This window comes from Rhipicephalus microplus, chromosome 6, assembly GCF_043290135.1.
Source record: "Rhipicephalus microplus isolate Deutch F79 chromosome 6, USDA_Rmic, whole genome shotgun sequence".
NCBI lineage: Eukaryota > Metazoa > Arthropoda > Arachnida > Ixodida > Ixodidae > Rhipicephalus > Rhipicephalus microplus.
In genome coordinates, this window is record NC_134705.1 from 159,500,696 (window position 1) to 159,786,937 (window position 286,242).

Here is a 286,242-nt window from a genome sequence, read left to right on the forward strand (position 1 = left end):
GTCAATTTTTCTGGTTCGATTCCTCCATTTTGTATCGACATTCTTCATGTACAGGTAGCTGAATACCTTCTTAGCTTAACGCTCCTCCCTCATTTCTCTAAATCGCTTTTCAAATTTTATCTTGCTGCTAGCTTCCCTGCCCTCGAATGATGTTCATCCCATATCACCTTGTACTCCAGGATTTGGTGTATTCCCGTGAGCTCCTAAGGCAAGCCTACCTATTCCACGTTGCTTAATTTTTAATCTTGCTTGAACTTCTGATCTCATGCACAAGACTGCATCGCCGAACGTCAGTCCAGGAACCATGACCCCTTTCCATAATCCTCTCACAACATCATACCTATTGTAATTCCACAGTGCCCTGTTTTTCATTACCGCTGCATACCTGTTACCTTTAGTCGTCACGCATGTTTCGTGTTCCCGTAGGTACTCGGCCCCATTTCTTATCCCTACGCCCAAATATTTTTATTTATCTGTTATCTCTAGCGTGACCTCCAGTATTCTAAGCTCACTACCTTCATTGTCCTTAAAAATAATGACTGCTGATTTTTCCTTACTGAATCTGAAATCTAACCTATCTCCCTCTTTATCGCAGATATCCACCAAGCTCTGCAAATCTTCCTTGTTGTCGGCCATTAACACTATATCATCTGCGTACATCAATTCTGATAGTGCCTGTTCACTGAGTTTTCCTTGTTTGACGAAATAGAGGTTGAAGCCCAGTCCACTTCCCTCTAATTTGGCCTCTAATCCTTGTAGGTACTTGATGAATAATAAGGGTGACAGGTGACACCCCTGCCTAAGCCCCCGTTTTACCTCTGCAGGCTTGGATACCTGTTTTTCCCACTTTAAAACTACCTTGTTACCTTTATAGATATCTTTTAAAATATTAGTGACTCCATCTTCCACACCTAGTGTGTCCAGTATTCCCCACAAGTCCTTTTAAACCACTCTATCGTACGCTCCCTTGGTAGCCGAAAATGCTAGTCACAGGGGCCTGGGTTTCTTCTCTGCTATTTTGATGCACTGTGTCAGTGAGAACAGATTGTCTTCCAACCTCCTGTGTTTCCGAAACCCATTCTGCAGGACCCCTAGCACCCCTTATCCTCTCTCCATGCCTGCAGTCTTTCCTTTATAGTTTGCATCGCCAGCCTGTAGACCACTGATGTCACTGTTATAGGACGGTAGTTGTTTATGTCAGCTTTGTCCCCATTTCCTTTATAGATCATGCTCATCCTGCTTAGTTTCCATCCATCCGGAACTTCACCATCGATTATTATTTTGCTCACTGCCTCTCTCAAAGCCTCCTTAGACTTCGGACTTAATGTCTTTATCAGCATAATTGGAATGCCATCTGGGCCTGTTGATGTACTACTAAGAACCCTTTTCTCAGCCCTTTCCTACTCTCGTTGTGAAAATGGAGCCATTGCGCCACTTGATTCATCCTTGTCTATTGTGGTGCATAAAGCACTTTGTTGAAATCTTTCTGTCACCCTTGTTCTTATATATTCAATAGCTTCGTCCCCTTCTAGCCTAGCACCTTGACCTGTAGTTATAAACCTCTGCTCTAGGCTCGTCTCATTTCTTAGGGAGTTTAGATGGTTCCAAAATTTCGCAGCTGCCTTTCTATCTTCTTTATGTGTTTCTGCCAGCCAATGAGCTTCCTTTCTTCTAATCGTTTCATTGATCAGAAGGGATGCATCCCTTTTACAGCTTAGAAAGATTTTCCATTTTCTTTCAACATCATCTGTCGATTCGCCCCACTGCTTATCATATCTGTGTTCCCTAGAGGCTTCCTGACATTTTGCTATGGCTCTCTTAACTGCCTCATCCCACCAACTTTTGGGTTTGTGTCTTCCGGGGTGACTTGTCACGTGCCTTAGCAAGCTCTATCTCAAAAAGTCTAATTAGATTCGTGTATGTCCACACTGTTCTATTGTCCTCAGTGATTACTTTCTTAATTTTTTTGGTAGCTATTTCAATTTGCCTTTCTATGAATAAAAATTTTCCTGTAGTTGCTCATCTTGTCACCTTCCCACTTTCACTGCCCTTGCAAAACTTAGCTTGATACGTTTGTGATCACTACACAGACCTCTAGAGCCGCCTACATCTATGTGCATTCCCCTGAACTTATCATACATCCTATGTGACATCAGTGCGTAAGCTATCGTCGACTGCAGCCTTCCTACCTCCCATGTTATTTGCCCTTCATACTTCTCGGTACTGTTGCAAATGATCAAATCAAGCCTTTCACACATATCCATAATCATTTTGCCTGTCGGGTCGGTATACCCGCCTATATATTTTCTATGTACGCATTTATATCTCCCAGTATAATTATCTCGCACTCTACTCCTAACTCCTGAATGTCATTTGATATACGCTCTACCATTGCCTTGTTTTCCTCTCTGGCCTTTGCTCCCGTCCACAACTCCACAATACCAAGGAGTGTCATTTGCTCTGCCACTATCCCTTTTAACCATAAATGTTCCTTGCACTCCTGCTTGACCTTTGCCAGTCTGTACTTTTATGAATGAATGCCCCAATACCACCCCCCCCTTTCTGCTGCCTTCTGTTCTATTACAATATTCCCACGCGTACTCCGGATTGTTAGGAGGTTGTTCAATGTCCCTGAGATGTGTTTCTACAAAACCGCATACCAGCGGCCTCTCCTCCCTTAGCTGTTCTTCTATCTTTTCCCACTTTAGCCCGTTTTTACCACCCTGCAAGTTAATATACCGTATGCCGGAATTGGCTCGGCGCTCGTGGCTACGTCTATTACTGCCACGGACTCTACCTATCTACTCTACTGGTGCCACTTTGGTATCGTATCTGTCCATACCACCTGTCAAAGAGTCTCCATGGTTGTTTTCCTCGTTACTAGCTATCCTGCACCCCGAAGGGCCCGCTTACCCCCCAAAAAAGCTACCGCGCGTCCTGCAAATCGCCAACCCACCTCATGACCTAGCCGCCCATCGATGTGAATTCTGTCTCGTTGAAAACCACCCCACCTATGCACCTCTCTGTTTATTTCCACCACCCCAAAGCCTTTCTCTGGACTCATCCGCCATATCTCTTGGTTTGAGTTGACAATCGCTCTTTGCAAGTTGCTATCACGCACCGGTACCTCCGGTATCGTGCATAGCACTACCTGTACCTGAGGAGAAGTGGTGCACATGTCATCGACGCCTTTCGCCAGTGTGGTTGCTAGTCCTGCTGTATCTTCATTTAAGACATCGTTTAAACCACGTGAAATTAGCACGAGGATTCGTCTAACAGCTGTAGTTTTGAGTTTTGCGCTCGCTTGCCTCACGACTGCTTCCAGCTTGCGTCCTGGGAACGCTCCTACTGCAACCCTCTTGTCACCTCTTACCCTCCCTTTGATGGCTTCTGTGCATCGATTTAAAATCGAGTCCCCGGTGATTATCACATGCTGTGACTTTTCAGCTGGAGCGTCCTGCACCTGTTGGTTACTTGCACCTGTGACGCCAGCTGCTTTGTCACATCCCAGCCCCACTGCTACTTCGCTGAAACTGGGCCTTGCGACAATTGAACCGGCTGAATCTGTTTTTTCCAAACTTGCTTGCTCTTTCTTCTCCGCCGTTCTGGTTGCCTGTTCCCTACTGTTCTCTTCGTAGGCCGCTTCTCTGTTCACCTTGGTTAGTGCTTCCTCGGTGGACCTAAGCCTTTCTCACATTGCCCTCGTTTTCTCTTGCTCTGTCTCCAACGCAGTCTCGAGCTCGGTGATTCTCATCAGCAGGTCACTCTGGGCAACCATCATTTTCTCCATTTTTTTTCTCGACCTCACATTGCCTACACTTCGCGTCAGCCTCTTCTCCATCCGCTTCTACACTTGGGTCCACTTTCAAACCACCCCACATCCTGAACACTTTACAGTCTTTTTAATAATGTCTCTCTTACACCAATTGTCCCTATGGCTTGTCTCACTCAATAATTACAAAACTCCAGCCCTGCCCTATGAAAAAGAGAAAGTCTAGGCTCTACTACAAAAGTTTGCGTGTTCAATGTACGTGCACCTTCCCCACAGGGTGGCAGAAGAAAAAACAAACACAAAAACAAACACACACACGCACAAACTATTGAATACCTGGTGACAGACACCCGAAAAAACCGTACGATAAAGTATGTGCTACAGGGATTTTAACTGCTGCCTTATAATTTTAAGGAGAAGCTCAAAACATGCAAAACCACTTATCTGCGCAGTCGATCGGGAGCGCTCAAAAGCACGTCCATCCACCGTGACAGTCCGAACCAAAGCTAAACAACGAGCGCGCCCCCTCGTGGTGGTGCACAGAAGGGTGACACCTGCGGCGGCGCAGTTTGCAAACTGAAAGAAGAATCTAGTAACGTTGCTTGCACTCACGTCAGCATGTAAAAACAAAGTGTTTGAAACAACTTTCCTTGTAGGTAGTTGTGGCAAAAGCACCTGGTAATCCATAGAATCCTTGACAGTTGCCCTGATACCACGGCCCGGTTGGGCAGCTGAACCCCCCCCCCCCCCGGTCGATAAATGAGCACACGTCACACAAATGAGCACACGTTTGCTCGCTTTGGAGGCCGGAAGTCGTTGAGGCTCTTATCACCTCTTATCAGGGGTGATAAGAGCCTCAACTTTTTTCGCTGGTTTTGGTCATGCATTGCGTGGAAGCCAACTTCTCAAGGTGCTTTTTAGCTCGGTACAAACGTACAGTACGCCACGTGACGTCAGACAAAAGATGGCCCTTATCAGGGGTGATAAAGACCAACTTTTTTCGCTGGTTTTCACCATGCATTGCGGAAAAGCCAACTTCTTAGGGGAAGATTTAGCTCGAAACAAACATACAGTATGTGGCAAGGCGTAACGTCAGACAAAAGTGGAGCCCTATCGGGGGTGATAAGAGCCTCGCCCTCTTTCGCTGGTTTTGACTATGCATTGCGGGGAAACCAACTTCGCAGGGGACGCTTTAGCTCTGTATAAACGCACAGTACGCCCACGTGGCAAGGTGTGATGTCAGAGAAAGTTGAACCTTATCAGGGGTGATAAGGCCTCAACTTTTTTCGCTGGTTTTGACCATGCATTACCCAAAGGCTCCTTCTCAAGAGAACCTTTAGCTCGAAACAAACGCACAGTACGCCCACTTGACTAGGCTTGACGTCAGACAATTAAAATTTGAGCCTTACCAGGGGTGAGAAGGGCCTCAAAACTTTTCGCTGGTTTCCACCATGCATTGCGGGGAAGTCAACTTCTCAGGGAATCATTAATTTAGCTCCAAACAAATGTACAGTACGCCCACGTGACAAGGCGTGACGTCAGACAAAAGTGGAGCCTTATGAAGGGTGACAAGGGCTTTAAACGTTTTCGCTGGTTTTGACCACGCATTGTGGGGAAGCCAACTTCTCATGGGACCCTTTAGCTCGGTACAAACGCACAGTACGCTTTGAATCTACCAGCGGAATGAAGCTTCTCGACCATGGAGCAAGAAAACTTAATTGCTCCCGTTTGACGAGTGGAATTCGCCGATAGCTGGTTGATTCAAATTCACTGATAGCTTCAAAGCAAGTTCACGTGCTCAACTGGTAGATTAGGAGCAACCCACTCCGTGACTGAGCGTTCCGCGTGCTCCGTCTAGCAGAGACGGATTTCGCCGGAACTACGAGAATGCGTTGCCGTCATTTCCGGCACAGTCGGGCAGCGCTGTTGCCTGCAGCTGTCTTGAGCGTTTGTTTTTTTTTTTTCGTTTTTTTTTCTTTGTCGAGGCGGTGTCTTGTGCTCGTGTTTACATTTCTAAACGGCATTGTTCGATGCTGCTGAACGTGCTGCTGCTCTTTTGCTTGTCGCTTTGAGCGACAGCGAGAGCACTAGTTCTGCTAGCAGTAGCAGCAGCGAGGACAACGAGCTGTACTTGCTTTCCCACCGTGCGCACGACCGAAGTCGCCGAAGATAATCGGCTATGTCGAAGAAGTTTCCGACATTGGTTTAGTGACGTATGTGCAAACAAATTCCGGCACGACCTGAGGCGGGGCATCCACGTGTTCCACTCACAGATCTGGCTTGGCGCAATCCCAGTGCTCGCTCCAGGAGTTCGGCGGCCGCTCCGGATCTACCAGTGGAACTCACCATTAGCTGGGACGCTGGGGCCCAATCGCACCGAAAGAGCGTGTTTACAGAGGTGGGCGTGGCCCGCTCTTTTCTCCGCACCGCGGCGCTCCTTCGTATGGTCGAAAAGACTGTCACACTGTTGGCGAAGCTTGCATGTGGCGAGAAACAAAAAACAATTTTGCGCTTTTATTATCTTCGCGTTCATTTGGGAATGTCAGGCCAAGATGTACGTGAGGCAAAGTCGATGCTTGCAAGCATCGACTTTGCCGATTCCCTACCGGGCTGCAGAAATTAGGCGCCTTCTTTCTCTTCTAACCACTACCACCACCACCGAATGGGAGGGTCGGAGAAAAACACGCCGTGCGCTTGTCACCTCATAGGACTAGGCGCTGCGCCATGCTCCCAACTTGGCTGCAGAAATTAGGCACATTCTTATTCTTCTAACCACCACCACCATCTCGAAAGCCATGTTTCATCACACTAACCATTTCACTACACTAGTCAAGCTCGAGCGTGTTAACCACATGTGGCGCTGCATAATATCAACAGTAATTGCACTACATGCATTGCACAAGAAAAATTATGTTTTTATTTTGACCTTGCTGAAGGCTACGATGCATTAAATACAATCAAGGTGACCTACGAGCACAAATAATCATTAAAGCATGAGCCAAATGGAAGGGAAACTCACTTCTCGCGAGTTAGCAGCTGATCGTTCACGGTCACTGTCATTTTCGGTGCGTTCACAGCCTTTCTATATCCAGCGAAAAATCCTCGTAGTCAAGATGGTTTCTTTCAACATCACTGCTGAAAGCAATCTGAGGGATTCCCTTCGCCGAACAACTTGACAACACTAACAACAGCGCATCACCACGTTCATCCGGGTGGGGAGAACATTTCGCCATCCTGCCAACAAGAACGATTACATTCTCTGCGCGAGTAGATCGGTGAGTGGAACCCCAATTCCAGGATCCCATTGATGCGTGCTGCTAGCCTCGCATATTTCACGAGGGCCTCTTGGCTCTTCTGATCTGAGCCGGACAGAGCTGCCTCCCACCCTTCCATGTTGTGTTGTGCCTGGGGCTGCAAAGGAGGATTGTGTGGACATTCCAATAAAGTGTGGTACAGGGTGGCTGTTTTATTGGTACAGAACCTGCACTGTGGTGTGTGTGTGTCAGGATCTATCTTTGACAATATGTAGGAATTGGGGTAGGACAAGGTCTGTAGGCGATGCCACGCCACCTGCGGTTCCTTAATGAGGTTTGGCCCTGGGAGTGGAACTTTCTGTCTTTCGAGTCTTTGGCGTCGCAGAACTTCCGTATACATGTGAAGCGGGTCAATATGGAGAGCCGAGAGTGGATGCGATATGCCATGTCAGAGGTCCGGAAGATGTAATTGTCGGGCCAAAAGAAGGGCGAGCTGAATTCTCTTTAACTCCACAGTGGCCGAGTATCCATGCAAATCACTTGCAGTGTGCTGCCATCTATCAACAAACATATAAAAACAAGCGGCGCAGCGCTGACCAATTTGAGCGAATCGCGTGCTGACACGACCTTCCACATACAATGTTTTGGTGTTCATGCATTAGGGAAAGCACTGACAAATGCAATGTACATGTAAAAGAAGGTGAATTTCGAATAAATATAGGTCAGACGATCACCTGCTTGACTAGAGAAAACCTCGCGAAGCTGCATAATATGTGTATCCCAAGGGCTATCATCGAAAGTGCGAGCTGCCATGTATTTTCACGAAAACTTTGTGCATCACGAGAACGAATCTGATTTATTGCGTCACGAAGGCTCCGGTTTCTTCACTGATGCAGCAAGCATGCAAAGTGGTAGTGTTCATTTCTTGCTAAGGCGTTGACACTGAGACTAGCACAGCTGAGCAAGGGAGCGTCTGCCTACTGACCATCGTTGAGAGGATGCTCTCGAATACTGCTTGGCGGCGCGACAGCCTATGGGTGATGCGAATGCTATGCTCTACCTTGTCCTCCTACCCCTTTCTCTTCTCCTTGTCCTTCCTCACCTTCACTTCTGTTTTCCACCACATTGATACGCTGTACTATACTATACACAACCATACTATACTCTAGCCCGCCTTTTTTATTTTTCCTTCGTACCTGCCCTTTGCAATATTGTGCTACACACTACTATGCTACAATCATCCCTCACTCTCCTTCTTTCCCTCCTCCACCTCTTTCTCACCCTCAGTCCCCTTTTCCTCTTCTTACTATGCTGTACGTATTTACAATGACTATGGTATGCTTTACACTACCACCTCCTCAACCTCACATCACTCTTCCTCACTCTAACTTGCCTTTCCCGCCCCTAGACATACTACTCTACGCTATGTGTCGTTTTGTCAGCGTGCTGCCAAGCGACAACATAATATGCCATCATATGACAGCCCGAGCCCCTCAAGGGATCCGCACTAAAAAAGGGCGTTTTTTTGTCCCATAATTGTGATCTAAATTACTCGCATTTTCATTCTTCAAATGCAAGTTTCTATTTTTGAAACACCCCATTCCTATCAAGAACGCTATGTCACAACGATGACGTGCATGCTGTTCATAACCTGGTTGTGTCGGGCATGCTGTGTAATGCGAGAAAAGGCAAGCAAGATGGATGACGATTATCGTTTCTGGACAAAAGGCAGCCTTTTTACTCATTCTTTTTTTTTAAGTGCAGAAATTTCGACGGGACAAAAGAAAATGGGTAAAAACAACACTTCAACAACATATAATCTGTAAACATTGACTAGTATTGGCGGTGTTGCATAATACTGTTGCCAGGCTCAAGGGTCAACGTTGCCACATGCCGCCATATTTTGTGGCTAAGCTTGCCCAAGCAATTCCAGGGTTACCGTAATGTTGCTGTGTTATCTGCACGTCACAACTGTCTGTAATGTCTATTGGCATCGGACGTTTCTATCACTGGCCTCCATGCGTGTTGCAGGAGCCGGAGCTTTTTTTTTTACTGTATGTACGGGCAATCACTGGACGACGTCAGTAATTATGAAGAAGCAATTAGGTAATGGGTATGTACACAGTAATGTACACAGAAATAGTTAAAAAACTGTACTGGACAGCTTCCACACAAAGAACACAACAAACCAGAATACACTGCCAATTAATTTTATATGTACAAGATGAGACAATTACACACACATGCAAAAGCATTTGTTTCATTAAAAATTCTGTAAAAAAGGCATTTGTGCACAAATGCCCAAGTACATTTAAATATGTTTCACGAAAACAAAACTGTCACATCAATGCAGGACATACAAAGAAGCAAGGTGCGCTGGTGCAGCCTGTTTGGTCAGAACATTGTAGAGGAAAATAATACTGTACAGCAAAGTAAAACAAACAAAAACGAACAATACTGTGCTTTTAGGTATGGCCTGTGGCAAGCTCCGTACCAGCAACGAAATGGCACATGACCTCATTTAAAATCACACAGGTCTTACAATACACATCTCCTTCGACATTGCACTAAATCAATGCATTGTAATGCTAGTGCGTGCGCATAATGTGTACAATGAAATTTGCCCACATTCGGCTTCTTTGCGGCGTGCAACAAGCTGAGCACAAAAGCAAAGTTTGGATGACCGATTTCACTACTATAACTAGAAATACTACAAGTAGACTGTTCTTTGAGAGAGGATAAGTTTGGCAACCAGAAATCACTGATTAGTACAGCTTTCACATACCCTCCAAATTAAGCCTTTTTTTGGTGGAAGTTATTAAGTGGCCAGCGCTCGACAATGCAAAAACATAATAGCATATTTGAAGACACTTGAATGGAAAAAAAATTTAATGGATAACCTTGGTACTTCTGGGACATAACCTAAAACAATAGTGGGAGAGACAAATACGTGAAGTATTGTGCAGCATGTGAAATCTGAGCATTGTCACTCGCACCATCATTTGGGGGCAGTATCTAAGTGCAGAAATACTGGCTTTTATTCTTTACTTTTAACTTCACTTTTTAAAATTTAACTTCACCTTTTAAAAATTGCTTTTTAATGTAGACAAATTAGCTGTTAATCTATCTCTTTCATCTATGCTCAAGGCAATCGAATCAAACTATACTATATTAAATGCTAAAATATAAAAATACTACATTAAATGCTAAAATATAAAAAAACACAGCTAAATGTTGAAAAATGTGTATTTTATATGTCGAGATACAATGATTGTATTGCAATAATGAATGCTCCCTTTGATTTCCTTTGCCAAAAGACTTCTGCAAAATCTGAGGAGATTTTTCGGTCTAGTGGTACATTAAAGGCACTTTTGTGGAACAGAGTCCAGGTTTGCAGATTTCCATGACAGAATAAAAGTAAATTCACAAACTTAGAGGAAATCTTCGACACTACATAGTTTACAATATGGTGACTGACTGAAAACAGTGCAACTTCAATTAACTCCTCATTCTTGGAAAAGATTTATGCGAATATTGCTTCATATCAGAAATCTCACAATCTACACTGTTAAAATTTTAATGATTGCATTTCAGTTTGCGAGCACAGGCACAAATTCACCAGTTACATGCAAGACTCAATGTCAAAGGTTTTCACCTACGAAGTACCTACAGTTACCACAAATGATAAAAAGTAGAATTCCCGAACAGCAAAGTTTCCACACTCTGGACTTCTGAGCCCACTACTGGGAAGGAAAGCTTTAAGTGGCTAGATATCGCATCTACGCTTGAATTAAAAAGCCATTACATCAAGCAAATGGCAGAGTAAAGCACCTAAAAATAAAGTACTAAAAACATAGCAAACCATACAAAAAGCAGAAAAAGGCCGTTGTACGACAGGCGAATGAAAAATTGCTCCCACAAAATTAACAAAATGGAAAACAAACTTGGGGGACACTACTGAAAGGACAACACAAACATGTATAAAAAAAATAATAAACGTAAATGCTGTTCCATGCTCATCTCTCGTGGAATGCATTGGAGAGGTGGTGGTTACAGACTAGAGCATCTTGTTAATACGACGCGCTGGCAGTGTCGAGTACGATATTGCAAAACTGAAGGCGAATTTCACGGGTTGATCCGAAGATGGTTGCTTCATGGCATCTGACAGCACAAGATCTGTTTCTGCTTCGTTCACTGGTTTACTTAGAACATGCTAAACCACTGTTCGTTTAGGATTACATTCTCATTCTGCAGTGAATTGCAACTAATTTTCCTGATGACTGACTGGGAAGCACACACAGAGCTTAGACCTCGAATGAATTCGACAGTTTCCACCAGCTCAAATGCCGAGTTTGCGTTAATTTCAGCTCTTATGAGCATATTAACAAGCTCGCAAGAATTTCCGCACTTGCTGCATTTCAAGCTCCACTCTTCTTTCGACAATGTGTGCATGAACCCTGAGCAAAATGAGGGAAGTAATTAAATTTTACACAGTACAATCCATCACTTCAACTGTAAAAATTTGTCAGCACAAGCTTCGGTCTGGAAGAAAGCCCTCTGTTCGTGTCTGGTGCATTGAAATTTTCGAGAATGTTCACTAGCTACAAAATTCACGCATCTTCTTTGAATCAACCAGCGAAACTCGCCACCAGGAAACGTTTTTCGCAGGTAAGAAAAGAGACGCATTCAATGCATGGCAGTATGCGTGTTACCTGCGGCCACTATGGCTAAATAAAAAGGCTGTTTCTTTTTTTTTTTCAACAAGCACAGCACACGGAACACACTATGTGGGGAGCGCAACTTGTAGGAATAATACTGAAATGACAAGAAACAAAACGGTGATCAACAGCCCTTACAAAAGTTCGCGCTGTGCGAGTTGGAAAATGATCACCGAGCACAAAACACAAGCTTCTTCACCAAAGTTTTGGGAAAACTCCTTGTGAAGTTCCCCTGATGCATAAAGCATGAATATTTTGTGGTGACATCAAAGTGTAGCCCTTAGAGTAGGAACTCTGTCACAAATTAAAAAAAAAAGGAAACCCTTTAAAACTGGCACAAGCTCTATAGACACATTTAAAGGCACAACGTCGGGACAGAAACTCGGCTTAAGTAACGGCTCTTGCACAAAAACAATTTCACGTATGTATGAGAAGAAAATACGAAGGAAAACAAACAGATCAGTCATTTTTTGTTGGCCTAAGGTTCTTCGCTGGTGCCTTAACTACTATACATGGTAGCTTGAAAGTTCGCACACTGCAGGTAATGGCATGCTACTCTTTGATTTAAATATAACACTGCCATGCAAAATCTTGTGTTCCTTTCTGGTGCTTGACATATTGCACACAAAGCCACGTGGCTTCCACAAGGTACAGCAGCGTTAAAGGAATACACGTAAAGAAAAAAAGACAAGGTGGCAGGCCTTGTAGTAATTAAGTAGACACATGCAGCATGTAAAAGGCAACTTACCACTGAGAGTCTGAGCATGCTTCTAGGTTTAAAAGTAATGCAAATAAACACCATACAGCCTATAAGATATAGCTAATTGCATGAGACAATGCAATGAATGCTTGAGACAGCAGTGCGAAAGAAAATTGAAAGTAATTTTTCAAATCAGATCTGATCAGATGAAGCTGATGTCAATGCTTAGGCAAACAATGTTGCCTTTCCAGCACTCACTATCGCTCATGTCAACCTGATATGCTGTTCTCAACATCGGCAATTTTGCATTTCTTTCAGGTCAGAGTTTCACATGTTTTATCAGGCTTTTCAAATGAACTCCTCGCTAATGTATTGGTATTAGACTATGGGTACATAAGGCAGGAATGCACCTAGCAAGATCGTACGATGACACAAACTGACAAACTACCCCTGTAGTGAGTGCCATGATACCTAGAACATGTGACGAAAAAATATGCCATTGCAAGCTTTGAAGAGGTTTCACACAATGACCAATGAAAATCAAATATAAGGAGACCCGGACAAGAAAACCCTGAGTTGCAGATTTGGCAAGATTCGCTTAGGCGAGTTCGTTGGTTTTGTTGCCGCTCCCGTTTCCAGTGGAATTTCCGTATGCATTGCCATGACCATTTCCCTTACTGTACCCATTGACGTAGCCGTTGCCAAAGCTATTGCCACTGTTGAAGCCGCCTCCATAGCGGTTTCCGTGTCCATTACCATAGCCGTTCCCATTGCTGTAGCCGTTTCCATTGCCATAGCCATTTCCGTTGCCGTAACCATTTCCGTTGCCGTAACCATTTCCGTTGCTGTATCCATTTCCATTGTCATAGCCGTTTCCATTGCCATTGGTGTACCCATTGGCATCAGCATGAATTTGGCCGGCAAGCATGCAAGAACGGCAACAGAACCTCGAGTAGTGCTTGTTTGTGCAGTAACGAGCACGTACTATGAGGTTGCAGTTCGCAAAGCGGGGGCTGTCAGTGCACGACTCCGGAACATGGATGTCTGCAAGAGAGTCGGCATTTGTTAAAGCCACTGAGAACTTGGCTTATAGTACTGGCATTTTTACCTCAAAAGCATCTGCTGAAATGTGCCCCCACAACAAGTTTGCCAGCACAATGATTAACTGTGCTTGCAACCTTTTTTTTAAAGCTCACCTGGGGTACTCTCGTATGCAAATTTCCATTTTCATGTAAATAAATTTGTACTAGAAATGCATTAAACTTAAATAAACAGCTTTAAGAAATGCTGCCTTAATTTTTTGTAACTACACTGCTGGCAGTTTGTAAACAATAGATGAGAATCCTCTAGTTTTTAACCACCTAGCTATCTAAGTTCAACAGTGTCGTTGTTAATGACTGAAAGAAATGACACAACGTATGGTCAAATCAAGCGATGTTGTATCCTTTGATTAGATGACTTGATAATCTTTTGTGATTATAGTCAAAGAAAAGCACCAGGAACACTCGTAAGAATGTCCTGTCTGAGACCTGCATCTTTTAAACTGCCAAATAATTGCGCACAAACATTAATTACCCAAGTTTTTTTTTTTTTTCATTGTAACTGCGCTATAACTACAGACAAGTTTTACGGAGACAAGGCGGAACATTTTCAACTAAAGGAAGAGAGTTAGTATCCATCTGATACAGCGCAGATACCATCATCGTCGTCAGCCTGACTATGCACATGGTAAGGCAAAGGCCTCTCCTATGTTTTTCTCCAATTACTCCGGTCGTGTGCTTGATGCAGACAAGTTATCCCCACAAACTTCTTAGTCTCGCCTGCCAACCCAACTCTCTGCCCTCTCCTTCCTTTCTCTTAAAATACAGTCAGTCAATCCTAACGAGACCAATCAGACTTCATGCTATATGTTTTGCTCATGCCTGAAGCAAGGCATTGGGATACCTAAACAAAAGCCTCCTTCACCCTTCCTCCCCTGAAATGTCAGTAAAATTCACTCACCATCCATGACGATATGAACCGAGACAGATTGATTGCTGTGGCCATTGTCTGCCTGACAGGAGTATTCGCCCCCGTCCGACATCGCTGCCGACGGAATGTACAGGGTGTGGTTCTCCATGAGAACGCGATGACCGTCCGTTTCGACCTGCTTGCCCTCGTGCAGCCAAGAGACGCGTGGTTCGGGGGCACCCGTCACATAGCAATCCAGCTGCAGTGGCGCCCCCACGCGGTTCTCGCCCGTTGCAATCACCACGTCGACTGTCACCACCTCTGCGAGGAGACGCCATGAGCTTGGTGAGCACCCACACTCACGCAACGTCATTCTACGCTCGAAAGGGCCACCCAATTGCTCACACGCTCACTTGTCACTTCGCTCAGTAACTTCAGTCACTTCCCTACCTCAACTCTCACATTCACTCAACTCGCTTTACTTACTCGCTCGCAATATAGTCACTACTCACAGTACTCACTGTACCTTTCAAACTAAATGCGACTTGTAAAATATAAGAAAATGGTTTCCCTCTACATACATGCTTGCATGCTAGAATCAGCATGCATGTACCCAGTGTTAGCCATTTTGAAAGTCTGATAACTTATATAAATCTCGCAGTGAAACCTGCTTGAAACTAATATTGATGTTTATTGCAGTCATAACTCAACTCTCATCTTAGATCAAGAAATCTCATTCCTCAATTTACAGACTGGACAATGGGCTGGCAATATGACATAAAAAATGCACTCAATGTTGGTCATACAGTAGGAAGTTCTGGTGAGGAATCAATATATGATGAAATGTATCTAGCCTATTTTTTCTTTTTATTTATACCCTTACTTTATGATCTTTTGAGAGGCAAATCGAGTTTAGCATCTATACCGCGCTTCCAAACGTTTTTTGCTGTCTGGTTAACGATTTTTTCAGAAATTTTATTTTACAGGTGAGCTTCTCCACCAGAACAAAGGAGAGCTCAGTTATCAAGAAATGTGGAATATGTGAAATTAAAATACAGTCATTTTAAAGAAAAAGATGTGCCAAAGGCAGAAAAGTTAAAAGGGACCGCTTTCCTCTAATTACAATTAAAGAAAGCATTCCTTGCAAGCACTTCATTAACATAATGAAACCAACCTTCATTATTTCAATGCATGTTAATCCGGTGAATGTCCTGGTACGTCGGTTTGACACATTCGAGAAGGGCATGCAAAGAACAACGTGCTAAGGACATGCGTTATGTTCTTGTGTTCATCGTCTTTGCAACTTGTACACTTTCGTGCATGCTGTGAACATTTATGGGTGTCGTGAATGTTGTGTCATTTCTACATATTTGTATAGTCAAGCATACGACAATGCATATACAGTTAAACCCCTTTATATAAGATACGTGCACCAGAGAGAAATTTTTGTTGTTTATATGAGGTGTTTTGTAAGCGGAGCACCGCGTTTGCATTGTCTTGTCAACTCCTATTTCTATGTAGGTTCAGTGCTGTTCTTTATAAACATTTCTCTCTTACACCAGTGTCTATCATAAAGGGGTTTTTCAGCAACAAGTTAGGACAAATTAAATAAATTAACATCAATGTGAAATGTTTCTCATGAACACGAACATTTATGGAGCACTTGCGTGCACATTACCTAATGTTGCAAACATACTTTAGCTTCATGAGACTTTGTTGCAATAATGTTAGATTGTGCAATGCATGGCAATGACGCTAACCAGCTTGGCATTCCGAACCTTACTTTCTTTGGGTCACCATTGTTAGTTGATATGGGTTCTTTAAAAGAACACTAGCAGTTGGGATAGGCTAACTTTTATGCTCTGGTTTTTTATAAACAAAATTTGGTCTATGCTGACGGTGAATCTTACACACATTAAACAGTTTAATCCAGCCTGCATTTCATTTGGCCACACCTAGTACATCCAAAAGCAGCTATACCTTTCAAGATTTTAGTACAAACTTCCTTTTATTTTGAACTTTAGAGTGATTCAAACCAGTTCTTACTACATCAAGATTACCCGAGGTTCACTTTATGTAAAAATCACTTGAGACTGAACACCTAAGTTTAGTTTTCTTAATCTAAGTTACCCAAACCAAGAAGATTTTAAACCTCATTGATGCAAAAAGAACAAGCCATCAAATGAAAAAAATTTACTTGGGCAGAAAGGTCACACAAAATTGCAGGACACTTTGTAGATACCAAAGTGCTTTCAGCGAAAGTTCATGCACATTGAGATGGCATGTATTAAAATAAAATGCACTGCACACGTTTCCCTTCTTGCAGAAGGACGGGTGCGCATTAGGGCCATCTAATTCAACTGCTGCAACAAGGCATCTCACGAAGGAGCATAGCGGCGCGCATCGCTGTGCCATCATGTTATTGCTAAAAGATGCAAGAGGGAGAGAGCCTCAATAACCTCACTCCTCAAGTTTTTTATACAAATGACGAACCAGCAAAGCTGGAACATGTGGCCCCATTGTATAACATGAGCTGTGATCTATCGAAGTGCCTTCTTTCGTAGCTTTTGATTTTTCTATCACTATCGTTAAAAAATGAGCACTTGATACTTTGCGTTTGGTGACGTTAGCTTAAAGGATATCAAGCACACCTGAAGGCTTTTTAGGAGTGGCACTTTAAGCAGACGTCAGTATTATCCCGAGCTATATGTGTTGACAAAACCTAAGAAGAAGCTAGTGCGAGTGCGGAGACGCTTCGAGGTAGCGTATGCAAGCATTCAGGGTATGGGCGGACACAGCCTGCCAACATGAGTATGAGACACTAAAGGCTTTTGCTTTAATACTGCCACTGGGGTACCGTTCCGAATTCAGATTACTCGGAGCCATTCTGGTGATTGATTGATTGATTGATTGATTGATTGATTGATTGATTGATATGTGGGGCTTTACGTCCCAAAGCCACCATATGATTATGAGAGACGCCACAGTGGAGGGCTCCAGAAATTTCGACCACCTGGGGTTCTTTAACGTGCACCCAAATCTGAGCACACTGGCCTACAACATTTTCGCCTCCATCGGAAATGCAGCCGCCACAGCCGGGATACGACCCCGCGACCTGAGAGTCAGCAGCTGAGTACCTTAGCCACTAGACCACCGCGGCGGGGCTCTGGTGTTTGAAATAAACGTGCTAGCTTCTGTAGGAGTGAAGTGTTTCGTACTTCAAACATAACGTGCTAGTGAAGAAGCCCTAACGTCTTTGCACTTCTACAACCCACCCTTGACTTGTATGGGGTTACATTGCAGATCAAGCAGCTTTTATAACTTGAGAAAATGGCACAGATCTTTATAAAGCACCCACCTTTCACTAAGTGCAAGCATATACTATCAGTTACATATGAAAAGTGTGATGCTACCCTCGTTTACAAGCATATAACATGCCTTGGAAGCATGCTCAAGCGACATTACAGCAGAGTTATAGTAATTGCAAGTGTTATTATTTGTTTATTTTTATTAAGCCAAGTTAAGCCAAGCACGTACCTTCTTAGATGTACGAGCATCAAGTGACAAATAGCACTTGACACGTACAACAATCGATTACTGGAAGTGAAATCTGTACACTTGGCTTTCAAAAATATTTTATTCTGGTCTGTACGTTGCAGTTCTGCTGGGAAGGTGGACTGCGATGAGCCGCAGTCAAGGCACATCGAGCGACAAGCTAAAACCTAGGCAGCTTTTATTAATGATTCGTGCTCTGCCTACGTCTCGACAATCTTTGTATGTGTGAATTCAATTCTGGAAAGGCCTCAATGGCATGGCACACCTTGTTGAAACTGTTTCAACACCAATCCTCATGCCTTTCGAAATTGTTCTGCTTTTAGAAGCCTTTTAGATGCCATACAAAAGATGTGACATTGCCATACTGCTGCATTGTCTCCGACATGACCAACATTAAATTACTTGAGGCGGCTCTTTATTGTGAATATGGCAGTATGTCGCTTGTAAGGCTCTACAGGCCACGACTGCACCAGAGCCTTGGCTATCTACAAACAGTGGTGAAAAACAGTGAAAAAGAAAAACAAATTTTGTATGGCTATGTTTTTATGATGTGAAAACTGCATGCATTAATATGTACAGACATCATGACAAAAAAAATAAAGGCAAACTTCAGGCCAACTAAAATTTTTCTGCACAGTATTGCTGGGGTATGGAGCTCACATAAATTTTCCCCTGCCTAACAAATTACTTCCAATATCGTACCACTTATGACGGAAACCGTAACATTCTTGTAAGTTAAAAATGTTTGTAATGATACTTTTTAAAGAGGTCATTAAGTAAGAACCTAACATTCTGCCTACATTTAATGCAGAGTCAAAGTTGTAATGCCTCTAATTTACAGCCTGTACCTGTAGTTACACATCGATAACTCTGTAAAGGTGAACTACACTACACTAGCAAAAGGATAAAATGCACTTAATTTTAGCTCCTAAGTCATAGCACCAACGACCAATATACAGGTTAAAAAAAAAGATCTGAAGCAAGGCGCTACAGTTTGTATACAGTTCCCTGAAGTTCATGAATGGCTGAAAGGCGTGACCGACATAATCTGTTGGGTCACACTCGTAATAGAAAGAAAACGCTCCCGACACCTCTCCGGCCACCTATGAGTGGCTACGCACCGTTGCCAGTCAGATATGTTTTTCGGCCCGTGCGGCGGTGCGAAAAACCTGGAGAGCCGTGGCCGCGACGCCGGCGCCGTCCCGGCACCGCCGCGTTTCGGCCAAGCGGCAGCACCGAGAGAGACACCTTCCAGACGGCCGGCTGGCCGTGGTAGTTGTAGGCGCGGCACATGTAAATGCCCTCGTCTTCTTGGGTGACGTTTCGGACGGCGAGCGTGAAGTCATCGAGTTGGGCGTAGCGCGAGCTCCGTTGTGGCAGCTGCTTCGAGTTGCGGTACCACTGTACGACGGGCCTCGGGTAGCCCACGGCTAAGCAGGCCATCCGGGCCGTTTCCGACACGGTCACAGTCACTGTTGCGCTCGAAGGTCTGATCGTGGCCGGTACTGGTGGTGAGGGTTATTGAGACAGTGAGTTTGCAGAGACGGGAACCATGCGTCAAGGAGAGATGGGGGAATGGGTTGCACGGGGGGGGGGGGGGGAAGAGAAAGAAGAAGGGGCATGCAAGGTTAGTGTACCATTTGTAATGGCGTTTTGGAGCATTAGTGGTAACAGAGCTCCCTCGGGCAATGCATTCAAGACACTTCACTGCATTCCAACATGCTTGAGACAGTGAGTACATAGAGAATAGTCATGCACTACAGTAACAAACCTCATACTGACAAATTCATATTCATATCGCATGCAAATTCATATCGCATGCTAAAATAAAATGTCTTTGTCATACATACGTACCAAATATTCGTTATAAGCATCATAGTAATATTCAATCCATGTGCATACTACTACTAACATATTTGTATAAGCGTATAAGCATAAGTTTGTTACAAGCTGATATTGAATGAAAACATTTCAATATTGCTGTGTTTTTGCAAGATTGTTACCTATATCTGATATTCTGTTGCAGCTGCTGGCCTACGATTGAAATGCTACTCCAAGACTAAACAAAAGCAACACTAGACAGCTGTCATGAAAGACATTATTTTGTGGAAAAATAATGTGAAAGAAATGTAATGTTAAATAATGTTGGTTCAAGGTCATTAAATATAATTAAAAGTAACACTCTTGTACCTGCCACTAAAATGTGACTAAATTTTTGCAGCGAATATTAGATAGGTTTATTGACAGTACCAATAATCAAATATAATTACTTTACACAAAAGCAGCTAGTTGCTGTTGCAGTGAACGTTAGACAACAGTGCTGGTGTTGTGCAAGCAGATGTGGTAGGCTTCTTAAAAAAATATTGGCAAGTTTGATTTAGCTTCACTTCATTACAGTGACGTGTTGTGGTGAAGTGTAACTAAAATAGGAATAAATGGTTTGAGAAATGTATTACATGGGTCCTGTATCTCTTCCACATATCAAATTGTGAATAATACATATATAGCCTTTTTTTATTGTTATGATATTTATGATATTGTTATGATATTGTTATGATAGCTTGTCAGCCTTTAGATACTGTATGTCACTGTTTTTTAATAAACTTTCAGTAGTACATGCTTGTCCACGTCTCTGCTTCTAGTCCCGCGCTTGTATTTCGAGTATGTCGAACCATTTTATTTTCTTAAGCTGTGATGTGCTCAAGTATCGACCGACTGCGTATAGTAAAGTTCACACCTACATATTTACAACGTCAAGTTTCAATAGGCTTGAATTCTACTTGAATGCTAAAACTATAGAAAAGAACTTTGCAGTAAAAAAGAAGCCAAAGAAGGTAACCCTACCATGCACATAAAAGAATTGTACACAACCAACAGATTGACATGCAATCTTTGTCAGCATCTGGCCATGCAGTCAGCTGGATGTTCGACAAGTGGACAGTGGTTCAAAGCACATTAAAGTACTCCTGCGTATTACCTCCCTTTGGCGCAATAACGCACTATTTCACTTATAAGACGTTTTTAGCAGCACCTTAAAAACTCACACACAAATACATACCAGACAAGCAACTGATTCGTAAGGCAAGTTTTACCGACAAAAACCATAAAAAATTAAGAGATGCTTCAGTGCAAAGCTCCAGGTGAATTGGTTATATTTTCACATGCAACAAAGCCTCGATGCACAAGTATCTTTGCTTCTCTATTCAAAAGAAATACGACACGCTGCCAATCGGAATCAAGCCCGCAACCTTGCTCTCAGTGACAGTCCACTATAGTCACCACTAAGGCACGGTGGTAAGCAAATTAAGCAAGTGCTCAAGTAAAGCTGCCTTTGCTTATCAGCTTTTTTTTTTTTCGTTTTTCTTTTTGCAACCTTTTTTCACCATAGTAAAGCCCACCTTCAAGGCATATTAAGAGACTGTGACTCTTCCTCCAATAGTATGAAACAACTTTGCCTAGCTAGTAAACAACTTTGCGCAATAGTCTCCAAAGAATCGTGCTGTAGCATAAAAGGATATACAGTATCGTACATGAAGACGCAACGCTGAGCACAAACTATAACTAATGCTCAAACAGTTATTTTGTGCTCTGAGTAGATGCGTGTTCTAGAATAGTCTGTCTTTCTATGTTACAGTGTGATCATTTAGAGACAACGAATGACCAGTTTGCCCCTATCACAGCTCTCTTCACACTATATACACCTTGTATGACCATGCAAAGCACTAGCTGGCCATACACTTTTCAGAGGAGATCCTGTTGCATTACCAGAACTTCAGACTATGTAGATGCTAACAGTATTTACCCTCTGAAGTTGCTAAGTGCAATTAGCCATGTGGGTCCCACTATCATGAAGTAACAGAACAGAAAGGGTTTTGAGGACAAAATTAATCATAAATTAATAACAAGTGAGAAAATAAACTATGCCCTGCCCAATGCCCCAAAGTATTGCAGGCTACCAAATCAAATAAACAAAAATGAATAGGACAACTGTCAAATGAAAATTTTGAAAACTATGGAGTAACAATCAGACTAGCTGTCAGCTGTTTCTAAGCGTGAAATATTTGCCCTTTAATGTTGCAAAATGTGGTTAGTGTCAGGTGACCTGCACAACATGGACTGAGAATCACCCTTGCAGTGAGCTGTTTACTGCATACTGATGGCCAACAGGGCACAGCTTTGTAACGCAGGCATAGAGTTAGCCCCAAATTAAAAGCAAAACTGTGTGTGCTGGTCATCCACAGTACAGCCTCCTCTGACATAATGCTTATGGTGCTTTTGGAAATTTCTCAAACTGCAAAAGCAACGTGACATCTCACACATTCTTTCTTATTCACTTTTTTTTAAGCACTGGTAACTTAACTGGCATGCCATCCCGTCGCATTCGAATGACTGAAATCTGTGTGCTCAGGTGGTTAAAGTTTCATTTGTTAGTGACTACGGGTGGTCTGTGAAGACACACAACCCATGAGCATACAAAGAATATTGCAAGTGTAACATCAAAACCTTGGCGTCAGACCCATTTGCCATGCCAGTACTTTGTTGACGACGCCTGCTGACTAGCAGCCTCTCAGCTCGGTAGCTTGATAAAATGTGTTCAAAATGAAAAGAAAAGCAAACAAACTGCGAACATATCTTCTTCTAAACTCACCATAAACAACGAGGTTAGTGACGTGCGACACCTTCTGGTGCCCGTCGTCTGCGGTGCACCGATAGGGCCCAGCATCGTCGCCCGTCAGCTGGGAGATGTGCAGCGAGCCGTCGACCAAGATCTTGAAGCGCCCCTCGTTGCTCTCAACCAGCTCATCACGGAAGGTCCACTCGACAGACACGATCAGGAACGGCCGTTCGAGGCACGACAGCGTAACATCAGAGCCCGCGTTGGCCGTCACCTCTGGCTTGGCAGGTGCGGCCAGTTCTGATGGCCGGTGCACAGGTGGAGATAGGGCTGCAGGAAACCCGAGGTCGATTATTTTCAACGAGACTGAACAACAGTTAACCGTTGCGGAGTCCCAAACCACGAAAAATGCGACAGTTGTCTGAATAACAGTGGCATGAAGATGCCATAAAGTTGTTTCCCTCAAGTGTCAAATGATTACTCAAAATCTGAACTTGACACTGCTTAAATGAGCCCCCACACAACTAGCCTTGTCGCTTATCAAGTGATTATGCCATACACCACTTACATTTAAAAAACTTTGTTTTACAAAAACATGAGAAATGCTACATGCAGCATATCTTGACTACATACAATATGCATTTTTTTTAATCCCAAAGGCCAGCAACTTTTCGAGGCTTTTGAGTAGCATGATGAAGTCCACATAGCAAGTGTCACGCACCAAATCGGGAAGGGGAGAGGGGGAAACCTTAGTTCAGTTTTTTTTTTTTACTTGTGCAATGAAAGTGAGGGCTTTATTCGGTTAAGTGTGAACATGAGGGGGGCATTGCCAACTGGAAGCAATCATTATATTTTCTTGTCTAAACCCATTCGAGGTCAAAACTGCCTTGAAAGTGACAAATGGCAGGGGTGGCATAATACTGACGATTATATACTATGGCGTTTATGGCGCAAGTGCCATTCATTGGCGAATAAGCGCCAGGACGTGATGAAGCTACATAGTACAGGCACGCAGGATAGAGTCTACCCACCCCCGATTTATTCTATACTCGAAAAGTGTTTCTGGCAGTGCTAACTTTTTTTAGTCTTCTGCAGCGTACTACAATGTTATGTGCGAGAGTACCACCTGTTTGGCAATTGACAGCACTGATTATGAGTGGTAATCTGTTGCTATGAAAGTGAGAAATAAGACCAACAATGTTGTCAAGCCATGCAGTAAGAGTAATTCTCCTTAAACCCGCTTCACAATAGGCAACTGTAATTGCTGTGAAGAAAAAATTAAACGAACTATCAAGTCATAGCAAAATGGGCTCCATTGTTAAATTGGAAGAATGAATGAATGAATGAACAAACGATCAAATGAACGAATGGACTAATAAATAAAACTTTAAGTCATACAGCAATAAACCCCATAACTAAAAGGTTACTCCCACTAAACCATAGGTTCAGTTTTGTACAATTGCCACATAGAGAGGCAAAGCTGCTTTGTTGCACAAATAGGCAGGTGAGTTGGAAAACGGCAAGTGTTTTACCTTCAGTTGTTGGCTCAACAGTCAGAATTGGGGCTTGCGTTGTCGTGGATGTCTGAACAGTGGTAACCTCTGTAATGAAAAACATTCCTTTTTATTTGTATGCATACATTATCTCAAAGCACACACATTAACGTCTGTGACAGCAGAAATTCTGGTGCTCAAAATTATCAGTTTGGCTCATTTCACTTTATTTGCATCAAGACAACCTCGAACGAGAGGAATTGAAGATGCAGACGCCAGCTAGCACTGTTCATATTAAGGAAGCAAACCGTGTTTGCAAGCTGCTTGCACACACATTAATAACATGAATCTTAATTAAGTTACAATGAAAAGCATGAATGACCGAACCAAGTCTAAAACGCACAACCTTGCGCAAGGTAACGAAAGCGGTTTCGTCTGTCTTGAACAGCAATAAAGAAAACGGGAGGCTGTATTCTGAGACGATCACTTCATGCTTTGCATTACATAGGATTCCACGCATCCAATGATTGAAGCAACAACTTGTCCTTCTTTCCTCAACCAGCGAATCAGCTAGTTGCGAAGGCAACATCTTGAAAAGTAATTGTGTCAAAATATGGTCCATGCAGCCTCGAAAAAGGGCACTACCGAGGTAAACTAATACACTCATTACAATGAAGTTGCACCTAATTCGAAGATAACTTATGCTCGTTATGTACACATTATATTTCAGAAGATTAGTCTTATCTTCTCATTCAGTTTAGTCAGTATTGGTAGAGCATCAATTGTCGGGCATGTGTAAAATGTTCACAAAAGCGTGCATCCTGAAGTTGAGACAGCTCTGTTCCTGCATCTGTATATATCCCCCACTCTGTTCTTTAGCAATCCGCTGTATGCTAGCTCTTCGTTCATTAAATTATTTCGTATTGATTTCATAATTTAATACTCATACTTTGTTTATGGAATTATTAGTGCTGTTTTCTTCCCGGCTGCGCCAAGATTTCCCACTTATCTTTTTATCGCACCTTCTACTTGCCTTCGGCTATAGGTTCTACGAGTCCTTGTTATCTCTGTATACAATATCACATAAACATTTGCTTTGATATGTACATATGTTATACAGAGATGTTTATTACTAACATATATTCACGCATGCCATTAGTGAGAAGGCTACTATTAGTTTACTTTGTTATAACAGATAACCCAAATCTCCTTTTTGATTATGCTGGCGCTCAAGTGTAAGGAAAAAAAAAAAGCACGAGAACTTGACATGAAACATACGTTCACTCACACAAAAAAATGCACGCACATACACAAGCACATACTGCCCATACACGCATTCCATTACCCTTAAATTCCAAGCAACCTCCCCCTATGGACAAATAATCTGCCAAGCTTCAGAGGGAGGCCTTGGCTCAGTCATGAATTGAAATTTGAGATGGCGAGAAAAGAGCCATTAAACGTAAGGAATGCACAACCGTGCTTTTAGTGCAATGCTTTACTTGATGCATTCACTGTTTTCATTCACTCTCGTCATGCAAATGAGAACAATGAATGAAACAGTAAAAATGGTGGGAGGTAGAAGGAGGAACACATACAAACTCTTCTGAAGAAGGAAAGGGTACGCTCGCTTGGCTTTGTAAAAGGCCCTGCAACACTTTGTCAAGTAAACACAGGAGGGATTCACTAAAGGATTACCTCACGAATTCACTGTCACAAAAATTTTCAGAATCCGTCCAGTACGAGCAAAGTTACAAAGATTTGTCACACCCTGCAATTGCATTCTCTCTTTTCTCGTCCCGTCTAAAGTGCTGGAATCTAAGCAGGGAGGGATGGCACAGGGAAAGGAAATACCTCACATGTGCCTTGTGACCTTGAGCACTTTTACTTTCTTCTTTTTTCTTCAGATGTGCGGCTTTTCAGTGTGATCGCATGCACACAAGTGGGCACGTCACAACCTCCTGCGGCGGCCCAAGTAATTACCGAGCGTGCCATGCCCGAACCGGTTAATGGCTGATTCGTACAATGACTGTGATGAGTGATTTTTGAGCTTGTAGCGCCATTTGTCGAAACAAGAGAAAGCAATTTTTAACTGACTTTGAAAATTCATTGCGAATTCCAGTTCGCACGCTACACTGCAATAGTGTTTGGTTTGAATGTTTTCGGTAGCCTCGACTACCGATCGGCAGCATTTTCTGACCAGGCTAAGTTAGGTTGCAGGGCCTTTTTATTGTAAGTAAATAAATGTCCCACCAGTGACAACAGCCTGCACGCAGACGTGTGCACAGCCATTGTAGCAGCACTTGCGGATGTCTGGACAGTCGGCATCCACGCGGCAGACATCTCGGCAGTCAGCTCGAACCACGGCTGCGGGCTGTGCCTCGACTTCGGCTACGGGGCAGTGGCCAGCCTTGTTCACTGGTAAACAGTCAGAACTTGTGTTACAGTAGGATTCCACACCCAAAAAATACAGCAGCATTGAGCTAAAAAAGATGCAAGTAATCAAAATTGACACAAAAACTTGAGGTTAGCACTCTTATCCAAAACAAGAAATTATTCATTGCTATCAATTGGGCGAGTTAACATTCTTTGGTGCACATATGCAGCGGAATAATTTATTTCACAGTAATTTCTACCTAGTCGTTCATCCCTGGCTCTTCACACCTATGCCTGTATGCGATGAAGTAATTTTCTATCAATTTTATTAATCTGCAGAACTATTTATAAACAAGAGGCCAAAATTCTCACGAGTGAATGTATAATATACCTTTGTACTACACATTTTTACAGTATGTCCACAGCTTTGGTATTATCAATATTTGCTATAAAATATTTTTGTTTGACACAGTTCTCGCCATCCAACTTTATTTCTTGTGATACTTGAACTGTCCGGAACCTTTGAACAATTTTGTTGGTTCCTGAAAAGCATTGGCATAGGCAAGAAAAGATGGTAGTGGTTACCCCCCCCCCCTCCCCCCGCTTTGAAAATTTTAAATTTTGCATGTAGTGTACACACACACATTGAAGGGATACCAAACGAACATTGAGAGGACATTATGGAAGAATTTGGAATTGGAAGAATTTCACGTAATTTTTAACAGCTGGCTGTATTTACGCGCAACGGCTACACGCGAGTGTAAACCCCGACGTCACACTCACCGAGGTGCATGCAAGGTGCACGTGTTCCTGTCCTCTTTCTTTTCTGTGCCTCTCCTTTATGTCTAAATCTCCCACTTCGACAAAAGCATGGATGCTTTACCCCTGCCGGGAGCATTGTTTGCTTGTGGTTCTGTTTGTAGTGTTTTTGGGAATCATAGTGGGAGTTGAGCGGGCCAAGAGATGATTGCGATGGCTGGCATTGTTGGCACGCTTGTTTCCGACATGTGAAACGTTGCACAACATCAGCTCCTCTATTTTGCAGCGTGGCCACTAGCAACAGCAGTTTGCGAACAATGCATTAAAATTTCATTATTTTCTTCTAGTTTCTGCCTAAAATCAAGGCTGTGTCGATCAATTTCAGCACCTAACCTTTCAGTCTGGCTGAAAATATCAGCGGCAAAAACTTTGTCCGGTATGTCTTTGAATATGGCCAGACAAGCCCTATATACCCCCCTTCCCCCCCCCCCCCCCTGAAAAACACTTTTCCGCTGAAAAGTGAACTAGAGGCATCGCATTGTTCAAAACTTGATAAGCCATAATGAGCAACAAAAAAAAAATCTCACCCAGGCGGCACACCGGTCGGTAGTTGGGCCTGCCGTCAGGACTTCGGTACGCCTCGATCCTACAAAGCTCTGCTTCGTGGCACGAAAAGGTCTGAAGAGAGACAAAATGCACGTGAACTGTACTGGTCATTCTTGGCTTATCCACAGTACTCCCCGATCTTCCTGAACTGCTGCATGCTGCTTCAACGTAGGGTAGCCAACCTTCTCATGGTTGCAAGAAGAGGTATGGCAACATAACTCACAATAACAAGAGAACCGAAACCAATACCGAAATGTCTTGTTGTCTTTATTTTTATGTTCATGGTCAGAATTTCTTTTACTTTTGATCTTTATTGATTGTAAGACCAATCTTTCAGATCTGCGTTTCATTAACCCAGCTAAGCTGATTCCTCTTTAGTGGATCCCCAAGGACTGCTACCCAGGCATAGTCAGGGGGGTTAGGGGGTACAACGACCCTCTTTACCTTTCTATGTGTACGTGTGTATGTAAACAAGCAAAATTAAAAATTTGGGGAAAGCGGGTGATTTGAACCTCCTATCTCCACTGCACCAAAGTTTTACACTTTAATAATATTTCCAAATCAGTCCACAATAAAAAAAAGCTGTTCCAATTTTCCAATTTTCTAGTGTCTACCTAGAACACCGAACCAGCCCGGCTTTTGTTTTTGTTCGATCACTTTCCGTTTCCCACTATGACTTTTTTCTATGCATATCACCAAAGAAACTGCTGTAAACAATGACAACAACACGGCGCTGCAGCTGCTACATTCAAAATCCTTAGATTTTGTGCTGTTTGTTAAGTAGGAGCAACGGGTGAAGCGCCACAGAAAAATCTAACTGGGTAACACCCGTTTCTAGTAGGCATGTACTTTCCAACGCTTTTCCAGTGCCTAGTGAAGAGCGGGCGACGTATCACCCACTCACCACTGACAGGGGATCAGCAGAAGGAAGAAACAGATATCGTGTTCGTGTATCCCTGTCGCTGAATAGCATGTCGCTGAATGGTGCACAGGTAGTGTATTTAAACATAAGTGGCTTTGTAAATCTTCTAAGTTGAAAAAAACATGGTGGCAGACAGCAGCTTTGCATGAGAGAGGGTCGGGAAAGGAAACTGTAGTTGCTATTTAGGTGAAAGTTAGAAAAGTATAGAGTTTGGCTGCACCCACTGTATCAGCAGTGCCAATGATGATAATGACACCAACAGCCGACCACACTCACCTCGCAAGGGTTGCTGCAGCGACACTGGACGCAACCACGATGGTCCACGGTCTGGTTCTTCCCAAGGGGACACTGCAGCTCTTCGCAGTTGGACGGGAGGCACTCCGGTGCCGGCGTCTGTGGTGGAGCAGCCGGTGTCAGTGGGAACGGTTCTGGGAACGGTGTGACGGGCATTGGTGGCTTTGCACGTGGTTCCAACTCTTGGTCTGGTCTCGTGTGCCCTCGAGAAGGTGGTGGCGGCATCCGCTTCTCGTTTGTGCCCGGTTCGTCCACTTCATAATCAGGGGTGTCCACTGTGAGTGTGTCAAGATATGAGCAATGCCCTAAAGGAACCCTGACACCAATTTTCGAAAGTGCATTTACTGCGCCATATAAATGTATTTTATACAGAGACGTCTCTAACCAGGCAGGAAGTACTTATAAGACATTATACTTTCACATTAGAGTCAATTTGTGAGGGATGCACCTACTGGCGTAGACAACATTGCAACATCAGGTCATAGTATCAATTCTGGTGATGGCAGGCACCAGTATAGCTACTTGTAATGACGTCAGGTGCCAAAACATACAAAATGGCCACTTGTGCATCACCAATGAAGCCATAATGATTAGAGGCAATACACACATCACAATATCTTGGCCGAGCATGTGACAAGAAGCTCATACAGTGTTGTGATGTTCGAGTGCGGGAGAAACTAAAGCTAACTTTTAAAATATATTGTATTTAGGCCTGTGCAAATAGTGAACTTTAGGTTCAAAGCGAATTTCAAGTGAATAGTCATTTTGGTTGAATAATTTCGAATCGAATTCAAATGGTATGTATGACATATAAAAAAATGGGAATATTTACCATGACCTAACTAACCTGAGCAGAATTTTTTAAAATTGAAATACGAGCTCTATGCAAATGCCTTTTTTCATTCAAAAAAAGGCAAAACAACTCTGTGTAGTAGCGGGATTTCAGTTTCGGTTGAAATTTTTTTCGGTTGGAATTTTTGGAGTGAGAGCGGAGTTTCAAACTTTTGCCGCAAGCTGCAATTGCATTCTCTCTTCTCGTCCCGACGAAAGAGGTGGAAGCTTAAGCAGGAAGGCATGGCACGGGGAAAGAAAATACACCACGCATGTTTCGTGACCTCGAGCACCTTTTCTTTCTTTCTTTTTTTTTTTTTTCGAATACGCGGCCTTTCAGTGCCACCTTGCATATGTGCATGGACAAGTGGCGGCCTCCAGTGGTAGCTACAGTAACGACCGAGTGCGCCATGCTCAAATGCGCGAATGACTGTGAGAAGTGATTTTACAGCGAAAGCTGTCATGAGATCACAACTCGGATCAGGGGCAGTTGTCCGCCGCCGCCGCCGGTGTCCGTAACCACATCGCGCGAAATTAGAAAAAAAACCTAGACCCAAAGAGACAGTGGGGCTCGTACCCAGGTCTGCTGGGTGCCAGCCTAGTAATCTACCACTGAGCTACACTGGTGCTTGCGACTTGTTGTCAAACTTGCCTTAGGCAGGCTTGATGTCGGGAAAGCAGTCGCGTTAATACGACTTATGAAGCGTTTTGAAACAGCGAAGAAACAACCAGTTGTCGCACAATGCAATTACCATAGCGAGTGGGCCATCCAATGCTCCAACGCTCCAACGGGGAAACATTGCGGCAAAGCGAATTTTTCCTGGACAGGTTTTTCCACTCATTAACACAACTACAGTGCAGTGAAACTGCCTTTACAAGCCGTTACATGCGGATCAATATACACCTACATGTTCACTGCGAATACTTCGAAATTTTCAACAACTTAAGCTCGAATCGAAGTGAATTCAAATAGTATACTATTTATTGAAATATTCAAAGCATTCAAATATTTGCACAAGCCTAACTATAAATATTTCTGAGGGTGCACTCGGGCTTGCCAGTATTTCTTCTAGGATCTTGATGACTTGGTGTTTCATGTGACACAATGAAATGACAATTGAAAATTGCAGTGTCAGTACTTAAAGAACAAGACGATCGTACCTACGTCAGCAACAACATGCTAAACAACTCGCACTATAAAGCCGAGGGGCCTATGACAGATGCAGAAGATGTGAACGTTTATTGCTGGCATTGATCTCGGAGTGAGGCGGACAGCTTCGTGAACGCGTTGAATACTGAGAGCAGCATCTTCATAATGCTTCTAAACGTTGCACGCCTCTTCACAAAGCCTGAAAAGGCCTGCTAAACTCAAGCACACCTGTTCATTTACTACCGATCGGAAACTACAAAACGGGCAACACACATAGCCCAGTTCATCACAGCTCATGCAAAAGAAACCACCTTGCATTAGCACGTGCGCAAGTGCACGGGATCTATAAGAAGGTGTACCATCCATTTCTGCGTGCAAGAGAATATTCGAGAGCCACCTCCACCTACTTGTGACCCCAGAGCAGACTTTCATGCAGATTTCGTGCGACTTGAACCGGTTCCTATTGCCTCCGCAGCCAGTGTACACGAACGGGAGGCAGTTGCCGGTCTTTACATCGTAGAACCATCGAGCATGCACCTCACTGCAGTCGCCCTTGTCGGCCATTCTCTTGCATGCACCTGCGCAGTTCAGTCGTGACTTCTGCAGCTTTCAAAGCTGCCACATTTAACACTGTCCGTACCGCACCATACGCCATCCGCCATTGTTCTTGTGCTCTGAAAACATTATTGTTGTAACTTATAACTAGTCCTTCTAGTTAAAGTACATAGCGTGCTTCAGGTAGCACTTCGGTGTTTTGAGACACGAGGTTTTTGAGGAAAAAAATAATTTTCTCTCAGTAACCCCAACGAACATTCGCGAGTGGTCTCCACTAAGTGGGGATACTCAAACTGAGCTATTATTACGAGCATAAGTTACTAGGGAAAAATACTGTATTCTTTAATTTATGTCACCTCTGCATTTAACCTGCATCTCACACACCCTACAATTTGTGGTAAAATAAAAACTAAAGAAAAAAAAAAGATTCCTACAAATAGATGTGAAAATGTATTACTTGCACTACCCCAAAGCTGCGCCATGAAGCCCACTTACGCACCGAACTTCAAATAAAACATGCACCCCGACTGTTGCTCTAACGTTTCTCTATATCATGTGGGTTCTATGCGATAAAATATGGTAGTAAGTAATGCTAATTATTGAAGAAATAAAAGTGACTCTGTGCTTCAAGTTGTCAGCCAATTTGCCTTCATGATGCGATTTAATAGCTCTCTCATGAGCTCACATTGCAGCTGCCCCAAAAAAAACACTGGTCCTGGGTTAGAATCGCACAGGGGATAAACTTGAAACTAGTCACAGTGCGTTACCCTTGAAAAATCTTTACGAATATTACAGCTTGACACTACAAATATGTCGATGACAACCCTTTTTTTTTTCGCGATTGTTTCCTGTAGTCTTACGAGCTTTAACAGAACCAATTCACCAACGCTAAAAATTACTGATACAGTAAGTACTGTATCGGTATTCAATGACTTTATTAGGCTTAGCAGTTTTGTTGCTACAAGAACAGAGAGCAGGCAGGATAATGGAGAGAGCATGCAAGTATGTGTTAGTACATGAAGATGTTACCTTTGACGCTAGGCCAGGGTTTAGTGGGGCGCCGTGCAGGTGTATCTACGACTACAACGAGCAAGACAATCATAAGCAACGAGTTTGAAACTGTTCAGCAAAGTCATGCGCACAAAAACATCAATGAATGCCGAGCACCAACTCCACCTCAGTACAATTTCACCACTGTAGGGTTTCACTGTTTTTAATGACTGCCATTAAGACAATTGCTCAATTAATGTCAACAAGTGTGCCGAGACCATCAAATACACTCAAACGTTACCATAACAAAGTTGAATCTTACACAAAAATAAATTCGTTATATCCGAAATTTCATTATAAAGATTTATTGTAAACACTATATCTCTTGATAGACTATTTTTCATATACTTCGTTATAACCGATATTTCATTATATCTGGTTTCATTACATCAAGGTTTGAGTGTATGTAGACAATGACCGATGTTATGCCAGTAATTAAAAAGAAGGTTATGCTTATCGCCACATCCATCCAGATGGTTATGATCAGTTGCAGTTACAGCAATAAGTGTAGGTGCCAAGTAACCACACAAACACTGTTATGAGTGCTTACACACCAGGCGTTATACAGTGAAACACGTAGCTAACAAGCTTGCCAGTAATTTGTCCCATAATTCGGTAACACTGTAAAACTGATCAAAATTTACAGCAAGTGAGTATGTGCAGCCTGAAAACTGGTAGGGAACTGAAATAGTAAGATATATTATAAAGTAAGTTCACAAGTTCAACAAAAAAAAAATGGTAACAATAGCAATTTTTTGTGCGAATAGTGTCAGCCTTTTAGGGCCATTCAGCTTAACATGTTGAATCATATTGCACACCACGAACAACATTTCTGAAATAAATTAATGCTTTATCAGAGCCCTGGAAATCTTCAATGACTTATCAAACAGATCCTTGAATTCCTGTTTTTTTTGTGTTTTTTTTTTACAAATTATGAGAGGAATGACGCAAGAGTGCTTTATTTCTTCCTAGTCCCTTCTCTACCATAGACACTAACAAGGTAAGAAAATAGTCAGTGCACTTCATTCACCAGTAAAATAAAATTTGTAAACTAAGGTTCGATTGCAACCCCTACAAGGCTCCCAGAGCTTTCTTTTGTTTTTTTCCAAGTAATGTATTTAGTCAGGTTACAGCTGCACTTAATTATTTGCACTGCACTTCAAGTGAAGCTTGAGTCAAGGAAAGCAAAGGTGATTAACAGTTCCTCTCCTCCAAAGTCGTGCTTTTCCTCTGCAAGTTCTTTATCCTGTGCAAGTTCTTCACCGAGAAGCCAGGCACTAAGCTTCGTCTTCCGCAAGACACTATCTGTGCGCCATAGATTGTAGAAAGCAAGCATCCCGTTTGTTTCACTGAGCTCTGCACAACCAAGCGCCAAAACAAATCTGTATGTTCGGATTTTAAGAGCCAGTACAAACGTCATGAAAATCGATTCGGTCACTAGAATGAAGTCGTAGAGCGATGCTAGATCACCATTGCCGCCGCGGCTGAAAACTCAGTCTGGCAGTGCACCGCGGTCTTGAACAACGTGCATATTGAAAGCCTCGTAATAAATTACACACTTTAACCACAGCAATCAAATCGGTCTATCAATTAAACAACCAATGCATTGCACTTGCATTGCAACCGATGTGTATAAAAATCAGCAGAGGCGTTTCTGGGTCCATATAAACGCCATATTACACTGATTCAGCAAGGTGTCGCTGCAGGTTTAGAGGACCTCCCACTGTTGGAAAAATGTCTCCTATTGTTGACATAAAGTAGGCAAGGATCTGCCTTATTTTTTCCAGCTCTACTTTTCAATAAAGCATAAACAAACAAATCAGCAACTGCTGGTCATGATACTCTCATTGCAGTCACTACACTACTGTCACATGAGTGTTTTTGACACTTCAGCGCTCATGACACTCGAGTGCTTGTGATGCCTGAGCATTTGTGACATTTGTGAACATATCATGCTATAGTACTTTTGACCCTTGACTACTTGTGACACTATTGCTCTTGTGGCACTTGAGTGTTCCTGATGCTTGACCGCTAATGACATTCGTGTGCACTTCACACTATAGTGCTCTTCACACTCGAGTGCTTACGACACAATAGTGCTCGTAGCTCTCCTATTCCAAAAAAAGTCTGAGACAAGGCAATAAAAATGTCTCACCTGCTGGCGCTACTATGTGGGCACAGCGTTGTTTACAAAGCTCTAGGGATTCAAACCGATTGTCGTTGCCCTCACAGCCTCCATAGGTAAAGTTGCGGCACTCGCGAGTTGCAGTGTCGAAGTACCACATCATCAGTAAGCCATAGCATGGCCCAGGCTGTTTGGGAAGGGTGCACACATCTACAAAACAAAAAAATTGATTGATTGATTGATCGATCGATTGATTCATGTCAAAGCACTTGCTAAGAGGCTTATTAGCAAAAGACTCAGGTAAACAGGCAGCAATCAAAAGCACTTGGCCACGCACAACAACTACAAGCCCACGCCAGTAGCGATGATGTTGAGGCACAGGTCGCTCTTCCCTACAGATTGGTTGACTGATTGATCAATTGATCGGCACAGTGCAGGTCTAACTCGGCTGTGCTGTGCCCATAACCATCTAGAGGCCGATTTGAATGCTTGATTCTCAAAGAGCCAAGATCATCATCGCTTACACTGAGCCATGACATCAAGCACAGTTTAATTTGCATGGGAATGAGTTCTTAGTCTCTAATCTTTATAATAAGCTGGCTGTGAAACCAAGAAGAGGCTTCTAAGAAACACAACAGATGCAGTAATGAATAACTTCACCCAAATACTTTTAAGTTTATGAAGTACACATCGTGCACGTTTTTTTGTTGCAAAAGAAAGGTACTACGGAAAAGTATTTTCATGCAGCAAAGAACAGCTCATCACAGATTATCTTTTGTAATCAAGCTGTGTTTTTTAATGAAAATTTGAGACATGCCTTTACTTTACAAACTCATGTTTCATTTGAATGAATGCAAAAATATTGCGCTCTTTGCAGCTTTCAATCTGTTCTTTAAGGTGTCACGAGATCTTGTCCTTTTCATCTTTATTTTGCATCATTTGATTGTCATCATCGAAATGGATGGTCTCTTCAGATTTTCCACAGCTATATACCATACCACAGAGAGCAGAAAGAACCAAAAAGAGCAGAGAAGTAACCCAGATACATGTCAAGTTTGTTACACTGCACATCGTACAGGAAAAGTGACACGTAAGGAAAGACTGATAGGAAGAGAGAGAGCACATAGAGCCTGCGCTTTGTCACAAAGACACGTCAATTCGAGGTAGGGTAGCAAAGCCTTCATTTCCTTCTGCGCCATCGACGTGCACGGCCCCGGTCCAACAATCTTAAACACTCACCAGGCGGCGTGGGGCGCTCAACGGGCAGCGGCGCCCCCTTGCGGCATTTCTTCTCGCATGCCTCACGGTCGTTAAAGCGGTTGGCATTGCCCTGGCAACCTCCATACGTAAACTCGTGGCACCGGTCTGTCTCGGTGTCGTAGAACCACTGGATGAACGTGCCACTGCACGGTCCTTGCACTTTCGGCAGCGTGCACACATCTGCATGCGTTCAAACAACAAAAGCGGTTGAGAAAAACTACTGGAAGCAAGCACAGCGGAACAGTGAAGCGCAATCGCTCGAAAGTGCTCTGCAACAAAGGCGAGTAATGTTTATTATGTACAGTCTGAACGAGTTGAAATATGACAAACTAGGGCAAAAGTAGTGCCAGCCAAGTTGGGCCCACTACGAGTTTCAACGTGTCACTCGCGTGGTCGAAGCAGTGCCAACGCTGCACAGTGGCGCTGAAATGGAGAACAATGAGCGACGTAAGAACTGTTTCGACTACCGGTGTCACGAATATCAATTTCACATTTGCTGGTGTAACAGTGTAACGCCAGCCAATGGGAATCCAAATCAAAGTGCTTATCCTTTGTACTTCATTCGTCTCACGCGTATTTTGCACTTACAGAAGTTATGTTACACTCCTTTGCAGCTCCTATAACCATGGCGACCCTATTACAATTCATACTGAGTTCCAGCGTGTTTTCATTTCGGCTATCTTCAGATCGTGTCGTACTGCTCTGTAATTTTGGTACGAACCCTTACATGAAAGTAAGGTACATATATGCTCTCATATACAGTCGAATCTCATTAATTCAAACACTCTTAATTCGAACTTCCGGTTAATTCAAACTTACGATGAGGTCCCATCAAAGCTATGTGTATTCAAATGCACAAGCACTTGCAACGGTTAATTGGAACATACCGCCCTCCAAAAATGCTCTTAGCACCTTGCCCAAACCTGCGGCGGCACTTACAACACCTCAACGCTGCACGTGAAGGAAATGAAAAGGAAAGAAAAGGCTGCGGTTATGGTGACTAGCCACCATACTGTGGTGGAGTGTTTGCTCTATTCCAAATGCTGGTCTGCGACACACCCGTGTCACGCTTCTCCTTTTTTCGTCCCTGCCACGTAAAGACTTTTCTCCTTCCAACACCGCACGTGAACAGAGAGAGGAAAAAAAAGAAAGCTGTTGCTGCGTTAAATGAATGTGAGGTTGAAGGAAAGGGAAAAGGCACTATCTGCTGCAGCCCTTGCCCCTTGCGGGAGCACGGCTCTGTGCCTAGAGGGGGGGGGTCTCACGCGCCTGTGCCATGCTTCCCCCTTTCCCATCCCTGCCACGTAACCCTTCTCCTCACAACCACCCGTGCGAAGAGAGCAAAAAAAAAAGGTTGCCGTGGAGAGTTGGTTTTCTCTCAATTGCCGATCTGCTTCTCTCCATGTGGAGACGCTCCTCCTTTCTCCGCACGTGCTGGCCACGCTGCGGCTGCGCAGCAGAAAAGCTTAGCTGCGCAGTCGTTGTTGTCGTCTTTACAAAGTGTCGGCGCTGGACATTTCCGCGCGCAACTTCTCTTGCCAGGAGAATGCTGAAGCCGAAGTAGAAATGCTTTGCAAGCTGCGTGCGAAATTGATTGACTCACTGCAAGGCAAACGTGTGCAGATGCGCATCACAGATGTCCTGTGATTTGTGAATAAATGTAAGTCTTCTGAAACTTCCCCCTCGTGTATTAGCTCAACGCACATGCGCCACTGCATGGAGAGCCCTCCGTTCATTTAGCTTTCATTAAATCACACTTCTTTTAATTCGAACAAATTTTCGGGCCCCTGCGAGTTCGAATTATTGAGATTCGACTGTACAAGGACAGATATAGTGAATTTCAGTAGCTGCCTTCCAGTTATTAGAGTCAGAGATGGCAGTGATAGAGGCACAGATGTGGTTAGAGTTTTAATGGTTCTAGGAATGGATTAGCCACAGTGAATTCTAAATTGCAATAAGGTACACCAACCATCAATGCAAGACAATATGCATGAGACGGCTATGGATCAACTGTTTCTCAGCTAGGTGATCGAAGTAATGTACTACTGGTTTGTGGAATAACTACAGTTCACGACATTTTCATAGCCAAGTGAGGTCTTCTCATCTCGGTTTCACTGCAGTGAAGAATGATCCTAGCAGCGAGAAAACTTGAAAATGAACAAAAACGGTCAATGCAGCAATAGAAAAGAAAGAGAGGCACTGCTTTTGATTCTCTGGCCATTTTCATTCAAGTTTTTGCACAAACACCAACTTGCCTAAAGAGTTATTCTGAATTCCATTGCAGAGAGTCTTAACAGCAACCAAAACTATAGAAGGGCCTCTCGATGTCACGTACCTTGAGAACTGAAGCACCGTTCCTCGCAGTCTCGGCGGGATCGGAAGCGGTTTCGGTTTCCAAGGCAGCCGCCGTAGTAGAACTCTCGGCACACGCCATCTTGCTTGTCGTAGAACCAGCGCACCTCCATGTTGGTGCAGGGTCCCGCTTCGTGAGGCATGAAGCAGAACTCTGCACGGGTTTCAGGATAGGCCTCGTTAGAGACCTTTAGCGTGTTACGAGAATACGGTACGCAAATACGCTACCGCTCCCACTTTCCCAGTGAGGGACCTTTTGGTGGCGAAGGCAACACAACAGCACAAAAGCTTTTTAAAAAATTACTGTGGGGTTGTCATGCCACGTTGTTGCCTGTCAGTCTATGCATTGTTAATGAGACATCTGTCGGGTGACAGGCAGTCACTGAAATCGGGAGGAGCAAAAGTACAAAGAGCGGTGGAAAAGGAACATTGACGTACTGTCTTACCTTACCGTATTTCTGTACTGTACTTCTGTAACATACCAAAACTCTTTATCACAAAGATATGTAAGTAATAATAAATTTCAGGCTTGAAGCAAATGGAAATTTGGTTGAATAAATTGAACTCAGATAGCTCGAACAGTGTATATCAGATGTTACAGCTTGACCCACATATGACAAATTATTAACACAATAGCGTTAAAGAGCTCGTGTTGGAGAAATGCTGCTGTCAGCATTGGCGTTCTTGGTGGTGAACTAAAAATGAGTGACTAAAAAAAGTGACTAAAAAAAGTGCTGTTAGTGAGAAAAAACTTTGAGATAGACACAAATAATGAAATACTAATAAAAAAATTTCGGTCCAAGTGAGAATTGGACCCAGGCCTGAGTGGCAAGCTGGTGTTTTACCTTTGAGCCATGACACTGCTTGAAGCTGCTTCGTAAAAAACCCTATAAGTATGTCATGCAGTGGGTGGAGTCTCTTTCACACATGTAATATCTCATGGAGGAATCTTCAAATCAAACCCGGCATCAGAATAAGGTAATTGCGAAAGCTGCCCATCCATTACAAAGTGTGCCGTTTGACAAGTGCACATGGCGTCTTACTGGCGCATAGTGGGTGCTTCACAAGCTTGCTAAAGGAAAAATTATTTATGACATAATAGGCTCTTAGCAACTATATTCAGCTGATCAGCGATGTCAGAATCTCTAACAAAATTTACCAGGACATTCAAGTTCCTCACCTTAAACCAGAACACAAACGTGTGTCTGCATGGTCTGAAACATTCAAAAACGAAAATGTGCAAATGCTATTGAATAGAAAATTTATACAAATTCTCTGCGGGAATGACAGCAGTGGCAATGGGTAGAGATGATATTCTTTTTTTTCCTATGTTATAAACGACCATAACACTTCTATTTTACAACATGTTTTGTTTTTTTAGAGCAAAAAGGCTTCATCGCAGTTCTCTCACCCTGCCTGAACTCTTCCTCAGGCTCGTCTGTTGGGGCAGGTTGTCTGCACATCTGTTGGCACTCCAGGTGCGAGGCAAAGTTATTCTCGTTTCCATCACAGCCCCCGTAATAAAAACGGTGACAGCGACCTTCCTCAGCATTGTAGTACCATCGCTCGCGGAACTCCACGCAGTTTCCGGCCTCTTGCGGCAGCAGGCAGATGTTTCGACCTGCAGTTCGACACTGTTCATGAACCCACAGAAAACTCTGTCATGAAGTTTTGTGAAAGCGCATAGCAATAAAAAAGTGGCAACCTACTGCAGTGGTGCTGCACATCGTGACCTGCCCTTATTTCTGCCAAACAAGGGATGCAAAATATCACTACGTCATGACATCATTATGACATCACAGATAATGAGAAGTTGTGGCTTCATTATGACGTCACATAATGTGGCATTGCATGATGACATCGTCAAATGACATCAACGCTTGGTCAAAGGTGTGCTGATCAGGGAGGCCATGCAAAACCAGATAGAGTGCAAAAAGCGTTCAGTGTCTCCAATCTTAGAGGCAATGGAAAACCACCTTAGGTGCAGAAACATCTTCGAAAAGGGAGAACCAATACAGTAACAGAGAAGAAAGAGAAGATGGCTGTTGTCTTCAAGTCGTTCTAGCCATAGAGTTTCCTTCATATACACTAGAGGGAGCTCTGGCGCCAGTGTCTATGGAAGCTGCAACACACAGCACTTCAGCGAGCATGAGAATGATGGGTAAAAGATATATAGCATGTCTAATCTTCGTACTTCTGGCCTGCTTTTGGCTCCGTGTGTGTTCGTGTGGCTTGGGGCTGTTTTCTCACGAAATAAAAATCAGCAAATGTTCAGCGATTGCACTTCACCACCTTATTCTTCTAGGCTTACCATTTAGAATCGGGTCACGAAGTTCAAAAGCGTTTGTCCTTTCCATCAAAATGAAATTGAAACCTGCAACAATCGAAGCCGCAAGTACGATTCCCCACATGCAAGTACGAAGACTAGGCAAATCCTTGTACTACCCATCATTCCCATGGTCGCTGAACGATTGCAGCGCCAGAGTCTCCTCTAGTTAATTTTAGGAAACTCTATGGTTTTAACTACTAAATGCATTAGGAACTCAGCGAGTTTTTTTTTATGTGATTCGGTTTCACTCACAAAACCCGTTGAACAGCTCATAATAGGCCATGCAGTGATGTTTGGGAGGCTTCCACGACTGTTTCAGATTGTTCTGCTGTGATTACGAGCAGGACGCGCAAGTTTATTTGCGATCTTACGCAAGCATGAGCGAAAATTCCGGAAAGTTTGATCCCCTACATGTAAAAAATGACACAATCCACCAACCATAGAGTATACTGACGGCCAACACCTGCGAATACCACTGTCAGTGTTAAAGCGTCTACTGCTTGCACTTTGGCTCTTCATTTCTTGGGCACGAGTTTGCACAATAAAGCATTTCGCCTTTAACAGCCCAACTGTTGCCTTCTTCACCGTCATGACTATGAGACAGCACAGTAGCAGTGCTAAAATCACTGTTGAACACACAACAGTATGCAGCACTTTCACACTTATACTCGCCTGAAATATATACAGCAAATTCGGAGCTAAAATCAAAGTGCAAATCACCCGTTATTTCCGGCATGCAAGTTGCTTTCATGGCACGGCTTAATTGTAATGCAAAAAAGGCAGCTTCACGTCAGTGCGTGGGAGCTTTTGTTGTATGAAATATTACTTTGCCCTTGTTTGTGGCCTGAAGAGTGTGTTATAATTAGCGATAAGTCATGTGTGAGAAAATACAGTAATCATTCATGCCATGCACTTGAACATGAAATAGGTACGGTGGAGCTTCATTATCTTAATTGCACAGGAACCAGAAATTTTTCTTTATCAAACGCAGCAAGAGGTAAGGATTCCTGGGCCAATAGTGCCTAAGCCGTTTTCAAGAGAGGGAGGTAAACAATTAAGAATACACTGCTCAGATGCATAAATGTAAGTATACATGCATCTGTGCATGCAGTATGTTGCCAAGGCTAGGCATAGAATGTGCATGACATGCTCAACATCCTTATGAACATCGTCAGAGTGCTTTTTACCGGTAGCGAGGCAGGCACGCTCGCAGTCAAGCCTCGACTCGAACCGGTTGGCGTTGCCCTGACAGCCGCCATAGTAGAACTGCTCGCACCGTCCGGCCGCCATGTTGTAGTGCCAGTGCAAGATGGCCGCCCGACACGGACCCTCTTCCTTCGGCAGGGCACAGATTTCGCGTGACACTGCAGGAAAGACCAAAAAACAATGGATAACTTGATTCTTCATTATCTTCTGCATGCACAATTTATTTTGCTTTACAATTACTTTTTATTCCCAAGGCCTTATGGCATCAGAGAAGCAGGCAGGTGAGTTTCACAATGCAACATACAAACTTGATCAACAAAGGTTTACCAAAAGTGACCAAAGAGGAAATTATGAAAACCACAAAATACTGGCAATACAGTGGCCACTCTAGACTAAAAGTTTTTATTCTGTAGTTTTCAAACCTAGTATATTTTGCGACGCTTACGAATCTGCAATGCTTATGAAGAGGGTTGGAGCGATCATTTCATTTGTGGCAAGCCCTTAGTAAAAATAAATTCAGGTGTTTCACATCTCGACACATCCCCACATATCCCTCAATATTTAAAAAAAATAGCAAAAAATGTCATTTGAACTATATGTAACCTCTGCAATGGATTTAAAGGAGCAACATATCTTTAGATATATGATAAACAGATACTATAAATACCGTATTTACTCGATTCTACCGCGCCCTCGATTGTAACGCGCACCCGATTTCCACCGCGAAAAAAAAAAAAAAGTAAGACATCGATTGCAACACGCACCCATTTTTCTCGCTGGCCCGCACGATCACACCACTCGAAAAAACGAGTCCTTTCGGGAGCGTCTTCCATTTAAATATGAAGTACGGGCGAAGCTTGTGCCCATCTGACGTGTAACAGAGCATTGCCGTCACTGTAGTTTTACCGTGGACCGATGTCAGCACGCAAACTTGCTTCGCCCCCTTCTTCTTGACGGTTGTGGTGCCAGGCATGTCGAAGTAAAGAGGCGTCTGATCGGCATTCCCGATTAGCCCAAGCAGGTAGCCGTTGTTGCGCCGCAAGTTTAGGACGAACCTCTGAAAACTGTGAAGCTTTTCATCGTACTCCACCGCGAAACTTTTCGCATAGGCATGTTCCCCTTCGGAGGGAAAAGCCTTTCCTCTTCATAAAGTTAGTTAGCCTGCACCTGCTGGTTTTAAACTGGCTCCACATTAGACCTTTTTCTAAGACTAATTGCATAGCCCGCACTTGGAGCAGTTCTATCGTCACGGGCCGCTGTGCCGCTCGCTGCTCAAGCACATACTCGCCGAGCAGCTCTTTAATTTGCGGAAACCGACCCTGCTGTGGTCCACTGAAGCCTTTGCGTGAAGCTTTGCTGTCGACAATCTTCTGCTTTTGTTTCCGCCGATCCCGCACGCACGTTTCGGGAACTCCGAACGACCGCGATGCGGCCCGATTTCCGTCCGTTTCTGCACACGCGATGACTTTTGTTTTAAAAGCGGCATCGTGGTGCGCTCGAGTTTTTGGAGTCGGCCCTTCCACGCCGTCGATGCTAATGCGCTACTAGATGATGAACTCCTCAGCACACGTACGAAGTGCCGCACATGGGAAACACATAGGCAGAAATGGCCGACGCGCCATGCCGACGCACGTAGGGGGCGGCCATTTTGGATTTGCCGATGGCAATAGATTGGCCGTAATTTTTTTGTTCGTACTCGATTCTAACGCGCATGCGATTTATGAACTGGCTTAACTGGAAAAAAGGTGCGCGTTAGATTCGAGTAATTACGGTATACTAGAAGAAACGTACAGTAGATTCACAGCCACCATAGGAATATTTGAAGAAAGTGACAGAACATCAATAAAGGAGTGTGTGAGGCTAGAGGCACAATCTTCTCAATGGTATTCACTGCGTGCTTACAAGAGGTTTTCAGGGCCCTGGATGGAGAAGAGCCGGAAATAAGAGTTAATGGAGAGTACCTTAATAAGGTGTGATTCCCTGATGACATTGCATCAATAAGTAATTCAGGGCATGAATTACTACTCATGATTACTGAATTGGAAAGGAAAGCAGCTGAGTAGGTCCGAAAATTAATGTGCATAAAATTAAGGTAATGTGCAACAGTCTCAGAACAGAACAGCACTGGGATAGGCAGCGAGACACTACATGTTCTAAAAGAATGCGTCGACATAGGAGAGGTGGTAACCGTGGATCTGAACCCTGAAAATGAAATAACTAGAACAATAGAGATGGAGTGGATCACATTTGGCAAGCATTCTTAAATCATGAATAGTAATTTAGCTTACCCCTATTCCTCAAGAGAAAGATATATAACAGCTGTATATTACCTGTACAAAGCAGAAACCTCGAGTTATACAAAGAAGGTTTAACTTACTAAATTGAGAACGACACAGTGAGAGATGAAAAGGAAAATGATCAGTGTAACCTCAAGGGACAGGAAGAGTGCAGAGGGGGTCAGGGAACAAACCGGGGTCAAGGCTATCATAGTTGCAATCAAGAAGAAAAGGACATGGACCGGGCACAAAGGCAGGGCAACTGCTGGTCATTAAGGGTAATTGACTGGATTCCCAGAGAAGGCAAGCATGCAAGGAAGAAAAACAGAAAGTCAGCAGGACTTATGAGATTAAGAAGTCTTCGGATGTACAACGAGGCAGTAGCAAGCACAGGACCAGATTGATTGGCAGATCATGGGAGTGGCTTATACCCAGCAGTGGGTGTAGTCATGCCAACAACAATATCTTAAAACGCTTCTCACTGAGATCGTCATGCAACAAATCATGCTTACTGAACATAATGAAGGTACTTTTGTGTCAGCTCACCTAGATGACAGTGAGGAACATTTTAATTTTTATATAAATCATCATAATTACCCTTACTGCACCCACTGCAGGGAAAATGTCTCTTCCTAGTTTTGTCAACCAACCCAGTCCTGTCCTTACAGCGACCATGAAATCCCCAGACTCTTCAATTACATACACCGACCTAAATTATTGCTTCCCTCTTGGTGTACATGATTTCTCTTGAAATTTCCCTCGGAAAGAGTGAAGCCCCGTACATAACTCACCGGCGACTCTGGTAGAGTTGCACATGCGCTCACACTGGTCAAGCGTGTTGAAGCGGTTGCGGTTGCCCTGGCAACCCGTGTAGACAAACTCCTTGCAGCGCCCTTCTACGTAGTCGTAGTACCACTTGCGGTCTGCCGACAGGCACTGGCCTTCCTCCTTGGCCAAGATGCATATCTCTGCGCAAATCAAACAGAGGAGTCTGGAGCTGATCCCCACACCTTGACAGAGGTGTCTGTACAGCATTCACATGTCAACGTTTGTGCATCATTCTATACTCAAACCTTGATATAACGAATCTAGATATAACAAAATATCGGTCATACCGAAGTTAATGAAGAATAACCTTGCAATACTCTCAAACCTCAATATAACAAACATGGATATAACGAAATATTAGTTATAATGAAGTGAATGAAAAGTATTCTTTGGATAGATACAGTGTTAGAAATAACCTCTATAATGAACTTTTTAGATATAACAAACTTATTTTTGTGTAAAATGCAACTCTGTTATAATGAGGGCTGAGTGCACTCCTTGGGTTACCTTAGTATTTCATCACGTTGCTGGAGCAAATCACAGAGGCCACACAAAAGGAAGCGCATGGTTGAGATCTGCTCCTCCAGGTGGTGCTACGATCCCAGCTGCTCACAAGAATACCATGTGCTCTTTCAGTAAACTAATCCAGTTAATTTTCACTGTTTTTCCTGGAAGTCAATTGGCCCTTATCTTACACAAGCCTATGCTTTGATATGATAGGTATCTAACATAATTTTTAACTTGAATCACAGCCATCGATTTCGTATCAGTTTTCTATTTTTGAAAACCTTTTGGAATACTCGGAAAACTGGAAGCTCTCTACCAGACGTGCTTGAAAAAGAAAAACAGAGTGTTACTGGGTGCTCGTGCCAGTGAAGAGAAAAGATGGACAACCAAGCTATTCTATTGGGAATGAATGAAGACAATAGCACCTTTGTAGCAGTGGAGAGCCAACAGTTTTCATGGTTAGCTGACACCAAGCATGTCTTAGCCGACATTATGCAGTGCTTGTATTAAGCAAATAAGTACAGTAAACTTCACACAAACTATACACATTTTGTCAAACATACACACACGTAATGCTAAAGAGAAGGCTGATTTAGTGGCAAAATGTATTTTTGTTACCTTTAATTATCACTGATTACCTTAACAGCCAAGACAAGTCAACGTTGTGATCAGTGCTTGTCATATGTGAATAAATACAGCAAAGGAATCCAGTCACAAAATTATCGTTGGCATCATTAGGATCATCGCATACAACATACTCTGTTGCATATAGTAGTTGGAAGAAGCTATAGAGCACACTTTCTTGGAAAAAAAAAAGAGCTGCAATGTGACATTGGTCTGACCAAGTCAAGTCTACTAGAACTACGAGTCCAAGCACCTGTTCAATAAACTAGTAGCTGCCATTCCACGAGTGTGACCCTTAGCGTCATACTTCAGCCAACTTTGTCACATTAACAGAAAATTTTCTGAACTGTCATTTGTGACGAAAAACCATTGAAGGGGGAATGCGTCTGAGTGAAATTTTCAACCATAAGTGAATGTACAAAAGGAAGACAGAGCAAATGTTCACAGCTTTGTACAAGACAAAGGATGCAGTAGTAGGGTTGAGTTCATGGGCATGCAGAAGGGGGAGGGTAGGCAATGATTGATTTGTGGGGTTTAGCGTCCCAAAACCACCATATGATTATGAGAGACGCCGTAGTGGAGGGTTCCGGAAATTTCGACCACCTGGGGTTCTCTAACGTGCACCCAAATCTGAGCACACGGGCCTACAACATTTCCGCCTCCATCGGAAATGCAGCCGCCGCAGCCGGGAATCGAACCCGCGACCTGCGGGTCAGCAGCCGAGTACCTTAGCCACTAGACAACCGCGGCGGGGCGAAGGGTAGGCAAGGGAGAGCTGCTCTCCTCCCCACAAAATTTCCAAATATTTGTTTGTCTACTAGCATTAAGCTACACAGGTAAATTAGCAGCACTCAAGTGACACGTGCTTGTATGAAACAACCCTCAGAACTGCGAAAGTCAGCTTTTCACGATAAACATACAACTAATCTTTCCCATCATTTACTGGCAGTGAAAGGGCCGCTGCGTGTGCTGGATACCCTTGCAAATGCCTCTCTTCCCCCTTCTTGCAAAGTGTTCTAACAAAGGCCTTTTGTAAGTTTAATGATAACTTAAAAAAATTAACCACCTCCCACTAAAGGAAGCTTTGTGTAGATGCGAAGTAGCGGGCGCTAATGCTTACACTGGTGGTAACGTTAACACTGGCGTTCATGGCGGGGTTGCGCAGGAGAGAAACCTGGAGAGGCGCAAAGCACGCAGTGATAAACTGGTATTTCCTACAGGAAGATGCCACTCACTGCTAATGGGCAATGGGAGACAGAAGATTCCGACTGAATACAGAGACCCGCAGTCCGCTTTTAGTTAACACTAATATTGCGAACATATATTGTTCAACAATGCACATTAGAAATCTCCCACCGACACCTTCGAGGTCAAGACTCAGTGCCTATATATACGAAGTGGCCAGTGAACGGTTGTGCAGCGCAAGCAGTTGGTTTTTGCAAATCAAGAAGTTCGCTAGGAGTTGCTGCCTGCGTCGGCGTTGCAAGGCAAGAGAGAGGGGAGCGCAGGAGAGGAGATAGAGGGGGAGGTGCGCTGTCGTGATGTAAACATTGGGGGGGGGATGCTTAGAGGAGAAAGAGCGAAGAGCAACCACAGATTAGCCGACACTCCCTGTGTCGGCTAGCGAGGCGAGAGACGGGGGAGCGAAGGAGAGGACGCGCATGCATAGTAAAGGTGCTCACGCAGCACATGGGATGGAGCTCGACCCTAAGCTGCTTCGCATCTAAAAACTTCTTGCTGGGTTAGTTAGTGTATACTTAGTAACATTTCCATTTTATCTTTACAAGGACAGACATATGAGAGCCAGAAGGACAAGCACTTATCCGGTTGTCTCTCATGTGTTTGTTGATTTACTGCTAAAACGAAGGTGTCATCAGGCATGCCCTTGATTACATTGAAAAACCAACTAAACAAAAAAAAACTTATGTATACTCCAAATGGCTTCTTTATGGAGCGATGTGTAGATATTCACCACAACAATTAGGAATATGTATTTTCATGTTTGTCCTAAGTTGTTCACAATGAATCCTCGCCGCATGCAGACTCACCCTGTGCACTAAGCCTGACACATCTTTCCGAGCACTCGTCCTCCGTGGCGAAGTTGTTTGCGTTGCCCTGGCAACCACCATACGTGAACTGCTTGCACCGGTTCTCTTGCCGGTCATAGTAGAAACGTGGGTAGTTACCCCTGCACGGTCCTGGTGCTGCGGACTGTTCGCATGGGTCTGAAGAGAAGACAAGAACGATGGACAAGCTTAAAAGATTAGAAACTTTTCACAAAAAACTAACAATTTGAGTTTGTCAATTTTCTTACGAAATATCTATGAGCAAAACACATTTCCTGACCACTTTATCAATCGCCGAATTACCTCAGCATTTCCCTGGGCACTTACACCTAAGCCATGACTACAGTAGAAACTAGTTGATATGTTTTTGGGAACAAAAAACTCAGGAAGAAACGCAAAAATCAGAAAAAACACACCAATCAAATTCACTAAAACATCACACAGTTTCACTTGATAACAATATAGCAAATTTTGGTACTGAGAAATTGGATCAAGTGGGAATGTACACAGGTGAGATTATATACTGTACTTTGTTATGCTTTTATGCATCGCAACATTATGATAGATAGAAGAAAAGCAAGCTGAAGTTACAAATAGTAAAGCTGCTTATCTGCATTGAAAAACACTTGCCAAGCGTTTCTTGGTGCAGGCACGTCTGCTCGCACAGGTGTTGGCTGGTGAAACGGTTGTTGTTTCCGTGGCACCCGCCGTACATGAACGACTCGCAGGTGCGAGTGGCCGAGTTAAAATACCAGTGCTCGTACTGGCCGTCACACGGACCAACCACCTTGGGCAGCAGGCAGGCATCTGAGAGGCACGCAAATAAATGAATTATCATTGTGACTAAAAATATGGAAGTTCATTTGCGCACGCTTGATTGCAGAAAGATGCCACTTATTCAATCTTTGAATGAAACACTGGTTGTTGGAGCTTCCAAAGGTGTGGAGACCATGGGAAGGATGAGAAAAACACTGCTGTACCCACGTAATAATACCTTCGTCTCCTTTATATATCAATAAACAGGATGGCGTATATGCATTGCAAGTATGTGCAATATTTCCCAGCCAATAAACACTGATAGCTTAATGGGTCACATCTGATGCAGAAGTCACTGCTGTGAGGTGCTGTCATCAGTGTGTGCACCGATTTTAGGAGCAAATCAGAATGTCAAATGCGTTTATTTTGTGGCTTTAAACACCACCAAGTCCCGTAGTAAGAAAATGTACAGAAAAAGCATGCATTATCTGGCGAGCAGAAGCAGAACCCTTTCGATCAATAGCTATACAGACCACAAAAAGTATGAGAGTCAAAAGGTCAAAACATTTAAGCAGGAGTTATGATCACAAGCTAGGTTAGAAGTCCGCCTTTTCACAAATGTCATGTCACATACTTTTGTCGTCAAGTGTGCAGTGCTCATGTGATAAACGCGACATCAAAAACATAGGTGTAACATTGGGCATGTTCAGAATCTCGAGATTACCATGTCTTGTCAATACGTGTCTAGCAGTTAAGGTTGGCGTTAACTCTAATCTCACTAAGAGTGACTATAATACTGATACAACACAAGCCGATGATAGTGGAAGTGAACATATACGCATTACGCAGCCCTAAGTTTACGCGTTTCATTTTGCGAACACTTTACGTACAGTAACTGTACTTGAGTTCACCTCAACTCAATTCACTCACCAGGTCCTTCGGGTTTGACGCAGATTGCCTCGCACTCTTCCTCCGAGTTGAACCGGTTTTCATTGCCCTCGCATCCGCCGTACCAGAAACGGCTGCAGCGGCCGTCAGCAACGTTGAAGACCCACTTGACCGTGTAATTGCGGCAGGGGCCAAGCTCTTCAGGTAGACCACACACGCCTGAAAAATTTTGACATTTTGTAGGTACCCAAATTGACTGAAAAATGGCACTGTTGATCATTACTGTTGATGTGCACATTTTAATCGGCCATGATGGATGTCACACTTTGCGAGCAAAAATATTATAAAGCGAAAAAAAAAAAACATGTATGAAGCGTGAATACCCCCATGCAGGATGTGCTGGAACCAGCGAGCCACATAAATGGAACCAGGTCGCTTCGATAAGCGGGAGTGCCATCAATCCATTTGGGAGGTCGTGTTAGAACCAGAATCAGCTGCTGGAAGCAGCGTCCTGGTACGAAACAGAGCGCGTACAACTCAAAGGCAACCGCTGCATGCATGTAGCTTCGTCACTTTTTCTTGTCCAGTTGGTGGAGGACACCGACTCCATGCCTCTGGTGGCTCTCCTGGCTCTGGTGACCTCAATAAAATCCCTCAAAGGTGATCAGATGGACGTGTTGCCTCCACATCTCACCCTTATCTCCAACGTTATCTTATTTAACACAGTGCATGAATGTTCAATGCAAACATGCAACACTGTGCACTATGCATTCAACAGTGCTCAACTTCCTTGCTTAAGAATCACATGGCAGCCTACAATGGCAGACTGAGATGTGAGGCTGTGAAAAGGAATCTAAAGAATATCAGCTGTAGCAACAGTAAGAGAGGTAGTAGAGGCGATTGTTGTAGTACATAGTAGCCTTAAAGGAAACAAAGAAGGAACAATAGTTGGCAGGCATCATCATAAGAGTACAGTCGAATTTAGACACATTGAACATGAAGGGGATCACAAAAAAAGTTCACGTATATGTTCGTAATTAGATCTATGAAATTTTTCATATAATGACAATACTTGAAGCAGATTTTACAACCATTTGACATACGCAATAATTCATTATATGCAGGTTTGAATGCGTGACTTTTTAGTGGACACAAACAAAAACAGGAAGCAGTAGTACCGTAATTACTCGAATCTAATGCGCACCTTTTTTCCGGTTAAGCGAGTTCATAAATCGCATGCGCGTTAGAATCGAGCACGAACAAAAAAATTATGGCTAATCTATTGCCATCGGCAAATCTAAAATGGCCGCCCCCTACGTGCGTCGGCATGGCGCGTCGTCCATTTCTGCCTATGTGTTTCTCATGTGCGGCACTTCGTATGTGTGCTGAGGAGTTCGTCATCTAGTAGTGCATTAGCATCGACGGCGTGGAATGGCCGACTCCAAAAACTCGAGTGCACCACGATGCCGCTTTTAAAAGAAAAGTCATCGCATGTGCAGAAACGAACGGAAATCAGGCCGCATCGCGGTCGTTCGGAGTTCCCGAAACGTGCGTGCGGGACCGGCGTAAACAAAAGCAGAAGATTTTCGACAACAAAGCTTTACGCAAAGGCTTCAGTGGACCACAGCAGGGTCGGTTTCCGCAAATTAAAGAGCTGCTCGGCGAGTATGTGCTTTAGCAGCGAGCAGCACAGCGGCCCGTGACGGCAGAACTGCTCCAAGTGCGGGCTATGCAATTAGTCTTAGAAAAAGGTCTAATGCGGAGCCAGTTTAAAGCGAGCAAGTGCTGCCCCGCCGTGGTGGTCTAGTGGCTAAGGTACTCGGCTGCTGACCCGCAGGGCGCGGGTTCGAATCCCGGCTGCGGCGGCTGCATTTCCGATGGAGGCGGAAATGTTGTAGGCCCGTGCGCTCAGATTTGGGTGCACGTTAAAGAACCCCAGGTGGTCAAAATTTCCGGAGCCCTCCACTACGGCGTCTCTCATAATCATATCGTGGTTTTGGGACGTTAAACCCCACAAATCAATCAATCAGCGAGCAGGTGCTGGCTAACTAACTTTATGAAAAGGAAAGGCTTTTCCCTCCGAAGGGGAACATGCATATGCGAAAATTTTTGCGGAGGAGTACGATGAAAAGCTTCACTGTTTTCAGAGGTTCGTCCTAAACTTGCGGCGCAACAACGACTACCTGCTTGGGCAAATCGGGAATGCCGATCAGACGCCTCTTTACTTCGACATGCCTGGCACCACAACCGTCGAGAAGAAGGGGCGAAGCAAGTTCGCGTGCTGACATCGGTCCACGGTAAAATACAGTGACGGCAATGCTCTGTTACACGTCAGATGGGCACAAGCTTCGCCCGTACCTCATATTTAAATGGAAGACGCTCTCGAAAGGAGTCGTTTTTTCGAGTGGTGTGATCATGCGGGCCAGCGAGAAAAAATGGGTGCGCGTTGCAATCGATGTCTTACGTTTTTTTTTTTTTTTTCGCGGTGGAAACTGGGTGCGCGTTACAATCGAGGGCGCGGTAGAATCGAGTAAATATGGTACAGTATTCTGGTTTTACCTAGGCACCATCACAGGGCTATTATTGCATGTTGAAAAACATAAGCATGTATGTACACATATACTCACATTGCTTGTCCTTCCCAAAGAAGCAATGAAAAAAAAACCACCACTAATTATTATGTAATGCCTTCACTTGCTTAAAAATAAATGCTTGCATAAAACATTATTGGCAAGTAAATCCTTTGGTATTCTGAATGTTTTTATTAGAGACATGAAAAGTTTTAAAATGCACGAAGAAGTTCAGACACTACCTATTTGAATGATAATTTGGGGTTGAACCCTCGACATTCGAACTGCGATTACATGAACAGCCTGCAATTTCCCCCAATAACTTAATAAACAGGTCTGCAATTAATCACAGAGCTCCTGTGTCATATATGGCCTCATTATAACGAGAAATCACCAATATACCCATGCACTGTAACGAGGACACTTTATAGAATAAACCATAGGCGTGCACACGGTTACATATTAGGAAGCGTGAGGTGGCAAAGTATCATCACAGTGCTCTCTCCCCCCATCGTTAGTCAGCTCCAAAGGACACCTCGCTTCACAATAAATGAAAAAAATTTAAATGAAGCAATGACGTTCTTCTCATAATGGTTTGCCTTGGGTCCCTGACTTTCATGTAGAAAAGACAGGAAGGAAGCAAACAGTTTTTGGAATTCAACATCGGTGGCGTTGGGCTGCAATTACTATCCTCAAACTTCAATATAACGAAGTTGCATCTTACAAAAAAATAGGTTTGTTATATCCAAAAATTAATTATAAAGGTTACTCCTAACAGTGTATCTATTGCAAGACCATTTTTCATTTACTTTGTCATAACCGATATTTCATTATATCCATGTTCGTTGTATTGAGGTTTTAGTGTATCTTCAAAAACATGTGAGGAAAAAAATTGAGCAAATGTATGGGGCGGAACTTGCACAACCCCTCCCCTGCACCTTTAATGCACGCCTATAGAATGGATGTTTAACCAGGGGAGTTCAACCGCTTTGTCAGGGGATAGTTTGTCAAGGCACCAAAGCACTTAACAGACATACTGGAAGGCCTTCAGAACTACTATGAAGGCAGTAAAGACATGCATTTGTTTTATTTTTGTCTTTTAGAGTTACATGACTTTTAGGACTACTTCACGCTTTTTGGAGACAGTGAAAAATCGTGCAATGGCTAAGTGCGTACTGTTTTTGTGCATACTTATCAGCATCACCGCATGTGCACACACCACATCTGAGCAGCATCACAAACGCGATCAAAGTGGAGCTTACTGGCGCTGACATTCCTGGCGGGAACGACCATCGTTGTATCGGGGCAACCCTCGAACTTGCGACCTCTGGCAGCAGTGACCCCATCGGGGCAGCAGCCGTATGCAGTCATGGCGCACGTGCAGCCGTCGTACTCGGGTCCTCGAGCCGGAGTTCGCCCATCGGGGCAACAGCCGTGCGGATAGTGGTGGCACGTGCAGCCCGTCAGACTGGGGCCCGTAGCTGCCGTACGGCCATCAGGACAACAGCTGGACGAATGCACACATCACCTGATTAGCTCGTTAATTTGTCCACATACATCTTTAAGCATCCCAGTGTAGCCCACTATCGAGAATGGGTGTGTTAAAATCAGAATCGATTATGACATTGTTAAAAGAACGAGTTGGTATACTTGAAGGCAGCTATGATGTAAACTAAGTGACTAATTAGTTAGCTCATTACTTTGCTCATTCACACCTGAAAAGATCTCATTGTAGCACACTATGAAAAGTGGTTGTTAATACCAAATTCAATTGCACCCAGACCTCAATACAACAAACACGGATATAAGGAAATGTAGGTTATAACAAAGTAAATGAAGAATGATCTTGAAATGAATAGTGTTAGAAATAAAATTAATACTGAACTTTCGATTGTAACAAACTTATTTTCTTGCAAGATGCAGCTTTGTTCTGTGGAGGCTTGAGTGTATGACATTGTTGCAAGAATGCGTCAGCATACCTAATGGCAGGTATGATGAAAACCAGATCCTCAACACTGATAATGTACTATATTAGTGATATTAATACCACAGTGCCCACATTTTATCATAAGAACACACTCAAGGCAAGCATGCAAAGCCATACAGAGCTTTGACGGGCCACCTAAATAACCATACCGCATAATGCAGCAAGCATAATGACTTCAAAATCTTATCTTAAATCTCTTTCATTCCTCTTTCTAAACTTTTTCTTATCTTTTTTTTTTGTTGCCAACAAGTGCATTTAGCAGAGCGATGAAATCAGGGCAGTTAGTGACGGTTTATGGTTTCTTGTTTCACTGCGAATGCTGAGACTACAGGACAGGTGGTGTGCACCTGTCCTGCAGTCCCTGTATCGTCCTCGTCTCATCATTTGCAGCAGAAGAAACCATAAACTTATAAGTAAACCTTATATTAAACTAAATCACATTACCATTAGTATCTAAATGTTTCATGCCTTCTTTGTTCACCAAGAAATTTTTTTACTGACCTGCTATACACTTATGTACACCCACGAGTTAAAGTATACAGACCCATGGAGTAGGTGCCGAAACTGCCATCTATTGGCGAGTTGCCTGCTGTTGGGAGTACCGTTCAGGCTGAATTCGCCAGAACAATGCCCTCGACAGACCATGCCACTTCAAGCTGATTTATTGCCATTTTATTAATTTAATTTTTCACATACACTCAAACCTCATTATAGTAGACTCTCAGTAAACGGAAATCTGTTGAAGAGAAGTACTGCTTAAACGGAACTATTGCACCTGCAATGCTTTGTTTCGCGCTTGTATCTTGCACCCATGCTTACCTTTTAGTAAACGGAACTCCTATTAAATGGAACATATTTCCCCGGTCCCTTCAGGTTCTGTTTACTGAGAGTCTACTGAATAACGAAGTTGCACATTGCACGAAAACAACTCTGTTACATACTAAAATTTGTTATAAAGGTATATTCCCAACACTGTATCTACTGAAAGAGTATTCTTTATTTACTTCATTATAACTGGTATTTTGTTGTATCTGGGTTTGCTATACCGAGATTTGAGTGTACTAAAATTCTGAAAAATGTTTGAATATTTGCGCACATCTAATTGTTCCTCTAAATCTTCAGTCAGCATCATGGTGTGTGGCTTACATTTGTACCTCCTCTGCTTAAGCAACCAAGCGAGTCACGTTTTTTCGCCTAGACAAGACGCACCCATAGACCAGATTCTGGCACTCGCAGCCGCGGCCGTCCGGTCCTTGAGCAGCAGTGATTTGGTCGGGGCAGCAGCCGTACGGCATCGCCGTGCACGGACAACCACCGAAGGCAGGCCCACGAGCCGGCGTTTGCTAGGGTCAAAGGAGAAGACCATTAACGTACTGAGAATTCTTTTGCGAGAGACAGTGAAACTGCAAGTTACTATGGCAAAGGGCATGACAGCAGCTTAAATGTTTGCTCAGTAACACGAGAAACCACAGAGCGTACACGCATGATCATCCACACACAAGAGACTGCACACAAGGGAGTGCGATGGCAGTTCTGATAGCGTGTAGATCGCTTGCGACATACAAGTACTAGACACATGATATTAATGCAAGGATAGGCATGAAGTATAGATGACAATTATTACTGAGCCAGAGCAGCAAACGAAATGCACCCCTTCTTTGTGGCGTGAAAAGAGCACTCAAAAGGCACCTTCTCGCCCTGTCTCTGCACGGGTGAAGCACGAAAGCTGCGTCTGCCTGATGTTATCACTCTGAGTTGGCGCCATTACTCTTAAACCGAAAGCCAATAATAAGTATTTTGTCTAAAACGAAATGAAAAATAATGTTTCGATCGCTCTTTTGTTTCGGTTACAAATATCCTTTCTTTTATTTTTCGGTTTCCGCTCCATTCCACATGACGAGAAGCCTGTCGTTCACTCACTCGGTCTGGGCAGCAGCCATAGGGCATAGTCTCGCAACCGCAACCGGCAAGGTTAGGTCCACGAGCCGGAGTACGCCTGTCCAGGCAGCACCCAAACTCCATGATCTGGCACGGACAGCCTTGCAGGTTGGGGCCCTCAGCAGGAGTGACGTCGTCGGGACAGCAACCGTAAAGCAGGCGCGAACAGATGCATCCTTCAAAGTTTGGACCACCGGCCGGCGTGTGCTTGTCTTGGCAGCAGCCGTACGGATAGTTGTGGCAGGTGCAGCCGTAGTACCTGGCAGTAGGAGTGGCAGGAGAAGAACGTCAGGCTTCAGAGGCTCCAGTCTTGAAAACTGAATGACTGCTAGAGGCAGCTGTAAGTGTGGGTGTTCATTACGGTGAGAGACTACAGTCAGTCAGTTTTATTTTTCCGATGCAAGAATTTTACATTGATTGCTTCCACATCACCATCATGATGTAGTTATTTCAGAGTCACTAACTTCTTTTTTTTTTTTCATTGTCTTCTATGTCTCGAACCTCAAGCTAAAGTTTGGAAAACAAAAAAAAAAAAGAGCAATCAAGATCAGGCAAATTACTTTGTGTGTCACAAGTAAATGAAAACAAGGGTCAACAAAAGCAGAAAGAAAATGTATTGTCCATAACGTCATGCAAATGTAGAAACCACAAAATGGTGAATTAATGTGTATAAGACACTGGATATCCGCTCTAAATTGCTTTGAACGTCCTCTGCGAACATATGATGTCTGCCTGGGGTGCTAGTTAAATTTATTTACTGTAACAGGAACTTCCCTAAGGCACATTGCTTTGTGTACCATTTACGATCACTGCTTTTTGTTTTTATACAAACCAAAACAAGCTAGGACTTTCTTAAAAGAACCCCGTCACCAAAACTGAAACATGGACATGTTTTTGTTCTTTCATTTCTCTGTGTATGTTGGCACTTCTGATCAATAATTATTTGTGAACATTGCCTTTAAGAAACTTTAAATTGGTTTTAAAGTAAGTGTGAGAGCCTGTCTAAGTTGGCAGCACCTCGGGGCTTCGCCACTGGTATGACGCAGGTCAAGACCTTGTGAAATGTTCGAGTAAAGCGAGTACTGACGTACCCCAAATAGCACCAGACAAGGACTACTGTTCGTCACCCCTCGCGCTCTGTTGTCAGGCTACTCTAAATGTGGTTTTGGCTGTTAACACCACAAATGCTTTTCCTCTTTCTGATGAGACACGCTCTTAGCAGTCTAGTGAATGCTTAACAAGCTTAACTCGTACAAAAGCACACAAATTGTTCCATTCTTTACCGTAAGGGGGGGCCCTGATTTGAAAACTGCACTTTCTACGTCACCAAAGCACACGAGAACTTGGGTGCTCCCCCTACTGCGGTAAATCAGTGGTTTCCTATGAGTTTAGGCGAGCATTTCTCAGTGACGTTAAAATTGGTCGAAATTATTTATGTTAGCATAAATCATATGATACATCAGTACATTTATGGCAAAAATTTTGGTATTATCAGACATAAAGCAACAAATTGCAGTAAAAAAATTGCAGACAACAATTTCGCTCTAGAGCCTGGGACTCTGATTTCAATGATACCTCGGCCCACTAGCAGTGGCAATCCCATCGGGGCAACAGCCGTGTGGTGTCGTGTGGCAGCTGCAACCAGCCCGATCAGGTCCCTGCGCCTCCGTTTTGTTGTCAGAACAGCAGCCAAATTCGGTGTGGAAGCAACAGCCCTCGCCATCGGGGCCGAGGACAAAGGAAGTGTTGTCTGCGCAGCAGCCATACAACGATTCACTGCAGTTGTCGCAACCCTCGAAGCCGATGCCTGATGCCGGAACCTGTCCGTCGGGACAGCAGCCGAACTGGGTCTTTTCGCAGCCCACAGCGCAGCCAGCAAAGTGTTCGCCTTCCGCAGCTTGTATTCCGTCGGGGCAGCAGCCAAAGGTGGTGTTTGTGCAGTTGGTCTCGTAGCTACATGTGAAAAAAAGAGCGGTCAAGGTTTTCTGCTACTATTTGCGCAGAAGGCTGCTCAATATGTCATACTAAATTTCCTCGTTACAACACATTCCACACAACAAGAGCGACACATGAACACATACAGAGGTAATGCAGTCTGCAAGTTTAATGTTTATGCTGCGTCAGGTACACTAACTCAATGGCATTTCATGAGAAGTTTTGCGACTTTCTTGTGCCTTTAAGGTGATCCCTGCCACCTGCAGATAAGCTTTTGTAACTGTGTCAACTGGCCCGTAAAACAAGTTCAGCTTGAGATCTGGCTTAACTTCCTCAATGCCACGAACTTAAAACTTTCTGATGATGCTGTTTGCACGTCTCACAGTTGATCATTATACGCATTTTTGTCAGTGACAACACCTAACCTTTTTTTTTCTTACTGCGAAAGCTGTTATTATATCACAACAGGAATCACGTGCGGTGCCATAGTTTTCCGCCGCCGGTGTTCGTAACCAATATCACACGAAATAAGAAAAAATAAACTCAAATTAAAAACATCAAGAACATGTAGTGACATAGTGGGATTCAAACTCGGATCCACTGCGTGCAAGCCCAGTATTCTACCGCTGAGCCACGCCGGTGCTTGGGGCTCAATTGCAAACCTGCCTAAGGCAGGCTTGATGTCGGAAAAGGAATTGCGTTAATTTGAGTAATAAAGCATTTTAGAACAGCAAAATAACAACCAGGCATCACACAACGCGAATCGCATAACTAGTAGGACGTCCAATGCTTCAACACATTGGAACAGCTTGTTCTTCATCACCTATTAACTGTGGCACATACCCACTTTAGGTGTTATTCTTCATCGTGGTCAGCCACTGAATGCAACACAAAATTCATTACAAGTGTTTAGCAGATACTACGCTTCACCAAAGAATGACGAAGGATAGCATAGTGAATCCTGGCCTACTACACAAAAATTATGATTATATATGGCATAGTGGGTACCCCACAAGTGTGCTTCTAGCATTTAGCCAGAGTGTTCAGAAAAGACACTGAAAGGCTGCTTTTTATGCTATTACTGCGACTGTGCTGCATGTTCTGCGCACGCCTGGCGATTTTTTTCTGCGTGCTTCTATGAGAACATGTGTGACATCTGTTTTTACACATTTGTTTTAAGATCCAACCCTACTGGAATGAATGTGGCATAGCCAGTGACTGAACCCTCGACCTTGCAATCTCAGTAACAATCTATCATACATGTGGTGAGTTTACTCAGAGGCAGTGTTTAGATGCTTTGCGCCACACAAAGAGCTGCACTGCAAAGTGCAAGAACAAACAGGCGTAATCTCAGCCATCTGGGTTAATTTATGTTACTATACTGCCACATAAATTCACTTACATGCATAGAAAGGTTGGCTTTCTGGTTCTCTCCCGTGTCTACACAGGTACTGTTCCGGTATTTGATCCATCAAAGACGTTTCAAGGTTTCATAATCTGCCCAATTATGCACTCACTTCAGGTTTATTTTACCACTGCTGATGCAACATTTTATTGCTTTATTTCAATAAGCCCTACCTCTGGTGCTACTCGTGCATAGTAGTACTAGAGGTGTTTTCTCAAAACTGCGTCATTGAGCAACCCATCTGAGCATGTATTAAAACTCTAGGCATTGATGGCCTTCCCAGACATTCATTGTGCAACAAAAAAGTCATCGTAACTCCTTCACAATATGTGCGAGCAACAATAGTGTGATCGCTGCTTCTTTTCCAATTCGCGGACATCTATCATGCTTGCCAGTGTCACTGAGTCGACTGCCGTCTTTGTAGCCACACGTTCAACAAACAAAGCGTTGAACCTCGTCGTCACTGGATTTCCACAATGCATGACAGTGAGACAACTGCACCTTAGGCATATGTGGAGTGAAATGGACTTGCGCACCCTTCACAGCCTTCAAAGTTGGGTCCCACTGCTGCGGTGACATCATCAGGGCAGCATCCAAAGGTTGTGTTGGCACATATCACACAGCCCTCGAAGTCAGGGCCCGCGGCCGGCGATTTCTTGTCAGGACAGCAACCGAAAGCATAGTGCTCACAGGTGCATCCTTCGAAGCTGGGTCAAGCACGCAACAACACTTTATGTTAGCATTCTGCTATCACCTTCTAGTTCATCAGAAAATGCTATGAGATACAAAAGATTTCAACTAATTCAATATTTTCTACGCTCATTCTTATGACGTTGTGCACATAGCTGCAGTCATTCCAACATATTTCTTCATATATTTCATGGTAGTGGCACACTTGCGAGTAAAAAAGGCTAATGGCTCAACTTATTATGTCTTAATAACGAACAGTTAGACTGAGAGATCAATGTAAGCTATACATAACAGTAACACGCCATTTGTGGGGATGACTGTGCAGCTAAGTTGGGCTAGTAGCCACTGCAAGCACACCAAACAATCGAATGACTTAGCCACATCTCTATCAGTAACAGGCTCTGATTTCAATGTTCCTAACAGAAACCTGTATCATAGATGTACACAGGCAGACAGGAAAACAAACAATTCAATATACGTAAAATTAAATGACTGCCAGTGCATCTCACTACCAACTGAATGATGCTGATTGAAGCAACAAGATAGAGAATTTCAGATCACAAAAGAGAAATCATCAAGGCCAACACCAGTATCATACATACTCGGGACCAAGTGCGACAGTGACGTTGTCAGGACAACACCCATGCACTGTCTCGTTGCAGATGCAGCCGTCGGCCGTTGCCGCCGTGACATTGTCGCGGCAGCAGCCAAACTCTGTAACCACACAGCAACCCTCGCCGTTGGGTCCTAGGGCAAAGGTCACATTGTCGTCGCAGCACCCATGCATCGACTCTGAGCAATTCCCGCAGCCCTCGAAGTCGGGTCCCTTGGCTGGCGTGACCTTGTCATGACAGCAGCCATACTTGGTGCCCTCGCAGCCCTCCGCACAACCTTCGAACGCCTCTCCCTTCGCGGCACTGACGCCGTCAGGACAGCAACCAAACGTGGTGTTCCTACAGTCGTCACACCCTTCGAGACCCACACCGCTCGCTGGCGTTTTGCCATCCGGACAGCAGCCGTACAGCGTATTCTCACAGTCCGTCGGTTCGGTCCCACTTCCTTCGATCTCATCTTCACAGCCGAGCCCGTCTGTACCCAGGGCGGCAGTAATTCCGTCTGCGCAGCAACCGTACGTTGACAGAGAGCAGTTGGCGATTGGCGTGACCTGGAAGAAGGGTGGACAGCCTTCGTTGTTTGGTCCCTGGGCCATTGAAAAGCCATCTGGACAGCAGCCATGCATTGAGCCCTGGCAGGGTTCTTCCGTGCCCGACCCCTCGATGCAGTTTAGCCCACCGGGACCGTCTGCTGCCGTCATATTGTCGGGACAGCAGCCGAACTGGGAGTCGGCACAGGGTACAAACGCAGGCGTCGTGGTTTCGACACAGTTGGTTTTGTTCACGTCTTCGGCCGCAGTGATGCCATCTGGACAGCAGCCCCATTCAGCAGCTGCGCAATTGGAAACGGGGGTCACGTTGGTCGTGGCCAAGAGACAACCCTCATTGTCGGGGCCCTCAGCCGGTGTCTCGCCGTCAGGACAGCAGCCGAACTGCGTGCCATTGCAGAGCGACAGCTGCTGACAACCCTTCCTGGAAGTGGAGGTGTGCACAAAATAGGTTTATAAGGGTGCACCGCACCGTTTCATTGGAAGAGTCATCGAGATGAATTGAGACAAACAAACAAATGAACTATAGCTTTATCTTTGCATTTGTGCAGTGTATATGCAAATGAAAGTTTAGGTTGACTTTTTTTTCATATCGTGGCACATTTGTTGTAACTCCTGTACTAATGCTTCATTATTTATAGATGTTATACCATATGTGTTTGTTAAATAATTGATTGGATACACAGCTTACTTTTAGTTATTTTAAAGTCTTAGTTACAACACTTGAAACCAATTTATACTAGTGTATGAATTTATTATGTGCATGCTTCCTTCTAAAATACCCATAGAAATTGGCATTTATGTCTGAAATGAAACAAATAAATATGTGGGACCCCCTGCCTTATTATAGCAACTCTTCACTGATTGTGTTTGGTATGCCTACTGTATTCTTTATTTCTCAATTAGCACCTCAGTTTAAGCATGACATTTTATTGACCTTTATTTTAAATAAAGCTTTTGTCCAAGATCATGTGTATCCTATACAACTCTTAAATTGAACGAATCCTTCCCCTTTATATGTATAGGCTTTGACTTTTTTATAGGCGTTTCATAGCATTCGAGCCAAAGCTCAACTTCTGATTGGCTGTGAGTGAATTCGGGCATACTTTTTTTGAAAAAAACATGTCACTACATGCAAGTGCCAGACAGAGAGAGAGAGATGGCAGAGAAGCCACAAAGACAAGTCCGCTCACCTGAATGGCCCAAAGGCCGGGGTCACACCATCCAAGCAGCAACCAAACTCGGTCGCCTTGCAGCCACCTTCGACGACGGCGGCCTTGGGGCACCCAGCATAGTTTGGACCAGCGGGTGTCATGCCGTCAGGACAGCAGCCGTGCTTAGATTCCTTGCAGCCTCCCAGAGGAATAATTTCATCTAGGAAAAGGTATGTCTTGCATTAGCATTGATACAAGTCTGGTGAAAGGATGTTACTACGCTGGTGCAGGACTGTGAATGTGCAATGTCTGTTTCAGAGAGCTCCAACACGCTTTCACCAACAGCATCTTACATATGACTTATGGTCAGTGCATGTGCATTTCTTCTAAACAGAAGGAGAACGGTTGAAGAGATCACTTTCTTGGTTAGACACAACTAAATAAAACCAACAAAAAATAAAGCCAAAAAAGGAATAGAGGACATTGCTTGCAGTCTTTCTTTAACTGTAGAAGCAGTTATGATGTGGATCACCTGAGCACCCTATCCACTACACCACGACAGAACATGATGTGAATGTAAAAGAAAAATTAGAAGTAGCGAAAAAGAAAACTTGTTGCTAGAATGAGCTAGACCTAGAACCTTCAAATAATGCATCCGATGCTCTACCAATTAAGCTGTGACAGCTTGTCATCCTACTGTCCAATTAACTTGGTATATCTATGCATTTAAACTTGAGACTCTTTAGTCAGTGCTGCTCGCAGCCATCACAGCAGGGTACGAAACACTCATTAGTTGAGAAGTGGCATCAAGTAGCACATGACATTTTTACAAAGGCATCAAGCCTACCAGACTGACGCCTTCAGATCAAGTCTGCCGGAACAATACCTTCTAGGAATGAACAAAAAAAGAGTTTGTTTTCTTCGATAGACACAATCTATTAAAACAAACAGACAATAAAGTCAAGGCAGGTGCACACAAACAACATTGCTTGCAATTTCTTCACTAACTACAGTGTAGCAATTATTACATAAGTCATTTTCAAGCCAGAAAACACCCTGTGAATTTGTATTAGTCCATGAGGAGGCAGAAGTCCCAGTGAACCTTGAATCGTACCTTCATCACAAGCATCCATGTTGCACGACTCGGTGTCGAACGGCTTCTTGCCGAAGTCACAGTTCTTCGGCGCAGCTGGTTTCCCGTCCACATGGCAGATGACGGTTCTTTTGCGCTGGCCGCCTCCACAGGGCGTCGAGCACTGCGAAGGGTGCCCGTTGCTTGCCATGAGTCAGACTTTCCTCAGACGTCACAATCAGCACAAATATACATTGTTTCGTGGTCTTTCAGAATCACTCATGGCTACCCTGTATGCCAGTGCACTTGTACACGATGTGCCATTCAGCTATGTTGTATGGAAAGGCATTGGCAAAGGACATAGCCAAATGCACTTGCATACGAAATAGCCATAGCCTACAGCTGTCATATTCAAGTGCAGTTGCATACGACGTAGCCATATACACTTGCATTCAGTGTATGCCAGTGCATCATTTAAACAGGGATGTGCCCCTTGCCCTTTTATATCACTGCTCAAGAATCAAGTCTGAAAGAACACTCGTCTCAACAACTGCAACGTCTATTCTATGCTATATAAATATGATTATGTTGAAAACGCACTTTAACAGCCCAAACATTCATTTCGTGAGAGAGCAGAATGAAACAGAAGCTGAAGGTCACGCAAGAAACTTTGGATTAAATGAAGCCATCTTCCATCTATCTTGCCACCAAGCACTATCATCTCGGCTGTTGAAAGCGGAGAGTTCCAACTTTTCATTTCGATTCTTTTCTCTTACAATGGCTGCACAGAAAAACCACAAACGAGAAATCTGGGGCGGTCTGGTGACTTTTACAATCCACACGACACTGCTATTGGTTTACAAGGATGTTTACAGGTGCCTTTCTATTGGCTGTCGCTCTGACAACTGCTTACATCTCTACAAACGAAGCGCCTCTCTGCTGGGTTTTTCTATCATGACTTTGCCTATCACTGCCTTTGTGAGGGAGATAAACTAAGCGTGGCAAGGAATAAACTAAAAAATTGTCACTCACTAAAAAAGAGAGAAAGAAAGAAAAAAGAAAGAAAGAAAAGAAAAGTGTTTCCAAGAAGCCATGGAAAGCAAAGTACAAGTCTTTTCAGCTTCTTACAGAAGAAAAGAGAGGATGATTATTATTGTAACGATTCAACAATTAAACGATTCAATGATCACACCAAATCAAACGGGTCCTCATTGTGTAGTTCATTCCTCACCATGCAGCAAGACTTTTGCACCCAACTAAATCAACATATCCTTTTTTTTTTTTCAATAGAGTTCCTCCTACAAAACAACAGAAAAGCCTCCATTCAACAAAAAAAAAAAAAAAAATTTGCTTGGCACAACACACCAGTGACATCATGAGCAACCTAATGAGAACTTAAGCTGAAAGCAGTAAAACATCCGTGTCTGTTCATCTTTCTGCACCTACACAGCCAAAGCTGCATATGACAAAACCACATATTATGGAAGTATTATGTATATAAAAAAGTTATTAAATTCTCTTGAATATATTTTTCATATATGAAAATTTTTCTTTATATCACTTTTTTTCACTTTATTTCTCTTTTTATCACTGATATCACTGTCCTTACCCTCTTGAGATTGGATATCTCTGGACTTGACTGATTTACTGTGATTCCATTATCACTAAAGGCACTTTCGCTGTGTGTTCTGGTATTGCATAGTGTACGCAACAGACAAAGGGGCTAGTAAAATAGCCAACTAGCAAGGCAAACTGGTAATGCATGTTTAGAGGAACATGAACAGTGTGAAAGGGACTTTGAAATGGTTTCGACCATTTCGTACAAACACATTGGGCCGCAGAAAAAGTCCTAAGGGTACAGACCGATTCGAGCTATGCATAAACTGAGTAGTAATTTATTACAATGCTTTAAATCTGCGCATCGCTGCAGGTTACTACGGCTTTGCCAGACCAATTTTCAACCACTCATTCACAGACCGACATGCTCTGGTAATTTGACAACACCCAGGCTTTCCATCCAATTGGCTGTAGAATGCGCGAAAGGAAGATCGACTGATAGGAAGGCAGCACCTGTCAGAGAAGATATCGACCACTCCGCAATCTTTGCCTCTGTTGCCAGATGGTGCGCGTGCCGTCGGTCACACTGGGTGATTGCCTCCGAGATTGCGCACAATCAGTCGGTGTGCGATCTCGGGGCTCTAGTAGACTGGCTAAAGTTCAAATCGTCGAATGCGCTCATGAGAGCCCTGCGATCACCAGCAGTGCGAGCGTGTCTTTCGAGCTGAGAAGGCAGGGGTGAGAAGTTCGGTATGGTATAATGTACCGTAGTGGCGTTGGTACACGACGTGTATTTAAACTTGTGGTGCAAATGGTTTGATAAGGCTCTAGCCTAAATGCTGAAGAAACTTTAAAAAACTGTTTCGGGGTCCCTTGAACAATGACCACAAACGACCATAGACAAAAATGTCAACCTTACACTACATTTCTTGTCTTGCCTTTGTCGTACAATGGCCTTCGTTGATCATGCTATTCACTTTCTAAGACCACGTAGGAGGCTCTGACGGTACACATACCCGGTTCCAGGGAGCAGCGACCCAAGTGCCGTTGCAGACAGCATCAACGATGCACTCCTTGGTTGACTCAAGTAGATCCTCCTGGTTGCAGTGGTCATCTGTCACGTTAACGATGCTCCCGTCGATAGCGGTGCCGCAAAACACCTTGCGGGTCTGCATGCCCTTCCCACACTCAGTGGAACACTGCGAAGGATGTCGAATGTTCCAAACTGATTCAACTCGAATAAAGTTACAGAACAGTAGCAATGAGAGTGGCACGAGGCCAGTTATGCAGAAAGCCAGGAATTTATAGAAGTTAAATCATTAAAGGCCATAAGGCTAGTTAAAAAATCTGCGTAGAATGCACGCACATTTGGTAGTGTTCCAGAGAGACGCGTGATAAAATAAATCAGGGTGCAGCTACATTTCTCGTTATGTCATCAAAGATCAGATCTTCCATCTATTTAGGTTCAGCGGCGCGAAAGTCAAGAAATGATCCCCAACTCTCGGTCTGCCTATGAATAAGGAAGCAGGTGTTCTCGTGAAACAAAATAAAGCACTTTTCAGGTTTTCAGAGAAGTCAACCAAGCAGTCCAACAAAATTAAAGTAGGATGTGTCGGTACAGATACACGCTTTCAAGAAACAAAACAATATAAAAAAATGTGGGGACATAGTAAGTATAAACAAGGCTATCGCCAACATTATAATCTGCAAAGATGAATTTTCTCGTGTTGCATACTTGCACCGAAAGTAAGCAGACAACCCCACAGATAGAACAGGTGCCGAGTTGTTAGCTTTTGCTGTCAGGTTTCCTATTGTCAGCTTGGTTTTTCATGTAACCATGTTTCTCCCACTGTCTCGGCTCAGTGTATACATTCAGACTTTCATGTAAAAATATTAACATAAATATACTTCGCATACAATGAAGTTGACAATAACTGTTCTTCATCAATATCAGCAAGTACAAATTATATTGTTACATTGAAGAGGTGTGCCCAGAGCGTCCACCAAAATGTTGTCGGTGTGCAAGTACCGAAAGAACATATTTATAAGAGATTGAGAAAGATACAAAAGACTGTGGGAAAAGTTGCTGCTGTTTCGCCTTTGACATCATCGATGTTCTCTCGTTTCCTTCATTGTAACATTGTGCTTATAACAAACCTCTAGTATAACAAATGCGGTTTTGCCTCAAGTGCAATTTCATCATGCTAACCTTCGACTGCAGCTATTTTAACTCTTCTGGTAGGCACTGCCATGTCCTACGTCTTACAATTAAATAGCTCCTAGTGAGACCTGGCCATTTTAAACTGAGAAGTGCCCTGTTTACATTGTAAGCATATGATCGTGTCTGCCAAGAGTTGAATTGCTATTCGCCGCAGAAAAAGCTCGAGTTTCAAACTAAACGTGGCCTGCTGTTGTCCTCGTGAAGAGCATGCTCCAAGATGGGATGATGACGTGCATAGGCAAGCGGGATGCAGTTATAAGTGCTGCGCTGTGTACCAAAACGAGCCTCGATCTTCTTCTAGCCACCACAGGCGGTGAGCAAGAAGGACATCAGGGCACTCTGGTGCAGCATAATATGTCAAGAAAACAAAAAGGTGCATCTGGTACGTGCATTGTGACGTGTGTGCGACGTGGCAATGAGTGTGCGTCATGTACGAGAGAATGCAGGAAAGGAGTTTGCTTTTGCAAACCCTAGACAGGACGAATGGCAAGAGTGCAAAGCTCACTTCCTCACACCACGATTGCGCACCGCTTCAATTTTTTTTTTTTTTTTGACCTCCGCTTGTTGTGAACCACTTAGAAAATTTTTTGCAGTCGAATTCCATCTATTGGACACCTAACAGCTTCCTGTGCATATTAAAATTTGCTATGAACATGTTAAAAACATGCTACTTTCTAAGAAATACACACAGTATTTCCAAAGCGTCAAAAGTTTAGCGTGTAGCAATTACTCACGGGACTCCACTGGGAGTAGTACCACATGTACTGGCAAAGGTCGTCCAGGGAGCCGCCCTCCTCGTCGCACGACCTGGTCGTGTTGGGACGCTTCTCATCGTCGCAGTATTCATCGGGGAACAACATTCCTTCTTCGTTGGTGCAGAGCACTTGACGGGTCTCGATGCGCGATGAGCACGGGGCCTCGCACTGCGGTCGGAAAACATAGAGGCATGATCAGTACATCAAATGTATCTGAGCTGCGAGCTTGTTGGCACCAGCTGTGATTAAGGGAAGTGGCGTAAAACACAAGTGAACGTGAAAATGAAGAGAGCACAAACATATGTTTATTTAAAAATAATTCAGGACCCCTCGCCCTGTCAAGAAAATGGGGCAAGCGAAGCTTCGTCTCTGAGTGTGTGGTGTACATACTACTTTTCTTGCTTTCTTTCTTATTACAGTTGAACCCCTTTATAAGAGTTATGCTACGGACAGCAATTCTCATCTTTCATATGAGATGTCTCTTATAAGCAGGGTGCCTCGTATGCATTTTCTTATCAATCCATATTTTACTTAAGCATATTGATGTCTTTTATGCCCATTTGTCTCTTATATCAGTGTCTTTTATAGAGGGGTTCAAGTATACGCAATGCCACCTTCTAATTATAATTTAATAATTATCGGGGTTTGACGTCTCATGAGCAGGATATGATTATGAGACGTCGTAAAAAAGAAGTTTAGAAATTTCGACCATGAGGTGTTATTTAACGTGCGCTTCAGCCTGGGCACATGGGCCTAAGGCATTTTTGCCCAGATCAGTAATGCGGCCGCCATGGCCCAGATTCGACCCAGTGACCTTCGGGTCAGCAGCCAAGCACCATAACAACTACAACACCATGATGGGTGCCCCCCTCCGAACCCTTTCCTTCCTCCACGTCGGGAACGAGACTTTTCTCTCGGCGCTTAGCAGTGCAACACTTCAGCTGCTATGGACATCAACGATTGCCGTGTGGACATATTGTCACACGTTGCCAAAAACAGCAGTTGGCTTGTCCAGGATCAAACACTTTATTTGGCTGAACTTGTAGCCGGCAAACAAAAAGTCAAACTACAGCGAGCAGTGTACTCTGCGCTCTGATATCGGGGAACACAGCCTCGGCCGTATTTCGTACGTGTGCTATCGAAGATACTAACGTTACTGCTGGTGGCCACGTAATACCTCAAAGAAGCTATACTATTCATGTCCTGCGTGCAATCTCAACGAAATGGTCTAAAACAATCACGAAGCTTTTGAAACATCTCCTCACGACTTGCACGGAGCGTTACAAACAATCTTTGCGAGTGAAGACCGAATCTATTAAAATATGGCACACATGGCTATACCCAAGCAACGATGAAATGTGGCAACGTGACAAGTGATCTCGATAACGAATCACATTGCCTTATTAAAAGCGGGTGATAGCCAATAAGCTCCCGTTCGAGAGAGCACCAATCACAGTAGAACACCAAATACAACTAGCACAATAAGTCTGATTGTCTAATCACATTATATCAAACCAGCTTTAATTAACCCCTCTGACAAATACCGATTATCATGATGAGTTAATGCCAAAGCAATGGCGGAGGAAATGCCCATCTTGAAAGCCTAACTTTCATGGACAAATTGTATTATTACAATTTGTCCATTGTCATTTACAATACGTGCGCCAAGGCTATGCTTTTGTTTGAAACAACCCTAAGTCCTGTCACTTGCACCTCTCAAGTGGCTAATTTTACAGTCAAACTAGGCCAAGCTGCACGAAGCCAACATGGCCACTAGGTGGCTCAGTGTGCATTGGCAGCCTATCATATGAGAACGGTCTCACAGTTACGATGTTACTGTGGTGCTCCCGATACATTTGGTCTGATGATAGCTATGCCGGGACCGGCGGAAAATGCATCAGAGAGAAACGTAACAGTGGAGTTCCACTATTGATAAACGGCGTGTACAAGTACGCATGTGGCCGTGCACACTCGAGGGTCGCATTCCTTAGCACTCGTGGGCGCCTTTTTTTTTTTCATACAATGCTGAAATGTAAGAGTCATAACAAGCTTTGTTTGCAAAATTTAAACAGTACTCACGCCTGACCACGGTGAAGTGACCCATTCTGTGCCATCGCAGGTACGGATTTCGCAGGATTGGTTGGTCGGTGGTTTCAACGACTCGTCACAACCGGCGTCATCCAGAACTTCAACCTTGTCGCCTTCGAGTGGGTTGATGCACACGACTTCTCGAACCTGGGTGCCTTGCCCGCACAACCGGTCGCACTGTAGGGAATCGCAGCTCAGTGTCAAGAAGATGCGAAAAAGGACGAACATTACTGGCGATAAGGAGAAATGTGAGCAAATTGGATGGGGACTTCTCTAGTGGGCTCGACTAGTACCAGTAACTCATTGCACTCGAATGAGCACAGCTTCCCAACTCTTTCGATATTCACTTTCAAGCTGTACCACATTCACCATCACCACAATCAGCCTGACCCCAACCATTTTGCTAAATGAGTACCGAGAGCTTCACGATATCTCTACAAGTAACAAAAAGTCAGTAACTGGCTAGCAACTGAAACCTTGATGTAACAAACCCGGATACACTCAAATATCTGTTATAGTGAAAAAAAGAAGGAGAGTTTTGTAACAGATAGTGTTAGGAATATACCTTTAAAACTATTTTCGATTATAATGAGCTTATTTTCTTGTTTATAACAAATTTTTGGTTATAATAAACTTATTTTCTTGTAAGAGGCAACTTCGTTCTAATGAAGTTGGAACGTAATAATGTCGCCAGGGAGCACGATTGCAGTATAATTAACACTAATACCGGCTTACATCACCACTTATTGCCAGTTCTGGCATATAGTAATTACAACTGTGCTCACCTGTCAGCATTTACCAGTCTGTTTTCGGCTAACAGCATCATCGCCACGCAGATAGAAAAATTCTCATAACAAATTATTCACGTGTTTTCCGCTCGTGCACAATACGATCGAACACTTTGACCTATTGCACTAAGAAAAAAAAGTAGTAAGGTGAAAAAACTGGTTGTCGGTTCGCCCAGCATAAAAAGTTATCATCACTTCAACTGTGGCTTTCTATGTTAGCCGCACTTTCGTAATCGTTATTGAAAAGTCTAATCTTTGCAGTTTTCACATTACACTCAAACCTCGATATAGCAAACCCTGATATAGCGAAATATATGTAACAAAGTAAATAAAAAATAATCTTGCAATAGATATAGTGCTAAGAATAAACCTTTATCACAAATTTTTGGATATAACGAGCATACTTTCGTGTAATATGCAACTTTGTTATATTGAGGTTTTAGTTTATTCATTAATCCACAGCCTCGCACTTGTTTGAACGTTTAGTGACATGAGTAAACTGGTTCCGATTCTGATTCTGAGTCAAAGCCAAAATGTCTCATCAGCATTTCCACACATTGTAAGTTTGCTATGTGGTCGACGATGGTTGAAAAGAACAAGTTGCACTCGAACTTCCCCATTACAAATGCAGATATAACAAATTGTCACTCACAACAAAGTATATGCAGCATAGTCCAGTCATAGATGCAGTGACAAAGTTTAAACAAACTTGTGGATACGTATAACAAATGAGAACGACGCAGCGAGCAATGGAAAGAAAAATAGTAGGTGTAACCTTAAAAGACAAGAAGTGAGCAGAGTGGATTAGGGAACAAACCGGGGTTAAGGATATCATAGCTGAAATAAAGAAGAGGAAATGGACATGGGCCGGGCATGTAGCACGTAGACAGAATAACCGCTGGTCATTAAGGGTAACTGACTGGATTCTAAGAAAAGGCAAACGGGTTAGAGGGAGACAGAAGGTTAGGTGGGCAGATGAGATTAAGAAGTTTGCGGGTATAAATTGGCAGCAACAAGCACGGGACCGGGTTAACTGGCGGAACATGAGAGAGGCCTTTGTCCTATGAAATAGGACAAAGGCCTCTCTCATGGATAGGACACTATGAAATAGAGCACGAAAAGGAACAAACAAGATAAGCTTACACATGAACAAAAAATAGAATGCAGAAACACACTATGACATCGCAATCATAGTGAATGGCAGTGCATACTGCACCAAAATAATCGACTGATACCCTTTCAAATAGAGGTGCAAACAAGAATGATACATGGAGAGGCATAAAAAAGCAAATTTATCGAGTTACAAAAAAAAAACATCAGTGCATAGTAACAAGGCAAAAAAACAAACAAAATGTCAAGATAAAGACCTGTCCAGAAATAGGCGGTAAAGAGACAATAAATTGTCATTGTAGTATGTTGTTAATGCAGTTGTGAGCGTGATGCAGCTTTATAGTGTGTTTGTTAATGCTTTCCGGAAACGGTCTGTATCTCTGATAGCGACTAGTGACATTATTCTTGTACCGAATGCAGTTTTGTTATTATGAAGTTTTAAAGTAGTCAGTAGCGATCAGTGGTAGCTGCCAGTCAAACAACTTGCCTCTGTCCAGTTGCCCACTTCCCAGGAGGCACACTCAGCGTCCGAGCTGCAGTCCCGCAGGCGCTCCGGTTTTGGTCCGGCAGACTCGCAGTCCGCGTCTTCGGCCAACACGCTGCCTGCCTCGGTGCGCCGCTGGCAGAACACCAACCGCAGCTGGGTGCCATTGCCGCACGTCTTGGAGCACTTTTCCCACTCACCGACATACCAACTGCATCGTTGAGGAACAACACATGAAAAGATGTGAAAAAATGAAGCAATAGAAGAAGACATGAAACAGCTTCTTCTAGATTGTGAAAATCATGCTGTGGCCCGTAAAAAATTTTTAGAAAAACTAAATCATTAGAACAGAGAGCCACTATTACTAACGAAAATTGTGGGCCCCTAGTCTACAGAAACTTTTCGAAACATTGCTGGGCAAGCACTAGTACAGTATTTTAGAAGAATCAGAAGTATCAGAAAGGCACTAATTCTAAAACAATTCGTTTGCATTGTTATTTCTTTTCAGACACCTCAGGCGAAGCTCTTTGTGTGTTTTCGTGTGTTTCTCGTATTTCATGACAGCTGTCTTCATAGTATGCGTGATCACCTTCTGCAAAGAACTGCAAAATGAAGTATTCAGTAAAGCGCAAACATTTCTTGTCATCTAATACTTCCTTGCGAATGAAAACTTTCGTGTGCGAATTTAGCATCACTTTACTGTTATGATAACCTAACAATGGAAATTATGGGAGAGGACAGGAGTAACCAGAGCCATACCTATGCTCCAACATCTCCTTAAATGCACTCAATTTAAAAATCGAGTCTAAGTGAAATAAATCCAGAATTTTTTTAAAGGAGCTCCAAACTGCTTTACTAATTATAACCATCGACTGACTTGAGTATTGAACTCAATCATTTCACGAATCAGTTGCCGGATAAAATTTTCAAAGCAGTTGAGAACGAGCGGAGTTTTAGGGGATTCGCTGCACACTCTAAGCACCTGCTCTCTTCTTTTGTCCTAACCAGTGTGCAGAAAGCTACACAGGGAGGGATGGCAAAGGGAAAGAAAGAAGGTATGTCAGAACACATCATTACTTAATGGACGCGTCATGAAACTGAACTGCTCTCTCCCTGTGTGATTCAGGCGCGTAATATTGTTGCTATAGTGCACATTCAGCACGCTGTAGAATGCGGCATTGGTACGGGGCATCACCATATGGAAAGAAGCACACCTAATCCACACGCCACTGCTTGTTTATGTCAGCTATCGGCTAATACCAGCTATCTGCTGTATGATGTCACACAGCATCCGCCAGCACCTTCAAAGAGAGTGAGGGCTGGCCTCTGTATAAAGAAAGGGCTTTCGATAAGCAGTAACTTCATTGAGAGACAGAAGTTCAGGAGAAGATGGCGTTTGAAGAGATCAGTATTCTTGAACATGGGGTATTGTAATGAGGACATCTGCAGCGTCTGCTATGGCATGGCTGCCATATTTCCAGGCTCATCACATTGTCACACCACCCTCCAAGAATGCAGCTAAGACACGTGGGACACTGGCAAGAAAATCACAGCACGGTGGACCCACTCGCTTCAAACAGTAGCAACACCTTCAAGTGGTGAGAATCGAGGTGTCCTAATATTATTCATTCTGCATCGTCCCCCAAGTCCACATACAGTCAAACGGAAAGCCGAACATTAAAGCCCATTGCACAACACAAACAACCCGTAGAACCTTCATCTGCTCTGTAACTCACGATGCCGGGCATGGCTCCGGGTTGCAGACCCTCACTGCTTGGGGCTTGACGGTCGGGTTGCAGAGGTCGTCAGACACCTTTTCAAATGTGGTTGCACTCGTGCAGTAGACGAGCCGGGTCTGAGCACCTAAAGGAGTACAGTTAAACCTGGATATAATGAAACTGATGAAGTCTCGGAAAAATTCGATATAAAGAGGATTTCATTATATGCAGGTTCGACACAAAAATTCGGAAAATAAACGAGCAAATTAAACAAGAGGGGTACTGAAGGAGAACTAACCCAAAACATTTATCTTACAGTAAAAAAACTGCCTTATTATTACGGTGTTGCGATAGCAATAATAACATAACAATAATAACATGGATACACTCGGCGGGTTTTTTCCGTCGCCGCCACGTTTCGTAACAAGTTCAAATTAATAAAATGCCCCAGCGCATCGTAACTTTCACCAGCGAGTAAAAGCACGCGAGCCTATTCCTCTCACCTGAAAGTGCATAAAAGAACATTTCCCCTGGCACACTTGCTATCTCAGCGAGCACCAGTGCAGTTTCAATGGGAAGTGACTACGTGAAAAGAGCACTTCCCCCTGGAAAGGCCGCATTTGCTCACACCAGCTTTTTGTAGGAGTTCCACGATATCCGATCCAAAAGAGTTGGCGGCAGCCTTACTTCGTATACCTTTACAACTTTTTGCTATCGCGTTCATTGCATTGCATTCAACGCACCGTCGCATTGTTAGAACTAATCAGCTAATCGCAAAAGCTACCAGCCTGCGAACTCGCGGCACAAGACGGAAGCGCGTGACGAGTCGACCTATGACGAGCCGTCGTCACCGTGGTCTTGGAGAGTTTCCATCAACGCCTCTTCTGACATTCCCTCGGTGACGACAACACGGTTGTCCGAAATTAAAAAAAAGTCACAGTTTCGTTGCAAGGGCAAAGCAATTAATGACTGCAATAGCAACAACTTTGAATGTAACGCTAAGAACGGCAAGCAGATCAAAAGGTGCGATGCGCTACTCACGCACAAATGAAGCACAAAAACAATTCACAGGACGAGAGCAAACTAACAATGTTTACGACTTGACACTTAACATGCTGTTTAAATAAAAACAAGACACGAAACGTAATCACAGGAACCGATATGAGAGCGAAATGAAGCACTTGTTAGTTCGCAGTTTTTGAAAAGCGCACTCTTTTCGCAAATGGCGCCTGTCCAGCAAGCGAAGTAATCATTGTGCACCCGGCAACTAAAGTCAATTGTTCCAGTCAAAGTCGAAGGCGTTATTTTCCCCACCGAAGGAAAAGCGCACACTGGCATCTAACATCCCCCCTCTATTCGTGAGGCAAAGTACGTGTGGGAGATAAGCGCGTCCACACATTGTGACGAGCTGCGTGCGGAATGCGGGTGGCTTTTCTTTTTTTTTTTTTGAGTTTTCATATTGCATATGTACATATACAGTGAATGACGGCGGCGACGACAATAAACCAGTCAGGACTCTCCGCATAAATGCTATGGTAATAAAAAAAAAAGCAAAGCTGAACGTTGTCAGGGGCCACACGATGCTCGCGCGCACGACGTTGAAAATGGAGAGCGAACGACATGGACACTGACACGGATACCGCGGAATACTATTCGGTAAAGCACCTTCCATATGCAGCACGGCCCCATATATGTGATGCTAACGAAAACGTGGCACTGCCAATGCGCAAAAGTAGTTTTCTTTCTTTCTTTTTTTTTTTTTATTTTGGTTTGGAGTGGGAGAGGGGGGCAACACTCACGCATGCGTCTCCGGTGGCGAGTACAGCAGCAACGCCAGCTCGTGGGATGCAGGCCGGCCCACCCACCTCGCGCGCAATAACGAGCACTTGCTCTCGCCTGGTGCGCCGTGCGCGCTGCGCCGCTTTGCGCTGCGCCGCTTCACGCTTTGTGGGCGACAGGGCAGCCGCGGAAGATGCATGCTCGTAACAAAATGCAGAGCGAAATTTATAGATTGTCCATGGAAAAAATTCGTTATATCAAGGTTGTCTCCCACTGTTACTACATTACATAGAGGTCGCAAATACATGTGCTTCCATGAAACAAGGGTGGGGAATAGAAAAACTTCGTTATATCGAGGAATTCGTCATAAGGAGGTTCATTAGAAGCAGGTTTAACTGTAATTGCAAAGGACAGTTAAAGGCTGCAAAGTGGTAATGAGTTGACCCTTATTTCCTTACTCAGCTTCATAGTTCAAGAGCAGAGGAGAAGATTGGGAGACTGACGGACAACAAGCTAAGCAGAAGAGAATGTGAAGAAGTCACACGCATTGACGGAGCAAACAGACCGCCAGACTTGTAAAGTGCTCACAAAGTTCAGTAGATTCCACACAGAATGAGAAAGAGTGCTATGCGAAGCAGTCAGCAAGGAGCTGTGTCACATTGTTTGGCCCTGTCTGTTTCATCGAGGAGAGGAGCGACAGTAGCATGCTAGTGTGCATATCAAGTAAAGCGTTTGTTGGCGCATTTCGACACATTCGGGCAACATATGAGTATTACGTATGTACTACTATGACTGTCACTATAATGACAGTTAGAGTGGTACATACATAATGTTTATTCAGTGTAGGTTTTACATAAGCAAAACTATATACAGTAGAAGTTCATTAATTCAGATTTCATGAGACTGGAAAAAATATCCGAATTGATCGAATTTCAAATTAACGAAAGTACCAAGAATGCAATGAAAAAAAATGCCCATTATGTCAATAGTCCTTTCCTTTTTTAATAAATACACAAATCCTGTACTTAGCAAGCATAAGAGCAGTTTAAAAGGCACGATTTTCGCCACAGACAACTTTGTTCAGAATGTGATAACGGCTGAAGACCTTCTTGTCTTAACCACCTCGAAACATGCGAAGCCTAAATTAAGCAAAAATGCTGTACCATCTTACAATGCGGTTCGCACCAAGAGCAATGGCAATGCAGACTGTGATGTCCGTGAATGCCATTTTCAATTCTTTGTATCGCACATTTGAGGTATTTGAGACTTGACGTGCTCCGAGAATTATCTGAATCAACTGGATAATGGCCAAATATGACAAAATTGTTCAGAGTTTGATGCCATTAAACTATGTGAATGCTGTCTGGGACCAGAAAACATGTCCAAATATTCATTTTCTTCAATTAACAGCAGTCAAATTAACGAGCTTTCAATGTAGTGCTATAAACAAGAAAACAACTATCTTTTCAGCAACATCATGATTCATCACAACTTGCTCTTGCCTAGTTTTTCAACAAATTATGGTCAATGCTCTTTGCCTTTTTTTTTTTTTCTAATATTATTTTGAGATGTTCAAAACATGCATATCAAATCTATAATTTCCTATAAAACATTCAAGTACAAAGGCACGAAAGAGCTTTCACTGAAGAAACTGTAACCTACCTCCGCCGCAAGTCTGCGAACACTCCCCGAAGTCACCCGAGTTCCAGTTGTATGTGTCCGGTTGCGGCCGGCTCACACCAGCAGGCACCGAGTACTCGTACGTGATACCAAGGTTTTTCTCCTGGTACAGAAGCTGCGCGAAAAAGCCGTTTCTCACCAACCATCGTCAAGAAAAATGGCGAATGAGTTAACCAAGCAACAGTGGCATCTTTGGCATTCGAGAATCTCGTTCTAGCTAACTTGATGCCTTCAGGTAATAAATGAGGGGTTACTGGTCAGCTGCCAGCCCGTAGAATAATCACGCACTACACGACACCAGCTGCCAGAAAAAAGTTCTCCACCCTCACTGTCATAACTAACACTCCCAGAATTACATGTTAACATAACTAACACTCCCGTTGTTAAGGCAGCCAGGAAAATGACCACCAACGTAGCTCAGCTGGTAGAGCATCGGACAGATTATCTGAAGTTTGTACAGTAAAAGCTCATTCCGATTTCAATTATTCAGAAAAACTGTCCAAATCAACCGAATGCCGAATTATCAATCATATCAAAACCACAAATTAATGTCTGTTACATAAATGCACTTTCAGTTTCTTGAGGGATACACAAATCTAGTAAGTGTTTTGCGTAAGAGAAGTGCAAAAGCCCCAATTTTTGTCATTTGCGAATTTGTTCGCAATGTGAACGCAGGCCTTGAACCCCACGTCATAATCCGAAATGTACTCTGAAACCCATACCTTATCATGTACCAACAGCACTATTTTGTACGGAGACCATGCCTGTCTGAAAACCCCCAGTCATTTTGGCTGCCCATGAACGCCATTTTCGTTCATTTCCGTCACACACTAGCGGCACTTAGCGCTCAACGCACTCTGAGCGTCGTCCGAATTAACCAGGTTGAGGCCAAATATGATGAAATTAATGAGTGTTTGATGCCATTAAACAATGCATATGCTTGTCAGGCCTGAAAACATGGCATGAATTATCCGGTTTTCTGAATTAATGAAGGTCAAGTTAGCGAGCTTTATTGTAGACTTGTTTCCTGCTGATAGTATGTTGTCTTTTAGGGGTGAAGCTCCTTAAGGCGTGGGTCTGTCCATCCTCCTTTGTTGTGGTACGTAGCCACTGGGATGCGAGATGGGAGATGGCGGTACACGAGTGTTCACTAGATGAATGCACTGACGGACCTATGGACGGACGGACAGATGGACGGACGCTCGGAGCGGGTATGTGCCGCAGGGGATACGGGATGCGAGATGGTGGTACTTAGAGTGTTCACTACATGGACACACAGACGAACGGACAGACTAGAAGACGGACGGACAGATGGACGGATGCACGGACGTATAGATGCACAAACAGAGGAACGAACGCATAGATGGCCGCACGGATGGTCGTGAGGACGGACGGAAGCAAGAACGAACGGACGAACGAAAGCACAGACGGGCTGACGAACGCTTCGCCCACTCATCATCATTCACTCTGTGAATATGCTGTAACTCTTTCGTCCAATTTATTTTCTTCAAATTTATATTATAATTACTGCTCTACAGTTAAAGAGGTCCCAAATAATGTCCTCTATAGATAACTTGCAACTATGTCGCGCCGCAGAGCTCTGGGTTACGATATCGGCATGCACCGAGCACATAGTAGCAGACGACATAAGGTTGCATAATAACCTGTACTATTCTCCATTATTTATAACTCATAGACACGTGAACAGTACACATGCTGTCCGGTAAGCGCTGCTACACTAATTTAACAATCTGCTTGTTGCCATGACCTGAAAAATTGCACAGCTTTCAGTGCAATACGAAAACACCAATGCTCACACTATAGTATTGCCGCATGCAATAACACCACAATATATATGCACATTTTTCAGAAATATTTTGAAAAACTAAGAAAAAATTATGTTCTCAATTGTTACATTTCACTCGTTTTCCTAGAAAACAATCTAAAAATTTTACTATTAATAACCAGAACCACTTGCAAATGTGGGATTTGGCTTCGTAGATTTGGCTACTGTGACACAGATAGTCATTGCGAGGTGTGATTAGCAAATCGTAGTATTGACACATGAATCGTGGCAGAATCATACTTCGTCACAAGCTAGGTTGAGAAAGAGCATAATGAATTGAATTGTACAGGAGTGCACACCAAAAGAAAAAAGGAGCACATACAGAAAGCAACGTTGATGTGTGCTCTTCGTGTGTCATCCGATGCGTACTCTTCGTGTGTCTGCGCTATACAATTCAATATGAATCAAGAACAACTAGCCCGCCTGTCCGTGTTGGGAAAAATAAACGAAAAGAAAATGACAGAGGACGAAAAAAGGAGACCAGAACAAGGGAACAAAAGAACAAATACAACAAGGCAAGCACCAAAATGAGAAAAGAATACGCACCACAATGAGGATGGTCTCGATGGTAGGCCCAAGGGCGACCAAGCTTTCGGGAGCGTTGGCCCCATGGTTGCGCCGCTCGTAGTGAAACACTGTGCCAGCAAACCGGATGCTTCGAGGAAACTCGATGCGCCAGTTGCCATTGAGGTAGTAGTAGCCAGTCTGGTTGCGAACGGCTGCAGTGACACGAAAGAGGTCGACATAGCACCATTCCTCAGAATGAAACAGAACAGCAAGCTGGTTCAGTTGGTAGGCTGGCATCTTTGAAATTACAGCGCAAGGCGCACGATGGACAGGCATTCACGGAGCACGAACTCTGACTCACAACTAGAGTGCTCAGTCACGCAAATATGAATTTCTACAAAAGCACGGAGCTCATGAGAAAAGCAAGGTGTACTAAAACAATGGCCCAGTAATGAATTCCATTTCTCGCTGATGAAAAGTAAACCACGGCCGCTGGATCAAAGCACACAGGGTGCGGCCTGCTGCGTGCGCCCGAAAGAGCGGGAGAGGCCGAGTTCATTCGCCTGCCGCCGCGGCGCCACCGGTCAAGGACAACGAAAAGCGGCGGAGTAGCGGTGCGCGCGCAAATTCCCGGGATGTTTTAACTCGCGACTCTTCGTGCTGCAAGCGGACACTTTGAATTTGATATCCTCTCAGTGCTTTGTTCCACCCTACTACGGGACCCATTCCCTTGTGACAAATGGTTTATCGCTACTAAGGGAGACGGAGTGGCCTCGACTAAGCCATCCCGCCCCTGCAACAGTCAGCTTTAAATTCATGCTTATGACAAGTTTGCCCCGTCCTCAGGCCACAGGATTAATACACGTATTTTATATTATTTTACAAAAGGTCTTGAAAGCACTTTCAGACCCCTTTTACGGCATTTAACTATAGCACAACGTTTTAGCTTCTCGTTAAAACCACTTTTGAATAAAGGCCATGATTTTATGTTTGCCTTTGTACGTTGGCGCGACGGTGGATTACATAACCTTCAATTCATTCCAGAGTATTTCAGGAGCTATAATAACTCTAAATTAGCATCCGTCTGCATATTTCCCGTACGAAGACTGTTGAATGTGAAATTGTCTTCTTTGCTGTGCATGTGGAAATAATGAAAATGCCGGGTATTGTGCTTACAATGAAACGTGCGTTTATTAACTGGAGCTCTACAATCTCTAAAAGATCAGTATATTTTCTAATACAGCAGAACAATTTTGCCTGCATTACAAGGTAAAAAAATGGAGGTGCCATGGTCCTCAAAGGCGCAGAACTTTTCTGGGGAGGGGCTTGTGTGCCAGCCTTACAAGACGTTGCACAGTGGCACTCACATTCCCTGCCCAGTTAGCTAAGAGTGGTCGAAGCAACTTTTTTAAAAAAAAACATCACAGATCTGGTTCATGTGCTGAAGGCTGCCCGAACCACACCGAAGTGCAGGGCAAGTAACCAAATGTGGAAGGAGGGCTGAGTGAAGAAGTTTACACAGATTTCCACTTCTTCGAACTTCAGTGTCTTTCATCACTTCACTGACAAAGTCACATGCGAGTTTGCAAATTTTCACGATCTCCATGTTGGGATACCGAAGTTCTCCGTTATCGATTTTCTTCACTAAATCGTAGATGCTGCCACACGGTTTCGTCTCTTGCAGGAGAACCTTGCATGATTCACAGGGCAACTGCAAGTAATAAAATCAAGCCAAGTAAAATTTTCATCAAAAGTACATGCAACAAGTATGTAGGCTCCTTTTCTTACTTCGCTTAGCTAAAGAAAAATATTATCTAAATTTCGTAAGAGTGGGAATGAAACAACCTGCGGCAAAAAGAGTGGCATACACGCACATCTGGTGTCGATCCTTACAGTGGTGGCACACCGGCGGGGCGGGACCCGCATCCTGATTCGGGCCGGAACCCTGGCTCCGGACTGACCTGAGTTTTTCTTCACTCGAGGTCAGCCTGGAACCCTGCCCTTGGTTTTTAGTGGCGAAAGGGAGGACAAAAGGAGAAAAATATGAGAAAGAGGGAGAACTGCTGGTTCGCATATTATAGTTGACATTCGAAGAAGGCGAAAGTGAAGTGAACATTGTTTAAGACTGGCTGGCGCGCTAGCGACGCGTTCGAAAGAATGCAGCAAATAATGCAAAGCTTAAAAATAACCGTCCTTACCTTCTCCTCACATGCACGCGCGATGTATCCGGCCAGGTATACTAGGGGTGCTAGTTCGAGGTCATCCGGCACAGCAAGCCAAACATTTAATACTTCTAGCTCATAGGAAAGCCGCTTAGCACCGAGGACGACTGCAAGTGGCACGGCAGCGGTGTTGCCTTCTCGGGCTTTGAGTTTTAGAGGTGCATTTGTTTCGGAGCTATGGGGAGCGTTTCCACTCTTAGCAGTTTGGAGGATTCCAACCTGGGGAAAAAAGTGCGTAGGTTACATGGGTGTGCTCTCCAACGGGCACCAAATATACCTTTAACAGCTTTTCGGCTGTGAAGACCGCGGTTCTTGCATCAACTCTATCGTTGCCTCCGTTAAACTGTCGAAAGCAACTGAAGAGGGACTCCACGGGGTCGCTGTTCAAGGCACGGGTCGAGACTTAGCGAAAGCTGGAAAAAAGTTTGTTTGATACCTAAGTCAATACACATATACGTAACTGCGATAAAAAATATGAAGTTGAAAAAAGAAAAACCTACTTGTTGTCTAATAGATGTTGAATCAATGCCACAGTTGACCTCGTCGTCATTATCGTTGCCTCGCATGTTTCTTTCGTCATTTTCTTTTTGTTTTGCCACCAGAAAGCTGAATCTCCTCGATGTACGTGATGAAGTCTACTTCAAGCCACGAAAGACGGTCGTCGTCGATCAAGTAGAATGGTTCTTCCCTTTGACCGCGCGGCTTCACAGCGCCAATATTGTGAAGGTCATACCACTTCGACACCATTTTCATGAAGGTGATGGTGGGCAAACAGTCCTGAAATTCCGTCGCATCAGGGTGGCATTGCGGGTTTTCTTGTAGGAACTCAAGCGTTGCTATTACAACTGGGGAGAAAACTTGCGTAGCCCTTGACACTTTCATCTTTTCTAAGTTGTTCGGCTCAACGTGTGACTGTGTTAGGAACCTCACTGGCTTTACGAGTAGCTGTGACTTAATGCTGAGTAGCTTCTTCAAGTACAGTCCACCTTGAATTAAATTATCTCCGTCCATCATCTCTCTTTCCACAAGATTATTTCTGAGGTTCTTGATGAGGTGATTCGGAAGACAAAAAAAGAGGATCACCTTGTCGCAATGGATGTGGCACTACATGCGCAAGCATTCCGTCCTCGGAAAGGCTCTTGAAGAGCGCAACATTTGACTGGTGATTGTCGGTAACAATCCTCGTTACACGGAAACCCACATCTCCGACTGCTTTCATGACATTCATTGTCATAGAACGAAGTTGCTCACTCCTGAGGCACCGGGTAAAGAAGTACCCAACTGTTATTACATAGGCAGTTGATAGCCCTCACAGGACGAAGCACAACAGCCTGTTCGCCACTTCAGGCGTTGCACATGATTGCTGCTCAGGACCCATGTCAACGAGACCGAAAACCTTATCAAGTTGGCGATCGTACATAACTTTCTGCTGTATCGCCATTTCATCGATGATTAGGGAGCAGAAGATTTCTTGTTCGACTTGTAGCGCTTGAAACTCTGCGCGGAGGCGTTCTGTTATGAGTGATGTGACGCCTATTTCGCCTGTTGAGTGCCCGATGTACTTCTGTAGTGTGGCACGACAAGGCAACTTGAACAGGCCTCTTGTTCTCACATACTCGTAACCTTTGTTGGAGCACGCTTTCCAGAGGACGCACTCCCTCAGAATTGATTCAGTGTACGCTGGCTTTTTGGAAGCGAAATTCGACACTTGATTTTTGATAAATTCGGCGGTTTTATGGCCTTCGTCTGCGGCTCTTAGTACACTCACAAAACAGGCGATTTCTTTGTTGCTTTCGAAAGCTTGAAGCCGTTCACGAACCGTATCGTGCTGGCTTTGGAGCGTCTGCAGTGACTTATTGAGGCAGGAAATTTTCCGCTGCAGGCGGTTCGTCGTTTTCTTCGCATCCTCTATCATCCGCTTAAGGTCAAGGTCTGTTTGAGACATTTTATCTGTACATGAACTGGTTTGGCACATACTATCAGCAGGCAATGAACAGTCCCACGTTCCGTTCGAAGACCCGCTTGGTGCAACATGTTCTTGATCTCCGAAGAGATCAGGCTCGACATCTTCATGCCTGCTTTCATCTGGGCCATTTCGTGCACTCTTTTTCGCGCGAGCTGATGAACCACCATCTGGTACTTCTCTTCGAGGCCACTTTCTTATCTTTAGAGCCCTTGGCTTTTGCATATAGGACGGGTAATTGGGGAACACCGTCGGGATAGCAGTTGGCAGTAGCATTCGCAGTTTGGTGCCTTTCTTATAGTCATTTTCGGTGACGTGAAGGGAACAAACCGAAGAGCGGTCACTGGGTACCCACCTCGTTTCTTTTCCGCCATATCCCTGCCGGGAGATGTTCGTGAGCCATGCTTGTCGTCGTTCAGCGCTCGATGGAAATTCATGGTAGCTCAAACCGGGATTTTTCTTTGCGTTCGACATGCACAGTGGAACACAGCAGTTTTTCGCACACTAACTGGCCACTCTAACTACCTAGCTGGACTGTGAGGCAGATCGCATCAAGCTGAACACGACTATATTTGTTTGGAGCATGTAACCTCATTCCGCGGCGAGAAATTGGCGCGAAAATGCCGCGTTCACCCTAGCGCGCCCGCGCGTCTCTTCGGCGTGTCCCCTACTACTAGCGCCCCCCGCGAAACTTGCGGCCGCAACTGTCAACAACGCTCGTCCTCCCTCGCCAATGCGCGGCGGCTCCACGCAGCAGGCCGCACCCTGTGCGCTTTGATCCAGCGGCCGTGAGTAAACAAAGTGAGACTAACATACGAGACAGAAGCTTTGTGCATACAATCGTTTGCTTGTCAGTCATCCATCTACCGCCGTTCAGAGGAGAGGACATGCATTCATGAAATAGGGCATTGTCCTAATGCTCCTTGCATACCGCGCATGCACTAAAAGTCCTTGCTTTCGAATACAATACTCTCCATAAACGGGAATCTCTGAAGCGGAATTCCTGCAACCAATGTGATTGGTTTTTGACTTGAATAGTGCACCAGTGTTCATCTTTAAGCAAGTAGGACTTCTATCAGGAACATGTTTTCCTGGTCTCTTCAAGTTTAATATATTGAGAGTCTCCCATAAGTTCCTGTTAGTGTGAAGAAGTGTTTAATTGTGAGTCAGCACTGAAGCTGAATGAACCTACACCCATTGTCTGCCTCGCACCGTGGTTTCAGAGGTGTGCTGTGGATTCAGTTTGGCAGCATCGATAGCACGACTCTACCTAGCAATCGGTTGTTAGAAGAAAAAACAAGGAAGCATATATCACCGCATGTACACGCATGCTCATTCATTATGTCGATCATGCCACAGATTGTTAATTGACGGGAACGACAGACTCACCGAGGTAGTTGTTTGTCGGAAATTTCTCTTCAATTCTGATGTTTGTGGCTCCCGATGGGATCAGCAGGATGTCGTTGTAGCCTGGGGAAGTGAAGGAACGTGCACAAAATCATCAGTTTCAATCAATCATTACCTTTTTGAGTATTATGTGTCGAAATCATAACATGACTATGAGGCACGCAGTAGTGCAGGACTGTTAATTTTTGACCAACTTGGTGTTTCTCCTTGTGCACCTAGGCGAAACCATGCAAACATTTTTCGCATTATGCCTGCCATCAAAGTGCGGCTCCCTTCACAGGGTATCGAACTCAGGACATCGAGCTCAATTGCGCAACGCCACAGCCATCAAGCAGCCGCTGTGAATGGAATGACCAGTTTCATAAGGAAGAGACTAGAATTGCTGTCAAGCTGTTCATCAATGAACTCGCTGCTTGTTTGCCATTTTCGAGATACGCTGACGAGCAAATTCAACAACGCAGTTTAAACGTCTGCAGTACTATATTTTTTCCCTCCATCTCTCCATTCTTATCCGAAACTGAATGACTCAAAGCTCAAGTAAAAGAGGCTTACGAGCTCTTCATGAATAAGGCATAATTTGCTGACGATACGGGTACATGAATCAGCCGCAACAGAACTTGTCCAGCAGTGCCCGATCACGAGCCGCTGCGACTGTGTTGCGTTGACGAGCAGTGCAACGGACTGCAAAGGGTCAATAAACTTGACTGCCTGGCTATTGCTGTATAAAGATGATGATTGCATAACCTGGGTAAATGGTCAGTGACAACAGTGATAGCTTGTCATTTCTTTCAGAAAAAGAATAGTTGCAAAAGCATATACATGAATCTCCCAAAAAATGTTATGTGATTCCACATCAAACAAGGCTGCATAGCTTTACTAGTTTTGTTTCTAGATACAGAGACTACATGGGCATGAAAATAATATGGCATAATATGTAGTGCCACGCGAGTGGTGGCAAGCAGACTAGAGTAAGAGACAAGTGTTGGTCACTTGCGGCATAAGACAGTCAGAACACTGGCACTTCAACTGCCTGGACGTTGTGGTCAAGGGTTCTTTTCGACCACAATCACACCTTTTTCCTCCACCTACCACCTTCATGTACTCAATAAAATAGCGACGACCGCAAGTCCAGGAGTCATGTCATCACATTAGTCAAATTACAAATCAATTAGAACAGAAATTAATGCGTAATGACCTGCTGAGCTATACATACCCAAAACTTATCTCCAGAACATCAACATCGCCATGAGGTGTTTGCATCAAATGCTTCATTTCCCATGCCAAAATATGTACTCCGAGGTCGCGAACTCGGCATATTCAAAACGTTATTCCATGGGTGAGGCAGGCGATGTGAAGCAGCACAACATTTTTCATGAGAAGTGCCTCATTTGAGAAAACCACGAGCGACTCACCGACTTCGAGGTTGTCCAAGTCGAAAACGCCCTCTATGGTGCTGCAACTTGTACCGTCCCCCCGACATACGCGGCACTTGTCCTCCACAGCATCTGAACCCAGCATCTTGTCACACCCAACAGGCTGGAGCAAAAGAGGACAGATAAATGAGTTGCATAACACGGTACTGCTTCACTGAAATTCGGTACAAAAATTAAGAAACCTTCACACTAACGATGTCTATAATGAGGGAAGTGCCTTCTTTGTTTTTCCTTATTTTTCCCTTTCTTTCTTCATCCTCTTTCTGCTTTTTGCCTCTTTTTACTTCTATTTCTCTCTCACTTTCTATCTTTCTTTTCCTAACGAACTAAAAAATATCGCAATATGTAGTAATGGGGTCCTAAACCTAATCTTGATATACTAAAAAGTGTACCAGTTCCGATGATATTTTGAATTCTTTCCACGCATGGAACTGTTCGAGGACAGCAGCATAACTGAGCTTAATTTTCCAGAAGCAGTTAAGACTCTGGTTTAGTACCATTTTCATGAAAATCAGCCAAAGTACCCACCTTGCATACATCAGGCGATAAACAACGTCTCTGTAATTATATACCAATGCCTTTTACACCTCATTCTTGAAGCATGTTGGAACACGTCATTCATAAACATGTCATCGAACTTCCTTGACTCCAATAATACACTATCATCAGCCCAGCTTGGTCTCCGTTGAGGTTAGATGTTGTACTGAAACGTAATCAGTTGATTTCATGCGTGGTATTGCTTATAATTTAGATGAAAGTAATCAAATAGATGTCATTTTTATTGATTCTCCGAAGCTTTTGATTTCGTAATTTATTCTAAGCTGCTGTTAAAACTCAATGTCATTCTGAATAACCCTCGTATCGTTTCTTGGATAGCCAGTTTTTCTCAGACGCACTCACAGTTTGCTTCTTTCAGCTCGACAGTTTCATTTCCCATTGTCACCTCTGATGTTCCACAGAAATCCGTACTAGGCACTTTATTATTTTTACTATGCATTAACAATTTACTTCATGGCATCTCCTCTAAAATAAAATTCAATGCAGATTATTGCACTCTCTATGAAACCATCAACTCTATTGACGATCAGTACCATCTTGTGCAATCACTCATGCCTTTTTATTAAGAGTGTAACGTGGCTAATGAACATTAACTGTACGAAAAAAGTTACGTCTTCTGCTAATTGGTGTAACCACTTCTCTTTTGATTGTTTTCAAGATGGTACCCCAACCTGACAAAGTTTCGCAGTATAAATGTTGAGGAGTAATTCTAACTGAACACCTTTTGTGAACTAGCCACATTGATAACAAAATGCGGTAATGCTCTATAAAAATTAGGTTATTCAAGCTGCAGCAAGCTTAAAGCCCCTTGTGGCACTAAACTGCATTTATATAAATCACTCATTCCCCCTGTTCTCGAATAAGCATTCGCGGCCTGGTTCACTTACAAACACTGTGAAATAGGCTTGCTATTGTGAATGGGAATGCACCGAAAAAAACACAAACAATAAAAAAGAGAGCACGAACAGGTACAGACTAACAGTTGTAAGCTTGCTATAGAACCCCCAATTCAGCGAAAATTTCAGTTTCATTTTTCATAACTACAGCCAAATTACTAAAATGTAGCTTTAAAATTTTTACGTGAAATCATGAACTAGTCCTCCTACCTTTTGTACGTTAACCTCATCACATTTACTGATGATAGTTGTGCCCGTAGTTCTCACATTAAACATGTAACAGCTTTCTTTGCTCATACCAATACTTTTAAATAGCTTTTTTCCATGCACAATAGAACTTTGGAACTCCCTGCCTGGTAAAATTCATTCCTTGTCACTAAAAGACTTAATAGTTGCAATCGGTGAACATATTACTGACATGTAATCAGCTTCATTTACTATTCGGATTTGTCATGAGAGTACTAGATTTACATGTTCTTGCATTTTATTGTTTTTTTATTGCCTAGTATTATGTAAATTCCCATTCCTGCTATTGCCCTGAATAGGGCTGCAGTGTGTACTATAAGCAAATAAAAAGAAATTTCACTTGTTTCCTCTTCATTTTTTTCCCTCCTTAATTGCCCAAATCGTCACAATGTTGCAAGTCTTGCACTCTATTTCTTGGTCGACCTCATCAGTAACTGCATCGCTAGTGAAGCTGGCATGACATGGTGAATTTGTGAGCAGCACAAATTTGTGGGAACATGCAAGTCATGATAAAAGTCGTCAGTAATCATTACACCCACAGATTTATCCGTGCACATCGATCATGCCTTGCTCATTACCATGCAAGCTCCATTGACACAAACATCAAGGCTGCCGTCATCGTGACACCGCGTGCCGTCGATGGTCTTCGCTGAATGTCGGTAGTAGAACCGCTCTCCTCTCGGCTTGCAGTTCAGCTCACACGGATTGGCGGCTAAAAGCGAGAAACCATGGGTCAATGACAATTCAAAGGACACTCACAGGCAACACGTCGGGGAGTTTGTCAAGTACATATCAGTTCAGTGGTGGCTGCATCGATATACACTTGACAGACTTTCTGAAAAGACACTTTCTTTAGAAAAGTGATACACTGCTGCTTTGAGGTAGTAAGTTCCATGGACCAATTATGCAACAATAATGAAATCTCTCCTAGAGACAACAAATGCATAATTTAGAGGGAATGATCTAAAACTTGAAGTGTTTTACCGACTTCGGAGATTGAGTTATGGCGGCGTAATGTTTGCTCCTTCACTTGTAGTTTACCACTCTATGGTGACACCAATGCACGAGACATGGTAACAAAGTGTGTTGCTTCCAGCCACCAGGAGTGCTGTACCTCCTGAAATACTCCTGAGGGACAACGAGGGAAAAATAGACTTTAAGCAGGTAGAATTAACTAGAAGGAGGTTATCTGATTGGTGGCTAAAGTCAAGGCACGAGTGAAAATTAAACCCTTCACTGCAAAGTACAAATCCTCAACCTCACTATTTAAAGGAAAAAAAAATAAATCTAGTTTTTGGTTTATTAAGTATTACGGCTTGGTGGAGCTAGCCACCACCCGATCTAAAGGGTACAGCCATATCCATCCATCCATCCACTAACACATAAGCCAGTTTGTTTTTACAACAAAAAGGATAGGTCATTTTGCATAATTTCCTCTGAAGCAATCGTTAATAAGGTGAACTAGATGCAAAAAATCAATCAAGAAAGTATAGATACCATCGCAATTTAAAGTGGCCTCCATTCTATCTTCCCAATTACTTAAACTGCAGCACTGACCTGCTGACAGCCACAGATAAAGAGTGTGTAACACACATTGCATCAGAAATCTTATGAAAAACCATCCATCGGTGTTCCTAGGCAGCCGACCATGGAGATACATTTGCTTCGGCTATAAACTACGTAGACAGACAGTTCTGTGCATTGTTGTATTCCATCTAAACACAACACTGCAGTCTATGTTTATGAGAATAAATGATACTCGAAGAATAAGGATGGATTAAGGGGCCTATTGGTTTAAAACCTGACGTTTGCCCTTGTGAGAACCAATCAGTAACCTGCAAGAGAAGCAAGTTTGCTCTCCAAAAGACAGAGCGACACGAGAAAAGGAGCCAAAGACATGTGCTGCCTTACGTAATTGAAAACAAAGTAGCCCAACAATGAATTTTAGAGTCTGTACACGAACTTCTGAAATCCAGGAGTTCCACCAGAGCACTATTGCACGACGTTACAGATGTTAAATGTTGCTTGTTTCTAACGTTATCGAATGTGTTAGTGTGGGCATACATGAAGGGGTATTGCTTCACTTACAATAGTGAACACAGGGTGAAAGAGCATTGGACAAAGACTGAGAAGAAGCGAGACACACACGAGCACTGATCTATCTGATCTTTGCCTTTGTCTTATGCACTGTTACCTAGTGTTGCAGCATCTATGCAAACGTATACGGAAGCAAAGTGTGGATACGCGCTAGTTGGTATTTCGTTTCACAGACTGAGCGCAAGGGAAGACACTACAACGAGACGAACGAAGATGAGCGCCGACATCCAACTGAACTCTATTCTGAACAACAAGCATTTTACGAAAACCACAGCGTGCGAAAAAAATCGCAGCATGTGATAAACGCCCCCTTCCAAAACACGAAGCTAACATGAGCAAGCACTCTGTCACATGCTGTCGTTTTCACAAGTTGCTTGTTCTTCACAATACAGTTCTGTAGGAACTCGGCGCTCGTCTCGTCCGGCCTCTTCCCTTGCGCTGTAATCACTCTATGAAACCCAGAGAGCTACCTCAGTGAACTAGATTGACCAAGAATGACTGCAGGTAACATTCCGAACGTATATGAGCTGTGACCTCAAGCACGTCCATAGTGTTGTCCCACTCACCTTTGTAGTAAGGCACCCAGCTGTAGTAGCGTCCTTCGAAGGCTATGCTGTTGAACCGAGCACATTGTTCTTCCCTGAAGTCTTTTGTGTGGTCTGGGCATTCCTAAATAAGAATGAAGCAAATAAGAATGGAGCAATAACGTGGCATTTTCAATACACAGTAATACGGAGAATGTGTTCGCTTGCACAGAAAGGGGTAGAGGTTAGGGAGGATTGTGTTAAGTGCACCAACTCGTTTGTCTTCATTAATGAAAAAAACACACGAAAGACATACATACACCAAGGGTCAAATGTTCACAAAGCACAGCTTCTGCAAGTGAGTTGAGCTTACTATCAGTTGGTGTACACAGTAAGAAGGCTAGGTTGCCCCCTTTCGTTAGTATATGCTAGAAGTTTGAATCCCAAACTGTGGATGCGTACTAGAGGCTTTTTTCAGGAACGCCAGTCTCTTCACTTTTGATAATAGATTGTGGGGTGTCACTATTGATGTTAACTTTCAACAGGCATGCTGAGGGAAAAACACTGATGAACCCTGACTGACAGACTTCAGTGCATATTAATCACAATCCCAACTGCACAGCACACTTTTTTGAAGAACAATACTGGTTATCTATCTTGACACTTATCTGAAGCACCATGACTAATGATTGGTACTGCAAAAGTATGCTGTTGCAACCAAGTCCTGACAGCAACACTACGCCTGGTACAAGTAAATAAGCCAAAAAGCTTGAGAGTTTAGCGATACCTCGGCAATTTCGCTCAGTCACAGCATCAAAGTGGGCAAGGCCATCTTTTTAAGCAGGACTTCATAAGAAATCCAGCATTGCAGTGCTTGTTGTGGTTATTGAAACACACGCATAGACATGCACTAGTACAATTCACGAGAGATGCGAAACCTTTTGCCAGATGCAATAACCATCACGCCAGCAACCTAATGATGATGGCCATTAGTGTAATGGGATAAATTGATAGGCATGGAGAGCTTGGTCTTGAGCTTTCGACGGTGCAGCAAAAAAAAATTTGCAATCCTCAAGCAGAAGCATCCACTGTGAAACAAGTCTGCTTGTTGTAGTACAAGCTTCCAGCTTTTCCAGTACATAGCCATATTTTAAAAGAACCTAGGTACAAGACAAGCACACACGCCTACATCACTTTTCAACCGATTTACAGTTTGCACATAAAACGTATTTTTTTTCTATGTAGGGACAGTACCAAATCCTGCATTGTCTCGTTCAATTGAGCATGATATGTGGGGTTTAACGTCCCAAAACCACTATATGATTATGAGAGACGCCGTAGTGGAGGGCTCCGGAAATTTAGACCACCTGGGGTTCTTTAACGTGCACCCAAATCTGAGCCTACAACATTTCCGCCTCCATCGGAAATGCAGCCGCCGCAGCCGGGATTTGAACCCGCGCTCTGCGGGTCAGCAGCCGAGTACCTTAGCCTCTAGACCACCGCGGCGGGGCTCGTCAATTGAGCAGTATTTAGTCATGGACAAATGCTATTAGCTCCCAAATATGCACAAACTCTCTTATCGATAGTCGCACTATTGCAGTGTCAATACAAAAAGCGCGACATATTAACAGGCATTGAAGAGGTACTGCTACACTATACACTACCAAAAAATCTGCTTTCGGTATTTCTCAAATCTGCATTAGAGGCTTCTTAAAACTCAGCAGGCACACTACAAATTGTGTGAAAAATATTACCCTGTAACAAAATGTGAATTTTGGGTGTAATAAAAACTAAACAAAATATGGTACCATGGAAATAAAAGCTCAGCCTTAGTGCTTTCGGCGTGAAAAGTGCTAAACTGAAGCAAGCATTCTCATCCTCCATTTAAAGGTGGTGTAAACAAACGTTCAGAAGCCGGGTTAGTTAGCTAAGAGCCAGTTTCTAACGTGTTAAGTATACGAAACCTAGTCTCTCCGAACTGAGAAAGAACAAGATAAGCTAAGGTAAACTTGTGGATGGTCCAGCAAAGTACCAGAGAACATATAAAACAGCATCTGCGTTATACTTCAGCCTGATGACGTGATGAATCGCCTGATGTTCGCTTACAAGTCCATGCTCTACAAGTTACTGTGACACTTCAATACTTGCCACTTTCCGGACTGTTTACTTGACCTAATAATTGATGTTTGCTACAGGACATACTCTGTGGCAAGTTAATATAAGCACAAAAGAAAGGCACTTAAAAGGGGTGCCTTCCTTTCAACCTGGCGTGAAATGTGTTGTCACTAAACAGGTTAAAAACTGTTCATTCTAAACCTTTCTTTCTTTATGTTAGAGGTGCTGCATAAGAATTGCCACTTTCCACTACTGTAACACAGCAGACAAAAAGACAGAAACAATCGAGTGAAATGGTATGTCTTTAATGTTTGTTTTATGACTTAAAATCTGCCACTGTACACTCACAGTACAACAGTCGACAGTTCGTCACAGTACTAACCTTACTGTGCAAATATTGTATCAGTGTGATTAACGTATAAAAGCACAAAACCTAGAAATGTTATGCACATATTATGATCCCCGTATTGCTGTTCACGGCTGCAGAATATGCTATTGTGACAGGACATTTACAACCACAACCCACTAATTGACAATTTGGCAATCATGACAAAGTTTAGTTTCTAAGTTGCAAAGCTGTTGCCTTTGCACTGCACAAAGATTCGGCGATACACAGGTATAGCGCTTTACAAATGCACAAAAAAAAGATCCAGACATATATCGAAATGTCTACATCACCAAAACTTCTGCATACAGTTTAAGTTTCGTTAATTTACGAGTAACATTATGTTTACACTGTCAAGTGTTTGCACTGCACCACCATGCGCACTTGCACCAAACATCAATGCTCTCGAACATATGCTTAATCGCTCTGAACATGTTTCTTTCTCTTCTTCTTCGATGACACAAGACCACTGTCATACTCTGAAATCTTCACCCTCTTGACAGGTGGCCTCAGCTGTTTCACACGCCTGTCAGACGGTCTGAAACGAGTGCTGCCGCGTCCAAAGCGATGCCCCGGAGTGTCCTGTGCTGGATGTGCTGCCCATTGCGCACCGAGAGCGCTGGGAGTCTCCCTCAGACAATACGCCTTGGCGAGGTGACCCAGATGCAAGGCCTTGAACGACACCACATGCCTCATGGCGCGTGGGTAAGATGCGTACGAACGGATGTGACTCAAAAAGCCCTTCTTCGCCATTTCCTGCAGAGCCGTCTCCTTGTACACCTCGCTTTCGAAGATGAGCTGAAGTGCAGTCACAAAGTCCTCCATCGTCTTCAGCTTTTGTCCCGGATCAGTCCTGGCCTCGAGAATGTGCGACTTGATAGTGAACACCTTAGACAGGATGTCTTTGAGATCCATCTGGTCCAGCTGAATGTTGCGCTGTGCAAGGACATCTAGGAAGCCGACCTCTGAGGGAAATAGCAGGAGAACGACTTTTCCTTTGGCTCCAATGCGAGCAGTCCTTCCGGCACGGTGGACGTACTCTTCGGGACGCAGGGGCACACAACACTGGACAATAAGGTCCACCTGAGGAACGTCTATGCCCCTCGATGCCACGTCGGTTGTGAAGAGAACACCAGACGTTGCCTCCCGGAACCGGTTGAACACTTCGGCACGGTCGTGCTGCGTCATTTCGCCATGTAGCCGGACAAAGTCAATCCGCTTGTCCGTGTCTTCAAGCATTACGCCCAGGACCGAGGAGAAGAGAGCGTGCTCGAAGTCAACAGAGTCCTGAGTGGCCAGGAACACGATGACCTTGCCCCGTTCGGCTGCTACGCAGGCTTCAAGAAGAAGGCAGCATAGAGCCATCTGGGAGAGCTTGACAGGGACCTGGAGGTAGTACTGGCTCAGGCCTGGTGGCAGGACAAATTCTTCGAGTTCATTGGCGCCCGACTCAACGGCTACGTCAACGGTCATTGGATCTTCGAGCGTCAGGCCAGCCAGCTTCTCCACACCTTTTGTCAGTGTCGCCGACAGGAGTACACTGGTCCCTTCGACTCGTATTTGCTCCTTCCAGAGTGTGACTATCTTTGAGATCGACTCTTCGAAGCCGAGTTCGAGCATTCTGTCGGCCTCGTCTATGACTAGCCACGAGGCGTTGGCGAGTGAGAACGACTCAGTGTGTTCCAAGTGGTCCATGAGCCTGCCTGGAGTGCCTATTACAATGGATAGCCCCTTGCGGAGTCGCGCCTTCTCGGACTTCTTCTTCTCCCCACCCATCAGAACACCCGGAACAACCCAGGTGCAAGCCTTGCTAAGCTTCTCGAACCACTCGTACGTCTGCAGCGCCAGCTCCCGGGTAGGCACGATAACCACGGCTCTGACACCATCGGCGCGCGTCAACTTGGGTCGTATGTCCTGTAGACAGTGGAGAATAGGCAGCGCGTACGCCAGCGTCTTACCGGAGCCCGTGTGCGACTTGATCAGGGTGTCGCGGCGGCCGAGGAGCGCCGGAATGGCTAGCTTCTGCACTTCGGTGGCGGTTGTGATCTGGAATCGATCGCGGAGGCAAGCGACGAGGTGCGGGTGAACGCCGAACTCCGAGAACTGCGACGACGAGAAGACAGGCTCCTTTTTGGCTTCGACGGCGGTTGGCGTCGTCTGCTGTTGCTCTTCGAGCGAGCCCTGCACGCCGAACAACGAATGAGTGAAGTTCTTTCTCTGTTTCTGCGGCAAAGGAGGCCGCTCGCCTTTGGCCCTCTTCGCGTCACCGCCGAAGTTGCGTTCCGAGTCGTCATCACGACTTCGCCCAACGGCGAATCGCTCACCACCGAACTTGAACGTGACTTTTTCCGGTTTCGCTGACGACCCCTGGGTTGGTGCCTGCTTTCTTTTAACAGCTCCAGGCGTCGGTGTAGCTTTTCTGGCGTCGCCTCCACGAAATGTTGCCGCGTTGTTAGAAGCAGCTGGCAAACGTTTCTTCCGAGGCTGGAACTCGGTGTTGAGGTTGAGAACGAGATCACCGCTGCCTTCCATGGTCAGCCACGTGAGCTTGCGTGCGAATGCTTGAACGGCTTCTTCGCGGTTTACCACGCGACCTGAAAGCAAGTGCAACGCTCTCCAAGCTTCATGTTGGTTCGCAAAGGTTGCTAACACTTCTAAGCGTATTGCATGGTGAACACATGACGCGAAAAACGTTCCGCGTTACGAACACGCTTTCGCCAGAAAAAACGGTGCCGCCGCAAAAGCACGCTGCGAGCGAAAGCACCGGTAGAGAAAGCAAGGCTTAACACAAGCTCGCTTAATAAGTGTTGCTTCACTGCTTTACAGAGGGCGCAAGCAACGCACTCACAACGTTTTTGTAATCATTTTTACTCGCTAAGAGATGGCGCTACCAAACTAATACTCAGGTTTGTTTGAGAAGTTTTACTCGCTTCATTCCTCCAGTTACCTAGTAATAAGCGCGTTATACAAAATTTATTGGCAGTGATGTGTTGTTCACGTCACTGCTTTAGAACGCAATCACGACTGTCGTATTCTACTCTTCTGCTTCATTCGGCACCTGGAAATTTAATACGCTAGCTTCATGCCACCCTACGTGGGCAAGTAATAGTGAAGTCAGCGATTTTGCCTTCGAAGAGAATTACTCTGTGAACGTTGATACACTTCGAAGGCACATTCGATTATTTCATTGTTACAGTACTTGTCAAAAGCAAATATGATTCACTTCAACAATTGCCGAACCCATTCGAGCGAAAACCGTTGCGTTTGAGATATATGAGCGAATTGTGGTAACTGATCGAAATGGTAGTCGTAACTTTCATTAGATAGATAGATAGATAGATAGATAGATAGATAGATAGATAGATAGATAGATAGATAGATAGATAGATAGATAGATAGATAGATAGATAGATAGATAGATAGATAGATAGATAGATAGATAGATAGATAGATAGATAGATAGATAGATAGATAGATAGATAGATAGATAGATAGATAGATAGATAGATAGATAGATAGATAGATAGATAGATAGATAGATAGATAGATAGATAGATAGATAGATAGATAGATAGATAGATAGATAGATAGATAGATAGATAGATAGATAGATAGATAGATAGATAGATAGATAGATAGATAGATAGATAGATAGATTAAAATGACGCCACATAAGAAATGACATCCCAACAAGAGTGGATAATCCTGACCGTATTCAACTAGTCAAGAAAACACGTAGCAATTTTTATGCTTACTTATCCTGTGGCTAAATTCACTCAAGGCTGAATACTGACAAAAGGAAAAAAAATAGCGAAAGGGGAAGTTGACTAACTTTCACAAGCTATTGTTGCACTCCCAGCAAACTTCACGAGCGTCAGCCATTCCCCACAACATTCCTGCCCAAGATGGCAACGAACTCTAGGAGAGAAATATAACCCTAGCAGACGACGCCCAACGGCGTGAGTAGCCACACTTCTGCGGCTTGTACCGCGGGAGCGGTCGTCTGCCAATCATGGCTTCAAGACATACTCCTTTTCACGCACACGCATCTGCTTTGCATTGCAGAAGAGCAACTCCATAACTCGTTCTTTCGTTTATTTATTCTTTTCGCACTTATATCTGCAACTGAACACCCCACACGCGCGAGGCAAGGCGATAACACGCGGTCACACCCTCGTGTTATACATATTTGATAACACATGTGTACGCTCTTCATTCTGCCTCCTTTCGCTTACGCTCACTTGTTTTGCATCAAGTTGAATCGACGAGGCTGCTGCAGTCCGGAAGTCGCAGATCAAGCCAACACGTTGTATACGTAAGCAGACCCTGCAGCGTTCTTTTGTAGTTCATCAAGTCGAGTCAACAACACGCGTGGCGCTGTATTTATGAGGGCGCCTTTACTATGCGGACAACACGGCGTCGCGGAAGTTAGGGAAGCTTCAACGGTGTTTTTTGTATAAGTTAAAATAGGGCCAAGTCGTACTCGCAAACTGTTGCAGGTCGACAACCACGTGGCAGTTTCCTTGGACAATTAGTGCCGAAGTTTCGGGCCATGTTTACGAATTCACCATTTGTCAGCTACGATTGGTCCGTGGGGCTTCTACAGCCTCTCCCATTGGTTCAGACTGCCGTCATTGTAGAATTTGACAATATGCCGAAAAATCGGCAACGTCTGCGGAATAGGTCGTCATGATGTGGTCAGCTGTACCACGGGGGGGAAGGGGGGTCCTGCGGCTTTTACCTACTCCCCTTCAACAAAATTTTCGCGTGTCCCCCTCTGCCCCCCCCCCACCACAGCAAACATAGTCACAACAGAATGCATGGGATACCCGTCTTTCTGCCCCCTTGGATGAACTCACTCATTGTGGGTGCCCCACCAAAGATATATCTGCATGTTACACTGCAAATGTCGTTGAAAGACGATAGTCTTGCGTCTGGAGAGAATGAACAAAACGTTTATTTGATGTTCTGCGCAAGAAAATTGGTGAATGGCGTTATGAAGGCGCTGCGTCAGAGTGCCTCGAGTGTGCAGCGGAAGCGAACGAGCGCATCGAGTTACGTCACACGTGAGACATGAGCGCTATCTGGCAGTTATTTTAGAAAACGAATCGCGCGGCGGGCGCGCCCGTCTTGTAGGCGAGAAGGTGTAGAACGCAAGGCGACGGGTAAGTGCCGCCACCGTGTCGTCTTAGCAAAGCGTTGGAAACGCTTGCCTTTTCGTGCAAGCGTTGCATTATCAGCGCAGCGTGATGAACGCTACGGTTCTTACAATTACTTGTGTATGCCTTTTCTAGTATAAAGGCACACATACAGAATATTGACGTGTTGTTATGGTGCCTCAGATATGCACAATGATCGCTTTTTAATTGGAAATCACACAAACACGAACGCAAATTCTTTAGCAATACTGGTGGGCGTTGCGGATGGAATCCGCCATTAGGGGTATCATTTGGTGTCGTTTGGGGCACCGTTAAAAGCGTATAAACAGACAACTGTACAGACAGGCAGACCAAAATCTTTGCGTCGAAGGTCCCCAAGAAAGACTATCGTCTTTAAAAATCGCGGCACTGCCCCTGCTGTACATCAGAAACAAGTACTGCCAGATGAGCCGGGTCTAAGTTTTCGACAGCGAGCTCTGTCATGGCTTATCCCACAAAGTGTTTAATGAGTCTATATATCTATATTAACTTTTTACCCCTCAGTATGTTCTTAGTAAAGATGCGACTCAGTGCCATATGTATTATTTCTTGTGACAAACTGCCGCGAAATATTACTGCGGCTAGCACTGTCAACAATTAACTGACTGATGTCAGCCTTCTGTTCATCGGTAAAGAAGATACTTATTGACACAAAGGATTATTCGACCTCGAGAACTCTCGTTGGGTAAAAATGGTGGCTTTATGGGCACCGTGTTTTTTTTTAATTTCTTTAAGCTATACAGGAGCCAAGCACAATGCATTTACGTAGTGAAATAGTTATATCAAATTTGTGAAAGGGTAAACAAATCACAGGAGACATTGTTACGCGAAAATTGTACAAACTGTGTAGGTAATCTTTGCACTTCACAAAAAGGTGATTAGATTTCTTGTGAAGGTGGTTCGCAATATGTATCTATAGGAAGCACTCGTGCATGGAAAGTAAACCTTCATGCATTTTACACGTCGCAGTTTCAATTAACTTGTTTGTTTCCCTCCGTATTTTAGCCGCGTTTTAAAAAACTTTTAATGGTGAACACTAGCCCGTGTTCATCGATCTTGTTGTAACATAACGAAGACGATATGTTGTAATCGGAATAACTTACCTCGACGTTGCAGGAGAAGTACCTCTTAGATGGACCGACGCAGCCGTGGGATCCGTCAGCTCTGAAATATGAGATAAAAGGGAGATGGCACGGTCGACATTTAGTCTACACGCCGGAAGGTCGGGCGAAATCTCGAACTGTACTTTTCGTACGGACAGCGTCTCAGGATGAGTAATATTTTTTTTCTTCTTCCCGCTTAAAGTTATCTTCTTGGATGCGTGATTTACAACAGAGCTTGGTTATCCATGATCGAGATTCGCCGTGTGTCGTAGACAGGAATTGATCCTCATCATTAACCAGCGCGAACTCAGTTACAGCGCAGTAGAATATAAGCTCAATCACCACCCAAGCACACTGTACAGATCGTTAAGCATGCACTTCATGCGAACTTTCTAAATACGTCAGCATAGTCATTTAATACTATTATTATTATTATTATTATTAGTAGTAGTAGTAGTAGTATTCTAGTGCTATTATTATTCTGTGCTATAAGTAGCTATGTTCTGCGCTATGTTTCTTTGTATAGTTCAATCATGTGTTTTTTGCTTTTTTTCTATTTTAAACATTGTATCCAGTTTGATGTCCTTTGTCGCTGTGTTACCGCTTGCGCAAGTATGTAGGTATGTCACACAATTGGTCCCTCTACTAGCCAGTTAGGCTATGGGACCAAACAAGTGTTTGCGAAGTTTTTTGTTACATGGATGTGAAAGTTACAATAAAAAAAACGAAGAAATTAAACGAGCGGCCCCTCGTGGGTGTTTGCCGCCCGCGTGTTCATGTTGCATCACGCACATGCTCTTGACTAAATACTCTGTCCTAAGCTTAGAGGTGGTGTTATAGCCACCACATTTTATAACTTCAAAGTATCGCCTGGCAGTGCTGCGATTACTGTAACGCGCACATCATTTCTCGGGCTAATCGTTGCCGTCTTCTTTTTTCTTTTTTTCAGCGGAAGTTGCATGGAGTGGCGTTTGTCTAGTTTACGCGGCACACACGCGTTGTTTATGTTGATGGTAGTGTTTTGATAGACCACGCAGATTTCGGTGACACGTACTCCTTTGTTGGGCTAACTATTGCCTTAATTTATAAAGGACAAGTGCAGAGCATGGGGAATTCACCAATTGTCTGTGGCGCGCGAGGCCGTTTGGGATGCCCACGATTCTTGGCCAATCCCCCACAGTGGGTATGCGCCACTAACAATAAGAGAACAACAACAACAACAACAACGACAACAAGCGTACAACCACGAATTTCGGACATGAAAGGCACGACCAACGACAGATCCGCTCTTGAAAGAAAGGTACAGTACCTATGCGGTTCTGATGATGACAAAACAGAAGAGAAAGAAAGAAAGAAACAAAGAAAGAAAGAAACAAAGAAAGAAAGAAAGAAAGAAAGAAAGAAAGAAAGAAAGAAAGAGAGAAAGAAAGAAAGAAAGAAAGAGTGAAAGAAAGAAAGAAAGAAAGAAAGAAAGAAAGAAAGAAAGAAAGAAAGAAAGAAAGAAAGAAAGAAAGAAAGAAAGAAAGAAAGAAAGAAAGAAAGAATAAAAGAAACTGGTTTTACAGAGCTTAAAAGCAGCGCACATCTACTCCCTTGCAAGTTTGCTTTATTTCTCTTCTGGCGTTAGCGGTGAGCCGCCAAGAGTGATGCGGTTGCCGGTGGCGCCTCGTCACGGCGGGGGCACGAAATGCGCGGCTAGCATGCGCAACAACAAAAGCGCACGCTGTGAGGGAAAGTCCGTGAAAGTGAGATAACAGATAGCTCGAGCTCTTTTTTTTTTTTCCATACCCTCCCTCACTGGCCTGTCTTCTTACATGCGTATTTATATGCGCAAACACACGCGGAAATAAAAAAAAAACCTAAAGTCCTGTGGAGGCCGAATACGGGCGTCCCAGCAGAGGAGCGTCCTCTTCCTTCGTTGAGTTGGCTGCCGAAAAAGTGTGGCAGATCGGTCACGATTTCTGTTCCTAGGAGCGGACCACGTTTGGTTCAAAGCGATATGTGAAGCATCAGATTTCTCCTTGCCAATAAGCGTAACCGGATGGGAGCTTCCCCATATCTTTACACTTTGCATGTGTGTTAACGCGCATACATACAAACACAAGCGCAAACCTATACTTGGGGAAGGAGCAGGGTCAGACCCGCCGACCCAGAAAATTTTCTCGCTCCGCCGCAGGTTATTACTAGTCAATAGTGTAGTGATTTTTTGCTGTATTGCTTCACCGTAGCGTCATAGACAAACATTAATAACAAAGCCAACGTTACTAACGCCACAAACAGATGGTACAATACGCAGTACTCCATGATGATGTTGATGATGGTAATCATCATCAATATCATTTAATGGTGCCATAGAATGGTACGGTCTCGAATTTGCCTAGATTTGAAGAAGGAACGACAGAAACTGATACGCAAGAAGCCAATCAATGAACTAGCACTGAGAGGGAAAGTACAGGAATTCAGAGTCTCGTTTCAGAACAGGTACTCTGCTCTCATCGAGGAAACCAGCCTTAGAGTCGACGCAATAAATGATGGTAAACTACCCCATATTGACTCATGTGACGAAAATCACCTCGAACCAGTCTCTGTAACTGAAGCAGGCGTACTCAATCTCTTGCTAAGTCTTGACATAAAGAAAAGCCCTGGCCCTGACAAGATTCCAAACCAATTCCTAAGAAGGTATGCCGAATGGATAGCAAAGTATTTATATGTCATCTTCAACAAATCCCTCCTGACAGGTACTGTCCCAAAAGAATAGAAGAAGGCAAAAATAATCCCGATACCTAAATGCGATAACACAAATGATGAATCAAACTACAGACCAATATCTTTAACATGCACAGTATGCAAAATTTTGGAACACATAATTCTTAAACATTTGACCACTTACCTCGAGCAAAAACGCTGTTTGTCACCTTCCACACATGGGTTTCGTGGAGGGCTATCGACAGTAACTCAGCTAGCTGAACTGATACACGACTTGTCTTCGAGCATTGATAACCAAAAACAAGTAGACCTCATCCTACTAGACTTTTCAAAAGCTTTCGATCGTGTCTCACACAAAAAATTAATTAATAAACTTCAGTCAGCTATAGGAAATTGCTCGATTGTTCGCTGGATTAAAAATTGCCTATCTGATAGAACACAGTACGTCGAGATAAATAATGAAACTTCCTCTATAGCAGCAGTAACTTCCGGAGTACCTCAAGGCAGCGTCCTAGCACCTTTGCTGTTTCTTATATTTATTTATGACTTACCGCTGAATATTCCTGTTACCGTAAAGCTTTTCGCCGACGATTGCATACTGTACAATGAAATTAACTCCCACGAAGATCATATAGCGCTAAACAATGCCCTAGAAACCGTGTCAAAATGGTGCGATGATTGGCAAATGACAATTAACGCCAAAAAATCCGCTCTTCTGACAATAACTAGAAAAAAAACAGGTCTACTTTCCCCTACATCATTAATAACATTCCCCTGCTACGAGTTTACGAACATAAATACCTCGGCCTAACAATAACCCAGGATCTCAGGTGGGACTCCCACATATCCATAGTAACCTCAGCTGCGTTACGGCGCTTGATGTTCCTTAGACGACGCCTTCGACTAGCTCCTGCAGAAACAAAACTAATTGCGTACGAAACGTTCGTCAGACCTGTGTTAGAATACGCCAATATTGTCTGGTTCCCATTTTCTGTCACCAAAATTAACAAGTTAGAAGGAATTCAGAGGAAAGCAATTAGGTTTATATACAATAAGTATCAATTTTCTGACTCACCCACTGAACTTATTAAAAAAGCTGGAATCCTAACTCTTCAAAACCCAGCCAAATTAGCACGACTACGGTTCATGTACCAACTGATACACGGAGAGATAAAGATTAATACATCCAAATACATTTCTATTGCACAAACAAGACTGACACGTCACACACATTCTGAAATGCTTGACGAGTGCTCATTTCACACAGATTCATTTAAATATTCATTCTTCCCATTGGCAATAAGGGAATGGAACCGGCTGAGACCTTCTATACTTCACTGTACTTCACTGGATAATTTTACCGCGGCAGTAAAAGAGCATTTACAAGGCGACAACGAATAACCCGTCTACATTGCAGACTCTCTGAATTACTCGTGTTCTGTACGAATTTTGTGTTTTTGTTAAATCAATAAAGAAGGTAGTTGTTGTCAGGTTGTCATAGGTACGAGTATGAACATTGATTGTTGTTTTATTCTATATACTGCGGGACTTGTTTGTCATGCTCGTCACACTAGGTACGATGCAAATTATGTTACGCCTTTACTGTTCATTCCTTTTTCAAACAATTACCCTGTGCTAAAAAGTGCCTAGCCTTCAACATGTATTCCCCTCGTGTATGTATGTGTTATAACTTGAAAGCCCAAATGATTCGTTTTTTTTCTTTCTTTCTTTTTATTGTTCACATTCTATGAAACGCCCTTCCTGCTAAAATCCCAAATGGGATTAGCAGTATCTGTAAATAAATAAATAAATAAATAATCTGACGAGGATCATTACGGAGTGTGCAGTGGAAGTTGGATGTGCGGTACTTAGACGGCACAGGTAAGCTGCTCCAGGATACGAAGAACCTCATTAAGAAGCGTCATAACATGAAAGTCTCAAATACAACAGACAAAATAGAATTGGCAGAGCTGACGCAATTGATTAATAATTGTAAAGTATTCGATGTAAGAAAGTATAACATGGAGAAAATTGAACACGCTCTGAAGAACGGAGGAAGTGTCAAAGCAGTGAAGAGGAAACTTGGGATAGGCAAAAATCAGATGTATGCACTAAGGGACAACGAAAGCAAAATAACTACCAATATGGATAGGATAGTTAAAATAGCGGAGGAGTTTTACAGAGATCTGTACAGTAGCCGAGAGAACCACGACCTTAATACTATAAGAACTAGCAGTAACCCAGATGACACCCCACCAGTAATGATAGAAGAAGTCAGAAAAGCTTTGGAGAGCATGCAAAGAGGCAAAGCTGCTGGTGAGGATCAAGTAACATCAGATCTGCTGAAAGATGTAGGACAGATTGTGTTGGAAAAACTAGTCACCCTGTTTACGAGGTGTCTCCTGACGGGAAGAGTGCCAGAATCTTGGTAAAATGCTGACATCATCTTAATACATAAAGAAGGAGATGACAAGGACTTGAAGAATTACAGGCCGATCAGCTTGCTCTCCTTCGTATACAAGCTATTTACAAAGGTAATTGCTAACAGAATGAGAACAACGTTGGAATTCAATCAACCAAAGGAGCATGGAGGATTTCGAACAGGCTACTCAACAATAGACTGCATTTATGCTATCAATCGGGTAATGGGGAAATGTTCAGAATACAGCCAACCACTATACATAGCCTTCATAGATTACGAGAAGGCGTTTGATTCAGTAGAGATATCTGCAGTCATGCAGACACTGCAGAATCAGGGTGTCGACGAAGCATATATAAACAACCTGGAAGAAATCTACAGGGGATTAACTGCTACCATAGTACTTCACAAAGAAAGCAACATAATGTCAATAAAGAAGGGTGTAAGGCAGGGGGATACAATCTCCCCAATGCTATAACACCGCGTGCTTACAGGAGGTTTTCAAGGGCCTTGAATGGGAAGAGAGAGGGATGAGAGTTAATGGAGAGTACCTTAGTAACCTGCGGTTTGCCGATGACATTGCACTGCTGAGTAACTCCGGGGATGAATTGCAACTTATGATTATGGTGTTAGACAAGGAGAGCGGAAAGGTAGATCTTAAAATTATTCTGCAGAAAACTAAAGAATGTACAACAACCTCCGAAGAGAACAGCGCTTCGAGGTAGGTAATAGTGCACTTGAAGTTGTAAAAGGCTATGTATACTTAAGACAGGTATTAACCGCGGAGCCAAACCACGAGATTGAAGTAACTAGAAGAATAAGAATGGGGTGGAACACATTCGGCAAGCACTCCCTAATCATGACAAGTATATTGCCACTGTCCCTCAAGAGGAAGATATATAACAGCTGCATTTTGCCGGTACTTAGCTTCGGGGCAGAAACCTGGAGACTTACAAAGAGGGTTCAACTTAAATTGAGGACAACACAGAGAGCAATGGAAAGGAAAATGGTAGGTGTAACCCGAAGAGACAAAAAGAGAGCAGAGTGAATCAGGGAACAAACCGGGGTTAAATATATCAAAGTTGAAAGCAAGAAGAGGAAATGGACATCGGCTGGGCATGTAGTGCATAGACAGGATAACTGCTGGTCATTAAGGGTAACTAACTGGATTCACAAAGAAGGCAAGCGGGTTGGGGGGGGGGGGGGTACAGAAAGTTATCTGGGCAGATGAGATCATAAAGTTTGCGGGCATAAAATGGCAGCAGCAAGAACAGGACCGAGTTGACTGGCGGAACATGGGAGAGGCCTTTGTTCTTCAGTGGACGTAGTCAGGCAGATGATGATGATGATGACATGCTTTAGCCTGCACTGTCGACAGTCGCACATCGTTCTTGCCGGCTTCGACAAATGTGTGTGCAGTGCATAAAGGGTGCCCCAGCTATCCTTAGCGGTTAAAAATCTATCGACGCACTCTAAAACAACGCGATCAAATGCATGATACCCACTATTTCAAAGCGTAAGTCACATTTCATTTCTTGGTTTCTGTTTAATTGACTAAATAGGCATGTTTAACTATATTTTGGAGCAACGAAGCCATAGCTAAAAATGCTATGGAGAAAAATTGCAGATAGGTTTGAAATATACCCGATTAAACAGCTTCTAACTATATATCTGTTAATCATTGCTATTTTTCTGTTTTCCAGATATGCCCACTAAATACTAAAATACCACGTTATCTCACTCACTGCTAATAGGCAATGGGAGACAGAAGACTGCGATTGGACACAGAGACTCGTAGTCCGCTTTTAGTTAACACACACGCTGCGAATTTTTATTGTTCATTGTTAACAACTCACAGGAAAAATTTCTGATCGGCACTACTTTGGAGGTCAAGATCCACTGCCTATGTACGGGTGGCAGGTGAACGGTTGTGCAGCGCGAGCAGTCGTTTTCTTTCCTTTTTTTTCAATCAAGAAACTCGCTAGCAGACGCTGCCTGCGTCGGCATTGCGAGGTGAGAGAGGGGAGCGTAAAAGAGAGTAGAGGGGGGAGAGGACGCGCATGCGAAGTAGCGGCGTAAACGCCCCTGAGAGGGATGCCTAAAAGAGAGCGAGAGAGGGGGAGCGAGCAGACTCTGCCTGCGTCGGCGTTCCGAGGTGAGAGAGGGCGACGGGCGCACATGCACTGTAAGGGTGGTCACGCCGCACACAAGATTGAGCTCTACCATAAGATGCTTCGCGTCTAAAAGACTGATACTACAACAAATATAAAGTTGAAAACAACCCAATCAGACGTTTCGCAAGCTTATCTACAACTTTATCGTTGAAAATCACCCCCCAGCTTCATTCCTTCAGAATTTAGCGAATTAAATGTGCGTAAAAGACAATTAGAAAGAATCTTTATCACGTAAAATACGAAGTCTTGCGTATGCGGTCTGTGCAGTGACATGTACCTGAAGTCCTCGCAGACTCTAGTCTGGAAGGCGACTCCTCCTCCGCAGGTCCTCGAGCAGGAACTGCTGGCGGTCCAGGGACCCCAGGGACCAGACTCCTGGTATGAGCCCGGGTTCAGGCCCAGTGTCACGTTTTGCTGAAAGTGGTGCAGGTGCTGGTGTTGCCGCCTCTGACGACCATGGCGAATGAGCTACGTATACGAAAGAAGAAGAAAGGACGCAGTTATCGTAATATTTCTCGAATGCCATAGGCCATAATACAAACGAGACAGTAGTTCCGGTAAAGGTGGATGATTGAAGAGATTGAAATATCCTTGAACAGAAAATGTTATTACAGTCAGCATTTCTACAAGGGGACTTTTCTTTATCGAGTTGCTGCTCTGATGAAGACAAGTCAAGAAACGGCGCGAACCGTACAGGACAACAGGGCAGAAGGACCAAGCGTTGATAGGCCTATGACCGAAGAACCCGGCATATTCTATCTGCGTATCCTTTCAGCGGTGTTGTTGAATTGTACGATGCGAACACATTCGGACATCTTAAGCGCAACGCAGTGAAAAGAAGCTTTTTACAAATAATGGGGGAGAGAAAGAGAAGTACGGTAGATCAGTGCCCAATGCACTGGAAATGAACGGCACAAGAGTGCTTATTTGAGCCAGTTAGGAACAAATGGGACAGAGACGGACTGCGTTTAATGCGTCCCCGTCTTGTCCTACGGTTCAGGCTGTCTCTCGTTTACTACAGACTTGTAAAAACTGGCCCCAGTAAGCAATCTAGTGATGACAGATCCACTTGTAAAAATCTTAGCTACAGCGACGTATCCTGTTCAGGAAATCTTTCATCTGAGACGGTGTAACCTGCATATGTGGCCTTACGTGTGTGGCCACAGCAATCTACCACACAGCCACGCCAATGTCTCCGCACGTCAATCGTCACAATAAACTACAGGTTTTCCCGCTCACTTTAATGCAAGTGCCAGCTTAAATAATCTGCACGCAATTGGAATAATAGTCCATGTGCTAAACATTCAATCCAAGCGCCAACATATTTAACCCAAGCGCCAACTCAATGAGGCCGTGTGACAGTGAGTTTAATCCAAGTGCCACCGTGTTTAATCCAATTGCCAATGACTTTAATTCAGATGCCAGTCAGTTTATTCATGCACCAAAAACACATAGTTGGCAACATTATATAGTATAAATGTCAGAATAATGTAAATGTGAAGTCACATGAAGGGCTTTTCTCTTGCCTATCCCTGCTAGCGCTTATGAAATGAAGTGCGAAGTGCTATTACCCACTAACATTTTGGTGTCATAGGTTCAAAAAGAAACAGTGTGTATTAATTGCATTTACGGGTACTAAATGTATTTGCTCATAGAGTTCATGTTAGTCTATGCTTTATCGCTACTGCATTATTCCGGCTAATCATGTACACCATCGCATATGCATAGATTCGTGTCGTCTGTTCAGCAGACGGCATTTGGCTACTCATTCGCTGAGGCATTCGCAGTCGTCTGCCCGGCCCGGTGAGAAAAACGGTGACCGACAGATGATACTCATTCGTTCTTGAAATTAGAAATAACCATTTAAAAATTAACTTGCATTTATTTGGGTTCATGAAGAATTAAGTGTTTTATAAAATAATCAACAGAGATACTCCTATTTACACGTAAAAGACGACGCTAGTGTTGCTCAAGCGTGTTTGCTTGAAACCCGCGTTGATCGAATACACATGACTTTGTTGTTGTTGTTGTTGTTGTTCTTCTTCTTCTTCTTCTTCTTGATGATGATGATAATGATGATGGTAGTGATGATGATGATGATGATGATGATGATGAAATAAACATGTTCCGAAACAGTGTTCCCGAGCTTGAATGAAAAGATAACAGCTAATATGAATGAAACATATGACTTCGGTTTTATTCATCAGGATCATGAGTTAACGTCTTATGTGCACTGCAGGACGAAAACCTCTTCTAATTACCTCTAATTCGTTCTGCCGTGTGAGGGCCCCCTATTTTATTGAGGACGCACCTGCGTTTGACTCATCACTGCCCACAGTCAAGTTTTCTATATATTGGCACGCATTCCGGCACAACAATAACCATATTATGTATTTTGTATCACATGACCTGGCCCGGTCATGTACTGCTATACGAATTCAATTATGAACTTTGTTGACGAACACAAAATATTCGTTAACATTCTTTTGTTGCCATTAAAATGACTCAACCCGGGCCAAGCACTCATCTACAAACTTGTACAAAGCAAAATATAAGCGCTCCTAGTGCGGCTTAAGCAAACCGTGGTGGCAATTTTTTTTTCACGAATACTTGCAGCGAATACCAATAACAATGACTTATTCTACCTTCCAACTATTGTCTTTTATATTATAGGAACGCATTTCAATCAAACTGTCATTTTTACGTCTCGTATTCTGCTTTTCATGCATGAATTAAACTGACTGGCACCTGAATTAACGTCGTTGTCAATTGAAATAATTGTGGTGGCACTTGGATTAAATTCACTGGCACGTGGCCTCATTGAGGTAGCACTAGTGTTAAACATGTTGGCGCTTCGATTAAATATTTGGCACATAGATTAAATAGCTCGGCACTCAGATTACTTCAATGGCGTGCAGATTATTTAGGCGGGCACTAGGATTTAAGTCAGCGGGAAAACCTGTAGTCGATAGATACCCATGTCTTGCCTAGATGTTTGTGAGACGTGCTCCTTCTGCTATGCAAATAGAAAGTGGTTGGTGTAACATCAAGTGGCATGAAGGCAGAAAAGTAAATCAACGAAGAAACAAGTGCAGCCGGTGTTCATAGTTGACAGAGAGCGAAAAAATGTAGTTGAATAAGCCACAAAATGAGTAGAACAGATTTGCGCTGGTAAGTTAGAGCGATGAAATGGCTTCCATAATAACCGTTTCCCAGATATCGGTTCGAGATCATTTAGTCCTGCATCAAACAACCAGCTATAGCTAGGCTTTCAACACAGACAGACAGACAGACAGACAGACAGACAGACAGACAGACAGACAGACAGACAGACAGACAGACAGACAGACAGACAGACAGACAGACAGACAGACAGACAGACAGACAGACAGACAGACAGACAGACAGACAGACAGACAGACAGACAGACAGACAGACAGACAGACAGACAGACAGATAGATAGATAGATAGATAGATAGATAGATAGATAGATAGATAGATAGATAGATAGATAGATAGATAGATAGATAGATAGATAGATAGATAGATAGATAGATAGATAGATAGATAGATAGATAGATAGATAGATAGATAGATAGATAGATAGATAGATAGATAGATAGATAGATAGATAGATAGATAGATAGATAGATAGATAGATAGATAGATAGATAGATAGATAGATAGATAGATAGATAGATAGATAGATAGATAGATAGATAGATAGATAGATAGATAGATAGATAGATAGATAGATAGATAGATAGATAGATAGATAGATAGATAGATAGATAGATAGATAGATAGATAGATAGATAGATAGATAGATAGATAGATAGATAGATAGATAGACTTACGTGTCTCCTGCCATCTGCCGGAGAGTCTAGCAGCAAGAGGAAGGCCGCTAGGAGCACAGCTCCCCTACTCCTGCGTATAAGAAGAAAATAAAAAGAGATTTGTGAGTATAACCAAATGTCTTGGAAAGTGCTGTAAATAAACAATAAAACAGATTGTAACCAACCAAAGAGAATAGCTCAAGTGAACAAGAACATAAATTTCCCTACCACAGAAGCTGTTTAAAACAGCTTGATGAAATGCTTTATTGGACGCGTTGGTTCATTCTGGAATAGATTTTAGCGCTAACGGACATTATACTTGTGTGTTCTTGTGTGTTGTACGTTTGCGTTCAAATTAATTCCATCCAGAATAAACCTAACAGAGACAATTTATAGGCTGTACTGCTTAAGCGCGAGTGAAAACAGAAATAAACATGTTTAAATGAACAATAAAACAAAACTTAACGTTGGAAAAGCTACACATATATAGAATGAACAAAACTAAGCACACATACACGGATACGGAAAAGAAAGAGCATTTGTAAGGAATGCACGTCGCGAACGCACATTTACGTTGCACATCAAGAAGCAACAACGTGAAAGGAACGACTGAATAAACACAGACGAGAGATAATCCCCACAATCACGGCACTTTCTTTAAGGTTGAGCAGACACGAAAAACGAGTCGAGGAGGGTCGCATAGGGGTTCAAGAAGGCGATTAACGTTGTGAGAGCAAGCATGCATATAAGTGGCTGCAAGCAGCAACAGGCCTAATCCTCGCGGCTTGAATTCCGCGCTGCCTGGGCCGTGACGAATGTCCTCATTCTGTCAGTTGCTCTGTTCGACACCGCTTCGGAAGAGGCGCTGCCGTACTGCTGGACGCGCGTGCGCGTCCTTGAACTTCGATGGCTGAAGTTTCACGGCGCTTGAGAGTCAAACAGAAGACAGAAAAAGTACCCCGTGGCGTTTGTAGAGAGATTAATAACGACACAGATTAATGCTGTCAGACAGAAGTGCAGTCTCGCTTTCGAGAAGATTTTGCTTTCGGCGCGACCGCAGTTCACCGCTGAGGCAAGAGGATATGGTCAAGCAGACGTTTACTTGTTTATTTTGTCGTGTTTGTGGCTGTTGGGCCACATAGACCTTCCCGAAGAGAGATACGAGGGCGTGAAGTATGCGTGACCACCCAAAACGTGCTTCTAAAAGAATCGGCGCCCGCCATTGCCCTCCTGTGCAGCAGTCCAGAAAGGAGATGCTGTTTCTCTCTCTGCCCCTCTCTGTCTGATCGAAAGGTTTGTATAAACATGTTGGGAAGAATAAACAAACAGGAAAACACTATTTGTCTATACTAGAGCCCTATGAATAAGTGAACCTAACGAATAATTATCGTATTGCGGTTAGTTCCAGTCCGTTCTGCTATTGCAGGCCACGCTGAGGGCACGTCCTTCCCGAAAAAGTGCGAGAGTGACAGACAAACGTTCATCTATACCGATGGTTCATATGTGTACTAACAAAGACGTTATTTGTTACGTACGTGCTGCCGAAACCTTCTCCCCACTATGGAAGAGAAGGTGTCTGTACAGGACAGTTGACAGAGCACAGTCCAAACGACGGAGTCAATTAATACCTGTAGAGAACCAATTACAATCGGCTACATCGTAGATCTGTTACAGTGGACTATAGAATCATCATCACCATCATCATCATCATCATGTGCCTGACTACGTTCAGTGCAGGACAAAGGCTTCTCCCATGTTCCGCCAGTTAACCAGGTCTATAAAATAATTATGCCGAATGTGCCGAAGGCACCACGCGGTCAAGTGTAATGTCGAGATTCTAGAGGACACAATAAAGGCAATGTTGTGTAAGGTTGTTGGTTCGCGCAGGTCAACTGCGGGACGTGGCGCCTACATCCTACCGTTCAATTATTTCTATCCGGCCATCCAGACCACAGCCCGGAATATAAAGCAGGAAAATAAGCAATCACGCACATAGCGAAAAGCACAAAGCACGCATTGCATGCAACACAGCCAGGTCTTAACGATGATCCTGGTCAGCACCTCCTCTATCTAGAGGAACCGTTGCCCCGCTGCGGTGTTTTAGTGGCTAAGGTGCTCGGCTACTGACCCGCAGGTCGCGGGATCAAACCCTGGCTGCGGCGGCTGCATTTCCGATGGAGGCGGAAATGTTGTAGGCCCATGTGTTCAGATTTAGGTGCACGTTTAAAGAACCCCAGGTGGTTGAAATGGGCGAAGCCCTCCACTACAGCGTCTCTCATAATCATATGGTGGTTTTGAAACGCTAGACCCCACATATCAATTAGAGGAACCGTTGCCCTCCGCTAGCTTGGGCCCACCGAGCCGAAGGATCTGTTGTAGGGGCCTGCTATTCCTCAGTTGTAGTGTGGACACTGATCCTTCTTCTATCCTTCTCTATATGTCTTCAAACATTTTCGTCCACCATTCTCTTTGCCACCGAAGAAGACGCTTTCCCTTAAAAGGTTGCCGAAATAGCACCATTTCTTCACTTCATTCGCAACGTCCTCCTCAGCCCATATGACTAAAGCCTCAAGGCATCACTACTATAAATAACATTAACCAGTGGCTCACTGACTTCGAATCGTAAAAAATGTGTAGAGTCGAGGCCAGTTAAGAAAATTCAAATGGGACAACGCAGCTCCTGGACATACACTGTACTGCACGAGTATGCATCTGTTAACGCCCTGAACAATGAATATAACCGCGTCAACCTTTCTCAGTACCTCTGTGTCAAAAGCACCACGGCACCTGCTTGTATACGTATACACGGCTGAACGACTAATGCATTGTATCGCGAAGGCACGTAGGATATATCCTTATACTATTTTGGCAAAGGGACATAAATGGCACATGAAGGGCGAATTTCTCCTTACACTCGTGACCATGAGGCCGCATTTTTTTTACGTAACGTACGTTGGCTCCATCGGACAACAATTACTTTAAGAAAATACAAAAGGGATAATAACACAAAATCAATGGCAACGTCCATGTTCACAAAACAAACTAAACAAGGTGTTGGAAACATATTCCAAAGCTGCGACGCCGAGAAAAGCAGTCTTTCGCCTGCTCCATCGGACATAACAAGTAACGGCTTACTGATTGTTGATTTTTTTTTCACTTCTCCCGGCTAGCTCATTCGTATAGTGCCACTAAAGAAGATGTATCTGGTTCGACTCCCTAAATAGGTTTGGGCAGAAATCACGTGTGCGGTACGCATGCACGAACGTTCGTCTGTCCAGAATTCTGCATGCGTCACGCAAATTCTGCTAAGCTGTAAATAATTCCTCCTCTCACTATGGCCTACCCACTGAATCGTCTTCCAGAGCAAGTGCGATTATTTGTGACGGTAATTGTAAATAACTTAATTAAAACAACACCTACTTGGCTAGAAGTTTCGCGAGCAGTCAGATAAGTATAGTTCAAGTCACACTCCAAACTCTTGGCTCAAAACACAACTGAAGTGAGCCTGTCAATCAAATTATAAAACAGTAAATATAGTAGGTTAAATGATAACACAGAGAGATTTTGCAAAGCACAATATATTTTTCTACCGCTCTAGTCATGTACAAACACTGGGTTGTTTTACAACGTGACAACGCATGTCAACCTTCTGGGATATATTGCAGATCTTTAGATTTGCCATTTTAATGCGGAGGAATGGAAAACTGAGCGTACGCTAAGCGCACTGATTGCGGAACGTCAGAACGCAAGCAAGTTTTGGAACGCTAAGCTGGTTAGCGCCTCTTCCGATACGGGGTTAATTCTAAGACCTCTCATTTGTTGATACATCAACTGTCCTAATCACTTCCTCCGACAGTAGCCTATGATTCTGTCCACGTGGACGACGAAAGTGTCTCTCGGTGGTCTCAAACTTACGCTGTCCGGCGCGAGCTATTCCATCTTATCCTTTCCGAACTCTTCATTCTATCACTCCACCAAAATCACTGCTGCTTTCGGCATAGCGTCTCCCATCCCTTGGAGTCAATTAAGTTGCCATAAATGAGCACAGGTTAATCCGTTCAACACATTGCATGGGCGGTGCAGGTCAACTCTTTTTTGTTTTCTTAATGTCGACTAGAATATTGACCGGGTAAGTTTGTTACGCAGTCCACTTCTATGACTTCCTAACTTTCTCACTCAGGTTTTCACTTTGCGCATTTCTATATTTTCGTTTTACGCCTGAAATCTTTCCGCTACATCGCAATCTGCGTTATCCGTAACATCTCGAGTTTCCTTGTTGTCCTCCAATTTCCGCACCACACGTGACTACTGTGGATTCTGAATAAAAGCCGAGCTCAAGAAAAAAAAAGAAGTAAAGAAAGAAACAAGAACTTCCACATACTTCCATTGCAGTTACACGTTATAGGGCACAACATGTCGTCAAATTTTTTGCGCACCTCTGTGAAGGATATAGTGTTTTTTTTAGAACTCGCGTACTTGCTCTACTAGAGGCATAAGAGTGCGTTTAGATCAATCGAGGGCAATGGCGGGAAATACAGTCGTGTCCGCCCCGGTGGTACAGTCTATATAGTCACCATGCTCGGCTGCTGGCCCGAAATTCTCGGGTTCAAACCCTGTCGTGGCGGTCGCGTCTCGATGGAGGCGAAATTTCAGCGGACTGTATAATGTGCAAAGTCAGTGCCCGTTAAAGAACAGCAGATGGTTGAAATTTCTGGAGCCCCCTACTACGGCGACATTCTCGTCATTGGTTTTAGCGCGTAAAACCTCGAACTTGTGGCTATTGTTAAAACACAATATCGGCGATAGCTCGATAGCGAATTTGTACGAGAGTCCATACGACGCGGCCTTTCGAGAGTTTAGCACTCAATAAGCACAAATATCTTACTGAACAAGAGTTATGCACACCCAATTCTCACAAGGAAAACGCTACTCACGAATGTGCCTTGTAAGCTGCCATGCACTGCTTTGGTGCCTTGCGGTGAAGACGACCGCGTGATGCAAGTCCAACCAGCGGTTTGTCTCGGTCAAAGAGCGAAAAACACAATAAAACTGCGTCGACGTGTCCGTGAAATTCAGGTCCGGAGAAGACTAGACGTAGGCGCTAAAACACGGGTCATAGCCGCTTGCCCAGAAAGGACGAGGAAAAAAAATCTAATAAATACGATAGATGTGGTAAAGAGGATGGGATATATGATACAGCATAAAGAACGACGGATGAAGAACTTGTCGCGACTGCTGTCTCGCGCGTCGCCGTCCGAATCGCACCGAAATCGTCGACAAAAAGATCGCCTTTCAAAGGAATCGAAGGAACCCCCATCTACTCTTGCCTTCTCTACCACATCTCTTCTCCTCCTCCCCCCACTGTCGTAAGAAAAGCTGGTCGTTCGTGAAACAATGTTTCAATCTACAACATCCTGTCCCGCGTGACCTCGTGACGTCACCCGCAGAGTCCCATTCTTTCCTTCTCGGTATAGTACGGTGCCCTCAGTCTCCAGTCAACCGCCATCCGCTTTTCAAAGTTGCCTTCTTTTTTACTTTCTTTTTTATCACTTCATTTTTACACACACACGCAGCTCCATTTTTTTCGTTCATCCGTACAGGCATTAAAAGCTAGGCTAGTTGGTGACAACACTTGAACAATTTTTGAAACAGTGCAACGACCACGCCGACGAAGAGGAAAGATTGATTGATTGACATGTGGGGTTTAACGTCCCAAAACCACCATATGGTTATGAGAGACGCCGTAGTGGAGGGCTCCGGAAATTTCGACCACCTGGGGTTCTTTAACGTGCACCCAAGTCTGAGCACACGGGCCTACAACATTTCCGCCTCCATCGGAAAGGCAGCCGGGAATCGAACCCGCGACCTGCGAGTCAGCAGCCGAGTACCTTAGCCACTAGACCACCGCGGCGGGGCGACGAAGAGAAAAGAAGGACTCATTAAAGCGCTAGATTGAAATGAATGTTATACGGATGAATGTTGCACACCAATGTTTCAAAAACATTAATCTATAGTTGCAGCGCGGTAGACACTGTTGCCACGGCACGTATGATGCGAGAAGGCTTGGAAACGTCGCAGCGCGTCTTTTCATGCCTCACTGCCTTGTCGATGACACCTCATAAAAAGAAGCGTCTAGCGGGACTCCTTTCGAGGCGTCAGTCCTTTGCATGCTAAGTAAAGAAAAAAAGAGTACATCGACTCTTTTTTTTTTCTTGCGAGTTCTGGCTTGCCACCTATATGACTCCATTGGAAGAGACTCGTGAACAATCTTTGGATGATCCCATACTGAGTATACTCTCGGTGGAGAGTCGTCAGGCTCAAAAAAGAGTTAACTAGGCTCATTAAGGATGTTCGTAGGTCAGGTACCAGGAAAATCAATCGAGAGAAAGGCAAGGAGGATAAAGGCATCCCTAAAAAGTCCATCCATCCATCCATCCTTCCGTCCTTCCGTCCATCCATCCATCCATCCATCCATCCATCCATTCATCCATCCATCCATCCATCCATCCATCCATCCATCCGTCTGTCCGTCCGTGCGTCCGTCTGCCTGCCTGTCTGCCTGCCTGCCTGCCTGCCTGCCTGTCTGTCTGTCTGTCTGTCTGTCTGTCTGTCTGTCTGTCTGTCTGTCTGTCTGTCTGTCTGTCTGTCTGTCTGTCTGTCTGTCTGTCTGTCCGTCTGTCTGTCTGTCCGTCACACTAGCTCCACCTGCTGAGTCATCCATAAACTAGGCGGTCATGAACCGGTCACAGTAGAAGGACAGACCCATGGCTTTAGGAGCATCACACCGGAAATTTCGAAGGGTGTCAGAACCACCTCAACTACCCTCTAGTTATGGCCCTATATACATCATTAGAATGATTGTTCACATTTGTCGCATAGAAGCCTTGATGTACCAGTGGCGTAGCCAATGGATGGCACATCGGGCCCTCCACCCTTCCCGAAAAAAAATTCTGACTATGCCCCTGTGATGTACTGTGGGCACCTGTATACATGTGTGTGTGTGTGTGTGTGTGTGTGTGTGTGTGTGTGTGTGTGTGTGTGTGTGTGTGTGTGTGTGTGTGTGTGTGTGTGTGTGTGTGTGTGTGTGTGTGTGTGTGTGTGTGTGTGTGTGTGTGTGTGCGCGCACTTTCATTTATGTTTTTTACGCCTGTGTGTATACACTGTCATCTAAAATTTCTGTGTGGTGTGTATTTGTCGGATAATCACACGAAGTGGCAATCCCGCATGGTTTCGGTTTATGTTTCAGCTTGTAATTGTAACAAAACTACTTGCTTGACAGTTACTACCAGCAGTTACTAATAGGAAGTGAATGTTGCGACAAGCGCTTACTACTTCAAGGTTAGTACATGCTAAATACTTCTTCTTTAAGAGCGTAAAGTTTGTTGGAAGCTGTTAGACATATTGACCTCGGGTCACTTCTAAAATATATAGACTCGATTTTCCAGACCATTCCTGATGTGACAGACTGTCGCCATTTCCGGTGGGACTGCAAGGAAACGACCTAATTCTGCTCAAGATTGTACGAATCTGTCGCGTTTATGTATTTTTTTTTCAGAAGAAAATGAACGCAATGTTGACCACTGTTGTTATCAGTGTGATTATCGTTCGCAGGCAGCCCCCAAAACCACCGCTGAATCAATGACACAACGGCGGTGATGTAACATTGAAACGAAACCCCCCCCCCCCCTTTTTTTTTCTTTTAAAATGAGTCATGTTAGTGCGGGACGTTTCATCAGCCGGATCACCCCTCAGCCGTAATTCACGAAAGACTCGTGAGACATGCACAGTTCGGTGCATCGGACAGTTCAATAAACTCTCGCGTGCTCTGGGATTCAGCGGAAGCGCGCGCCCTCGTCATTTCCGTTCGCGTAAGTCTGACCAAATCGTGAAATGGCGTTATTAGCGGAGGTTGCTCCAAGACTATGAACTCCATCCACAGCCTTCACCGTCTTACTCGCAGACCGTGTAGATGTTCCATCCAATCGCATTTGGTCATTTTTGTGACGTGAAAGGCTTTGTGTATTGCGGGTAACTGGTGCTGTTATGCAGACACATGTTTATTGCGCTGACTTTCTGCTTAAAATCTTCAACTTCCTGATAAATTTCATCGAAAATTGCGATATCACTGCTCGGGGAAGTGCGATATTTTGAACACAAACGAGGAATTTCTAGCTACAAATATGCGCAGTCTACATTTGCAGCGAAAAAGTGCTTACGGTTAAAACGAAAACCACTTAGCACGACGTTTTTGTCAGATTAATGACAGGAACACTGCAGTTATGTTGGGCAGGGCTTAAATTTATTCTTCGGTTGTCAGCATCTATAGCGGTGAAATCATTCTCTAAGCGTAGCATGTTCGCGGAGGTTGGTGTTCAGACTGGCGGTTATGTTCTGCGTACGACGGAACAACGAAAACATCGTTGTTTCGATTGATTGATTGATTGATTGATTGATTGATTGATTGATTGATTGATTGATTGATTGATTGATTGATTGATTGATTGATTGATATGTGTGGTTTAACGTCCCGAAACCACCATATGATTATGAGAGGCGCCGTAGTGGAGGGCTCCGGAAATTTTGACCATTTGGGGTTCTTTAACGTACGCCCAAATCTGAGCACACGGGCCTACAGAAATCGTTGTTTCGTTACCGCCCGATACTGGGCAACTCTTACTCGATTCCAGGCGCATTATAACGCCGTCATGGAGTCACAACGAACTAGGTGTACATGTTATTGTATACAATGTTTTGGCAAGGGGGTCAGCTTTAGTCAGATTGGTTAACGTTGACGCACACCTACCGAAATATTGATGCAGTTTAATGAATATGACTTAGGATCAAGCGAATCGACGATAACTGTCGCGGGAGAAGATACAACTCAAAAGGTGCATGGTGGTTACAGTTGCCAGAAGTGACAACCTCTCTCGTGGTGATGACTGCTTATATCGAAATAACTCTGCTTTCAGAGGCCTTGCATACACCGAAATGTGTCAGTTGCTGGTTTTGTCAGAAGTACAAGCAAAAGAATGTAGGTAAACAATTTTAAGTACAACGAATACTTCCCCTGGTGAAACAGAGGTTCAGGCTCAAGGAGAAGATAGTAGCTTCAAGTGGTCAGAAACCATCCGAATAAGGAGTTTGGCCAGAGCTAACGTTTCTACGTAGGGACTGTCGCTTTCGTCAAAGCAGCAGTGTTTCCGCCCTCACAAAGACGTGTCCTCTCGTCCCAACAGACTTCATAGCGACTCCCCCCCCCCCCCCCCCCCTTTAAACCGCTTTGAATACTTTCGCATTTAGATCGGGTTAAGAGAGTGGATAACAGAAGCACCGGCCTTTTGTTGCCTCTAACACTGTTTTACCACAATTTGCCCTTAACAGGAGGTCCCGATGCAGTCTTTGACATTGGGGCCTCCTTTTGGGCCTCCTAAACACATGTAACATTCTTACATTCGTATCAATAAAAATTCAATAAAAATTTCGCTTGTACGTTGTTAGTGACACGAGCCACGCCGAGTGATGCTCTTTCTCTTTTAAACACTTCCTGTCAGCACGAACTACCAGCTTCCCGAATATATATAAAGTGTCTTCTAAACATGAACATCACTGACTCAAGATCTCAGGAGTTATATTGGATGCATATGATATTGCAGCATATCTTAACTGAGGATAGAGGCAAATTAACTATCAGTATAATTAAAGAACATTGAATGAATGACTTCATTGGAATACATTGGGACATTGCGGCACCTGGCGGAGCAGATCTGCACTACGCTCTTCGTTCTACGTGGCCTCCGTGATTTTAATCGGGAGCGCAAAAAAAACGCAATCTTGACCCAAGGGATACGCAAGGGCACAAGGACACTAACGTTAGAGCGCCACAAAGGGAAGATCAGGGCCACCTCCAGAATTTTTTGAAAGACGTCGCCGTAACAACTAGCACAAGCCCATGAACTTTAATGCCGTGAAGACAAAATATGCGGTGCTAAGTGTACTATGACTAAGAGCGCACATAGCTGTGCGCAAAAGGAGAGGGGCAGAAGGACGGTCACCCACATTATTCACCTAAGAAGAGGGGGTGGAGGCGAAGTCTGCCCCATACACTGACCTCACAGGGAGGGGGGCCACTACGATAAACCTTCGCCCCCCTTCCTGCCCTGAAGATGAACCCGGCGCTCACTCATGCCAGCATCCACGGACGCATAGTCTTAGACCTCGTCTACTTAGCACCGCACCTCTTGTCTTCAAGCGATGAACCAACTAGCTCAGAAACAGGCGTCCAATTTAGTGCGGTCTTTGTGAACACATTGTCACGAAGGCAATGTCTCGCGGAAAGCTTTTTGTTTTTCAGCTACAGCTGGAGTTCGTTCTTTGCCAGACGCTCTTGTTAGGTGCTCTATTTAACGACTTGTCTCGAGGAGGGCGCCTCGACGAGAGTCTGAACAGAAGAAGCTGAATCCGGTTGGTCACTGTGCGCTTCGCGCCAAACCATGCACCGCTCCGTGCTCCCGACCAGGCTGCAGAAATTTGGTGCCTTTCTTCTTTTTTAACCACTACCACCACCACCCCGAACGAGCGCGCCACCGCTTGCCTCCTCCGAGGCAATCGGGGGCCGACATTTGAGCACTTGTGTGCGCGTCAAGGTCGTTTTAGAGAATGTGCCCATTTCAAAAAACTGCTACAGTTTTGTTGCGAGGCAGGCTTCCCGCGACCATAAAAACTCGTGTTGACATTGCTTATCCTCGGCTTGCCTGATTGGTCCGCGCAGCCGTGGAGCCTGAAAAACCCTATTTAAGCAGCGACTCGGGCCCTTGGAGTGAACGGACCTGGGGTCAACAGCGCAACTCACCATCGGAGACCACTTATGCAAGCCGAGGGGTGTGCCATCATTTTCAATGTTTTGTATTTGTGACTTAGTGCATTGTGTAAATTTAAGTTGTGTCAAATAAATGAACCCCCAATGAGTGCTCCCCGAAATCATCATGTCGACTTGTCATCGCTTGCCTGTGCGGAATCGCTCCCACGCTTCTTCACCTCGACGGTCTTCAGATGTGTCTAGCTTAAACAACCCCGAAGTTTCGCTACAATATGCTGAAGTAGCATGCGTCGAATAAGTATAGGTGAAAGTTTAAAGGACTAGAAGGTAGTTTTTTCTTAATATGGGAATAAACTGACGTTCGTTAAGGACACCCTAATCGAAGAACTGGGCATGGCCACGGCACGTGACAAGAAGGCGAGACAACCGCTGGTCACCAAGAGTAACAGACTGGAATTCCAAGGGAAGGCAAGCATGGCAGGAGGAGACCGTAAGTTAGGTGCACAGATGAAATTAAGAAGTCCGTAGGGATTATCGGGCTGCAGCAAACAGGTGCCTATGACAACAGCAGGGAGCGGTCCGCTCGCAGTTATGATAGATTTTCATATATATTTTGCTATGTGCTGTGAAATAATATGCGTTTCCGTAATGATGGTTCTTTTTCTTACGTTTTCCTAATGCAGCTATCTGTCTAATATGATCTTGTTCCACATCTGTATAGCCCACCAAGGGCCGACAGTATCAATCAATTAGCAAAGATCAATAATGTTGATTGGCGGAACTAAGTCACTGTCCTGATGTCACTGTCCTCTCTAACAGTGACATCAGGTGTGCCCCAGGGAAGTGTGCTGGGGCCCCTGCTTTTTTTGTTGTATGTTAATGATTTAGTGTCTGTGGTTGGCGATACTGTGAATATTGGAATGTTCGCGGATGATATCATGATTTATACTGAAGTGCAGTCTGCTTCTGATCAACATCGGCTAGATAAGGCTTTATGTGACATATCATCTTGGTGCGACAAATGGGGCATGAAAATTAGCACTACAAAAACAGTTCTTTTACGTATAACCAGGAAACGAAACCCCATAACTTTCCGGTACAAAATTAAAAACACCTTAATCGAGGAGGTTAGTAAGTTTAAATACCTAGGTATCGTATTGAACTCCAGATTAGATTGGAACGACCACATTCAGCAGGTAACTTCTTCAGCGCTAAAAAAACTTGGTCTTTTACGGCATAAACTTCGAGGTACACCTAGTAACGTTAAGCTTTTAGCGTATAATTCCATAATTAGGCCTAAACTGGAGTATGCAGCGGTTGTTTGGGACCCGTACACAAACAAAAACATTAACGAATTGGAGAAGGTTCAGAGGAGGGCTGTCCGTTTTATTTATAATAAATATAAAAGAAGTGATTCTCCGTCAGGTATCATGACACTCAATAAAATCCAACCACTACACATTAGACGCCAAATGGCCCGCTTAGCTTTTATGGAATCCCTAATTAAGTGTAAGACTGGATTATCACCCACTCCATTCATTAGTCCGTCCACCACGAGGAAAACACGACACACACATAGCCACAGTTTATCCCCATTCTTTGCCCGAACAAATACCTTTAAGTTTTCATATTTTCCACGCACGGTAGATGACTGGAATAAATTGCCAGAAAGAATTTTTAGTGGAAATTTTATGACAGCCCTACACGATCATTTTAGAAACTTTTAATTACTGACGATCGGGTTTTTAGCAATGTTACTTGAAGTTGTGCGTGATTTTCTAGTTTTATTTGGATTGGAAACCCTGCTATGTTTGTGCGAAAAGTCGGTTTCACCGTGGCTTGTTTATTTTGTAGTTCTAAGTGAATTCTGCGTTTTGTTGCTTCATTGTTTTTTTTTTTTTTGCATTGCATTGTATGTGCATGAACATTCTTTTTTTCTGCCCGTCCTGCTTGGACCATTAAATTGGTCTGCAGTATTGTATAAATAAAAAAAAAAGAGAAATCCTTTACCCTACAGCAACCGTAGTCAACCCGATGGTGGCGGCCATCATCATCATCATTATTATTATTATCCCACTGACTTATATATATTATATATATGGATGGTCAGGAAGGCAACACGTTCGGTTCACTACCCTGCACTGGGGGAAAGGATAAATGGGGGTAGAGATAGAAGAAGAGAGGGCAGAAAGAAACATAGCACCACGAGCCCACATGGGTCAGCACGTGTAGTCTATAGGCAGGGTGTGCGCGTAAACGTGCCACCGCGCACGTCGTCGACCGTGGGCTCCTTGGTCGGAGGTTCGCGTGCGCGCAACCGATTTACCGCCAACATGCGGCCAGCGCGCGGCGGATGTGTCGCCCCTTATCGAAGTGGGTCGTTCGTGGGGCGGCCATAGAGGTCTACAGTTGCAGAAGGCCGCTAATTGGACTGCTGCAATCCGGCGATACAAGGCGTGGGCCGAGGATACCGCTATCACCCGTTTCTCCTACTATGCCGGCTGCTGCTGCTCTTTGACTCGAAGCGCAGGCTGCTCGCCCGAGAGACGGAAGTGTCGAAGGCTGCCAGAATCAACCCCCCGCCCTTTTGGTTCTTTTGTCTTCCTTTCATTTCTCTGTATAGGCTTGTGACTCAAAAGTCTCGACGGTGTGTATTGCACCACTGCATACGATACGTATACGCGTGCCCCTTTTTGCCTGGTCGTAGTACATACACTTGTGGTCGACCAGTGTCAGACAGCAACGCGTGGGTCGCCGCACTGTACGAGAGATTATACTTGCGACACTGCACCCGTGCTGTGGTGACCCCAGGCACGAGTCAACAGCCGTGGTGGCTTAACGGATACGATGTAGCGTTGCTCAGCAAGAGAACGGGGTTTCTGTCGCCGCGTTGACGTGTCGGGGGCGATATGCGAGAACACCCGTCTCCCGCTTCAACATATACGCTCCCTATCAGCCTTTTTCACTCAAGGCTCGCTGGGCGCCACCCCAGTCCTCTCTGGGCTGTTGTTAGTGCACGTGATACCCCCCAAAAAATGCTTACCTATGAAGCAGCGCACGACGACAAGCACAAAAGGAACGATAGGGAAACCACGCTGCTTCCTTTTTGTGCATGCCGTCATGCGCTGCTCCATATGTAATCGTGAACTATCACCGAATCGCCCAACTTTCGACATTACCAGAAAATGCACTGCCGAGGCTACGACGTCGGTTTTTGTACTCTCGTGCAACAGCCCAGAAAGCAGGAAATCCTCCTCAAAAAGGTCCATAGGCATCATCATTGGTCCACTGTGGGCACTAGCGTAGCCAAAAAGTGCCACACCAAGCTCGTGCCCCCCCCCCCCTCCCAAATTCTGCCAACGCCCCTGCCTCTGGACTCTGGTATGAATGAGCGTGACCCCCACCCGTGACTGCTTCGGCAGTGCACTGCCGAAGCAGTCACGTCACTGAGCACCAGCGTTTGTTTTCAGTGATGAAACTGGCCACACTGCAAGATTCACAACGACGGCAGACAAGAACTCCATGGCCCCAACGCAAGCTCTTCGTACAACCGCACCTCACAGTCCAAAAGGGAGGTGCTCCCTTCTCTCCGCTGAAAAGTCCTTAGGTTTACATGCAGCTAACGTACCCCGTAGGGTCAGAATTTTTCCCGAGTTCCCCACTATACAAAGTGTCTCGTCGTCATCAGCTAATCACCGCAATTTTCCTTTTTTAAAATGAGCGTGTCGCTTTCATCGCTAGTAATGTTGATGGCGAACCACTCACTGTCGCCGGGTGCCGCCCATGCATTGAAACAGAAACGACAAGAGTTTCGCCGTTTTGGGGCACTACATATTGCAGTCATCGTCGAATTCCGCGATTTTATGATATTGTGTTATGGCGGCATTTTGCGCAGCCTATCAGAGGCTCTGTATAGCAGATGCTCGAACCAATCAGAGATGACAGACGGGATACTTGGAGTACAGAGGTGACGGTCACTGCAATTGTGCCGAAGCATGTCGCTATAGCTTTATGTGTGCTGGCGCTTTGAGGACAAAATAACCTGAAATGATTTCCTCTTAGTAACATAAACAAATCTTGAAGGCCAGATGAAACTTATAATGATCGTCATTGAGCGACGATATGACACTAGATGAATTGCGATACTCTTTAGCTCGTTGAAAAACAATGCTTCTAGACAAAACAACACCATTAACTTTCAGGAAACAACGTTGCGCTAGTATGCGTATGACATTTGAATCACAAATTTTTCATTTCTTTTTATTTATTTATTTATTTATTTATTTATTTATTTATTTATTTATTTACAGAATACTGCAGGCTCTCTTCAGAGCCCATGCAGGAGTGGAAAAAAAAAAAAGAAAAAAATCACAAGCAATCAGCAGTCAAGGCACACAAAATTAATAAATGTACGCATGACAATTAATATTCAACAGCAATTTTCACCACATAAATTAGTAACAATTCGTGACCAAATTAAGTAAATTTACACAAAACTATACACACCAATACATATTCGCAATAACATATGGCGCAGCGATAGGAGCATTTTGGGGCTTAACGTTATGAAGTGATAAAATCAAAGTGTTCAATGTTCTGTAACGACTCAAACGGCAGGGCGTTCCAGTCTACAATGGTCCTGGGAAAAAAAGAGAACTTAAATGTATTGGTACGTGTCTGGAATGGTGTTATTGACGCAGCATGGCGATTTCTAGTTTCTCGTGACGTCAGTGGTTGTATAAACGTAGAGGCATCTAGTGCGAAATGTTTGTGTTTTAACTGAGAAGAAATTTTAATCTCAGAATTTTGCGACGAAGTTGAAGTTCTTGTATATTATTTTCTTTCATGATAGCTGTAGGGGAGTCTGTCATGCGGTACTTAGAAAATATAAACCTGATGCATTTACGTTGAATCATTTCTATGGCATGGATGTTTTTCCTAGTGTATGGGTCCCAAATGACGCACGCATACTCGAGAGAAGGTCTAATGATGGTATTATAGGCTAACAGCTTCACTGATGACGGGGCAAAACGAAGTTTGTACTTGAGAAAGCATAGCTTACGGAAGGCGGATGCGCAAATGTTCGATACATGCATATTCCAACTTAGATTTTTGGTTATCGTTACGCCAAGGTACTTATACACACTGACCTCCCTGAGTACGTGAGTTTGTAGCGCATATGGAAAAGAAAAGAAGTTTTTCTTTCTAGTGATGTTCATGTACACTGTTTTGTCTGAGTTTAGCTTCATATCCCATTGCTTACACCACTGGTAAACGTTATCAAGGCAGGTATTTAAAAGCTGTTGATCATTCATGGTAACAATTTCCTTGTACAGCACGCAATCATCGGCAAATAGCCTTATTCCGACATATTCAGGGACAACTTCAACAATATCATTTATATAGATTAAAAAAAGTAGGGGCCCTAAAACACTTCCCTGAGGAACTCCTGATGTAACCTGAAGTTTAGATGAGCAGTGACCATTTATATCAACAAATTGTGTTCGATTTGACAAGTACGCGGATACCCAATTTACAATAAACTCTGGAAGGCCAATATTTTTAAGTTTGAAAATCAATTTATTGTGGGGAACTAGATCAAAAGCCTTCCTAAAGTCTAAGAAAATAACATCAATTTGCCCGGATTTATCAAGAATAGATGCGAAAGTATGTATGACTGTGACCAGTTGAGTAACAGTGGACAAACCTTTTCTGAACCCATGTTGAAATGGGGTTAAAATATTGTTCTCATTAAGAAAATTAGTGATGTAGTTAGCTATGACGTGCTCGAGAAGCTTACAACAAGAACAGGTAATAGATATAGGGCGATAATTTGTAATCAATAATTTATCTCCTGATTTGAGTATTGGTACAATTCGCGCTATTTTCCAATCTATCGGAACAGAAGAAGAAGACAGGGAGGCGCGGAAAATGATCACAAGGAATTTAGCAACCATCTCAGCGTATCGACGCAGAAATGCGTTGTGAATGTTATCGGGACCAGGCGAAGCTTTAGTCTTTAAATTCAGAAGCATAGATACAACTCCAGATAAGGACACGATGTCTGCGTCGAGATAAGGAGAGGTAGCAGAAGCCCGTGCGCTGTCGCAATCTTTTTGGAAAACGCTTTGAAAGTACTCATTGAAATGTGTCGCTATGCTTGTTTCATCTACAACGATTGTATCATTGTGAATTATTTGAAGAGTACCTTCTTTCTTGCGAGATAATTGCGACCAGAATTTATCAGGAGCCGTCCGTATGAAGTCTGGAAGAGTGTGTTGAAAATAAAATTGCTTAGCACATCGGATAGACTGGTTTAAAAGTGTCTGGTTTGTGTGAATAGTTGTCTGAGATGCGCGGTGACGTCGTAATCGTTTTAGTTTCCTTTTTTGATGCAAGATGTCACGGGTGATCCACGGATTTTTTTTCGCGATCCTTTTCATTTTATTTGGCACAAAATGATCTATGCAGTATAGACATAACCTTTTAAATGTCTCCCATAGCTCAGAAACATCAGACCCACCAAAATTGCTCAAGTTTATGTCAAGAAAGTCTAAGACGCTTTCATCCGCTGCATGAAGGTAATCTTTGACTGCGACAGTTTTAGAAGGAGCACTTTTCTTTGTCAAGAAGTGGCATACGCACTTCACCATATAGTGGTCTGAAAGACCAGGTTCAATTGTCACAGAAAAGTCGGTCATGCATCGGCTCAAAAAAACAAGATCTAATATAGAAGAGGAACTACCCTGAACACGAGTAGGTTGTCTAACCACCTGTTCCAAATTACAGCACATCAATAAGTCCAGTACACTGTGAACATGAGCACTGGGTTCATTAGAAGCAAACGGGTTCTCCCAATTTACACCAGGAAGGTTGAAGTCACCAGCAATAATTATTTTTTGTTGTCTAAAACCCAAGACGTGATCACATAAATCCTGCAAAAACTCCGGTGGAGCATCGGGACGGCGATAAATGGCTACTAGTACTAAGGAAAAGCCCCAGCATGACAATTTCAAGGTAATAGTTTCATGGTTATTGATTTGTTTTGAAAGTGCTGCTGAAATGTTTTGTTTAATCAGGACAGCAACGCCACCTCCTTTTGAACTTCTATCTCGACGAAATACTTGGTACGAAGGCGGAAATATACTGTTGTCGTGAACTTCACTTCGGAGCCAAGTTTCAGTGATCACAACAACATGAGGGCTGTATCCCAAGATCAAAGCTTCAAGAATATCACTTTTGTTCACAATGCTACGCGCATTGATATTTAAGAGGCGCAGTTCCTCAAGGCGAGAAGGTATCTGTCAATCCCTGGAGGAAACTTTTCGCCGAGTAACCAGTTCAACCCTCGAATGTGTGACATCATCCCATACGTAAAGTTCGTTATCTATTCGCAGTTTATCATGCAGAAGAATCACTTTCTTGCCCTGTTTTTTTTCCTCTTTTGCACTTTGCCATAAAAGCTTGCGTTTCCTTAGAGTATCCACCGAATAGTCATTCTGAATGTAAATTTTTGTTCCCTTTAACTTTCGTGCATTTTTAAGAACATCCTGCTTTTCGTTATAATTTTGAAAGGATACAATTACTGGCCTCATTTTACCCGGCTTTCCAATGCGGTGGATTCTTACAACAGAGCTGCAACTTACGTTTAGCTTGTCCCAAAAAAGGTTTTCAATCACCTCAGCGCGAAGAGTTGTCTCAGTTTCAGTGCTGCCCTCCTGAATGCCAAACAAAACCAGGTTTGAACGCCTGCTCCTATCATCAATGTCAGCTACTTTCGCTTGTAGCGATTTGACCGCCTGTTCTAGGCCGTCTATTCGATCGATATGCATTCCAAATTCGAGAAAACGCTTGTTAAGGTCTGAAATCATTTTTTCCATGTTGGACTGCTGATCCCTCAAAGTAGCCATCTCTGTGACCAACTTATTTTGGCCTTCCAGCAGTTTAGTCAATAAGGCTTCAGTGCTCGGCCCAGGGTTCAACTCAACATCCCCACATAACAAAAGTTTGCATGCACAAAAAACATTGCATAAAATTTCAAGACACTGGCGTGGGCATGGCAGGACCAGGAGGCCACGATAGTCACTTTTGATAGAGCTATAATAAACACTAACCTGCATAACGCAGAGGAACGGCCTATTAGGCAGCATGGCGAGGCCTGGTCCGCCACACCCACTGAAGTTGAAGCGATGCGGCATGGCTCTTATAAAGGCGTCTGAAGGAGTCACGTGGTATGGCGGGTTGATAACGTGAGGCCAGAAGCACTGACGATGCGGTGCAGAGCGTAATGTAGGATCCGCGCGTGCATCGAATTGAGTCCCGTCCGGCTGAATCCCGACCGACTGAAGAGCGGCCAACTGCGCCAGTAGAACTGTTGGATCCGCGCGTGCATCAAATTGAGTCCCGTCCGGCTGAATCCCGACCGACTGAAGAGCGGCCAATTGCGCCAGCAGGACCTGCATAACGCAGAGGAACGGCCTATTAGGCAGCATGGCGAGGCCTGGTCCGCCACACCCACTGAAGTTGAAGCGATGCGGCATGGCTCTTATAAAGGCGTCTGAAGGAGTCACGTGGTATGGCGGGTTGATAACGTGAGGCCAGAAGCACTGACGATGCGGTGCAGAGCGTAATGTAGGATCCGCGCGTGCATCGAATTGAGTCCCGTCCGGCTGAATCCCGACCGACTGAAGAGCGGCCAACTGCGCCAGTAGAACTGTTGGATCCGCGCGTGCATCAAATTGAGTCCCGTCCGGCTGAATCCCGACCGACTGAAGAGCGGCCAATTGCGCCAGCAGGACCTGCATAACGCAGAGGAACGGCCTATTAGGCAGCATGGCGAGGCCTGGTCCGCCACACCCACTGAAGTTGAAGCGATGCGGCATGGCTCTTATAAAGGCGTCTGAAGGAGTCACGTGGTATGGCGGGTTGATAACGTGAGGCCAGAAGCACTGACGATGCGGTGCAGAGCGTAATGTAGGATCCGCGCGTGCATCGAATTGAGTCCCGTCCGGCTGAATCCCGACCGACTGAAGAGCGGCCAACTGCGCCAGTAGAACTGTTGGATCCGCGCGTGCATCAAATTGAGTCCCGTCCGGCTGAATCCCGACCGACTGAAGAGCGGCCAATTGCGCCAGCAGGACCTGCATAACGCAGAGGAACGGCCTATTAGGCAGCATGGCGAGGCCTGGTCCGCCACACCCACTGAAGTTGAAGCGATGCGGCATGGCTCTTATAAAGGCGTCTGAAGGAGTCACGTGGTATGGCGGGTTGATAACGTGAGGCCAGAAGCACTGACGATGCGGTGCAGAGCGTAATGTAGGATCCGCGCGTGCATCGAATTGAGTCCCGTCCGGCTGAATCCCGACCGACTGAAGAGCGGCCAGTGAAATGTTTGCCTTTAAGCTCTACGCCGAAGCCCCTTTAAGAGCAAACTTGCGCCCGCAGTTTCTGCAGCCCTCGCTAGAACCTACAAATTCTATGAATTATCCCTAGAGTGTCCTTGGATTATTTAAATTAGTTTAGGTGAAAAATGAATATTGGGGAAAACACATATAGGGTTTGCTCGCGAGGTAAGGCTAAAGTACACAAACATTCTTGCTAGGCCTTACATCACTGGAGCAGCAGAGATAGTGGATCTGACGATTACAAATAAATACAACATAACCGATCAACAATAAGATAATCGCTAATGCAGTAAGAACAAAGTCACACTCAATGTTTATCCTTCTAAGCACAGAACATTTAGTGGCTTGCCTAAACTTGAAAGTATACATTCAAAATCTCCTGTGTGAAAAGTGGCCCAAGCTCAACATCAAGAAAGTACGCAACTATTTCTTCATTAGGACCGTCCTGCATGCAGCGCCAGCAACGCATTTGCGCTAGCTTCGAGATGACTATCGCCGTTAAGGCGATTGGTCCTACTCTCTGGAATAATCCGCCCGACAAACCACCTGGAGGGCGTGGTAACATGCCACAATCAGCTGTCTATACCCTGCATGGATGGTCTAAAAGCAGCCATAATAAGGCCACGATCAGACCATAATGAAAGCCGCAGTATTCGGAGGCGGAACTGGTGCGTGCAGTTCGGTATGCATGCATAGATAGATATATACAGAGGAGCGATAACCACTGGTTCAGAGCTTTCGCCGTCGTCTGTGTCGGCTGCTGTACACGCGAAGAAGCTGGGTATTTGGGGATTCCCCATCTTAGGCTTGCTGGACTCTAAGAGAAGTCAATGGCCCTGTGGAAATGTGGTTCCGAGGCGACCAGGTCGTGCCCGTCTAAACCCACCTCACTCAGCCACCCCTCTTTCCCCTTTTGTTTTGTCTTTGTAGTTTAGTCCTCTAGAATTTTCGAAGAAGGCAGTCACCGATTGCAACGCTACCAAAGAGAAAGTCAGTGAACAGTGATTTTTCACGTCAATGATGATAAAGATGCTCCTGGGATGACATTGACAAAGAGTCGGGCGGATACTAATAGATGTTACAGGAGGGATCACAATGAAGAGTTCATCATAATGAACCCCAATTTTAGCTGAGACCACATTGGGTAACTTCCCAATGACCGAAAAACATTTTACCAGGGTGAAACGGCGTTAGCGAATGATGCAAAGAATAAATCCAGTTCAAATACGCATGAATTTCTCTACAGCTCTGTACATGTTCCTCTCCGAGTGTCGCAAACGAAAACTGCCCCTGCTTTTTGTTTTCTTCCCCGTCTGTGCTCGCGCTCTTGCAAAATAGATAAAGCCTTGAACACCTTCCGTCGCCGAAAAGACACTCGGCTAGAGTATTCCATGCAAAGGCTCAATGGCATAGACGCGTCGTTTCTCTACCTCAACAGAGCCGCTCATTATAGCTTAATTGACTCAGAAGGCCCTGGTGTTCCGATTCCGTGCCTGGCGTCGCTCCATGATTCGTTCTGTAGAGTACAAAGCTGTCGTGGCACTTTGCTTTCCTAATTTTTATATGTCCAGTCTTACGTCCCGAAATCACGATATGATTATGACAGACGTTGTAGCGAGGGGGGAGGGGGGGCTTCATGTCGCCGCCATCGAAATGCGACCAATGCGGCTGCAATCGAGTCCCCGGCCTTTGGGTCCGTAGCCAAGCACCATATAGCCACTGATCCACCAAGGCGGACCGTTTTGTTTTACAAAACGAGCACCATGTAGTTCGCCCTCTCTAAGGTCGATTAAGTTTTCAGATTTAAACATCCACATAGTGTACAGAACGAAGGCTCAAAAGATACTCCTTTTTCATTCAGGAAGGGGGTGGCAAAGGTGTTCATTGCAACCCTTTTTAACTAAAAGAAGATGGTGCAGACTTGGCGCGCCCTCCTTTTAGGTGACTAGAAAGGGCAGAAGAAGGTTTCTTTAAAGAAAAACATTTCTTACAGTGCCCCTGAAGTGCGATTTAAAAGTTTAATACAACTATCACTTTAACAATCGATTGATAAATTGATATGTGAGGTTTAACGTATTGATATGTGAGGTTTAACGTAGAGAAATATCGCTTGGCGTATATTTCTCTGCAACTATGTCGTGGGATTGCCAAGTGAATCACTTAGTAAATTATCTTGAGCAATAGGTACTATGCGTCGCCATTGTAACTATCTTCCTACATCCATTAATATGATGTTATATAATTCAATGTTTCTTTCCCTAGTTCAATACGGAATTCTAGTCTGGGGGACCACTTCAGCTGAAAACTTTCACAAGCTGGTGGTATTACAAAAAAGAGCAATACGCCTTGTCTGCAGGGTGCCATATCTTTGGCATACTGCTGCTTTGTTTACAAAGCTTAGAACAATAAGAATTGAATATTTGTACACATATAGGCTATGTCGCATGTATAGAATGAAAAAAATTAAGAATGATAACGCTTTAACAAAATTGGCATCCTTACAGCAACATAATTCGTTTTATAAGTTTCGTCATTCCGAGCCTTGGATTGTTAACAAAAACAGAACTACATACGGTGACCAAATGCTACAATCCTGTTTACCTACTGTGCTAAATCAACTACACAAAGTACTTAGCCTACACGAGTACCTTAGCCACTATAGACCACTGCGGTGGGGCTCACTTTAACGATCATACCTACTCAAATCACCAGGCAATTAAATGGACCTCATGACCTATAAATAAACTACCTGTGCTAAAAACAGGCTATCCTAGACTTCATTCGCGACGTTTCTATTAAAGTGTTTGCCAGTTCACTTCAAATTTAAGTGAATATGCCCCATACATTGACCTAATATGGAGGGGGGCATTGCGATAAACCTTCGTCCCCCCCCCCCCGCCCCGCAAAGGTACATTTGCGAAAGTACATTTCATTGTGGCACATTCCTTTCAACCAAGTGTGAATCACGAGTTGTTTCTTTTCAATGAGCACTCAACCGAAAACACGTGATTTTTGTGCAACAGGCAGCAGCGTTCATTTTAACGCACTTTGGTTCCGGATTTGAAAGCGAAGAAAACACTGGCGAAATATTCATGGCATATTTCGTTTGGGAAATCATTACGATAACTTCCTTCCAATCCTCGTTAGCTTGCTGACAACCATTGGCCCTCGACGCACGTGCCTACATTTCTGAACTTTCGATTTCGATACGCTCAGATAGGTCCTTCTTTCAAAGCAGTGCAACAGTTTGTGAAAGCGTTCGTCGAGGCAATTTCCTTCCAGTCCTGGGTGGTGCCACACGTGCTTATTCAAAAATGGCAGTAAGATAAACTTAAAGGAAATTAGGTAACGCGTTGTTAACATATAGTTATGTATTTCAAACACAGCATGCTTTTCTTTCTAGGGCAGAAAGGATGGAACTTGGTATATCAGGGCTCCACCTAAACTCCGGCTACGCCACGAATGTCCAATGGTTCCTCCTTACTCCGCTTCTCAAGTGACGCCCAGACTAAAGCTCGTGTCACGTGGCTCATCTACATATTTTCGGTTTCAAATATTGTGCGCACTTCCGCATTTCGACAGGAAGGCACCATTAGTGAAATAAAATGGAATTGCCTCAATTTCCTTTCTCGTTTCTTCAAAAGGCAACGAAGGAAATAATTGTGTGTGTCAACACAGCTCATGGTTTGTATTCCACCAAAAAGTTCCTTCTTCGAGAAGGCCACTCCTTGCGAAGAGCAAGTTCTAACGCGATAAAGCGATCTAATTAGTAGAAGATTACTTTTGAACGACGAGCCACCACGAAAGAGAGATTTCGAGGTTTTATTGTGTTTGTGCAGCCATAACGTACTCGCTGTTGATTGTGCATGCCTTAGTTTGTTCCAGTGAGCAAAGGTTAACACCAAGGAACCTTCGCAGCCAAAGAATAAATAAAGGAAGTTGCTTGTTGGTCAAGTTGGCTCATGATTACACACGAAAAAAGTCACTAAAGCGTCGAAGTAGGAAAGAAAATGTGAGATGCAGAAGTCGAGAGAGTAGACAGTGGCCATTTCTGCATCACCATCTCTACTGCGCCGCTCAGCTTGTCCAATATCGACGTTTTAATGGTTTTCATCGAATGCATCAAAAAATAAATCTTCAGTAAAATAGCGCAAATTCGAAAAACAAGGACCAACACTGGCACGCAGAACACAGGCGCTGACAGAGGATTGCGAAGGCTGCTCCATAGAGAAGGGGGGGGGGGGGGGGAAGTTTGAAGTTTGAAGTTTGAAGTTTATTATTATTAACAGACTGGCGATACATAAAATGAAGAAGACGTTTTACAGACTAGGGTCCCATAGTCCGAAGACTGTAGGGGGACCCACGATGAAGAAAGCATGTAAACAAGTGCAAGGGCAAATGGCAAGACAATGTAATATTAACAAAACAATGCTATAAAGCAACTATAGAAAAATAACGAAGCGATAAAACATAGTAATAATCACAACTTCAACAAATACAATCGCTAAGTCAAAATGCAAAAAGGACAACATAGAATAATTTATAGTGATAGAAGATATAATTTCAAAGTTTTTTTGAATGTATACAAGTTGGATAGAGACTTTATATTTGGTGGAATAGAGTTCCATAATGAAATAGCTGTGAATGACAAAGACTTTATGCCGTAATTAGTGCAAACTCGGGGTAGTAATAAATTTCGCTCCAATGCGAAGCGAGTGCGGTTAGTGTTTATCAATAAGTCACAGTTGATGAGGTCAAAGGGTAGCCGAAGAGAAGTCTCATCGAAACGCCTCCTCCCCTTCTGGTCGGTAGGGTCCCAAAGGCAAGAATCTTCGCAATGGAACTAAAATCAATATGACGCGATCACATACTTCTTGCAATGACCTGCCTTTTGGTACCCTATGCACTTACCCGGGCAACAATTATAGGCGGGTCATTACCGGTACCAGAGGCTGTCCCCGGGTAAATCTGACAACTAAGCACTTCTTCAAATGCAATATCAGGGGCGCTCTGTCACCAGCCGTTACCATCAAAAGCCTTTCTGGAGTGACGAAAAAGTTACTGCGCAAAGTTGAAGGGCAGACTTGGCGCCCCTCATGAAGGCGAGAGAGTTCATTACGATGTTTGTAAATAATGGTAATGAGATGGTGGACGTGATGCCCATTGAAGAAAATGATTTTGGAGCTGGTTGAATACAACTATGAAGTGTCGATTATTGGCATCGGCTTAGCATGATCAGAAATATGGTTTTTCGCAAAATTTGTGACTTTATATGAGTCTACTCGCCTCTCCTTTCCTTCTGGTTTATTTCCAAGGAGGGTGTGGGGCAATCAATTGTCTTCCCCCAGCCCACCCACGCTGACACCACTGAATGAATGGATGGACGAATGGAGCCTTTCCTTTTAATGTGGACGATGTCTAGCTCCATCATAATTTTTATTCTGTTTGAATCATCATTACCAACATATTCACGAGCCGGACTACGCCCAGTGCAGGGCAAAAGCCCCTCCAATGTCTCAAAGACGAAAAGGATCCAACCACTCCAGCCCTTCTTTGTATAGTGCCAATCAAACCAGTCCTGTCCTCCATGCTGCCACATTGCACCCGCAAACTTCTTAATCTGATCCATCACGCGATTGTTTTCTCCTGGAATCCAGTAGATTAGGATTAATGACCAACGGTTTTCTCGCCTACGCCCTACATGTCCCGCTAATGGCCATTTCTTTTTTATTTCAACTGAGGTGTCCTTAACATTCGTTTGTTCCTATACTTATTCTGCTCTCTCCTTGTTTCGAGCAGGCACAAGACGCGTATAAGCACGCACCTTTATAGGTCTGTCGTACGCGCTGATCAACTGTAATTTCAGGATCGTCACGCTCATTCGCCTTCCGCGCACATTTCCGTAGCCTGTTGCTGTATACTCTCCTGTCTTGAACATCCTCAACTGTCCTCCCACGATGATGGATGGTAGCGCAGACAACGAACACGGACAAGAGAAGGCACATAGACACAACACAGCGCTAACTTTCAACAACAGTTTATTACACGCAGATCTCCGTGGTGTATGCGATCCACCACGCCAACGTCGCACGTGCGTAGCTCTAAAAACCATCAAATATATCCAACGCGCGTGTTCCAATACTTTACAATTTTATATTTTCCAATCTTTTTCTACTTTTTCTTTCTTCCTTTTATCCCATGTTACCACAAACCCTATCGCGAATACATGTAATCAAGTTCCTTATCTGTCAACACCACTGATGGGCTGCTCACACACGTGTCACCTAGCTCTGCAATTCTGCCGGCCTCCAATACCAACCGCGTCATCTCGTGCCTACTTCTATTGATTATAACCGTTTCCTTGAATTTCGGTGTGCAATTACATCTCTGGCAATGAAGGGAAAGAAAACCATCAGGAACAACACTATTTACTTTGTTATTGTGCTCGCGCAAGCGATCGTTTATGCATCTACTGGTCTGACCGATATAACACTTTCCACAAGTAAGTGGAATGAGGTAGACAACACACATGATGCACTCCACAAATAGGTTTCTATGTTTCTTTTGGCATACATTTGATTTTCCCTTGTCTGGTCTTGTGCTTCTGCAAAGACTCACCAACTTATTGGGTGCCGAGAAAACTACGTTAGTGCCACATTTTTCCGCAATCTTTTTTATCCTGTGAGAAACCTTATGCATGTATGGAATTACGGCAAAACTTTCCTTTCTTGAGCTCACCCTATCCATCCCTTCACATCTTTTCTCCAGCACTTTTCTGTGCAATCCTTCAGCAACGGACACGACGAGGCTCTTGGGGTACCCGGCATTGCTTAGCCTCGAGACCTGTTGTCTGAAGCTTTCATTCATGAGGCACCGGCAGGACTTCTTTAGTGCCTCACTCAAGCACATCTTCGCAATGCCTCGTTTTACCAGTTTAGTATGCGCTGAGTGAAACTGTAGTAAAGGCTTACTTGCTCTGGGCTCGTAACACCAGCATGTCTTTTCATCTGAGAATTGAAAGTTAATGTCAAGAAATCTGAGCCTTCCGTCACATGGCATTTCAAAAGTCACTTCAAGTGGGTTAAGCCCCTCACGAAAAACGCTACACACGCTACTACATTGAGTAGCAAAATCTGCAGTTCTGTCATTGATAAACACTTGTCTGCGCTACCATCCATCATCATGCAACCATACCAACAAGCCCAAATCGCCACCCTCATTGACTTCATTTCTCGTTCAACGGGCTCTTTCGTTCATGTACTGCGAGATCCTTCGGGTGTTGTAGCCCTCATCGTCAACGCCGTGTGCAAGGCAAGAACGCTCAGCTTTTCCATAAGGAACAAGATTCTACCAGAGGATGTTCGAGCGCTCTTCGGAGGGTGTACCCCTTCAGATGGGCACAGAACGAGGATCATGAAAATTCAGCGCTCAGAATGGCTTCGACAGGTACGCCTTTTCAGAGCCTACCTATGGGCGCAGATGCATCGAACTTACGAGTCATATGCAGCGGAGATTCACTTTCGAAAGCATCTACGTCTGGCAGACCAAATGATAGAATTCCACTGGAAGCTTCAATTACGACTGTTACGTGATTTGGTGGACAAAGTGCGCGTGAGTGCAACCTCCAACGTTCATGTGGCAGAAGGCATCTGCTTACCGGACTTTGTACTAGAAGTATTGGGACTTGGGCCAAAGTTTGCCGTGCAACCTCAAAAGAACAAGCCGGAACTCGTATCAATTGTACGTCAAGTGTCGAAGCGGGTTCCCGAGGATCAAGCCACCAGGATCATCAACGAAGGTGTGGACGCTTTAAAATTGTGTAGGCCTCCATGCCGCAGTTTGCCTCTCAAACGCGTGGAAACTTACTTGACACAGCATGCTCTGAGTGTACTTCCAGTCGATAAAGAAGGAGGGTTTGCGGTTTTCTCGCATGATGAATTTAAAGAAAAGGCTAAAAGTGCTATTACGGCAGTGTTCAGCGAAAAGAAAAGTATTTCGATTGAAAAAGTGAGGGGAAAAGCAATAGAACTTTGTAAGAGGATGAATCTAGAAGGTGTGCTTAGCGGTATCAGAAAAAGTAAAAATGACAGTCTGGATGTGTTCTTTAGTGCTAAAACGCATAAGGAAGGAGTACCGTTCAGAGTGATAGTGTCGGAGAAGGACACGTGGCAAAAAGCTGTAGCTGTGTATCTGCAAAGAACATTAAACTTGCTTGACATAAATGACCCCTTCCTGACAAAAAATTCGGAACAGGTGATAAGTTTCGTCAGGGAACGAAAAAACATAGGGTTAAAAGCGTTTTCGGCTGACATAAAAGATCTGTACTATTCTCTGCCACAATCAGCAGTATTAACAAGTGTTGGCGAATGCATCGATGAGTACGGTGCCGTTAGATTTAGCTCACAAGCAGGTACGTCCGTCGACAATTTCTTAGAATTACTTAGGTTTTACTTGTCGTCAACGTTTATTGAAAACAATGGTACCCTGTATCTGCAAAAACAAGGAGTATGCATTGGCTCGTGCTTAGCACCAGTTTTAAGTAATTTGTTTTTGGCTGAAATGGACAGGAGGCTATCAGGACGCCTAAATGAATACAATGTTGTGCACGTATTTAGGTACGTCGATGACTTTTTAGTGTTTATCAATGACAGAACTGCAGATTTTGCTACTCAATGTAGTAGCGTGTGTAGCGTTTTTCGTGAGGGGCTTAACCCACTTGAAGTGACTTTTGAAATGCCATGTGACGGAAGGCTCAGATTTCTTGACATTAACTTTCAATTCTCAGATGAAAAGACATGCTGGTGTTACGAGCCCAGAGCAAGTAAGCCTTTACTACAGTTTCACTCAGCGCATACTAAACTGGTAAAACGAGGCATTGCGAAGATGTGCTTGAGTGAGGCACTAAAGAAGTCCTGCCGGTGCCTCATGAATGAAAGCTTCAGACAACAGGTCTCGAGGCTAAGCAATGCCGGGTACCCCAAGAGCCTCGTCGTGTCCGTTGCTGAAGGATTGCACAGAAAAGTGCTGGAGAAAAGATGTGAAGGGATGGATAGGGTGAGCTCAAGAAAGGAAAGTTTTGCCGTAATTCCATACATGCATAAGGTTTCTCACAGGATAAAAAAGATTGCGGAAAAATGTGGCACTAACGTAGTTTTCTCGGCACCCAATAAGTTGGTGAGTCTTTGCAGAAGCACAAGACCAGACAAGGGAAAATCAAATGTATGCCAAAAGAAACATAGAAACCTATTTGTGGAGTGCATCATGTGTGTTGTCTACCTCATTCCACTTACTTGTGGAAAGTGTTATATCGGTCAGACCAGTAGATGCATAAACGATCGCTTGCGCGAGCACAATAACAAAGTAAATAGTGTTGTTCCTGATGGTTTTCTTTCCCTTCATTGCCAGAGATGTAATTGCACACCGAAATTCAAGGAAACGGTTATAATCAATAGAAGTAGGCACGAGATGACGCGGTTGGTATTGGAGGCCGGCAGAATTGCAGAGCTAGGTGACACGTGTGTGAGCAGCCCATCAGTGGTGTTGACAGATAAGGAACTTGATTACATGTATTCGCGATAGGGTTTGTGGTAACATGGGATAAAAGGAAGAAAGAAAAAGTAGAAAAAGATTGGAAAATATAAAATTGTAAAGTATTGGAACACGCGCGTTGGTTATATTTGATGGTTTTTAGAGCTACGCACGTGCGACGTTGGCGTGGTGGATCGCATACACCACGGAGATCTGCGTGTAATAAACTGTTGTTGAAAGTTAGCGCTGTGTTGTGTCTATGTGCCTTCTCTTGTCCGTGTTCGTTGTCTGCGCTACCATCCATCATCATGCAACCATACCAACAAGCCCAAATCGCCACCCTCATTGTCCTCCCACATTTTCCCACTGTTTTCTTACTAGTACAAAACTTTGCAAAACACAATTAGCGCCAGTGCTGATTCAGTGTGCAAATATTTTTCTAGTGTCTTTGTCTTCTATCCTGACTAACTTTGCACAGGTCGAACTAATTTACCCAAAATAAAAGCCTACTGAACCGAATTTCTTACTAGTGTTAACCGTACAGTCATTATGTTCCCCCGAACTGTCCTTGAAACGCAGTGCTTCTGGCAGACTTCAGGCATTCTCGAGTCACTGCTCGTGTACACTGTCATTCCTCTACCATATGCTGAATGATTTCTGCCCTTTTCCCACGCGAAAAGCGCGAACCACAGCACAGTCACGCCCTCTGTCGACTTTCTCAGAAACTTCGTCGAGTAAAAGACCTCGTCAGTTGTCCGCTTGCAGACATCTTGTTCAGCCTATTCGAATCCGGGTGCACGCACACTCATAGCTGCGTAGAAAGGGAAACAAGAAGGATCTCTGCTGCCGGCAGCGGAGGCGTGTGTAGTATCGCGTCCTCAAAGGCCCAGCGTACACCGATGGCAATTAGGCGCTTCCTGTCGGTGGGTGGAAGCGGCGTTTCTTCGCAAGCCGCCAGAGAGTCTTTCCGCAACGCTATACCGCGCGTATTCCGCAAATGTGACCCGCGGCACGGGGCGTCCCGGAACCGGCATCGCCTTCACGGAAACGAACAAAAAAAGAAAGAAACCACCGCGAGCACAAGACCTGGAGTACGAGTCTTGAATCTCTCGGTTTTTGGTGGCAATTTTCTCGTTGCTCTCATGCCCACGCATTCCGCAAAAGAGTATACGAACATTTCTCACTCAAATTGTGGGCCGTCCACGCAGGAAACGAAGCCTACAGTGCGCTTCACTAAATCACGTGACTTCAAGGATATCATTTCCAAAGAGACGCAAGGGTGTATTCTGGAATTAGGCTTAGTGTTCAGTGGAACTTCACGCTTATATCTATTGCTTACATTTCTCTTATGGTGGCATCGTATGGTTACAGACTAACCATTCGGCTTAATAAACAGACCATTCATTCATTCCTTCATTCCTTCATTCATTCATTAATTAATTAATTAATTCATTTATTTATTCATTCATTCATGCACTTAATCTTACGTTCGACGTGCCTCGCTTCTGTCAGTGATGTCAAAATAGTACACTTTTTTTTTCTTTTTTACAGCATGCTTCTTCGAATCTTGCTTTGCCGACGAAATGTCTCTTTATCAAAGCCTGCCACCAAAGTAGTTAAACTTTATACTAACATCATGTAGACGCACTGAAGCTAATACTTCAAAACCATCAATTGTGCTTATCTGTGTGGTGCGCACCATGCGTATGTCTGCAGCCCTCTGGTGAAGTTGTGTTCGGCAAACTATTATCATTTACAAAACAATTACGGACAATTAAGACATTCTCATCACGACGTTGATTGCCTTTTTTTCTTTTAATGATCAAGTAGCGCAGCGCACAAGATGTAAATTTATCGCGATGTTCAATGTTAAGCTTTGAGACAAGTGTCTAAAAGATTCTGCCGTAATCACCCGCAAAGCAATAAAAACGCGTATCTATATAACAAATACGCGCTACAGAAACAACACAACAACAGGCGAAATCCAGCCATTGTTAGAGCCTATTGGTGCTTACGGTAAAAATTAACCTGATGTTTGCCTATCGAAAGAATGCATTCGTGACCTACGACGCACGATGGCTGTCTCATTGCCCTAATTATGAAAATATGCACGAAAAGTTATTGAAGCGCGCAAGAAAACCAGCGTACATGCAGATAAGATATGACCACCAAAAATAATCTGCTTGCATTCAGCTAACAAAATGAAAGATTTCCTGGGATACTGCGCACCTATTCACACTACCTTTTTTTATTTTATTCTTTTATATTCTATTCTTTTTTTCTTCATTATTTTTACTTTTTCTGAATAGGAATGTTGGAAATGCTGAAACAACAATTTTTTTTCTGTTTCTAGCTGTTCAAAACGGTCACAGATAGTTGTACAAAAACTACAAATTTTATTTTAATTGTACATAACGTAATCGTTGTTGAAACGATTTCGCAATGACTATTCCAAACTATCGACAAGTGGGCACTCACTTCAAGGTATCAGAAACAGTACTACGCCACCACATGTCACGCTTCATGTGCTTATGCGAAAACTTCGCGATATGAAATTTTGAGAAAGAGGTACTGAGAAACAAGCTCTGCACTGGAAAGCACAAGCTTTTGACTGCAAGCAAGGGCAAGGATTGTAGGGTTGACATTCAGAGCTTCTCTTTAGGGTAACTGATTCTTTAATTAATTTCTTTTAAAACCATCACGGTTTTCTGCACGCTGAAGAGACGCGCAACATATCCCCAAAGTCTGCCGCGCCCACTTCTGGACCACTTCGATAGTGTTAACGATCAGAACACGGTTATGTCACCCCATAGCGCCAGCACGCCGTAACGCTCCATTTCAACTAATAATTAACCTCCCTCGGTTGCATAGCTGTTTCGTCTTCGTCTTCATGTTCTTCTTCGTCGTCTTCTTCTTCTTCTTGCCAATTCCAAAACAACCACAGATCTTACACTCAAAAGCCCAGAGGTGCCATTTTTCACGCGTTAATGCAATAACCACGGAAACCGCCTGAAAGGAGCCGCTCGGGCAGAAACAAGATGGCTTGCGCCAGGTGTTTGATGAGGAAAACGAGTTTTCGTCTCGCTTCTTGCTTTTCGTTATCTCAAGCAAACACTTGGGGTGAGTGTGAAAGAATGACGAGCGAAAAACAAACAAACAAACAATGAAAAGCGGAATCACTAATCCAGATAGTTTCCGTTTCGAGCCAAGGCAATCCTCGTAACTCTCTTCCGAACCGGAACCAGACGATTGAACGACGGGACAAAACAAACAGCAGACGACACCCCGCGAGCAGACGATATTTTCAACTGCAATTTAGAAACTATGGCGAGATGCATAGCGAAGCTTAGAAATATAAAAAGGCAAGCGGTACGGGCTCCGTAAAAAACGGGCGGCTCGTGAAATGGGGATTCCCTTTGTGAAGGCGCCGAAATGGGCTGCCGCGCCACTTACGCAAAGAATGAGCGAAAAGAAAGAGAAAAGTGAGCTAGAAAGAAGCCGGTTGTCTGGTGAAGAGCAGCGCGGTAGCAGACGACGCTGTGCAGACGAACAGCAGACGACAGGCAGCCCGATGATGGCGATGGAAATACGGCTCCTCACCGCACGAACGCGCCTTTCCAGTCCCCGCGCAGGGCTCTGTTGATTGACCTTGTGCGCGTTAAGTTGTTTATGTTTACTGTTTATTTCAAGAGGGCGCTTTTTCGAAACACGCCACCACCTTTTTAAGAGTCGCTGATTCGCCCCTTGTGGAGTAAAAAGTAGATTTAGTGGGTCTCCATTATATTCGAATGAGACCGTGTGCGGTGTTGAAGAGAAGAAAGGCGCCAAAACCGGTGTAAATGTCACCGTTCGTTGAGTACTCGTAATTTATTGTTTTCTCGACGTAAGAAAGACAAAATTGAACTATTTACTGCATCGTTAACCACACTGCTCCGGGGACTAAATGGGACTAGTAGCTACATCTAAGGTGCTGAAATTTATCGCCACAGATTCGCTGCACACAAAAGGAAAAAAAATGACGGTAGTAGCTAGACGACACTTCCGAAGATAGCCTATTCACTTGCTCACAAGCGATGGTTTCTTTTCTTTTTCTTCGTTAGTGGCTAGCTAAACTCCTGACCACCATATTTTCAACATTAATTAACAGAAGACATGAGGCGATCAGCTTTAGCCGGCCCCCTGTCTCATGTATAGGAAAATGTTTCAGTTGTCTCAAACACAATAACAGGGGTCTCAAAGACGCAGCCTGTGGTCCTTTCGCTAGCGGCCCGTCCTTACATGACTGAATTCACCACAATTTTTAAAAAAATCTTAATTATTATGACCATGCATGGTCGTCAGCAGGGGGTGCAAAAGAGTCACTTGCCTTCTTCAAGCCTGTGGTCTTTTCGCTAGTGGCCCTGTCCTCACATGACTGAATTCACCACAATTTTTTTTAAAATCTTAATTAGTATGACCATGCATGGTCGTCGGCAGGGGGTGCAAAACAGTCACTTGCCTTCTTCAAGCCACACTAGTCCTTCCCCCCTCCCAAGCTTCACCAGCAATCTTCCTCATCCCCCTCCCTTCCCCGAGCCAAGATACTGCACAGGTTGGCACCCCCTCCCGCTCAAGACAAAATTCTAACGACGCCCATGAGCTATTACCATGAGCTGTACAGACGTGCAGACAACTTGACGCCAGCGGGGAATGAACCCGTAAAGTTTAGAGCCAAATAATGCAGATTCGGCCCCCTTTAATTTCTTCGCAATAATATAATAATTAAACAACGCAGTTGGAAGACCAAAGATAACACCCCTTCACCTACCAGGCTTCATAGTTTTCATTAAGGCTACATAAATGTATTCCGGAGTTCCCGTTGGTTTCCTTCCCCGTCGAGAACAAAACAAAACAGAAAAGCATGTAGACAAGGTAGATTTGGTCATTCATTTTACTACCAACGTCTTGTTTCTGCACACAGTGACCCCCACCTGGCGAAGGTTGACATGGTTTGTACAATACCACAAAGCGAACTAACACGGATAAAGGAGAACAAACTCGATTGAGTGCAACACATTGACAGTTAACACGACGTTTCACTTCGTTTACGAAGAGCGCAACTGTGCACTGTGCCCCCTCCCCCACCCCTCCACCCTTTCTCCTGAACACACAGACAAGTTCGTGCAACCGACGGAGCAAAGAATGCGGTTGGCACCGCCCGGGCCGCGCTCAAAGTTATGGTTGACATAAATAATCATCTTTCTCGGGAGGGGGTGGCGGTTGTGTAAACCGAAAGCCGGATTAACGCAAAGACAAATATCGAAGCCAGCGCGTATGTCGGCTGTACCTTTGTAAGTAAAGGAATGCGCGTTCGTAGCAGACGACACACAACCATAAAACGGCAGCAGACGAGAAAGAATTCGGCCCAACTTAGCGCGGAAGGTCCGGTCTACATACGTAAAACCGCGGAGGAAGGGAAAGTACTGTAGGATAGAGCGTAGCCGCCACGCGATTGAAGCCGAAAAAGTAAGAACTCAAGGCCACTCACAAAGTGTGCGTGCGGTGCAGGGAAAGCTACGGCAGCGCCACCGAACAAACATTCCCAGTCAATTCGCTTTCTGTTGCAGGTTATGCGGTTGGTCGATACTGAAAGAGAAACAAAGTGAGGCACGTTGCAGTAAAGGGGCTTCGCGGATAGCTTCGGCTTGGCTTAGCTGGCTGAAGCGTGACGTAACACTCTCTATCTACTAGTTTGCTTCTTTCACCCACATATATGTCTATGTAAATGAAAGCAGTAGCCCCATTGAAAAGACTGAGAAGAAAGGAAGCTAGGTATAAGAAGAATGGGCGAGTAGACTTTGTTGCGTATGTTCATACTTGGTATTTGGTATAGCGCGCGAGCAGTGTAGCTGGAGTTTTTGCAGAATACGTTACTCGCACTAGCAGCCGCCGCCGTCGGCGGCACGTGGATTCCTCGCGATAGTAGCCGCATTCTCCGCAAGGGGACGTTGCCTGCCGACCTTAACACCCGGCTGGTCCACTTGTTTCCCGGAAGACGGCTGGCCGCTTTGGGAGGAGCGAAACGCGCGCTGGCGTGGGGGGTGGGGGGAATAAAAAAAAGTGATCGTGGAAAGCCGGAATAAAGAGAAGAAAAGACAATGCAAACAAAGTGAGCAGGGCGCCCTCGGGAGGTATTTGTGGCTGTTTCGGCTCCTTCTCGATGGTGGTGGCATGCCTTATGAGGCGCGAGAGCGGAGCTGTTTCCCTCCTGATTTCTTTCTTCTGTGCAGCGCTTTTCTTCGTGTGTGTTCTAGATTTCTTTATTGCTTGGTCGCCCAAGTCTCGTTTCGTCATTCTTGAACGATATGTAATGACAACGTGGTAGCCTATAGATGGAAAAAAAAAAGTCGGGATAAGTTGAACGAGTAGGGAAAATACATCAAACAGGCTGGTTGACATATCGATAGAAGGATCAATCTTTGTAATACACGTCCTGCTATCGAAACGTCAGCCAGTCCGAGCGACTTTCTCTTGCTCGTTCAACCCGTCGACATATGTACTCTAACAGGTTGAAACAAGTCATAATTTCTTATTTTAGTATAACGACTGCTAGAACAAGTGCTGAGATAAATGCAATGTTACTAAAGGTAATGTTGGCTCTTATGTGTGTGTTCGCATCAAGTTTACGCCAGTATGACACGATCTGAGGATTCTGTAAACAAGAGTAAGTGGACTGACCAGTCCTCAAACATCGCATTTCAATATGTGGACGCCCTACATGCTAATGCAGGTGATTATCCAATTCGTTATGCGTTATCACACGCCAACTCCACTATACTGACACGTTCAGCCCGTTTTGAAGGCAGAGAAGCGCGAGCTGGGCAGGTCACGTGTTACGAATAAATAGAATGTAACCTGTCGTCAAACAAGACTAACAGAACAGGCGCCATAAGAAGGTAAACGTAGTCAAAGACAGTGAAAGCTTCGATAAGGTATGATATATGATCGACAAATATGCACGCACACTCAACAGAACATAGCCTCACACGTGATCGGTGCGGACCACTCTAAGAGGACTTCACCCGGCACTATACGTAAGCTGCGCTGATGTAAACGGTAATTAATCACGATGACAAGTTGACAACAATGGTGATCACGTGCTTTACAAGCGCTTATGCTTCGGAGATTCTCGCTGGTGGATTGCACCGAGTTTTGAAGTCGAGAATTGGCTAAACATATTTCTCTATACGAAATAGTGACACACAACATATCCTTCGCCATGGGCGAGCACGAAAGGTCCGGGGGGGGGGGGGGGAGGCCCAAAGTCAGCCCCATAGGTTGAGATAAGGGAAGGCGCTCAGACGAACCTTCCCCCACGTGCTCCCTAAAAGGGAACACTGCCAACGCCTATGTCCGTTACAGCACCATATGTACAACGATCACGGGTATACCGGCGCGTGAGGAGTTCGAAGTTCTCGCGAGAATGGCTTGTATCGGTCTGTTGCCTGCAGACCACTCTAAGGTAAGATGGTTTATCCGTGGTGCAGTTAAGCTTGAATTTCGTATTTGTTTGCAGTTACGGCTATTTCTTTTTATTATTTCTATAATCTGCTCTTAGGCGCAACCTACGATGTGACCGCGAGACGCATCTTGTGGTCTTGGCCAGGTCTGTATTTAAGCCGTCTTCGTGACCCAACCTGAGTCATTTGATCTACGAATCGTATTACCATCGTTCAATGCTAAGCTTTGTGCATGAATCAAATTTGTTCATGTTGGCGATGCTCTTGTTGACTCATCTATCAATGATTGAGTAAATATTTTTTCTCCACTTGTTCCTCCATTTTGAACGCGGGTTGGTAACGTGCACTCGAGAAGATTATAAGGTCCAGTGATCGAAACTATCACTCCATGCAGGTTGCAACGGAGACGTGCCAAGCATCATCTTGAATGAAGTGGAGGGTTGGTGTGATGGAAGCCCGTCTAGCCCAGATGGAGCATAATAAAAGACGTGGTTCGGAAACAAATCAAGCTGATTTCAAATTACAAGAAACATATTTTCACGAATATATGTTTTCTTTATTTGAAATCATCTTGGTCATTTTCCGAATCACGTCTTTGTCTGGACCAGACGGGCTCGAAATAACACGCGCGGCAATATTAATGTTTCGAACTACTGTTACAGTATTAGAAGTGCAAACGATTACGCAGTATTAAGAATGCGAACACGGTCCCGTAAGAAAACGTCGGTATACAGCATTTCAAAATCATTATGATCGGCGGCTGGATCACCTCTTCTCTTATATTACACAAAAGTCATCCCCGATACATTTGTAATCTCTCAATAGTCTCGTTGTTACAATCATAACATTCATTCGTAGAGGCTAACCATGTGCGAACGTATGAAGTATCATCCACCCCCACTTGAACACAAATATCTCACAACGATCCAGCGGATCGTGTTACATTTCACATTTAGAGCACCAACAGGACAAAAATATAGAGAAAGGGCTATGAAAGAGATCAAGCATGAATACTCTCGAACAAACTCCAAATACCATCGGCGTGTGTGGGATTGGCCTTCAGGTGGAGGGGGGGGGGGGAGCAGACTTTGAGCCTTCCCTACCTGACCAGGAGGGCATATCCCCCCTCCCCTCGTGTGCAAACCTATGCTTTTAACCTCGTGCCCTAGCTCTTTCTACGCGCCAACAATGCATAAACAATATATATATATATATATATATATATATATATATATATATATATATATATATATAATAAAGAAAACGATTGGTGCCGACAATGTCGCTCACTAAACTACAATCGCGAATTCAATACGGGGTCCGTCACCGCCCCTTCGTGTTTCGAGATAAAAGGATCGTCCACGGCGCACCGCGGCCCTGAACGAGAGCACAAAAGCAAACCTGTATACGTGCTGCAACTAGCGACCCCCTGAAACCCCGCTGGCCCACCACCGACCGAACCGCCTCGCTTCAGGTATCCACTCCACGAGCATTTTGTCCACGAATGCCTCCTTCTGATGGGCTCGCCGAGAGAAAGCGTCGTAAATTAACGCACGTGGCCCACTTGCCCGCCGCCGGCGTATCTTCGTACGGACGCACACCAGTAATGCAGAAAGGTACCGCTAGGGGCGCTGGCACGCCTACCAAAGAATAAGAAGCCAAAAGGGGAAGGATCGGATAGATTTACGGTGTCAAATCATGACGTAATCGAAAACGAAAGCAGTCATAGGCCTTGTTCGTTGCTCGTGTCTTCTCCCTTCCTTTTCTCTCTGTCTCTCTCCCATTAACCTCAGTTGCTTGTTGCATCTTTCCCATTCGTGCGCGTGCGTGGGAGTTGCGAGGCTCGGATGACGTAACGGCACGTATAGATATAATGTATATACTTCCACCTGTACGCTAGGTCTCCATTAAGGCCGCGCCCCGTCACTGAATATCCGGGACGAGCCTTCTGTGTACGGTATGCACCGCAGACAAAGGAGGGCCGTTTTCTTCGCAGCTGTCCTCGCCCTCTCGAGTGGTAAGCACCGCTTTTTCTTTGAAGAACTGCGAGATGCCGCTCCTCATGTAGCTCTCCGCTTAGATTTACGCGATATCTAATGGCACCGACCACGGCTATCGGTTGCATGTGGCGTGAAATCGAACGTGGAATTCTATGAGGCGGGCCCGTTGAATTCTGGGTATTCCCCGCTGAGTGAACGTTGCGCCATATAGACCACCGAGGAAGCCACTGGAAATCTCTGAGGCTAGTGGCTTGTTCGAAGGTGGTTAAAACGAGCATTGAATTGGATCAGCCGGAACAATCGACGATCAAGACTGTAGAGACGAGATGCCTTCGAATAAGTGGAGTTTTTGTAATAAAAAAACAAGAAGGGGGGGGGGGGAGAAGATTTGGGAATCACAGAAACAAAGCGAAATATAAATACATTACGTTGCCATCATCGCAAGAACGGTGTCAGTTGCAAGTGTTGTCGCTAGGGCTGAAAAGAATGACCGAGCTCCTTTTTTCTTTTTTCGAGTATTCAGAATTTTGCACGCTGCCGAATTCGGCCACGTCGAATTATGATTTGAGCGCGTTCATTGAACCACGGGAATTCACAAGTTGCAAGAAGGGCTACGAAACAAAGATGGCGGCGACGCCACCAACAGACGACGAGCACTGCAGCAAACAGCAGGCAACGCCAGAAGTCGCGACACGCGAAGACAGCCATAGGCCTTGACACCGTAACACTTTACCCCTTCGCCTCGTGGGACGCGGCCAATGCGCGCACTCGTCACTGAGAGCCACAGGGCAAAAAGAAGAAAAATCTCGCATCTCCACTTTACTTACTGTCAATCACGGGGAATTAGGCACGCGACGAGACCTTGCGCCAAATCGGAACAACTAACCGTCGGTCGTTTTGTAAGGAAAAAATATATATTGCGAGCTGCGCGCATAGAGAGTGATATTTTGAGGAAGCGTCAGACGCCATTCAAAGCGGACGGACATTCACCGCTTGGTGCAGACGACAACATTTAAGAGACGACGCTGGCGTGTCGTCTGCATGTGGCCCGCTTTTACGTAGCTCCGTCTGCTGGGGAACGAAGCCTCAACCCTTTGCCTTCTGTCGCCACGCAATGGGCTGATGCAATGCGATGTAACAGGAAGAGTACACGGTACACGGGGAGGAATTCTTCGCGTATGCACAAATGCCGACTGTTTAGCTGCATTGCATTAGTCCAGATAGTCTGAAACTCGTCTCAGCTAGCGGGCCACATTCACGAAATTTAGTCAAGCAAGGGCCGGGTCAGTGAAAGTTGCCGCTGGGGCTTTGTGTTAGGCGACGATGTGTCCCCTAACGCTGTCATTTGAAAGAACGTATCTCTGATTTCTCATGCATGGGTCATTTCCGAAGAGTAATTGGTGTCAAAACTCGATGAACATGTTGGTACCGTTCTCCCAGATGACTCATCTGGATGTCGTTTCTGAAATATAGAACTATTTTTCCACAGTTATGCATGCCCACATGATTATACCACAAGGTGCTTCACAAAAATAAGATGCGTTAGCTAACGGATTCTCAAACTGGTTTCCGCGGAACGGTTAACGGACGTCTTAGAGTTTCGCGAGCGATTAGAGAAACTGCAAAGCGCTCCCGTTTTAGCAAATAATTCATTTATTTAGACAAGCTAACTTAAAGAAGCATGTATGGTCGGCGACCGCTTTATGCCACTTGCTGAGCTGCCTCAGGGGAAACCGAAACTATAGTGTATTATAGGGAGGTATATAAATGAGTGGCGATGACCTTCAACATTAAAGAAAAAAGAACGAACCAACGCGGGCTGCGTTAAGTATACTGTGGTTGCGCACTTCGAAAAACGCTACCACGTACACTCCAACACCCCTCCGCTCATCCCACCCTGCGTTTGACAATCTTCATGCTCAAGAAAAAGTTAGGGGTTATGCGGCACTCCTGAAAAGCCGTTGGGTGCCCCGAGGCCACAACTTTTGAAAACCCTTGCTTCAGATCATTCCCGTATCTACGTAGCTCAACTGAACGAAGCGTTATGCATTGGAATAAGCAAGCGAATCGCAGTACCATGAAGCAATTTCAGAAACATGTTATTTCTTGTCAAGCCGCTAGCCGCATGCGGCCCACGTGCTTGAGACACCTACAACGGTCGGTTTATAGACAGCTAAGTAGATTACTAAATGAACAGCGGTGATATCAAGCCTCGATGGAGATGCTATTTTGAAGCCAACTTAAGGAGAGTTTCCTAGAGGCAGCTTAGCAGTTCAAGAGCGATGGCTGCACACTCAGCTGTACCAATCCAGGAGACAGCAAGTTATGCCAGCGCCAGGTACCATTTTGGAAAGTAATCAATTCGTTTAGACCCTACAATAGTTACCTTGTGCGACAGGTATTCGTCCTGACATTCATAAAATCACATAGTTTATCAATGGGCAAATATGAACAGCTGCTATCGCTACAACAACAAGAACTACTACTACTACTACTAGTACTACTACTACTACTACTACTACTACCACTACTACTATTACTAATGCTACTACTACAGCAGCAGCAGCAGCAGCAGCAGTATTTGCAATATACAAAAATAAATCTCGCACATACGCATCATTCTGAAAGTGAATGCGGTCGCTGCAACAGATATGTCGTAATATGCAGATATATATGCACCCATGTGTACACACACACACACACACACACACACACACACACACGCGCGCGCACGCACGCACGCACACCTAGGCACGCGCAAGCACGTACGTGTATAATTGTACCACATATACGAATACGGAGAGATGCAGACAAACGCACGCACTTGCATAAATCTAAGTCAGAGCGGAAGCCGCTGCAGTCCCGGCGGGGACGGAAAGGGTAGCTTGAGTTGTGTGCTTCACGCTCCTTAGTGGAGGGATCATGGCACGCACTGTTTTGACCTTGCGATGCCGACCGCGTGACCAGAGCGCCAGTATGAGGGCATTTAGAGAGAAACTCGAGAAGCAGAGCCCCTTTTCCCTCCTTCCTCTCGAATCCAACCTCGCCCCCTCCCCCCTTCCTCACCTTCTTCGCTCCCGTCGGAATCTCGTCGGATGCCGACATCCGTCGACGCAGCCAAAGAAGCGGGTAAGCTAGGAAAGAGGGGAAAGAAAGAAATACAACAGCGCTGAAAGAAAAGGCCGCATATAAGCGGCTCCAGGGCAGTCGTTCTTCCCCGGCGGTCACGGTACGGCACATGGCCGCCATACGGCTTGCGCCCAAGTTCAGGGTCATATGTACGCATGGCTGGTCGGCTGACGTATCGTGCGACCCCTTTCGCCGCACACCGTCAGTCGACACCGACTAGAGAGAAATGATGCACGGGAAGAAGGAGCCGTCAAAGAAGCGTCCTTTTTCGTTTTCACCGATGTTTCGAAGAGCGCTTCGTTACGCCTGCCTCGTTGGTCAGCTCTTCTTTACATTTCCTCTTCCTAGTGTTATTTTTGTTTTGCTTAAGTATACATCTATCTCTCGTCAAGAAGAAGAAAAGACATGTCTTGTGAGCAGTGCATCTTTAATGCTCTGTGATCGCAGTAAATACAATACACACCGTTGTCTTCCGTGTTGGAGGAACAGGAAACAGTCTGCAGCAAATAATTGTCTCCTCTACTATACCGTGCCTTCAGAAGCCGCTAAATGCAAGCTTTCATTCCGTCCGCACTGCAGCACAGGCTACAGTGTGGTCCTCGCATGACTGGCATGCGTGATGCACATAGAAAAGACCTACAAAAATGCGCTTGTTACGTCATATCTCCATATCTATATACGTGTACGTATTGTCCCGCGATTGCAATGGCGAAGAAAACAAAACGTAGCTGGAAAGATGAAAAGCTTTGTTGGGCGCGCTTGCGCCCAGTGGTAGAAGCAACACTCAGAAAGCATTTATTATGTATACATTTATTTGATTTGCACACACGGATATACAAGGACACATAGGAAAGATGGAGAGAGCAAGCTGGCAACTACCACCTGGAGGGGCACAACGCTTGCTCACTCTTTCGGGAGGAGGGAAGAAACAGAGGAAAAGAAAATAGGTGGGGGAAAGAGGAAATAACAGATGGAAGTAAAGAGAAAATGACGAAGTCTTAGACAAGTGTAAGTAAGTAAAAACGGACGGCCAGGTCCGTTTGGGCCATAAAAGTAAAGAGAGCTCGATGGGGCTGGTCGCGTCGGCAAGCACATCTTGGAAAGAGGTAATGGTCCAGGATCGCGCACTTGAGCAGCGAAAACGACAATCATGCACAGTCGTCGGCCGTCAGTTATCGAATCGTCGGCAGAACGCATTGTACATTATACATCAATGGTATAACTTTGGATGGCTACTGGGTACCGCTGCTGCAGGCGTAAGCTCATGCATACACATGACTGATCGCGTCCTTGACGGATATTGATTGATTGATTGATTGATTGATTGATTGATTGATTGATTGATTGATTGATTGATTGATTGATTGATTGATTGATTGATTGATATGTGGGGCTTGACGTCCGAAAACCACCATATATTAACAGGACAGTCTGGGAGGATCGCGAAGTATCCCAAACGTTGCCAAGCGACACGTGGTAACATATTTTGTGGGTGAAATCCAATCACATGAAAATATAGAAAAAAGGACTCGAGGAATTATTAAAAAATGCCACCTCCAGTCATGTGGCCTACTTGTGGGATTAACGAATTAAGAATTCTATTCTGAGAAGGTTCATTCCGAAGTTGCTTATTAATTTTTTTGGGGGAGGAGGGGGAGTGGGGGTGTACGGGTGCCTGTCTGTGAAAGGAGAAGGAGTACGTTGTTATGGATGGATACGAAACATTATTGTACGTCCTGAGCTGCATGACTCAACGGACAGCGGGATGGAATGATTTCTTTTTGATGGAGAGGGGTGTTTTTTTTTGTTCTTGTTGTTGTTGTTTGGGTGGGTTTTGTGGGGTGTCGCGTTTGTCTTGCGGGACCGACGATATAAGGCTGCAAAGAGTGGAGGTCCGAGGACTAAATTTTTGCTAACTATATGGCGGTATCTAAACTGGAGGCACCCTCCTGGTGAAAACTTTCGCATAGTATATTTTTTATGGCGAGCATTTGGCTTTACAAGTCTCTCCAATGTAGAGATAATTGTAGTAATTCTTAGGGTTTAACGTCCCGAAATCCCGGTGTGGTTATGAGGGACAGCGTAGCGGAGGGCTCAGAAAATCTTTACCCGTATCACACGGGCCTGAAGCACTTTCGCCTCTATCAAAAATGCGGCCGCCCCAGAGGGATTCGATCCAGCCATGGTGCACCTCCTGGTCATTCAAATTGGAGCTTAGGCCAAACTTGACCTACAACATTTCATATCCTTCCATGGTATGCAAGTGCATAGCCTTGTGACTGATGATGTTGTGGAACGCATATCCAGAGATGACCGACACTTGGTCATGGTAAAGGCCGAGAATAAATCCACAAATCATAGCAATTTTGCCTTCTTAGGAAAGCGCATTTATACTCAACATCTCGGGCATTCGGATATCTTCGTTTTAGAGGAAGAAGACGTTTAAGGAGTAGAAGGAGGAGAGGTCGGCCTGGAAAGCGGGTTTCTAGCCAGCTAATTCAAATTGGCTCAAGTAATAGGAGTTAGGCCACTGCAGGATGCTTGCGGTGATATACATCTTTTTTTAAAGTCCGTAATTTTCTCATGTTTCCCTCAGCCAGCTCTATCATCGAATAGTATTTTTTTGTTTTTTTTCTAATTCTGCATGATAGATACAGACTTATTCTTGAAACAATTAAAATGGCTCCACTAATAGGAGTTAGGCCAGTGCACGATGCTTTCGGTGATTACGTCATTTTCATAGTCCGTAGTTTTCGCACGTTTCCACCAAAAGCTAGACAGGTTGTCAAGGCTGCGCCTCCCTACTCTCATAACATAATCACGTATACGTAATGAAGCCCTCGATGTACAGGGTACTTTGTTGCAGAGACGTTTGCAGTCGGGGCGTTCGGCTTCGTAACGAGTCCTAACTCAGCAGTGGGCGGTCGAACAGAGTCCCGCCCCACCGGAGACCTCTGCCGTCCCATTACACCATCGACACGCACGACGCCTACATTGCCGCGCTCACGATCAACCTTATCCCGGTTCAACTTTAAGGCCATGAACAAGCGACGGAGCATTGATCGAGTACTGCCTCTGGAACCGATCATCGAGGCCTATATAGCTTGCATGAAGCCGAAACCGAAGAACAACACTTCGGTCCCTGACTACAAATAAAAGAAAAGAAATAACGCCGTAATGCCTCTTACAGACGGGGAGAGAAGGTCTCAGTCGTGTTCACGACGTATCGGACGGGTATGCGTTGGCAGCGCCTTCCGGCGGCCGATCGTTCTTCTTCTGCGGCGTCGTCGAACTACGTAATTGTAGGGCTGCGTGCCGCCGCTGAGCCTAAGTAAAGGGAGACAACGGTGGGACGGACGAAGAAACACGCCGTCCGGCGCGGGTTTACGCGTGTATAGCGCGCCACACGGCACCCAAGATCGTTTCCAGGGTCCCTGAAGTGGCGGGTTTTGACGCTAGCCAGGGGATTCCTCGGGCCATCGTCTGCTTCTTTAACTTCATCACTTTTCGTCTGTTTCTTTTGATTTTTTTGTTTCCTCTGGTCTGTTGCTTTCGCTGTCCTCGGCCTATTCGAACTGCTTTTCTGCACCTTCAATTTTCATATGTATCTTGTCAGTTTTCATTCAGCGCACTGCCCTGCGATAGCTTCCGTTGTCGTCAGCTCCTCCGGTCTGCTACTTTGTATCTTCACCACTTCTCGCCACGCCGCGGTGGCCTAGTGGCTGAGGTACTCGGCTGCTCAACCGCAGGTCGTGGGATCGAATGCCGGCTGCGGCGGCTGCATTTCCGATGGAGAGCGGAAATGTTGTAGGCCCGCGTGCTCAGATTTGGGTGCACGTTGACGAGTTCCAGGTGGTCGAAATTTCCGGAGCCCTCCACCACGGCGTCTCTCATAATTATATGGTGGTTTTGGGACACTAGACCTCACATATCAATCACCACTTCTAGTCTGTGCTTTTTTTAGTTTTTTTTTATTCTGCAGTTTTACTTCAGCTTCTTCCCTAGTAGCTACTCCTTCCGGCTGCCTTTTTTGTGTCATTGCTTTTCTTCTGTTCTTGTTTAATTCATGTTTATTATTGGTATGCTGCATTGCGTCAGCTTCTTCTTTGTCGACAGCTTCTTCCATCTGCTTCGTCACGTCTGCGGTTTTCGTTTTCGTGTTTGCACCTTTGATTGATATGTTCATTTGAATTTTGTTCCCGTGTCTTTCTCCGCTGTTCCATCTACTTTATAGTTATTTCTCTCCGGCTTTTTTACAATGTTTTTTTTTCGTCTGCTGCTGCGTGTATGCTTTTTCTTTCCTTCTTTTCGTCTGCTTTTCATCAACGTTTTTTTTTTTTTTTTGCAAACATATATCTCAATCGCATATCTTCTGATCTAAGCTATCAGCGCCTTTTCTCTTTTCCTCAGGGTACTTCAGCAGGAGATTTCTTACCTTTCACCTTTGCACTACTGCGATAGACGTTTCGGTTTTCGGCAGGACCAATCAAAGCACCCGGCGACTCGGGAATTATGACGAAGCACTCGTGCCACCGTCCAAAGGCTGCATGCTAAGCCAACCAACGAAATACACGCGATAGCTACGAAGGTGTAGTTACGTATGTATTTTTTGTATTACCTTGCTATTGACTGCACAGGTGGGAGCTGTAGGTTCGGTGAGTGGTGCAGAGATTGAGATCATCTACAAGAGAACTCATGGGAAAAATATGCGCCGGCCAACGGAGAGAGGGTGGCTATTTTGGCGTCACATCAAAGATGACCGGTGAAAGTGCCGACGCTGCATATAAATGACGATGCCATCGTTTAGTGCTGTAGCCGAAACATGCAATAAGAGCAGTGAGAAGTGCGTCAATGCTTCGTTCTGCGCCGCAGTATTTTTGAATACGGTTGTTTGAGCATACGTACAGCCACGTACGCCTACCGGATATATCATAATCATCGACAATTTACATTTCTTTCTTTCAGTCTTTTCTTCTTCCTTTCTTTTCTTCTTTCTCTCTTTTCTTCTTTCTTTCTTTTCTTCTTGCTTTCTTTAACAGGACTTCGCAATACTCCCTCTTCACCGTTTTTTAAAGCGAATGCATTTCTTAGTCGGGCTACGTTAGGCAGCCGTCGGGATCCATCCACCACCCTCTCCCATAGCAACAGCTGCAGACGCGAGTGCTTATCCTCGCCCCTAGCAACCGCATAGGGGCGAGGATAAGTGCGTACGTCCGCAGCTGTTGCTATAGGAGAGGGTGGTGAACGGATCCCGACGGACGCCTGACATAGCCCGACTAAGAAATGCATTCCATGTTGAGCGAGAGAGTGTAAGAGTGGGAAGTTGCAGTGCTTCGCCACTCCTTCTCTCGCTGTTAACTCTCTCACATCCCTGCGCCAAACTTTCCCGTCCACTCGCGCCTCACTCTCAACCGTTCGGTGGCTGGGCGCCTCTCAAGAACATCCCGAAATGTGTGCTCGAGACGCCGCTGCGAAACGCCAACGCCGAGAACGCTGTTTGTTTTGTTCACTTCAAAGTACTTTTTGGCCGTGCACGCTGCCTACTAGAGCTGGATACGCACACAGCGTTTCTCACGACAGAAAAACGCCACGTGCGGCAAACGGCGCTATGAGCTGCACGGTGTAAAAACACAAAACATTATTTTTTAACGCTTGCGTCTCACGTGCGAAGCACCGTTATGAACGCTACGCAATGCACTCACATTTCTTCACGATTCCCTTCGGGGAGGTGGGGGCATTTTCAAATGCAAATGCATTTGTTAGTCGCGCTATGTCAGGCGTCCATAGGGATCCGTCAATCACCCTCTGCCATAGCAACGGCTAGGGGTGGGCACGCTCCTATACACCGGAGCCGACGCCTCCTAAAAAAAATTATGCCTGGAACGTGAGCCACGAACGCGCTACCCAACCTTCTGATTTTACCCTCCTCCTTCGGTACGAAGGTGAGCGTCTCTGACGGCCACCCCCTGCGAACACAGCAATGCTCTCACAGTTGCCTCCAAGCTGCCGTCATGTCACGTGACAGAACGGTACGGTAATATCACGTGACTGAGTGGTACGGAGGCGAGCGGTCCCACGCGGCGGCCGGTCACAACACAAGGCAGGAGGCATGGCCTCCAAGATTGCGTGCTGGCAAGGGGCTCTCAATTGCATAGAGAGCGACGTTCCAGGCGTAGTTTTTCTAGGAGGCGTTTCTGGAGCCCCCACTTCCTTGACTTAAACATGACTTGCCACCGCCTCAATTCAGTGCGTTTGAAACGTCGTTGTAGCGTTTGTGTAGCGTTGTATTGATAAAACGCTGACATTATGGCCGTAAGGTACAATGACAGGTGCAGTTCTTCAGCGCTCCTTCTTTTGCCATCCACTCTCTCTCCTCCCTGCGACCCATTATGATTGATTGATTGATATGTGGGGTTTAACGTCCCAAAACCACCATATGATTATGAGAGACGCCGTAGTGGAGGGCTCCGGAAATTTCGACCACCTGGGGTTCTTTAACGTGCACCCAAATCTGAGCACACGGGCCTACAACATTTCCGCCTCCATCGGAAATGTAGCCGCGCAGCCGGGTTACGAACCCGCGACCTGCGGGTCAGCAGCCGAGTACCTTAGCCACTAGACCACCGCGGCGGGGCTCCCTGCGACCCACTCTCCAGTCCGATGGAGTGACGCGCGCACCTCACTCTCGACTGTTCGCTGGCTAGGCGCTTCTCAAGGCGATGGCAAAAGTCGGTGAAAGCGAACGTCTGCCGGAAACGGTACCCTCTCCCGGCGCAAGAAATGCCTTCGCATTTTCTCACGTTTCATTCGGGGAGAGAGAGAGAGGGAGAGAGAAACTTTCATTTTGAAGCTCAAGTCCGGGTCTAAACTCTGGGGTGAGGCTTTACAGAGAATTGTCCACGAGGAGGTTTTCCCCCCAGAATCACGACCCAGGCCTCCTATGTAAGTAGTGCTGTCATACATTGGAGGATGCGGAGTGGCCGACGAACTCTGCGCCGGAGCACTCCACTCTGGTGGAGGGCTACTGACGGGAATCTACCAGTGGAACACACGAACTCCCTCTGGAGCAAATAACAGGGTAATGGAACACGCGTCTTTTTTCTTGCTTGGGTGGGCATGCTGCGCACAGCGACGCACGTCAGCAAGACCTGAACTCCGACGCGAGGCGCCACCGATGCGAGCGGCGTCCGTTGGCGCACCCAAAGTTGGCACCGTTTCAAGTCACGGGGAGCTTGCGACTTCCGGTCGAATCCGCGATTTTCGCGGAGTACAAAAAGTTGCTCCGTGAAGGGAATTTCGCGACGGAGCTGTCCCAGCTCTGCCGATGGAACATTTAGGGAGCACTCTCAATCTGCCAATGGAACAGGCCTGCTCCTCATGGAGCAGAAAAAAAGTATTACCGGAAGTGCTCCAAATATGCCCATATGTTAGAGCGGGAGGTGGGGGCATCTTTTTTTTTTCTTCCATGGCGGGAGTCAGACCTTCATCTACATTAGTGCCAGCGCAACACTCAGTTGCTACAGATAACAACGATGGTCACGCATTCACATTCTGTCAACGATAAAATGCGGCAAAGTGCAACGACGAACAAAAAACCTTCATAAAAGGTCGGACTCGCTCGCTGAATTCCGTGCTGACCGGTTGTGCCCTCGCGATCTCCGACGAAAGCGCAGCTCTAACCGACTGGGGTGGTCCTACGCCACCTCCTGCTGCCGGTCCTCTACGACGACGACAGTGCAGCTCTGGCTGACTGGATTAGCCGTACGCCATCTCCTGTCGCCGATTTTCCCTCCACCTCACAAAAATCTAACCTGGCCCCAAGCACTTACATTAAGGCTTTTGCAAACGCGGATGTACCCTACTTTGAAAATGTTACACATCATGTATCCTGACCTATACCCAAGTAATCTTTGTCCACATTGTGGGGAAATAGCTTCATTAGAACACATGCTCTGGCAGTGCACCAAATTCGCTCATTTATCGCACATCACCTCTGCCAGATGGGAGGCGGCAATCCGCAGCTCGTCCTTGGCAGATCAGCTCTGGGCTGTCCACCAAGCCCGCGAGGCGGCTGAGGAGCTTGGCATCTCAGTCCCCACGTGGGAGCTGCCCGCAACACAGTGATCTGTGTTTTGGAGGACCAAATAAAAGTTTATCCAATCCAATCACAATGTACACTTCTGATTCTAACAAAAACATTGATTGGTTGATTGATTCATTGATTGATTGATTGATTGATTGAATCTCCTGTCGCCGACAAGAGCTCTCGCCAGTGGTGCCCCATCCTCAGACTCCTGTGACCGTGTTTTATCTTTGCTATCTCTCTTCTGTCGTCACTCGCTGTCCCTGCGCATTTCTCTCTATATCTATACTTTTACTCCTATTATTTTGATCCCTTCTTACCCTCATCCCTTGTGAGTTACTGTTGAGGTGTCACACCAGATGCAGACAGTTACGGGCTCAATTTTCTCATCTTTTCCCATTTATACCCACAATCTTCATAAAAGGTTCGATTGTCTCATCAGAAACCTCTGATCTTCGACAAGCCCACAATTAGGCAAGCATCATTTATTGGAAAACGGTGCATACAAGTAGCAGTGCGACCGGCGCTTCATTGAGGGCCACATTTCTTGCCGGGTTTTTGCATCGCCACTGCCACGCCACCACTATTATTTCATTGGGCGGTGTAGAGCGACCGTTTTCAGCTCTTTCATAGTAGAGTGTAAAGTACTCTAAATTGTTAACCACTTTTATTCTAAATGACACAGTCACATTAGTGATATTTGTGCCAACCGGGCCTCATCAAAAGCGAGGCCCACGTAACGGCTCCCACCGACATGAGTAAACAAATAGATTTTAAAAGTCTAACTGAGAATGAGTGCCGGAAATGCCGGGCGAAAAGACGTTGCGCTCAGGCTTACAAACACGTCCATCCCCTCCGAAGTCCGTGATTAAAACTGGCTTAGGGAATGGGAGGTTTTACCAACGGCCGACCGCCTTGCGGCGCGGGGCGTGGCGCCCTCCGCCAAATGACCGCAATGCGGCCGCGTCGAAACGCTGAACCATGTCTTTCATGAATGTATAGTAGCACGCACCTTTTGGCGCATGGTTACCAGTACGTTCCAAATAAGTATGCAGTGAAAGCCTCGCCACAGGGATAACATTGTCGAACTCTTAATAGCTATCGGAGCCTTCCTCTTGTGGAAGCGGAGGGGACTGGCTCACCTGAGGGGACGCGCCCAGAGAGCCATGTTTCCTCTGCTACATCGGTTAATAAACGTAATGCTTATGCACCTCAATGAAGAACTAGTTATGCTGGGAAAGGAGGCTTTCCTCCGACGCTGGTCTGCGCGATTCATTATTGTAAAAAACAACAGAGTGGTCATGCATTTCCTCTTCTACTGAGGAGGTGGCTAGAGCTTGATTGATTTGATTTGTGGGGTTTAACGTCCGAAAACCACGCTATGATTATGAGAGACGCCGTAGTGGAGGGCTCCGGAAATTTGGACCACCTGGGGATCTTTAACGTGCACCCCAATCTGAGCACACGGGCCTACAACATTTCCGCCTCCATCGGAAATGCAGCCGCCGCAGCCGGGATTCGATCCCGTGACCTGCGGGTCAGCAGCCGAGTACCTTAGCCACTAGACCACCGCGGCGGGGCGTGACTAGAGCTTGTACCACTGTGAAATTACACTGTGAATTCTCCTTTTCTTAATTAGAAACATGTCTTGTTTGTGAAATATTCTCCTTGAGCACGAGAGCAAACTGTCCTCACAGGTGGATGCAAAAACATCACCTTACACTGAGAATGAACCCCTTGTTTGTGCATATAGGCTTATGTTTATATAAGTTTATACATCTCGATGTTCATGAATCTCCTGTCCTTGTTGTACAATTTTTGCACTGTACATCACTGCGTGCGCAAATAAGTTCTTTTCGCTGTATATAACAGCTTGCACTGTACATACGCATGATCATCATTGCCTGTCTTTCTGTGTGCACATAAGCTATGTAAGATATATCTCTGAAAATAAAATTCTCCTAAACCCGTGTGAAGCCCATGGGACTGCGTTGTGCTCTCCCATAGTAGAGTACCAAGTACTCTAAATCCTTCTCATCAGTTAATGACCTACTGTGATATTGCCGCCAGCACGTAGTGGGTTGACAGCAAGAGCGGCTCAAAATCTAGAGGAAGAAAAAGAAGATCGCGTTCTTCTTTGCTCGAGAGCCAGCCACGACTGGCGCATCGTCCTAGTGCTAGCTACCTGGTGGTTTAATAAATCCCCCAGTACTTGTGACTCATCGTGACAACTGGTGGAAGTGCTGGGTAGTCTCACGGATGCTGCAGACCCCCCCAGGAAGCCGCGATACGAGTCCAGTGCCAGTCAATACTCCCGTGCATCGGACCAGCCGCCGAATCAGGGGATTGCCTCCGGAAGCCGACGATACTGCTCCCACCACGTCGACAAACATGACCAGCGCTTCGGTGCAAACCTCGGCGACCGGCACGGGAAGCACGACGTCGAACCGCTACACGTTGGAAAGCCCACGCGCACCGGCGACGTTCCATGGCTCGGAGCACGAAGACGTTGAGGACTGGTTGGCGGATTTCGAGCGCGTAGCCGCCTTGAATCAGTGGGACGACGCGGCGAAACTGGGTCGTGTCTACTTCTATCTCGAAGACGGGGCACGTACGTGGTATCAAAACCGAGAGGAACAGCTGACGACGTGGCCCGAATACTCTCGTAGACTTCTGCAGACGTATGCCAGTGCTGATCGCCAAGAACGAGCTGAACGAGCTATTCTGGCCCGCGTCCAGCTGCCAAACGAAACTGTGACCACGTTCGTCGAAGACATGACGCGCCTCTTCCGACGGGCCGATTCAAGAATGACGGAGGACAAGAAGTTGCGTCACTTGATGCGCGGTGTCAAGGACCAGCTTTTTGCCGGCCTCGTGCGCAGCCCTCCGAAGACGGTCGCGGAGTTCTTGTCCGAGGCCGTGACAATGGAAAAAATGCTGCAGCAGCGATCCAACCAATACAACAGGCAAGTCAATGGCATGTCTACTGCCGACATTTTCACCGCCACTAGAACCAACAACGACTATCTACGTGAACTCATCCGTGGTATAATACGTGAAGAGTTACAAAAGGCTGGTGTAACACCTCATCCTACAGTAAACTCTATTACAACTGTGATCAAGGATGAGCTGCACCAGGCTCTCCGGGACACCTTGCCTCATGATACAGCTGTGCAAGCTCCTGCTGAATACCGCCGTGAGACAACCTACGCAGAAGCTTTGAAACGCCCTGCTGCATCGCCGCCATTATTCGTCCATCCTGTTCCTGCTGTTTCACTACAGTCAGCGCAGCACATGCCATACTACGAAGGCACGTACACGCCACCACCGTTGGCCTTTGTCCCTGGTGCTTCTGTCGCCCATCGTTCAGTGCAACCAATTCAGTACATCGACGATCGGCGCACGTCTCCTCGAAAGTCTGATGTTTGGCGCACACCTGATCGCCGGCCTCTGTGCTTTCACTGTGGAGAAGCTGATCACTTGTACCGCCAGTGCCCATATCGCCGTCTTGGGCTTCGTGGCTTCTCTGCGTACTCACCGCCACCCCGTTACGGCCAGAGACCACGCGACATCGAAAACTACCTCTCCCAGCAGCATGCACCACCATCTGCCGGGCGCCAGTCGCGCTCGCCATCACCGAGGCGATTTTCATCAACGCCCCAGCGGTATTCTACCACACGGTCTCCCAGCCCCCGTCGGGAAAACTAGACCAAGCGACCTCTGGGGGCGGGGTCGCTGAACGTCGAAGCGCTGAAGACCTCCCATTGACGCAGAACTGTACAGAAACCGGTCCGACATCACATACTGCTGCAAAGGATGGCCGACTTTCATTGGACATAGCAGTGACAATTGATGGTTGTGCAGTTAATGCCTTAGTGGACACCGGCGCAGACTATTCCATACTGAGCGGGAAACTGACAACGCAGCTGAAGAAAGTCATCACGCCGTGGCATAACTCGCAGATTCGGACAGCTGGTGGCCACGTCGTTACCCCACTGGGTGCCTGCACAACTAGAGTACAGATTCAAGGGTACACATTCGTAGCAAGCTGCCTTGTTCTACGCGAATGTTCCCGTGACGTCATTCTGGGAATTGACTTTCTACAAGAAAATGGAGCTATCATTGATCTGAAAGAGCGCCGCGTCACGTTTTCAGCCCAGCGAGCAATCAACGTGCAAGATGGTGGAAGGCGTGTCGACGTACTCCGTATTTCTGAACAGAGTGTGACGCTTCCTCCACGAACAAGTGTTCTAGTCGACGTAACATGCTGTGGTTTGGGCGATGGCGATGTGGTGGCTGAGACAAATTTAGAACACCTCCTGCAGCAAGGCATTTGTGTAGCTAGAAGTGTAATACACCTTCGTGATGGTCGATCTGAATTGCTCGTAACCAACTTTAGCAACGAGCATCGACATCTTTTCCGTGGCACTTCGATAGCGTTTGCCCACGAAGTAGCAAACGTCACCAACTGTTTCACGTCCGAAATAGTGGATACCGCCGACACGTCAATGAGTAATATTGACATCAATCCTGATCTGCCCACCGTTAACCAGACTGCACTACGAGCGCTTTTGTTCGAGTTCAGGTCTTGCTTCGCAACTTGCTCAAAGATCCGCCAGACGTCCATCACTCAACACAGGATCATCACGTACGAAGACGCACGTCCGATACACCAGAACCCCTACCGCGTGTCGGCCAAAGAACGTGAAGCAATACGTACGCAAGTCACCGAGATGCTTGACGATGGCGTTATTGAACCATCGAACAGCCCGTGGTCATCTCCAGTCGTACTTGTCAAAAAGAAGGACGGGTCGCTACGCTTCTGCGTCGACTACCGGAAGCTTAACAACGTGACGAAAAAGGATGTGTATCCGCTGCCACGTATCGACGATTCGCTGGATAGACTTCGTCGTGCCCATTATTTCACTTCTCTCGATCTCAAAAGCGGATATTGGCAAATCGAAGTAGATCAGCGAGACCGTGAGAAAACAGCCTTTGTGACTCCAGACGGCCTATACCAATTTCGAGTGCTCCCTTTTGGCTTGTGTTCAGCACCGGCAACTTTCCAGCGAATGATGGACACTGTCCTCACAGGGCTCAAGTGGCAGACTTGTCTTGTCTACCTTGATGATGTGGTGGTCTTCTCTACCACGTTTGAGCAGCACCTTCACCGCCTGCGCAGCGTGCTGGAGGCTATCCGATCGGCGGACCTCACACTAAAGCCACAGAAGTGCCACTTCGGCTATAAAGAACTAAAATTTCTTGGACATGTAGTTAGCGCCGAAGGAATCCGTCCCGATCCGGACAAGCTTGCCGCTGTTGCCGAATTACCAACTCCTGTCGATAAGAAAGCCGTCCGGCGCTTCCTTGGTTTGTGCGCCTACTATCGCCGATTCATTCATGGCTTTTCACAGATAGCAGAACCTCTGACTCGTCTCACAAGGGACGACACGCCGTTTGTCTGGGAAAACGAGCAACAAGCAGCTTTTGATGAGCTGCGACAGCGCATGCAATCAGCGCCCGTTCTCGCTCATTTCGACGATGATGCTGACACGGAGGTCCATACTGACGCTAGTAACATTGGGCTCGGTGCAGTGCTCGTTCAGCGTCAAGAGGACATCGAAAGAGTGATAGCCTACGCCAGCCGCTCTCTATCCCGTGCCGAGGCGAATTATTCCACTACGGAGAAAGAGTGCCTCGCAGTCGTGTGGGCAATCACCAAGTTCCGCCCGTACCTTTATGGTCGTCCCTTCAAGATAGTGACGGACCATCACGCGCTCTGTTGGTTGGCAAGCCTGCGTGACCCTTCAGGTCGGCTAGCACGGTGGAGTCTGCGGCTGCAGGAATTTGATGTCACCATCGTCCATAAGTCCGGCCGTAAGCATGAGGACGCTGACACACTGTCACGCGCACCCCTTCATGTCGTCAGTCAGGAAGCAGAGGAAGACGAAGGCTTTCTGGGCGCTGTTAGTACATCAGACTTGAGCAAACGACAGCGAGATGATGCAGAGATTCGTCCAATCATTGATCATTTAGAGGGCCAGGGCGCAATTATACCACGTCATTTATCCCGCTCGTTGACGTCGTTCTGCCTACGAGACGGTGTGCTGTACAAGAGGAACGCTCGTTCGAACAATCGTGCTTACCTCCTGGTGGTTCCTCGAGACATGCGAGACGACGTCCTCTTCGCTTGCCATGACGAACCCACATCCGGTCATCTGGGCTACTCAAGGACACTTGCCAGAGTGAGCGAGAGGTACTATTGGCCAGGACTTTCAGCAAGCGTAAAGAAGTACGTAAAGAGCTGTCGGGAATGTCAGCGCCGAAAGCAACCATCTGTTAAGCCAGCTGGTTTGCTTCAGCCCATTGAAGCACCCTGCACGCCATTCGACCAAGTCGGCATGGACATTCTCGGGCCATTTCCTATGTCTGCGGACAGCAACAAATGGGTGATCGTCGCGACCGACTATTTGACACGCTACGCTGAAACCCAGGCGAACCCACGAGCCACGGCTTCTGAGGTAGCACAATTTTTCATGCGCCACATCGTGTTACGACACGGTGCTCCTTCCAGTGTAATAACGGACAGAGGGACGGCATTCACGGCGCAGCTTACGGACGAAGTTTTCAAACTAAGCAACACCAGACACCGAAGGACAACTGCGTACCACCCGCAAACCAACGGACTTACTGAACGACTGAATAAGACCCTCGCAGACATGATCTCAATGTACATCGACGTACAGCACAAAACATGGGACCGGATCTTGCCTTACGTGACCTTCGCGTATAATACCGCCGTGCAAGAGACCACGCGATTCACGCCATTTCGGCTTCTCTACGGCCGCGAAGTGCAGACCATGCTAGATTCAATGCTACCGTGTCAGGACGAAAACGAGTTGGCAACAGACGCCGAAGAATTCGCAGAGCGTGCCGAGGAAGCCCGGCAGCTCGCGCGACTGCACATCGGCCAGCAACAGCAGGCAGACGCACGACGCTATAATACCCGCCACAGAGAAGTGTTTTACAGCCCCGGAGATCAAGTTTGGGTGTGGACGCCCGTCCGCCGCCGTGGCCTTAGTGAAAAGTTGCTGAGCCGGTACTTTGGCCCATATAAAGTGTTACGCCGCGTCAGTGACGTGAACTACGAAGTGGTTCCGGACTCAACACCCCATGCACGGATCAGGACACGGCTGAGGCCGGACGTCGTTCATGTGTTGCGCATGAAGCCATTTATTGCGCGTTGTTCGTAACTTTTCCTTTACCGTACAGCGTTCTTTGTGTTTTTTGTTCATTTTGTGAACTTACTTTCTCGTTCATTGACGTTTCCTATGTTGACACGCTCTTTAATTTTTACTTTCACTTCATCCGAATTTCCATTTTTTTTTCACGTGCCTATGTAGTAGCATCGTGGTGCTGCTATGTACTTTCCTTTCCTCTTTTTGGTACTTGTTTTTTTCTTTTCGGAAGGGGGGATAATGCCGCCAGCACGTAGTGGGTTGACAGCAAGAGCGGCTCAAAATCTAGAGGAAGAAAAAGAAGATCGCGTTCTTCTTTGCTCGAGAGCCAGCCACGACTGGCGCATCGTCCTAGTGCTAGCTACCTGGTGGTTTAATAAATCCCCCAGTACTTGTGACTCATCGTGACAATATAGTTCAGTAGAAGAAATAAGTGTTTGTCGTTCACGTGCGTATGCTGGGCAGACACAAAATATGTGCTCAAGTGTTTCTGGCACATCACAGTGTTGGGCCCTTGGCCAGACACCAACAGTGCAACTGCGGTCACAAGAGCAGTTATTACCTTTTTAGAAACAACTGGACTAAGTGCGCGGCTATAAAATATATCTCAGCTAGAAAGAACACCACATACTCACCTTTCTATCTCACCATCGTCATCCATTAATCTTTCTTCTCCCTTTTCCCTTCCCCCAGTGTAGAGTAGCAGGCTAGAACAAGCTATTGCTCAGGCCGACCTCTCTGCCTTTCTGTAATTAAACTTACCCCCTCCTCCTCCTCCTCCTCCTCCTCTAAATCGTTGACCACTTTTTCTAAACTAACACCCCAACGTAATCAAGGCCTCATGAAATGTGAGCCCCAAGGGACGGCTTTTTACTCTCCCATAATAGAGTACCAAGTGCTCTAAATTGTTAAATACTCTTTCTGAACACCCCAGCTGGGACGGCTTTCTTCCGTCCCAAAGTAAAGTACGGTACAAAGTACTCGTTAAACACTTTTAAATGCGAATGCATTTCTTAGTCGAGCTATGTCATGCATCCGGCTGTGTCCGCGCGCCGGCAGGTGTTATCTCTCTGCTCTCACTCTCTCTCTCATAGCAACAGCTAGCTGCGGGGCGCGCGCCTGTCCTTGCCCCTAGCAACCGGAGCATGTGCTGCGATTGAGTGCAGGAGACGGTAGGTGCAGCATAGAGTAACATAGTTACTAGGTACTATGTTACTCTATGGGTTCAGTACTTCGCTGCTTTTTCTCTCGCCTTTCTCTCTCTCTCTTCCCTGCGCTCTACTTTCCCGTCCGCTCGCGCCTCACCTTCGACCGTTCGCTGGCTGGGCGCCTCCCTAGGACACGGAAATGTGTGCTCGAGACGCCGCTGTGAAACGCCAACGCCGAGGCGAGAACGCTGTTTGCTTTAAATGCGAAACATTTCTTAGCGAACTTCGGCGACGTAGAGCGTATCTATCTATCTATCTATCTATCTATCTATCTATCTATCTATCTATCTATCTATCTATCTATCTATCTATCTATCCACCTACGACTTTTAGCTCTCCTGGCCGTTTCGACAATGGTATCGATACAAAACTTGGTATGACATAACATGACTGTATGAAGAACATATTTGACTAGTCATAAGATGAAACTCGTGACGTGTATGTCATGAATATCATGATTTACCTTTCGTGGTCCTGCAGCTCTTGCGATGGTTTCATTCACATGGTATCTTGCAAAACTGGTATGGTATGGCATGATTGCATGGCGAACACAAACGATAGACGCAAACATGAAAATCATGATATGCATGTCATGTAACAACATGACTACATGCCACGCTCATGATGCACTCGCGGCCGTTTCGCTATAGATTCACATGTACCAAACTCGGTATCACGTGACGCGAACGGACGACATAGGTAAATGACACATACAAACATCATAATCACGACGTGCATGTCATGAAACAACATGACTACATGACACACTCATCATGTGCTCGCGGCCGTTTCGCTAGCGTCACATATATCAAATTTGGTATTACAGTACGTGAATTGATGATGAAGGTATGGGACTGGTGCAAACATGATAATTATTAGATGCATGTCATGTAACAACATGACTACATGTCACGCTCATAATGCGCTGGTGGCCATTTCGTTAGCTTCACTTTTACCAAATTTGGTATTACGGAACGTGAATGGATGACGAAGGTATGATACTGGTGCAAACGTGATCAACACGAGATGCGTGTCATGTAACAACATGACTACATGCTACGCTCATGATGCGCTCGAGGCCGTTCCGCTAGCTTCCCATATGCAAAATTAGGTATTACGTGGTGTCAATGGATTACGAAGGTATGTGACTGGTGCAAACACAATAATCATTAGATGCGTGTCATGTAAAACATGACGCGGTGCGCGTGCTCGCCGGCGTTCATTTCGTCGCGTCACGCCGTCGTTGCTACGCCAGTCGCCGGTCCTGCCACATGCTCACAGGCACGCGCTGCGCTGCGTGGCGTTGACGCATGCGCATTTCTGCGCATCCGGCATCCATACGTCACGAGAAGAAGGAGACGCAGAGTTGTCTAGGTAACGCATCGGCACGAAATGCAGCATGTCGCATTTCGCGCTGGTTGCCATGGGGCCGCGCCGACGGACGCTGGTCGCGCCGGTCGCGACTGGCGTCAGACTATAAAGTGCTCGCGTTTTGCTAACGTAGCGTCACTGTGCCCAGCGTACGCGCACGTCAACGCTACATGGAGTTTTATTCTTTTAGCGGGACGGCTCAGTGCTCTCCCATAGTAGAATACCTGGTACTCTAAATCGTTACCCACTTTTTCTAACCCCCCCCCCCCCCATTGGAGTATAGTGGGCCCTTCATGATGCGCTCGCGGCCGTTTCGCTAGCTTCACATATACTAAATGTGGTGTAATGTGGCGTCAATGGATGGCGAAGTATATGACTAATGCAAACATGATGATGCTGACAGACGTGACATGTGAGAACATGACAACATACCACGCTCATAGCGTGCTCGCGGGCGTTTCGATAGCTCCACATACACTAAATTTGGTATCACGTGACGTGAATAGATTACAAAGGTAAACGACACATCCAAACGTGATAATCATGACACGGAAGTCATGCACGGCATCATTTATTTCCACCTCGTAACGTGGTGCTGATTTTAAAGTGACATATCAATCTTCCTCATTCGTGCTTCGCACATCACCCATTCCAACTGTACGTGGGATCTGCCAACGCCTCCTAAAAAAATTATGCCCAGAACGTGAGCCACGAACGCGCTGCCCTACCCTCTGATTTTACCCTCCTCCTTCGGTACGAAGGCGAGCGTCTCCAACGGCCGCTCTCTGCGAACACAGCATTGCTCTCACAGTTGCCTCCGAGCAACCGTGATGTCACGTGACAAAACTGTACGATTATGTCACGTGACTGAGCGGTACGGAGGCAAGCGGTCTCACGCGGCGCCCGGTCGCAACACAAGGCAGGAGGCATGGCCTCCGAGATTAGGAGCTGGCAAGAGGCTCCCGATTGAAAAGACAGCGGCGTTCTAGGCACAGTTTTTCTAGGAGGCGTTGGATCTGCCAATTTTTGTTCACTTCATTGTACTTTTAATCGTGCATAGAACTGGAGCACGACCTCCTCTCGTGAGCTCAAGGCGCACACCGCGTTTCTCGCGACAGAAAAACGCCGAGTGCGGTGAACAGTGCTATTGGCTGCACGGTGCACGTGTAAGAGAAAAAAAGAAAACATCATTGTTTTAACGCTGAGTTTTCACGTGTGAAACGCCGTTATGGACGCTACGCAATGCATTTGCATTTCCTCATGATTCCGATCGGGGAGGTGAGGGCATTTAAAAAAAACAATGTTCACTAGAAATTATTGGTCTGCAATATAAAGACCAACTTTTTAGATGCATGTGAGCGTTATCAAGCAAATCATATTTCTTTGTTAACTTTCCATATATACCAATTTCCGATTAAAAGTATGCCATGCGCGAGTCCATCTGGTTCAACTTCCGGTGATTAAAAAATTTCCCTTTTTTTTCAGGCACATATAGAGAGCTTTGGCCTGTGCAATGAATCGAAACGAATGAGATCTGATTATTAGTAAAAACATGGTAAATAAATAACCAAAAAGCCATGAAATAACACTAGGGGCATTTTCACATAACAGGCAGCCATATGAAATCTTGCAGCACGATTGTGCTCTTTGAGATTCTTCGCACGCCCAATATTCGTCCGGTGGCACTGAGTTGGTCGCTCGTGCGGCGTACGACAGCTGCATTATTAAGCAGGCTTTGCCTTCCCTTCGGTGTCGATACGCTGCTGGTTACTGGCCCTGCACTTCCTGTGGCGCCAACACCTTTTCACAGGAAGGAAAACAACACCGCCATGATGGGCTGTGCGCGGGAGTACAAAGGCTAAGGGCGCAGCGTTGCCAGTGCATTTTCGAGGGGACGCGCCAATTTGCACAGCCCAAGGAGGGCTATGGCGGCGCCCAGGGAGGCATTCATGAAAAGGTGAATACAAGGAGAGGAATCCCCCGCGGCGACTCTCACATATTAATCTTTAGGCACTCACCTTCAGTATCTAGTGCCTAACGTACATCTTAACAGGGGCCTACAATCGGTAACGCTTCCTTCGTTTTATGCGACAGCTGTCACATTTTTTTCGCCATATCCAATCAACCTGCCCTGGGGTAAATGTGTTTGACAATCCCATCATTGACATAACAGCCGCTTTGTTGTTCACGTTAGTTCAACCGGCCAGCCACACCCGCTCTATTCGTGTATCTTGGAGAGCGCTTACTGCACCATTTCTGCCTGGTCACCTCCGGGAATACGTGTCGCGGCTGGGGTGGGGCGTTCTTCCTACCCTTGACCGCCTCAAAAGGTGGAGAATGGTCCAATCAGCAGCGTGCCCGTACTGCTCCCTACGGGAAACAAATCGGCAAGTTTTGAGGCAATGCGTCGTTGCTCGCGTTTTTTTTTTGAAGGGCCGTGCATGCTGGATTTCGTGGCCTCGGGGTAAATCGCTTTTTCTGGGCGTTGTTCTAAAGGCCACTTCACCTGCCTTCTCATTGTTGCTGGTGCTTACTGTCTTTGGTGCAATCGCAGCGAGGTGGTTGCAGAAGGCTGTCACCGTCACACACTCTTTTCAATTTTAAGGCGACTGCACACAGAGCTGCTCTCTGTACTGTCGGAGGAATTGTTCTTTCTCGGTGAGGATGAATTCCATCGTCACTGGTCCTGCCTCTTTGTGTTCGTCTGTGAGAGACACGTCAAACTTGTCTTTCGGCCTGCATGCCTGGTTTTGGTAGGCTGACGTTTGTCTAGTACCAGCAGGAATGCCATGTAAATACGTACCACGTATACGTTTTATTGTGTGCTTACCATGATATGTAGATAGGAACATCTTTTTGTGACAAATTTTGGTGTCTCTGTACATGTTTTGTTTCGCCACGACGTTCTGATAGAATGGAATTCATGTTCCCTGTCTGTGAGAGTAAGTTTCTCTAAGTACAGCAAATGGTGAGCCACCTACGGCAGATGTGTCTCTTCCCTTGGCCGAAATAAAGCGGCGCCGCGTTGCTGCAGTGGATACAACCATACGCGTCGCCTTCACCTTAAGGTCCCTAGATGGAAACTTGTTTCATCTAGGGACCTTACTTCACCCAATGTTGACGCGCACCCTACCGGGCGTGCTCACAGACCGAACTGTGAGCGCTAGCTGCCAAATAAATGGGACTTTAATATCCTGATAACACAGGCGGCTTAAACCACGGCTAACATGAGCGTGTTAACGTGTAACAGCGGTTGTCTTTTGTTACGCAGTAATGCGCGGAACCACGATTTTGCGGGTAACCGCGTTCGTGGAAACCGAGCTTGGCAGCCTGGGTTTGGCGGTTAACCGAGGAAAAGACAGGGTTTCATGATTGATGGGCTCGCCGCCTTAACCGAGAGCGCTTTTGCACTGTGTAACGTTGGCAAACTATGGCTATAGCGCTAACCGCGGTTCAACGCGGTTAACCACGGTTGTTCGTATACGCTCAGTTGACTCACCGGTGTAACAAGGGCATAGCACATCTACTGTGCGTCTGCCCGTCGTTCGTGTCCCAAAGGAAGACGCTGGTTTCGACGTTGGCCGGCATCGCTGTGAAAACTGTAGTGAAACTATTTGATCATTCCAGCGACGCAGGCGGCGCCATGTAGCCGTGCTTCGAAGCTGTCACACGGCGGTAAACTGCGGCGCAGTTTTGCCTCTCAGTAGTCATGAACCAATGAACGCGTACACGCTCGTGACATCACCGTCTCGTCCGCCATTTCGACCTACCGCTGCGCCACCTATAGTTGCTGGAATGCTCGAATAACCTATTGTCCGCTATGCATACGACGAGACGGCATCCATTGCCGCTACGAGAACATTTGAAGCTTTTCTCGAGGGTACTGGACTGTATATTATACTTTTAAAAGACCACCGTGTTACGTGGTTACTGTACATAAAAATCAGCTCCACCTGTCCGCGTCGATATCTCAATCACCCTTTTACCTATTCCCATAGGCAGAGTAGCAGGCTATAGAGCGCACAAGCTCAGGCTGACCTCTCTGCCTCCTCATAAATTGCCTCTCTCTCTCACTTGCCTTCCTCCACGAGTTGCTGGCGGTGTTTCCACGCAAAAATATATGGGCCAGCTCGGAGGGCGTGACTCGTGGAGCGCCGCCGCGCCTACATCGTCTCCCCCGGGCCGAGGCGTCGTCTTCGTTACAAGAGCGCGATGCTGTCACGGTTGTTGTTACACATACCTCGCTCTGCACACACCGCTGTTCTGGCGCTCCTTCTTCTCACCTGACCTTGAACCCAAGAGATACGCGTTGATATACGCGCAAGGTGTCGCGAGACGGAACACTCTCTCTTTAGCGTATACGTACGCGCATACGTTCCGCCCACGTAAACCTACGCGGTGGTGACGTGTTGACATACAGTGTCTCAATGTGCACCTGACATTTGAAGCAGGCACGTGTGACATAAGAGACGCACGTGTCGTAACACGTTGTTGTTGGTGGCGATGTTGCTCGAAAGAAGGGAATACCCTCCCACAGCTGGTTTTGCTGTTGTGCTAGTTGATGATCATCATAATCGGTTTCGTCCTAAGGACTCCAGTTGGGCATTACATACGGGGAGGGGGGAGAAAACAAACGGTAAACCATATTACTAGACAGAAAAAAAACACACACAAGAAAACACAGTAGAACAAATATTCAAAAATACTAGAGTACGAAATGCAGCTTTAAAAGTCGAGTGTTAATGTGCTTTAAAGTGTAAATGATCTGTTAGTAGTTGTTTGAATAGACATGGGTCACGCTCTGAGATAATGGCTTCCGGTAAGTTAATTTTTCCATTCCTCGATGACGACAGCGAGCAAGGTAGAAAAGTTGTAAGTACTAGAAGTTGTTGTTGTAGTCGCAGTGGTTGCTGTTGTCATAGGTCGACGAACTGACTCGCGAGACGACACACTCAAACTGAAATCGGTCCGCGAGTCTGAGTCTGGGTGAGTTTGAATGAGTAATAATGTGGTGAGTCCGAGCCCGAGTCAGTCCAAAAGAGGGAAAGCCATTTATGCAGGTTTGATTGATTCATTAATTGATTGGTTGGTTGGTTGATTGATTGATTGATTGATTGATTGATTGATTGATTGATTGATTGATTGATTGATTGATACCATATGATTATGAGAGACGCCATAGTGGAGGGCTCCGGAAGTTTCCACCACCTGGGGTTCTTTAACGTGCACCCAAATGCAGGTTTGAGTCCGAGCGAGTGCGGCTGAGGAAAATATATCCTTTACGGGCATCAACTTCGCAGGTGCGTCGCGCACCGCGTGCTTCTTCAAAGGACTTGAGACGCCACGCGCACAATTTCACACGCTTCCCTAGTGAACAAAGAGATCTATTGGGCGGCACATTGTTGCTGCGAATTCCTGCAGACACCACCATGTCGGACGATCATTCGACGTGCAACGCTCCGAGAGTTATTATTGTTCTTTGCTCGAAACGGATGCGACAGAAGAACAACCTGGGTATACATCTCAAGCCAAATTTAAATCATTTGATGGGAAAATTGAGCACGACTGATACCAGAATAATCAGTTGCTTAATTACTCGCTGAATTATTATTTCTTTACCCAAACTTGCCCAAAACGATGTATTGACCCGAGTTCTTTTTTGGATGTAACACTGAGTACCTTGAAATTATTCTGATAGAATATGACGCATTTTCAGACGCTCCTTCGCCCCGGAAGAGTATATTGTTATTGGTTCAATCCGAGTGAACCGCCGACGCGCAAATGTTTCGTGCGTAAGTCTGAGTGAGTTCCACCTTTTACTGCCACCCAATCTACTCACCCATCACCAACTCTATGAGCTTTATATCAGGTTACATATGTGGGAGTCTATTCCCCCATATCTCAACGCACTAGGGTTCATGGGCCACCTAAATATCTATCGATCATAGGCGTGAGTTGAAGTAGTGAAAGAGGGGTGTCATGACACTCCCCCCCCCTCCCGCTTCTATTGCTTCTTTCTTTCTTTCTTTCTTTCTCTTTCTTTATCTTTCTCTCTATTTCTTGCCACGCCGCGTTCGTCTAGTGGCTAAGGTACTCGGCTGCTGACTCGCAGGTCGCGGGTTCAATTCCCGGCTGCGGCGGCTTCATTTCCGATGGAGGCGGAAATGTTGTAGGCCCGTGTGCTCAGATTTGGGTGCGCGTTAAAGAACCCCAGGTAATCGAAATTTCCGCAGCCCTTCACTATGGCGTCTCTGATAATGATATGGTGGTTTTGGAACGTTAAACCCCACATACAAATCAATCAATCTCTATTTCTTGTATGTCTTTTTGTGTCTGTTTCTTTCTATAAATTTACATTTATTTCTGTCTGGCTCTTCCTATCTATCTATCTATCTATCTATCTATCTATCTATCTAATTTTTGTTTCTTGCTCTCCGTTTTTCTATTCCGTTCACATGTCTTTCTCTCTCTCTCGTTTGTATATATATATATATATATATATATATATATGTGTGTGTGTGTGTGTGTGTGTGTGTGTATGTGTGTGTGTGTGGTTGTGTGTGTGTGTGCCTTTCTTTGCACGTTTTGATTCCTGATTTCCTATTTTCTCTGTCTATCCTACTATCACTTTCCACCTCCTCTCTTTATTTCACTCTATTTTCTATCCCTGTCTTTCCCACATTATTTTTCGCTTGACACTTGCACCTCCTGTAGAAGGTACAAAAGCTTGCCCAATTCCTGCGGCCGATATTCACTTGAGAAGTTTCCTGTCGACACCGCACGAAATTCCAACGCACTACAACAGGCTCGCTGCTCAAAGACGGCAATGTACTACATAGTATACATTCTCCCCGCTTCCGTTCGGATGCAAGTACGTATAAGACAACTTGGCCGCCCGCTGCGTATACCAAAGCCACAAAGTTCCCAAGCACCTCACGCACTGTGCTTCGAACTAGACACATGTCAACTTGAAAAGGCTTCTTATACAAGCCGCTCGGGGCAGTAACAACATCACACGTGCGTACAAAAAAAAATAATCCAAGATTATCACAAAGAAAGATGCAACGGGAAAGAAAATTACTTTAACCACAACAATAACAGACAAGCAATTTCGTAGCCGGCCGTCTGTCTACCATACAGACAAGGGCGTCTGCACACACTGACAGCAAAAAAAAAAAAAGAAAACACTCACGTAATAACCAACTTTGTTCGTTTGCTCTTTTTTATCAGAGATGGCGTGTTCAATCTAAATTTGGGCATATATTAGGGAAGCTATCGGCACGGTCTCACAAAGCCGCGAGTCCACTGCACCCGTCAAGGACGTCGTGCCGGTGAGAAGAAGGGCTCTGCCCTTGTATAGCCGACAGTCCGTGGACTCCGTAATATGCTCCCCCTCCTCCCCCCCCCCTTGAACCCCCTCCAAAATGAAGTCGAATCGGCCTTCCAAAGCACCAACCCCCCTCACTCATGCGGTAACACCCGAGCTACCCGCCCCTGAAGATAACAGCGTTAAAGAAACAAGGCAATCAACCCTTTTTCCGTCAGGCGTCGGGGAAAGCCGCCTCGTCGGTCGGGGATCAGAGCAGCCGTCTCGTGCCACTCTTCCTTTGACGTCCAGACGAAGCTCTGACGTCACAAATACGGGCAGCAGCCAGGAAGGGGAAGGTGCGTCTAGCATGCAATGTAGCTTTAATACAACGTATGTACAGTGTTTAGCGGCCAGGGTGTGGCGTGGCTGGGCGGCTCGGTGTAAAGGGTTTCTTGACCCCATTCAAAAAAAGAGAGAGGGAGAGAGAGAGACGTGCTAAAATGGCGCATGAAAATGCCTCGTCACGGCGAGCAGATCTGGTAAGTAAAAAGGGAGTGTTACGTCGACAGTACTCGTTGTGTGCGGTGGTTAAGAGTGAGGGTGAGGGAAAAGGGTGAGACTTCCGTCTGGTCACTCACATCACCTGTCACCCCACACCACGGAAATAAGCGCCACGAAAGAGAAAAGTTAACAACAGCGTGGAGAATCTCGGCAATGTAGATTAACCGAGTTGCGGCGAGATGACGGACCTTCAGACGGGTCTACGAGACGAATTCTACGCGTGACCCCGTACGAACCCTGCTGACAGGGCGGCGTACTTTTAAAGTGACGACGACGGCTGAGGGTGCGTCGGGGTGAGCAGCGTTGAAGACACAGTGCGGTGATGAAAGGATTCATGTCGGAATAAGGAACGTCCATCGAATTTGACGTACTGATGCCCGCAAAACCCGCAATTTTAAACACGGCCAAGGTAAATGTAATGCAGTGTTCCTGGAGTGATCGAGAGGCATTCGGGCTTGCCGAAGTTTGGTGTAGCATGACGGGGCGTCTCACTGTCTTCTAGACGGCGAGTGTCACCAACCCAGCAATTGATTGATTGATTGATTGATTGATTGATTGATTGATTGATTGATTGATTGATTGATTGATTGATATGTGGGGTTTAACGTCCCAAAACCACCATATATATGATTATGAGAGACGCCGCAGTGGAGGGCTCCGGAAATTTCGACCACCTGGGGTTCTTCAACGTGCACCCAAATCTGAGCACACGGGCCTACATCATTTCCGCTTCCATCGGAAATGCAGCCGCCGCAGCCGGGATTTCAACCTGCGACCTGCGGGTCAGCAGCCGAGTACCTTAGCCACTAGACCACCACGGCAGGGCACCAACCCACCCAGGTGGTCTAGTTGTCAAGGTGCTCGACTGTTCACCCGAAGGTCGCAGGGTCAAATCCCGGACGTATTTTCGGTGGAGGCGAAAATACTTGAGGCCCGTGTGCTTAGACATTTAGGTCCACGCTGAAGAACCTAAGGTGGTCGAAATTCCCGGAGCCTTCCACTTACGGCATACCTCATATAGGTATCGTGGTTTTGCCGCGTCAAAAGCCAACAATGGAAAATTTGCGACAACTCAATTACATACAATACAAAAAAAATAGATAACGTGTGTAGTTCGGCAATCTTCTTCCATGCCAGCTGCAATGTTCACTCTCTTCTTTTATGGTTGTCTCGCACGATCTCGCGCGCGTGAGCGCTTGCGGGAGTCGCGAAATAGGCGTAATCAGTTCAGAGCCCTCGCCACCCTCACACACATTCTCTCTCTCAAGGACACACGTAATCTGGACCAATCTTACTGGATTTGTTATTCTAGTAAGGTCGATGCGGACGTCGTATTTTCTTTCATGACGTTGCTGCGTAAAGAGAAGGCAGAATTGTAAATGTGTTTGTTTGGAGCCAGCCGTTCCAACCTTTGTGCTCGGTCAATGCCAACAAAAAAGCACGAGGGTAGGAACGGTTAGGAGAGATCGAAGTATAACATTGCGCAACACGATTGAAAAAAAAAAACCAAAGTGAGAGAGAGTATTACTAGCGAGCGTGCAAGCGAAGGCAAACCTACCGAATGCCGAGACAGCCGAAGAAATATTCTCGGCCAATGCACCCTCTCTCAGAGGTCACGTGGTGAGCGTATACGCTCCGAGCTATCAAAAGATCAAAGCGAGGACGAAAAAAAAATGGCATCACGAGAGCTCGCGCTTGCCGATGCTTCAGTGTCATGACGTAACTACCATCTTTCTATCGCGGTTTATTTCCTCCGAGTCACAACCTCTGGCTAGGTCAGGTCAGCCGACGCCCTCACTCCCGCACGAGGGTGCCACGTCTTATATCGAAGCGCGGTCACGTGGTACGCACGACGATACGCTAATCGGTTGCCTAAACCGAACGGGTCTCGCTCGTCTGAACAGTTTCCTTTCGAAGAAAACAGAAATCGTCAGCAAAATACCCGGAATCGAATAACTGCCCGTCGCTCGTATAGTCTGCTTGAGAGATGCTTATCTCGGATGGAAGCAGACGACGGAAGTGGGTGGTGAATTAACAAACAGCAAAAACATGGAAGCCACATTTTTATTTTTATTTTGTATTTTGCCTTTTTTCCTTCTGGCTTCTCGTTAGGCGAAAACTAAACGTATCTGGAATACTCATGAAGGACCACTTTTAGTTAGAACTCCACAGTCTTACGACTGTCCTAACGACAGTCGTTATTACATGTTATATACTGTCGCAACTAAATCATACTTTTGGGACACGAAACAGTGGGAAATATTCCAGACTAATTGCTAGCCCTTAATGTTCTTTAACGTGCCTTAAAATGTATATAAACGGGTGGCTGTAGTGCTGGCTCTGTTAGACCGCAACTCGTTTCACTCTTCAGTGCAACGAACTTACTCAGCCGGTGCTTCGTAGCAGGCTTTGTCAAAATGAGTGACTGACAACTGCAGTCGAAAAGCAACCACGGCATTGGCGAGGATGTGACAAATATTGAACACAGTGGTTCTACAATAAATATTCATCAAGGAGCCAAAGCTCTGTTTAGGGTCAAATGAAATTTCAACGTGAGCAGCACATTTGCATTCGCTAAAGGCGCCGGCACACCAAAGGCAAACTTCTGCGCAAGCCTTTTGTGCCGCCAACAAAGCCGCACGACAGTCGGTGCCAGCAAACGTACACATATCCGAGCCACTGCCCTCCCCGAAACGTAGGGACATACCGTATGCCATGCATTCCAACAAATGCCCGCTATGCAGAGCACACCCCACACTTTACCACGTGACATGGCCCTGCCAACACACACGGGTAGTGTCAAGAAACTGTAGACCAACACCGGAGCAGTGGGAGGCTGCACTGTCGTGCTCTAAGCCTGAAGAACAGCTCAAGCTGGTCGACAGAGCTTGCAAGATGGCAAAGGCCACATTTTGCGCACATTTTGCAAAGGCCACATTTTGCAAAGGCCGCTGAGGGCTCCACCTTCAACGGAAAAAGATATTAGTATTAAAGTTTTGCATTCATTCATTCCTTCATTCCAACGATTCCGCATGTGTCCGTGCAGTTCACACGACAACGCATCTCTATTTATGTTGGTTCGTGTGCTTATGAGTGTGCATATACATTACGCATACGAAAAGTTCGGGGCTGGGTGGTTGAACCCTTCAGACCACCCCCTGGCCCTGTCACTTCCCCTCTTCCTTTGACTCAATCCGAAAGAGACGTTTCATTTCCGGCAAGGAACCAATCCCACAGTGCCGCACTAAGACAATGATGAACGATGGAGTTCGAAACTATACAAATAAAGAAGCAACGAGCGAAAGGAAAAGGGGAGTATATATTGCGTAACACTGACAGGGTGCCATCGTGGCGATGCATACCGTACTTTTTGGACTTAAGTCCGCTGGTGATATAAAAGTAGAAATACTGTCTTCCGTGCGTGCGGATTTGGCGTTATTTTATCTTAATGGTTTATTTCTGAAGCATGCTTGCAGAAAACGTGTTCGAACTGTTGCCAATAATTGTTTTTTTTCTGCGAAATAAGACAGTCCTTTCGCACCACAGCAGTGATCCCCGAAGAAAGTGATTTTTATGTATACGAAGAATAATTATTAAGCAATTCCTAATAAAAGCCCATGGCTTTCCCTGGTTATCAATGGCATAAGATCAAGTTCGCAAAAATTATTAACAATCACAGTAACATATTTAGCGCGTCAATTGTGCATTCCTTCGCGCGTGCAAACTATACAAACAAGGTGCGGACTGCAAACTGGAAAATACGGCGCACGTGCACCGAGAAGTGAACCTATTGTTTCGTTGATCTTGTTTTTGGCAGGAGGCAACAAGCGACGTTATGGATGGATTCATTGTGGGGCGGCGCGTCACGCGTCGATCGCGACCCGCCGCGCGATGTGTGTGGTAGGCAGCGCCGCCCTGGTGGGCAACAAACCAACTTCGGGCGACTGCGCAGTACCACGGCGCTCTCTCTCTCTCTCTCTCTCTCTCTCTCTCTCTCTCTCTCGGTTTCTCGATCCCATCAACTCTTGTAGCATTGGTAAGCCCGACCTGCTCTAAAGACTCGTACGATGAGTTGCGAAACAACTTGGGATTGAGCGATTGCGTGTGCTGCGTGCGATGGTTTTCGTGGGTGCATGAACTCCATGGACGCGAAGCGCGTGTTTGTATTTAGTGGTCAAGCTTGAATACAGGAACATCCGGTGATTTCAGGTTAAGTGCGTTGGAGTATAATTGTGGCGCAAGATTCATTGACGACCGTTGACATAAAAATAAAAAGAGACTGCTATACATCTCAGCCCACTTTTTGCAAGCATACAAGAACACAGACAGATGAAACACAGGCCTTACAGTACACATGCAGCATATAAACGCATGCACGCGGAGAAGCATGCCTTATGGCAAGTGTTAAGAAACATGCACACAACCGCTGATATGTGGTCCCATTTATTCTTCGTTAGTTGCGTATCAGGGCATATATAGCGATTTATTTGGAAGGGGGGGGGGATGCAACACCCTTCTATATACGTTTCTGTTGGCTTTTATGTGCGTGCATATACACAAAATATACACAGCAGTCGATGTGAAGTTTTCAGGGGTAATTGCTGAACTCCGCTACCCCACTCCCCCATGGATCCACCAATGTCTCTTCAGGAGGTTGTGTACCGATTTTATGATTCCTGCATAGCAATGAAACTACAAGGGATCCAACACACTATTATGTTTTCACAGCTAAACATGCAAGTAATAATAATAATAATAATAATAATAATAATAATTTCTGCAGTTCAACGTCCCAGAACAACCGTATGATTGTGAGAGACGCCGTACTGATGGGGCTCCGAGAATTTTTACCACCAGGGGTTCTTTACCGTGCACTTAAATCAGAGCTCACGGACCTCAAACGTCTTCGCCTCCGTCAAAAACGCAGTCTACGCGGTCGAAATCTGATTCCGCGGTCTTCGGGTTAGCAGTCGAGTGCCATAAGCGCTAGGCCACCGTGGCGGGGACGTATACAAAGAACGCAAAAGTATGCAAGTGTGGAATAAAGCTCAAGACCCTCAGCTAAACAGCCATTATTACCGTACTTAATGAATGTTTGAAGCTGCAAATACAGGCTCTACGCAGCTGCCGTGACCTCACCAACGATACGTAGCGTTACACAGCGTATAGTCTTGTCAAGCGACGCTTCTGCGTGATATACGAAGGCTCGACAGTGCACCGCACAGCGAGCATAAGAAGGCCGAGACTGCAGCAAAGTTCATTCTTCAACGCTGGTACGCCGCCGCTTCCATGGACTCGCCTTCTACGCAGGTGTTCTCATTAGTTTATTTTAAGGGCAAAGCTATAGGTTGCGGGTCGTTCCCACTCGTTACCTCCTGTGTAGTAGTAGTAGTAGTAGTAGTAGTAGTAGTAGTAGTAGTAGTAGTAGTAGTAGTAGTAGTATAGTAGTAGTAGTAGTAGTAGTAGTAGTAGTAGTAGTAGTAGTAGTAGTAGTAGTAGTAGTAGTAGTAGTAGTAAGTAGCCACCTCTAGTTTATGAATTGCTCAACAGATGGCACTGTGTGTATATGTACTTGCAAATATTATCACTATAGATGGCGTTAGTGGTTTTGGTATAGTTGATAGAGAGACATACGGACGAACGCACAGATGGACTGCCGGGCGCTTCGCCCCACTCATCGTCATTCGCTACGTGGATATGCTGTGAATTCTTTTTCGTTCCAATTGCTCAGTGCATCTCTGATGCAATGCTTATAATCTCAATGAACCGCAAGATCATTATCTACAGGATGTTTCAGTTTAAGTGGGCCACGTGTTCTTTTTATCTATTCGCACACTTGAAAGAAAACTATGGAAAAAAAATAAGCAGGACAGCAGGGCATCCGACGTTTCTGTACGAGCGGTACAGCTTTTTGTTTAACTGACTATTTTTTTCTTACAGTTGCTACACTGAAAGTTAATGAAATAGCCTTCGTTAATTAGCCAGCTTGATGTACTGGTAGTTACGAACAGATTAAACATTCCAACGGTTCATTAGGAGCGCGTTGTCTTGGTCAGGCTAGCTGCTCTTCAATAGTTGAAAGCGAAGCACTCGAATTCGTTGGACACTTTTTTCGGAACACACAGCACGTGTTACAACTTTTGTTTTGAAAAGTTTTTGCCTGAGTTACTAATGGAAAGATAATTAAAAAGTTTTGGTAATTACACAGCCCGGCGATTCAGAAAAATATCCCTGCACGTAGCATACGACTCAGTACGTTAATGGGTCAGTTCGACTCTGGTAGCGCATACGTTTCGTTTGTTTGTTTGTTTGTTTGTTTTAGTACTAGGCACAATTTAGATGAAACAATCTGCATAGGAAATCAGTGGATTGAGCAGGTTGGGCAATAGTTACGCAACGTCCCTAAACTGCATTATAGGTTCAGTAAAATGAAGTCGACTCAATTAAGCAAGAGTACGCGACGTTGATCAAATGCTGGCCTGGCGAGAAACAAATTTGTTTTTGTTTTGTTTTTTCATACACACTCACAGCGTAATTACAAACAGAACAAGAAACCAAACACGAAAATAGATTTAGTTAGATAACTAAGCCTCGTCACTGCATGTTACCACCGCGGTAGTGTAGTGGTTAAGCTCGTCGGCTACTGACACGGATGTAGCGGGTTGGATCCGTGAAGTGGCGGTCGGTTTTCGATGGAGATGGCATGCTAGCGGTCCGTGTATACTGTGGGCGGTCAGCGCACGTCAAAGAGTGGATATTTCCGGAACCCTTCACCATACGGTGTGCCTCACAAACGTGTCGTGCTTTCGGGACGTTAAAGCCCACAAATTATTATTATTGCACCAAAATTACACGCACGTCAAGAAAACAACAAACAAGGACATGGTTTAGTGCTATCACTTCGCCTCGTCATTATGGCGAAGGCGGGTTACGCCTGCTTTCTGTTTTGCATACTCATTTTCACCCCTCTCTTTCCTCGCGGTGTTACTATATACTCACGCATTCCCTATCTTCATGGACAATATACAAATGCAAAAGGATAGACGGTAATAGAATTATGACGTGATAACTTCACTTCTGCGATGCCTCGCGTATAGGAAAACAAGCGGGAATGGCTTGTTCGTGCAACTGTTAACCCCCCCCCCCCCCCAATACACACACACAAATTTTCTTTACATATAATACCGGTTTCTACCCATTCCATCTTACTCATTTTCCTCTTCTTCGTCTTTTACGTCACGCGTTCGAACGAGTTAGGTTAAGATGCGTTTCGATTCGCACGCCGTGCACGCATAATTGGTCGCCCATCTCGATCGGCATGCGCATCTCTCAGATAACCACGGATTTCCGGTTTGTGGATGGCCGGCGTACCCACGGCTGTGCGTACACCTAGTATAAAGGCGACTGCGCTATTATTGTATAGGTATGTAAAGATCGAAAAAAAAAGAGTTATTCAAAGAATGTTCTCTTTCTTTCTATATTTTGTTGGAAGATTCGCCGCTGAATTACGATTTGTCAAATAAGTTTTGTTCATGAACTAACGCTGACGTAAAAACAGACACAAAAGACAAGACCAGACGAGGAACGGTACAGCTCAGGCTAGACCAGACTAGACTAGAACCAGGCTAGACCAGATCATGCCATATGTATGACATACTATACTATATACTTTAGCATATTATACAGATAGATAGATAGATAGATAGATAGATAGATAGATAGATAGATAGATAGATAGATAGATAGATAGATAGATAGATAGATAGATAGATAGATAGATAGATAGATAGATAGATAGATAGATAGATAGATAGATAGATAGATAGATAGATAGATAGATAGATAGATAGATAGATAGATAGATAGATAGATAGATAGATAGATAGATAGATAGATAGATAGATAGATAGATAGATAGATAGATAGATAGATAGATAGATAGATAGATAGATAGATAGATAGATAGATAGATAGATAGATAGATAGATAGATAGATAGATAGATAGATAGATAGATAGATAGATAGATAGATAGATAGATAGATAGATAGATAGATAGATAGATAGATAGATAGATAGATAGATAGATAGATAGATAGATAGATAGATAGATAGATAGATAGATAGATAGATAGATAGATTAAGATGAGAGAAACGGATGAATAACAAGAAATCAAGCCCGTGTAGCAAGGAAAGATTACGATTTGTCGCACCGCGGTCACCAATAAATCTGACCTGTCTAAGTTTGGACAACCACAAATGTATGTATAGCACCGCGAATTTCGGATAGAGAGAGGTCGTCGACCGAAAAGAACTGAAGCCCAAGCTGCTTGAGGTCGTGTTCAGAGCTGGGGCTAAAAGGGGAAAACGAAAGCGCGCGCTAAGCTGGCGAGGAAGCAGCGAGAAGGACAAGCAAGACGACGAAGAAGTGGAAGAGCTTGCAAGAGTGAAAAGAAAGAAAGATGAAGATAAAGACGAGCGGGGGCATTGACGATGATGCTGGAGGCAAAAGGAGAGACTGGAGAGGATATGGGAGAGAGCAGCCGCAAGGTGCGCGTTGTCTTTTGCCCACGGGCTTCATATGCGGCCCGCTGGCCCGTTGCGACAAACGCATTCGGCACGCCGCTGCCGCTTCAAAGAGGAGGAGATATCCCGGACAAGAATTAAGGGAGAATCATGGGGAGGGGTGCGCATCAGCATGGTTATAAGCGGCAAGTGTGCGGTTGTTTGCCTCAACCAGGATCCAAAGCCATCTGAGATAGTCTGACCCGATCTCTATTCGAGTGTCTGGGTCTGGGAGCTTTTTATTATATTGTTTGAGCGTGTCGGAATTAGTTTCACCAAAGCAACTGGCTATGCAGACAAAGGGAAGCTTATATAGTTACAGTAGCCACTTTTTAGGTGCACAAAATCTGATGAACAAATGTTCTTTAAAACAAAAAGCAACTATTCCGTTTGTCTGTTTCACTTTTTTGGATAAGAATAGCCGATGTCATAGCTGAACTTACACACCGTTTCGCTGGATGGCTTTTTGTACAGAAATCCAGAAAGGTCTTGCGGAGGTTCAACTACAATTCAGAGAACATAGTTCCAAGGTATACCTTGACAATTATTGAATAAATTATTACGAATGCCACGCCATCTGTCCTGAAAGTTATTCACTATTCAAACCGACGATGAACGATGGTCGCTAGACATAACAAAAAAGTAAAAAGACAATAAAGAAATAGAAGAAAAAACAAGAAAAATTTAGTGCTCAAATCACACCTATCTCTCCCTTGCACTCATTTGCACTGAATCCCTACAACTTGTGGCCTGTCCGAACAGCATTAATTTACCAGCTGTGCAGCAAGTTCTAACAGTGGTTATTCAGTATACGTTTTGCTTGCTTTCGCATTTTTTTCACGTTGTTGTACCATACGTTGCACATTGGTTACCGTGAAAGATACCGCCAGGTGTCTCTTGGGGGCGCTCATGAACAACCGAGAACTTAACGAAAGGTGGCCCAGACTGAAAGATCGGCCCCGACTCACGATGCCACCCTCCAGGAACGAGACCGTCCTCGCATCACCGAATTTGCCCCCCTCGCGCGTCTACTACCTCGTGGGCGAAGCAAGGGCGACAAGATCGCCCCTGCCTGCGTCTCAGAATAGAAGGGCACACACGAATTCCCTGCAAGTGTGCTGTCGTGCACTTTACCATATATGTCTCTTACCCTCTGTCTCACTCTCTTTCTGCGCACACGCTCAGTCAGTGCGCTCCTGCCAAGATGAACATGCACGGCAGGATAGACACCCTGTTTATATGGGATTTTATTTTTACACCCACGACAGGCTGTTTGCGCTGCTCGTTCTCGAGTTCGAGAGCTTCAGCTCGAGAGGACGTGTCTTCGAACACACAAGCACTCTCTGCGCGCACGTGAATGCATGTGTGCATACAAGTATGCGGAAACCTGCCCGTATGTTAGTATGTGTCCGCTCGTTTGTGAGGTGTGTGTGTGTGTGTGTGTGTGTGTGTGTGTGTGTGTGTGTGTGTGTGTGTGTGTGTGTGTGTGTGTGTGTGTGTGTGTGTGTTTTTTCAGAAAAATGCGTGGCACCATGCCCTGCCCTGTAAGTGTGAGCCAATTGAAGTGCATGACTGTGACGTTTAGCCAAGAACAAAGAACGAAAAATCTTCGAGCAAACAATAACGGCACGGATGCCTGAATACAGCAAGTGTCACATGAACTCGTTCCTTTTGTCGGCTGCCTTAATCGGTTACAATCTAACAAACAAAAAATGTATGCTCCACACGCTCCACCCCAGAACTGATGTCCGGCTGTCCTTCACCCGTGACTGACAGTCGTGCTATAGTAGGTTTTCGCTCAAATCATACGTACCTTTTCTCGGCTAATCACAGTACAACGCGTACTGAGCGTTAAATGTTCGTGGTTGCTCCCGAAAACGTCACATTTAGACGAGCGACAATGTCAAAGTTTCTGAAAAAATTTACCAGGACGTTCGGAGTCTTCTCTTATACCTAAAGTCAACAAAACTAACATTGTTCTCTCACCCATTCCGCGTGGCAAAGTCAACGATATAGAATATTCGAGAAGTGTTTGACGTCTCGAAAATGAGTAAGGGTTACTCGCCGCCGTCATCGTCGTCATCCTGACTGACTCCACTGCAGGGCAAACGCCTCTGCCCTGTTCTGTGGCTTCCGTCGATCAACACCATCCTTCACAGCTTGCTGCTGCACATTACACCGGTAAATCTTTCAATCTCGTCTGCTCACCTAACTTTGGGCTCCCCCTCGCGCCTTGTCTTGGACTCCATTATATTGCGCTTAATGAGCAGCGGTTATCTCCCATGCGAGCTGCATGCCTGCACATGACAATTTCTTCTTATTGATTTCGGCTAAGATGTTCTTAACACCCGTTTGTTCCCTCCCCCATTCTGTTCTCTTCTTGTCCCCTAAGCGCACACCTATGATTTTCCTTTCCATTGCTCGCTGTGCCGTTCTCAATTTATGCTGAACCCTCTTTCTATAAGCCTCCTGGTTTCTGCTGCTTACTACTACTACTACAACTGCACCTTCCACGGTTGTCTAGTGGCTAAGGCACTCGGCTGCTGACCCGCAGGTCGCGAGATCGAACCCCGCGGCCACGGCGGCAGCATTCTCGGTGGAGGCGAAAATGCATGAGGCCCGCGTGCCAAGATTTAGGTGTGCACGTTCAAACACCCCAGGTTGTCAAAATTTCCGGAGTCCTCCACTACGGCGCCTCTCATAATCACATTCTTGCTTTGGGACTTTAAATGCCAACACTTATTATTATTACAACTACTACAACGACGACGTAGCGTAGACTTAGATAACTTCACTCTAGCAAAACAGCTGACAATTTTCGCGTTAGTTCTCCTTTAAGCCAAACCACTCGGCCTAGCGCGATCAACAAGGAAACCGGAAGTATACGGTACGCACTTGCGTTGGAAGCGCAAACGCGCGTAGAACTGGGCCAAACCCTGAAGGACGCTCGCAAACCATCGACGTATGGTGCATGCCTCTTCTGGAGTACAGTACCGACGTTTGTGTTCTCGGCTCCCTTACCCGTTTGTTTACCCAAGCCTCGCAGAAGGTGCGAGAGAGAGAAGGAAGATTAGAAAATAACTGGTAACCTCTTTCGGTTTGAGAGCGCTCGAAAGCAAACACACGGGGCAAACTCACACGCTCCATTGAACTGCACGCACCCTCAGTCAACCACCGGAGAGGGCCAGCTGGCATTGAGCGGCGAGAAATTCGTTTGTTGGCCTTCTTTTTTTTTTTTTTTGTCGGGAAAGTTCAACCGCGAAACGAGGAACGTAAGGCGCGCAGCGTAACCTAACGGGCCGAACACCGTGCTCACCGAAGCTGTATTTGCATTGCCTAAATATAGGTTGTATCCCCTCATCGCCTACACTGTTTGCTTTGTTTTTCACTATTTCACTCTCTGTGTATTGCCGATGCTGTGGTGCTTGCTAAGCCTAACAGACAGTTCAACAAAACAGAAATATTGCGTTTAGGAAGCTTAGGCTACCTAAAATAGTCAGCAAGCTCCGAAAAAGAAAACCAGAAATACCCCCCCCCCCCCCCCCCAAGCAGTTGGATATGATAACACACTAATCTCTGAGCAACAATGTTTCTTCTTGCCGCAAAATGCGGAGTAACACTCTTGTAACGATCCCGCGGTCCGCGATTGGTCAAGCATGCAATTGATTGATTAATGGGGATTAACGTCCCAAAACCACGATATGATTATGAGACACCGCAGTGAAGGGCTCCAGAAGTTTCGACCACCTGGGGTTCTTTAACGTGACCCAAATCTGAGCACACGGGCCTGCAACATTTCCGCCACCATCGGAAATGCATTCGCCGTAGCCAGAATTTGATCCTGCGGGTCAGCAGCCGAGTACCTTAGCCAGTAGGCCAACGCGGCGGGGCTCGTCAAGCGGGCCAATGCAGCACCATCGTACGCCCTGCAGATAATCGTGGCGCGCTGTCCAGGACCCGTAACGCCTGCAGAGACGTACGTAGCCAAGGCCTTATTTCGTGGTGTAGGGGAAGAAGTTCCCACTTCCGGTTTCTCTATTCGCTTACGCTTCCACTTCGCTTCAGTCATGGAAAAAACAAAACTCCCGTGTTCCGTCATGCATGTGCCACCACTCGTAGTACCAGTAATAATAATGCCCGGGATAATAATAATAACCATTATTATTATTATTATTATTATTATTATTATTATTATTATTATTATTATTATTATTACTATTGTTACTATTACTATTATTATTATTACTATTGTTACTATTACTATTATTATTATTATTATTATTATTATATTATTATTATTATTATTATTATTATTATTATTATTATTATTATTATTATTATTATTATTATTATTATTATTATTATTATTATAGTGGTGGCAAGTGCGCGCAGGTATAGTGTGTGCAGTGTCTCATTGTGCTACATCACAATCAGCACTCGTCATGCCCTCCTTTTTCTCTTTCTTTCCCCTTTTCCTCCGTGAAAAGTAACAGGCTAGAAACCCCCTTTCCAGGCCGACCTCTCCTGCTTTTTCTCATTAAACATCTTCTTCCCTCCAGAAGCTTCGCTTAAAAACGTAGGCCACCGCAGCATATGTGTCTGAAGAAACGTACCGCGAATAACGGAGGACGACCACAGACGATTGCAATGCTCGTTTTTTTTTTTTTCCTCTTGTCTTATCTGAGTACATCTCCTCTTGAACAAGGCGCCTCGCATAGCGCGATCTTTTTCAAGCTGCGACACCACTGTTGCTTGCGACATTTTTTTTTTTTTCCCTCCAATTCTGGAAGTTTACCGTATAGATATGGTCCTGGATGAGGATGTTAGCTATCGTATACGACGTACACTGGACACTAGAATGGAGCTACACGAGTGACCGTAAGGGACGGGATATAGCATTATCTCCCACTCCATTCATGACTAACGGCGTCTTTCGTACGCAACAAGTTATAGAGGTGAAATGCAGGAAACTGTAAGGCGGAGGTGTCAGATTTTAGATGGCAGTTCTGAGAAAACTATGTCAATACAGTGAGCGTCGCCCCCCCCCCCCCCCCCAAAAAAAAAGATATCTGATCGGACTTGTCGCGCTGCAAGACACACGCAAGCAGTCCCGCAAACTGTTTATTATGCGGGCTTAGAGTTGCATCGTGTTTTTTAGTGAATCCATCAGGAGAGATAAACTCAGTTCGTGAGCCGAACAACTTCCTCTATCATCTGTAAAGGCCTGAAAAAAAGAATATAAAAGAATACAAGTGCTCGGTGCATGACAGCGCGTAATATATTTCGCCATCATAAGATTTAAAAACAGCGTAGTGGAGCACATTTGGGAAAAATGAAGACGTGAATGCGGAGGCCATGAAAACCGATGTGAATGAATAGAAAAAGAATCGTTTTTTTGCCTTTGTCAGCGTACGAAGATACTTTTTTTAATATCTGCTAAAGCTACCGCTACACTATCTTGCGTCCGGCTAACGCTCTTGGCGTACCGTCGAGTTTTATTTAAGTTTGTTTTTCCGGTCACTAAAGAATGACCTACTTCAAGCCTCGCGATTTTAAAAAATGTTGAAAAAAAGAAGGAATAACGGAAAGACGGCGTAGATGGCGGTAAAAAGAAAGAAAGAAAGAAAGAAAGAAAGAAAGAAAGAAAGGAAGAAAGAAAGAAAGAAAGAAAGAAAGAAAGAAAGAAAGAAAGAAAGAAAGAAAGAAAGAAAGAAAGAAAGAAAGAAAGAAAGAAAGAAAGAAAGAAAGAAAGCCAGCTGAGTTGCGCCTACATGTGTGTTTATAATTACATGGATCGATTATTGCATTGTCTGCGAAACTATCGTCTGCAAACTTCTGAGATACGTTCTGTTTATTGAAAACGAAACTTGCCTGCTACGCCCCCTCCTGGTGGCTAAATGCAAAGTCGACAAGAAACACTTATACGAGCAGACGACGTACTCCGGCTCCAGGCAATCCTTGAATTGGGAGACGATATAGGCTCCAACCAAAAGTTTTTTAAGAGACCCGACGTTTCGGCCCCTACTTGGTTCCTTCTTCAGGGGTGTTTGCGTAAGTGAGCCGAACTGGGGGAGAAGGTTGTTACTCGAGTCGTGGCACATTCAGGGAACAGCCCACAACATCAACCGCTCTCTCGGAACCCTTCCACCAGTGTCCAAACACAGACTGCGCTCCACGGCAAAACGAGAGAGAGAGAGAGAGGGGGGGGGGTCATTAGCCACTCCTCGAGTGCTTTGAATACGCTGCTGCTACGTAGCCTACGCAGTCACCCCTGAAGAAGGAACCAAGTCGGTTCCGAAACATCGGGTCTCTTAAAAACTTTTGGTTGGAGCCTATATCATCTCCCAGTTTCATACCCAACCAGACAGACTTCTGTCAAATGTTTACATTCAATCCTTGCATTGTATAAATAGGGTACGCGGCCCGAATGCGTTTGATGTCAGCTAATACGCCATTTAAATAAAGCCCCTGGATACTATAAAACTAGCCACCGCGCACTCTTATCATCTCTCCATACGAAGGTGACGCGCCCAGCCATGCACCGCCACAACCGGGCTGGAAGAGCGGCACGCATGCACTGCATGGTCGTAACGCCTAAAAATGTGGACAACTTGCAGTAGAGGTGCTAGGTTGTACAAACAGGAGAAGTTGGAGCTGAACCATATCTCAATTAGCAAGGTCTTAATTAACACCGTCCGAGTTGGTATGGGCTTAATTAGCAAGGTCCATTCTCTTTTCTTCCAATTGCTGCCTCTCTCGCTTTTTTCTCTCCTTTCTCTTCCGTTTATATGATCCGTGTTTAAGGTGAGCATATTTCATCGTAGCACGTAAACGATTCGAAACCGTGTCTATACACCGAGAAATAACACACACAAACGACTAAGCACAATGCACATGCAACGTTAATATGGAAACGTCAAAGTCGTTTAAAATAACTTTATTTTCCGAAAGAATTCTGCATACAAAAAATACATTCATCTGATACAGTTGCCTATACTGAACAAATTCATAATATACCTCAATTTACACGCATGTATGCACAAAGGGGACTGTTTGTAACTGCAAACAATATTTCTAACGTGCACAATGTAAACTACGTGCACATGTACGTACAGTTCGTGAATGTTTAGAAAAAAATTTGTTAACGATTTAGAGTGTGTACTTACTACTCTAAATCGACAGGGTCTCACACTTGATGAGGCCCTGTCGACAAAAATTTAGGGACCGATCACTCAAAGAATTGTTCGTCCAACCAGTTCGGTTGGTTTCGCCTAAACTTTTTTTTCTGGTCGCAGTGGCATGCTGCGACATTCACTAAACGCCTACACTGCATTGTTATCGTATTGAGCTCAGTGACTGTGCTGGCCACATGTTTTATTACTGGACAAATTACTAGGCAATAAAGAAGGTGTACAATAACTATTCCCATTCCTCGAACGTAAGTTGTCAATAGCAAACTCATTTTACATATAGTGAATCCTAACATGTAGACGAAAATGAAGAGAGCTCGCGCCGACCAGGTTACTGCGTTACATGCTCTGGGCGCCACCTATGTTTTAAGCTCACGCGAAATCGTGCAACACAGAGATTAAAAAGCTCCACTGTTCTCAGTGCAACAGACTAAGAGCTGAACAGATACATGGACTCGGATGAAACTGCAACTCACAAATAACAGTCTATACTTCTGTTGCAGAAGGCGTGTCGTCTGCTTCGTATACGATGCGCAGACGGCGTGCACGCACCCGGGAAGTTACCCGCGTATTACCTCCTTCATTTCTCACTCAACGAGAACTGAAAGATAACTCAATATCAGGTCATGGGAGAAAGAGACAGGCCTGTCCGTACAACTCCGCAAACCGCAAGCCCGCTAACGCACGGAAGTTGGGTTGGTTGAATGATCAAGGGGGCTCCGCACTGAGGTTGAGTGACGTGCCAGACCACCCAAAAGAGAAACCCCCGTTGCGTGGGTGGGGAGGGAGTGTCTTTCAGACCGTTTCACGCTTTCAAGCTGTCACGCGCAGACCGCACCGATAAAGCCGTCAAAACGGGAAAACAAAAAAAAAACGGAATGCTCTCTCCGGCTCGTACCTCCCTGTCCGAGTTGGGAAAACAAAAATTTAGGCACAGACGTGAGACCAAAAAAAAAAAAAAACGTTTTCTAGACATCTTTCTCTGTTTACATTTTCCGTTGCTACAGCATTAGGCCTAGTACTCGCACTCTTATAGTCTTCAACGCTTCCGCGCCACTTCTGTTATTCGTCTGTCGTCTGCACCACAGCGCTGCTGCGGTAAGACAATTTTTGTAGTATTATTATTCCTCCCGTCACTTCACGTCAGTTCATGTCGCGAGAAGTCAAGTCGAGCCACGCCACAAGCATGGGGGCGTTCGTGCCTTCTGTCTCCGGCGAGCAGTCGTAAAAAAAAAAAAGTTCAACACGTTATGTAAGTTAGGTATTGAGGCTTAAGGGGAGGGTGGAAGAGCCTCAAGAGGGATATCGAAATGCGTAAGTAGAATCTACAGGCACGGGGAATACGAGGAGGTTTATTCAAACAACTCCACAAAGGAATTCAGAATAACATTACAGAAAGTCGTGGATCACTCCCTTCCGCTTGAGAGAAGGAGGCGTGTCGATACAAGCGAACACGTGATAAATGTCATTGCAGAAGATCGATAAATAAAGAACGAAACGGCAGCTCTACGGTGTGTCCGTAATCGTGCATGTCGAGGCGTCAGAGGGCAATCGAAAGTGACTGCTGCACCATCGATGTCGAGAGGGGAACAGTGACCGCGAGGTTTCCGAACCCACCGCTGGGGGTCACAACCTCCCCCCCCACCCCTATAAAGAAAACCGCGCCTCCCACCTGCCCGCGAGTGCAGTTGAAGTGCGCGAGCGGGTCTCGAGTGCACAAACACAACAGGCACTTCGACCACACGTCGAACAAGCGTCATCGAAAGAGTACAGTTAGATGGCTACGCATGGAGCGAACGTACGCCGTTATAGCACAGTGGCTGACGATGGACCCAAAGTATACCAACTGTCATGGGGACCACCTGACAGGAAATGAATTGGAGTAAGTACGATTGTGGAAAAGCGGTAGTGCACGATACCACACAAATGAGCATTAAAAGTCACGCGGTGCGTCCGTTATGCGTTTGCCGAAGACGACTCCTAGTCGAAAGTCACCTTTCTCTTTCTTCTTAGTGGAACGTATTGCCCATATTGAGAACGCTTTCTACAATCAACGTGGTTTTGTACATAACACCTGTCATGCCAAAAAGAATCGACCCAGACTTTTCATCCAAGTATCAGTACTGTAACCTCGAGTACTCCTATTTAGACCATGGCTGTGTTCTAATACTCACCGTAGACGGCTAAATAGACAGCTAAATGGACGGCGGCCATCTTAAGTCCCATTCCAATTCTCACGTAGCCGGCAAAGTAGACAGCTCCGAGAAGACCGCATCGTAGACAAATACGATGCAGGCTACTTTGCTGTCTAAACAACATGGCGGCTCAGCGAACTGCTCAGATAGATCAAATCTCGCCAGAATGGCCGTCTGCACACAAGCAGACGCTTTCCCAGACGCTCAATGTGAGTAACGCTTATTTTTTTTATTTTAACACGAAATAAGCCATAAATTGCAACTATTACGTCTGTTTCTTTTAACTTTTTCTTTTCGACGCGAGGTGGCGCATCGTCACGTAAAAGCTGTCTAAACGTGTTCCGATTCTCGGACAGCATGGGCTCGGTGCGGTCTTCTAAGCAGTCTGCGTAGTCTGTCTACGTGCTGTCTAAGAATTGGAACACAGCCAATGTGTTCTGGCTGTGACCTTTAACGCGGAGTCCAAATCGCCGCACAAGGCCACCTGGGAGGCTGTCATGCGCAGCGCGGAGCTCAGCAACAAACTCGTGGCCGTACGGAAGGCCCGGTACATAGCCGAGAGGCTATGCAGCTCCCGGCACCTTCCTGGGTGGGGTCACCTGGCTGAGCTAGTGAGGCCTCCGTTGCCGTGAAGCCTCTGCCATGGAGCTTTGGACTACTTAATGTTCTCCCTCCACTCACTCACTCACTGCAATACCTTCGAGATCGCATTGCACACTTTCTGTAGCTCACGTAATTTGGCAGTACACTTATACGACATCATCGCGTCAAGTTGTGTGACGCCGTATAGTGACGTCTTGATCACGCCAGAAATTTCGGTGGCCTATTATATAATGATGACGTTATATGCTGACGTCACCACGCGATAAGACCTTTTGCGTTACTCCTGTTGACGCCTCCGACGATTCCTTCTTGAGTTTGACGAGGTATCGAAGGCATCGGCCTTAAGTTTTGGCTGCCTTCCAGTAACGAACTGGTGCATGTAAGAGTCGTAAGAGACAGACTCTATAGTTTCCAAAATCAAGATGGGAGCCGACACAGATGAAAGCACGTAGTAGGATAAACAGTGGAAGTGCCGCAGACAGGTTGACCGCGACGTTTCGATAGGAAGACATATATTTGTCAAAGGCGCTAGTTAGGTCCTCCTGCCGAAATACCGGCCAGCCTGTCTGAGGCACTTCCACTGTTCACCCTGATTATGTCAAAACTCTATAGTTTCGAACTCATTTGAGCTGCAAGCAAGGAAATGCGTGATTTCAACCGCCCGGTAGCCGTATTCAGCTCGAACATGATACGTTGCAGTCGACCATAGTTACGATGCATTTCTTGAATTGTGCGTGAAATTCGGTTGATTTCTTTAAAAAGACTGTTTCAGAGAGAGGCACGTTAAAAGGTGACGAACCATTTCTAACTATGCAAACGTAATGCGGACCCATAACGAATGATGTCGCACAGCAAATGTATTGAAGCACCTCCTAACTGCTGTCATCCTGCAGAACTCTAGATTTTTTTTTTCTCTTTTTAATACTTCTCTATCGGCATGCAGCATATACGCCTAAACACCATAACGTTTCTTAACTACCAAAATCTGCGTGACCTAGTCAACCCATATATCAGACGTCAAACCATCATACGTTGTAAAAACATGAATAATTGTTCAAGCGACACTTTTATTTATTTTTTTCATATTGTCTTTTCGCGAACAAGAAGCTGGCAGTTCCCGTCCTGGTTTCGTTCAGTTAGACTGACTTTGAACCCCGGCGCATCTGGTTAGTGTCGACCAAGCTGTCGACTGTTAGTCAAGGCTACGGAATCCCGAGAGTTATACTTTCGCGTTAATTTTACACTTCCGGGTAAGTGCGTAACAAAACTCAAACCATCGAGGTCAGTGCCGACGTCTGTTAACCATCAACCACACTCACTGTGTTTACGTTCGCGGTGTAGTAGTTCTAACGTCCGAGTTCCTTCGCACATCACTCGCGGGCATGCACAGCGGCATATTTCCGGTACAAACGCAACAGTAAAATAAGCAATAATCACAAAACACACGACGTTCTGTTCACTTCGGTTTATACAAAGGCTTCGAGTAGAAATGAAACATGCACTTGCGCCGTTGTAACAACACGTTCCACTCCATCATACATGACGATGTGTTAAGCGTTAACTCTATTTCCGAAGTCTGACCTCCGGCGCCGAGGTATGTAGTTTAGATTCGGATCGACAACATGCGCGACGCAGAGTCGACGCAAAAAAGCGATTAGAATGAGGTGGCCGGCAGCATGATCTATTGCTCACACTTTCTTTTTGTTGTTTGTTTGGCTGCTTGTCTATTCCTTTTTCGTTCCCCCGCAAAGTAAATGACTTCTATTGAAAAACAAATGTGATTGTGTCCGTGTCTGAATCGCACTCACAATGATCACGGGCTATATGGCGCGCCATGCAATCCAAGATAGATGGCTGCGAGAGGATGATCAACCCCTGAACTCGCATAAGAAAAGATATATGAGGCACGGACATATACTTCCCGTGTCGCTTTCACCAAATGAACTGTTGATCGTCGAATGAATGTATGTCGGGCCAAAGTACTTTCCCAAACGATAGGAACTGCTAACTGTTCGCTACCTCATTTCTTGCCGCGAAGGGTGCTGGTGTCAGCTATAGTAGACCGTGCATCGACGACGCCTTCCGTAATCCTGTGCGTGCTACAGAAAACTGCGCGAGCTCGAATTCACGAAGAACTGAACGGCACTCCGAGACCATTTGTGCCGTGCCTGTCAGGCGGATTGGCAGCAGTAGTGGGCCACTATCGAGTAGCGCACCGTCGCTGCTGCACGGGACGGAATGTTTAACTCGGCGGTGGTCTGCAAACATATTACCCAATCGTCAGTACTTATATCTGTAAGCACCACGGAGTTGCTTCTTCAACGGTACACCAGGATATAAATTCCCACTAAGTAGCGCTGGTGCCACAGCCGTGATCAGACTCCAACAGTGCGCAATTCACTGCACTCGTATGTTGCAGGTTCCGTCAGCGCGATCAAAACAAGGATATTTAAACGAATACACGCGTAGCATATCGCAACGTCTAAATTGCGAAAATCTGCCGCACAACAACGTCGTTCGGACGGCACCAGTGAAGTGCAGGAAAAGTTAGCGTGGACTGTAGTCGTAACTGCGTATTTCATTGCTCTAACCATTTCGCTTCGCTGGTCGAGCGTGTTGGCGGCATGTGGCGCTCCGTAATACCCACTGCAATCGGGCTACATGCAATGCACCAGAAAAACTATGCTTCTATTTTGACTCTCGCTGAAGGATATTATACAACAAATACAATCGAACCGACTTATGGGCGTGAAAAAAAAATTAACGCACGAGGGGACGTGAAGTGCAACTCGCTGCTCGCAAGTTAGCAGCTGATCGTTCATCGTCGCTGTCACTCTCGGTGCGTCCAATGAAAAATCCTCGACGTCAAGACGGTTTCTTTGAACACCACTGCTGAAAGTAATCTGACTCAATCCTCTCCGTCGAAGGACTTCTATAACAGCAACAACGCGTCTCTCACCAGGCACAACAGCAACACGTATCTTGGCGCGGAGAACAATTCGCTCGGACACCCGGCAAGAAGCGAATCGCTTGCGGTGTGCTGCCATCTATCAACGAATCAACGAACGTAAAAATCAAACAGCGAAGCGCTGGCCAAGGTTTGGTAGGGGCAAATCACAAACCTCTGCCTTTGCGCGTACAATGACGATTTAGAGATTCATGCACTACAAAAGCAATGACGAATACTATACGCGTGCAACACAAGGTGAGTTTCAACTGCAAAGGTTAGACGATAACATTTAACTATTCAACGTGGCTGCAGAAAAATCTTGCAAAGCTAATATGTGTACTCAGCGGGCTATATTCGAACGCCCGAGTTGCCACGCATTTTCACAAAAACTTCGCTTCTCACAAAAACGATTCAGATTTGTCACACCACAGACGGTCCGGTATATTGAGATGTACAAAACATACAAAGCGGTTTGTGTTCAACGTACAGCGACAGCTGTTGTGAAATCACAACTCGGGTTACGCACGGCGCCGTAGTTGTCCGCCGCCGCCGCCGGTGTCCGTAACCACATCGCATTAAATTACAAAAAAAAAACCCTAGCACTAATGAAACAGTGGGGCTCGAACCCGGAACCGCTGGGTGCCAGCACAGTACTTTTACCACTGAGCCATGCCGGTTTTTTTTCTTTTTTTCTTTAATGCATGAAATAATCACCAGTAAAGTACGCACAACATGCTTCATCAGAAGTCAGGCAAACCCACTCAAGCGTCTTGTCACTTGTTGGCAAACTTGTCTCAGGCAGGCTTCATGTCGGGAAAGCAATCGCGTCAATACAACTTATAAAGCGTTTTAAAACAGCGACATGGCACAAGCAGTCGTCGCACAATGCGAACAGCGTAACGAGTGTCCGGGTCGTCTTCCAATGCTCCAACCCATTAGCTTGTTCTTGTTCACCTATTAGCTGTGGCACATACCAGACATAATTCCTAATCGTCGTCAGCCACTGCATGAACGATTGGCACAACATTTTTTGCAAGTGTTTAGTGGATACCACGCTTCTCAGAAAAAAAATACCAAATAATAACATAGCGAATGCCGGCCTACAGCCCCCCCTCCCCAATTTTATAATTATTGCCGTGGGTAACAAGCAAGTGTGCTTGCAGCTGTTACCCAATTAGCGGTTAGAGAAGGCTCTGAAAGACCACTCTTCTAGCTTTCGCTGTGACTGTTGTGTTTTTTTTTCTTTGCTAACGCGTTAACACTGAGGCTAACACAACCGAACAAGCTAGTGTCTGCCTAATGATCATCATCGAGAGGACGCTCCTGAATCCCGCTAGGTGGCGCGACAGTCCATGGACATTACGAATATTCTGCTCTGGTACACGAATCCGTAACTATAGGCGTCTGCCTAAACATCTAGATGTCGACTAACACTGCTATATAACGATGTCAAACATATTATTATTATTATTATTATTATTATTATTATTATTATTATTATTATTATTATTATTATTATTATTATTATTATTATTCATACAAAAGCAAAAGTAATAGCATGCCTTAGAGACATTTGTCAGTACAGAAAAACAAAAACTTCATGTCCTACGTCCACAGATATGTGGTCAAAACTTGAAAAAAATGGGCTAGTCGTTTGTATTCCATAGACGCAGAGGCGAATTCTTTCATATGTAGTCGAATCGTCTCGATCAGATAACGAAGTGCGCGCCTTCGGTACAAGAACGTTAGTGGGGCGATGTTTACTCACCCAGCTTCCAAAATCAGGGTTCAGTACTTCTTTAATGAAGTGTTTCTTATCTGCGCCCACATTTTATTGAAGGGCTGCTCGACGACACTACCGTCAGGATTGCGCAAGCGTCTCAACGCACTCGATCACTTGCCCGGGGGAAATTCTTGTGCGAACCATTTAGCGTTGCAGGAGCACGAGAAAGAATGACGTCAACTGAGGGACCCACCGAAATGGGGCACCTTGCTGAGCGATGGCAAGCCGCCCTTTTCAGCGAGGCCCTCGAAGACCAGGTGTGGGCCGTCCAGCGGGCCAGGGCCGTAACCGAGGACCTCAAAAGATGTTCCTCGAACGACGTGTTCCTGGCAGCCTAGCCCCGGGCACAGCAACAACCGTTGGGCAAATAAAGTTTATTCAACTCAACAAGTGAGTGCCCTTACTTGCCGACGTAAACGTGTCACACGGAAGAGGTGAGACGGTGGCCACCTCTCTTGCACCGAAGGGGGGGAGGAGGACCTTACGTCATAATATTGCTCATGAAATGCGGAGCATTTGTTAGTGGCATAATGTCGCACTCCGGCGTCGGTGGTGGCGCCGTCCACACCCCCACTGAGCACGGTCGCGTCTCATGCCGGCCCAGGAAGACATCCGCAGAACTGTCGCTCCCCTCCCCTTCTCTCGCCTCGCAAGGCCCATGGCGGAAGCGTCTGCCAGTAAAAAAAAATCACTGCATATTCACGGAGTGAATAGTGATGAGTGCGGTGAAGCGTCTGTCCATCCGTCCGTCCATGTGTCTATCTGTACGTGCGCCCGGACACACGGACAGAGCCACGGACGAACGAACGAACTGACGGATGCATAGACGGACGGACGGAAGCACGCACGGACGGACTCGTGGACGGACAGACTAACAGAAGCACGGACAGACTTCAGCACAGGCGGACGGACGGACATAAGCACGGATTCACGCACGGGCGGACGGAAGTACGAATGGACGGACGGACGGACACACAGACGGATGGGCGGGCCTGAAGATTGGCCAAACACGTGTACGTATTTTCGGCTTATGTCCTCTTGTTCTTAATCATGGCTGCTCGATAAAAAGCATAATCAATAGGGAGAAGCGTGGGGCGAAGCGTCCGTCAGTTCGTCCGCACTTCCGTCCATCTCTTCGTTCTTGCTTCCGTCCGTCCATGCGACCGTCCGTGCGTCCATCTATGCGCTCGTGTGTACGTCTATCTGTGCGTCCGTGCGCCCGTCCATGCGTCCATTTGTCCGTCCGTCCGTCCATGCGTCCATCCGTACGTCCACGCGTTCGTTTGTGTGACCATCCATCCATCCGTCCATGCGTCCGTCCGCGCATCTGTCTGTCTGTCCATCCGTCCATCTACTTAACACTTCAAGTACCGCCATCTGGCATCTTTTCATCATATATTCGTCATATAGCACCGCCATCCAGCGAACATTGCAAAAACTAAACGAGAGGTGGCTACTCACTACTATATACGACGACTACTACATACATCGCAGACGCATGACCCACGGCACAAGGAGTTTCGCCCCTAAAAGATATGTCAACCATTCGTGCCCAGAAAACAGCGGGAGCTGCATATATATTCGGCGACAACTTTTCTTGGCACTGAAGGGAAAGCTGTGGAGGCGCAGCTTCTGCACTTTTAGCACTACGCGAAGTATAGTCCGTTTTGGCGCGCGTCTCGTAACGCTGTGAAAAGTGACGGGGGCGCACCATCAGCGTTTCATGTAGACACAGACGCCGCTTAGCGTTTTTCTTACGCGTTAAAAAACGCGAAGTCACAACGAATGAACTAAAAGATTACAGGTGTTAGCTGCGTCTTGTCTCAGATAGCTCATCGTAGAAAATAAAGAAGGAAAATTCATATTTCACGTTAAAAATACGGGCGATACTTTGGAACTACCTTCACTGGCGGTAGGATGCAAGCGAATTTGGCTGCATAGCTTTCTTTTCAATGCCAAGAAAAGTCGTCGCCGAGTAAAGTGCCACTGTGGCGCCACATCACGGGTCGCACCAAAGTGATTTAAAGAACGCACGGGTGTCTGTCTTGCGTGCACCCAAATCTGAGCACACGGGCCTACATTTCTGCCTCGATCAGAAATGCAGCCGCTGCAGCAGGGATTCGATCCCCTGACCTTGCGGGTCAGCAGCCGGGTACCTTAGCCACTAGACCACCACGGCGGGGTCACTGCGAGCAAAACGTTCACGCTCATGCACGTGTGTTTCAGCGTGACGGCACACTCGGCGCGTGGCTTGCCCAAATGTGTAAGCGAACATTCAACCTACTTTTCGCACGGAAGTCACGAACGATACAGTGTAACATAAAAGGTACATGCAGCGGGCAAACCCACTTTCAATGCAGTAATAAAAGAGCAAATAGAATAGTATTAAGTCATGAAATATTGACAAAATCAGCCGATCTGCCCTTTGCTATTTAGTAGGGTGCGCGGAGAAAAATCTTGAGTAGCGAGCAATGCTGAGTGTAATCGCAACAAAGCAATTCAGGAGCTCTTTTCTTTTCTTCTTAGAAACATGTCCATTTGTGCAATATTGTTCTTGAGCGCGAGAGCAAATTATCCTCGCAGGTGAATGCAAAATATTACGCTACACTGTGAATGACCTCCCCTTGTTTGCTCATATAACCTTACTGTTTATTTAAGTTTAATCATCTCGATGTCATGAATGTTTTGTCTTTGTTGTACAATTTTTGCATTGCACGTCACTGCATACGCTATAAGTTCTTTCGCTGTATATAACAGCTTGCATTGTACATATGCATTGATCACCATTGTCCATTTTTATGTGTGCACACAGGCTGTTTGAGATATATCCGGAAATAAAATTACTTAAACGGCCACGTAAACACGCGTTTAATTTAGGCTTTTACTTTTCTTTCGCGACATCTCGCTTCAGTGGAGTTCGAATTATTTGTAACCACGCTCTTCTGCGCAGTCAGCATGTACTATGACGGGAGCGGAAGGGCGTTGGCTTTTGACTGCGTACTATCATCCTTCAAGCTGCGTGTTTTGTGTGTTTAGGGCCAGCTCAAGCAGCGATGTCGAACAATTTTTTTCCGTGACCTGGACGTGTAATTTCTAGATGGTCGTCATGTCATACTCACTGGAGATTTTAATTGTGTATTAGGCACGCGAGCTGACGTGCAAGGAAGGTCCAGGATGGGGTCGCTCTGATGGGAACGCGCGAGAGCTGCGTCGCCTAGTGCAACATTTCTCTTTGATAGATAGGTACAGACTAGTGCATGGACCACAGTATGCCTGGACTTGGTGGCATAGCACGTCGTCTAGTCGTTTGGATAGTTTCTATGTGCCGAGTGCACTGGCTTCTTACGAATGTAGTAACATTACCATTATCCCCAGTTTATATATCGGACCACCGACCAGTGAAGCTCAAGGCTTACTTTCTCTTTTCATCATCAGTGAGACCTTGGCGTCTTGGTATCCGCATTCTGTACGACGCGCGTTCACGCTCCAGTTTATCTAGAATCTTGCGCGCCTCTCTTTTGGGATCCGGTCTGGAGGTGAGGGACGCACTCAAGACACAGTGTCGTTTCCACTGCTCAGTAGCAGGGCATGCGCTTAGACGCCGTACGTCCGAAGAACTTGCGGACACTGCCACAAAGCTGCGAATTGCTCTTCGGCCTGATCGGCTAACTTCCTTGATGCGCGCATGTGAGCGAGAGTTACGGGGTCGTTTTCAACGCCTTATTGCAGCGTCGTCATTGACGGCGGCTGCTTGGCGCTGCAGATGTAATCCATGTCATAACCCTGAGGTTCTGCGCTTTGGGAAAGGCTCACTTCTCAAACAGTCGAGTCCACTAGGAACTCAGGCCGTCAGATCCTTACCAACTGCATTGCCGCAGGCACGTGATAATTCAGTTTTCCTAGTTCACTTTGCCAACATGGCTCGTACGACAATGTCATCACATCGCTGTACCACCTAGACAGCCACAATGTCTGTATGCTCCCTCAAATTTCCTCAGAAGTAGCTGAACAACTTTGCACAAGCCCGTCAGCTGACGAAGTGAAAGAGGCACTGTCTCCCATGAAGCGTGGCTCGGCCCCCGGGCCGGACGGGTTGCCTGTTGAGTTTTATTTAACGTTTTGGGACAACATTGGTGCTCTTTTCGCCTGTGTTATTTCCCGCTGTTTCGAGAACTTTGATTTCCTTGACAGCTTTCGCAATGGTCGAATTGTTGTAATGCCTAAACATGACCCATCGTCGGTTCGCCCAGAAGACGGTGGAGACCAATAACGCTCCTCAACGTTGATTATAAAACTTTCACAGCAGTTATCACTCGGCGTTTGAGAAGCCTGATGCCCTCCTTAATAGGTCATCATCAGGCGTGCTCTACTCCTGGAAGAGAAATGCACAGTCTCTCCTTTGTTACGTGTGATATATGATTGCGTGCACGTTATAGCAAGATCAGCTCAGGGACTCTTGGTTTCACTTCACCAAGAGAAGGCATTCGATCGCCTCGAACATAGCTTTATATTTAGCGTAATGGTAGCATTTGGCTTCTCCCAAAACTTCATTGAGCTTCTCAGAAACACAAGCCGAAATATACGCAGCACGTTGTTTCTTGATGATTTAGAGAGTGCTAAATTTCCTGTTAGCCGTGGTGTTCGCCAGGGTTGTCCTTCATCCCCTGTACTTTTTGTACTCAGCCTCAAACTATTCTTTCGTTCGCTAATCGCTGATCCATATGTTCGAGGCCTTCCTCTTTTAGGTAGTGGTACCCTGACGGTGGCAACATTTGCTGATGACACCACGTTGTATTTGAAGATTGAGGAAAGTTTATCCCGTGGCCTACAACTTTTTGCGTAGTATGGCACGATTTCAGGTCCTGCATTAAATTTTTCAAAATGTCGATGTTTATTCATATGTTATTGCCTAGATGCCTGCTCAAGTCCCTTTTTCGGTCTCCAAAAAAGTGACTCCATTCGCATTCTAGTGCTTCATCATACTTGCTACGACATATCAGCCTCCTTGTGGGTGATCAGTAGGCGAAGTTGTAAAACAACACGTCCGGGAAGCACAAGAGTATAATTTACCCATGCTCGAAAGAAGGTATTTAGCTCAAACTATGTTTTGCGGCCGTGCATGGTACATATCTCATGTCGTACAGCCCCCATTACGAATCACTAGGTCGTTGCAATCCTCATTGTTCTGGCTCATTTTTCTGGTCAGGTGGAACAGAGCTGCTTTGCCTACAAGCATTTGGAGAACCGAGAAACTGCGGTGCATTCGCACTCACAACTGTGTCTGTTCGCTACCAGCTGCTCCGATTCCTACTTCGGTTGTTGCACGGTGATCAGTGTCCCGCACGTGATCTTATATGCTATTTCTTAGGCACCAAGATTCGCTATTTACTACCAGATGCACGGCTTAATTTCGCACCGCAAACACTTTACGTGCCTGCATTTTACTCGATGGCAATCGCATTTTATCGACACGTGCAGCAGGTTTGTCCTGATGTGGACCTTCTCGAAAGCCGCATTGTAGACACAACGGTGGCTAATCTGCTTCATCTGGTTCCCCCAGCCCGTCTAGCACGATCTAGACATGTCTTGTGGCGCGCGATAACGGCATCGTTTTTGCCTGGTCACCTCGGTGACTTTATGTGGCGTCTTGGATGGAGAGTACTCTCAACACGGGACAGAAAGGAGAAGTGGGGCATGGTCCCATCTTCCATTTGTCCTAACTGCCCGTTACAGGAGTCTAACTAGCATATGCTGCAGCAACGTGTCACTGTAAAGGTGTTTTGGAAGGCCGCTAACACTGGTTTTCGTGGCCTAGGTGTTAATCGCTTTGTCACATCTGGTCGCTGCTCGCGTAGTCGCTTTGCACGCATTCTTATAGCTGCAGGAGCTTCTTGTTTGTGGCGTAATAGGTGCAAGGCTGTTCCGCCAGGTCATCGTCGTGCTCTCTTTCCGATTCTGCAACGCTTGTGCTCTGAACTTCTATCGTTTCTGTCGGAGAAATTGTTCTTCCTTGGGGAGGAAGAACTTCTACGACAATGGTCATGCCGCTTTATGTCCGTAGTTGAAAGGCGCGTGCGATTAGTCTTCCATCTGGCCTGGTTCCTATAACCAGGTCACCTGTCAGTGTCTGATTAGTGCATGTAATCTGTATGTGTTTACTATTTCTTGTGTGTGCCTCGTATGGTTCTGAGTTCATGTGCATATGCACTTCATTCTAACGCTGTAACTTATGTAAATTGCACGAATCTTGATACCTGTTGTATATATTTGCTAACATCTTCACCATGTCTTGCAAATTCTGTACATATATCATCATGTACAATGTCCATATTGTGATTAGTGTATATATGTAGTGTAAGTAGTTATTAGTAACATGTGTTAAGGACACCCTGTACGGACTTGGACACTTTTGCTTAAATATGTCATGTATGTTGTGCTTTGTCATTTGTTTGTTATTTTGCTTGTTGTATAGACGCTCGTTCCATAGGTTTGTTGCGTCCTACGATATAATAAACTTTTTTCTAAACACACAACGAAACTCCTACCCTCAAGTGTGAGGTCCACAGTACGGCTTCATGCTCCCCCATAGCAGTGTAACAAGTACTCGAAATAATTAAGCACTTTTCATACACCCTCGGGGTGTCTTCGGCTTAACGCTGTGAACTCGTTCACGGCGTGATTTTTGTTAACGCGGCCTCATGGCATGTGAGGCCCATAGTGGAGCACCAAGCACTCTGAATCGTTAACTTCTTATTAACACACAAAGATAGAAGGCATGCCGTTTGATTTGCTGTCATTTTTCTTAAATCGGGCCCCGCCGCAGTGGTCTAATGGCTAAGGTACTCGGCTGCTGACCCGCAGGTCGCGGAGTCTAATCCCAGCTGCGACGACTGCATTTTCGATGGAGGCGCAAATGTTGTAGGGCCAGTGTGCTCAGATTTGGGTGCACGTTGAAGAACCCCAGGTGGTCGAAATTTCCGGAGCCCACCACTACGGCGTCTCTCATAATCATATGGTGGTTTCGGGACGTTAAACCCCACAGATCAGTGAATGAATCTTAAATCGGGTCAGCTCACTGCTATCCCGTAGTTGAGTACAAAGCACTTCACGTCGTTAAACACTTTTTTACTAAACACATGGTCATGTCAGTTGTTCGCTTTCTTGGTACGGCTTCCTGCTCTCTCATAGTAAAGTACCGCGTACTCTAAATCGTTAACCATTTTCTTGAAAACTCACAGGGCAGTTTGGTGCCCTCCGATCTAAACGTGGAGTTTCCTATATACACTAGAGGGGAATCTGGCGATAGTGTCCATGGGAGCTGCGTCGCACCGGCGCTTAAAGCGAGCATGGGAACGATGGGTATAGTGTACTAAATCTGTCTGATCTTCGTACTTCCGGCACCGCATTGCTTCGCGTGGCTTGTAGCTGCTTTGTCACGAGACGACAATCAGCAAATGTTCATCAGTTGCACTTTGCCACCTTAAGTCACAAAAGCGTTCGAAGCCCGCAAGCACGAAAACTAGGCAAATTATTGTACTAATGTGTGTGTGGGGCGGGAGGGGGATGATATGAATAAACCTTCAGTTGACAGGCGCGTTTGTCCTTGTCTGCACTTATCGTCCCTGTTTCCTACCGTGCAGTATATATGCATCAATCACGAATCACCAACTGGTCCAATAGACCACTTTGGTTCTGTACTATCCATGGATCGCTCCCGTGGTTGCTGAACGATTGCAGTGCCAGAGTCTTTCCTAATTAGTTTTAGGGAACTCTATGCTCTTGAAGACCCATCCTCTACAGTTTGTTTGTATTTTAGAATAAACAAGCGTCGTCTATAGCCGTTGCTGACCTTTCCATAGAGAATTAGCATAGATGCCCGTATAAATATCATTGCTAAGTTTCAATATATTAACTAGGGATAAGAGGTTTGCACGAGCTCCGGGTAGGCCAACGTTTTCTCATGTGGGGCTGGGCCAGCTGAAAAGCAGAAACCAAGCCAACGATGTACACATGTTACAGAATTGTTTTCCAGCTCGTAGCAACCAAGCACACACGTCACAAGACGAGCTTTGCGACTATCTATCTATAAGATCCCCTCCCGTTCTGCACCCGAGGCACCAACCTTCCGGAGGAACAAGGCGTCTAAGCATCCCAGCCTTACTGTGCTTGCCAACTTCCCAATGAATGAACTGAATGCGACATTGCTGAACGATATTGCCACATCGCTTCCTCAAGTTTTGGTATAGCCCCGTTACGCTTTATCCCCCGTATTCAAGAACGTTCCTTCACTCAACGCTTCACCTTCACTCGAGAAAGCCGACGGCAGCGCCACCTCTAGGCAGGGCAAGCCACTGCCTATCAGCGGTAATCTGCTGCGGTTCTTGAGTAGCCCAGTGTCATTTTCAGCCGAGCAGCGGCGCAGTGCTCAGCTCTGTCAAGTGAAGGGTGCAAGTCGAGTCGAGGAGCGATTGGGAATACGAGCGTAAGTAATGTTCAGCGCTAAGCGCGGCTGCAGTTTTCGAGAAGCGTCGGGACTGTAGCAGAACATTTTGTCAAGATTACGCGCGCAACGCGAACATTACAGGTTATTCTGGAACTTATGTGGGCACCAGCGATAACGCTGAAATATTGCACGGTACATGTATAAATGCCGACGCCCTTCGCCGCTTGTCAGTTAATCTACAGACGACGCTCAGTTCACCGCTCTCGGAGCCAGTGTGTATCACTGTAAACTGTTGATTGATTTGTGGGGTTTAACGTCCCAAAACCACTATTTGATTATGAGAGACGCCGTAGTGGAGGGCTCTGGAAATTTCGACCATCTGGGGTTCTTTAACGTGCACCCAAATCTGAGCACACGGGCCTACAACATTTCCGCCTCCATCGGAAATGCAGCCGCCGCAGCAGGCATTCAATCCCGCAACCTGTGGATCAGCAGCCGAGTACCTTAGCCACTAGACCACCGCGGCGTAACCACCACTAGACCACCGGGCTCGCCGTAAACTGACTTTTTCGTTTATCGGCCACAAGTTCAGCCGAATAAACAGTTTTACCTTCGAACTATACAGTCGGTTCCCTTCGTCGACGTCACGACCCCGTGACAATATTCACGTAATTTTCTCGCTTATTGCAATAAACAACGCTTTCTTCAGCTAAGCTGGGGGGGGGGGGGGGGCGGCGATAGTATCAAGCGTTCTTGCCATACGGTCGCTGGGCCCTGAAACATCACCACACAGAAACTCAATTTGAGAACTTCAGGCGTTCTGGAGAATAGTATCGATAATTCCCTCAAAACCTGATGCCAAATCACCATCGCATATGCCTCGCAAATGAGATATGGGAAAGGCATTCTTCCAAATCGCTACGTCAGGCGGCACCTTGTTGCAACTCCTTTCCCCAACCCTGTTCCAATTTGTTTTTTTCACTAACCGGGCCATTGCCGGACTAAATTTCAGTCTCTTGTAATTTTTTGTGTGTTTACACATGTCGTTTTCTTTTCGTGACTATTCCAGTTGAATCTGTACGTACAGTGTATTTGGTATTGGTATCTGTGCTACTACAACCTGCGCGTCGAGCTGTTGTAGGAGCAGAAGCCTTCGTCAGGCCACCTGGCATTTAGGTTTTGCTTCCTTTCTGTTGCAAACATAAGAAAACTCAATTCAGTTCAGTTCAGCGCAGTTCTATTCAGCGTTAATTGGGAGAGTGCAAAGGGGCATAGATCCACTCCGCTTAGCTGCACTGCCTCTCGCGCAATGCGCCCGCGCGGCACCAGCGGCCGGTCCGAGAGTTTTTCATAGCGGCGGCCGCACAGAGGGGGGCGCCGCGCAGCGGAGAAATATGGAGACAGCCGGAACGCCTCGATTCGGCACGCCGGAGAGCGCTGCCGATGCTTCTAATATTGTGTGTTGTGCTGCTTTATTTTCGTCGGTCATCCACAGGTGGGCTGTATGAATTGTGCTCTTCGTGAAGGTACAGTAAAGAGAGAGAGAGAGAGAGAGAGAGGGAGATAAAACGAGAGCGGAAACGAAGAGAATGGCTTGCGCAACCACACGCAACGCCCCCTATGCTCCTGTAAAGCCAGAAAGAGCTGCTGTCCCGGAGGACTGAAATATATGAATAAATAGAGGGTGTCAGACGCACGACACTTTCTTGCAAGCAGCGCTGTGTCATACGTAAAAAGCTTGCGCAAGTATAGGGCCCCACCGAGTGTGTGCGCATTTGACGTTGGTTACCGGAAGGTTGTCGGTTCGGTTCCTACCGGTGGCAATGTTATTGAAAATGCATAATTACAATACAACAAATAATGATCCCGATAATTTCCTTAGCTGTCTGTTTAGCATAAGTTTATTTCATCATAGTACATAAGCACTTGGAAACCGTGTCTATGTCACAAGGACATTAACTAATACACACAAACGACTAAGCACTGTGTACATGGAACGGTGTTACAGAAATGTCCAAGTCCACAGGACGTCCTGACAGATGCTATTATGGACTAAAACACACACTAACCACAATACGCACAATTTACATGACTTCATTATCTGCTGGCTTGATTAGGTTGTCTGAAACGACCAAACGAGCTCTTCTGTCGTACCTGTTAATTCTGAAGCGCAGAAACAACCATAACAAGTTTCTTGTTACCGTTACCGTTGTTGCGGGCAAGTAGCGTCGTTGTTTTTTTTTTTTTCGTTACTGCGTGTAAGAAGGGACCGCAAAAGGCACCGCAAAACTGCTTATTGCTAATGACCGAAAATTAAAAAGACAGATGTCGGAGGCGCGCAGCAATATACATACGTTAAGGGAAAACAAAAGACGGAATACAAAGTGTGGAGGATGTACGCACAGCTTTTACAAGCCAGCGTCCAACTTCCATTCACTCGGAGTAATTTCTCTCTTATTTATCTACGAATCTCGCTTTGAAGACTGAACGCCATGCAAGCGAGGTGCATTCTGGGCTAGTTTATACACTACAAAAACGCTGCCTTTGTGGATGTAGGGCTGAAAATCGGCAATTCTTCTAAAGGAGAATGGCTCGCGTATATTGTAGGATATCATAAATGGCATTATTCTGTACAGAGAGGTTGCTTAATTGAACGAATCCCTAAGCATGCTTTAGCGTTCACAGGTGAAGCCACCAGATTCTTTCTTCTCCCGATGGTGGCATCGCCATAAACAGCATTACACGTTACCTTGCATTGGTTGCGTCTCACAAAGAGTCCTGCTAACCATTTCCCACTTTCGTCAGGTAAAGGGAGGTGGCGCAGGACAACGTCTGCGAAAAAAAAAAAACTCACAAGGCCCCTTACATTTGGCGTGCGTAGGCTTCTCCATCAACGGAGTGGGGGATTCAACCTTTGTTTCTCGCCGCCCAATGTCAGGGACGCGGCTGCCCGAGACGCCATGACACCATCACACCATGCAGATCACTTAGCAAGGGAAGTAATCGAGGCCCCTTCGTACTCGAAGGAAAGACGATAAGTGTGTCAGCCTCCCGTGTATTTCACTCGGTGACGTGGAATTTATGTACAGACGGGTCCACTGTTAAAGGGAACCCTTGTGTGCGGGGCACGTCCGGATTTCACCCTCTCGCAAAGCCCTAGTGGCTCAGATTTGCATAAGACGGCTGGTTGTTTGGAAGTTCGGACTTCTTTTAAGCCACTTGTGTCGAGCACGAACAATGGTTCCTCAATTGCTTGCAGTTTGAGGGCCGGCCATATAAAAGGGGCGCACAACAAGTGTTCCCTTCAACAGTGGACCGTACTGTACATAAACATGCAGCACTTTCCAAATGCGGTAATCGAGTTTATCTATATTGCCTTGCCTGAGGCCTTTTGTTGTGTTGTGCATCGTCTATGTACGGATGTGTTTTTTCCCCAATAAACCTTAGTTTCGAGTCAGCGCCCGTTCTGCGCTCCTTTTTCTCCGTCCTCGTCTCATGCGCACTGCTTCACCCAAAGATAAGCTGAAGTATGAGGCAGGCTTTTCGCCTCTGGCCCCCCTCAGGTGATCTAGGGCAATGGTCGCCCCTCCTGCCCCCTCTGGTGCACACGTCTACGGACCCTTACGCATTGGCTTTAGCCAAAGCGAGGGTAAAAGCTGCCTCATTATTCTTCTACTTCTCAGTTGATGCAGTGATACCCTCCCCCCCTTCCGCTCCCTAAAGCTTTCTGCCATCACCTGGTTCTTCCACGACTTCGCGATGGGTCCATCTCTGAGCGAGCGACGATTTCATGCGATTTCGTCATAACGTGACGTCCTGTTACGTGGCGAATTTCGGTGGTTCGTGACGTCACGACGATGCGCTGTGGTTACGTAGCCATGTAATGATGACATTTTGCATCACTCGTGTCGACGGCAAATTTTCGCTCTTGGTGAGGAAGCGTCTGAAGCGTACGTCTTAATTAAACCTGACGGTCGTTCTTATATTCAAGCACTTACACTCGTTCGAACGCATCTAGTGCTCCCACTAAGTGGACGAGGCCACACGCGCAACCAAGGCTCGCAGCGGGATCCGAGCAAAGAAGCGCAACAATCGCTGACCGTGAGCGGGGGGGGCAGGCAAAAAGCGGCAGCGGCCGAGGCGGCTTCTGCGGGAGGTAGAGACCTCCCACGATAAACAACCACCGCCAGAGTAGAGAAGAAAAAAAATAGAAAAACAGACAAAACTGGCGAGAAGTGAGAGAACGAAAGAAAGGAAAAGAAGGAGGAAAATATACAGGTAAAAAAAGGGTAGGGAAAAGGGAGTAGTGCAACGGGAGGAAAAGTGGAAAGTTTGTTGTACAGTTGAGAGCACGGAAAGAATGCACGCCGGGCGTGGAATGCGGCTCTCGTAAGGGAAAGAAGAAAAAGTGTAGGAAAACGGACGAAGAAGCCCCTGTGTGGTGTAGTGTAGTCAGTGCCTTCAAAAGGAGTGGGAAAAATAAAGAAGAGACCGAAGGTGAACCACCGTGACTGTCCCTTTCGTGGAGGACACTTCAAAGAGCAGGGCACACGTAGAAGGGGAGGACGGTGGGAAGGGTAAAGGCAGAACAGAAAGCGATGAGCGGCCCAGTTGTGAATGCCGATATGAAAGACGGCGGCGCCTCAAGCTGCAGTGGTCGAGTAGTGTTGCTGCCTTTCGTGACGACAAACCGGGAGATGAAAAGGGAAAGGGGAGAGGGAGGGTGGACAACAAAGGGAAGAGCCCCACTGAACTGGGTCATTCGGGAACGAACTATGGCTGCACTTTGAGGACACATTGCGCGGCTCAGAAACGGTCAATTGTCTCTCGAACGTTTTCTGTTTCGCATGTATGCGTACTAAATTGACAGTTTTCGTCTTTCATTATTCGAAGGTAGTGCAAGCATTGCTTTGCCTCATCTTCCTTTATTGTTTCATGTATCTCTCGTAGCCACGCCCCTTCATCTGGATCCTGCCCTCCGTCATGTGTTTTTTTTTATTATTTCTGAAATGGGTAGCTTGATTTTATTCTTTTATGTTCTCATTTAGTTTCTTTCTTCTTGTTTTTTTTTCTTTTCGGGCGTGCGGCGGCGTGTTTTTTGACGTCATACTCACGGAAGTCGGACCACTCTTCTGGCCAGAAATGCGAAAGACAAGAGCGAGCTTCAGCAACCGCAGTATAGGTCTCTCGGGGAGTCGGTCGCTACAAAACGATATTCACGTCCAAAACCTCGCCGACGACTCTACGCTGAGAACGTACAACAGATGTGCCGATTCTTGCGCTATGTGTGACCGTATGAGCTGCAGAAGACCTTGCGTGGGGGTTACTTGGAACACACTCTACGCAAAGGCAGCGCTGCGAAGTTGAGAACAGCACTGTGTGTAGTAAAAAATTTCGCCGTGTTCTCAACTTCGCAGCGATGTCTTTATCTACAGTATTAGCTTCATTCGAATTTAGACACAATTAATGAAGTCAATAGACCATTATGCCAAGGGATGTATGGGGGACTTGTATTTAAGGGTAGTGTATCATGATTTTGACTTAAATAAAAACATAATTAAACTGGACGAAAAATAAGGCTTTACATCGATGGCATTTCACTGACAGAACAGGCGATTTTTAGCCCACCCCAATTCTTTCCGATGCATAATTCTATTGTACCTTTCATTATTCCCCAGGGACAGTTTAATCGGTCGAAACTGTTGTTATATTGCCGTTGAATGGCACACATTCATTGTAATGATTGTCCTGCGGGTTAGAGTAACCCGGGCTCAGGCCGCCCACGTCAGGAAGCCAGGGTTTTTCCCGGCTGCCGTTTCGCGGGCCAGCCTAACTGTCCAGAGTTGGCAGCCGAGTTCGGAGCAGCGCAAAGCGTCTTCCCACATCCCCGGGACAGAATCGGGACTAATTGATGTAGCTGGGGGAGGGGGTGGGGGGTACCCCCGAATTTTTTTATTTTTTTTTTTTGCGTATGTATACACGCACACATAAAAACGCACATACAAACATACATTAAGTGCACGGTGGAAACCCCCTTCCCCCGAAAAAAATCTTTGACTGAGCACCTGGACTTCAATAGAGTTGGCTGTTGGACGAGTTCGCGTTTTGACATGGAAACCATTTGTGAGCGCGCAAGAAAAACACGACGGAAGGCACAGACGAGAGTACGCCTGTTCTCGTCTGTTCCTTCTCTTGTGTTGTGTTTTTGATGCGCGCTGACGATGGTTGCCACTGGATTTAGTGTATAGCTGTATCGCCTTCAGAGACTGTACAAGTCCCGGTGAGATACCTTCGGTGCGCATTCCATGATACAGGGGTGGTTTAGCATACGCGTACGTTTTGGAACCGTCTTCAAGTGACAATTTGCGCCAATCACCATACCCAACACCTTCAATTTTAACAATGCGCGGCCTTAATACTAAGCATTCGTTCAATGCAACCGAAGTGCACAAGCCTGCTTTACTAAAGCTACTTCAATCTACATGTCTACTTGGGAATGTAAACAGAATCATGGTGAGACCACGTATACCTTGAAGGCACAAAATAAACAGAAAAAAAATTACTGCAGATCCATTAAGTGAATGCTGATGGTGGAGCGGAGCTATAGGTCTCAAGATCTATAATGTCTACGCTGAAGTCCCCGACAAGCACTAACAACAGACAGATGGACGGGCAGAGTGAAGTCTATTTTAAATTAACATTCGTGCTATGAACGCTTTTTGTGCGCTCTATGTGCGCCTGTGTTTCCGTCCGACAGGAAGATAAACAGACAACGCCGTCAACTGGCATCGTGAAAGCCTATAAGGAGCATCGATCCTAAATACTGATCACTCAGTCCTCTGCTTCGGTACCTGCGTCCAGACTACGCTTTGTTCGACTTGCCGACCCTCCGCAGACAGAGAGGACATACATCTTCTTCGTTGGACAGCAGTGCGCCAGACTTTCTCTGAAAATTTCTCTCTTTTTTTCAGTTTTCCACTCGTTTCCTCTCCATTTGTCTACCTGACACCTCCAATTATTTCGTCTCTCTTTCTTTTTTTCCCTGATCCACAACTTCCCACCTATCTCTCCCTCTTCAACCCTCCGTCCTCAACGGCCGGTTCGCAATATATCTCCCTCCAAAAGTCTGCGCACCTCGAAACCTCCGTTCTCCGGTTTTTCTGGAAATTTCTTCGCACTAAACCTTACGAACATAGTGCAGTCAGAACAAGAACAAAAAGGGATGAAAAAATAAGTTGATAAAAACAAACAGAAACGCGAAGGAGACAGTGTTCTTAAAGTAGTCTGGGCTGCGGCCCATCAGTGATCATTATGATCACTAACATACATACCCGCTCACACAAACACACACACCACGTATGGGCTGAGAGTCCATTCTACTCTCACCTCCTTTCACTCTGGTCAAGGAAGTGGAGAGGGAGAAATGATCTCGTCGCACAGCTCACTTTTTTATATATCTTTTTTCAAAAGGGAGGGGAGGTCGAAGAAAACGAGGGAACTGGAAAGTGGCGTGGTGGTCCAGTCCGAGGGGCGGGGTCACAACGCACGTTCTTGTAGTTGACTACATTTCGCAACATAAGGCGCCCGCAGCTAAGCCCAGTGAGTTGGGAAAGGAGGGATTAGTTATGAACCGTAATCCCCCAACAAGGTACGTGCCGAGCCACTTGACCCTCGGACGCACGTGGTCTTCGGGTCTGGGGTAGGGGAGGTTTAGTCGCTCTCGAATGAACTATACTTTAGAGAAGCAAATCTATATTAAAAAAAACGAAAAAGTAAAGCAGCAGAGATGAAAACAAAGATAAGACTAGCTGACCACGAACTACTTCTAGAGCGGTCGAACAACTGACTCTCCACAACCGTTAATCTTCCCTTTCCCTTATCCCTCTCTCCTGGAGATTAAGGAATGATCGGTGGCCTTAAACTAGGCTTAGACGTAAAACCGAAGGTAAACGGACCATGAACAAACAAGACTGTTAAATAGAGAGACGAGGCGATGTGTACTTTTCGCTCCTCACGCTAAAGTAAACAAGAGCGGTGACCCAGTAATACTCCATCATTGCAGCGTCATCAGTGGGCCAGCGGAAAACAGAGATGTTGCGTTTACAACGCGTGAGCGAAGTGTATCTAGAGTGCGTGGCATGTATGACGTAATTAGATGTGCTTCGTACGAAAGACGGCAGAGAGAAAATCTGGCGCTGCAGTCGCTCACTGCCTGCGAGAGTGCTGGATGGACCGTCTTCTACAATACGCCGTACTAGACTTCCCCGATCAACCACAGTTCGGATTTCAAGGCGTTATTCATTGATCAATTATGTGCATTTCGCGTTAATTTGGCGCTCAGCGATGACTTGTCAGATCTGCTATTGTCGCGCGATTTTCCTGCGTGTAAAGGAGCAACCACGTTGGTCGAAATATCCCTGCATCGTTCTAAAACTGTTGTACACAGTCATTATTTTACTTTTGCTTTGAACGTTAATGCTGTACGTATATCATAACTCCTTTCTTTGTGCGATGTTGCCTAACTTAGAAGCCGTCAAAGCGATGAACTGCGAGTGTGTTACAGCATTTCTTTGAGACCTCCGCAGCTTCGTGAATGGCTCTAATGATCACAGTAACTGTTATACCGTGCTGTCAACAGCTGTGGTATAGTGTACAAGCGTTTTGTTCCCATCTCCTTCTTCCTTGCATTCTCTTTAGTTTTTGTGCCGAGGCCGCTGTGCCGGCTAGCAAAACCGCATGTTCTAGTAAACGGGTAAACCTCCTTGCCTGTCTTTTGTTTCATCTCTTCCTTTCTCCATCTTTGGCAAAGCGCTCTAATAAGCCTCTCCTCAAATATACCAGCTGTCCCATTACGAGCCAGTTCGGAGTTCGCACGCGACGGCGCATACCGGACGTTCCGGCGCAGTTGCAGACGAATTCGCGGAGAAAGTTATGTCGTCTGCGTGCGTAACATTCTATACCGGAGCGGCTGCCGTTTCGCACCGAACGCCACGCCACCCCCCCGAAAATGACTTCCGCACGCATCCACCCAAAAAAGAAAGCCTCGGCGATGTGCCGCCACCTTAAGTAAAAGAACAAATGACGCAGAGAACCGCCGCAGAGGGCGCGCCCTGCCATTGGTCGCATGCGATTGGTCGCGAAGGGAGAGGAGCAGACGACGTCTCTCTTCTGCGACGTCTGCTTTCCTCCCGCGCGTCGTCTGCTGACGCGACGGACCAAGACACCAACACTGAGAAAAATAAGCTATACAAATATGCAAGGTTCGGAGGCTTTACAACCCAAAGCTATAGCGAAAGGTCAAGTCGGCATGCAATGCTTTCATTTACTTTTACTTTTTCTCGGCAACAGTCGCTCCCCGGGAAGTCGCTCAGATGATGGTCACTTTAGTCGTCGTGGAAGACGATCTTTGAGATTGCGAAGCGCCTCGAAGGTCCACTCGCTTTACTTGCCTGCTCCCGTGACTGCGTTTTCTGGTACGGATCGTACCTGTGTGGTGACCGCCAAATATTTTTGGGCGTCTGTGTTAATGCGCGGCAAACGCTGGGACGTGCGCGCAGGAACCCCTGACTCACTGTTCCCTTGTTTACTTTCTTCCCGTTGTACCCTCGCTTTTTGTAGGGCTGTAAATCGGACAGATGCAGTTTCGTTCACCACCCCTGACAGCCCTTTGCACTTGTCTGTGTCGTCTTTTTTCATCCTTATTGACTACTCCTCTCTTCGAGATTCGGGAGTGAATGCTAACTATAGGAAGCTAAAGAGACCGCTAACAATGACATCACTAGCATTTGAGTTCATTCGTTTGTTTTTGTGGGCAATAGAGCTGACACACGAGAATATTTGATTGTTTTCAATACACCTACATCTACATAATGATGGTTCATCGTTGTTGCAAGTTTACTTGTCCTGAAGAAGAAACAAAGATATTGATATAGAGTGGTAAGGCAGCGTTTACGATTGTCACAATATTAATTACTATTACTTGAAATCAATCGTCGAATTCGAATGATTAATATATTAACTGCGAATTAATTGATTGTGCACGCGTACGGAGTACTGTGCTAGAACCTTGAAATAACGCTACATAAGTCAACAGTGTTGGTCTAGTCCGTTGGACCCAAACCACACGAATGTCTGACAAAGAAAAAAAAACTGAAAAAAATCTGCTCCCCTAAATAAGTGACGTCCCTCGCTATTCAGACTCGGGCGTCTGAATTACGCTTAAACGCAACACGACGCCAGCATGTATTCATGCACTGAAGGGATCACTTAACAAACCTAAAACGCGGCAACTCCGTAAAAAACGTAATAATAAATCACGACACTATATGAAGCTCGATCACTGCGTCACAAACGCATCACGCCAGCTTCGCAGCGATACAGGATCGTCGACGCTTCCAGACGGTGAATAAATTGACGAAGCAAACAAAATGCATTCACGCAGTCCGTGCATCCGCTGAACCGTATCGCGAATGCGTCGCAAACACCGAAAATCTGTGGTTTACATGTCGCCGTCGCAAGAAGATGCGCCGTGGAATAGCGCTCAGCCTAAATATGACATCACGAGCAGACAACGCCTTCACTGTACTCACAGTGTATGCATCGTCTAGAATGAAACTTTCTTCATTTATTTCAGTTTTTAAATCACGTAGGTAAAATATAGACATCAGCCGCACGCGCTAAAGCAAATGAGTCATCCATCTAAGGAACAGAGCTTCTGAAACGTAAACCGAGATTGTTTGAATACTTTTTTTTTTCAAATTAGTTGCGATTTTACAGGGATTGCTCGATATCGACTTTTCTTTCTCTTCTTTTTTTCTCGCACAGTTTTAAGATAGCCATGGCTTTTCCATTCACGCAGTAGACACGCACAGTACCGTCACGCTCAATATAACTTGCAATACGCTGGCTGCGGTAGAAGTGACCCGAAACTCCAACAATTACACCGACAAACGTTAAATTGGTTATGAAGGTACCACTTATTGAGAGAGCCTACTCGACCAATTTCTTTTCTATGTGCGTGTCACTTTGCAGCGTTGGCGCCAATAGGAATACAGACAGCGTGTTTTAACTCATATTGAGCGCGACTGTAGGTTTTATGTCAAGTGATGCGATAAATCGGTGCATAGAACGGAGTCGCCTTAGTTGCTCATCCACGCGCAAACTTTCAGGAATGCATCTCCCGCCTCCCATTACTCCATTACTCGGCGACTGCGCAATTGATGAAAAAACAAAACAAAAAAGACGAGTCTCGCAATGACTGAAGAAAAAAATATTTAAAAAATTGCGCGCGCGCAAGTCAGCGTTCAAAAGGAGCAACACGTTGAGGGCCGCAGTTGAAGACGCGGGTGAAATAAAAACATAACGGAACGTAAAGAGACGGGAGGCACAGCGCCACGAACAACACGCGACGATGAAAGCATGCGTGGTACGCACCTCATGAGACAGGTATCTCCTCTGACAACCGCGCGAGCAACAGGAGAGTCAAGCCGCCAGGCACATGGGACGTAATTCCGCGCCACCACCACCACCGAGCTTTTTCCGACGCCTCGCTCAGGCTACTGGTGCCGCTACGGCGTCGTTCCGTGCCGGTGCTGAGACTTCGGCCGGTTCCGTTCAGCCGGCGTGGTTTGTAAGCATTTATCTTACCCGCGGCGGCGAAGAACGGGAAGCGGCAGCAGAGGGCGCTGCCATACAACTCGCCAAAGTTGCAATCATGCGTCTAGCGCTCACGAGCGTTTTGTCAATAGAGAAGTTTTGTCCCTCTGCTTCAAAGCCGAATGGTCTGAGGCATTATTACTGTGTTATGAAAACTCAACATCCAAAATTCTCAAAAACCAAACTAACAGCCTCAAAAGTCTGATAAGTGCTTATATTTGTCGCGAAAAAGCACACCTACATTGCGTAGTGAATATAGTACCGTAACTCCTTGGTGACGTCTAAATGTACAGCCTCAGAGACTAAAAATGAGCAAACTTTAGGGCCATGTTTTTTGTTTTCTGCAAGCTGTGAAAATTTTATGGAAAGCCGTAGATTTGCAATAAATCTCAAACTACACTGTTTTACTTCGAGGCAAAAGTTAAGGTGCTTTACATATTCACACAGTTAAAAGCGGGCCAGCGAATAAAAACTATTTATTGAGTGCGTTTGTAACACACGTTGTTTGGTGCCGCCATCTGTAGTTCATAAACAAAAACGCTCACAGCCTCAACAGCCTCTGAGACGTGGGCAGCCAAGTCTCAAGCCTTATATAAAATCTGCTCTTTTCCCATTTACAGCGGCTGGTGATGCATTCTTCACCTGCATAATTCGTGTGAGAAGGCGCATACTTTTGTCTATTAAAAGTGAAGCAGAGAAACCGCTCTTTTCCCGCTATTTTTTTTCCTAGTTTCTAAAACAGAAGTGTTCTCCGTGCGGCGCTCTGTAACGGCTATTTCCTTGGTTTCTTCGGAAAAACAAAAGAGGATGCTTTGCGCTAGTAGTGATAAGCCCGTAGGTGAATGGTTGGTTGGTTGGTTGGTTGGTTGGAGCCAAGAGGAGTGGTTATGCCCACCACGGGGGATCAGCAGTGGGATGTAGGCCTTTCTTGTTTATCTCATATTTTCTCTTTCTTTCTCTTCTTATCTTTCGTCATCTGTCCCGCTCCTTCTATTTCTCATCTCCTCTTTCTGGCCTAGTTCTTTTTCTCTGTTTTATTGATGCTGTCTTCGATCTTTCTTTCCTGCATCCCTTCGACCTCCTTAATTATTCTTGCTTCGTTGTTTCTATCATTTTTGTTGTTGTCTATTTCTTTCTCCGTCTCTGTAACTTTCTTTATTACCATCCCTCCCTTTTTTTCTCCCTTTCTCCTTATATCTTTCTCTCTATCTTTTACTATATTTCTGCCTAAACTCTATGATTTATGGTACTCCTGGTCTCTTTCTGAACTCATCCTCTCCCCATCAGAGTCATTGCAGCTTATGGACAAATCGGTGCTCGTGTTGTGGCATCAAAGAATGAAGTGAAGAGAAGATGAGGAGGACAAAAAGAGCGTGTACTGGTGCGTGATCACAATTTTAAAGCTTCGACTTTCAAACCTTACAACGGAACTTTTCAGTTCCAATCTTGCACAGACCTGCTGTAGAATTTGCATGATTATCATTGTCAGCGCCCTTCGCAGACTGTGATGGTTGCATTTCTGGCGCCCAAGCCAGATCCGTCGCCTGCAATTCGCAAAAGCATCTAATATGATAGCAAAAAAAAAAAAAAGGACAACTCCTACGCTGGCCTAAAGAACCTCAGATGGTGGAAATTTCCCGAGCCCTTCACTAGGAAGTCTCCGCAATTGCGCTGCTTTCTGGGGTTGAGAAATCCTAACCAGTTCCGTTTGAATGTCAGACGCTTTTAAAGAAGTACCAACACAACATTTAAAAATTTTCGGATCATTGCTCTAAATAAAATGAGTGGTGTCGGAAACCCTAAAACGAGTACTGTTGGGCCTGGGAATGCATCTTTTATTACCACTACCTAAAAAAAAGAGCTTTCGGTTACAGTGCCGAGGAGGAGGTTACTTAGTGACGTGTAATAGGAGCTTTGCGTCACAGGGAGACAGCAGCTGGTGACGCACTAACGGCAAATCTGTTCATGCTGCACGCGAACAATAATGAGGGAATGGTTTTCCACTGACATTAACAGTGATTTCTGCTATTTAGACCGCACCCTGGATACATAGCTAGAAAACTTAGGAACTGTCTTGACTCGGCCGGGATAATGCCCGTTGCAGTCGAACTGTCTTGTAGATCCCCATCGATGAAAATTTTGAAATCAAAATCAAGTATTTTATTCGTGTTATGACTGCAGGGGGAAAGGGGGGAGAACGTTGACATTGCATACGCTGGAAACAGAAAAAAAAAAGTCTCTTTTGCGTCGTTTTAAACTCATGTCAGTACTCCTTTAATACCGAATGCCAAGCCCTTGTTTTAAGGCTTGAGCCACCTGATGGCACATGCCTGTTTTTTTCTTCAAATGAAGGGCTCCTAAACCATCTCTGAAAATACAAAGGACGAGCGTACGTCTTATTTTCTCCTGGCACTTTACGTCTTTCCGCCACGTTTCGTGACGCCAGCAGTCTGCTCACGTGACGTCACGGGGAAATAAGTTCTTTATTGGTCCGTATACGAGGGACATCAGCTGTGAATTATCTCTTACCCTGCTTCATCAAGCAGTCTTAATCCCATGTCTAACAAGACTATCATGAGTGACCGATCGATTTCACTTCGTTTTGCGCATTCTGGACTGCGAAAGTGAAGATGCCAGCATGTATGCCCGAAAAGCGCGATATCCTGGTAGGCTCAAAGCTCAGCGCACGGTACGAAATCTTCTTTATAAAGGAATATGTGGCGAGGAGGAGATATCGGCTGCAGGAAGGGTAATGACGGCGAGAGAGAAAGTCTTGCCTTCAAGTCGGCGTGTTTTATAGGGCCCTTTAATGATTGCGTCGAAAGCTGGTCATGTCTGCGAGGCTTAGCCACAGCGTCCGAAGCAAAATTGTCATCGCTTGGTTCTGAGCATCCCAAGGTGGTCGATAGAATAACTGCGACTTACTTGGAATAATCTGCTTTCCGTGGATGATGCAGACCCCAAATATGGCCCCGTCTTACCAGCCAAACGACAGGCAGTCTGGCTGCTCTTAGTCGGTAGTAAACGCAGCCGCAGAGTATCTTCTCGAAAAGGGGATGCAAGCAACACCTACGTTCACAGCTTTCATTCATTGCTTCCGGCGAATCAGGAAGAGAAAGTTTTCTATTCCGGACGTTGTCAAATTCCGCCACGTTCTCACATTCTGCTATTGATCAACTCCGATTACCCCAGGGCGCTGCTATACGCCTTTTACGGCACTGACGCGAAAATCTTCAGGTATGGTTTTCTTGCCTCAAATGAAAACCCAAGCCCTCAAAATCCTAGAAAGTGTATTGTTATGCATGAGTGCACCCTAGAAAAGTATTTACAATGTGTGTTTGAAAGATAGTTTCGGCTTCTACTGTGCCCTGACATCAGAACACGGTATGAACTTCTCGGTAAGTGCTTGCGCAATATATCGTGACGTCTCCATAGCAGCTCCGCACCGTAGCTCGAATACTGATACACAAGCAGCCATTTTGTGTTTCCGTGCCTGACGTCATCACAAGTAGCCAGACAGTGCTGCGTGAAGTCCCCGGAATTCATGCTGTAGCCGGACGTCAAGCTAGAGTCGATGTAGATACGTGGTTCATAGGAAAATTGAGTTCTATATCGAGATGAAATACATCTCATCAGCATTCGCTAAGCCTCACACTTGCTTAGAGCCGTATCTGTATACAGAAGAATTGTATGGCACTGTAAACACACCTCCGAAAAATGGAGTGTTAAGAGTGTCGCTCTTACGAATTTCGACAATACGACAAAATTTGACATTCTCCAGAGTCTAGTACGATTTGAGGATATTATTAGACATCTGCACACAGCGTCATTTCTCGTTGGCCACAGTGGCGGAATGCGGTAATTTTGAATGGGAAGTGGGCGAAAGAAATTAGATCTGACGAAAAAAGCTAGTTGTCAAAAACGACTCCCAGCTCTATGCAACCGATACTTATTTCTAAACTCTGGCAAAGTTACCACACGCCTATAGCGTGACACTGTAGTTTCAGCAAATCGTACCAGTGGGTTTCCGTTGCATATGACCCAGGTTCGTTTTTGACAACGATCTTTCTCAAGAGATGTGACTTTTCTCCTCTATTTCCCATTCGGTTATGTTAAACGTTCGTTCCTGCCACCGAGAGATGGCGTCAGGTCCAGATGTCCCAAGTTTCTGGAATGGAAATGCCCACACAATCCATCTTTGCAACGCAGGACACAGCACAACATGGAAGGGTGGAAGGCAGCTCTGCCCAACTCGGATCCGAAGACTCAAGAAGCCCTCGTGAAACATGCGAGGACAGCGGCCATCGTCAATGAGATCCCGGACCAAGCATCCCACTCACCGATTTACTCGCCCAGAAACCTAAAAAAACGCTTTATTATCTCTCTAGCTAGTTGGGAACGCACATTAGAAAATTTACATTCGCGAAACGTGGTGTATTGAAACACGTGCAGCGTTTCTTTCGATAACTTCTAGCGATTTGGACCAGGGTGGATACTTCCGCTTATAATAAGCGGATTTTGGCCTTCTTGTCTGGCCCATCGCTGGTAATTTTCCTGTCACTTGTCGCCTTTATTTAGAGGGGGGTGGAGGGTTTGCTTGCAGTTGTCTAGAAAATGTCGTTACTTCAGTGACCATAACGTTAAACATTTGTCGTTCACTAATGTCATGTTCATTGGTAATTTTGAGTACAGCTGAGTGTTGAAGTGATACATCCGTCGGGAAATTAAGTAACAGCAATACTCAAAGAAAATATCGAGTAAAAGTGGTGTCTTTCTCTCCATTAACAAGAATCATCATCTCGTTCCTTTCCTTACTCTATCACCGCGCGCCCAGCACTTTCATGTTAAGAAAGACAAGCCCATTATGAGTGTAACATGGCCTTCTTGATAGGAAAATGGCTAGCACCGCTTACAAGACAGGACACCGTTTTTCAAGACAGGAAACGCAAGCAAGCTGAATGATGATTATCCATGTAGGACAAAAACACACCCTCTTTACCAGATATTTTTAAAGTGAACCACACACTGGCAAAAGTACATTCAACCGTGTAGAGGCTACCCTATAGAGACCACATTAAAAAATAAATATTGTCGCTAGGTGAAAATAACAGAATACAGGACGACGGTGCGACCATAAAAACGATGTCTGTATTAACAGAACAAAACAGCAGCCGCTTCGACTTCTTCTTCCTCGGAGGAACCATGGGTGCTGTCCACGCTCATCACTTCATCGTCCTCTGTCTTCTTTCCCGGCCTTTAGCCGGGACATTAGCCCCCCATTCAAGAAAGCATCGTCCCGATGCTTTATAATCAAAGCGGTTTGTACTCGTTGGAAACGCATGAGTTCATTCGGAGAAATAAGGCTTCATGTGTACCACGCGCACAACTTCTGGAGCATACCTTCGACGCCTTGAAGAGTGCGCAGTATCAGGAACAACCTCATAATTAATGTCACTGAGACGTCGCAGAACTTTGTAGGGACCGAAGTACCGTCTTAACAGTTTTTCTGAGAGGCCACGGCGCCGAATAGGTGTCCATATCCAAACTTTCTCTCCTGGCTCGTAGGAGACTGGTCGGTGACGAAGGTTGTACCGTCTTGAATCGTAGTCCTGCTGGCGACTAATACGTAGGCGTGCAAGTTGTCGGGCTTCTTCGGCCAGCTGAGTGATATAATCAGCATTCGTTTCAGCGTCTTTGCACTCGTGCGGCAGCATAGCATTTCAGCACAGTGGTGACTTCACGACCATGAAGAAGGCGGAATGGCGTTGTTCTTGTTGTTTCTTGATGAGCCGTGTTATAGGCGAACGTGACATACGGCAAGATCTCGTCCCAGTTTTTATGCTCCACATCGACGTACATGCAGAGCATATCCACTAGTATCTTGTTGAGAAGCTCCGTAAGACCATTCGCTTGTGGATGATACGCCGTTGTTCGCCGGTGGGATGTGCCACTAAGTTTTAAAACTGTCTGTAATAGTTCGGCTGCGAATGCAGTTCCCCTGTCAGTTATTACCACTGATGGAGCACCATGCCTCAGCACCACATTCTCTACGAAAAATCGGGCTGGTTCACTTGCCGTGCCCCTCTCCAAAGCCTTGGTTTCGGCGTAACGAGTGAGGTAGTCGGTGGCTACTATAATCCATCTGAGACCTGCTGATGAGGTTGGAAATGGGCCCAAAAGATCCATTCCGACTTGAGCAAATGGAGTAACAGGCACGTCAATAGGATGGAGGAGGCCTGCTGGTTTGACGGGTGGAACTTTTCTGCGCTGGCAATCAAGGCACGTCCGAACATAGTGTTGAACGGTCGCCGCCAGTCTTGGCCAGTAGTATTTCTGCCTCACTCTGCACAACGTACGCGTGTAACCCAGGTGGCCGGATGTTGGTTCATCGTGGCATGCCTGTAATACTTCGCTCCTTAGAGATGTTGGAACAACGAGTAAGTAGTCGTTTCCATGTGGCGTGAAGTTCATCTTATACAGGACCTCGTTGCGCAAGCAAAATGACGAAAGCCCTCTCACAAACAGTCTAGGTACAGCTGAAGTGCGACCCTCTAAAAAACGTATTATGGGTTCTAGTTCGGGGTCGTCTCGTTGCAGCTGTTCGACAGTTGCCGTGTTTACAACTCCGACAAAGGCTGTATCATCATCTTCTGCCGTCGCAGGTTCGTATGGCGCACGAGAAAGAAAGGCAATCAGCGTCTGAATGTTGCTTCCCCGATCTGTAGACCACCGTCATGTCAAATTCTTGAAGCTTCAGGCTCCAGCGCGCCAACCGTCCTGAAGGGTCTCTTAAATTCGTCAGCCAGCAGAGGGAGTGATGGTCGCTGACAACATTAAAAGGACGACCATACAGGTATGGGCGGAATTTTATCACCGCCCACACCACCGCAAGGCACTCTTTTTCCTAAGTGGAATAATTTTCTTCCGCACGTGAAAGAGTTCTGCTCGCGTAAGCAATTACTCGTTCGGCGCCATCCTGCCACTGCACGAGTACAGCTCCTAAGCCGACATTGCTAGCGTCGGTGTGCACTGTTGTCGGTGCGTCATCATCAAAGTCTGCGAGGACTGGTGGCTTCACGTTCTCGCGGAGCTACCCGGTACGGGTTTTGCCTGATGGGGCTGGTCATGTCGTCCGTTATAATTCGATGTTTCGTCAGCGGCGTTTGACGGACCCTGGAAATCGAAGAGACACAATCTTCAAACTTGTTAATAAGCTGCATGATACTTTGCTTCTGCGCCGGCAGCAAGCTTGGGCCAATATCAACAGATAGAGGTGCGGGGGTCAGATCAGTATAATTATCTTTTTCAAGAGTTAGGCAGTCTGTCATCTTGGCGAGCTCTTCCACGTACGCGACTGCCATGCCCCTCGTTAGATGTCCGCGTTCAGAGCTGAAGTTCGTAACAAGGACGTGCGTGTGTCCGCATTTTATGCATACGACGCCTCTTGCGATAGATAAACCATGGCTGAATAGCAGTGTTGGAATTTGCTCGGCGATGTTTTCAGAATCGCTCGACGTGTCACATGTCACAGCCACGAGTGCGCTCGATCTTTCATGCAGTTGGGCGCATTTTCGCTATACAAAATAATTTGAATTTTTTTCAACTGCCCTCCCTATTTGAGTGACAGTTTTCTTTATGATAAAAATATTTTTAAGAATGGGTAAATCAAATTTCCGCATCTGTTTAGTTTCTTTTTGCGACGATTACTCGCTTGTTAGCTCGGCAGATTCTGCCAACTTTCCATTTGGAGCAGCCAATCGACTGGATCTATGACAGCGGGTGACTGACGTCGGACCGCACGTCATGAATTTCAAAAAGTTTTTTTCGTATTTTCGATACATCGGCTAAACAAATTTTTCTCAAATTTGGGTGGCTATATAGGTCACTGCCCGCTGTTCAGAAAACAATGTAAAGAATACTCACGGATTGAAACAGGGCACTCGGAGCGTGTGGCCACCGTCGGATGATTGTGGAACTAAGGTGTCGCCACATGGAGCGAAGGGGAAACATCTACGCAGTATAATGGCTCCTTCTGGCCGCGAACGAGCCGGTCTGCAGTTCACCACACTACCACCGTGGCGCCGCGCAAGCCTTGCACGCTTCCATATGCCATTCGAAATGGCCCTCCGATGCACCCCTCCAACACTGTAGCACAAGCAGTGGACGCCCTCATTACGAAAACTTTGGCGATGTGACCCGAGTTCTGTGCAAGTAGGACACAGGATTCAACTGAGAGCCTTACAGCGTCTGTCCAAGCAGTGCACTCTGCCAATATTCAAGTGCAGGGTCCGCTATCATCGCGGTTATCAATCGCAGTGAAAAATCATGGTGAAGTAAAATAATCTCTGTATCCTTCTCACTTACTTCACCCACGTTCCAAGCACCCAATTTGCATCATGTTACAAGCAGCGGCCCATATAGCGTCCACAAAAGCATGTAAACCCCAATCTCGTTGCTGATTCCTGTGTCCTACTTGCACAACATTCGTGCCACATCGTTGCTTCGTGTTATCAGCGTGACATAGCATTCTTGGTAGTAAAGTGGCGCGAACCGGGTTAGGGCCGGCGCCCACACAGTGGCCGTTTGGGAGAGGATATAGATACGGTTTGGACACTTGGGAGAGAGGGGTTGGACACATTGGAGAAGATATGGAAGAGAATGTCACTACTTTCTGTATATTAAGGGATTTTAAAAGCGCGCGTAGTGAGAGCATCCCCTGCTTGTGACACAATGCGCATCGGCGGACCATTTCGGTTGTCATATGAATGCGCGCAAGGCTTGCGCAGTGCCACGCTGGCAGCAGGGGCATAGCCAGAAAATTTTTTTTTCGTAGAGGGGGGGGGGCACCTCTTTCATTTGAAGGAGGGCACCCCTTTGATAATACCATTTTTCTCTATGTCATGGAGGAAAAAAATTCAGGGGGGGGGGGGGGCACGGGTTTGGTGTGCCACTCCCTAACTACGTCCCTGGTTGGCAATGCGGTGAACTGCAGACCGGCTCATCGGCGACCGGAACTCTACTGCGTAAATGTTCTCCCCTTAGCTCCAAGCCACAGTGCAACACCTTGGTTCAAATATCACCCACGAGCGGCCCTGGATGTATACCGGCGGCCACGCGCTCAGAGTGAATCCGCGAATACTGCACTACATTCTTGCTTTTGCTATTTATAAACTACGTAGGCCCCAGCAGATGCTGTTGTTAGATATGTATGGGTGTCTTGGCCACTGGTGCTGGAACAAAGCCACCACCTGCATTTTTCTTTTGCGCGTTTGCTCGCTTTTCAGGCGCCTTTCCGCGATAAGCATGGCTAGATAGATAGATAGATAGATAGATAGATAGATAGATAGATAGATAGATAGATAGATAGATAGATAGATAGATAGATAGATAGATAGATAGATAGATAGATAGATAGATAGACAGACAGACAGACAGACAGACAGACAGACAGACAGACAGACAGACAGACAGACAGACAGATAGATAGATAGATAGATAGATAGATAGATAGATAGATAGATAGATAGATAGATAGATAGATAGATAGATAGATAGATAGATAGATAGATAGACAGACAGACAGACAGACAGACAGACAGACAGACAGACAGACAGACAGACAGACAGACAGACAGATAGATAGATAGATAGATAGATAGATAGATAGATAGATAGATAGATAGATAGATAGATAGATAGATAGATAGATAGATAGATAGATAGATAGATAGATAGATAGATAGATAGATAGATAGATAGATAGATAGATAGATAGATAGATAGAGTTCATTTGGGGGAAGGATCGCGGGCCGCTGCCACGTATAGAGACGGGCAGACTGAAGATTAATTCGCTAGTGCGAGACAAGTCATTTTTTTCTCTCTCTCTTCTGTCACTTCAGCATTTATCTCTAGCTAGGATACCTTCACTCTGTGGTCAATCAAATGAGGCACTTTTCATCAGTGGCAGTGTCAAAGTAATTAAGCACCAAGCTACTATATATGGATGTATCACACTTCGATTATTCATTTATTCTATTAGCCTGGATGTATTACATAATATATGACAAAATAAAAATGTTCAATTGTATAAACAAAACAAAATACACTACGCACTCTACGATATGATTCTCGTAAAACACGAGGAATAAGTAAGCAAATTAATAAACAAAACTGAGACAGCGATAGTGAGTGGGTTCAGTACAATAGTACGATGTCTCCGATTGGTTCTTTGTCACAGATGTTCCACATAAACACGCTGAAATCACCCGAAGAAGGAGCATTTCTTTACCGGGTTCATCCGACTGCCTTCAGAGCAATTGAATGCCTTGGCGAAAACGTGCGAGTTTCTCGCCACCTTATTGCAATCGGCCGGTACGAGGTTGCGGTCGCCTGGTCTTGCGCAGGACAGGTAACACAACGTCATGAAGAACACCTTGTCCTCGGGCAGGTTCGGCGCCAGGGAGAGGGGCACGGTCTCCGCGCCACGAAGGTGCGACTCGCTGAGGGCAGCGTATGCGATCTCCAAGGCCGGCACTTCCGGAAACACGGTCTCCTCTCCGTCGACCTGGCCGCACTTGGCCTTAGTACGAAACACCTCCAACGTCGAGTTTGACAGCAGGGAGTTTTCTTCCTGGAACGCTTGAGACGCCCACTTGATTCCTTCTTCGTCAATAGCCCGGACTAGCTGTATGGCGATAAGGAAGAGCAGGCCGCTGTACAGCATCGCCTGGGTCCCGTTCCGGTAGTAGGCCGGAGCTGCTGCAGCGCCGAGAGCCAGCTTCACGACATTGCTTATGTAGTCGTAGCCCAGATAGTCCGGCAAGCTGTTGCTCGGGAGAAACAGTGCCTCCATGTACTCCGATGTCTTGTTGATCCTCTTCAAGGCCTCGCGCACCTCTATCCAGTACTGGGTGAGAGACTGAGGCCCATCCTCGGGAAAGCCGACGTAGAGGACGTCCAGAGCGTTGCCCCGGAGGAGCGACTCGTGCGGCCACATGTGCTTCCTGGTGGCCTCGAGTTTGTCGATGGTCCGCGGCTTGCTGTAAGCGTCAATCCAGTCAGTATCGTTCACCTTACGCACGGCGGCCGATACGATGTGGTCGAAACCGGCGTCGATGACCTCTCGATCCCGCGGCGTAAACAGTGAGGAAGCACTGAGCGCGAGCACAAGCACCTTGTATGCGGCCTCAGCCATGAGCCCGCAGAACATGGGAAGCTGCTCCTCGGCGCTCACCTTGCTTCCGTAGTAGCCGACCAGGAGGGCAAAGTCCGCCACCGGGGAGCAGTACTGGACGATAAGCCACGTGAAGTATCGGTTCAGCTGCAGCGTTGTGTACTTGGTCACCAGCGTGAAGACCGTTCGAAGAAGCGCGATGTCAGAGACCGCGATCTCATCGTCACCTACCAGTTTCGGATCGAGTGACATGGCGCCCTGGAACGCCTGCAGCCAGTGCTGACTCGACGCGTTCGGTGCGTAAAGGCCGACGTCGCGGAACGGTAGAAGTACGGGTCTCTTGCGCGAGGACGCTGACACGGCCTGGAAGCTATTCAGGACGTCCTTTTCGATGGCGCGGAGTTCCTGGATGACCGTCTCGTTTACCAGAGGTCGCGCGGCCGCATCTGGGTAGAAGAGTTCCAGGAATTGTTCCCAGTACCGGATGTAAGACCGCTCGACGACTGCATGGTGGTATCTCATGATCGGCAAGTAGGCTCCGGGAGCGATGACGACTCGGCGGTGGTGGCGGCCGGTGGAGGAGTCGGGACGCTGCATCGTCAAGCCGACGGTGATCCAGAGGGGCGACTCCCAGAGGTACGAGAGTGCGACGACAAGTTGCAGAGGGTCACGTAGCTCATCCGGTGGCTCTGGCCAACGCAGGCCATTACTCTCGATGAACGAACGAAAGAGAGCTATCTGGGACGCGTTAGAAGGGTAGTACCGCCGACACATTCGGTACATGGAGAGAGGCTTCCTTCCGGCGGGCAGCTGCAGTGCGCCTTGGGTCAAGACGCTTTCGAGGCGGTCGTACCAGGCGAACCGGAGGTCGTCCATGCCCGACTGGACCACGGGGCGCCGTTCGAACGACTTCTTGTTCCAGCCGGAACAGACGAAGGCCTCGAAGTCGTCGCAGGGGTCTAGCTTCCAGTCGATCTTTCCTGTGAGGAGAGCAGCGTGTCGGACGCAGTCTTCCGTCTCGCACAGGTAGCGGCTTTTGGCGCGCTTTTTCTGGATCGACGTGAGCGTGACGTAGAACACGACGACGATCAAACAAGTGGCGATGCAGGCGGTAGAGACGGCGAACATATCTGTCTTGGTCTTCGGCGAGCTTTCTTCTGGTGATTTGCCGTGAGCCTGAAAGAAAAAAAAAATTGATGGATAATTATATTATCTGGGACTTTACGTCCCGAAACCAAGATATGGTTATGAAATACGCACAGCTGCCGAATATTTGACCATCTGGTGTTCTCTAACTTGCAGTGACATCACACAGTACACAGGCTTCTACTATTTCGCCTCCAACAAAATGCGACTGCTGCGGCCGGAACCGAACCCGTGACCTTCGTGTTTGCAGCCAATTGAGCACAAGCCACTGCTCCACCACGGTAAACAAAATTTTGAGGCATACTAGCTTTCTATTTGAATTCACAAATAGGCGCAATCTGACGGACTGATTGAGCTTGCTTTCCTGAAAAGAACACCCGCGGACCACCGCTGTGGTGAAGACTATCTGGTACATACGAGCAAGACAGAGTGAAATCGACTGAGTGGCGATGTCGCAGATTGGCAGCTCTCTCCCGTTTACATTTTTTTTAAACTGTAACACAGTAGCCAGCCCTGCGCCTGTTATCCACGTCATCCGAAGCTCATAAAAAGCGAGAAACTGGATTCCAAGAGACCTAATAAATGGTAATTCGTTTCAGGGGGTGGCATAACGTTAGGTGGACAGATGAGATGAATAGAAATTGGCATTTTACGTTTCAAAACCATGATATGATTAAGAGAGGTGTCGTAGTGAAGAACACCGGAAATTTCAACCACCTGGGGTTCTTTAACGTGCATCTAACCCAAAGCCCACGGACCACTGTCTTTTTCGCCTCCAACAAAAGTATTCAATCCCGTGACCTAGAGGTCAGCAGTCGAATGTCTTAACCAGTAGACCTCCAAAGCAGGTTGCAGATGAGATAAAGAAGTTTGAGGGGGTAGCATGGCCTCAACAAGCACAGGAGCGGGTTGACCGCTGCATCATGAGAGGAGACCCTGCTGCGGGAGCAGTCAGGATGATGACGACGATAGCGGATTCATACGAATGAATTCAGCTCTGAAAATGCATTCTGTGTTTCATTACTAGACGTGTCGATATACCAATTTGAAAAATCCCCTACTTCCGCCCGAAAGTGGAGGTGCTGATGTCGATAGCAATGCATCGAACAGTTACGAAAAATGTCGTAGTTTCATAGGACCTACGGCTAGGTTGCTTTTTTTCTATCAATGCCATTTTTATTGTAAAATTTCTGCGATTTCAAGCTCTTGTCCTTTTCGTGCATTAGCTCTACGAGGCAGAGATGCGCTGCCGTAGCCACAATTTCACTGAATTGATTAATCGGCAACTTGGTAATTACCTCTTCAAATATTTGATTACTTCAGGTTAATTGTTTATATGAAAAAAAAAGTTGTCCGTGGCAGCTTATTCATTGACTTTTTATTTCATAAATTATGAAAGTTGTCTGTCAATTGAGATGTTTATCATATAATCGTACAGACGATATCCAAGCTGACTGCTTCCGGCGCACTGAAAACGCGGCAACTCGGTTACGTCAAACTAGGACTTGCCTTGACAAGATACCTCGTGTGCGTGTCGTCTTGAGACAACACAGATACAGCACACACACGCACGCACACACACTGCACACACACACACACACACGCACTGAATCCACAATTCTCTCGACATTCATGTGTAAAGAATTGAGGTGCTCACTATCTGCACGAGGTCGGACAGCGGGTACATTCCCGGAGACATGGACTCATCTCGACCCGGTGACGTTGATGACATTGGAGTCTTAGGTGGTGCTGGCAACGGAGCCTTGCCGTTCATGTGTAGGCCTTGTCCGTCCTGTAAACGTTCGTCTTGTAGTTAGGTCATGCGTTTTTTTTATTTGTAGAATCACTGCTGCATATCAAATAATAATATATGGAATTTCACGTCCCAAAACTACGATATGATTAGGAGGGACGGCGTAGTGGAGGGCTCCGGAAATTTCGACCACCTGGAGTTCTTCAACGTGCACCCAAATCTGAGCATACGAGCCTACAGTATTTTCGCCTCCATCGAAAATGCAGCCGCTGCAGCAGGGATTCGATCCCACGGCCTGCGAGTCAGCAGCCAAGACTAGACAGGGTTACAGCTACTAGACCGAAGCTAGTAACGTTGAGTGCTATTAGTGATCGACTCGCTTTGCTTAAGTGTATTGAGGGCTCTGCAGGGGCCTAATATTTTAGGGTGTTGATACGGGCATGTTGGTATTGCAAATACGTGATGGTATCACAGGTGACGGACAAGGACAAAAGAATGGTATCGCTGTGTTGTGCCGAGTATTTCTTTCTTTTATCGTTATCCTTAGCCTGCGCCACCATCAGGTATTAGGCCTAATCCTACACAGAAAACACCGCGCACCGTTGGGTGAAGGGGTGGCCGCAGACGGGGTTGGTTTGGTGAGGCTCGCGGAATCATGAGCACTCCCTTCTAGTATACTAAGTAGAGTGTCGATCGAGGCGCACTTTGTAAAAACAACTTTTATAAGCACCGAGATCATACGACACGCGAAGTTGCTGAAGCTCCTCATATTAACGCTGTAGGACAGCCTTCGGTATTGGTACCCCATCTTTGACCACATCTGGCAAAAGAAGTTCTTACGCTCATGAAAAATGGTTAGGTGAGGAGGAATAACCTGTCGCTTTATGCCTGTATCTATTCTCCGTGGTTTCATTGACTAACGGTGCACATGCGCGGCTGGCACGCGAGAAGAAAGTCGGGCACATATTTTCCCGCAATAAAACCTTCAGTAAGCGCTTGTGTTGTGCCCTTTCTTATCACCGTAGCGTTAGCGTCTTGCAAATGTTAACTACTGTAGCCAGTATCCACTAGCTCGCTTTTCTTCTTTGCTTCTTCTCTCTCGTGTCAGTCGACTAATTTTCATTGATATTTTCCTCTCTATACAATCTCCTGAAAGCTTTCTATGCCTCAGGTGATTTCGCACTGCTCACCATTGACCAATCAACGTTGTCCTGTGATGACATCGCAATGACGTCACATATTTTTCGCGTCCTGCGATGTCATACTGACGTTGCATGGTGGGACCATGGTGTCCCGTCATTGCTCGGGAACGGTCGCGCTAGTTCTCCGCGAGACCTTGCAATACCTTAAAGGGGCCGACCACCAATTCATGGGCGCGCTCTGTCCTATTTTGTCGGTCTGCTCAGCCATTTCTTTTTTCACCGTAATGCGCTATACCAGTGCAAGGTTTCTGTTACGTTTAAGTACAGTTTAAGGATATAAATCCTACTCAAAATGCAAAAAAACTGCAATCTGTGAAGATATGTCATGGTCTTTTCATTTCAGCTAGGATCTCATCACACCTCCTGGACAGTTGTCGGTCTCTTTAAGGCAGCGGTTCTAGATTTGGATTCGCGAAGCTATTTCGGTGGTGCGCGGAAACCCTCCTCGAAAATAAAACACTTTTTTGGGGAGCACACTGTGTATACGTTCCGTGAAAGCGGCCCCTTTTGATTTTGGTTTGCCTCATCGCATACTCTTTTTTGCACTGCCACGAAGCTGACATGTTGCGCCTTTTTCATGGGATGGCTGTGAAGTTTCGCCGCGATTTTCTACGATATAGACACGTAAAGATGCTGTCTTAGACTTGAATGTTTAAAGGACAATACTGCTAGAAACAGGTGCTTCTACTGACCTGCAAACTTATTTTCAAGGTCTTGAAATGTACGAAGCACTATAATCTGACTTTTTTTTTGCCAGGTAAAAACATAAGGTACCTATTTACAAAAGCCGAAACAACTAGGATGATATCGTAAGAAGCAATAGCAGCCTAGAGGAATTCGACATCCTACCAATAACGACAGGAAAGTAAGGAGAGCCCTAATATATATGCCGAGAGGCAAAGCCGCTGGTGAGGATAAGGTAACAACGGACCTGCTGAAGGATGGCGAGGAAATTGTGTTATAAAAACTGGGCACCTTATATACGAAGTGTCTCTTGACGGGAATGGTACCGGAATCTTGGAAGAACGCCAACATCAACTTAATTCGTTAGAAAGGAGACGTCAAAGACTTGAAAAATTACAGGCCTGTTCTCTACAAACCAGGTACAAAAATAACAGCTAATAGAATTAGAGCGACATTAGAATTGAATCAAGCAATGAACCAAGAAGGATTTTGTACAGGCTACTCCGCAATAGACCATATTCATACTATTAATGAGGCGGTAGAGAAATGCGCAGAATACAACGAACCCCACACGTAGTCTTCATAGATTACGAGAAGGCGTTTGACTCAGTCCAGACATCAGCAGTGATGCAAGCACTACAGAATCAGGGCATCGACGAACCCTGCATAAACATACTGGAAGAAATCTACACCGCATTCACAGCCACTATAGACTCCATAAAGAAAGCGACCGAATTCCAATAAAGGAGAGTGTAAGGCAGGGAGACCAGATCTCTCCAATAATATTCACCGCGTGTTTACAGGAGGTTTTAGCGGCCCTAGATTGGGAACAGTTAGAGATGAGAGTTAATGGAGAGTATTTTAATAACCTGCGATTCGCTGATGACATTGCCTTGATGAGTAATTCAGGGGACGATTATTGAACTGGACACGGAAAGCTAAAGAGTAGGTCTGAAAATTAATATGTATAATTCTAAAGTGATGTGCAACAGTATTGACAGAAAACAGCACTTTGTGACAGGTGGAAAAACGCTGAAAGTTGTAAAAGAGTATGTCTACTCAGGACAGGTAGTAACCACGGAGCCGAACCAGGAGGTTCAACTAACTAGAAGATTATTGATGGGGTGTATCACATTCGGCAAGCATTCTCAAATCATGATTGGTAATCTACCACTAACCATCAAGTGGAAGGTATATCTGCATCTTGCCGGTGCAAAAACCTGGAGGCTAACAAAGAGGGTTCAGCTTAAGTTGGGTACGATGTTGCGGGCGATGGAACGGGAAATTATAGGTGCAACCTTATGACACAAGAAGAGAGCAGAGTAGACCAGGAAACAAACCGGCGTTAAGGACATCAAAAACAGGAAATGGACATGGGCCGGGCATGTAGCGCGTAGGCTTCATAACCTATGGTCATTTAGGGTAACTGACTGAATTCCCAGAGAAGTCAAACGCACGAAGGGGAGACCGAAAGTTACTTGGGCCAATGAGATTAAAAAGTTCGCAGGTATAATGTGGAAGCAGAAAGCTCAAGACCGGGTTGATTGGCGGATCATGGGAAAGGTATTTTCCCTTCAATGACCGTAGTCAGGCTGTTGCTCCTGCTGATGATGATAATGGTGAGGATTTCATGCTAGATGGTGTGTCAAGTTACGACTTCCCTCCCCCCCTCCTTCCATTTCGTTTACCTCACTGAAAGGGGTGTCTCATAGCTTCAACCAGGCCACAAGGGGTGCCCGAAACATTCTTGAATGAGAACCAATGCCTAAAGGTCTCGCAGTCACGCGCAATTCTCACATACGGGAACCCCAACATAACCATTTAACGAATTGCTGACCCAAATTTTAAATACTTTAGAGTGGTCACTGCAAATAAATTTTGACATTGAATTTTTAAGTGACGTTTTTAGGGTTGCCGACATCAGTGTTTTTGACACTGGTGTCGGCAACCCTAAAAGCGGTCCTGTGATGCCTCGAAGTCTATGGAATATATGTTTAATACTGCCACCCTAAAAAAAACACTTTCGATTTTTATATTAAGGGTGTGGTTCTTAGTATGGTATCGTCACAGTGTGACATCACGAAGAGACAGCAGCTCGCAGGGCTCTAACGACAGATCCATCATCTGCTCATGGTTCGCAATAGCGGCGATGACTGAATTATCATCCAATGACCTCGACAGTGATTTCTGCGACTTAGGCTATGTGCAAGGCGCACAGTTAGCAAACTCATTGGAAATGTGTTGGATCCTCGCGATATTGTCCATTGCAGAAGGAGCTGGCTTGCTTACTTATGCTCAGCGAAGAACTCTTTGAAATTGAAGTAAAATAATTAATGCATATGCCACTTCAGCATGGGAGGAGCGTTGACACTGCATTGGCAGTTTACTGCGCAGAAGGAGAAAATGGGAGGACCACTTACTGTCCGTGGAGATACCGGACTCGTGGAGAGATTACCGCTCGAAGGAACCGCCTGTGGATTTGGTTCTCTGGCTTCTTGCGTCAAGCACTGCCCATCGGCTGCAGCAGGCCCTGCAAGAATGGGTGCTGCAACGCGCACCCCGACATTACACAGCCGTTCTTGTGAGTATTACGGTAGTTTTTTTTTTCCTCGGCGGAATCGGATGAAGAAAAAAATCGTCAAAAAGCTTAGTGGACGGTAATCTTTCGAAGTTCTTTTTCAAACGCATCACGCAACTACGACAGAATTAAAATGGCAATGACTAAGGAAGACACGAAGTAGGCGTTGAACTCTAAGCTAAAAAAATCTATGAATGTACATGAGCAGACAATTATCACGACAATTACCACATACAATTACCACCAACATACATACATTATTATGTACAATTACCACCAGCTAGCTCAAGTACCTCTTCTAGAGCACTTTCTAAAGCTTTTTTTTCGTTTTCTATATCCCAAAAGCTCTCTTTTCTAATAGCGAAAGTTGTTTAGCTGACACGAATTTTCGAAGCTAAATTTAGTCATTCATTGAAATCTCTTGTTCAGGGAGACTGTCCTAAGCAAGCGTAAAGCTGAGTAAATGCTGACAGCATATTTCATTTTGATTTTCAAGCCGTATTTCCACATTGCGCACCCACCGATGCCGACGCTAGCGTAACGTCAGGCTACATTGTCAACTTTGGTAACATCACAAGCCAGCATGGCTAGATGTAATGACGAAAGGCACAAAAAAATGTTAGCTTGAGCGTCAACGACGGAGTCACGCGGTGGAGTGGTCGCGGAAACGTCACGATATCTTAAGCGAACACGTGACCGGAAGCTCATACCGTGTTGCGACGTCAGGGTACGATATAGGAAATGAAATTAGCTTTTAAGAACATGTAAAGAAATTTTTCAGGTTGCTCCCGTTTGTTGGTAATTTTCTAGGATATTGAAGCCTTGGTATTTCATTTCACACAAAATAAAAATACAACTGATAATTTTTGTTACAGTACGCCTGTAAGCCAATGCATTCTCAGGAAAAGCATTGCGCCTGAATGTTGACAATATGCACAGAAAAAAAATGTGGAGGCGCCACTTGAGGAAATGCGCCAATGCGGCAGCGCTAGCCTCGGTGTTGTTGAGAAGTGGCGCTGATGCGGTGTGACGCAACCACACTATGGCGGCATCTCGACAAACTGAAGATGGCGAGACGCCGAGATATACCATAGCCGAGACGGTGCAGTGCATGCGTTCACGCCGACACGACAAGTTACAAAAAGCGAAGAGGGCATCGACAACAGTAACGCGGATGCAGTCAGCGCAAGCGCAACCGTGCGTTGAAAAGGCCTCGTGCGTTGAAAAGGCCTCGTGCGTTGAAAAGGCATCATGCGTTGAAAAAACATCGTGCGTTGAAAAGACATCGTGCGTTGAAAAGGCCTGCGATGTCCGAGGACGATCGTCAACATCTGCAGTCGCTCACGCCGGAAAAAATGAGCGGACAGGCTTGTACAGCAAACGCACGAATACAGCTGTGCTGGTAATCTGTTCCCACATGAATGTTGTCATCCCCCTAAAATTTAAGCAATGGGTACGTCTCTATAGACTAGTTGCAAATCCTGCTGTCGCTGAACAATCGTCATAACGTGATTCATATGGACAGAAAAATTTTCACAAGTGTTGGCGCAGCGGCAACAATGTGACACGCAGTGTTGTTATTCCACGGCACGCTGATATTGAGATTGCCAAGCACATTTTATTTTTTTAAGAGTACTGAACGCTGGGCGAGTTGGTAAATCATCACTACAAAACGCTTGTGTGTGTGCTTGTGTGATACGCTTGTGTGTGTGCCTTCTCTGTTTCTTGTCGATTTTTCGCGCAGTTTTGTAGTGGTTATTTTTTTAAGCAGACTAGCCAGACATCTGAAGTACAGTTTAGCGTAAACAAGCATGCAGACCGAATATATAAAAGAGTCGGCTAATGCTCCTTTCAGAAGTATAGTCTCCGAGCTTGGGGAAGCCATTTGGCAAACTGCACCATAGGTTCTCGTGATACCTTAGTCTAAGTTCCTTTAAAGTTGAACTTGGTGTTTTGTACTATGGTGAAGCCATCTTATTGCAACTCACCTATGCTGTTTGTCAGAACAAAATTTAACCAGTCAACATAAACTTATAATGTGCTTCGGTGAGCCTAAACTCGCAAAGTGTCTTTACTTACGCTCAGGTCAAGTGAACGCTTAGCATGCTTGGAAATTATCTATTTGCTGCCCACATTGACCAGATGCTATAGCTATTGCTGTGTCCCTTAGTGCGTTGGAATTCTGCAGCCGTGACAAAGAAAACAAAAGCTCTCATCAGATAACCACTCCTTGCTCTAGAGCACCCGCAGAAAAATGCTTGAGTATTATATGTGCAGCCAGAGGATGGTACAGAATGGGCGGAGAACTTCAATACACCCCCTCCCCTCCTTCCCCAACTCCCCCCAACCACTATCTACCAAGTTTGTTTAACTGGGCTAGAAATTTGTGAGACTTCTATTTGAAGACACTGCATTTAAGCTACGTACAACACATTGTTCCCGAGGATAAACAAGCAGTGTCGGGCTCGCTGCCTACGGCGGCCGCAGGGGGCGCCACCGGTGCCTTCGACTTCTTGCGATGACGTCTGTGGTGCCTTTTGGAGTGTCCGTGCTTTCCACCCTCCGGGCTGGCCGCTTTCGTAGGCTGCATTCGTCGCATAATGAAACAGTCATGAAGTCTTTTGGAACATTAATACGCACGAACGAGAGAGAACGTAACATGGCGATCCGAGGGCCTCATTCGTATTTGTGTGAACAGAACGCCGGTGAATGAGGACGACTGAGCAAAACTTTTGTCAAAGTTGGGCTGGGCGATCTCGTCCGATTGGGACTTTTCATAAGTCAGTTTTGTCGGCTAGTTTACATGGCTTTTGCGGTCCTCTAGAAATACTCAACGGGGACAAAATAGTCAGTCAGTGCTGGTTGGAAATGAATCCAGACATTTCAAAGTGTTCCTGCGATGCCCAATGAGTTCGGCTGCCCGTACGTGGCCGATTTTGTAACACTTTGAAACTCCATTTGGGACAAAAACATGCAAGTCAAGAAGTTCATGTCGCGAGTTTGGTTTAACATGAAATTGTGTAAGGGTACGTCGGGAGTACGTGTTACAGAAATAATTTTTCAAATTAGTTCACTGTTAATTACAGTCTGTTACCGCGCTGCCAGGAGAACAACTTGCTCATCCACATATAATGGTTGAATGTGAAAGTAAAAAGGCTTTTATTTTATCTACATTATTTCATTTTTGTTCGCAACAAATAAAGAAATGTTGCGGGAGACCAGGGAAAAAAATGCTGACCCATCTGCTTGAAATTGTCCCCCCCCCCACACATGTACAATACATTCCACCTGGCTTATCTACAAGAAGCTTGCCTGCATAGACCACGCAAAAAAACTATTTCATTGTTTTCTGTCTTTTTGAAATCAACAAAGTTTAAACAAATAGATGACAATATTTGAAGGCAACATTATTGCAACGATGTTATCACACACTTCTTAGTCCCTTAAATTAAATTTGTGTAGTGCTACAAAGCTGCCTTAAATAACATTTATGTAGTGCTATAAAGCTGTTTTTTACTAAGTATATTTAGAACTGTAGGTGAAGTAAACCACAGCTTGAGTACACTATAAATATTTTTAATTTACTGTTTTTCTGGTTTGGGCGTTTTTGTAGCCATCGCAACACTGATTTTGACTGCCCTCCTTGCCCCCCTTCCACTGTGCATACTGCTATCAGCATAGATATACGTATGGAGGGTGGGGGTGCACTTCCTAAGGCACCTACCCTGCCACAGTGCCGCATACCTTTACTAATTCACACCTTACGTCTTTTCTTTTTATGCTCAGAGTTATGTCTACGCATGTTTCCTGTTTTCTTTTACTATGACGACCTAGGACTTCTAATGATGCATTCATATAAATCCTAACTTTTCACATCTGCCTCGGAAAACGGGGAACCAATGGCCGCCTTTGTGGCAAGCACGTCATCGTCTCTTGTCCATTTTTTTCCTGTGTGTTGGCACAAGTTTGTTTCAGCGGGAGCACTTCCTAAAGGCCTGACCACACGTATCCGTCACAGCGTGTCAGCACGTGTCGTTTTGACGCGCCCTACGCACCCTCTCTCTCCGTAGGAAAGGGTGTGGAGTCGCGTAAAGAAAGCCACGCGATGACGCGCTGTGACGGACACGTGTGGCCAGGCCTTTAGGGCCGTTCCACGCGCTTCCCGCATAACCGCAACGCACGTGCCGGGACCCCTACCGCACGCAAGTTGGAGACAAATAAGCCAATTGGCGACGCTGCGGAGAGAGAAAAAGCGTCGCCAATTGGCTTATTTGTCCCCCACTTGCGTGCGGTAAGGGTCCCGGCACGTGCGTTGCGGCTGTGCGGGAAGCGCGTGGAACGGCCCTTACTCTGAAGTAGGAGCCGGGCCGGCAGGTGTGATCGCGCGTCGTTTTGTGCTCTGTATGCTACGGCAGAAAAAAATATCTCGGTATAGAGACACGTGCATAGTGTGCCAACCCCTGGCTACAGCTCTGTGTAGCGCCGGAATATGTGCCGGAAGAATCAGAACATTAGAAGACGGTGATAACAGGCCAAGCAAATGATGGCTGGACCTGTTCCTGTTGGCATCTGTATATAAATGTTTTCTGATGAAAAAATTCGTGGACTCAGCTTCGACGTATGCCTGCCTCTTTTCTTAAACAGTAGATTCCGCTTTCCACCTGACTTGAGCTTGTATATAGCGCATTCAGTGGCGGATCCAGAGTAGTGGACGGCAAGGGCGATCACCCCCCCCCCCTTAAGTCTGTGTCGGCACCCCGGCCTTACTTCAGCGCTTGTAGTCCGCCTCTCGACATCAATCAGGGCAAATAAGTGAAACCACTGTTAGCACACATTAACAGAATTGTGCTATGAAGGGTATTTATGCTAGTAAAAACAAAAGGTCATGATCATACCCCCCTCTTCAATGTTACTTTAGGTGGCCGCCTCCCCCACCCCTAAAATGAGTGGCTGGAACCACGCCTGAGCCAATTACGGTAAAGAAGAAATGGCCGAGCAGACCCACACAAGGGGACAGAGTGACAAGGCGCTCTGTTCTCTTGTGTTGGTCTGTTTGGTCTTTTTTGCTTTCCTGTAATGCGCTATACCAGTTCGAGTACGTCGAACGAGCTCACCTAATCCGCAACACTTTATAAATACTGTATATGCTACCTTTAGGTAGCATATGCAGTTTTTCTAGAGTTTTTGTATCTCCAGGATCTCTAGTATCTGTATCTACACATTCTACAGTATCACCAGTAACTCTACAACATTTGTGTTTCACCTGACGCTAATTATACAGATGCCAACAGGGTAGTCACAGTCCGATGGTCATTTCCTTTCGGACTCGACTAACAACGAAGGGTGGGGTGCAGTGAAATTTGGCCTCCTTAATGAATGGTGAGCCCTGCGCACGCTTATGCCATCGGTGTGCAAACATTCCTGTTCATACTCACCCGGAGTGATTCCTGGAGCGCCGGTTGGTCTTGTCCCGCAGCTGGGCTCCTCGGAGTGGGTGATGCGGCCAGCGGTGACTCCTCGCGTTCTTCCTGTGCCCGCTCGTCCTCGGCAAAATGAGCATGCAGTCTGCGCGGCGGGGCGTTGCCCATATCTGGGATGAGTGCTTCGACGCCCTCCGCTCGGCTCGGAGTTGTGCCACCGGGTTCAACGTGAACCGGTACACCGTTCTCAGCCTCACTACCGCGGAGGTTGCGGTTCTGCGCGTGGTCCGGTTAGTCGCTCGGTTTCGTCGGGGTGTATTGGTCGATCAACTCACAGTCACGTGTATTGCCAAGCGCAGAAGTTCCCCGGCCGTGGGCTTCGTTGGGCAATAGGGCGTATTTAAAAGAGATGTTTTGTCTGAAAAAAAGGCGCGAAAGTCTCAAAGTCCTTAATGTAATTGCCTGAGGCGACTGAAAGGCGGAACAAGGGTTGAAGATTACTATGCTTACTATGTTTTACTACTGGGGAAGCAATAAGGGTGGAGGTGGGGATGACAGGCGAAAATTTTGGAGGGGCAGTATCTCCCGCTCCCCGTGCCCGCCCCTGCGTATCAACACATTTGTTGACCTATCTGAAAGATTCACGTCCTCCATCGCGATCGCTTCCTTCCCGTAAGTATGTTTTAATAATGTCGTAAAAGAGGCAATCACGATTATTTCGATGTAGATTCTTATCGAAAGGGCCCCGTGTAACTGGCAAGAGGGTCAGATCACCAAAAAAAAATTGTGGACTATTTTACAGCGCTACGGGTTAAATACAAACTGAGAAGGGAGGACACGGCGCTGTGTCCCTTCTCTGTCCGTATCTAACCCGTTGCGCTGTAAATATTGCACGATCCGCCAACTCGCCCAACTCGCGATTCTGCTACACCCAGAATAAAAGCTGTACATAAGGAGTCACACCCCTGCACGACTCGTGTATGTAACGAATCCGCTGTTCAGAAATTGTTCATTCAAAGTAGCACCAGGCATCGTCGATTCGTATATGTGGGCGCCGGCCGCTAATTTCAATATGAAGTTTTAAATTCACTCGATCCCGCCGGACGAGGCTTGCTTTCACACCACTGCAAGGTTACTACACGCTGGATATGCCTGTCTACTTCCACGAACTGAATACGGGCGCGAGCCAACTGCACGGAACTCCTGCGCGTTGTAAAAACAACCTCGCAAATGATTTTCGCATTCCCACCTTCTAGGTCGTCACGGCCGCCGAGATACAGGATCAAGCTAACAGTCTGCCTGTGCTGCCTCTTCTTCTTCCTCTTCTCCGCTTCTGCTTGTAGAGTAGGGTAGAGCCTTCAACAGTAGCATACACCCACGCTGGGGGATTAGCCAAGAACTTGGCAGTTTTAAAAATAAAGTCCTGTATAGTAGAATAAATGTCCTCTATCTAAACATGAAAGAAGTAATAATGTAAGACGAAAGAAGTAATAATGTAACGAAAGTGCATATTTTAAAAAGACAGCTGAGTAGAAAGCACAGACAGTAATTCTGAGGGAAAAAGTAATACTCATACTCAACGTAGCAGTGATCGGTCAGCCCCGTCATCGTGGTCCAACGGCTAAGGTATACTCGGCTGCTGACCCGCAGGTCACGGGATCGAATCCCGGCTGCGGTGGCTGCATTTTCGATGGAGGCGAAAATGATGTAGCCCGTGTGCTCAAATTCGGGTGCACGTTAAAGAACCTCGGGTGGTCAAAACTTCCGGAGCCCTCCACTACTCACATAATCATATGATGGTTTTGGGACGTCCAATCCCACATGTCAATCTGATGATTGGTCAAGAAACAAACATTCCACTAAGTACTAGTGGTCAGCGTTATTGAACTGACATAGTTGAAAACTGAATTGCGAAATACCAACGACCAAATATTTGAAAGAGACGATATACCGAGGAATAACTTTAGGCTGCATAGGAGCATTCAGAGAAGGCTTCAACTTTATTAAATTCAAAAAGTCTAGTGAGACTTTTACATAGCCTCGGTAACTCACCCATCGCGGCGTCTCAGGTGGTCATGCTGCTGGACTGCTCATCCGAAGTGCGCAAAATCGAATTCAGGCGGCGGTGGTTTCATTTGGATGGAGGCAATATGCTGCAGAGTCGTGTGCCTCGACTAATGTGCTTGTCGAAGAACCCCAGGCGGTCGAAAAGTTCCTGAGCCCTCTACTACGGCGGCTCTCATAATAGCGCAGTGCTTTTTGAACGTAAAACAAACACGATTATTATTACTGGTGGAGGCAGCCTGCAGAGAACGGGTTGTGACATCCACTCGGTGGTTTCTGTCTTCTGGCCTTACGTCGGTGCCTCATGCGCCCTCTGAGGGAGCTGAAGCATTTTGCATGTGGAGTGTTCTTGTTCACCTTCTCCCGTGGCTCATGCCAACTGTGGGGAATTGGCCAAGAACTGCGAGGTCTTATTAAATCTTATGGAGTTTTAGCATTATGAAAGTTATAGAGTAAAAACATTATAAATTTTATTGCAGCAAAATGTTTATGCTTGCTCAAATGTACAAAGTATAAGGCTCGTAAACGTTCTCACTGCACGTGCTTTTGAAAAGTGATTTAAATGACTCAATTACGTCCACAATCGACGCGAGTAAACTCTGCGTCACCTGCCCAGGTCCACTCTAGGACCACCAGGTTGAACCTGTCCCGCGCACCCTCCGGACGGCCAGGATCTGAGAGGCCTGGTCTCGGGCCTTATATAGATAGATATGTGGGGTTTAACGTCCCAAAACCACTATATGATTATGAGAGACGCCGTAGTGGAGGGCTCCGGAAATTTAGACGACTTGGGGTTCTTTAACGTGCACCCAAATCTGAGCACACGGGCCTACAACATTTCCGCCTCCATCGGAAATGCAGCCGCCGCAGCCAGGATTCGAACCCGCGCCCTGCGGGTCAGCAGCCGAGGGGCCTTATATACTCAGCTTCTTTGTTTCCTCTCGGTTGCAAGGCGGACTGGCATGGGTGGAGCCTCACAGGACATGCTCGAAATCCGCATAGCCACCACACAAAGATAGTCTGGGCTTGGTAATCATTCGGTATATATTGTGCGCACGCAGTGCTGCAGGACTCCGGTATATGTGCTTGTTTGTAGAAGTCTAAGAGTGGCAGCTTGGGCCCTGCACAGAAGAGTGTGTGGTGGAGGGAGCAGTTGTTCTTGACTGATATAAATGCTCGCATATCTCGTTGTGCTAGCAGAAGTACTCGGGTCACTCAGAAGATGACCCGCTACCCGGCCCACGAACAGTCAAACCTCGCGCAGCCGCGTGCGCCTTTTCGCTATAGGATTGAGCGCGACTGCGCCATCATTGCTTGCAAGGTGCGCAGGAAATCACACCATTGAGTAACTTTCTGAGGCCTTTGGCTTTTTTAATGACACTTTCTTTGGGTTATAGCAATCCCACTTGAGTGGGCGAAGTATCGCGGCGTGTGCTTATTTTAATGCATTCGCGTTTCACTCGAAAGTACTGTTAACAACGCTCGGCGCACCGTGCACGTTGTTTGAGAAGCTTAAGGATTTCTCGCAGTACGCGAACAAATATATTAGAAAACTCACGCGAACACCAGCTGTAACGCAGGAAGATTCGGTGGCGACTATATGAAGGGCGGTCTGTTCCACCGATGATCAAACTACCGATATTCGACGCTCTGTTTGCCGCTATCAGTGCACAGCGTAAATTTGTGGCGGATGCTCAGCGCACAAAATAAGGCTGTAAAAACATAGAGAGACACAGAGAGAGAAGTGATAATTTGTGCACACTCACTTTATACTCTATATGTGATCGTTTTAACGATTATATCTGTTTGCGCAGCAGTAATGATAAATTATATAATAGAACAACGCTTATTTAATGTAAACTAGTACTATATATACGTTGTTATCACCTGAATACATTATTTTTCTTCCTGTGACCTGTGCATAAAGATATGAGTAAATGTATACTTTTTTCGTCGACATAGTATAAGCGTAGTATGAGATCTGCGCTTAGATAATCCGGAACCGAGGCCCTGTCAGCCGCCATTACAAGCTGTTTCTGGAGAGTTTAGACCGGTCTGTAGCAGGCACTTCCACCGCTTCAATGCTGGTGAGTAGTGTATTTGCGTCGGCGTCTTCAGCAAGAATTGATGCCGAAACGTTTTCAAAGAGTGCATCGGTCAACGTGTGGTCAACGGCTGGGTACGATGAAGCATTCACGTTGTCGGAGCGTGTCGTCTTGGAGGACGATCCAGGCTCCTTTCTGCGGACGAAAAGAAACGGCCGAGAAGCGCTTAGGTAGGAAACGTCGAATTTCTCGCGAAAGCGTTTCGAGGACAATCGCACCGACTGGGGTGTACGTCCGGTTTCACAGCGAATCGGCCATTGTTCACGAGTGGCCTCCGTGATCAGCTCTGACATCACGACGCACTGCCGGAGGTAATCACGGAGGCCATGGTTTAGAAAAAGGTTTAATTGGTAAGAACTTTCAGAAACAGTGCCTTCAAGTGTCATTGCTTGCCCAATGACATGCGTTCCGGCTGCATTTTTTGCGCGCATTCTGCAAGGTTCGTGTTTCCCCCTTTAGAAGCTTGCTCGTCAAGCTGCTGATGCTCACGCCTTGTCCGGTCCGTTGCAAGGAGGTTTAAAAAAATTGCCTTGATCCGGTGGCGGTGGTGGCCGGCAGCATAGAGTTAATGCTGGCGGCCGTCGGGTACGCCAGTGTTGCCGGCGTCACTTTCCCGCTAGCTCCTGAAGGGGTCCTCTCCAGTTATTCTAACAACGCTCACTAGATGGCGCGCCGCCACCCAGGACAAACCTGGGGGCACACGTGTCACCATCCCGTCATAATTCGTGCCTGGGGGTACACATGTAACCATCCCGCGTTATAAAGGGGACGCTCATATATACCACCCATCCACCCGTTAGATAGCGGAGAAGCTGTGCTGGCTCAAGCCACTTGAAACTCTATTGATTTCACTGTAGTAATCCACAAGTTAAACTTGTGAACTAACGTTATATTATAAAAAGTATGCACTAAGTGGTCTTAGTTCGCACTAGGGACAACATATCGCCATTGCGTTCAATTATTACAGGCGAAGCTTCAGGATTCGCCAATCTTCAATGTTGTCAGAGCGAAGTAAGCGGCGACAGCACAGGACATACACAAGCCGCCTACAGACGTCTGTCAAGACACACGCGCGCCAGCACTCCCTATTTCATCCTTCCGATTAAGTTCAACAATGTTATCGATTTAGACTTTATAGAGAACGTGACGGCGACGGCAACGTCGAGAACCCGCTGAGAATGTCCATATATAGTTCCTTTCGCAATAAAAGTTCGTTAGAGAGAACTACAGAGCCCTGGAGATGGAAGCCAGCGAAGCTGTAGCAATGAAATATTGGAATAGTGAATTTATAAATTATATAATATCTTTATTGATTATACTGAGTGAATGAGGAGACGTTAACACAAAGATCACTGTGTTTCTTTCGCGTACGATGGACGTTATCTCAACGACGGTGGTCTTTAAATGAAATCCTGTAGCGCGCGAGAAACCCCGTTGCTCCGAAAGTGCAGAAATGACACGTATAGTTGGTTGCGTAATCAATTAGGTATGCGGTCCTCTCTTTGAGTCGGAATAGTTCACGTCATTTGGACGTATACCTGGAAAAGCGTACACCTGTACATTTACACTTGCGCCAAATGTCCGTTTTCACGACACCATAACGCTAGATTGATCGAGTCAATTGGTTCACCGAAACTTGCCGTTCTATACACGCCTTTTTGTCCGTGGACGCGGCTCTACAGGACCTAGCCATGCTTAGCTTCGATGTAAAATAGAAATAGATTAGTCGTTGCGAAGTAGATAAGCAACACTTTCGGCACAGCCGTGCTATTCCGTGCAAGTGCGCGGCATGCGCACAGAACGAACAGCGCACTCTAACCAAAACCACCTTCCACACACACACTCACGAGGTGCCAGCTTCGTGGGTGGTGTGGTCGAACCCTGCGGCAGAAAGGTGCCCGAAGAACGCCGAGGGGCTTTCTACGATGGCGCACACGATAAAGGCCACGACACCGGCAAGCAGCAGGACGCTACACGACGCGATCAACAGCCGCTTCCGTGCGAAGTTCGCGTCGTCGGGGGGACCCTGTGAAACGACAGTCAACAGGTTTACTAGCCGTGGGGTGGCCATCGCAAAGCTCCAAGCTCGCAGAGTGCCATATTCTATTATTAAACGTAGCGCGAAAGATACAGAAAAGAATACAAACACAGCACTGGCTATTCACTCTTTTTGCGCTACGTTTGTTGGTTTTCCGATGGAGGCGGAAATATTGTAGGCCCGTGTGCTCAGATATGGGTGCCCGTTGAAAGAACCCCAGGTGGTCGGAATTTCCGTAGCCCTCCACTACAGCGTCTCTCATAATTATATGGCGGTTTCGGGACGTTAAACACCACATATCAATCAATAAATCAATCAATCAACGTTTGTTAGTTGAAGAAGAACGGCTTGGGCTAGTTGGTTAAATTCCGTTGTATAGTAAAGGTTGAAGCGCAAGCGCGAAAGTGCTTGCGCTGCAGCCTTTAATTGCTGATAGTCAGTTGATAATCAGCGCTGCGTTTATTGTGTTCTCCGTTTCTGTGACTTTTACGCTACGTTTAATAATAGGATATTACCACTTTGCCCAGCAAGACACCCTTCTAAAGTTCCACATATGGTTGGTTGGTTGACCCTTATATAACTGGCCCAAAGCACCATGGGGGATAGGCCATGAAACGGGCGGTGCCTTGATATATAAATAAACCTGTTTATAATTCCACATTGCTTAGCAATACAGATGTTCTGAAATAATTAATTAACTAATACATTTTCCGCAGGAAAACTAAAACCATGGTCTTTTCTTCTTTTCCTTCGATGGCATCGAGCTCTCCACCTTCGAAAAACTTTTGCACGTATCGTGCGCTTCAGAGATAGGAGGCACTGCAAACTTTCGGCATCTAACGAGCCTACGCGATAGGCCGCCCACCACCATGCGACAATCTCGCCCATGTGACGTCACGCTAGAGTGACGTCAGTATAACATCATGATGACATTACAAACCTTGGCAACCGGGACGTCGTTACAATGTCACAAGGTGAATGTCGTCGGATAATATTTTGCAAAACTCGTGTGCACACTGGCGATCACTTTTTGTGTTTGTTGACAGATTTAAGGCTTTCGAGTTGATGAGAGCCAGTGCTATAACCAGTGCGGGAAGCAGGTGAGCACCTAATTGATTGATATGTGGGGTTTAACGTCCCAAAACCACTATATGATTATGAGAGACGCCGTAGTGGAGGGCTCCGGAAATTTAGACCACCTGGGGTTCTTTAACGTGCACCCAAATCTGAGCACACGGGCCTACAACATTTCCGCCTCCATCGGAAATGCAGCCGCCGCAGCCGGGATGCGAACCCAGGTGAGTACCTACGCTAGTTGAATTGGGTCAGAAAGATTCATTGTGCCCCATCAGCGTGGGTTTAGGAGAAGTACAAGGACAGTGTGTCCAAGAAAAAAAAATAAGCTAGTTTTGACTGGCACAACGGAAGAAGTAGCCCCGCCGCGGTGGTCTAGTGGCTAAGGTACTCGGCTGCTGACCCGCAGGTCGCGGGTTCGATTCCCGGCTGCGGCGGCTGCATTTCCGATGGAGGCGGAAATGTTGTAGGCCCGTGTACTCAGATTTGGGTGCACGTTAAAGAACCCCAGGTGGTCAAAATTTCCGGAGCCCTCCACTACGGCATCTCTCATAATCAAATGGTGGTTTTGGGACGTTAAACCCCACAAATCAATCAACGGAAGAAGTTCAAAAAGCCCTTCCAAATGCTGTTCGAGGCACTAAATTAAAGTTTTAATATTTTCTACGTCATGTTTAGACAAAAGGTATTCCCAATATTAAAAATGCGGCTGTTAGGTCAGCAAGGCGTGTTATCGCAACTGGTGTCACTGTGACATGACATTTACATTTGTAATTGTCTTTTTTTTAAATCATGGAGGGAAACCACCCCTGTCCAAAATCTACAATACTGCACTTGAGTGCGCCTGGGGCTCACCAGAAATACATTTATGAGACATACCTTACAGAAGAAACTAAAACGCAGTCAACGAGCAACAATTCATGTGCATTGCACATACAGATGTAACGTAACATGCAAGAAATAAAAGAACAGTGCAACTTGCAACAAAAAAGGAAGTGCCTCACTAGCACAAACGTACCCACAGAAACTAAAACGGCAGAGTTATACACTGTACATCAAAATGTTTTATGCTGTTTACTTGTTGGGGTGAGTAGGTGACTATCAAGGAGGTTAAAGGTTCTTTATAACCTTCTTGTCTGCTATCGTATATATATATATATATATATATATATATATATATATATATATATATATATATATATATATATATATATATATATATATATATATATATATATATATATATATATATATATATATATATATATATATATATCATCAGCCTGACTACGTCCACTGCAGGACAAAGGCCTCTCCCATGTTCCGCCAGTTAACCCGGTCCTGCGCCTGCTGCTGCCAATTTATACCCGCAAACTTCTTAATCTCATCCGCCCACCTAACCTTCTGTCTCCCCCTAACCCGCTTCCCTTCTCTGGGAATCCAGTTAGTTACCATTAATGACCAGCGGTTATCCTGTCTACGCGCTACATGCCCGGCTTATGTCCATTTCCTCTTCTTTATTTCAACTATGATATCCTTAACCCCCGTTTGTCCCCTAATCCACTCTGCTCTCTTCTTGTCTCTTAAGGTTACACCTACTATTTTTCTTTCCATTGCTCGCTGCGTCGTCCTCAATTTAAGCTGAACCCTCTTTGTAAGTCTCCAGGTTTCTGCTCCGTAGACAAGTACCGTGAAGATACAGCTGTTATATGCCTTCCTCTTGAGGGATAGTGGCATTCTACCTGTCATAATTTGAGAGTGCTTGCCGAATGTGCTCCACCCCATTCTTATTCTTCTAGTTACTTCAATCTCGTGGTTAGGCTTTGCGGTTATTACCTGCCCTAAGTAGACATAGTCTTTTACAACTTCAAGTGCACTATTACCTATCTCGAAGCGCTGCTCCTTTCCGAGGTTGTTGTACATTACTTTCGTTTTCTGCAGATTAATTTTAAGACCCACCTTTCTGCTCTCCTTGTCTAATTCCGTAATCATGAGTTGCAATTCATTCCCTGAGTTACTCAGCAATGCAATGTCATGGGCGAAGTGCAGGTTACTAAGGTATTCTCCATAAACTCTTATCCCTAACTGTTCCCATTTCTAGGCTTCTGAAAACCTCCTGTAAACACGCGGTAAATAGCATTGGGGACATTGTGTCCCCCTGCCTTACACCCTTCTTGATTGGTATTCTGTTGCTTTCTTTATGAAGCACTAGGGTAGCAGTTGATCCCCTGTCGATTCATTCCAGAATGTTTATATATACTTCATCTACGCCCTGATTCCGCAGTGTCTGCATGACGGCTGATATTTCTACTGAATCAAACGCCTTCTCGTAATCTATGAAGGCTATGTATAGTGGTTGGTTATACTCTGAGCATTTCTCTATTACCTGATTGATAGTATGAATGTGGTCGATTGTTGAGTAGCCTGTTCGAAATCCTGCTTGTTCCTTTGGGTGATTGAATTCTAATGTTTTCTTTACTCTGTTAGCAATTACCTTTGTAAATAGCTTGTATACTACAGAGAGCAAGCTGATCGGCCTGTAATTCTTCAAGTCCTTGTTATCTCCTTTTTTATGTATTAAGATGATGTTAGCGCTCTTCCAAGACTCTGGTACCCTTCCCGTCAGGAGACACCTCGTAAACAGGGTGGCTAGTTTTTCTAACACAATCTGTCCTCCATCTTTCAGCAGATCTGATGTTATCTGATCCTAGCAAGCAGTTTTGCCTCTTTGCATGCTCTCCAAAGCTTTTCTGACTTCTTCTATCATTACTGATGGGGTGTCATCTGGGTTACTGCTAGTTCTTATAGTATTAAGGTCGTGGTTGTCTCGGCTACTGTACAGATCTCTGTAAAACTCCTCCGCTATTTTAACTATCCTATCCATATTGGTAGTTATTTTGCCTTCTTTGTCCCTTAGTGCATACATGCGACTTTTGCCTATCCCAAGTTTCCTCTTCACTGCTTTGACGCTTCCTCCGTTTTTCAGAGCGTGTTCAATTCTCTCCATGTTATACCTTCTTACATCGCATACTTTAAGTCTATTAATCAACTTCGAAAGCTCTGCCAGTTCTATTTTGTCTGTTGTACTTGACACTTTCATGATTTGACGCTTCTTAATTAGGTTCTTCGTTTCCTGGGAAAGCTTGCCAGTGTCCTGTCTAACTACCCTGCCTCCAACTTCCACTGCACACTCCATAATGATACTCGTCAGATTATCATTCATTGTATCTACGCTAAGGCTGGTTTCCTCACTAAGAGCCGAGTACCTGTTCTGCAGCGAGACTCTGAATTCCTGTACTTTCCCTCTCAGTGCTAGCTCATTGATTGGCTTCTTGCGTATCAGTTTCTGTCGTTCCTTTTTCAAGTCTAGGCGAATTCGAGACCGTACCATTCTATGGTGACTGCATCGTACCTTGCCAACCACTTCCACATCCTGCACGATTCCTGGGTGTGCAGTCATTATAAAGTCTATTTCGTTCTTATTTCCGCCATTAGGGCTCCTCCATGTCCACTTGCGGTTTTCTCGTTTTCGGTAGAAGGTATTCAAAATCCGCAAATTATTGCGTTCTGCGAATTCTACTAGTAGCTCTCCTCTGGCGTTTCTCGTGCCGATGCCATAATCTCCCACTGCCTGGTCTCCAGCCTGCTTCTTCCCTACCTTTGCATTAAAGTCGCCCAACACTATAGTATACTGTGTTTTTACCTCACTCATTGCCGATTCCACATCTTCATAGAAGCTTTCAACTGAAGCGTCATCATGGCTGGATGTAGGCGCGTAAGCCTGTACTACCTTCATCTTGTATATTTTATTCAGTTTAATTACAATACCTACCACTCTTTCATTATAGCTATAGTATTCCTCTATGTTGCCAGCTATGTTTCTGTGAATTAGGAACCCCACTCCCAGTTCTCTTCTGTCTGCAAGCCCCGATAGCAAAGGACGTGCCCATTCTGTAGCCCAGTATAGGCCTCATCTGTCCTCCTAACCTCGCTGAGCTTTATTATATCCCATTTAACACCCTCTAGCTCCTCGAATAGTACAGCTTGACTTCCCTCACTAGATAAGGTTCTAGCGTTAAACGTTGCCAAGTTCAGGTTCCAAAGGCGGCCTGTAGTCCAGAGATTCTTAGCACCCTCTGCTGCGTTGCAGATCTGACCGCCGCCATGGTCAGTTGCTTCGCAGCTGCTGGGAACTGAGGGCTGTGAGTTATTTGACGTATGCATGTGGGAGGTAGTGGCCAGATACTGCACCAGGGTGGCCAATCCTTCTCTGGTGAGGGAGTGCGTTTCCGGCGGTGGTTACCGGTGAGGCCGCACCCCAGGCCTCTTAATGCAGTTCCATCAACACGCGGATTTTCTTTTTTTTTTGCCGGTTGGGAACTGCGCGGCACCGGGATTTGAACCACGGACCTCTTGCCTGCAAGGCGGATATATATATATATATATATATATATATATATATATATATATATATATATATATATATATATATATATATATATATATGCGTGTGCGTGCGTGTGTGTGTGTGTGTGTGTGTGTGTGTGTGCGTGTGTGTGCGTGCGTGTGTGTGTGTGTGTGTGTGTGTGTGTGTGTGTGTGTGTTTGTGTGTGTGTGTGTGTGTGTTAACGGAAATTCTACGCATGCAGCGCTCACCGGTGGTAGGTCATCGGTGCGAAGATCTTCCATGACTTCGTGTCCATCTTCGTCGAGTACGAACCTAGGCACGTGGCAGCGGCCCAGCCTCGGATTGCGCTCTTTGACCGGGAAAAGAGAGCTGCTGACGGACATGGCCTGCCTGTGTTAAAGAACTGGTCAGATTCGTGTGACACTTCGGAATGTCCAAGAAATGGCATAACTACTCCTAAAAAGCAATCAAATGGCAACACTTCGTTCTAACATTTATTTTCTTAAATTCAGTTAAGTTACTCTGTAAATTACCGCTGGCCAAAAGCAATGGTATTCATTTCAAAATACCTTAACAGAGGTTCCTCTTTCATGCTCAATTAATGTTCACATTATTTGAGCATGTATAGTTAAACATCAGAGATTATTCTCTCATCTTAATGTTTAAGCGTGGCTCTCAGATAAACTTATTTTTGTAGCTTTTGCTTTTATTCTCTAAATTTTAATGCAATAAAATAGAGAGAGAGAGAGAAGTTTATTTACAGAAAGGCAGAGAGGTCCGCCTGAGTGATAGCTTGCTCTAGCCTGCTACTCTACACTGGGGGAAGGGAAAGGGGAAAAGAAAGATTAATGAATGACGATGATGAGATAGAGAGGTGAGTATGTAGTGTTCTTTCTAGCTGAGACACATTTTATAGCCGCGCATATAGTCCAGTTGTTTCCAAAAAGGCTATAACTGCTCTTGTGACCGCAGTTGCCCTGTTGGTGTCTGGCCAAGGGCCCAACACAGTCTCATCAGTTAATGACCTACTGCGATATAGTTCAGTAGAAGAAATCACTGTTTGTCGTTCACGTACGTATGCTGGGCAGACACAAAATATGTGCTCAAGCGTTTCTGGCACATCACAGTGTTCACAATTAGGACCGGTGTCACTGCGACCGATGATATGTGCCTAAAGTCTTGTGTACGCCACACCAAGGCGATTGCGGTGGATCATACTTGTGAGTTGCCGTTTCAATTTAGGAGGCATGCGAAACCTCATTTCCGGGTCCCATTTGTGAAGTCGCTGGTGTCGCCGTTCCGGTTTGGTCCAGTGCTGAAGTGTGTAGGTGCGCATCACGCAGCGAAGCAGGGCGTTCGTGTCAGCTCGTGAAAACGCAATGCGTACTTCAGGGGCACTGCTTAAGGCATTTTTAGCTTCAGCGTCTACCACAATAAAATAAATATACATGCTATAATATGGTCAAAAATAACGGAGCGAGTAACGAATATAATTTTCTCAAAATAACTCCAAGTAATTTATCAGATTACAAATATTACTAGCCCCTAAAATTAATGTAGTAATATTATTTATTACAGCGAAAACAATTTCTATACTGCGGGCAGTTGCAGCACTTCAATGAAATTCCTGCAATGTTTAATATAACCCCTACGTGAACCAAGACCAGATTTAAGGAAAATTTGCATGTAGCGCCATCTCTCGTCAGCGACAGCGGCGGCCTGCCATAACTCAGTGGCGAATGGGCGAAAAAAATCTAATCTAACGAAAAATACTACGTTATCAAAAATTACTCCCGGTTCTATACAGCAGAGACTTATACACTCCGTCAAAATACAGTGTCGCTCTGCAAGCCACGTGGACACAGAACACCTACGCCATGGCGTGGCTTCACAGTGCGTTTAATGTGCTACAATGGGCCCCCATGTATTTCCAAGCAGGTGGTGTTAAATTGTCCTGGGAAACCACTCGCCTTTTATTGCGATACTGGCATTTCACCAAAATGTACCAGTAGGCATCTGTTTCGTAGATCCTGGAGTCGTCCTGAATATCGACTAAGGTCGCACGGCGTGCTTGTTGTTTATCCATAGTACCTGAAGTATAGCGCACCGAGGTACGCGAAAGCGAAAACACACAGCGCTGTGTTTGTGTTATGTGTCTTGTCCCGTCCTAGATGCGCTATACCTCGGGTACTTTGAATATCGAGCTTATTTTTGAAAAGATGTGACTTTTTTCCCCTTACTTCGCATTCAAATATGGCCGGACGCCTTTGCTACCGCCGAGAGATGACGCCACTTACCGATGTGCCCCAAGTCCTGGGAGTGGAACTCTTTTGCAAGACACGTCCATCCAGTGCTATGCAGTCTTCCACTTTCTACACGGAAGTAGCTTTGTAGAGTGTCAAATGTGTCTTGAGGGCGAAACGCTGACCTTTCGTAGTTATGCAAGCAGCGTTGAATTTTAGGAGTCCAGTAATATTTGCGGCTATGCTTACGCAACACTCTTGTGATACGCTTTCTCCATGTCATTCGTTTTTTTTTTTTTACTGGTTCGCACGTATACGTGTACGGCCGTAGATGCCTCTTGTACAGACTGTGCCCAGTTGCGTCTCGCTTCCAGTGACGTGTTCGAGAGGGGCGCGCTGACGCCACAACTAAGTCCAGCGGAATGCGGCGGCTGTTGCTGGAAGCAGAAGAGTCGACGCTGTTGCTGGAAACGGACGGGTCGACTTAGGACCGTTTCACGCGCTTCCCGCACAGCCGCAACGCACGTGCCGGGACTCGTACGGCACGCAAATGGGGGACAAATAATACAATCGGCGACGCTCTTTCACTCTCCGCAGCGTCGCCAATTGGCTTATTTGTCCCCCACTTGCGTACGGTAAGAGTCCCGGCACGTGTGTTGCGGCTCTGCGGGAAGCGCGTGGAACGGCCCTCCAGAGGACTGAGCAATCGTGTCCTTCGAGCCGAGGGGGAGTCGGGCTCCGTGTTCACGATTCACACCCCTTGATCCCCCTTCTCACTGCGAGCCGCCCCTGCATTTCTTGAAATGGAGCGAAGTGCCGAGGAAGAGGGAGAAAGGCGGGAACGACGGGGGTAAAAAGGACGAAGGCAACGAGAGACGAGATGGGGGCCCGAGAAAAGTACGCACTGCGCCGTGCTTCCTACCGGGCTGCAGAAATTAGGTGCCTTTTTCCTCTTCCAACCACTACCACCAGCACCACCCGAGAAAGCCGAGATGGCGGGCGTCGGATCAAAGAGGACCAGTAAACGTTTTCTCTAAATGTAATTAAATCCCTTTTTCAAGTTTCCTAAATGGAAATCCTCCTTTTATCACCAACCTGATCGTGGTCATCCCATCTAATCTACCCCACAACGCTACATTCTTGTATACGCAATTACGAAAAACTTGTACGATATGCTTTCTGCCCCACATAAGATGTTATCTTGTCCGCCGCGGTGGATCAGTTGTTACAGAACTCGGCTGCTGTCCCGAAGGTTGCGGATTCGATCCCGGCAGTAGCGGTCGCACTTCAGTGGAAGCGAAACGGCAGAGGCCCGTGTACTGTGTTATTTCAGGGCACGGTAAAGAATACCTACCAGACGTTTGGATTTCCGGGGCCCTTCTCTACGGCGTGCCTAACCCTCATATCACGCTTTTGGCTTGCCAAAACCCTAGATATCGTTAAGCTTTTATCTGTATCGCAAGTCATGCACTGAGCAAATCGGGCACTTACGGCTCGCAGATCAGACGTCTTCTTCTTCTTGTTTCTCATCGATGACATCGACCCACTGTGCAAAGCGATAGGCTACAGGCAGGCGCTTTTGCGATTAGGATGTGCTGCTTGCTTGACGTACCCAGGCCCACAGAGCCCGTTAACGTTCTTAAACAAAGCCAGCTTGGCCCCACGCTTCCGCCTTTGGAGACACTTTCATGAGTAACTACTTGTGCTTACGCCTGTTTTTGCTCTATCCGCCTACCTTGCTTTCCCCTCCCCAAAAAAGCAGACAGGCGTCGTGCCCCCCCCCCCCCCCCCCTGGGTGGCAGCTTGTTTCCCTATACCTTATTCCTCTGTGTAATCGTGTGTTTTGTGTATCCGAAATCAAGTAATGAATAACAATAACACTTCATTCATCAGTACTACAATCATCTAAGCGAGAACGTTAGGTCTTTACGCTTCAAGGTTGCCTTGTGAGATACAGAACACATTGCACGAATGTCCGGGCTGCATGTCCGCTTTGTGTTTGCGGCATTCGCACGACAAATAAATAAATGTTGCGTGCTGTTATTTAAAGTACCGCGACCTCGCTTTCATGCCCCGCAGGCAATTTTTACCCAGCAGCTATCAGGGCCTTTACAAATAAAGCTCGATGATATAGTAGTAATGAGTAACAGGTTGAGTTAATTAGCCATATCATATGAAGAAATATTCCCCAACAATGCGGGGTTACTTCCTTGAAATATCCTGAAGTGACTTTTTTCAGGATTACTCAAATCAGGTTGCCACGACAGTCGTGATGGCGAATGATGCTTCGCAGTCACGGTGAAGAAAAGGTCGCGGTGGGAATTTTTTCCACACAACTATAGACTGGTCGTTTTCTGTAAGACTTTCCGATTATGCGCAAAATATTTTTGGCTGAATTCTTAGCTTTTATTTTAGCCCTAAGTAAGCTTCGCTTATCGACAACTTTTGTGGTTATAGTGACAGATTCATTATTTTCGTGTTCGGCTTCAACTAGTCCAACAGAATCGCATTTGCCCAGATTATCATGCTTACTTGTTCCACATCGTTTGAAAAACCTGTGGTCAATTCGAGTGCCAGAACACAAAGTAATAGTAATGAATGAAGTGGCGGATACTTTGATAAAGGCTTCTCAGGCAGGTACAGATTTTCTCCTTCCAGTTATGGCATTTGTCGCTTCGGCCAAATTCAGAAAGTGTGCCGTGTCGGTGCTTACCCCAAATATCGATTCATCACCGGAGTTTCCGCACTTTCAGTTCCCTCTGAGCCGAAAGTGGTGTTAAACAAGACGGACAGTATAGTAGTAATGACCCGACTGCGATGCAGAATCACAAATCTTAATTTATACTTGCACAGAACTGGCCTGACGATCCCTCCGTCTTGCTTTTTTAACAACGAGACCCCGACATTAAAGTGCGTTGCTCCCAAAAGCATGCTATTACAGAGTAACAGCTCTAGTATCGTTCGTTGAACACTTTTGGGAGCTATCTGCACGATTGAAATCCTGCAAGTGATGCTTTACGAGCCTATAAATGTGGCCTTATATATAGGCCGATATTCATGTGGACGGCATACCGCTGTCTTTCATTCAATCGGTGTTGTGTAAATATGCTATGAATTTCGCTGCCTGAGCTAGTACGGCGCCTGCGTCTGCGATACAATGACGCAGTACATTGGCGCAGGTGATCTTTCTTTTACGTACTAATAAGTATATTCTCTGCAGCTGGACGTCTTGTGTCCATATAAATTTGTGATACATAAACACTGGAATGAAGGCACGATTGACTGCCCAGCTGCTGAAAAAAAACGTACTATTTACTACGAAGACGAAAGCTTGTACTCTTGAAGACATGGATGCCACTGAAAGCATTAAGTATTAATACTTCGTTGAAAGTGCAAAGCATTGATTGATATGTGGGGTTTAACGTCCCAAAACCACTATATGATTATGAGACGCCGTAGTGGAGGGCTCCGGAAATTTAGACCACCTGGGGTTCTTTAACGTGCACCCAAATCTGAGCACACGGGCCTACAACATTTCCGCCTCCATCGGAAATGCAGCCGCCGCAGCCGGGATAAAAGTGCAAAGCATGCTGCTTGCTCGTGCATGAAAGCACTGTCTTGCACAACATGTTCGTCAAAGTAAGCGCTGGAAGGCATTACGTGCACCCCACGCAAAGCTTGCGTCTGCCTTCAACCTATAGGTGCGTGCCGCAATGAGGTTCGTAAAATGGAATAGGTGGGCGTCACGCTATAGAATAAACACATTCAATGTACTTGTCCAGGCATTTGCACTCGGATCCAGGTTTTTGTTTGGATTACATATGGCCACTCGCGGTGAAGTTGACATTTCGCGGCAAGAGTTGTGTTTTCGGGATTGTGAACTTGTACTTTACAAATACACGATAAATGGTTGTGCTCTTTGGTGTCCCTTCAAATTGTTTTTTTTTTTTTGTCTCGGCCCTCGAGGAAAATGTTTTGTGAGTGCGTTTGAGATCTCCGCTCTTTAGAGAGACTGCTCTCCAAGCTTTCACTGGCACAGATTTCAAGCAAGCCTGGCGACTCATCGAATTTCATGCTTTTTTTGTCATTTCGCGTGGTATTGGTTACGGACACCGGTGGTGGTGGACAAGTATACACTACCAAATTCAACCGTTGTTGCGATCTCATACTCGCTGTGAAAGTTGACTAATCGATACTGTACAACAATTTTTTTATTCCACCACTTCTTCTCGTCCTCCTCGATGTAGTTCTTGTAGCAGCAGTACGCGAAGTGGAATGCGTGCATGCCTCCGGAGCAGAGTCCGACAACCTGGGCGAAAAGCAGAGAAGCCACGAAAGATTTCTTTTTAACGCTTTGCGTTCAGAAGGGCGATATTTAAGAGTGAAAAACTAACTTACCGAGCAAAGGCGACGCAATGAATGTGACAGCGCCCCGCCGCGGTGGTCTAGTGGCTAAGGTACTCGGCTGCTGACCCGCAGGTCGCGGGATCGATTCCCGGCTGCGGCGGCTGCATTTCCGATGGAGGCGGAAATGTCGAGGCCCGTGTGCTCAGATTTGGGTGCACGTTAAAGAACCCCAGGTGGTCAAAATTTCCGGAGCCCTCCACTACGGCGTCTCTCATAATCATATGGTGGTTTTGGGACGTTAAACCCCACAAATCAATCAATCAATCAATGAATGTGACAGCGAAAATTCGAAGATTATATGAACTAAAGGTGACACCTTTTAAGAGCAATATGAATATAGAGAGCGAAACTTGCGAAGTAAACCGGTGTGATGCACAGTGGCCTGACTCTTGTGAAGTGGAAAACTCAATGGCCAAGTCAAGCCGGGTTATACGATGACCGCGTGCATAGAATGGTGGTGTTGATGACAACCGGCTTCCGTGTGCATGCTTCGTTTAGAACAATAATTAAGATGATATTTTTTTAGTTAATGGAGTCTGGCGATCAATTCAATTGATAGACTTCGAGTGTTTGGTGCGATGGACCCATTGGAGCTTTGAGATTTTGAAAAAAATGCAACCTAAAGTTAAATTATTGCGAATTAATGAAATTCACCCCGATTCAGAGGCGAAACCGAAGTCGAAACTCGGAAGAGCGAAGATGCCGCAATTTCATCAGACTTGGAATGACAGGGCGTCATTATACGAGTCGTCCATCGACTTGTTTGATTGATTGATATGTGGGGTTTAACGTCCCAAAACCACCGTATGATTATGAGAGACGCCGTAGTGGAGGGCTCCGGAAATTTAGACCACCTGGGGTTCTTTAACGTGCACCCAAATCTGAGCACACGGGGCGGAGCCCACACATCTGCACCAACAAGTCGATGGCTGCATTTCCGCCTCCATCGGAAATGCAGCCATCGACTTGTTGGTGCAGATGTGTGGGCTCCGCTTGGAATAATTTCAAGCATGACGCACACACATTAGCGACCGGGTGGAATAACTACATCTCTGCAATCGTGATCTTCAGTGATGCCATTCCGGTCGCGTACTTGTTGCGCTCACGGGTGCTTCGGCTTCGCGCTGAATTTAGTTCAATTACAGTATACTTCAGTATTACTACTAGAGGTCATTATTTTGCGAAATCTAAACGATGCAAAGTACTTTTTTTTTGCTGGAAGGACTTCAGTTCTCCCATTTGACGTAACTGCCTACTTCACTGATAAAATGATAAAGAATTTAACTTTCTTAACTACTGTCCTATATGGTCCACCAGAGTGGATCAGTGTCATAAGGTACTCGGCTGCTGAACTGAGGGTCGCGGGTTTGATTCTGACCACGGCGGTCGCATTTCTGTTTAGGCGGAATGGTAGAGACCCGGGTATACTGAGTGATGTCAGTGCTCGTTAAAGAACCCCAGGTGGTCGAAAACTACGGCACCCCTCGTAATGATATTTTCGGGACGTAAAGGTTGGTGCACACCGACGACTAGAAGCGGTCGCGCGACCATTTGTGACCGGTCGCCAGGCAACTGGTTCGGCTAGTCGCTTCTTGCTCGCATTTCCAGTCGCGCGACTGCAGTCGCAAAACTGGAACTAATCAGCAATGCCCGGTAGTGACACCTGCATTTCTTTATATGCAGGCTCATGTTTTTTTTTTTTTTCATTGCGCTGGCGTCCTGCCGCCAGAAAGAAACCAGTGCGTTTCTCTGGGTCTGTGGCACCATGACCAATGGCGTTGCGCAGCAGCTCGAGCAAAGTGTCGAATTTACGTGGGGGCATTCGCAAGAAGCTAAACACCGTCAAAATGAGGAGACAATGAATTGTGCACTATCTGGCCTTTGGAGCGGTAGGTCACTCACAAAGAACCGGGCGGTGCGCAGGGGGTGATGGCGGCTAAGTCGCTCCCGACTCGATCAAGCAGTGTCAACACCAGTTTGGGTATAGTAGAGAGATTTAGTGCGACGAGCCCCCCAATACGACGAGCCCTCCAAGAAAGCGACGCGCGTTTCTGTGGTCTGGAGAGGAGTCTCGCCAGAAAAGGTGGTGGTGGTGGTAATGGTTAGAAGATTAGAAAAGGTGCCTAATTACTGCAACCCGGTCGGGAGCACGGCGCAGTGCCTGCGGGGAAGGGTAAATTGAGAAAAGTGGAAAGAAGAGAAAAAGATTAAGTGAGCAGTGGCACGGTCGTCATGAGCACGAACAGCAGTCCGGAAGCAAGGGTAGGGGTGGCAAGGGGCCCGTCCTCAACGGTAGACCAGAAAAGGGCAAGGAAAGAAACAGGGCATCCCGGCTTCAGCCCAGGAACAGGATGCGAAAGGCTGTGGGAGCGGCACAGTGCCGCCTCCCCCGAAACCTCCTCGCCATCTGCCCACGAAACGGAGCGTGAAGCCGGGGCGCCACCGCGGTGAGACCAAAGCGCACTATCTTCAACTAGCTTGGGCGGCCAGCGGCTGCAGAAAGAGTCACTGTGGAAGTATGGAAGACACGTCATAGTGAAACAGCAGAAGCGTCAACTCCGCGCCTCGAACTGACCCAGCTATTCTGCGTGCATGCGCAAACCGTGTCACATTTCATTGCAACGCTTCGCCCGAAGTGGTCGTGAGAAGGAGAGGCAAGTCGCTGTGTATTCGCTGAACTTGGCTTGATTGATTGATATGTGGTGTTTACCGTCCCAAAACCACCATATGATTATGAGAGACGCTGTAGTGGAGGGCTCCGGAAATTTCGACCACCTGGGGTTCTTTAACGTGCACCCAAATCTGAGTACACGGGCCTACAACATTTCCGCCTCCATCAGAAATGCAGCCGCCGCAGCCGGGATTCGAACCCGCGACCTGCGGGTCAGCAGCCGAGTACCTTAGCCACTAGACCACCGCGGCGGGGCGCTGAACTTGGCTTGCCTCTGTAATTGCTTTTCATTGAAATGCATTCATTATATGTCACTCTGTACCTGAACAAAGTGAACGTATATCTTCGCACTGTACTTTGAAGTCGTGTTTCAGTGGGCAAATCCATATGGTCGATATGTGCGCCGGCAGCCAAGTGACACCAAGGGTCCAGCATAGACATTTGAGAGGGGCCCTGCGCTCTCGAGGTTGTCATAAAAACGTAAATGCAAAAACAAAGTCTACTTACGACTATTACCGAGACTTCGTGGGTCTGCCGGGCGATCATGATGCCGCTGATGATGTAGCAGGCGGCACCCATTGCCTGGAACAGCACGTACTGCGAGGAGGCAAGAGCGCGGAACGGATTGCCGAAATGACACTTCCCGAGATCGACGATTCATGCATGCGCACACGGGCTATCGAAATTACAGTCGACCTCTGCTGAACATGCCACACGTGCTACCGTCTTTCCACTTTGTTTCATGATATTTAGTTACCGTCCCATTACACGAGTGAATGCTGCTATGCGCAAAGCCCGCCCAAACGACTGGGAATCATCCAGATAATCTTAGAACCTTCCGGTTAAATTACATGCACAACTGGGGTTTGTTCTGGAACTTACGTGGTAGCTAATCAATAACGCTGCAGTCTTTGAGGGCACATGTACAAATTCCGATGCGCTTCACCGCCGGACTATCAGCGGCCGACGATACGTTCACCACTTTCAGTGCATTGTATATCGCTTTCAGGCCTGTCGCCTGTAGGGGGGGGGGGGGGGGGGCTCATCAAACACACAAGAATGCAAAAGATAGCGATGCGATATTGAAGTTCCCGCTGACCTCAGCATGATGTACGTAATAGACATTAGTGACTTCTGCCGAAGCCATGGGGTGAATAGAAACAGGGTGCAAGCAAAATACACAACAGTGACCCCCCATTTCAATTTAAGGTGAAAGACTTTGAGCAGACTCTTGGACGGAAGCACGGCAGGTGAATGTAGTGGCACGAAATCCTACGTGACCAACGTCATTGATGACATCATGCTGTTAAGCTACCGCCTGACGTCATAACAAGTCGGACTGAGTAAATTTCGTGACATCATTGTGACGTCACCTGATGGCGCTGTCACGTGGCATTATAGCTAGATAAATAGTGCTTGAATCCCGGAGGTCGTTCAAGAGGTGTAAAAAGCTTTATATTGGCAGGAACAATGCCATAGGCCAAGAAGCTAATTTAATGTGGCCCTCACACTGCAGCTCAATATGTCTTGAAAGAAGTCTGGTGCCCGAATGAATAACTTGAAGTATTGATACGAGTTTAGAAATATTTGTATTGTTGCTCTTACTGGAAGTATTAGTGTCAAGAACAATCAAGAGAGTATCATGGTTGCTTAAAACGCTTTATTATATTTTTATTACCGTTTCCTTAAAAAACACTAGATATACGGGTGTGTCACGTGACATGTACGCACAATGTAACGCAGGTCTAAGTCACATGGAGACATCCATTCTTGACATCCCACAGCACTCTGTAGTTTGCTGTTAGTTGTACGTGTTGCATGTTAACAGCGAAAGGTGAATTCGCATCCAGTGACTCAAATAAGAATTTCGACTGCATGGTGTTCGCAGAGTTCGTAAATCCACCGGACGGCATTGACTCGTCTTCATAATGTCCATTGCGGTGGGGTTGTCTTGCAGATGCTGGACGACGAAAACTTTAAAATCAAACTGAAGTATCTTATACATGTTTCCTGGCTTCGATGTATGGACTGCGTTACCACCACATGCTAAGAAACTAAAAACAATATATATGACGAGGCCTAAAAAGCACGTGAGTACTGCTTTAGGAGTCCACAAACTAGACAGAGGTTGGAATGTAGTTGCAGTGTTGTGATTGCGCACTAGTCTATAACAAGCACGTAGCTATGAGAACACTTCAAAATGTTGCCGTAGTAGATGGGTTACGCGCGTTTGATGACCGAAACAAGGTCCTCACTCTTTTCGCTCTTTGATCTGCTACGCTGTTTTCGTTAGTTCATCCCTCCTCCTAGCAAGGTGCTCCTGGTCGCCGTGCGAGGAGCAAGAGCAGAGAGTTCTTGTTGGTAATTAGATGACGAGATGCAGAGTGCCGACGTCATTACCAACGCTGGAGAAACCAAAGGACTCGGAGAGGAGCATGACTTCATTTATCCCTTTTGCGGCGTACCCACGACTCGTTGTGCTGCCGCATATGGTATCGTTGGTATTGACGGCACTCTAAATTCAATGCGCGTGTTTACTCGAATAGGTAAAAAAATACCGAAGACGATTTAGCAGTGCTTTAAAGAGACACTCCACAGCAAAACAATTTTTCGCGTATTAACTACGATTTCCCAGTACCAGAAACACCACTCTTACCGCGACACGACACTTAGTAAGCGAGAAAAAAAGTCACAGCTTCGCCACGAATGCGAAACAACGAACGCGATAGTAATAAATCGTAAGGTCACGCGCAGAATGGCAAGCAGATCGAAACATGCTCCGCGTTTCTCACGCACAAAAGACGCGCGAAGCGTACTCACAGGTACAGATGAACGCGAATAAGCGTCTCCGTTGTTACTTCGCCGTGTCTGAAAAGCGCGCCCTCTTCGCAAACGGAGCCCGTGCAACAACTGCAGTGACCTTTGTGCGCCCAGTAACTACCACAGACTCGTTCAAGGTGAAACCCCAAGGCCAGCCAAGACCTACGATTCTCCCCACCGCGAGATAAGCTCACGCGTTAGTGTCCATCCTACCCCCTCTCCGCGAGGCAAAGTACGCGTGGGAGATGAGAGCGCGCGCTCACAGCGCCATCTTACAAGTAATGCTGAAAACACGACAGTTCCCCCGAGATGCCCGTAGCTTGCCGTTTGAATGTTGGAGGAGGTGCTTCTTCGTGGCTCAGTGCAATAAAGAAAAAACATTCTTCGTGACTCAGTAGGTAACGCCTCGCACTCGCGACTCAGAGGTTCCACGTTCGATTCCGCGTACGGAAGTCGTTTTTCTGGATTATATTTTTTGCGTTTTCATATAGAGAGATAGGTATACATATATGGTGAGTAGAGGCGACACCAACGCCGGCGGCAAACTTCAACCGCGATTGCCTATATAATTGCTGTCACAATAAAACACGCGGTAACAATGCGGGAGGCGACGCCCCTTTGACGTTTTCGCACTAAACACTATGACGACACAACTTTTGAAAGTGTCTACTAGGTCATGCCAAGCTTGCTATTGATCAAAATGAAGTGCACTGTAATCTCTGTGTGGCGATGTTTCACAAAATTTTCTCCGGCCAATGCCACGAAAATACCGTAAATGGATGCCACAAAATAACGTGAAAAGTTCCTGACGTCAGGCACGAAGAGTCTGGCGCAAAATTTAAAAATGAAACTTCCACCTTTATTTTCTCCGCTAATAATGAACTTACGATAGTGAAACATATGGCATTACAGTTCTCAGAGCGCAGTGTGTCAATCTAAACAAATTCATTGTTTATCTTTAGTGCCCCTTGAATATCTTACTTGGTGTGCAGCACACTTTCGGTTTCAGCTGTGACAGAGCATGACATGCTTGCCAACATTCGCTCTCGCATCTCTCCGCGGATAAATGCTGCCTCAAAGTGAATTCACATTCGTGATGATTATTTGTTGTCAAGGCACCCAAGTGACTTACGTAGAAGAGCACCGGCAGGTAGGCGGCCGAGACGGAGCTCAGCAGGCTGCTGACCATCATGAAGATGCCGTTGAAGCAGAAGGTGTAGGCCGTGCCGGAAAGTAAGCGCCTCGCCTTCGAGTCGCTGTACCGGGTCGAGTCCGAGCCCAGCAGCACGCTCAGCGTGACGCCGCCCACCTGCAGAAGGCGAGGAGGATAACATTGTCTCGCAATCATCGCCTTCAAAGACGCGATCTCGGAGGACGTGTTCGAAAACACGTCCTCCGAGATCGCGTCTGAACTCCGCAGGTCGTCAGGTAAGACGCGCAAGTCAATTCTTTAGCCATTAAAGCTCAAGAAGCGAGTGACTTGGGTGAGTGAGCAAAGGTGGCTGATGGTGGTGGCTATCAGCGCCCTATACGCCTACGACCGAGTCCATGTAAGGCATGCAAGGGTCCCAGACGCACAACCTACAACCGTTTTGCTGGTGGCCATCGGCTTCACAAGGAATAGAGTGCTTGTGACCTTGCTAAGCTGTACTCGCATTTTTACTCGCCTATTCCAATAATAACATTTTGTTAGGGTAAGCACCGAAACAGAACAGGTGTAGAGCATTTTTTCCATGAGGCATCCTACGCGTTCCCCAAGTGCTGAAACGTGTATTTTACGTTCGGCGTTCATACTGCAGGCACTCTGGAGGTCACTATTAATATGTTTCTCGAATACTGACCCCGAATTTCTTTCAGAAATGTTCCGTATGGATAATGCGTTAATTCAAATGGCAGGCTTTGGTGACATTCTGTGCAAACGTCCTCCCCCTTTAACAATACTCACAGTTCAGGCCCCTCCAAAAGTATAAATCTCGTGATTGCAACCCGCTTGCTGAGGTGAGTTTAACCCTCGATGTAAGGAGACAACCTAGGACAAAGCGCTGTCTTCCAAACATATCAAACGTCGTCCCGGACGAATATAGTAGAGGAAAAAACCTCTACTCTTCAGCCGCTGAGCTGCTTTGGGCCTAGGCCTGATGACAGATGACCATCCGCACTTGTCTTGCTTCGATTTCCAGATACGTTCATAGATGGCATAACTGGTTTGGCAGAGGACGAAGCGGGAGCCGCACGTTGAGAGGTAGAAGCCCAGCTCGCGCATGAATCTAAAGTCACTGTAGCAGGGACGGGTGCCGTACAGCCACACGCCCTTGCACCTACACTCAACAAATAACGTAATTCCGCACACATATTAATACGTCCCAGAAAACCTGAAGCCAAACAGAGCAGCACCGCACATCCACTGTTTCTGCAGAATAGGTGGCACACGAGTGAGGATTTTTATTACTCACAGTAATGTGTTGTAAAATATTGACAGTGATGTCAAAGGGTTCCCAAAGGATGTGGACTGTCGCATTTCTTTCTGATTTGACAAAAAAACATTCGGCAGATCCCACGTATCTGGGAATCGACGTTATGCGAAGCATGCGCAGGGAAGGTGACCGTGTAGCATGTTTTTATTGAGCGACACGTAATAAAAGGACGCTAAATATATGTACAAACGTTGCACGCACAGACCTATATAAACCTATGTTAACCAGACCTATATGACCAGTTGTCTGCACTTGCGCAACGATGCTCACTGGAACATGCGTATTAGCGACACCAGAAGCTGATATGAAGCACTGTGCTTGCGAGGATGCTGGCCCTTGACACTGCTACATAAATGAACTTCAGCGCATAGCACCTAACCACAATCACCAGACGTGACGGCTGTATCAAAGGATTATGCATGTAATATCTATAAAATTTCGTAGGCAGCAATACAACCACTACTGACGTTTCACGAAGATTAGCGTCTATTTGAAATAGTTGTTCCGAGACCTGACATAGCTCTGTGGTAAAATGCATGACTGCCAAGCAAAATTCTTGGGTTCGATTCCTGCTGGGACCCTGAAATTTATTATGTGCTTCGTCGGGGGGTAAATGCTGCCTATGTCAGGTTTTCCTTAACACTAACATTTATTCTACGCCTTTATTGGGTCGACGCTACCGATGTCAGGTATTGCTTAACGCTCACGCGTTAAAATTGCCCAAATGTGTTCTCGTCGTTCCTGGTTAGATACTAAGTATCACCTGTGGCACATACCTGCCCGTGGGTATGTGCCACTGTCTGGCGTAAAGTGTTTGACGAAGTACGTGAGAGGATTGTGACATATTCATGTCTTGACCAGCACGTCATATTCGTCAAACCATCTTACCCTCTCACGCTAACTTTGGTTCACGCCAAGTTAAGGGGGTGACCACTAGATCCCCCAAACGTTAGCGGATAGATAGATAGATACGCTCAAAGTCGCCGAAGTTTGGTAAGAAATGCTTCGCATTTAAAAAGCACAATATAAGAAGAAGAATCGAAGTGAACTAGAATACAACTTGCCGCTTGTGTGTTCCGACCCTTCGGCACTATTACTGTGGTTTTCACCAGTTTGGGTACTCTGTCGGCCATTCTGCTCTCGGCATACTTCGGGTTCCTGTGTCTATAGAACCCAAGCGTGGCCAGGCAGTGCAATTGAGCCCTAAGATATGCCCAAAGCCCCTTAGTAATCAAGGGACGGCGTGAAATAAGTAATATGCATGGGAATGACTTTGCATGATCATGGAAGCAAACACCAGAAAAAAAATCTGGGGGACAGCGTCACGTGATATCAGACAGACAGACAGGCAGACAGTTAAGCAGATAGATAGATAGATAGATAGATAGATAGATAGATAGATAGATAGATAGATAGATACTCACAATCTCCAGGAAGTTGAAGAGACCATTGGTCGTTGCGATGTAATCGTTGAAGCTGATGTCGAAAACTGGCCTATTACTCCTCACGTTCGGAGCTGAGCCCGGTAGCGGCTCGTATTCTGTGAAATAAGGGGAGAAAAGTAAGATAGCCACATTGGCTGCGGTATCGGTGTGGCACCGGTTAGGCTGCTTTTGAATTCTAGAAAGTGGGCCCTAATTCACCAAAAACCACACGAGTTCGTAGGCCTATATCAGATTCTATACCATTATCTGGCCGTAGGTGTATACTGCCCGAACTAGTAATTCGCACAGGTAACTTATATGGTTAAAAGAGGCCGACACTCACTCTTGATGGTATAATTCTTCTACAGCGCAACAGAAAACATATCAGTCACGAGTGGCTAATGACGGAATGGTGGCGTGAAAACGTCGTAAAATACTTGTATTATTTTTTTTTTTGCTATCTGCGGTGACTATGAAGTCCTATACACGCAACGCATACCGCGAACAGTGAAAGGTAAGTGCGAGAGTGGTTCGTATTTGTTAGCGGTGGTTTGTTGCGCATGCGTGCTCCGCGCGCGACGCGACAGCAGCGCCGCTTCTCAGCGTGCAACTCCTCCTTGCCTCTTATGCAATACAGAATAGAGCGAATTCAGATAGATAATATTATGCATGCTGTAGTTTTAAGCACTAATTACGATGCCCACAAAACCATCGAACTACGTACAGCAATGTGAATGGCTACACATTCCAGTATCTCAGGTCGTTCCGCTAGGCTGCCCGACATACCGGTATTTGTGACTTTTAAACACAACTTAAAATGTAAATCTTACTCAGACCACAAAAAGAACACCTAAATATTCTTATCCGCGACTTATATTACTCGACGGTTTCGATCGGTCCATCGGTCTATAATTCACCATAATTCACATTTCCATCAGCATCTACCTAATCACACGTCCAGCTCAGTTGTCAGTTCCCCAGTATAAGGTTTTGGTATTTTCAATAGAAAAATGACTGCAGCTTTGCGTCACGTCAGCATCACAAAGCTCTTAGCCATGCGAACAAGTATATCTAGGCTACATCGATTACGCGGCATGCTGAGCCAAGACAACACACCTGGCTTTTGTTAATAGCATCATGATACTCATTGCATTGCGACGTACAAAATATCTCCCGATTGGGTATATAATCAACGCGTGATAAAATGATCATGCCGAGGGCGAACTAAATTTCTTTACTGCGTTGTCGAAATAGCGATGACCTTTGGATGCCACCATCAAGCCATTTTCATACCTACAAGACAATTACGCCAACAACATTTAAATGACAAAGGTGCCGAAATACCTGTATCGGAATGGTTCATCTTTGCGTCGCTTCGATGTGCGGTGCTTGAGAACACGTCTTTGGCTTCCAGCGTGCAGCTTCGGCGCGTTCCACTTTGTGGTGACGGTAATGATGATGATGCTCTTGGGACGAGTTACACTTGTCCTGCCCACTACGGGGGATTGGCCAAGGATCCGCTACAGCTACTGCTGGCCAGAGCACGACCACTTGATCGGAACAACTCGCACGTCCTGTTCCCTCTTGCATGACGGCGACTTCGCGGAACAAGCTGCGGGGTTCGCTTTTTACGACGAAAGCTGCTATGAGATGACAAGGACAGTCGTGCGCCATCGCCACTGCCACCCTTGTTCGTAGCCGCTATCGCATGAAATAAGAAAAATAAAACGTAACTTAGGTATATCACTTATCGAGTCTGCAGAGTCAGTTTTTAGGGGCGAAGCTCCTAGACCAATGGGTCTGTCCCTCCGAGCTCGTGGTATGCGACCGCCTAGTTCGATCACTCACTCAGCAAGTGCGGACGGACGGACAAACGGCCGGGCATACAGACAGACAGACAGACGGATCAACGGACGGATGGACGATTCGTGGTTTACCGATAAAAACCTCCGAAGCTTCACTCCACTCGTCATCATTCACTCCGTGAATATGCTGTCATTTTTTTATATCGCGGCATATTTTAGACCAATTCTTTGCCTTCTTTACAGTTTCGGCCTCTCGAAGCACTTCAGCACATAACGTGCTGTTCGCAACACTTCTTGTGGCGAATAATGTGCTCGTGAAAGTTGTCACACTTTAGGAGGAAATTGAGCACATGTGATTAAGCCTCTTGCATGTAGCCACTGCAACACTGCACTCTACGTGTGAGTTGTGTGCACTTCATGTTTCTTAGCGTGAGGCAAGTTGTTTGGCGTGTGTTGAATCAGATAAGAATTTCTAAGTAGGTGGTAGGTCCTCGGGAATAAATTCGGGACGTGCAGCTGTCCAGACTCGGACGGCGCGAAACTCGGGATGGTGCATGAAAAATCGGGACGGTCCCGCAAAATTTCCAAATGGTTGGTAACCCTAGACACTGGGAAGAAATAAAGTGTAACAGCTCTGTCGCAAGTTTATGCGCCAGCCACTTGTGCCGGCTCGCCATCGGAGCTGTGAAACTGTACTTGTTCTAAGAACGTAGTCCCACACCACCTTTGCGAAAGCAAGCAGCGAGATAAGGCGTCTAGGCGCTTGCGTCCTACTTCCAAAGAGCTTCGCGCCTTGGTTGTATTCGTGCACGAAACAACAGCTACTTTCAGCTTACGTATGAATATAAAAAAAGAGTCACAGCTTCGCCACAAGGGCGAAGCAATGAATGCGATAGCAACAACTTGGAATGCAACGCTGAGAAAGGAAAGCAGATCAAAACGTGCAGCGCGCTGGTCACGCACAAATGACGCACGAAAAGAACACACACAGGACGAGAGCCAACAGACAACGTGTACAGATCGACACTTAACGCATTGTCAAAACAAAAAACGTCGCACAACACGTAATCACAGGTAGAGATGCGAGTGCGAACTACAAGTGCCCCTGTTGATATTTCACTGCGTTTGAAAAGGACGTTTTTCTCGTAAATGGGGCCTGTCCCGCGAGCGAACTAATCTTTGTGTGCGCCTGCCGACTCAACGCAATCATTCCGATCAAAGCCGAAGGCACGCGATTCTCCCTCACCACAGAATGAGTGCGCGGATAAGGACCCTTCCCTCCGCGGAGCATCGCGACGCACTGGGCGCCGACCCTTACGCCGAGCGCGCTCATCGCGCCACCTTGCTGGTAATGCTGAAAACAAGACATTCCCCGTGGTAGATATAGATAGCTTGTGGCTTCATAGTTGAGGGAGGTGCTTGTCTGTGGCTAAGTGACTTACGTCACGCGCTCACGAAAGAAAGTTCTGACGTTCGATTACGCGCACCGGATTCTTTTCCTGGGCTATTTTTTTCTTTCTTGGGTTTTTACATACATTGATACGTACACATATAGAGCGAATGGCGGCGACGCCGGCAGCAAAGTTCAGCCAAGAGTGTCCATACAATTGCTATCGCAATAAAACAAAAAGGCAGGGTTAGCATATATCTCAAGTCATGTGCTGTGTCAAATAATTCCTTGGGATTCACGTGCCAAGCTTACGACAAAAGCATGAGGCCGGCGGCAGTTGATGGCTCCGGATGTTTTGACCACATGCTCTCTTACATTTCATTTAGCATCCGGGCGTCGGTTTAACGATTATTTCAAAATAACGACCTCTTGGAAAATCTCCGGAGGGTTTTCAAAGAATTGTGTGCAAACATTTATAGAATAAGCGAACTTAGATAGCGAATGTTCCAGTTCAACTAACTCCATCTGCAGACCTGGACTCATTTTACAGCGAAAGCTCTTATGAGATCACTTTTCGGGTCACGCGCAGTTGTCCGCTGCCGCCACTGCCGCCACCGGTGTCCGTAACCACATCGCGCGAAATTTGAAAAAAAAAGTTGCACCAATGACACAGTGGGGCTTGAACCCGGGTTTGCTGCGAGCAAGCCCAATATTCTACCACTTAAGCACACCGATGCTTATAACTGCAAGACCTAGCACAAATGGTACAGTGGTACAGTGGTACTGTGGTACAGTACAGTGGTACAGTGGCTCGAACCCAAGTCCGCTGGGTGCCAGCGCAGTGTTCTACCACTGAGATACACCGGTGCTTGTGACCAGTTGTCAAACTTGCCTTAGGCAGGCATGACCTAGCACAAATGGCACAGTGGGCCTCGAACCCAAATCCATTGGGTACCAGCGCAGTATTCTACCACTGAGATACACCAATGATGATACACTTTGTGATCAGGCTTTCCGAACTACTTTCGAAAACCGACGGGCTCAATCACACTATCTATGCGGATGATGTAACCATATGGTGCTCCACAGGGTCATATGGCTTCATTGAGTCCGCCCTGCAAGAGGCTATCGACACCGCCGAATTCTACCACAGCCACACCGGTCTCAGGTGCTCACCCGCGAAGTGGGAGCTCTTGATATATTTGCCCAAACGCCGGGGTGCCAAGCCCAAAGGGTGGAAACCTCCGGCGGAACGCAATATCACCCTCCACACCAGAGATGGTGGTACTGTACCCAGGGTAGACGCCATCAAGGTCCTCGGCATGATCATCGGGTCCCGCGGAACCAACACCCAAACATTGATTGATTGATATGTGGGGTTTAACGTCCCAAAACCACTGTATGATTATGAGAGACGCCGTAGTGGAGGGCTCCGGAAAATTAGACCACCTGGGGTTCTTTAACGTGCACCCAAATCTGAGCACATGGGCCTACAACATTTCCGCCTCCATCGGAAATGCAGCCGCCGCAGCCGGGATTCGAACCCGCGCCCTGCGGGTCAGCAGCCGAGTACCTTAGCCACTAGACCACCGCGGCGGGGCAACCAACACCCAAACAGTACACAAGCTCAGGACTAAGACTGGAATGCCATACGACTGGTACGTAGAGTAGCCAACAGGCACCATGCCCTCAAAGAAGACAACGTGCTGAGTCTCGTACACGTGTTTGTTTTGTGCCATTTCACCTACGTTGCTGCTATACACAAATGACTACATGCTGAGCGCGATCAACTCAATGCGCTTATTCGCAAGGTGGTCAAACGAGCCCTTGGCCTCTCTATCACCACTCCAACGTACAAACTCCTCGAGCTTGGCGTACATAACACGCTAGAAGAGATCGCCGAAGCCCATAAACGCGTGCAATTGACCCGACTCACTTCCACCAACGCGGGCTGCCATATACCTCGCGAGCTCGGCTTCTTCTCCTCGAGGGCCAAGGACCCCCCGGAGTTGACTCTAATTTTCCGTCAAATCCGCGACCTTATCACGATCGCTCCCATTCCACGAAATGTGCACCCCGAATACAACAGATGCAGGCGCCTTGCGCAGGCGACCGTCATTCTCAAGCGCATACACATGGAAGCGGACAATGCCTCGTTCGTGGACGCCGCTGCCTATCACAACAACCGAGCCTTCGCCGCAGTCGCGGTATCATCCGAGCAGCAGACTCTTAACTCTGCCACAGTCCTCACCCGAAACCCCAGAGTAGCGGAGCAAATAGCTATAACTATATATTGCTATGCTCGACAACAAACGGGAATTCATCTACAGTGACTCCAGGCCGGCAATCAAATCCTTCGAACGCGGAGTCATCTCCGACCAGGCGCTACGTATAATGCGCAAAGCAGACCCACGTGCCCTGAAGCACCATACTGTCATGTGGTTCCCCGCCCATCTCGGCCAGGTGCCGCATGCCCTATCCAGCCTCAACGAGATCGCCTATGATGCAGCGCGCGCACTTACCGACCGCACCGCCACAGGGCAACCCCATCTTGCTGGGTTAGATATGAATCGGGATGCACCAATTACGTACAATGAAATAACAAAGCACTTTTACCTAGAACGCCGCATTTTTCCACCCCCACATTCCAAACTTAACCGACCGCAGGCATTAAACCTATACGCCTATTACAGACACACACGTACCCAAACCTTGCCACGCTTCACGTTTATTATCCCGATGCATACCCCAGCGACACATGCCCCTCATGTGGACACACAGCGACACTCGCACGCATGCTCTGGGAGTGTAGAACAACTCCTCCCGACTCTACCCCAAGCAAGTGGGAGAGGTCCCTCAAGAGCTCACTTCTCGCCGACCAGCAATGGGCCGTCCAGCAGGCCCACGAAGCGGCCGCTAGGTACTCCCTGTCGGTCCCTACGTGGGAGACGCCCGCTACGCACTAAGCGCGTCCTGCAGGACTAAAATAAAGTGTTTTCATTCCATTCCATACACCAATGCTTGTGACTTGTTGTCAAACTTGCCTTAGGCAGGCTTGGTGTCGGGAAAGCAATCACGTTAATACGACTTATAAAGCGTTTTAAAATGGCGAAAGAACAATCAGTCGTCGAACAATGCGAATAGCATAACACGTGGGCCATCTAATGCTCCAAACAATCACAAAATCTTGTTCTTGTGTCCATATTAACTGTGATGCATACCCACATCAGCCATATTTCCTCATCGTTGTAAGCCACTACATGGGCAATTGGCACAACATTTCTCGCAATAGTTTAGCGTGTACCACGTTTCTCAGAAGAATGACGAAAAATAGCATAGCGAATGTCGGCCTACTATTCAAAAGTTTACTGTTTATGTCCTAGTGGCTACCAAGCAAGTGTGTTTGCAGTAGTTACCCAATGAGTGTTTTGAAAAGGCTCTGAAAGGACGCTCTTCTAGGCTTAAGTGTGACTGTGCTGTGCCTACCGCGAAGGCCTGGTGTTTTTTTATAGATCAATAAAAATTTCGGTTTGGCAGCACCCACGTAGCCGATGCGTCCGTCCCCCAATTCGCCCCAGCATCGGCCGAGATGCAACATCTCTAGACATCGCTTGTGCATAAAACACCGCCGAGGCAAATCGGCCATGCGGGATACCAAAACAAACTACTTGCACTTCAGTACCTGCGCAACAGTTCTACTACACGCTATATTCGCAGAGCTAACAAGTTCGGAAATTGTTTCCAGTATTCCACCGAAACCAAAAGAAGAAGCGTTTGACAAAGGAGTTGTAATGGCTGAGGCACGTTCAAATCCTACATCTGTAGCCGAGGCTATCGAAGACTTCGTGTCAAAGCGACAAGTTGTGCCGGGGGCAGGGCAGAAAAATGTATACTCTCTGGACAGCTTGTCTCTTTTTTGGCGCTGTAAAATCGCTGGTCCTGGTGAAAATTTAAACATAAACGTTTTTAAAGTAAATTACATTTCACCTGTTTGAATTGTTTTATGTGGTGCCCAACGCTACTCTCTACTCTAGCGAATATTCACCTTAGTGAACTCTCCCCGCTAAGGTTAACTCCAGTGTGAGTTCACTGTTGTAGAAAGTGGCACAATAATAGTACTTCACGCACTACATAGTATGACCTGAACCAGGGGTCGGCACTACTCAAGGAGGATTTAAAAAAATTGCTGGAGTGGAAGCTCCCGCAATGTTTTGCCAGCAGTAGTGAAACCAGCCTTTGCCCTCCAAAGATCTAAAAAACACGCTATTTTCTGGTGGTGCCCACATAGAGATCAAGTGGCTTTGACTTGTTAGTCTAAATGATACGTTAAATACAAATAAAAAATAAATAAATAAAAATAAATAAATGTTTCCGAAGAAATAATCCGCAGAAACTAGTATCGGTGACTTAATCTCCAACGAAATTTGCCTTGAATTTGAGGCTTGCTAAGGAAAACTAGTAACACAAGGACGTACGTTTTTATCTATCTTACTATCTTACCTCAAAAGTTTGCCACGTTAAGCTCGTTCGCGTGCGAGGAAAACACTCCTTCTCAATCGCCGAACGTCAACAGCTCATCGTGCCCCTAGTAAGGTGGCTGCCGCAGCCGCTATCTAACAGTTGGCACGGCTTTACTTGTGGGCAACAATTTTCACTCCAGCAATTTTTTTAAACCTCCTTGGTACCACTAACTAATTCAAGCCTGCGCCCAAGTGGAGATGTGTACTACGAACAGGCGAATACGATACTCTGCGCGCGTCTCATGGCTGAGCAACTTGAAGCGGAGGCGCACGCACATCGGGGCCCTCTAGGACAGCCAGTCTACGGCTCGGCTCTCCGGAAGCGCTGACGTACAGCGCACAACATGCGCGCAGCAGCGGAGCACTCAGCAGTTGCGAAGGTGTGACGAAGGAGGACGCCACTAAAACAGCCTAAGTAAGGTTCCCCAGATAAAAACAAGTTTGCGATGTAGCGTACTCATTGTTCTAGACGCCGCCTTTCTCACTCTCTCGCTTACCTCTCCTTTTCTCTGCCATCCACGTCAAACATTGGTGCATTTCTTGAACATGATCTTGCGAATGGCTAGTGGTGTTATTTATTATTATGCAAAGGGTACGAAACGAGTCCAGCCGGATTCTTGCCTTGAGGAAAGACGGAATCGTAGCTACGACATAAACTTGCAGAGACCAGCGTTCCAGTTGGCGCCATGTCGGCCAAGATGCTCGAAGCAACATCCGACTTTTTCAACAACGCTGGGTTGCAGTAAAATAACAGAAAATGGTTCCACTTTCTTCAACGTACCTTGTGCTATCGGAAATCGGGCAAACCGTGAAGTGTACCTGTGAAGCATTTCACGCGAACGCTTTCGTGCAACGGCGACGACGCGGCTCAGCTCTGCGAAGCGCGATTTGTAGGTTTTTCCAGGGGCGTGTCTAGCGCATGCCCGTTGTTAAAAAGTGGCAGATCCCACGTACAGTGGGAATCGATGATATGCGAAGCACCAATGAGAAATGTTATCATTTAACTTTAAAATCTTCCCAACGTTACGAGGTGAAAGTAAATGATGCCATACATGACTTTCGTGTCATGATTATCATGTTTGGATCTGTCGTTTACCTTTGTCGTCTATTCACGTTACGTCATACCAAATTTAGTATATGTGGAGCTAGTGAAACGGCCGCGAGCACGCTATGAGCGTAGTATGCTGTCATGTTCCTTCATGACACGTGTGTGAGAATTATCATGTTAGCACCAGTCATATATTTCGTCATCTGTTCACATCACATAACACCACATTTGGTATATGTGGAGATGGCAAAACGGCCGCGAGCGCATTATGAAGGGCCCAGTATACTCCAATATAACGTTGACACGCGCGCACGCTGAGCACAGCGACGCAACGTTAGCAAAGCGCAAACACTCCATAGTGTGACGCCAGGCGCGACCAACGTCCGTCGGCACGGCCTGAGGCCAACCGGTGCGAAATGCGACATGCTGCATTTCGTGCCGATGCGTTACCCAGACAACACTGCGTCTCACTCTTTTCGTGATGGAAGGACGCCGGACGCGCTGAAACGCGCACGTGTCAAAGCAACGCAGCGCGGCGCGCGCGTGCGAGTACATGGCAGGATCGCCGCCTGGCGTGGCAACGCCGGCGTGACGCGACGAAATGAATAGAGAGTTTTAGTACTGCGGAATGGTGCTACGTACGCATCACGCAAGCGCCTTGCGTAACGTGGCGTCGTTTGCCACTTATGGGCTTTTAGTAGGCCGCAGTACCCGCGTACGTAGCGAGCGTGAAGCGAGTTGCGCCATCTGGTAGATCAAAACAGAAGCACGTGTTGTTGACAGCCAATGTGAGCCAATCCAAGTGTTATAGCCAGATTATGGCCATATTTTAAGCCACAGAGCCGGTCGGTGCTTCCCTTCGATGCCACCATTTTGCAAAACGAAGTCTCGTGCTGTCGCGAACTTGTTCGAGAGCGGCGCGATCACCTCATACATACGCACGCACGCATCTAATGCGTGCGTACGTAGTGGCTGCGTACGCAACGCGATACGTGCGCGTTGCGGTCTGCGCATGCGCACTACGCAGAACGTGGCGTCCTTACGTACGCAACGCCGCCACGTACGCAGTACTAAAACTCTCTAATGTCGGCGAGCACGCGCCCCGCGTCACGTCGAAATGTATTGGCGCCTTGACTGTGGCATGTAGTCATGTTCTCACATGATACCCATCTCATCGTTATGACGTTTGCACCAGTCACCTACGTCATCCATTGGCGTTACGTAATACCAAATTTGGCATATGTGAAGCTAGCGAAACGGCCGCGAGCGCATCATGAGTGTGGAATGTACCCATGTTGTACATGACACGCATGTCATGATTATCATGTTTGGATGTGTCATTTACCTATCTCGTCCATTCGCGTCGCGTAATGCCGAGTTTGGTACATGTGAAGCTTGCGAAAAGGCTGCGAGCACATCATGAGCGTAGCATGTAGTCATGTTGTTACGTGACACAAGTCTCATGTTTATCAGTTTATCACGAGTATCATACCTTCGTAATCCATTCACGTCCCGCAATACTAAATTTGGTACAAGTGAAGCTAGCGAAACGGCCACCAGCGCATCATGAGCATGGCATGTAGTCATGTCGTTACATCAAACGTATCTCATGATTATCATGTTGGCACCAGTCACATACCTTCGTAATCCATTCACGTACTGTAATACCAAATTTGGTACATGGGACGCTGGCGGAACGGCCGCGAGCGCAACATGAGCTTGGCATGTAGTCATGTTGTTAGACGACACGCATGTCGTGATTTTCATGTTAGGTTCTGTCGCTTGTGTTAGCCACGTAATCATGCCATACCATACCAATTTTGCAACAAGCCATGTGAACGAAACAACCGCAGGACCTGCAGGATCATGAAGTGTAAATCATGACATTCATGACATCCATGTTATGATTTTCATGTTATGACTACTCAAATATGTTCTTCTTACAGTCATGTTATGCCATACTAAGTGTGGTATTGATACCATTATCGCAACGGCCAGGAAAACTAAAAGTCATAGGCGGCTATATAGATAGATAGATAAGCCAGAAGTCACCGAAGTTCGCTATGAAATGCTTCACATTAAAAATATTTGTTCGTGTGCACTAAAGGAACAGCTGGAGGGTTTTAAGGTCACGCTTTACCAGTTCGAGCCACTTTCTCCAGCAGGCGCTATGCAGGAGCCGAAACGTGCTGCCTCGGGACACCACACATGTAGAACTCACTTTTTGTGAAATTCCACGCACAGCATCAGAATTACCTGACATCACGATTGTCAAAATGCGTGCATTTTTTTTTCAGAGACAGGAAAAAAACTGTCATCGCAGCACTGCTGCTATGGCCAAGCGTTCGTACAAGTCTGGCCGTGGTTTTTATGCGTGAGCACAAGCCGGCTGTAATAATCACTCGTCACAGCGTCACGACCTGTGGTCACTGACAGAATCCAGCAAGAAGCGCGTTCTCTGTTCCACAGCATAAGCACGAGCAAAACACATTCGGAGAACTGGGCGAAACACGATGCAAGACGCCATGGCTAGTGGTGTGAAATACGGAACTGCACATTGTTGCCAGTTCAGTAACACACATCCCGCTTGCTATTGTGTTGTGCCATTTGTATTCAAATAAATTGCCGTTTACTCTATTACTTTTTTCCTTTTATTTGTTTTATTTGCATCTAATCACAGTAGCAACCAAACCAAATTATTCGCTTTGTTATGAAAGTATTGA

The 286,242-nt window shown here is 45.7% G+C and overlaps 4 protein-coding genes across 5 annotated transcripts; all 4 read right to left on the reverse strand.

Annotated features, from left to right (window-relative positions):
• Positions 1 to 9,220: 9,220 nt before the first annotated feature.
• LOC119167246 (papilin) lies at positions 9,221 to 223,010 on the reverse strand. Of its 2 annotated transcripts, none has more exons than XM_037418696.2 (42): positions 222,851 to 223,010; positions 111,565 to 111,634; positions 107,984 to 108,174; positions 100,408 to 100,468; positions 91,649 to 91,751; positions 89,564 to 89,697; positions 87,265 to 87,388; positions 85,835 to 85,915; positions 80,300 to 80,472; positions 77,890 to 78,022; positions 74,467 to 74,593; positions 72,734 to 72,941; positions 70,340 to 70,525; positions 68,240 to 68,428; positions 66,301 to 66,483; positions 63,770 to 63,911; positions 62,695 to 62,875; positions 60,942 to 61,925; positions 60,186 to 60,356; positions 57,885 to 58,262; positions 56,292 to 56,568; positions 55,581 to 55,714; positions 53,647 to 53,891; positions 49,857 to 50,033; positions 48,801 to 48,977; positions 48,153 to 48,329; positions 44,937 to 45,113; positions 41,851 to 42,027; positions 39,746 to 39,955; positions 38,318 to 38,488; positions 35,962 to 36,162; positions 34,753 to 34,932; positions 32,577 to 32,627; positions 31,400 to 31,570; positions 28,994 to 29,286; positions 27,777 to 27,867; positions 26,308 to 26,472; positions 24,097 to 24,165; positions 22,598 to 22,894; positions 19,071 to 19,454; positions 14,446 to 14,715; positions 9,221 to 13,488 (listed from the first exon to the last, which is right to left on the reverse strand). In XM_037418696.2, the coding sequence occupies exons 1-42, from the start codon at positions 222,853 to 222,855 to the stop codon at positions 13,043 to 13,045; spliced, it is 8,364 nt and encodes a 2,787-aa protein (XP_037274593.2). In that variant the 5' UTR covers positions 222,856 to 223,010; the 3' UTR covers positions 9,221 to 13,042. The 2 variants fall into 2 exon arrangements, with proteins under 2 accessions (XP_037274593.2, XP_037274592.2); XM_037418695.2 differs by lacking the exon at positions 222,851 to 223,010 and adding an exon at positions 116,478 to 116,836.
• LOC119160054 (uncharacterized) lies at positions 81,427 to 84,576 on the reverse strand. Its single transcript, XM_075865715.1, has 4 exons — positions 84,486 to 84,576; positions 82,760 to 82,884; positions 82,459 to 82,701; positions 81,427 to 81,971 (listed from the first exon to the last, which is right to left on the reverse strand). Exons 1-4 carry the CDS (start codon positions 84,574 to 84,576, stop codon positions 81,669 to 81,671), a joined length of 762 nt encoding a protein of 253 aa, XP_075721830.1. The 3' UTR covers positions 81,427 to 81,668.
• Positions 94,011 to 96,887, reverse strand: LOC119167247 (ATP-dependent DNA helicase DDX31). The gene has a single exon (XM_037418697.2). The coding sequence runs from the start codon at positions 96,636 to 96,638 to the stop codon at positions 94,524 to 94,526; it is 2,115 nt and encodes a 704-aa protein (XP_037274594.2). The 5' UTR covers positions 96,639 to 96,887; the 3' UTR covers positions 94,011 to 94,523.
• A 10,323-nt stretch (positions 223,011 to 233,333) lies between the features above and the next one.
• On the reverse strand, positions 233,334 to 247,196 carry LOC119168385 (endothelin-converting enzyme 2). Its single transcript, XM_075867878.1, has 3 exons — positions 247,044 to 247,196; positions 237,049 to 237,183; positions 233,334 to 235,421 (listed from the first exon to the last, which is right to left on the reverse strand). Exons 1-3 carry the CDS (start codon positions 247,194 to 247,196, stop codon positions 233,334 to 233,336), a joined length of 2,376 nt encoding a protein of 791 aa, XP_075723993.1.
• Positions 247,197 to 286,242: the final 39,046 nt, after the last annotated feature.

Coding starts and splice junctions, on each gene's coding strand:
- LOC119167246 (XM_037418695.2), bottom strand. CDS start 116,500: ATGGCAGCTTACAAGGCACATTC. Junction 100,469..107,983: donor AGAGTCTGCGAGGACTTCAG/GTACATGTCACT, acceptor CTCATATTTCAG/AGCTGACGGATCCCACGGCT. Junction 42,028..44,936: donor CAACTCTACCAGAGTCGCCG/GTGAGTTATGTA, acceptor TCTTTCCTGCAG/TGTCACGCGAAATCTGTGCC.
- LOC119168385 (XM_075867878.1), bottom strand. CDS start 247,196: ATGGGCAACGCCCCGCCGCGCAGACTGCATGCTCATTTTGCCGAGGAC. Junction 237,184..247,043: donor CGCTCCAGGAATCACTCCGG/GTGAGTATGAAC, acceptor GAACGTTTACAG/GACGGACAAGGCCTACACAT. Junction 235,422..237,048: donor TGTCCGACCTCGTGCAGATA/GTGAGCACCTCA, acceptor TTTTTCTTTCAG/GCTCACGGCAAATCACCAGA.
- LOC119167247 (XM_037418697.2), bottom strand. CDS start 96,638: ATGGAAGGCAGCGGTGATCTCGTTCTCAACCTCAACACCGAGTTCCAG.
- LOC119160054 (XM_075865715.1), bottom strand. CDS start 84,576: ATGGCCCAGATGAAAGCAGGCATGAAGATGTCGAGCCTGATCTCTTCG. Junction 82,702..82,759: donor CAGCCGAAAAGCTGTTAAAG/GTATATTTGGTG, acceptor TTTTTTCCCCAG/GTTGGAATCCTCCAAACTGC. Junction 81,972..82,458: donor CGCGTGCATGTGAGGAGAAG/GTAAGGACGGTT, acceptor TATTACTTGCAG/TTGCCCTGTGAATCATGCAA.